The 288358-nt window shown below is 35.8% G+C and overlaps 18 protein-coding genes, 3 long non-coding RNA genes and 1 pseudogene across 45 annotated transcripts; 15 read left to right on the top strand and 7 right to left on the bottom strand.

Moving 5' to 3' along the window:
* Nucleotides 1–21008: 21008 nt before the first annotated feature.
* LOC123718106 lies at nt 21009–23299 on the bottom strand. The gene is made up of 3 exons (XR_006754925.1): nt 23166–23299; nt 21910–22120; nt 21009–21190 (listed from the first exon to the last, which is right to left on the bottom strand). It is a non-coding gene; the product is annotated as an uncharacterized LOC123718106 (long non-coding RNA).
* Nucleotides 23300–33763: 10464 nt separating this feature from the next.
* Nucleotides 33764–41875, top strand: LOC123718183 (annotated as a pseudogene).
* A 7359-nt stretch (nt 41876–49234) lies between these two features.
* Nucleotides 49235–51251, top strand: LOC123718042. Of its 3 annotated transcripts, none has more exons than XR_006754902.1 (3): nt 49235–49699; nt 49764–49987; nt 50440–51251. It is a non-coding gene; the product is annotated as an uncharacterized LOC123718042 (long non-coding RNA). The 3 variants fall into 3 exon arrangements; XR_006754903.1 differs by having other exon boundaries at nt 50437–51251; XR_006754901.1 differs by having other exon boundaries at nt 49237–49645.
* A 14773-nt stretch (nt 51252–66024) lies between these two features.
* On the top strand, nt 66025–67563 carry LOC123718041. 2 transcript variants are annotated; one of them, XM_045674397.1, is made up of 6 exons: nt 66025–66166; nt 66245–66354; nt 66421–66655; nt 66930–66998; nt 67097–67186; nt 67339–67563. In XM_045674397.1, the coding sequence occupies exons 1-6, from the start codon at nt 66116–66118 to the stop codon at nt 67537–67539; spliced, it is 756 nt and encodes a 251-aa protein (XP_045530353.1). In that variant the 5' UTR covers nt 66025–66115; the 3' UTR covers nt 67540–67563. The 2 variants fall into 2 exon arrangements, with proteins under 2 accessions (XP_045530353.1, XP_045530354.1); XM_045674398.1 differs by lacking the exons at nt 66025–66166; nt 66245–66354; nt 66421–66655 and adding an exon at nt 66670–66824.
* A 1930-nt stretch (nt 67564–69493) lies between these two features.
* Nucleotides 69494–82956, bottom strand: LOC123718031 (modular serine protease-like). Of its 3 annotated transcripts, none has more exons than XM_045674382.1 (15): nt 82615–82956; nt 82506–82548; nt 82307–82357; nt 81270–81371; nt 81060–81176; nt 80276–80410; nt 79670–79850; nt 78615–78712; nt 77685–77869; nt 76358–76573; nt 75507–75674; nt 74707–74831; nt 72988–73164; nt 72406–72568; nt 69494–71478 (listed from the first exon to the last, which is right to left on the bottom strand). In XM_045674382.1, the coding sequence occupies exons 1-15, from the start codon at nt 82643–82645 to the stop codon at nt 71276–71278; spliced, it is 1995 nt and encodes a 664-aa protein (XP_045530338.1). In that variant the 5' UTR covers nt 82646–82956; the 3' UTR covers nt 69494–71275. The 3 variants fall into 3 exon arrangements, with proteins under 3 accessions (XP_045530338.1, XP_045530339.1, XP_045530340.1); XM_045674383.1 differs by having other exon boundaries at nt 82837–82954; XM_045674384.1 differs by lacking the exons at nt 81270–81371; nt 82307–82357; nt 82506–82548; nt 82615–82956 and having other exon boundaries at nt 80276–80357; nt 81060–81172.
* A 2023-nt stretch (nt 82957–84979) lies between these two features.
* On the top strand, nt 84980–92916 carry LOC123718094 (probable C-mannosyltransferase DPY19L1). Its single transcript, XM_045674477.1, has 10 exons — nt 84980–85229; nt 85427–85677; nt 86053–86261; nt 86573–86750; nt 87121–88016; nt 88181–88287; nt 88475–88631; nt 89897–90022; nt 90259–90420; nt 91129–92916. Exons 1-10 carry the CDS (start codon nt 85142–85144, stop codon nt 91154–91156), a joined length of 2202 nt encoding a protein of 733 aa, XP_045530433.1. The 5' UTR covers nt 84980–85141; the 3' UTR covers nt 91157–92916.
* A 519-nt stretch (nt 92917–93435) lies between these two features.
* Nucleotides 93436–95375, bottom strand: LOC123718210 (BRCA1-associated RING domain protein 1-like). The gene has a single exon (XM_045674655.1). The coding sequence runs from the start codon at nt 95257–95259 to the stop codon at nt 93742–93744; it is 1518 nt and encodes a 505-aa protein (XP_045530611.1). The 5' UTR covers nt 95260–95375; the 3' UTR covers nt 93436–93741.
* Nucleotides 95376–95783: 408 nt separating this feature from the next.
* LOC123718132 (transferrin-like) lies at nt 95784–110838 on the bottom strand. The gene is made up of 11 exons (XM_045674540.1): nt 110614–110838; nt 103386–103494; nt 102821–102948; nt 102260–102411; nt 100305–100449; nt 99511–99665; nt 99071–99210; nt 98381–98587; nt 97634–97831; nt 96649–97040; nt 95784–96273 (listed from the first exon to the last, which is right to left on the bottom strand). Exons 1-11 carry the CDS (start codon nt 110696–110698, stop codon nt 95810–95812), a joined length of 2175 nt encoding a protein of 724 aa, XP_045530496.1. The 5' UTR covers nt 110699–110838; the 3' UTR covers nt 95784–95809.
* Nucleotides 110839–116295: 5457 nt separating this feature from the next.
* On the bottom strand, nt 116296–120739 carry LOC123718147 (probable small nuclear ribonucleoprotein Sm D1). The gene is made up of 2 exons (XM_045674562.1): nt 119334–120739; nt 116296–116420 (listed from the first exon to the last, which is right to left on the bottom strand). The coding sequence occupies exon 1, from the start codon at nt 120613–120615 to the stop codon at nt 120238–120240; it is 378 nt and encodes a 125-aa protein (XP_045530518.1). The 5' UTR covers nt 120616–120739; the 3' UTR covers nt 116296–116420; nt 119334–120237.
* A 23-nt stretch (nt 120740–120762) lies between these two features.
* On the top strand, nt 120763–122425 carry LOC123718146 (caltractin-like). 2 transcript variants are annotated; one of them, XM_045674561.1, is made up of 5 exons: nt 120763–121014; nt 121614–121707; nt 121805–121978; nt 122102–122214; nt 122285–122425. In XM_045674561.1, the coding sequence occupies exons 1-5, from the start codon at nt 120910–120912 to the stop codon at nt 122342–122344; spliced, it is 546 nt and encodes a 181-aa protein (XP_045530517.1). In that variant the 5' UTR covers nt 120763–120909; the 3' UTR covers nt 122345–122425. The 2 variants fall into 2 exon arrangements, with proteins under 2 accessions (XP_045530517.1, XP_045530516.1); XM_045674560.1 differs by lacking the exon at nt 120763–121014 and adding an exon at nt 121152–121324.
* Nucleotides 122426–129618: 7193 nt separating this feature from the next.
* LOC123718157 (protein D3-like) lies at nt 129619–130249 on the top strand. The gene has a single exon (XM_045674579.1). The coding sequence runs from the start codon at nt 129684–129686 to the stop codon at nt 130242–130244; it is 561 nt and encodes a 186-aa protein (XP_045530535.1). The 5' UTR covers nt 129619–129683; the 3' UTR covers nt 130245–130249.
* A 142-nt stretch (nt 130250–130391) lies between these two features.
* LOC123718158 (eukaryotic translation initiation factor eIF1) lies at nt 130392–131194 on the top strand. Its single transcript, XM_045674580.1, has one exon. The coding sequence runs from the start codon at nt 130547–130549 to the stop codon at nt 130877–130879; it is 333 nt and encodes a 110-aa protein (XP_045530536.1). The 5' UTR covers nt 130392–130546; the 3' UTR covers nt 130880–131194.
* A 1275-nt stretch (nt 131195–132469) lies between these two features.
* LOC123717940 (dynactin subunit 1) lies at nt 132470–164441 on the top strand. 12 transcript variants are annotated; one of them, XM_045674197.1, is made up of 33 exons: nt 132470–132645; nt 132720–132904; nt 133440–133576; nt 135824–135856; nt 140873–140929; nt 144200–144308; nt 145147–145254; nt 145792–145989; nt 146055–146265; nt 146518–146541; nt 148952–149079; nt 149512–149691; nt 150045–150179; nt 150578–150710; nt 150936–151133; nt 152016–152100; nt 152720–152825; nt 153189–153351; nt 154090–154259; nt 154581–154721; nt 154850–155035; nt 155639–155770; nt 156510–156632; nt 157045–157184; nt 157560–157681; nt 158005–158043; nt 159162–159197; nt 160530–160614; nt 161536–161698; nt 161773–161892; nt 162243–162353; nt 163575–163675; nt 164222–164441. In XM_045674197.1, the coding sequence occupies exons 2-33, from the start codon at nt 132728–132730 to the stop codon at nt 164304–164306; spliced, it is 3936 nt and encodes a 1311-aa protein (XP_045530153.1). In that variant the 5' UTR covers nt 132470–132645; nt 132720–132727; the 3' UTR covers nt 164307–164441. The 12 variants fall into 12 exon arrangements, with proteins under 12 accessions (XP_045530153.1, XP_045530152.1, XP_045530156.1 ...); XM_045674196.1 differs by having other exon boundaries at nt 148937–149079; XM_045674200.1 differs by lacking the exon at nt 135824–135856 and having other exon boundaries at nt 148937–149079.
* Nucleotides 164442–178863: 14422 nt separating this feature from the next.
* Nucleotides 178864–186987, top strand: LOC123718182 (homeobox protein vent1-like). Its single transcript, XM_045674623.1, has 4 exons — nt 178864–179218; nt 185270–185348; nt 186322–186463; nt 186871–186987. Exons 1-4 carry the CDS (start codon nt 178864–178866, stop codon nt 186985–186987), a joined length of 693 nt encoding a protein of 230 aa, XP_045530579.1.
* Nucleotides 186988–200425: 13438 nt separating this feature from the next.
* LOC123718211 lies at nt 200426–203284 on the top strand. Its single transcript, XR_006754936.1, has 3 exons — nt 200426–200534; nt 202545–202635; nt 203051–203284. It is a non-coding gene; the product is annotated as an uncharacterized LOC123718211 (long non-coding RNA).
* Nucleotides 203285–203420: 136 nt separating this feature from the next.
* LOC123718142 (serine hydrolase-like protein) lies at nt 203421–207494 on the top strand. Of its 2 annotated transcripts, none has more exons than XM_045674554.1 (5): nt 203421–203841; nt 204405–204566; nt 205245–205352; nt 205896–206169; nt 206667–207493. In XM_045674554.1, exons 1-5 carry the CDS (start codon nt 203793–203795, stop codon nt 206971–206973), a joined length of 900 nt encoding a protein of 299 aa, XP_045530510.1. In that variant the 5' UTR covers nt 203421–203792; the 3' UTR covers nt 206974–207493. The 2 variants fall into 2 exon arrangements, with proteins under 2 accessions (XP_045530510.1, XP_045530511.1); XM_045674555.1 differs by lacking the exon at nt 203421–203841 and adding an exon at nt 204027–204097 and having other exon boundaries at nt 206667–207494.
* Nucleotides 207495–207613: 119 nt separating this feature from the next.
* LOC123718167 (serine hydrolase-like protein) lies at nt 207614–213722 on the bottom strand. 2 transcript variants are annotated; one of them, XM_045674591.1, is made up of 6 exons: nt 213102–213722; nt 212219–212286; nt 210576–210845; nt 209723–209919; nt 209080–209177; nt 207614–208487 (listed from the first exon to the last, which is right to left on the bottom strand). In XM_045674591.1, the coding sequence occupies exons 2-6, from the start codon at nt 212280–212282 to the stop codon at nt 208196–208198; spliced, it is 921 nt and encodes a 306-aa protein (XP_045530547.1). In that variant the 5' UTR covers nt 212283–212286; nt 213102–213722; the 3' UTR covers nt 207614–208195. The 2 variants fall into 2 exon arrangements, with proteins under 2 accessions (XP_045530547.1, XP_045530546.1); XM_045674590.1 differs by having other exon boundaries at nt 213043–213721.
* A 1140-nt stretch (nt 213723–214862) lies between these two features.
* LOC123717989 (modular serine protease-like) lies at nt 214863–230326 on the top strand. Its single transcript, XM_045674318.1, has 15 exons — nt 214863–215015; nt 218575–218620; nt 219481–219591; nt 220989–221051; nt 221401–221517; nt 222937–223071; nt 224076–224256; nt 224629–224705; nt 224983–225185; nt 225310–225519; nt 227693–227854; nt 228110–228231; nt 228625–228801; nt 229411–229570; nt 230119–230326. Exons 1-15 carry the CDS (start codon nt 214982–214984, stop codon nt 230310–230312), a joined length of 1992 nt encoding a protein of 663 aa, XP_045530274.1. The 5' UTR covers nt 214863–214981; the 3' UTR covers nt 230313–230326.
* A 622-nt stretch (nt 230327–230948) lies between these two features.
* Nucleotides 230949–232480, top strand: LOC123718206 (adrenodoxin). 2 transcript variants are annotated; one of them, XM_045674648.1, is made up of 4 exons: nt 230949–231221; nt 231768–231947; nt 232169–232368; nt 232402–232480. In XM_045674648.1, exons 1-3 carry the CDS (start codon nt 231091–231093, stop codon nt 232323–232325), a joined length of 468 nt encoding a protein of 155 aa, XP_045530604.1. In that variant the 5' UTR covers nt 230949–231090; the 3' UTR covers nt 232326–232368; nt 232402–232480. The 2 variants fall into 2 exon arrangements, with proteins under 2 accessions (XP_045530604.1, XP_045530603.1); XM_045674647.1 differs by having other exon boundaries at nt 232169–232480.
* Nucleotides 232481–242002: 9522 nt separating this feature from the next.
* Nucleotides 242003–260001, bottom strand: LOC123718112 (pantothenate kinase 3). Of its 4 annotated transcripts, XM_045674502.1 has the most exons (13): nt 259844–260001; nt 258905–258996; nt 258545–258606; nt 249273–249355; nt 248827–248936; nt 246163–246341; nt 245722–245895; nt 244972–245106; nt 244011–244162; nt 243682–243858; nt 243236–243371; nt 242561–242676; nt 242003–242474 (listed from the first exon to the last, which is right to left on the bottom strand). In XM_045674502.1, the coding sequence occupies exons 2-13, from the start codon at nt 258912–258914 to the stop codon at nt 242387–242389; spliced, it is 1422 nt and encodes a 473-aa protein (XP_045530458.1). In that variant the 5' UTR covers nt 258915–258996; nt 259844–260001; the 3' UTR covers nt 242003–242386. The 4 variants fall into 4 exon arrangements, with proteins under 4 accessions (XP_045530458.1, XP_045530461.1, XP_045530460.1 ...); XM_045674505.1 differs by lacking the exon at nt 258545–258606; XM_045674504.1 differs by lacking the exons at nt 258545–258606; nt 258905–258996; nt 259844–260001 and adding an exon at nt 253975–254178.
* Nucleotides 260002–260204: 203 nt separating this feature from the next.
* LOC123718047 (charged multivesicular body protein 7) lies at nt 260205–272131 on the top strand. 2 transcript variants are annotated; one of them, XM_045674406.1, is made up of 11 exons: nt 260205–260627; nt 261602–261821; nt 262325–262496; nt 263966–264132; nt 264303–264439; nt 265236–265323; nt 266814–266955; nt 267563–267715; nt 267934–268074; nt 268511–268661; nt 269260–272131. In XM_045674406.1, the coding sequence occupies exons 1-11, from the start codon at nt 260356–260358 to the stop codon at nt 269447–269449; spliced, it is 1833 nt and encodes a 610-aa protein (XP_045530362.1). In that variant the 5' UTR covers nt 260205–260355; the 3' UTR covers nt 269450–272131. The 2 variants fall into 2 exon arrangements, with proteins under 2 accessions (XP_045530362.1, XP_045530361.1); XM_045674405.1 differs by having other exon boundaries at nt 267551–267715.
* Nucleotides 272132–278550: 6419 nt separating this feature from the next.
* Nucleotides 278551–287946, top strand: LOC123718104 (larval cuticle protein LCP-17-like). The gene is made up of 4 exons (XM_045674487.1): nt 278551–278627; nt 284935–285031; nt 286142–286248; nt 287167–287946. Exons 1-4 carry the CDS (start codon nt 278601–278603, stop codon nt 287227–287229), a joined length of 294 nt encoding a protein of 97 aa, XP_045530443.1. The 5' UTR covers nt 278551–278600; the 3' UTR covers nt 287230–287946.
* The last annotated feature ends 412 nt before the right edge of the window (nt 287947–288358 follow it).

Below are 288358 nucleotides of genomic sequence, written 5' to 3'. Positions count from 1 at the left end.
GCCGCTGCCCCGCCACCACACCCACTTGCGCCAAGTGCTTTGCACAACACCCCACCGCTGAGTGCAAGGAACAGACGCACAAGTGTGCCAATTGCCACGAACATAACGCACAATACAAAACAACAACAGATACACAACGCCGTGCTGACTCACAGAAGTGCCCCAAAGTTACAGCAATGCGAGCCCGCGTAGAGGCCAAAGTTAATTACATTTAAACAAAAACATGTACACAAGCTTTAAGTTCATACAGGCGAACCTTGATCGGTCTCGCAACGCCACACAAGAATTCAAACACCACTTCATTACAAATAAACTCGACATTGCCATCATATCCGAACCTTACACAAACAGCAACACAGTAAAAAATATTGCAGGCCTCCGCGTGTTCGACACAACGAAAGCCTGCATTATAACACGCTCAGACATTAACGCACACACACGCACGTACAATACACCACAGGGAATATAGTTGTCATAGCTATAACCACTAAAACAAGAACTCTCTACATCGCGTCGGTTTACGTAGAACCGAAAACCGATGCCAACAACACCCTAGACATACTAGATACATTCACAAAATCATACAATAACTCAAATGTAATAATCGGCGGCGACTTTAACGCGTGGCACCAAATTTGGGGTAGCCCTCGCAGCAACACTCCGGGTCAGCACGTTACAGACTTCATCAACTCCAACAACTTAACAATCCATAACAATTGCAATACACCTACATTCCAAACAGTCACACACGGAGCGGAGAGGTCATCTATCATCGACCTCACGCTTTCATCCATACACTCATACCAACACATACACAAATGGGAAGTCAAACAACGCTTGTTCCCATCAACACAACACAATCCAATAAGATTCTTATTGGATTGCCACACAGACCCAATACCACACGCCACGAACAACAGCACATTTAAATACAACACCACTAAAGCAAATTGGCACACTTTCAAGGAAACACTCCACACATTAATAACAAAACAAAACATCCTCGGAACAGACATACCATCACTAACACCGGATCAGCTTGATGCATTTATTCACCGCCTACTTAAAACCAACAATAACATAGAACCCCGCACGCTTAAAGTCAACAATAAATTCACCAGAAATGAACAAGAAACATCACAAGCTATACTCACACATTTTTACCCCAACGACGCCCCTGACACGGACGTTAGACACACAAACATGCGCAGCAACTCTAGTCAACGACCCGACACAGAGGACGACCCTCCGTTCACTCCTTCAGAGATCATATCGGCCATAGAATCAATCAGACATACTAAAGCCCCGGGCAATGAACCACCTCACTAGCGACATTTGCCTGGTCTTTGCCCGCAACTACCCTGAACTAATCACCAACATAATGAACCACTGCCTACAAACAGCACACTTTCCTACCGCTTGGAAAGAAGCAATAGTTAAGGTTATACCTAAACCCAACAGACCCGACTACACCAACTTAAGCTCTTTCAGACCCATAGGGCTAATCCCTGTGTTCGGGAAAGTACTAGAGAAGCTATTTACCAAACGCCTCACATTTAACGCGCACAAACTTAAACTACTGAATCGATCACAATTCGGCTTCACCGAACAAACAAGCACCATACACGCCCTACAAAACACTCTTAGACATTATTCATAACGCAAAACAAAACAAACAACACACTATTGCCGTATCCCTTGATATCAAGGCCGCCTTCGATAACGCATGGTGGCCAGCCGTATTGAGTGGATTACGCGCAGTAAAGTGCTCTCTAAACATCTACAAACTTATTCAAAATTACCTCACAAATAGAACAGTTACACATCAAATGGGCAACACACGTACCACGCACAACACACAAAAGGGATGTATTCAGGGGTCGGCATGTGGTCCGATTCTCTGGAACATCATACTCAATTCACTATTAAACACTCCACTCCCTCCAGGATGCTACATTCAGGCTTTCGCCGATGATGTCATCCTGATCACTACAGACACAAAAGCACTCGAGCACAAAACTAACCAATCACTAAACACAATTAAAGAATGGGGCGACGGAGTCAAACTCCAGTTCGGCCCCGACAAAACACAGGCTATAGCCTTCACAAAACCGGCGCAAAGCTGCACAATTACATTCAATAACACTACACTTATATTCACCCACAAAATTAAATACTTGGGCATTATCCTTGACAACAAGCTCACTTACAAACAACACATCAAACACATCACCACAAAAGCTACACATATTTTCAACAAACTCACACTGTTTACACGACCTACATGGGGACCACACCCCGAAAACATCAGGCTAATATACAAAATGGTTATCGAACCTATAATCACATACGCTGCCTCGATTTGGGGACACGCCGCAACCAAAAAATATAACAAGAAACTACTTACAAAAACACAACGTGGGTTCGCGTTAAGAGCCACCAGAGCGTTCAAAAACGTATCAACCAACGCCGCCATCGCCCTCGCGGGATTCGTCCCACTGGACCTCAAAGTTCTTGAAGCCCGCGAGAGCGAGGGGGCGCGCATCGGGGGTGTGAGTAAGCACATACCGGATGACATCCCAGTTGAACGACCAACATCATTCACCGAACTATTACACCCCGCTTCCAGACCACTCATCAAGTTCACCACACACAAAAACAATATCGGCAAGTATTTCCGAACCAATTCGACTTAGGGTCCTTCAAGAAAAGAGCGTACAAATTCTTAAAAGGCCGGCAACGCACTCGCGAGCCCTCTGGCATTGAGAGTGTCCATGGGCGGCGGTATCACTTAACATCAGGTGAGCCTCCTGCCCGTTTGCCCCCTATTTTATAAAAAAATAAAAAAAAAACACACATCAGACAACACAATCAACATTTACACAGACGGCGACTGAAATTGAGTGAATTTGACTATACAGTTATTTATAAAACGGAAAGTTTAATACTAACGCTGACGCTTTATCTCGTGTACAAATTAATAACGAGGAAATATAACCACGTCTCAAAGAATATGGTATAGATGTGTCAGTATGACCTGAACCACCAACTCTATCAAAAACTCTACGGTAGAGTCGAAAAACTACCGTAGACTCTACCCCCAACTCTGCCTGAACATATAAATAAATAAATAAATATATATATATTATGTTTAACTATTGCTATTGTGAGTTTTTTTTAGTTTAATATTATTTGTAACTTGAGTAATTGTATTTCTCAGAATAATGGCACATATTTCGAGATGGTTGGAAGATGTTGTACTGATGACGATATAATAGAAAGTGACACTGAAGCGGAGCTATGTGATGAAGACTGTGTTTTCGAATCACCACATAATACTGATACCGAACAATAAGGAAGTGATACAGAACCATCCTTGGAACGAAGCGATCCAGGTACTAATCAAACTTTAGACTCGGATTTCGAATCGGAAGATGATATACCTCTAAGTTATCTCAATAACGATTACTACACGGCCAAAAATGGCACTAAGTGGATGAAACATCCTTATCCTAGCACGCGCATACGTACTCAAAATATTCGTACACAACCCACAGGGCCTAAAGGGGCTGCTAAAAATGTGTCATCGGAGCTAGAATGTTTTGAATAATTCTTTGATCAGTCTCTTAACAAATTCTACAAATATCTACATAGAGCAAGTGAAAACTAAATTTTCCAGAGAGCGAGATGCAAAAGTTACGGATATCTTGGAAATGAGAGCTTTTATTGGCATGCTTTTTGTAATAGGTGTTCAGAAATCCGGTAGACGTAATTTGGAAGATATCTGGGAAACAACGTGAGGTATAGGTACCGAATTGATATATCTCGTCATGTCTCTGTAATGCACTATGCTAAATTTAATACTAAATTTTTAATTTGAGTGAGCGGACGGACGTGGCGAAGTGATTTTTCAATTCCCAAAGACTTGATGACTTCCTTCCTGGGTCCAGTTTCCTATTACAGGAAGTTGATACCCGAATTTTCAAAAATCGCTAAACCTCTAACATCACTTTTGAAAAAGGATATCCCATTCGGTAGGCAAAACGAACAGTAATTTTCCTTCGAAAGTTTAAAAAAGAAATTAATTTCTGCTCCAATATTATCCTATCCGGATTTCACAATTACCTTTTTCTTCCGACCTGTGATGCCTCGAATAATGCAATATCCGCTATTATATCCGCTATAGGCCAGGACAGACTCATAGCCTTCGCGTGTCGTACTATAAGGCCGAATGTAATTATAGTGCGACGAAAAAAGAATGTCTCGCTATATTATTCGGCAATAAAACATTGCGCCCTTACCTATATGGTAACCGGTTTACGGTTGTAACAGATCGTAAGCCTCTGCAGTGGCTTTTCAATTGTAAGGATCCCGGATCCAGATTAATTTGCTGGAGACTCAAGAAACAAGAAAGAAAGGTAAAATTAATTCCCATGCCGAAGCTATCTCTCGCTATCCTGTCAATCCAGGTCTCATATAATCACGACATTCCTATCACAGATCATTTAGGTTACGTGAGAATGTATGACAGAATTAAACAATGGTACTATTGGAAAGGGATGCGAAGCGACATAGAATCTTATGTAAAACAATGCAAGTCCTGCCAAGAAAATAAAGCAAAACACTAAGGAAATTAAACCGTGCTCCGATGCGAACAACGAGCACTACAGGAGCACGAGCTTCCTGCTAAGCTTAGGTACATTTTAACTTTTCAATATGACCTTACCAAATTTTCGAGTGCCTACCCCATCCGTAGTACTACAGCCGAAGAAACAAGTCAGTGTCTACTCCCATAATATTTCCATCTTTGGTATACCCAAAACAACATTAACCGATCAAGGCACATATTTTTCATCTGATATTTTTAAGAAAACTTGCGAATTTCTCAAAATCTAAAATCTATGGGCATCACCCACAGAGCCAAGGTGCCCTTGAACGGAGTCACTCCACTCTAAAAGAGTACCTCAAGTCCTACATCAACAAGGAACAAACACATTAGCATCGTTATGTCGATGTATCGGTACACTCAACAAGACAATACGATTACGTTAGAATGCTTCAAAATCGCCTAAAACATTCAAGGCAAAAATCCAGAATTTCATAAAGAAGTCCAAGGAGATTTCAAAGTCATATTATGACTTACATACTCGTACCATACAATATAAGGCCGGAGAATATGTGTATCTCAAAAATCATTAAGATTACGCAAAGCTCTCTCTCCATTATGGAACCTTGCTTATTAATAGACCATATTACCCATCACTTTGATCAGGTAAATCCCGCGACTAAAGTATTTTAAATAAAAAGTGTAATGAAGCTTAGCAAATTTGCTAAATTCAAACCGGAGGTCAATCGCAACAGAACTACGCTCAAGCAAACAACGCTAGCGCAGGAATATTATTTTGATTATTTAGGTACGTTAAAAATCAGTAGTGCTGCTTTAAAAATCATTGTACCCATAGATATTTCACACCTTAATCCACACATAAGAAATATCAAATATGTCCTCAAAATTACTGAAGACTAATAATAATCAAATCCCGACTATTCGGTTGAATACATATTGCTATAGTATGTTGCAACCTTTAGTTGTCCGCTATCATGATATAGATAGAGGTTTCGAAGCAATTTTGCATTTATTAAACAATAAGAGTAAAACGTAGTTCTTGCTTTGGGAATGTTGGCCCTAAAACATATTATTGGTACCGAGAAAGATGCGGTAAAATATGATGAAGCCATAAACAGTGTCTAAAATGTTATTAGACAATTATCCCATTTAATGAATGAAAATATACTACTTCCGCTTTACGAAATCATATTAAATAACGCTATTGATAACCTCTTGTTGGACATACAAAATATTTCAGAGCTCACGAATGAATTGCATATGTGGACACATATAAATAAAATCCTTGAAGCTTAGAGTCATACTTACATTGCATTTCCAGTTAGAAGACATAACAAATGCAATTTTATTCAGTAGTCAAAACATACGACATCCGGCCACAATAACACCTCAACAGTTATACCAAGAAATAGCCGATAACTACAGATATTTGCCTAACGGTCCAGAATTACCTGTTTCATTAGATATAAGTTCAGTTATATAATTTTAAGATTATGCAAAATAAATTGTTACTTATATATATTAATAATAAGACAATATTTCTATTGCAAGTCCCATTAGTAAAAGTTGACCAACACATGTTGTTCCATAACATCGCTTTACCTACTCCATACAGCTCTAAGCATCCCAATTCATTTAGTTTAATTATACAAAGTCGTAAATACATTGCAATGACCAAAGATTAGACTCATTACTGCGACATAGCGACAAGCGATACAGTTGTGAAAGTGAGTTTTGTCCAAAATTATCAGTGAAGTTCCTAGACAGTGTGATACAAAGTTCACTTTTGGTATTCTTAATATTTGGAAACCGATACATAATAGGTGGCTTTACGTGCAAACCAACCCTAACAAAGTGTCAATAGATTGTATAAATTATATACATGAAATTCATATCATAGAAACAGGTATATTTACGATTCCTGACCGTTGTACTCTATTCTGTAAAAGTACTACATTGACACCTAAATATAATGTATTAAATATTACGTCACCAATTAATACCATTCCAGAATTTAATGTTATCAATGACCTATGTTGTAACTATGCTAAGTTTAATGTTGTAATAGATAATGTGTCCCCTATTAAAATTAGAGCAGCCTGGAATGCAATTAAAACCAAATAAAAAAAATTAATATCGATAACAAATCATATGAATCACATGAAATATGCAACTTATATAATGGCTATTTTACCTCACTGCCTACTAAAAATAAAACAAACAATGAGCCAGAAGCCAAAATCCCTCGAAATCATAAAAGTCCTTTTCTTTCCCCTATAAATAACACGGATATATTAAAAAAATTATTAAACCATTGACAAATACAAAATCTACAGGATACGATAATTTGGATACCGAAACAATTAAATCATACCTACTTGATCCACTGACATACATAATTAATCTTTCGATGGTAGAAGGGATCTTTCCAGAAAAAATAAAAATATCAATTATCACACCATTACATAAAAAGGAGCAAAAACACAAATGACAAATTATAGACCAATAACTTTAATTCCCATATCCTATAAAATTTTCGAAAAAGTTATGTATAATAAAATAGATAATTTCCTTTTATCATATGATATTTTAAAAAAAATAACAATTTGGTTTCAGAAAAAGTTGTTCCACCCTTGCGTGCTTTTCCCTAGTAAAACAAATGACTGAATGCTTAAATAAAATGCTTATAGGTTGCATCTTTCTAGATATGACAAAGGCTTTTGACTTGTATGACATAAAATACTTTAAAAAAATTAGAAATTATTTAAAGAAAAATGAGTACGGAACACCCCAAGGCAGTATTTTGTCCCCACAACTTTTTCTAACATACATAAATGACCTCCCAGATGCCCACCAGAACTGTATACTATTTGCTGATGACACTACACTTATAATAAAAAGTAAAAACGAACAGGATTTAAAAAAACAACGTAATTAAATCTAGACGACACCATCAACTGGATGAATTCAAATAATCTACAAAAAAACAGGACCAAAACTAACATAATCCATTTTCAGACCTACAACTCGAAAACACAAATGGACTGACAATTTTTTATTAACAATAAACTAGAAATAATGAATGAGTGTATTTTTAGGTATAACGCTAGATAAATCATCTATTATTAGACATGGAATTATTGTTTGGGGAAATTCAATCGAAGTAAATAGCTCAAAATTAATGTATTAGAGCAATTTGTGGAGCAAACTCTATTGATAGTTGCGTACCTTTATTTAAGAAGATTAAAATTTTGTCTCTTCCCTGTATTTATATTTTAGAAATGTACTTATTCATGCACAGAAACATACATATTTTAAGTCGAAGTACAAAGTAGACATGGGGAGAAATTGGCTGTGCCAAAAATCAATCTGGAACTGTTTAGGAAAACACCTTTTGTATGGCTATTAAAGTTTACAACAATTTACGAAAAGAATTAAAAGATCTTTCCGAGTCTTTCAAAATCGACTTGGTGGATTACTTTTGGAAAAATGTGTTACTCAATAAATGATTATTTGCGTGAGACACTGTAGTTCATATAAATTTAATAACTTTTGATATGATATATCGTACATATCAAATTATATAAGAATTGACCAATTTATATGACTAATATTGTTCATGTAAAACTCCTTTAAAGACAAATTTGCGCGCCAGTGTGTGTGGCAGAATATGCGAAGTTACTATTGTACCACCTTTTTGTACCATATTCTTATAAACATTTCAACGTTTTATGGACGAATTACTTCGAGATTTGCCCTACTGTTACCCATATATTGATGACAATTTAGTAGCTTCTCAGAATGAGACAACATCTGGACCGCCTGCATCAAGTTTTCCAGCGCCATCAGGACAATGGAATAATGATTAATGCATCTAAATGCGTGTTTGGTGAGTCGCAAGTGTAATTCCTCGGATACATCGTTTCCCCTGCAGGTACCAGACCACTTCCACAAAAGGTAGAAGCTATCCAAAATTTTCCTCAACCCAAGACGATTAAGGATCTTCGGAGATTTCTGGGTATGATAAATTTTGATCGACGATTTATCCCTAGTGCAGGCTTCGTTGCACGAGCTTCTTTCTGGTCCAGCTGTTAAGCCTAGTACTAATATTACTTGGACTGATGAACTTCAGAAGGAGTTTTTGTCTTGTAAGGCGAGTTTAGCTAAAGCTCCTCTTAGCGTTCGTTTCCCGGATTATTTTCGACCGTAACGGTCTCCGGGGGGGCTGATGTGGCGACCAAATAATACTTCTACTTTTTACCACCGCGTCGGTGATTTCACCGCTATGTGTGACGACACGGGCGCGGTGGGCGGAGCCTTCAGTCAGTGGCAGCGCGACCAGCGGACAGTGCGATTCGAACTATCTAACGCGAAACCTGTGCGCGCGAATTACGAATTTCCCTTAGTAACTTATAATTTATTTATTCTTGTTTAAACGTTTTCTTTTCTCTTGCTGTGTTATCAATTCTTTTCTTTATTTAATCTGTTTTCCTCGGTGTATACTTTTAACCTAATTTACATACTAAAGTCTCGAAGAAGTTTCCTTTGTTTCAGTACTGCCTAGCCTAGGAACTATTATTATATGGTGCTGGCCTCTCGCGCACCTATAGTATTTTTCTCAAAAAAAAATATGCATTAGGACACATGATATAATTATAATGGAACCCTTAACGTCCTTTACTGCTATAGGGGATTTAAAAATTTGAAACTTACTGGCCATAATACCAAAAGTATTTTCAACCACTACACGTGACCTAGAAAGTTTCTGATTAAACATTCTATTGCATGATGTTCAGGGAAAGGTTTCATAACGTTTGTACTTAAAGCGAAAGCCCCATCAGGTTAAAATACATATGCCAATTGTTTTGCGTTTTTTTAAAACCAATCCATACATTTCGTACATCAGTTCTTTTGTGTCGCTCAAGCGAAAGCCCCGTCAGCCAAAAATACATATAGGTATGTCAATGTTACAAAATGGAAGTGGGGAAGGTGGTGGAAAATTAATGATGTTGGTTGAGATTTCTGAAGTGAAATTATTTATCGGCGTTGGAAAAAAAACGTCACATTTTTCTGTTACGTGCTATCTTTTTCTTGTCCCTACCACGGTTTATTCGAAGAGATTCGATGCCATTAATAACAAAAATATATAATAACGATAACAATGATAGTAATACATCTGTGGGGACTGGCAACACTGCGCGGGAGACCCTAGTCTTAACCTAGCTTCGTCGCCGGCAGGTCGTACGATCGTACCTACGCCACGTATCGCGACACAAGCTACTAGTAGACAGTTTTAAACGATACATTGTATTGATTTATTTAGTGTAAATATACATGTGTGTTTAAGTATATGGGGTTTCATTTCTACCAACTCTACACCCCCCATACATCTATTACAATTAATGAAATTCTGTAATAATCTTAGTAGTACTAAGGTAAAATGAAATAATTGTAATATTTGTTTTCATGTCTATGATAATAAAAGCCTTTGTTTGATTGATAACAAACTTCTATTTCACCTTGCAAATCGTTAACCCTAACCGACAAAGTTTCAAATTTAGATAGTTTTAACGCTATAAACTCGATATTATTTAATTCTTTCAATCTTAATTTTTCTCCCACAGACATGAGAAGCTACAATTAAAATAATAACAAAAAATTTAATAATTAAAATAAATTTGCTCACCTCGTTTCACGCAATGCTTTCGTTGCTCACTCACGGCTCCCGGCCGGTGCAATGCAACTGCGGTGGCAACGCGAAAAATCTGGAAACCGGGTGGGCAAGTGTAGCTTGTTTTTATATCATTTTCCCTACTTCGACACGATCCCCTCCGGGCTGACTATGACGTCAGTTCCGTAAAAGCACAGAGTAAGTAAAGTGAACAACTGTGACACATGGGCTCTTACCATAAACAACTTAAATATATTTCTTTAACTAAAATTAACAGGGTTTATATAATTAAAAAACTAACTTTATGACTTGCATTTAAAAGAAAATATCTCGCTAGATCTGAAAAGACATAAACAAAATATTAATGATGATTACGTAGTGTGTGTCTATGTCTTGGTTTTATTATATCTCTGAATTGAATTTACTTACGCTAAATTAGGTAAGAATAGTTCAAATTGTTTTGTATGACACGAGGGGGAAGGTGATATTTAAAACGTTAGAACGATGAAGCTACGGGTGATTTCGACGTAGTTTTTTTAAGTGATAATGGTTGCTAGCAACAAACCAATACGCTGTGAGAATATATCTGAAATTGAGAAGTATCACACAAAAGTTTTTAATAAAGGGGCATATCCAAAACGAAATATTCCAATGGCTTTAAAATCGTGACCCACTGTATGTGCCGGACCAGTATATTACTCTTATTAAGACAGCAAAGAAAAGGCTGGAAGCGTTGGAAACTTCGTCACATCCGTAGATTGTCAAAAAGTAAAATGGTCCGGCATAAAAATATTGAAAGTCCACCGAGAACATAGCATCAGATTTTTTCATCTTAGTCCACCACGCTGACAAAAAAGATGTCTAAATCCTCTATAAATTACAACATAGTGCCAAATGAGTAGTACAATCATAAACTTACAATATATGAAACAAAAATCAAGGTATACTCAATCTTATTGAGAAAAATATTATACCTAAATATTATGAAAGTTTTTACCTAAAATTTATAAATTTTTCATAAAATAAAGACTGTGATTTAATAATAGATAGTGTTCACGCCATCCAGGTACCATAGTCCTCTCTGTTCACATTTTCTGTCCTTACCGCACCAATTCCCTAAACACCACTATCTATATCTTCAAGGGTAGGAGGAGGGGACCATTCTACATGCTCCCGCGCTTCAGGCTTCAAGACTTAACCGACGCGAGGTCACGCGTGTGCTTCCGCTTCTAGTGCTTATAGTTTTATTTGTGGTCTTCTCCTACGGAGACAGGTGAAGAGACGGCGGACTGTAGGTGAGTGGTGTTCCCATATTTTTACGCCGCATTCCACTTGCCCTTCGGCCTACTTTTCTTTATCTTCGCCGCTACAGCATGACAATAAACTCTTTCGAATAAAAATCCACACACTTAGCCATAAAAAATCAGTCAGCAATTTTAACAATTTCTGAAGATTCACTACTGGTAATCGATTACTTCTTATAACAATAGCGATTCAATCTCAAATTAACTCATTTTATAGCTGTGAATTTGATGTGGTACAGCTTGGTATAAAAACTCAACATTGAAGTCGGGATGGCCAGAGTAACTCATAAGAGTTACAAAGTTACGGAGCAGATCTTTGGTGATGCCGGTTCATAGAGGTTAAGCTATGTTGACATTTAATTATAAACGATAGTATATATTGGAGTTTGAATATCTAAATAATGGCAGAAAAGGTTTTAGTTTAGAATATTGGAATACCTGTTTAAAGTGTATATAAAAAGATTATTTTTTGTTATTTGCTAGTACTTCTCTATTCTAAGAATAGATGGTGATGATAATGATTCCGGAAATAGAAATATACATCATTCCAATGAAGCTAGGAATAAGTCATAAGAGTTACAAAGTATAAGAGCAGATCTTTGGTGATGCCGGTTAATAGAGGTTAAGCTATTTGACATTTAATTTAATTTTAAACGATAGTATATGTTGGAGTTTCAATATGTAAATAATGGCAGGCAACACTCGTCACAAGTTAAGAAAACTTTTTAGTTTAGAATATTGGAATCAAAATCGAAGAGCGACTTAAAGGCTAAACTCTTGGCTGTCTGGGAGTCAATTACGCCTGAGGAGTGTGCGGCGTTGGTTGCAACCATGCCTCTTCGCATTAAAGTTGTCATTGAGAACAAAGGCGACATACCTAAGTGGTAGACGAACTATTTTGCGTGAGTGACAAGGTTTGACGAATACTTATTTTTATTAGAATATTTATTTTAATATTGTCTCAGTTATGTTAAAATAAACATAAAAATGTTCCTCAAATTGTCGTTTAGTTTTTAATAAACGTTCTTAATTGTTTTACCAATGTTACTTTTTATCGCTTTGTACTACTTTCCATGCTAGATGAACTATCCATCGGGGCTCGTATAAATTGGAAAGCTCGTAAACAAAAATGTATGGCTCTATCAAGCATAGAGGCCGAATACTTAGCAATTTGTGTTGTAAAGACTTGCGTTTTGTTAAAATTGTAGTGTATAACGATTACGCCACAAACGAACAAAACACATTAAATCAAGATACCATTACATATAAGACTTACATAATACATAAATACAGGTTTTGCTGATGTTAAGGATTTATCAACACAAAAAATGGTTGCAGATATATTAACTAAGCCTTTAAGTATGCACACTCAACTAAGAATCAATAAAAAATGGGTGTGGGATTATAATGTATGTAAAAAAATCATTTAAAATTTACTTTTGACAGTTTTAATGCTTGCACATTTGAAAACCTAATAGGTTCATGTAAAATTGGGTCAAACCAAGATATAGTTGTATGTGCATATACAGGCCACCGAGGCACAGAACCCAAAACCTGTTTGTAAAGGAGCTTGACAATTGCATATCGAATTTTAACTCGATTTGCTTTTAGTTGGTGATATTAATATTATATATTGACCTAAAAAAGATTTCTACCTACAAAGATACATACTTAGAGACGCTCAGCGAGCATGGACTTTTGTGTGGAATAACTGACCATACTAGAATAGAAACAAAAAGTAATTTAATTACAATAATTTTATTTAATTAATAATTAATATTGCATAGACCATATCTTCCGCGTTCTCTCATTAGGTCCGTACGCGGCGGCGTTAAGCACCGTACTGGCCGATAACTGTGCTGTTATTTTTGCCTGCTTAAGTTACATGCCCGTGTGTATTGTGCCCGCACAGGGACGTTCTTACAAACAAATTAATTACAAAACAGTATATAACGGTTAATTGACAAACAAACCCAATGAATTTTCCTCTCCTATAATTTTATACACCTTTTCGAAAACGCTAATAAAAAACATGTAAAATTTCTAAAAAAATGCCATAGCTATCCCGAAAAGCTTAAGATACCCTGGATCGATAACAAAATTAATAGCCTCTGCGACAAACGTAATAAATTATTTCAACAGTGGAAGTCCTCAAGGGACCCTGAAATTAAGCTTCATTATAATTGTATCAGAAATAAAATACACAAAATTATAGAAATAAAACGAAACAATTACTACAACAATCAAATAACAGAACACTTTAAAAATTCACTAAAAGTTTATCAAATGCTAGGACGAAAAGCGCTGTCCATCGATGAGGCTATCATGAGAGCTTTTGACTCGCACGGTATCTCGGTTAAACAACTAGCTGATAACTTTGCCCTACATTTCAGCACTACTTTTGAAAAAAGTGTCGTTGACTGTGATTCAAAATTATTAAACAAGAAAAACGTGTGACCAAACAAACCAATATGCGACCGAAGAACATATTAATAAAGTTATACAAACTCTAAATGCTCGGACGCTTGATAACATAAAAGTATCCGACCTAAAGTCGATAAAAAACGAAGTTTCTCCTGCAATAAAAAATCAAATTAACCAATGTGTTAAATACGGGTTTTATCCAAACGATTTAAAACAAGGTTGTGTAAGACCTGTCTTCAAAAAAGGTGATTATGCCAATTACCGTCCTATAACGATGCTATCAGGGCAAGATAGTATAAAAATATATCGAGGAACAAGTTAAATCTTTTTTTAAGCGACAGGACATAATATACAAGAACCTATTCGGGTTTCAAGCAGGCAAAAATACCTCGGGACTAATAATAACTTAGATCTTAAAAAATATACTCTTGCTTTATTCATCGATTTTTCCCGCGCTTTTGACACCTTGGATCATAAACCACCTGAGGATAGACTTATTCATATAGGAATTCAGGGGCCACTAGGCACTTGGCGTTCAGATTATTTAAAAAATCGTACTTATGTAGGCTCTCCCAAGGCTCGGTCCTCGGGCCTCTCCATTTTTTGACTTACGTTAACCAAATGCATAACCAAGTAGAAAATTCCACTTGTTACCAATTCGCACATGATACCTGTTTGTTAGTTGGGAGGTAGTGACCCTCATAAAGCTATTCAACGACTATAATCGGACTTTAACAACATTCTAAACTAGTACTCAACATTGAAAAGACAAAACTGCTTATTATATAATACCATTCCATCAAGGAAGCTACTGGTATAGCATTGGTGACTCACAAACACGTATGTCTCCACAAATCAACCGTGTGCAAGTGCCCTTCAATAGAAATAGTTGATAAACAAAAATATCTGGGATTAATCATAGACAAAAACATGCATTGGAATCAACACATAGTAAAATAACAATACTCAAAAAGCATATCCCATTTAAAACAAAAGTTGCACTATGAAAGAGTAAAATCAATTAGTTAATCAATGTTAATAAAAATAATGGAATTGCAGGAGTGTTGTTCCAAAGAAACATGATTTGATATATTTCATAAATAAACATTCTCCTGTTGTTGTCGCGTTATCTGAGATGTGGTTGAAGCCTGGGTACCAATTTAGGATTCCTGGATATACCTACGTGATGATAGATTTGATGGCCACGGGGGCGTAGCAATACTTCTCAGGAACTAAATTTTTCTGAAATAGCGTTTTCTTCATTAATCTCTAATGATGCCTTAAATATTGTCGGCATCAAAATTGATAATATTTCTATCTAACTCTTCACTTAATCATGCATTCCTTCTATTAGGTGACTTTAACTCTCATCTCCAAATGTTTGGTTGTAGCACTACTGACTCCAATACACGTAACGTATATTACGTTTAGTTGAAATATTAGATTTACATAATTTGTGTTTACTTAATTCTGGCTCACCAACCAGACGTAGAAAGCCCAATGAAAAGCTTAGCGCAGTTGACTTATCAATTTTTACTCCAGATCTTGCTTCTTCTCATTCTTGGTACACTTCATCATCTACTTTTGGCAGTGATCATTTCTTGATTATCATATCCTCACATATTAAACCCTTTCCTTATCAAAAACGACAACCTCGTGTGAAATATAAATTAAATAATGCTGGTTGGCTTGCATTAAAAATCTTTGTCGAATGTAAAATAAAAGATTTAGCCGAATTAGGTAGCGGTGGTGAAACCAATTCTTCTAGAGCTTTGGCTACATGTTTAATAGAATCTGGCATGGTGGGATACAGAATGAATGGTTGCTGTAAGTAGGTGAGACTGCTTCAAATCCGAGGGGATGTGATTGCTTGCTTGCTTTTCAACCACTTCCGCAAGTAAGTCGCGCGGTTGTGGAGTCCTGCGAGTCATGTGACAAAAATCGTGAAACGAAAGTTTTCTACCTTTTTTTACGATGCCTATATTTTGATAACGGTTTGGTATTTTCGTTTAAGTTATATATTTTTTGAAAGTTCATTAACTAAACATTTATTATGTATAAATAGTCCAATTGATTTCTGTGTATTTGCTTCTTGATTGTGGATTTAATAAAAATTAGGAGGTTTTTTCTTACTGAGGAGATTTGAAACGGGCTGTTTCAACTTTCCTCGTCTTAAATTTTATGACAGCAGTCAATAAATAACGGGCACAAAAAATTTATTGTTTGTTGATTTAATTTCTTTATTTTGTTTTAGAATGCCCACTGATTATAAAAGAAAGACTGACAGAAGTACGGCGAGTCGCGAAATATATGATCTCGCAGCAGAAGAAGTAACTTTGCGACTGAAAAGTCTCCGTGACGCGGCATCGAGTTACAACCTGAACCATATTTCCGACTATAGGTATATTAAAAAACTGCTTATGAAGCTAACGAAAAAGCAACTTCTCCAACCGTTGGATATCCAGAAAAAACTGTTTTTACAGCTTCAGAGAAGATACTCTGTGGCTATATTTTAATCTGCGCTGCTGCTAACTTTGGCCTCAAAACTAAGGAAACCAGAACTTTTGCCTAGATTGGCTGTAGAATATAATAAAAAAAATCCTTCCATCCATTCTCCATCCTTGGACTGAGCATGAAATGGCTGGAGAGGTTTGGCTTCGATCTTTTATGAAACGTCATACTGTTCTTTCTCTAAGACTACCTCAACCCACAAGTATCGCTCGAGCCACAAGTTGTAATAGAAAAAACGTACAACTTTTTTCTCAAAATTATACCGCAGTAGTAGAGACGCCCCTTGCAAGTTGCAAGGGCAGGATATATGAAACGTTGACTAAACTGGCATTACAACTATTCAGAAATCAGACCGTGTCATTGCCCGACGAAGACTGAAGCAAGTGAGTGCCATGACTTCCGCAGAGAGATTTATTCATACCGGACTTTGGCCAGTTAACACTGAAATATTCCAGGATGCCGATTATTTTCCGAGTCAAATTACTGATCGACCTTTAACTTCTGTTAGAACTGGTCCATCCAACTCTAACTTGATGGGAATTTCAAGAAGTGAAGAACCCGCGCCATGTCCTACTTCTGGCACAAGTGATGAACGTCCCCTTGCAAACAGTATTTTACATGATTCTCGTACACCAAGTCCATCAATCTTAAATTGACCGACTACTCCACCTCAAATCAGTTACGAAACAGAAGATGTACCCAAGTCAGCAGGAAATCCTGATAAGAATTCACCTGATATGCGATATCTGAAGTAATGCTTAAAACTATCACGATGCCTTCAACCGCTGATTCCGTTGTTTCCTCCGCAGTCTTTACGTCTGATACAATACCAGTAGGATCTACATCACGAGACTCTTCAGTTGCTGTCATAGCAATTACATTCTCATCTAAAACTCTTGGACCTTTTCCAAAGGACATCAAACAAATAGACGCAAAGTGAAATCCGCTATCTTACCCGACTCTCCCGTTAAGGATGAACTAGCTGCAATCGAAGCAGCGGTGAAGAAAAAGGTGAAATACCTAACTTTGAAGAAACGAAAACAAGAAAAAGATCAAAACCAGGCACTAAAACTGAAAAGATGAAGGTTGTCAAGAAACTAAAAGGAAACGAAGACAGTGAAGAAGAAGAATACTTTTGCATTTGTTGTTTTGAGCCATATTCAAATAGCAGAGCCATAGAAAAATGGGTGCAAAGTTTGGAATGCAAACACTGGGCTCATGAAGCTTGTACTGGTGGTGCAACTTTCCTATGTTTGCCACAACTGCTTGTAAGATTGACGTTTTTTATTTTCATATTTTTATTTTTGACATTTGTGAGATTATTGATAGTTAAATATTGATCAAGACTGATTGTTATACTTAAGACTACTTACTTTAATAAATACCTTAAATTATATCGTCATTTTTATTTTATAGCCCTTAATATTTCTCAAAAATCAACTCTCCTCGACCCCCTGTTTCAACTCACCTCGGTATGAGTACCTTAACTGCTTGGCTCCAGGGCATTCGGCATTTAGATGTAATTTACCTCTTTCATGTCGAATATGCAAGGCTCGTCATCATTCTCTTCTTCATAAGTCAACTAAAGCAAATGCATCGGCATCTTTAGAACTCAAGCTACCGATGACATTACCTCAGAAAGAGGAGAAGACTCTTGCTACAATGAGCAATGAGCATGATCAATGATGTATTGAGGGCGCTAATAGATTCAGGGTCGCGGTCATGCTTTATCACTCAAAAGACAACTCAAGCACTAAAAATGCAACGCAAACCTGTATATTTGGTCGTCACGGGTATAAATAATATGAAGGCAAATATCAAACAAGAAGTCAATTTTGATTTATTATCACGCTGGGAACCTAACTTTAACCAGCCATTAAAGTTTAACATACCCTCATCAGAATATTTGCAACAGTAACTGCGTCACTTTGAGAAATTGCGAACCCACAAAATGGATGCCATTTGTGGCCAATCGTGTAGTAGAAATTTTAACAAATCATAAAAAATAACAATGGCATCATGTCCAGTCACAAGAAAATCCAGCAGATATTGCATCTAGAGGTTTGTTCATCTCCTATTTGGATACAAAAATGAGAAATCATCTTAACCCACGAAAACATATTTACAACAGACCCGGATACGAAAAAGGAAATAATTAAAACTCTCATATTGACAAATATTAAAGCAGAAAAAAGATTTTCTGAAAATTCTAAAAGATTTACTACCTTAAATCCATTATTAAGAACCATAGCTTATTGTAAACAGTATATCAAATTTAAAAAGGATAATAAAAACATAATGATCACAACAGAATACATAGAAGAAGCATTACTAACATGTATCAAAATAGTACAAAATGAAGAATTCGAAACTGAAATTGGTTCGTTAAAGATAAAAAAGGATATTAAAAAAAACATTGTAAATTGAAGACGCATAATCCATTTTTACATAATAATGGAGTGCTCAGGGGGGCGGAAGATTAGCAAAATCAAGTTTAGAAGAAAATACTAAACATCCTATAATCATTGGAAACAACACTCTTGTCTCACTTATTATCGCCAACGCTCATAAAACAACATTACATGGAGGTATTGAGCTAATGCTTTGTTATTTACGCTCGAAATATTGGGTATTGCGTCCAAAGAAGCATATATATCGATGATCGATGCGCTAAGGAAAGTGCAAAGGTACGCACTCAATTAATGAGTGACTTCCTTCCGTTCGTACTACACCATCTCGACCATTTGTCAATGCACGCGTAGATTTCGCTGGTCAATCAAGAAGAGGCAAATGCGCACATCTTTGGAGTGATCAGAGAAAAACTTTGTAGGAGCAAACAAAGAGTAACGTAAAGCGTGGGAAGCAAACGATGGCACTCAGGTGAACTGGACTCTGGGAGGCTGGAGTTAAGTCAATCAAATATTGTAAAACAATATGTATCTAATCTTTGTTATCTCCCAATTAATGAAGGTTACATGACAGAATAGTTTCAGAATATAAAGGTTTGCATGTAATCTTTTGAAAGGACATCCATATTATGTTTGTAATTTTAATATTTAGTAATAAAGTAGATTCCACGCGAAGCAGACTTAGAAGTATACAAAAAATCTTTAGGGGTTTTTGATCGACATTTAGGGGTATTTGTAGTTGGACATTTTGTAGGAGTTAGCATCACTTGGGAGTTGGTTTAAGCGTGGACGTAGCAATCTCTATAAAGATCCGCGTGAGGACGTCCTTCACAGCGAATAGTGAAGATAACATCAGTGCTAGATCATAGAGGAAGATAAGAGAGTGACCTATCAGCAGATACGGGCAAGCCTAGGCATTGGTATGAGTCAAGTTCTAAAAATATTACACGGACATTTAGGCGTCAGGAAGCTTTGGACCAGATGGATTCACCATACTTTAACCGACGACCAGAAACATCTTCAAATGGACTGGTGTCGCCAAATGTTAGATAATTTCAACGGCGGTGACTCAGATGCTGTATTTGACATCGTCTCAGGTTATGAGAGCTGGATATATTGCTACGAACACGAAACCAAAAGACAATCAGCTCAGTGGTTGTTTCTTTTCGAGGATCGGCCAAGGTAAAGAAAGGAAGAAGTCATGGAAAAAAGATGATTGCCTCATTCTTTGGTCGGAAAGGTAATTCCGCGACAGTTGTGTTAGAAGATGGAAGGACTACTGCAGACTGGTATGTTCGCTGTTTGCCTGTTGCCTTGGAAAAAAATTCGACAGCAGCGCCCTCGAAGCAGGATCCTCCCGCACCACGACAATGCTTCAGCGCACTCCGCAAAACGGACTGTTGAATGTTTGAGTATGGCAGGTGGCGAGATGGAGGAGTCATCCGCCATACAGTCCTGACCTGGAGCCCTCATTTATTCCCAAGAACTAAAGATAAAATTCGAGGTATTCGCTTTACGAGCCCTGAAGATGCGGTGAAAGCTCACGAAAGTACCATAGAAGACACCCCTAAGGAAGAATGGGGCCTACTGCTTTTGTCAGTAGTTCCATCGAATGCGACGATGGGTAGAGGAACGGAGATTACTTGGAAAAACCAACTTTCTACATTAAGCCGTTTTTTATTTTCTTTCTTTTCAGTGTTACCTAGGTATTATTAATGTGTAATGCTTGAACAAATTACGTAAATCTTAGCCTATACCACAGGCTAAGATTAAAAGTAACAAGGACTATTTATATATATTATAATATAGTTAGAATGATTGGGTCGCTAAAAAATTAGCAACAAAATCTAAATAGCAAATTAACTTCATATGATGTCCTGTGAACGTTTTTTTATCCAAAAACATCGTCCTTGAAGAAGTTTTTTTTTTTTTTTTTTTTTTATAAAATAGGGGGCAAACGGGCAGGTGGCTCACCTGATGTTAAGTGATACCGCCGCCCATGGACACTCTCAATGCCAGAGGGCTCGCGAGTGCGTTGCCGGCCTTTTAAGAATTTTAAGTTGAATGAAGTTTCGAAGATCTTCAATAAGAAAGTACAATTGCACTTTGCTTGTCTCGTCTAGGCAAGCAAGTGCCAAACTCTACAGATCAAGAAATGTCATTTATTATTCCAACTTCTGAAAGTGATCTATTTATCTGTCTGTTATGATTTCTTGTTTAATAAAAACTCCTTCGAATGGTAGATCTGGAACCAAATAATTATGAACATAAACAACAACTTTTTTTTCCTCCAATATGTAACAATTGAAACTAAATTATAGCAACTTTATTAATACACCAATAAATTTAAATGTTCTATATAAAGATGTTCTTGAAATTATTATTTTTTTAATTATACAATCATAAAAACAGATATATTGTATTGTTGTAATGTAATATTTAGGAAAATATTACATTAGTTTAGCTTTAAAGTATTCATAAATATAAAAAGGACACATGCAGGCCTTTGTAATGAGACATGTAAGGCCAATCCAGCCATCCTGTATTACCGTTAACATGCTCTTAGAGCTCCCCCGCACACACCTTACCAGAGAAACAGATTGTTTCCACATTATAGAATAAAAACAGTCCACACCTGCACAACCAACATACTGCAAAAGCCATGGAGCTCCATCCTGAACGCATATTTGAACTGACCATGAAGTAAATTGTTTATTTTTACAATATGCTCTTAGGAGTGACACAGTGCAAACCGCCAAATGATCATAATATTAGCCTTAACAGGGCGCAGTTCGCTGTATTCCCACTCAACATCAGCATGATCATTCAGAGATAACAAAATGGTTGAGGTAATTGACCTTATCTACCTTCTCTTATAGTCAAATGTGTGAAAATTAATAATTTTTATAATTATTCATGAGATACAATTATCTATATCAACTATACACATTAAATTAAAATTACCTTGAACAGCATAGATTATTGGTACCTCATATTCTTGAATTTGGTTTTCTTTAGGATTTGTTTCAACTTCTTCTTTAACAATCATTAATGGTTCCATTGTTGATGTAATTTGACAATGAAATTTTGAAGGAATGCAATTGGTTTTCATCTTAATTATTTTCACAGAACCCATAATTTTATACCTATGGTAGTATTCCATGTCATTTTCCAACTGAAATGTCAAACGAAGTCAAATGAAGATTATATTTATATATATGTAACCAATGTCATTTAAATTATTAAATTTGACTTTAAACCTCTTGTAACTTTCAAAGGGTTTGAGTTTATATTAATCCATTGCTCTAATGTGCCCCTCCTTTGTAATGATTAACACACTACAAGGGGCCCAGTTGACAAAATTAGCATGATGAAATAAGATTATTTACATTTATCAAAATAAAACCTATTTCTAACCTTAGTAGGTATTAGATATTATTAAGCTTTATAAAAAATAAACCTACAAAATAATTATTTTATTTATTTATTAATATTAGTAATAATTGTCTCCTAAATAAACTTCCTTCCATCCCCCAACATCATTTTGCCCTAGGCCCGACAGACAATCCAATGTACAGAGGCTGTTTAAGAGCAGAGGAAGCAGTCACCCACATAGTGAAGCCTAAATTGGCTTTGGTTTGTTTAGCTTGTTTTTCATACAATGATACACTCAATAAAGCATTACAACCACTCTCAATACCAACAACCACTGAGTAATAAAGTACTTTTTAAGTTGCAAAAATTAGTAAAAACTGTGCAGCTGTGTACATTCTTTGGTTGTTTTATTATCTTATCCTGCAATAAACTTGACTGTCTGCATCATGCATATAAACATTCTTAGAAATCCTTTTGTTTACAAATTGGGATTACTGACATATATATAGACTGTTGTTGACCCTGACCAATAAGTAGAATCATGGATTATCTACATGTTTTTTTTCTTTCCATTTAAAAATAACTCCCTATATGGCCATAATATGCACAGTCACTTCAGAATCGTTTTATAGAGTTTATTTAATATTTAACATTTAAAATTGTTCTGAACACAAATCCAGCCAGTGAAATGCTTACTCTCATCTCTTGGCAGATTGTCGCCAAAAACCGTAACAAATGCAATAGTCGTGATACAACTCAAAGTCCAGATAGAAGATTGTCAAGTATGAAGGTTTTATTTAGAAATTCCATATTCAATATTTATTATATATATATTATATACTTACATCGAAGTGATCTTCACAAAAATAAACGCTATATCCGAAAGATTATGCCGATCTTTACCAGCTCTCTTCAACCAAGTTCTTCTCGTGTGAATCAACGTGCGGCACTTTAATAAACAACTTATGGGTGTTTTTGTAAAAAAAAATTATGTCTTAAAGGTCTATGTTACCAGGCCATAAAATTAAATTTAATAAACATCAAAAATAATCTACAACCAAAGAGTCTTCTGTAACCAAAAACCTAATAAAACTTGAACCTGTGAATATTTGATTGCCTTTCATTTCCGAGCAATCCCAACATGACCGCCGCTATAAAGAATCGCGCCATGGCCCATGCCACCATCCGCTCGGTAAGGGCTTCCTAGAGGATTTCAGGGGGGAAATCAAATTAGTCTACGTCACCGAGATCTGGCAACACTGATTTTCGGTAGTCATTGCCGTTAATGTTTCAGCAGTGAAGATAAAACAAAGATGTTTTTGCTTGATTTTGGATTTTTTAACGAAAATATTTTTTTATGTTATTAAATAGTTGTAAAATAAATAATTTGATCTTGCTGTTTTAAACGTTCTCCTAATATTTAATGATTTAAACTAGAGTTTTTCTTTATATCTAAACAAATATCAACAATATCAGCAAATTAGTACAGGTAAATATTTATTTACTTTCCTTTAAGCTATAATTTTCTGAAACTGACACATCCTAGTTATATTGAATATCTTTTATTATGTTTATTTTGTATGTAAGTCTTTGAAATGGCTTGTAAGTTAAAGATACATGTTTGTTGTAAACATGTATCCACCACCATTTAAGTGTATTGCTTAAATCATACATGGTTAAACCATAAATTTTCTTATATTAGTTATTATTAAGTTAATAATACAGAAGTTTAAATTAAATTATTTAAAGTTTACAATAAAGTAAAAAGTTTCTAGTAGGTGTACATCAATTTACAAACTTTTAATATTAAAGTTACCTACTGGATAACCCTTGATGCAATCAGCTTTCTATTTGATCAAAGTAGGTACTAACTAAATTTTTTTTTCAGAAACAGAAGATAATACTCAAAGTATTGATAGTATTGAAAGAAACTATATTATTTACCTGAAAATGAATTTAATAATGAGGTATCTAGTATATGACCCTATTTCAGTTCTATATAAAAGGGGACTCTGTATTTTATGAATAATGTAAAAAAATAGTAGTGGAGTAATAAAAATAATGGTTTGTAAAGTACTTAACATAACCTCAAGAACAGGAAATAGTAACTTGAAGTATGTTCTTCCAAATTTTTGTTGTTGTGTTATTTAATAAGTTTAGAAGTTTTTAAGTGAATGAGATATTTACTACAAAAAAAATGTACAGTGTAAACTCTATTCAATGTCCTTCAATTTAAAAATAAAGCGTCGAATCAATTGGCTTTGGTTGGTTTATCCTGTCTTCCATACAATGATACACTCTACATTCATTACACCCACTATTGACATGCAACATGACTAGTTGCTATAATTAGTAAAAACTGTGTAGCTGTGTACATTCTTTTGTCGCTATATTATCCTAGACTACACCACTGTGCATCATGCAGACAAACTTTCTAAGAAATTCGTTCTTTTGTTCACAAATTGGGATTGCTTGCACATGTTGTTGACCATGACTATTAAGTGGGAGTCTTATATTATCTATAATAATGTATAGTCTTAGTTGCTAGTTTGGCTAGTAAAATAAAATCACTGTGTATTGATGAAAAAGTTTTACTGATACGCGCAATCATTTTTCAAAGTTTTCTTCAGTTTTGAATCCTTTTATCTGTTATGCCTTGGAGCTGCTTTTCAAAATGTTCTGATCTGTTCTCTTATCATTTGTTCTTTGGAAGTCACTGAGCCAATGTTTGACCAGTAAAGCGGATTTTTTGCTAATATGTTCCATAAATAAAGTTTTATTAATTTAAGCTATAAAATTTTTACGAAAATTATTATTTGTTACGTAATTAAATGAACTAGGCAAAGATATATCTATATATATGAATATTTATTTTTTACACCTGCTTAAAGTTAAAAATTTCAAAATTAAAACATAACCCAGTCACACCAACAACTGCCCATCAGATGTACCAAAACCTAACCTCTTAAAAAAGGCTTAATTCAAAAGGGCGAATTGCTAAATCACCCATTATATACAAAGGTATTTTTAAAGAAAACTATATGATTTGTCACACAAATATTTTATTGTTCTATATATTATCAGCACTCAAGCTGGAGGAAAGCTGCTGTTTCAGATATATCCTCTATATTTTTCAAATTCGGGAACATGATAAAGACCCCGTTTCTGGTGTATTAATTTGGTATAAAAAGGAAATCCTCTTTCTCCGGCCACTCACAGTTTTTACCACTTCATCATTATCCATGCACCTTGTCAAGTTTATCGCTGTGACATCAAATTAATAGATCCCACATTTCAATCAATCACAATGATGCCATTCGCAACGATATCTGGAGTCACCTTGTCTTTAAAAACTTTTGCTAGTAATGGTGCGAATCCAGCACGACTAAACTGTATATTCCCGGTCGTATTGTCGGTCCTTTCTGTGAACTCGCTAAAAATGTTTTTCCAGCCATTTTTCATGCTTTAATGCATACGGATACATCCGCCTATTCCAGATTTTATTTTGCAAAAAAATTCATGCCAACCGGTCCTACCACTTTTCCTGACTCTGGGCATGTCTGAAGTCCAGACTCGTCTGCATTTAATATGCGTTTGGGGTCTTCTAGTATATCCAACGCATGTTCTTCAACCAAATACTCTTTAAGGGATCAGTGCCAGCGTTTAATATCGTTTTCGTATACATTAGCTCTGGCTGTGGAGGTACCCTCAGCTTTTTTTCAGTTACTTCCGGGTGTAGCTTAAAAAATAACATTTCTTACCGTTTCTAACAATGCATTTTTCTTTATCGGTATACCCTTTGTAGCACTTGCAATGATACATATCATTCACAAAAGTTTTTCTTCGTTTTCTGTAAAATATGTATCACGTCCCAGTTTCCTTCCTTCTGGAACTCTAACTTTTACTTTATTTATTAGTGCTATGTGGCACGCCAAAATGACGTCCTGCTTCTCTAACCTTGAATCGTCCCTCGTACTGCAGCGATAGGAGCTTGCATTGCGAAAACGCAATATTTCGTATTTTCGGGACTTTTTTATGCTAAAACGAAAACAAAATGCCACCAGTCACCAGCACGTATTTCACCAGTTAAAAAGGGCAAGGAGACCAGCTAAAGATTATAAGAGTATTCAAGCCTTTCCTGGTCAGCCTTTAGAATTTTCTAGTTAGTCGCTTATAGGATTACAGTAGGGCCTCGGTAATCCGGAGGCAAAAACAAGACACTTTTCGGATTATCGAGGTGTCCGGATTATAAGTATGCAATATTTAATGTTAATAAAACACATGTTTAACCTTAGTTTCTTTAATCAATTTTTAAATTATAGCATAAAGACAAAATGTACATGTTCAAAATTACAACCATGTAAGGAAATCAGTAAGTTAAAATAAAACATTAGTTAATTCCTCTTGAAAAAGTCTTTAATACTCTTCTGTTTATAATTTTTGCACTTCATTTCGAAAGCCCGGCCTCTGAGTCGACGGAGAAACATAACTTCGTGGCTATCAAATTTATCGTTATCTTCAGCCCATTTTAAAGCAGTGTTTAAAGCTCCTACTGCCTCTGAATTACCAACTTTTGTGATTTCTAGAATTTTAACGCTATTGTCCTCATCTTGCTCATCGTCCTCACACATAGCCGCTCGCACAATCTCCTCATCAGTTAACACTTCATATCTTTGTAACTCGCTTTCGGCACCTCCAGCAGCCCATTCTTGAGGCTTGAGGCTTTGACGCTGATACAACCGGCATCTAAAACAGCTTTTTCTTTTTGGGCACAAGTGAATTACGAATTCGACAACACGGACTCCAAAAAAAACCAATAATTATATAACTACTTTATTAAACTTATAATTAAGTTACAAAAACTACATCCGTTATCGTTGCTAGATACGAATATATTGGAATCATATTTTATTGTATTAAAATTTATAAAACGCGGTAAATGCTGAAACCGGAGAATGATTCCTCGAAGCCGGCACTTAGGGTACCGTATGTAATTAGTGTACACATTCGTCCAACGTAATGAAAATATTAGTGTCAAGGGATGTTTATCTATAATGATAATAACATTTATTTTACAACTTTTTATTAGATAATACGAAGCAATATGAAATAACAAATATAAATAATAGTATTCTCTTTATAAAAATTAACAAAAAAATGGCTTTTTCTTTGTGTAGATTTAACAAATTGCACTTAAATCACAGTCTAAATTAAAATCAAAGGCATCAATATAGCATCCTATGTATGAAACGCTAAAAAGCAATTTTTATCCTTAGTTAGGCATAAGTGAACCTTGCATGTTACGCATTTCATTCGGGTTCCATCCTTGCATGCCCATCATTTTACACCGTGTGCAGGAGAATGCCCAAAACCGTCTCGAGTTATTTCAGCCTCTGGGCGTGTCTCTCCTGGTCTCCTAGGTACAATTTGAAGAGTTGGGCTACTGCCACTTGGACGGCCTCTTTTACCCATCGAAATTTAATTTTGCTCAATTCAACACCAGACTCTCAGCCAACCGACGCCGAAAGTGAAGCAATGTCAGTTGTTTGTTTTTAGGTATGCTTGAACTACTGCTAAATCTGATGCATGGAATATCATGTTTTTATTTTAAAACGTCCTATCTTCTCCTCCCATCGCATGATTGTACTTACTTACAACTTCGGGACGTTCCACTTCAATAAAGTGTTCTCCTTTTTTACACCACAGTGAGTGAACAGTCACTAAATCTTTTTCACCAATTCCAACAAAATTAAATGCTAAATAGCTAATCTTATTATCCAACCATTTGACCACAGTTATATCTTCATCATAGCTAGTCATTTCTTGAGCAAAGCCTCGCGGTTTTTTGTTCATTTCAATTGTAATAGCTATTATTAATGTTATAATGCTAATCCAACTATATTTAGTAATTTCATGTTGTCTGTGTCTTGGACGTTGGGGCCTACCCTCAAAATGTAATTCAATAAGTAACCTGATGTAGAAGAGGCTGAGCCGTCGAATACTACGCGGAGCTTGGTAGACTCGCTCTCTTGACGTGACGCATGATGACACAAGTAGTACGCTGGGCGAGGGACAGGTGAACTATTACAGTTAGATACACAGAGTTGCCTTAATTCTGCATATTCTCTTATGAATTCGGTGTATTCAGATTTAATTTTTGGATTACGCTTGAACCGTTTTTCCAAATTAATGAACCGTTTTCCGCATGATTGTAGCTATCACCTAAGCATAGATTCTTTTGTAATTTGACACAAAACCAAGGTAGGCTTCATCTCTTATGGTATTAGCGAGAAAGTGCTTTTCACACTCGCTTTCATCTTCACTTATGAATGACTTTTTCGGAACTTCTTCTAACTCTTAAAATTTAGAAAATAACTGTTCTATATTTTTATTTTGCGATGAAGAGACAATGGCGTGAATACAGTGCATCATAGTGCTAGATAATGCTTAATTTAGAGGGCCAGACATTATCCAACCTAAGTGTGAACTCCTCAACTTAGGATTGTTTGGTCCTAGAGAACGAGAATGTCCCAGAAGAGATCAGAACCTATTAGTACATCTATGGGAGCTGGCTGATAAAACATGGGGTCAGCCAACTGAATATTCTCTGGTAATTTAATTGACTTTATGTCAACCGGCGTCTTTGGTAAACGAGAGTTGAGCCCATTTAACACAAAACACGATAACATTGCACTTAAATTACTATTTGTTGCTTTCAATTGAATATCACAACTTTCAATTACATTCATTGAAGAAGTGTTACCTATACCAATGACCTTTAGTGTGTCAATGTGGCGAGACTTTAATGATAGTCTGGTCTTTAGAGACTCAGATATAAATGACGATAATTTAAAACGTCCAATTCACTCTGCAAATCATCAACCTTCATACACAAAGCTTCAAATTTAGTGAGTTTTAAATCTAACTCCGTTAATTGAACGTTGTTCAGTTCCATTAAACGGGCAATGCCATTTAAATAATTTTTAAATTTTGTAATTTGGCCCTTGGCGGACGTTCTTCTAGTGATTAAATGACGTAAACTTTGTTTATTCATTTCTTCTGTCATTGAATATAACACTTACGAACAAACAACAACAAAACAATATAATTTAAACTTTTATTTTTTGGTAGTCAGTTAAGTAAATATTGATTCTCTTTATTTAAATGGCAATGCAATTTCTGCGTAATTCAATTGAAATGGCTCACGTTCCTCGTTCTGGTGGTGCTTGCCGCTCAGGGAACTCGGCTGCGCCACTCAACAGTTCGCTCCCGGCCGGTGCAGGAGCCGCGGCCGGCGCACGGCGATGATAAATATTAGCCTGGAATATTCGGCAAATACGCTAAATATTGTATGTATAAACAATACGAAACCAACGTCGTAAAATAATTTAACTTTATATCAATTGAGTGACCTTTCATTGCTTAATATACTTCTGTACCACAAAGAACGGTTCGGTGGCCGTCGCTACACAATCTTATACTAGAATAAGAGGTTTCGAGTACATACCTCGTTACAATATCTTCTTACCAGGAAGCAAGGCACACAATATTATCAGCCGTAAGGATTTGGAGAAATTCTATTAGCTTAGGAACAAAGACAGGTTAGACTTATGCTAATACCTTGCCTCACGATATTTCTCAAAAACGCATTAAACACTCACTATAAAATTCTAAATAGTGAACGTAACTATTATCAATTATAATTAACATAAAGTATATATCAAAATAAAAATGTGTCTAACGTAGCCCGAGTAAATCTCAACAATGACTCAACTAACAAATGTGACGGTCGGCCGAGAAAAAATATTTGGATGACCCTCATCAAAAATTATTAAATTGAAATAGTGTATTTCGAACAACTTCCATTGACCTATTTTACGGAATAGTGAACATACAATTGAATGATTTATGTATTAATTTAGATAATATTGCGATAAATAGCTAAAAGTTCATTGCTTTTTTCACTTTTTTATACATATGGGTAGGTAAAAAAAGATACAATTTTGCACTAAATAACAAATTTAAATGCATAAAACGCAGTAAAACTTGTCTAAAAACACTTAATTTACACAAATGACGAACGATTTTGAATATTATTTTGTTAGTTATTAGGTTTTTTAGGTATTAGTTAAGGAAGGACACTTATCTTAGCGGACGAACTCGTATTTTAGAAATATCCACTGCAAGGCTCCATCCACAGGAATGATTTGATGTGATGTTGAAGGTCGTTAGGTCGCCGCGCTAACTGGTGTCTTGTCATATTTACGTATTAATTGTTATTATTTCGCGGATTCTTCTTTGTTCCCCTCGTGGGCCACCATGTTATATCATTAGCGGATAGATGGTGTAAATTAAATGCCCAGATACTTAATAAATTAATATAATTCAAAAAAGGATGTGAATTATACAATGATCGTAGGTCAGGTGACATGAGTAGACGGATTTGTATGAAGAATCTTCAAGCGCCTGATGCAGGTGACGGCAATGTTCCCGCGATGGTGTTTTGGCGTAATATTTGCGCAGGCGTTAAGTCTGAACAGTCGTACTCACTAAAACCTGCTAAATAGAAGCAGGTTTTCTAGTCAAATTCGTGGCTGTTTTAAACAAAAAATATGATAGCGAATCATCTATGTCTTTTAAAATATGTAGGTAGATTATATCTATAATTTATTGCTTTTAATGTACTTTTTTATTATTTTTATACTACATACGTTAATATATTTATATGCTGCAGAGGAATTTGTTTCTGAAAGTGAATTATGGCAAACTAAGTCTTTAAGTCTTGTGTTAAAGTATCTGACTTCTGGTTTGAGGCCTTTTCAAGCTTTATATGTTGATTTGCTTCATACAATTCCCTTTCAAGATCAGATATGAGTTTCAAGGCACTTTCATATTCTAAGCCATAGCCATTAAGTTTCTCCTGTTAACTGTCATCCTGAAGTGTGTTATTTTGCCGATATATCTAGCATTTCTCTTTCATTTTCCTCTCTTTCTCTAATGTTAATTGAGCACAGAACTCTTTGGAAGCTTTCAATCAGTATAGGGCTAGCCTAAGTTTAGACTCTTCTTGTAAGGCAAGGCCTCTGCGAGTGAGCATGTTGCTACATAGGTGATGTTTTGTCTTCTAATAAGAAGTGGCGGTACTCAAGTATGTGGTAATTATAACATAATATATAACATATTGGCACAAGTCTATTAGTAGTATTACTATATATACCTAAAGTAATACTTACATTATTATCGAGATGTTTAAAACGACAAAATACTGACTGAAACGGAACTTTAAGGCTGAATCGGAAATTCGTTCCCGATTCATTAAAGACGAAAACGGAACTTCGACAAGGTGAAGTATTGGCTAGCTACTGCTCCGATTTGTCGATATGTGTGTGGCGAGATGCTAACTGGATCTCGAAAAAAACACAATCGACTGACATTTAGGCCAAGCATTGTCCTAGACTACAACAAATCCATGGGATGGGTGGACAGGAAAGATCAATTGGGCACAAACAAGCTCGCTGTTGGATGTACACCCAGCGAAAAGTCACTGCCAGAACTGTATGGAAGTGTCTAGAATGCGACGTGAACCTAAGTATTGAAGGTTGCTTTATGGAGTACCATATTTAACTGTTTAAATATTTTATAATTTACAACTCAAAATCCATTTTCTTCTTCTCTTTATTATACAAAATAATATAATCAAAATATGTTATTATTTTTTGTGCATATATCCAATGTGTTAATTTTATGTTTTATATTTTACTTTTAGAGATGTATTAGTTTTGTTTCCTAAATGAATGTATAAATAAATTAGAAAACCGCTATGCTTTGTATTAATGTAATCATAGCAGTCTTGTTTAGGAGCGCGACAATTGCATATTTAAATTGTATCATTAAAATTTACGACGATGTTATTGTTCTTTATTTAAAAGAAATCGAACATACCCTGTTTTTAGTTAGTAAAAAAACTACAACTACTACAGGGAGACCTTAGATGGGCAATCCTGAATTAAAAAGTCATAGCGCGCGACTCGGTAAAATTACGAGAAGTGGTTGTTTTGTATTGATTTATTAGCCCACTCAATGTTGATTAAATATAAACATCTTGGCATCGTTTGAAAGGATAATTAGTCTAGTTTTTTGTTAAATTATTTTTTGCTTATGGCCTATATCTATGAAAAATGTAAGTATTTTTTCTCAGACTCAAATGTTTTATCCCGTTTTAAGAACTAATTTATTAACCTTATCCAATTATTAAAAATGTGATTTTATTCTATATACTTCAATCTATTCTGTAGTATTTTTTCATAGTTGTAGTTATTATATTTCAAGAGATATAATGGTTTTTGTTGCGATGTAGTGGGCACGGTGCACGCGTGTGTAGGCCGCGCGAGTAGTTGTACAGGTGACGGCAGAGTGGTTAAGACTTGTGTTTCTGAGTTGACTCCTGTGCTTACACGGCTGATTCGATTATCGTACTCCTCGAGCGTAGTTCCAAGATCATAGAAGACTGCCCATGTACATCCCATTCACAAAAAAGGCGACCGCTCGGAACCATCCAGCAGTCACATCTTTATTTTCCAAGGTAATGGAGTCTATCATCAATAGGCAGCTCTTGCGATATCTAGAAGTACCAGCTATATCAGCAGCCGTGCTGCAAGAAATTATATGTATCATAACTTCACGAATACGTGTGACTATTATGGTTTGAGCTTTGGCATCTTTCGTTCCATACCTTCTTAGTTTCTATCCCCTAGGACCGCGTAAGCGTTTGGACGTGTCCACCGTGTGTGTTAGTTGTTTTAAGAAATTTAAATATTAAATTAAAATATTTAATTGTGAATCTGAGGACCGAACCGGGAGCCGCGTGGTGTTTGGTTGGCTGTGCTTTGCCACGAAGCCAAATTACTTGTGAGTCAGAGTAGCAAAATATTGCGAATTAACATGACGTAACAGTGTCTATGGAAACGATCACTGCTACGAGTCTGCTATGATAGTGCTACGACAATGTAAGGACAACTTGAGCGAGTGACTGCGGCCAATGCAGATTAGTCTTAGTTTGTTCGGCGCAATGTCTAAAATTCCGCATACGCCACTATCTAAAAATTCATTATCAGGTTCTCGCTCGGAACCCGATCTAATTCAACAACTGCAAGTGCTATCAATAGTAGTGAAAGCAATTAGAAACAATTAGAAATAAGAGAGACAGAATAGATTCTTTCCCCGAAGGCCCGTCTTCTTCTCCTGGTTTTCAGTCTGGGGACTTAAGAACAGACCTCTTAAATATGTTATCTGATGGAAAAGGGACTAAGATCGGCGTTTGGATGAGTGGAAAATAAGTCTTGATAACACCTTATGTAGATTAGTAACTGAAGTAACGCAACTAAAAAAAGAATGTCAAGAAATTAAAAACACGAATAGAAACATAGAAAATGGTATGAAAGTTATGAATGAACAACACGAAGAGCTATCGTCTAAAGTCAAAAAGCTTGAAGGTCAAAAGAAAGCAAATTCTGAAGCCATAACTAACTTGGAGCCCAAAATTCAAGGTTTGCAGTTTCTATCAAGAGTCGCAACTATAGAGGTCCGAAATATACCTCATTACAATAGCGAAAACTTTGAAAGTTTTCTGTCTCTCCTTACGAGAATTGGCAAGGAGTTGCATTTAACTATAGAACCTCAAGTGTTGCGTGATGTTTACCGTTTGCCAGGGACGCCTGGATCAGCAAGACCCATTGTTGCAGAATTCACCAGGAATGAATCCAATCCAGAGGAAGAAAACTCATTAAAGGAAAATCATGCGTCCTACTCAAATGCCCAAACATAAGCGAAGCTAGTTTTAGTCGGTGTCACAGAATCGGTATAAAACGTGATGGTAAGCTTCGCCCAGTACTAATTAAGCTACGCTTTAATCTGAGAATGTCTCCAAGTCCCTCATTACCTCCCATCCAGACAACCTCCACGCGATGTTTGAAGTGGCAAGCGTGACATCCACACGTGATACTCCCTGCGGTCGCACACATGTAGGCTCCGTCCCCCTATTCATAAACAGAAGTCCTAACTCTGCCACCCACTCCTCCAGAAGCGGCCCCCTGGGATTGACAAAAGTGTCACCCCAGGCGGTGGATCTAGCGTTTAAGTCCCCCATGAGAATAACTGGCCTGGGTAAGGCCCGCTGGATCGCAAGACCCAAGACGCCAATAAAGCTTTCGAAATCTCTAAGCGGCTTGTTAGGGGAGAAATAGGTTCCCACAACCGTCCAAGGGCCCCAGTCAAGTCGGACTGACAATAACTGCCACAAGCCCCAACGTGTCTCCCATCCAGTGGTTCTGTTGGGCCACGTAGTACGGTTCAGAAACAACCGTAGCATGCACTCCCAATTCCACCATGGACTGCAAGAATAGGTCTTGTGCCGCAGCGCAATGGTTGAGATTTCCCTGTAGGAAGCTGGTGCAACTTTGATCCATATTAATCAGACATTGCACCAGACTCCCCAGGGAGGAACACCTCCGGTGTCGGACGTGTTGCAGCCACAAGACCCGCCTTGCTAATCGGCGGAGGCTTGCAAGCCCGTCCACCCATCTTATGCTCCGCAGACATTCCAATCGAAGCACAAACCACGCAGTGTGCTTGCAAACTGCACTCACCAGCCTTATGCCCGATCTTCCCACACCTATAACACGCCATTCCTAGATCCACCTCTGATGTACACATTTCTCTTGTGTGCCCCAGTCGCATACACTTAAAACATCTATGGGGTCGTTCCTCACGTATTTCTACCCTGGCCGAGATCCACCCAATAAGAAGCCGCCCTTCGGCTACCTTCTTGGCAGCAGAGATCGGACACAAGATAAAGATGTCCCCCATACCATTGTCACGCCTAAGGATTTGCCCAGGCTTAATTTGTTGAGCAGAGCAACCACCCTTAGCTGCCACCACCTCCTCAACGGTTATGCTGTCGTCAAGGTCTCGGATGTAAAGATCCGCACATTTGACGGGTCTCTCAACCCGAGCTACGTCCGCCAGCACCACTCGAAGGCACTCCGCGAGGCGGTCGGCCTTTTCTCCCCTCTGGGCACCCGGGATCTCTAACAGCCGCGCCCCTGTAGCAGTTGTACGCATGCTCACTCTTTCAATGCCCAAACCTGATAGACTGATGTCCTGCTTTGCTCTGGACAAAAGAGCGGCGTACGTGTGTCCCCTCTTTGCCGCATCCTTCCGCAGAGTTAATACAACCGCGGCAGTACTGCGGTCAGCCTGCCCATACTTTGCACCCCCAAGACCCTGCTGCTGCAAACCAGGTTGTGTTTGGGATAGACCTCCAACTGGCAACTTCAAAGGAGCAGGGGGTGCGACCACTACCGGGGCCGTTGCAGAGGACGCCACACCAGATGTCCCAAAACAAGATTTAGATGCTGAGACCGCCTTTGATTTCTTTCCCTTCCCCCTTCCCTTTTTCCCCGTCACAGTCGACCAACTCTCAGATACCCCCTCCATGACAACATTGCCCATCTCATATGTGCCCCGCCGCGCAGCAGTCGCCTCAACTGCGCATATGTGACCCACATCCACCACCCGTGAAGCCGCCAGTGGAGGACGAATGGTCGGCTGCGGGAGGAGGCGATCTCCAATTCCAGCGAGCTTAGCATGCATCATGCCTCCCACCGCCCGCATGATGTCTGCCAACAACTCCCCTTTGATTTCTCCTACGAACCCTGCCATAATTTCGCGGAGACCATTCACCGATACACCCCGCCAATTCATACACCAAACCAACTTGGGGCCCTCACCCCGACATCATTAGACTCATTTACCATGTCATTGAACCCATCATAACGTACGCCTCGGGTATCTGGGGCCACATCATTTCAAAGAAATACGAAAGAAGACGTCTCAATAACACACAAAGGCTTTTCGCCATAAAAATAATTAGAGGATTTCGCACAATTTCTACCTGCGCGGCCACGGCTTTAGCTCAAATCACACCGCTAGAATTCAAGGTTCTAGAGACCGCTGAGCTAGAAGAAACCCGGATCAATAGAACCAGTGATAGGATTCTCTCGGACATCCCGTTAGAAAGACCTCTACCGTTCCAGGAGCTCCTTCACCTGGCACATAGGATACCCATCGACACACGTGTAGCACAGCTCAGTACCACTAATAACTTTAAATCGCACATGCACATATACACGGACGGCAGCAAACAAAACGACGGCTCTGTCGGCGCGGCATTTGTTGTCTTTCCACCCTCCGGCCACACACCCAAACTTACAAAATTATTTAAATTACACAGCACTAGCTCAGTTTTTCAGGCCGTGCTGTTTGCAATTCTCAAGGCAGTAGAACACATCCATAAGAATAATATAACCCACTCGCTCATTCATACCGACTTAGAATCATCACTAGCCGCACTCAAACAACCATCTAACACACACCCACTTGTAGAACTAATACACAACACGATTCACCAGTTAAAAAACACACACAAACACTCCCGAGATCCTATTTCAATGGGTGAAAGGACACTCCGGGATACCTGGCAACGAAGCCGCTTCTAAAGCTGCGAACCTGCACTGCTCCCCATCCCTTATTGCATGCCCCCTGCCTTACATTAAGTCATCAATTAAATACGCGACTAAAGTCATAAATAACAACAGATATGTAGGAGAGTGCACAGGCCGCTTCACGGTTAACATATTCCCGAACCTAGAAGACATTCATTCTTCTCTACTACACCCATTTCCTTTCAACTCACTCAATTTCTCACAGGACACTCCTTCGCCAAAAGCTATCTGAGCCGATTCAAAATCACTGACAACGACAAATGCCCATGCGACAATCACACAACGCAGACACTAAAACACTTGCTAGAAGAGTGCCCAAGATTAAAAAATCAGCGAAATTACCACACACAAAAATTCACAAAACACAATACCCTAACTGACTAAACCCCTTCTCCTTATGAGAAGGGGTTTAGTTGATTACGCACCCCTCAGAACTAGGTTCTCTCATCAAATTAATGACTCATATCGTCAACTGCCTTAAGCAATTCAATAGCTTTTTATAATATTAATTTCATTTTTTTAAGTACTGAGACTACACGTCATATTGGACCTCACAAACATGTTAAACTCACAACAATGTATAATTTTCAACTAATAGATAACTTTGTATTATATCACTTTTTTATTTTAAGAACATTCGTCTAAGTGACAACTCACGCGTCTCACCCGAGAGTGCCGCGGCCCGAGCCGAGCATTGTCGGGTTTTGTCGATGCTCAAAGGCGCCTCAGTACGTTTGTCGCGCTCACTCAAGACGGTAGTGTTTTGCGTCGCTTATTCGTCGCGTGGATAAAGAACAGTGTCTTAAATTAATACAACTATATGGTGAATATAGACGACTTTGGTATGCGCAATGTCCTGATTACACAAATAGAGGACTAAGGAAAGATGTATGGAGAAAAATAAGCCAGGAAATGAACCATCCAATAGCTGAATTAAAGAAAAAAATGGCCTCTTTACTAGGAGACTCCTTACAGGAGTAAAATGTCGAAAGAAAAAAAAGCCGAATCACAGGATCAGGTATTTATTATTTATGATTAGGGTTAACAACATTCATTTTATTATATGCAACAAATTTTCTTAATAGCCGCTCGCTTGGTCAGTACGCGGCGAAGAAAGAAATGCGAATACATTTTACAGACATTCCAAGGTGGCAATTTACAAAATGAATTTTTTTTTTACATAATTACTAGTCGATTATCCAGGGAAGCCGCAAATTTAGTTGGGGAACGGGAACAAATAGATACTTGGGACAACCTTAAGTTAATGTTAAGCCAACACTGGCGATCCAAGGTCAGAAGATTGTCTGGCTATGGAACTAGATTCCCTAAAAAAGGATAGGAACGACAGTTATTTAGACTTATGTCACCGTGTCCATCATTTAAGGAGTATTTATTTTCGAAAATAAATGAAACTATTAACAACCCCGAAATAAGACAAGCCAAACAAGCAATATATAATAATTCAGCCTTAAAAGTTTTAATATTTAAACTACCAGCGTATCTCGTGAGATTACGTAATGTTACCTGGAAGATGCTTTAAAAACCGTGTTAGAAGAACAAAATTTTCAAACAGTTTACGATTGTAAGAACCCAAGGTCCAATCAAAATTTTAGACCTAATTTTAATTTCATCCGAGAAGAAGAAGAGAATTATAAAGTGTACTTGAAAGAAGCCCCAAAAGTGGTACTGCATCCAAAGTTGGACGAAATCAAAATTTCACATTTATCCAGTTGGCAATATACACAAAAGCTTTTAAATATTTTCTGGTATCGTTGGCAAAATGAATACTTGACCAATCCTCAACAACGGCCGAAATGGTTAAAATGAGAAAAACAATTTAAAATTGGTGTTGTCGTATTGATAAAACATCAAAATTGTACCACCTGGAAAATGGAAACTGGTACGTATTACTAACGTATTAAGTAACGCAATAGTTGGTGTCGCAAACTGCTAAGAGCAGAAAATAAATGTTTGTAGTTATGATCACTACCCGCACGGTCGTTGCTGTGTACGGACGCGTACAGGTGATCCGCGTGGTCAGTCCTTCAATATAGATATAGTGAAGTGTAATAACTGTAACATAGTTATTTGTGAGCTATTGGCTTTTGTGCAAAACAAAGCTGATGCAATGGATGAAGACAGTATACTTCGTCTGTGTTCTACTGCGTTCACGACGGATGAAATCACACAGGCCAAAAAATTACTTTTCGAGTCGGTACAAACTATAACTCGAAAGAGAAGAAAAAGTGAAGGAAAAAGTAAGCGAGATATGGAAGATATTCTATGTGTGATCAAAGAAACAGACCCTGAATTGGTACCTATTTTTGTAGCAAGGGACTTACAACGTCTTCCCTCGGTCACATTTGACCATGTAGATGCCACGAGATTGTTAAGGGACATTATTAAACTGCAAGATAATGTGTTGTTTATAAAAGAAAATTATGCTACAAAAGAAATGGTTTTAAATCAAGCATCGGAGATATCTGGAAATACAAAGAGAGAGGCTGCTACTTTACAAGACAGTTTTGATTGCAATAGTGATCCAATTGGTCTTTCGCATATTTCAACGGAAGAATTTCAAACCGAATCAACGGATATCGTACATATTTCTTGCATTGACAACACAAAGATTCAACTCCCAGTGGCTCATTCACTGTCACCTGATTCGCTCTGTTATATTATAATCCTACACCCTGTTTGGCTGAAATACTAATACCTTCTGTTTAGTCAGCATTTCTCACCGACAGGTGAGACGATACTTAAAATATGAAGATACTTACATTAATCAAATTAAAAGTTCAATTGTATTCTGAACTCATCTTTCTTTTTTTAAAACCCAAGTACCAGAATACGTCTAACATTGGTGGCAGCGAAAAGGGATATTTTATAAATCCTGGTAACGTCTCCTGTGTGTGAAAGTGCATAAGTGTATTTGTGAAAGTGATATCGAACTCAATCCGTTCACTGTGTCATAAGTGGCACATCCTTGTCTTTCATCGACAGCCCAGTTGAGCCCAACACCGACGGAAGTATATTTTTCCATTCAAGAATGATATTTTTGTACATCACTCTGTAAGTTTTTTAAATACTTTTGTAACTTACAACTCAATACCCGTTTATCATATGATCATATTCACATAGTGATCCCAATTGATATATCCTTTGCTCCAACTCACATCGACAATATTAAGAATGCTTTTGGCACAATTCGTTACTTATGTCAACAAAGCGGATCATTCAACCACTTTGAATGTCACAATTTAATTCAACCACTTGATTCATTGTTCAAAGACATAATTCGGGATTTTCAATCTATATCGCATCTTACAACTTCCAAATCTAAACGATCTGCTTGGTTTGCCGGTATTGGAACCGTATTCGAACATATATTTGGAACTCTAAATGAAGATGACGCACATAGATATAATAAGGCAATTGCTAAAATGCAACAAATCGATAAAGATCTTAATTCAAACATTAAACAAAGCATCTACATCTCTAAATCCGCAATTACAAATTTCAACGTTTCCATGAACGAACTTAATAAGAATCAAATCCTACCGAACGATGTTATCGATAAATTATCCGTCAAAAACGTTTCCGAGGTCATCAACTCTGTCAAATTTCAAACAAACATGGATGAACTCTTGAGTGTGTTGCAAGCTAGCCTATTAACACTTTCATTCAAAATTGAGGATATTGTAAGTAGTGTATTGTTTTCAAAATCAAACACTATTCATCCTTCAATTATTCCTAAGCAATTATACATAGATTTAGTAAGTAATATTAAAGATGTATCTAGACTTCCCTGTTAAGTTAAATTTAGATAATATTAACATCCTAATGAACCTCGCTAAAATAGTTTCATATGTTATCGATAATCATCTAATATTTGTGATAAAGATTCCTCTTGTAAATGTGGAAACATACAATCTTTATAAAGTTATACCTATCCCTGTACCTCATAACACGACATCTCCAAATTCATTTGCACTTATTACTGCAACAAAACCTTTTATAGGCATTAGCGAAGATTATAAATTTCAATTTTGATAATATAGATTCTTGTCATTTAATGATTGGACATCAGTTTTATGGTTTTATGTATTAGGCACAATAATTTCTGTAGCTGACTTTGTTGGAGTCTCTAAGTAAACAGCAGGCCGAATTGTACACGATACATTATCCGCCCACTTGTATGATGAATATATTTTTGTATATCAACAAGTTGTAGAAAATTCTACCGAATTGCATGGTTACCTCGTCGTTTGCTTGAGTTGGTTGCACTCATATACGTATCCCATCATGGAAGAATTTGGCAGCTACACTATATGTTTTTGTCCTTAATATAATCGTAAAATTTAACAATGGTTACTTGCAGCATATATAATAGGTAGACTTTAGAAATTGCAAGGATTACATTTCCTAAAATGTCCAAGCAATTTGTGATGCTGATTTAAGATTTATGAATGTAGTTGCTCAATAGCCAGGTTCAGCACATGATGCTACAATTTTCAATAACTCTGTTCTTAGAGGTGAGCTTAAACTATTTGAATTTGTTCTATTAATACCTTTACAGCTCAATGTGATGCAAGTGTGTTTGGTAACCGCTGGATGATTGGTGACAGTGCCAAACATATCATATTTATTAACACCACTTTTAAATCCTTTTACTGAAGCAGAACCGCGATTAAACGAAACACATATTAAAGCTAGAAATACTATAGAGGTGATTTCAAATTTGGTATCAATTTATTTCTGCTATTTCGGAACTTTTGGTTTTTGGAAGCGAAGATTTCCTATAGTGGCTCTAACAATGCGCTTGTCATTACACAAAGCCCAAGGAGTGTTAATTGCAACTTCTGTGTTAAATAATATTTATAGACACTACAACTTGGAGGAACTTCCTGTAGAAGTAGATCTTCTCCTACAAGATTCAGAAACTGACGAACATTCATACTGAAGTCCAAAAAAGAGCAGTCCCTAATAGGATCGATTTTCAGTAGCAAATTTACTGAACTGTTTGTTTTACCAACATCTCATCTGGTTTATTTTGGGATTAGTGGGCAGTAATTAATAAGGAATTATATTTCTAATGTTTAGGGTAATTCCGGGGGACATGGCCGTACGGGAGAGATGGCCAATAGAAAAAAGTTCGAATATTAATTCATTGATGGCAATACTTTTAATTTAGTTCTATTCATGTCGGCACCGGCAACAATTGACAATGAATTGTTTTTTATGAACACGTTAGATCCAAACTAAAGGGTTGACACATTAAGTGGTGAAAAAAAAGTTTTGTACGTTTTGATAATATCTTTCTGAACTAAAGAACTATATTACATTATATTATTATTATTATTATTATAACAGTATTTTCGGGACAAAACAAAACAATTACACAAAGGGACCTATGAGACCGTCGTCAACCTTTGGTGCAGAGAACGAAAAAAGGCTAAGCAAGCATATAAAAGACTTGCAGATGAAAGGTTTTCCATTGACTATTGATGATTTAAGAACAATTTCATTCAAGTTTGCTGAGCAATTAGGAATTAAACACAGATTCCACATAGAATCTGAGAAGGCGAGCTATGATTGGGTGCATATGTTTTTAAAAAGGAATTCCGATATTTCATTAAGAAAATCAGAAGGGGTGTCATATGCTAGAAGTCAAGGGATGACTAAAGCAGAAGTTAACGTCTATTTTGAAATGCTTGGGAGGATTCTCAGTGATAATGACCTAATAAGTAAACCTAGCTATGCCGAACATGTTAAACCGATTCCGAACTGTTAACACCATTTGGTTTAGTGATGAACTCATTTTCATTTGAATCGCTTTGTCAATAAAAAAAACCTGTCGCTATTGGGCGCCAAGAGGACAAAACCCACGATTGAAATAACATTATTTTTTATGTGTGCCTTGATCATGTTTTATTAAAATCTAAGTATGAATCAATAATTTTAGTGTCCCAAACAGCACTCACTGATCATAAGGCAGTATTGCTTTGTATAAAACAGAAAAAACCACGACATTTTGCTATATCAACACTTAGCAAAATAAATGAAGAAAAACTAGCTGAAGATAAACCTAGTGACCTAGACCTAACCTATGAATCTAGTGATCTAGAGGTATCTATGACCTATCTAACAAATACTTTAACAACCATTATTGAAAGAAATACTGCGACTTTGATACAACTACGTCGCAATAACAATAATGTGGCTAAAAACGAAGTGCGGCGTGGAAGAATTTTTCGGCGGTGGCTCCTAACAAAGCAAAATGTAGCTATTGCTTAAACATTATTAGTTTCCGTGGTGGTGCTAATGGTAATGTAATGCGACATATTAATGCAAAGCACCTACTGTACTAACGGAATAGACGCATTACCGACCAGAGACAGATCCCAATAAACTACACCTACAATTACCAAATTCATCTCGCATCGTGACTGAAACTGAATTCCCTGCTTCGTTAACTCCAACTCCAGGCACTACAACTGTCCCAAACAGTGTCATACATTCTAACCCGAAACAAATCAATATTGGTCATTTCATTAGTGTGAAGAAACCGATATCGGTAAACAAAACTAAGGCAATTATCGAACAGTTAGTGGCTTTACTAGTCTAGCCTTGAAAATCCCGATTTTAAGAAATTAATTCATAATATCATATACATCTACGAAAAAAATATCAGCCAATTATATTCCACAATTGTATATGCAAGTAAAATGCATGTACAAAATAGACTAGTCGATGCACCAGCGGTCTGTTTGCTGGATGGCTGGACTTTAGTTAACAACCAAACTTATGTCGCTACAACAGCGCATTTTATAAATAAAGATGCCGAGTTGGAGACCTATTTACTTGGTTTCCTTCCAAAAGATGAGCGACAAAAAACTCACGCAGATTTAAAGATGGAATAAATCGGCAAACGGGACTTAATTCATAAGGTATCCGCTATTCTACGGATAATTGGAGACACTTTCCATGTTTTGACAATACAATGAATCTCATTGTGGAAGACAGTCTGAAAAGTTTATCAGAGTAATAAAAAAAAGTGAAAAGTTGAATATTTTAAACGAAGCAGCTTAGCTTTAGCAAGGCTTCGTGAGTGCAGTCAGTTGAGCATTCCAGTAATAAAATTGAACCAAGATTGTAATACAAAGTGGAACTCGGTATATGATATGCTTCGTAAGATAAATGATATAAAAGACACCAGTGTGAGTACCCCTGCTGTTGTTAATCCTACATTAAAGACAATAAATAACGGTGATTGGATAATAATTCAACATGCTATAAATATAATGATTTTTTTAATGAAATGACTACAGAAATAAGCGCTGAAAAACGTTAAATTTCTAAACTTATTATTTTTATACAAGCTGTGACTGACCATATACAGAATGCAGAATTAACTGCCATTTCAGAAATACGCGAATTACTGAAAACTTTGAAGAATGGTATAAAAAACATTCGAAGCAACCAATTATATAAATTTGACAACTCGGGCAGCGACGACACATGAATCCACTTAAAAACAAATAAGACGTAATATCTCAACAAATATAGTCCAGGATTAGATACTACCACTACACATCAACCTGAAAGCAAACGTAGCTCGTTGATCTAGGATTCTTTAGATTCCAAAGTTAGGCAGCATAAGAACAGCGGATGCTATCATTCAGACAGATAAGTACAGATACTTGTTCAAACATGCACTGGACTTTTATATGGTAACTAGATAACGATATCCTTAACCAGTATATAAAACCTGATACTTGTAGAAAGAGTATTGTGGTCTAAGTTTGACATAAGTGAAGTGGTTGGAAGTTAATTTTTTTTTGTATATATGGAGGTAAGTCGATATATTTAAACTATTTAAGTATTGAATTCTTAATTGTGTGTATAAATTACTATTGAATAATAATTATTAAGAATAATTATTGAATAGTATGTTTCAGGTAACACATAATCTGAAAGATGTTGAAAATTGTTTTAAACCTGATAATTACTATACTTAATTATCTAAAGAACGCGAGACGAGAGTCTCGCAACAATTATCAAGCATAAAAGAACTTTAGATGATTTGTTTGTTTAAGAATCCGAACAGAAATGGAAAAAAGTTATATTATCTTAAACTGCTGGTCGATACATAAAAGAAGGCACTATTAATTAGATGTCAACTAATAAAAATGACGGTGAACAGTTTGACATCATGATAAAATACAGGGCTTAGAAACAATTCAGTACAATTTGTATATACGCTATTCCATTAATAGTGAAAAATGTTTTATTCTCGAAATTGAATTCAACGAACATCATCAACGGATTTGAGATGACAGGTATTGCACCATTTAATGAAGATATTTTTCGAAGACTACGACTTCTTGTCAGACTAAAAGAAATCAGTCGTTGAAAAAACTTCACACAGAATTTGAAAATAGGTTTCAAGATTTTAATAACATTCAATCATCGCTACATACTTTCTCGATGCCGTCTAATGTAGATCCGGAAAATGTATCTGCTGAATTGCAGTTGGAAATTATTGAAATGCTACTGCAGTACCCATTTAAAGCAATTGTTCTTGAATTCCTAGATTTTTATAGAGCACTACCGAAAGCTGAATTCCCAAAGATCATTGCTCCCGCCCAGAAAATTATGGCGATGTTTGCTGTGTTGTCGTCTTATGTGTGCGAACAGACCTTTTCAACCATGAAATTGCGGAAAAACCCAATCAGGAAACGATTCACTGCTGAAATTTGCAGCCATTCAAAAAGTTTGCTTACCACTGATCCGGAAAATTATGGTTCCTTATTAACGAGCAATGAGATTAAGAGTAAATTAATACCTTTAGTGAAAGGAAAACTTCAGAAGAATATTATGAAGTTAGCAGATTTTAGAACTGACCTTGCCGATATTTTATGTAGATATCAAAGTCACTTGAAAAATAAAAGGGGCAAGGGGCGGGGGTCGACAAGATACTACAGCCCTTCTAAAATATCCCGGACAGGTGTACAAGTACTACCCTCCACTGACCTGCGTCGCGATTGTATTGGTCATGAAAAAATATTTATGGATTCTAGAAATAAGTGTAAAGAAAAGACCCGAATTTCAATAGAGAAGACGGCCTAAAATTATCAAACACCTGGGATTCAATAATATCCAAATTAAAACCCCAAGACAAACAATCAATTCTACAAAAACCCCGTCATCTTTTAGTCGATACCAACTCCGTGGAAATAAATACAGATAACACAACTTTCTCTACAGCTGTGATACTTTTGACATTCAACACCTTTTGTCTGCAGTCACCGTGACCACGCACGCTGTAAAGCACGCGAAACGTCGGAAGATTTTAAATAATGTAAATAATTATAAGTTTATAATAATACTATGTTAACCAAAGACAATAATAAGTGTAAATTTAATAATTGTAGGAAACTTACCTCTTGGTTCTGTAAAAAGTGTAAAATGTCGCATGCGATAATAAAAACAATCAAAAACAATGAAATAATGCGAAACATTGATTGTTTAAAGAAAGTATACATACCTATAAAGGTATATTTGATTTCTATATGGCGTTAATGCCTGGAGTATCAAAATTGTTAGCTGGTTTTTTTTCTAAATAAATATTGTTTTTTTCCCTATTGTTCCTTCATCTAGACCCTCAAGCAAAACACAGTAATATTAAAAATTGTAAATTCGTAAATAAGGCTACTAAGGGTTAATGGAACGTTATGATATTGTAGCTTGGAGAGCTAAATTTATTTTAAGGTTGCGTAAAAACCGTTTGGAAGAAAAGCGCAATCTACCTTGATGAAACATATTATATCCATGCCGCATATCACCTTCAAAAATCTAATTAAAAACCAGGTGTTTTGACATTGGATAGTACGGGAGCATTGGATAGTGCAAGATGGATTACAGCTCACACTGGTGGAAAAATAGGATTTGTGGATAATGTATTCCTATTGTTTAAATCACCATCAAAATCGAGCGATTATCATGATCAATGCGAAAAATTTCATGCGATGGATGACGAAAAAAAATATTCCTAATTTGAAACGTAACTGCATCGTGGTGATGGATAATGCAGAATACCATTGCAACAAAGCACCCACAATGAGCAATTTAAAAGCAGAATTGCAGCTATGCCTTCAAATAAAGGTATTGCATTTGAAGATTACTGGTTAAAGCCAGTTGTACGAAGTAATAAAAAAAGAAGAGGAATATGAAGAAGAATATTTATGAAATCAACATATACATGAGGTCGTGCGTTTACAACCCTACAAATATGGGATATAGCCAAAAGACGTTTTGCGGAGAAAAATGTTAGTCAAACTACAAGTGAAATATCCTCAATAAGTGAAGCAGCGTTTTGTACCAAAACTACGGAGGAATGTGTGTCAACACGTGGAACAAATCGAAGACCAACATTTCGTATCCGAGAGGCTCTTGGATATAAAATTAGACAAATTTATAACTGATCCTACAAGTGACGATGGAAGCTCACTCTTCGGACGACGAAAGGAACGAAGATTCAAATAATAATACAATGAATGAACCCACTTGAAGACCACACGTATCCAAAATTTAAGTTCCGTTAGATGCCTAGTAAAACAATTCGAAAAATAATTTATGTTCCATCCATCCATATGTTCCATAAGCCATCATTGCTAATGTCTGTGTTATTATTTGGTCGTAGTTCACTTGATTGACCTAGTTAGATTATTTCCTCCTCTTCCATTTATTTTTATGATCGGAAAACAATTTTCCATAACTAGCAACATTAGCTACGCCACCCTAACCTAGTTTTGTTTTTTTTACCTGAGGAAACCCGATTGCGGGCCCCCGCGCCTGGGCAAGTGTGCGGCTCTAGGTCGCAACCACCGCCACAAATATTCAAATATATAATCAGCAAAAGTTACTCTGTTATAACTTTCTTTGCCAAAAAATCCTTTAACCCCTCTCCACTGAGACTCAATTCTTTGTATACAAGTCCCATCTTGAGCCACAAAGGGTTTATCAGGATCTGAGTGATTAACTTTTTTATGTATGTATCCATGCTCTGACAAACAATCATATGCTTTCTAGAAGTCAGCGTGGATGGTATTGCCAACTACTACATGTTTGTATAAGAGGAAGTAATACTGCAGCAGACCGTATATTGTCTGGGCGCACTTCCAATTTCATATATTCTCATATCTCATATCCTAGTAATGTAGAGTTGCACAGCTTCGGCTTTTTCAGCCTTAGCCACTATGGCTCATCATTAATGGTTGTATTGTAGCTCCAATTTCTCGAAGGGGACTGACTATTTTCAAAACTGTCAGGCCAAAAGGGCCTATTTATTCAGGGTCTGAACAAAGGGTGATAATTCAGACTTTCAAAAATTTACATTTAATTTTTTTTTAATACCGTATTGAAAATACTGTAACATATTAGTTGTATTATGTTCTTAGGGCTGAGCTTTTTTAATGGGAAAAAAAACACAGCCACAGTTAGTTGCTGTCTTCCCAAAAATTGCTGACTTTAGGTCTTTTTGAACAGACACTCCTCAATTATGCTAGACAAGGTCAAACAGCACACTGTTTCACTTGGAATGGGAAACTTACATGGGAAAAGAAATATAGAAAATGGTTGTGTTGTTCCATTTTCCTACACATCTACATCCTGATGTCTAAGAAACACCATGCATAATTTGATACATTTGGGGGATAAAATCAACAAGCTGCATTCCTGCTCTATGCTGTACAAACTTTATAACTCCACCAAGCCCACTCTCTTATGGGAATGGTGACTTTGCACAAAATACAAATATGCTTTCACTATGAATGTTAGACTAATGGCGGCTAAAGAGCCAAAATAATAAATTATTGAAGATTTGGTTACACTGATGCTTATACTCATAAACTATCGAGTCTAAGAAACATTATAATATTAAGTAATTATGTAAGGATTATGTAATTCGAATGAAATATGATTCAAAGAAATCACCGATATTCGGACAGCCCAAAGTCTCAACGCTTTTTCAAAATTTAAGCCAAACCCAAAGCCAATTTCCAAAAACAGTAAATAATTCATTACACAGATTACTTGTTAAATATCATAGAATAAATTATATTTATACATAGAATATTAGTTAGTAACATAGATGTTGCCAACATACTACACACAAACAATAAAACTAATACAGTGTGCTAAACATTTATGCAATATTATTATATAAAAAGGTTAACTTTCTTAAAGTCAAGTGAAACGTTTCTCAAATGAATGATCTTCACTAAATTTTTATTTTTTTATTTTTGAATAAAATATCTTGATCTTTATAATTTTTTAAGTACAGGAAGCTAAACGAAAATTGAAGGATATAAACAAAATAAACAAATACGAACTTTGATGAATGTCAAAAAATCATACTGTTGTCGAAATAAATGAAGAAAAGTGTGCAGTTTATAGTTATTTTAGGCGCGCTCGCTTTTTGACTCACATCCCAAAAACCTACAAAAGAGAGGTGACACTTGTGGGGGGCACAAGCGCACCCCGAGTGGAGAATGTCGATGGGAAAGATTACTGTCAAATAGTTCCTTGCAGAGAGCGCCAAACGTTAGTTATAAGGAAGCTGTCAAACTCCCTAGTAAATTATAAAACTTGTCGATATTTTATTATTAAATGGGTCGGTGTGTGGCTATTGGATATGAAGAAGAAGAGGGACAAGAGCATTGAGAAGACCATTATTATCTATTTAAAAGCAACTGATTATTGTAAGTTACGTACTAAGCACTTCAAAGTTACATATTTTGTTTTTGAGGCAACTGGTATGTATCATAACGACAATAAAATGGTTTAGTAATTGTTGTGATAAAACATGTATTTTTTTAGGTTTCCCACTTTCTTGGAATTTTTTAAATAAATCTGCAGTACCAACACTGTTTTCTTGTAACAATGCGTCAAGTCAAGATACTTCTACACGAGCTGAACGTTTGAAACGAAGAAATGTTAAGCCTTGCCTCATACCCAGCATTGTGACAGGAACGGCTGAATCTGTAGTTGACAAGAACACTGCTGCGGCTATGACTTCAACTGACCAAGGCTACGCTCATGAGGTTAAAATTTCAACTATCAATGATAAAAATGAGTAAAAGGGTAAAAAAAATACTATAAATCACGGAGATTTTTTGACGTTCAACTGAATGGAACTAACTCTCGTGATTTTGTGTTGTTATGTAATTAAATAATTTCTTTAAGATAAGCATTACTTTACCACAAAAACAAACAGCGCCCTCTACCGGAAAACTGACTAGTGATCTTCCCCATTATTGCCAAATATTTGAGTGTTTTCATTGTCCTATATACGATTATTATAAAACCATTATTATTATTTGTTTAGACTGCATAAGTATAATTTATTATATTAAGATATATTTTCCAATCCCATAAAATAAATTTAATAACAGCCGTGGAGGCCAAGAAAGGAAAAAAAAGAGACATTTTATATTTTAATTAATTTTATTTTACATTTTAGTAATTTTTGCTTAAAATTTACTGTTTTTAGCAGAATTTAGAAGTACTCACCTTCAGAAATGGAGGATAACGAAGGAGGCGGGGAAAACCCTCCCACCTCAAATAAACATCCTCGCTTGAGGATCATGGTGATGACCCCAAGGCAGACATGGTTGTCGGAGGCGGTGAGCGTAATGACAATCTTTTACCGTTTTACAAACCGAATTTTAAAAAACTTCCGAATAATTAAATACAGAATTATAAGTATTTGTCAAAGCTACTAGTATTTCTCAGACTGGGCAACAAGAGCCCGATTTACTTAATCCACATTTTTGCAACTGAAGTTAAAGGTTTGAAAATCGCCAATTCAAAGAGTGAATGCCAGTATAATTGCAGTTATTTTGAAGCAGTATAATACATTAAATAAATTTATTAACAATTCATCATTCAAAAAATATGAAAACAAAGCTTCCATTCCTGTTGCGGAGATTGAAAAGACAGGAATGTTAAGATTCGTTCCGGCTAACATATTCAATAAAGAGTTGTACAGTAGGCTATCGTCAATATATGAAATTATTGAAATCAGAAAATTCACAAAGAGGTCATGAGTATGTTCCTTTACAAACTGTAAGCATTACTTTTCTATCTAATATTCTACTAGATAATATAAAATATGACTTATTCTCTTATAGAATTTTTGAATATATACCACCAATGCAATGATGTTTCAAGTTTAACCACTCAGCTAAAATCTGTAACGGTAAACAAAATTTTTCAATTTGTGGAGGTGAACACTTATATAAGGAATGTGACAAGCTCACTGATATCTGTTGTGTAAATTGCAGTGGACCTCATCAAGCCATTTCAACAAGTGCTACCTCAACTAAGCAAGTTAATAATAATGACTTTCCCTTGCAACTAACATCAAAAACACCTGTATATAATAAGGTAAATAAATCTGTATATAACAAAATTTATTGCCTTTAGAAGATATTAAAAATTTAACTATCTCCTACTTTAAATCTAAATTATGTACTTATGCCCCTTGTACAGACATTGGTGAAGCTAGGCAATAAACATTCAAAATACCAGGTTACAGGATATTGATAATAAAAATTCAAACTATAGTCATAATTGTGTGGCAATATTAATTAAATCATACCTCAAGTACAATATATTAACATTAGATTCTATAAGGACATTCAAACTGCTCTGCATATCAACAGTAAGTGGCAATTTGACTGTTCTTTGTTTTTATTGTCCACCTACTGGTTGTCATATCAGATTAAATAGATTGCAGAGTATAATTAATAATGGGTATTATTTAAACGCAAATAAAAAAATACTTATGTATGCAATAATAATCCGAATTCCCATCAAAATTACTGATTGCACAGCAAAATACTTCACTCAAAATATAACTAAATTTACTACGATTTATATTCGCGTGTCGCCAATGCACAGTATACCTATTAACTCTTTTTTTAAATATAGCTTCTATTTGTATATTACTTTCAGCAGTTTTTCTAAATAAAACAGCATTTTATAAGTTTATTCCATTATTTATTGAGTATTACATTATGGGATCAGCAAAAAAATATAAAATTAGATACAAATAGTACCAGACTTTTTTATTGGGTTATTAAGGCGGGTCTTGCTTTCGTGGGGCTTCCACGCTTCCTTTTTATCCCAATAGACACATTTTTGGCTTCTGCAGGTGGTGCCACGTACTTGAGTCGGATCGCAAGTCCGATGATATGCTTGCTTATAGTTTTTGAGAAAATTTTGCATTTTCCGTTCATCCAGGCGGTTTGTTGGATGGGCAAGGCAACTCTCCAATACGCGAAAGCTTTCTTTCTGTATCCATCAAAAGTTTCCCAATCTTGATTAAATGGAATGTTGAATGAGATGAATCACTTTGCTTTATCAGTTGTGCCAACTACTAATTTTTTTTTATTATAAAATAGGGGGCAAACGGGCAGGAGGCTCACCTGATGTTAAGTGATACCGCCGCCCATGGACACTCTCAATGCCAGAGGGCTCGCGAGTGCGTTGCCGGCCTTTTAAGAATTTGTACGCTCTTTTCTTGAAGGACCCTAAGTCGAATTGGTTCGGAAATACTTCAGTGGGCAGCTGGTTCCACATAGCGGTGGTACGCGGCAAAAATTGCCTTGAAAAACGCTCAGTCGTGGAACGTCGGACGTCGAGGTGATACGGGTGGAATTTAGTATTTTGCCTCGACGTCCGATGCTGAAACTCAGCTGCAGGTATTAATCCGAACAACTCCTCTGAACACTCTCCATGGTAAATGCGGTAGAAGATGCAGAGTGACCCCACATCTCTACGCAACGCCAAAGGATCGAGCCGCTCGGAGAGGGATTTTTTCATCGACGATTCGAACCGCTCTTCGTTGGATACGGTCAAGTGGAAGGAGCCGGTACTGGGGAGCACCCGCCCAGAGGTGAGAACAGTATTCCATGTGGGGCCGTATTTGCGCTTTATAGAGTTGCAAGCGGTGGCCCCGAGTGAAGTACCGTCTCGCCTTGCTGAGCACACCAAGCTTTTTGGAGGCTAATTTAGCCTTTCCCTCCAAATGACCGCGAAACTGAACGTCGTTCGATATGTCAACGCCAAGTATTCCGATGCTGGCTGTGGCTTCAAGAAGAGTGTTTTCGAAAGGAGGAGTAGCGACAAAGGGTATTTTTTTCGCGGAAAATACTGGAAACCCTTGCCATATCAGTTTATACGTGGCATCTGCGTGCAAGTTTGTAGCTAAAGTAGCTAATTTTAACAAATATTTTGTTCCGATCGCAAAACGAAAGGTTGTATTTTCACCCTCCTCGTACACGTAGTAATAAATTACATATGGTTCGTCATCGTCCTCAGGTATTTTGAATTTATTTATCAACCATTGCTCTAATTCTCCCAGACTGATTGTAGAAGGGCCATAAACAACTCTGCGACGGTCAGAAAGGTAATTATTTAGTTGTTTTTTTGAGTGAACTTTAATACCATTAGTTTGACTCGGACGTGTTAAAATAGCTATTGGCTTCAAATGCAAAGCATATCACCTATTAATTTCATCCTTTGTCTCTTGGGTTATGCCATAATCATTTTTGGTCCCAATATTATCATGATTATGATCGCTACCTGTGCGGTACAGAAAGCCAGCATCGGAGTTTGACTCAAATAGTAAATAAATCTGTGCTGCACACTGAGGGCCGCGGTATTTGACATTATTGCAACGGTAATACTGTTTTTTACCTTTTTCTGTCGTGTGAGTAAATTTAACAGTCCAAATCTTCATCTCGAAGAAATTGTTGTGCTTCGTCAAAATTTTCAAACTTTTTGTTAAATATCCAATCTAGGCCACCCTTTCTCGTTCGTTTGGTGAATGGTTCCTCTTGCGGCTCTGCTTCACTGTCCGAAAAATACATGGGAACATCAGTTTGTTGTATATTACTTGATTTAGGTATCAAAGCGTCAAATTCCATGGTATATCGGTTAATTATATAGGTGATATATATATATCAGTTATTAACAATAGAAAGACTCAAAAGTCAAATTACACAATTCACAGTAATATTGCAATTATTAATTGTTTTATTAGTTTATCACTCGGCGCAACGCAACATTAAATGAATATAAACGAACAAATGACAACCCCAAACAAATGAACATGGATTGCGTAAAACAATACCTACACTGACGAAATATTTCCATTTCGCTCTTACGCGCGAGCTATGCGGTTAACTCCCGACAAATCCCGAAAATAGAAATTGTCGCTATAATATTATTCAATTTGCCGGGCATGTATTCTTGAACATTACGACAAATATGATGAGCAAGTTTTGTGGTGCTCAATAATATATATGCTACTTGGATAGTTATTTTGCTATGACAACTAGTATCATCTACATGCGCTCTGGTTGGTCTAATTTGCTGTGCAGTCAGTTTTTAATGATAAACATGCAGTATTTTTGTACCTAAATAAATTTATTTGTATCGCAATATGAGGAAAAAAGTTATGTCATGATGATGTATATTTCCGATTTATCTGCAGTACTTGTTTTGTTAAACATTTAGTTTATTTGTAGTGAAGTAATTTAATTGATGCAAAAAAGCGTATAAATGATGAAAATATATTGATATGCGATTATTTATTTGATGTGCAATTAATAATTTCCCATTAATAATCAACCAATATTTGTAAGTGGTGACTTTCATGCTCACCATATAGCATTTGGTTGTTTTTCTAGTAAGAGTTGAGGCCACAGCTTATTTAATATTATTGATGACTTAGATTTATGCATTTTGATAGATTTACAACTCAACCAACCCAGAGAAAATCCTTCTGCAATTGAGGTTAGCTTCATCAGTGCTAGTCTTGCATCTATGTATGAATGGTCTGTATATGACAGTGCCGAGTTATCACTACCCTACAATAATAGAAATATTCTCAACTATTGATAAATATCACATTGGTTCACCAGTAGACAGATTTTTATATAAAAAGGCAGATTGGACTAAATACAACACAGAACAGAACAGTTTTCAATAATTTTATCTTAAATTCTGATGACCCTATATTAACTTCAGTGCTTTCTGATCTTGTTTGGATACATTAAAATACCTAAACTTACTAAATCAAACAGTTTCAAAAGCAGATTGTCGATACCCTGATAGATGATGAGATAAACGAAATGAGTTGTTCTTATAGAATGCAGGCGTGTAGAATCGAACACGGGTAGGTTGTTGACGTATATTAAAGTGCGTGAATCATATTTACGGAGTTTATTAGCAATGCAGCGGCTTCGGTCAGAACCTGAAATGCTTTTTTCAGCATATGGGAATCTTCTTCATTATTCATATTCATCTTCATTATTTTGTGTTGTTATGAGTTTTTAATTAAATAAAACAAATTAGCACATATTAGGATATTTATAAAAGAAACCGCAAACAATCAAACTAGAAAAATACAAAACTAAAATATATTAAACTAAATCTTATAATTAACTTAACTGAATATTAGGTCCTTACATATGAAATTGGCGTTTTGTATGGGAGGAACAAAAAGTCGAATATTTTTAAATATAATATATTTAATTAATCAAAGTATGAACCATTGTTTTCTATGCACTTTTGCCATCTCATAGGTAGTTCATTGATCCCTTTACTAAAAAAACCAGTCGGACGGGAATCAATAAAATCTGTGAAGGTGATTTGGACTGCCCCATCAGAGTTAAATTTTTTCCCTTGCAAGAAGTTGTCCATGTCGAAAAAAATGGTAATCTGTTGGAGCTCTTCTAATTTGGTAGCCATCTGTTGTGCAGTGTGTGGTCTAGCGTTGTCGTGAAGTAGCAGTGGCGTGGAACGATTGACCAGCCTAGGTTGTTTAGCCGCTAGCTTTTCCATCATGGTTTGCAATTGCTGACAATAGACATAGTAATAGTCTGGCCAGATTTGAGAAAACTGCAATGAACAATACCTGCACTAGTCCACCAAACGCTTACAAGTAACTTTTTTGGGGTTAATTTTTGCTTGGGGCAGTATTTGGCTGGCTGGCCAGGATCCAACCATTGCGCTGAGCGGAAGCATTATCGTAAATAATCCATTTTTCATCACAGGTAATGATTCGGTTTAAAATACCTTCCGGTGTGCCGGTTCAGTAATGTAACGCAGCAGTCGACGCGCGTTTGCCGGTTTGCTTCAGTCAATTCGTGAGGTACCCACCTTTCAAGCGTTTTAATCTTCCCAATTTGCTTCAAGTGAATTAAAACAGTTTTATCACTAACACCGCAGTCTGCAGCTAACTCGGACGTGGTTTGCGATGGATCCGCTTCCACAATAGCCTTCAATACTTGAGTATCATCTTGGGTCTCAGGCCGTCCACGGGGCTTGTTCTGCAGTTCGAAATTTCCAGAACGAAAACGTTGGAACCAAAAACGAACTGTGTTTTCTTTTGCAACATGACCGCCATACACATCATTTACCCTTCGAGTCGTTTCCACAGCACCAGTGCCACGGCGGAACTCGTACTCGTAAATAATGCGATACTTTAAGTTTTCCATTTTGTAAAATGAGTGAGCAAACAGAAAAAAACAGAAGAAAAAACAAATGAATGACGGTCATCGAAGCACAAATACATGAGTAAATAGCTGTACAAATTTGAATTGGAATTCCTTACCAAAGAGGAGAACATCGTGATTAAAGTGGCCAGTACGACAAAACGCCAATTTCATATGTAAGGACCTAATAAATATGGGTGCCAGGAGGATTTTGGTTTATCCTACCCAACCTATTATATGTGTTAACGTTTACCACATAAACAAATTTGTTAATTTATCATTCAATAATGAACATCTAATTTGAGGGCGTTTCCCAAAGCTAAAAAGGAAGAAAACATTTCAGATAGCTTCACAACAAAATAAAACCAAATCAATCAACACAGTTGTATCCTAAATAATTCAAAATTATACATCACACAAGATACAATTTATGTCTTAAAAGCGTCGAATACACGGCAATCACCGCCCGTGCTTCTCGTTTTCTACCTACCCTCATCCTATTATAGTGCAATTTGTGCTGTTGCCGACTATGAAAAAAATACGAATGTTTAATTAATTAGCTGCAGGTACCGGACTGAGAAGAAGAATGGTTGCAGATAGCACACGATTTCGAAAAAAAATGGTTTTCCTCATGCAGTAGATTCCAATGCACCTGGCAAACGTGTAGTGTTGCAAGCACCTATAAACAGTGGCACAGAATTTGTCGTCTTTAGTATTACTAGCTTTAGTCGATGCACAGACTATTGTTTAACGTATGTAAATGTCAAGGTAGACTATCTGATGGCGGTATTTTCATAACTACAAAGTTATGCAAAGAACTAGAAGAAATATCTATGAGACTTCCTCCTCTATCCATTCTTCAAGTGCCCTATGCACATGAAGTCTTCAAAGTACCATATGTGATTCTAGCTGACAAAGCTTTTGCTTTAAATGAATATACTATGAAACCATTTCCAGGAGATCTAGAAAGGGATTTCGAGGAAAGAATCTTAAATTACAGATTATCTCGTGCACGTACGTGTGTTGAAAATGCATTCGGGATTCTGAGCTCAGTTTTTAGAGTTCTATTAGCTATTCATTCCATAACAACTATTGACTGTCTGAAACGCACATTTTCAATATTAAATCTAAATAATAATTTACTGTATTCAATAACCGTCGCGATTTATTGCGATCCATTAAAAATGACAATGCTTCAAACGCGAACCAATGCCTTTGTAGGTGATTAGTACGTGTCGTCATGAAACAATAATTTGTTCTGAAAAGAACAGTTAATTGCGTTACCGTTAGGACAACTTTTTGCCGCGCCTCGATTTTATTGTCTACGCACCCTTCGCATCTTGGTACCACATGTTACCACTAGTGGCCAGGTAGGATAATTTTTGTATATAAATCTACAGTTTTTAAAAATTAAACACATTCCACATTCCATCTTCACCTCTTCTCAACGAATTATTAGGAAGTTTTATTTTAACCAAACTAAACCCAACATACCTAAAGCAAAACTACCTAAAGTGGTGACCCCGAGAAGAACACCAAGAAAATTGAAGATGACGAACACAGAAAATTCCGGTGCAGAGCGTCAAGTTTCATCACAAGCGTCGAGCCAAGAAGTCTCCGGTATCTCACTGTCGCTCCGTGTGCCACCTCCAGAACAACAACCAACCATCGACACCCTCATCGGTGAAATAAGAACGTTATTTTTGGAAGTCGCTGAGCTACGAGCACAACCTCGCGACAACTACCGCAACAGTCGTTCTCGCCACTATTTACAATCACACTCGCGGAACGCATCAACAAAGCGCCACGAAAACCGACGAGAGTCACAGATGGAAGATCGAAGCCGGAAAAAATCTCCAATGCCGTACTGCTTTTACCATCATCGCTATGGTATGGACGCGAAGAAATGCGCACCACCATGCAGTTTCAAGCCCATAAATCAGTCGGAAAACTAAAAGTAACGCTGGCCGCGGCGGGAACCGGCGTTACCGAATCATCACACCGCCTTTTCGTTACCGACAGGGTAACGAAACTTACCTTTTTGGTCGACACAGGAGCCAATATCTCCGTGCTACCAAAGACAAAAGGCTCACGTGAAAAACCACTGCCATTTCAACTCTACGCCGCCAACAACACGGTCATTCCAACATACGGAGAGAAGTCACTCCAACTCGATCTTAACCTCCGAAGACCATACACATGGAAATTCGTCGTAGCAGATGTGTCTAAGGCAATCCTGGGAGCAGATTTCTTGCAGCACCACCACCTCATTGTCGATGTAAAAAACCGAAGACTGATCGACGGGAAAACAAAACTGGTAACAAACGCTCAACTCAGTACTGCAGACATACCTACAGTTCGTAGTATTGACATTGAGCAAAATTACCACAGCATTCTAGCAGATTTCCCAGGCACAACCAGAATCACTCCAATGAAGCTTAGTCCCAAACATTCCGTTGAACACTTCATTGAAACAAATGGACCGCCCCTTCACTGCAAGCCACGCCCCATTGCACCGCATCGTTACGAAATGGTCAGGAAGGAATTCCAAAACATGATCGATCAAGGGTTATGCAGACCAAGCAAAAGCCCTTGGGCATCACCTCTTCACGTCGTGCCAAAGAAGAATGGAGACCTACGCGTGTGTGGCGATTACCGAAGACTCAACGCCATAACCAAGCCCGATCGGTATCCCATACCACGCATACGTGACTTCACATACCAACTCGCAGGGAAGAAAATTTTCTCCACACTTGACCTCAATCGCGCGTACCAACAACTGCCAGTCAGCGAGCAAGATGTGGAGAAAACCGCCATCATCACACCTTTTGGTCTTTTCGAGTTTCCGCGCATGTGTCCTGGTCTAAAGAACGCCGGACAGACTTTCCAACGCTTTATTCATGAAGTACTGCGCGAACTCGACTTCGTATTTCCTTTCGTTGATGATCTACTCATAGCATCAATCGACGAGGAAGAGCACCGAAAACATCTACGCATCGTATTACAGCGACTAGAAGAATACGGCATCACCATCAACCCATCAAAATGTGTTTTCGGCCAGCCAACTGTCAAATTCCTCGGTCACGAAGTCACAGCGGAAGGAATACAGCCACCCCAAGAGAAGGTACAAGCTATTACAGACTTTCCAAAACCACAAACCGTAGAAGAACTACGACGTTTTCTCGGTATGATAAACTTTTACCGTGAAAATATCAAAGATGCCGCCACCATACAAGCGCCGTTAAATACCTACCTGCACAACGTCAAAAAGCGTGACAAAACTAAGATCGACTGGACCACTGAATCAACGCAAGCTTATGAAGCATGTAAAGAGAGCATAAAAAACGCCGCTTTACTTGCTCATCCGTCTTACCAGGCGACACTTGCTATATTCAGCGACGCTAGCGACAAAACAGCTGGTGCCGCACTCAACCAATTTATCAACAACTCATGGCAACCACTCGGCTATTTCTCGAAGAAATTCACCGACGCACAGACTCGCTACAGTACCTACGATCGAGAGCTACTCGCCATCTACATGGCTGTCAAACATTTCCGCAAAATGTTCGAGGGACGAGAAATAATTATATTTACCGACCACAAGCCGCTAACTTTCGCTTACACAAAAACAAATACAAACAGCGAATCACCGAGACGCACCCGACAGCTACTTTATATCAGCGAATTTACCACTGATATACGACACGTCAGTGGATCTCAAAATGCAGCCGCAGATGCATTATCACGTGTCGAAGCAATCACCTGTCCATCGCCGATCGACTACAATCTACTTGCACAAGCTCAAGAACGCGATAGCGATACCATTAAAGCACTCAGTCTACAGAGCAACTTATGTTTCAAGAAAGTCAACCTGCCCGTCTCAAATATCAAATTACACTGCGAAACTTCAACCTCACAGTTACGTCCGTACCTACCAGAAGAATACCGACGTACCGCATTCAACGCAGTACATAACGTTAGCCACCCTGGAATCAAGACTACGAGAAAATTAATTACGCAACGTTACTTTTGGCCCTCAATGAACGCAGACGTCGGCAAGTGGGCAAAAGTATGCCTACAGTGTCAGCGCGCCAAAATACAACGCCACACATCAAGTCGATTATCAATTTTTTCACCAACCGAACGATTCGAACACGTTTTTTTTTTTTTTTTTTTTTTTTTTATAAAATAGGGGGCAAACGGGCAGGAGGCTCACCTGATGTTAAGTGATACCGCCGCCCATGGACACTCTCAATGCCAGAGGGCTCGCGAGTGCGTTGCCGGCCTTTTAAGAATTTGTACGCTCTTTTCTTGAAGGACCCTAAGTCGAATTGGTTCGGAAATACTTCAGTGGGCAGCTGGTTCCACATAGCGGTGGTGCGCGGCAAAAATTGCCTTGAGAAACGCTCAGTCGTGGAACGTCGGACGTCGAGGTGATACGGGTGGAATTTTGTATTTTGCCTCGACGTCCGATGCTGAAACTCAGCTGCAGGTATTAATCCGAACAACTCCTCTGAACACTCTCCATGGTAAATGCGGTAGAAGATGCAGAGTGACCCCACATCTCTACGCAACGCCAAAGGATCGAGCCGCTCGGAGAGGGATTGGTCATCGACGATTCGAACCGCTCTTCGTTGGATACGGTCAAGTGGAAGGAGCTGGTACTGGGGAGCCCCCGCCCAGAGGTGAGAACAGTATTCCATGTGGGGCCGTATTTGCGCTTTATAGAGTTGCAGGCGGTGGCCCGGAGTGAAGTACCGTCTCGCCTTGCTGAGCACACCAAGCTTTTTGGAGGCTAATTTAGCCTTTCCCTCCAAATGACCGCGAAACTGAACGTCGTTCGATATGTCAACGCCAAGTATTCCGATGCTGGCTGTGGCTTCAAGAAGAGTGTTTTCGAAAAGAGGAGTAGCGACAAAGGGTATTTTTTTCGCGGAAAACGCGCAAACTTGTGTCTTCTTGGGGTTAAATTGGACTAGGTTTAGTCTACCCCAGTCCGAGACTCCACGTAAAAGAGTTTCGACTTCAGACACAAGTTTGTTCCGGTACTCATCGACAACTGCCCGAGAAATACCTGCCCGGCCAGTGTAAAGAGTATCCCCAGTGCTGTCGTCCGCATAGCAATGAATGTTGCTAAGTTGCAACATGTCATTGATATGCAGAAGAAACAGGGTCGGGGACAGAACACAGCCTTGTGGGACCCCAGCATTCACGGGTTTAAGGTCGGAACATGCTCCGTCGACGACGACCTTGATGCTCCGATCGGCTAGAAAGCTGGAGATCCAGTCGCATAATTTCTCAGGAAGCCCGTAGGCTGGTAGCTTCGAGAGCAGTGCTTTGTGCCACACCCGATCGAAGGCTTTCGCTATGTCCAAACTAACCGCTAGTGCCTCCCCCTTGGACTCAATTGCCTCTGCCCATCTATGAGTAAGGTATACTAGAAGGTCACCAGCTGAACGACCACGACGAAAGCCGTACTGATAATCGCTAATCAGCTGGTGGCCCTCTAGATAACTCAAGAGCTGGCCATTAATAATGGATTCCATTATTTTGGAGAACAAGGAGGTTATTGCGATTGGGCGATAGTTGGATGGATCAGTGCGATCGCCTTTTTTAGGGATCGGATGTATCGAAGCGGTCTTCCAGCACTTCGGGACAGTGCCGAGCGAGTACAGGTACCGGAAAAGGCGCGTCAGGACCGGAGCCAACTCAGGAGCACATGTACGCAGCACAATTGGAGGGATACCATCCGGCCCGCTCGACTTATGAATGTCCAAGGAAGATAGTGCTCTCCGAACAGCACGTTGCTGGAATGTGATTTCCGGCATTGAGTTATCACACCGCGAAATCGCCGGTGGTGATCTCCCCCGGTCATCCAAAGTCGAGTTGGACGCAAAGAGACAGCCCAAGAGGTCGGCCTTCTCCTTCGCAGTGTGGGCGAGCGAGTCATCCTCTCTGTGCAGCGGTGGTATCGATGGCTGACAAAAATTCCCTTGTACAGCTTTGGCGAGAGACCAGAAGGCTCGAGTCCCAGAAGGGAGTTGGGCCAATCTCTCGCCAAATCTGGCGATGTGCTCTGACTTTGCCTTAGCGATTTCCCGTTTGAAGGACCTGGAGGCTGAGTTATATGCTTTTTTATGTTCGCTGGTATTGGCATCACGAGATATCGCCGCCTCCGCCCATGCATTAAAGCATTCTCGCTTTCGACGCGATGCCGCCTTGCAAGAACGCTTAAACCAGGGCTGTGACCTGCTACCGATCGGCACCGCAGAGAATGGAATAAAAAGTTCCATGCCCTGCAGAACCACTTCGGCGACAGAGGCAGCGACGGAATCTGGAGCTTCCGACGAAAAGCACATAGGCCCCCAAGGGTAGGACGCAAAGAAAGACCGCATCCCATCCCAATCTGCTGACCGATAGTGCCAAATACGACGACAACCCGAAAAACGGGGCCGAGGAGGGCGCGTAGTAGGCACAGTACTCCGGACCACACAATGATCCGATGAACCCAATGGCGGGTCAACAGAGACTTGATAGGTCTCCGGATGTGAGGTCAGCAGAAGGTCCAACAAAGAGGGTTTATGACCATCCACATCTGGTATTCGCGTAATCGCAGGGACCATTTGTGACAGGTCGTAAGCTAAAGCAAAGTCGTGAAAGGATCTTCCCGCGTGATCGGTGGTTTCCGAACCGAGCCAATCGGCATGGTGAGCGTTAAAATCGCCAAGTATCACGATTTCAGCGGTAGGAACCCCTTCGAGCAGGGAATCTGTAGCCATTTGGATGTGCTCAATGAGTCGCTCAGTTTCGGTATTTCCGCTATGGGACCTATACAGGCATGCGTAGAATCGCGGATGGTCATCGCAGTCTACGCGCAGCCAGAGGCTAGATAGGTCCCTTCCTTCAAGCGACCCGAGGCGACGAGAACAGATATCCTCTCTGACGTACACGCAAACTCCCGCCCGCGGCACAAATGAATGTTCCAATTTGTACCCCGGGTAGGAGAGGTAGGAAGTATCAGCCGGGAAGGATATCTGAGTCTCAGTAAGGAAGAATAAGGCCGGCTTCGCAGTTTCGAGGTGAAAGTGAACCGCGTTAAGATTAGAGTTGAGCCCCCTAACATTGGTAAAGTCCACTGAGAGCGTGGAAGGGGATGCCTTCGGTAAATTCTTCCGTTTGCCCCGAGATCGAAACTTATAGTTTTTTGAGCAGTTTTTGCCCACCCCAGAATACGAAGGGCAGCCTGTGCATCCACCACCGAATACTGATTGTTCCGATGATGGACGCTCAGAGGGGGATTCTCCACAGCGGAAACGTGTGGTACCCCCCTGGGGTAATCTCTGTTTAAACGTTCACATCGATATCGTTGGTCCGCTACCTACCGCGGCCAGCGGTCATCGATACCTCATGACAATGATCGACAGAGCAACAAGATGGCCCGAAGCATACCCATTATGCGAAATATCAGCTGAAGACGTCGCCAAAGCTGTATACGAAGGTTGGATTTCCCGTTTCGGTTGTCCTGTAACAATAACAACGGACCAAGGACGCCAATTTGAAAGCAGAGTATTTGCATCTCTTTCTCGCTTACTAGGAATCGAAAAAACGCGTACAACTTCATACCACGCACAGTGTAACGGTATCGTCGAACGATGGCACCGTGTCCTTAAAGCCGCATTAAAAGCAAGACTACAGACCGCAAGAAGCTGGATCAACGAGCTACCAACCGTCCTACTCGGATTACGCGCCGCTATGCGAAGTGACACCGGCGTAAGCGCCGCTCAGCTTACCTACGGTTGCAACATACGCTTACCCGGTGATTTCTTATCAACGACCCGCAATGACGTCATCATGGACTCTGGCTACATCGATCAGCTGCGCGACGCAATACGTAACCTGCAACCAATGCCGAGTCAACCACACAGCAACACAAAACCCATATTTGTACACCGCGACCTGCAAACATGTGAATACGTATTTGTACGCATAGACGCCGTAAAGAAGCCATTACAAGCACCTTACGACGGACCCTATCGCGTGCTGAAACGAGACAGCAAGATATTCACGCTGCAGTTACCTAACCGTGAAATGAATATCTCTATCGACAGACTCAAACCTGCCTACACTATCACCGAGCAAGATGTGCCTACTGATACAACCACGAGTACCTGCAACAAGCAAATCACATCAAGTGCGAGCGAACTACATGAACCATCAAATAGCCTGAAACATCAAAATGACAACACCCTGAAACATCAAAATGACAACAACCTGAAACAACAAGACACTGGGAACACCTCAATACCTACAAGAACAACTCGCCGAGGCCGCGTTATACGCCTGCCGGTACGCTTCGCTAGAGGGGGAATCCTGTAGGTGATTAGTACGTGTCGTCATGAAACAATAATTTGTTCTGAAAAGAACAGTTAATTGCGTTACCGTTAGGACAACTTTTTGCCGCGCCTCGATTTTTTTGTCTACGCACCCTTCGCATCTTGGTACCACATGTTACCACTAGTGGCCAGGTAGGATAATTTTTGTATATAAATCTACAGTTTTTAAAAATTAAACACATTCCACATTCCATCTTCACCTCTTCTCAACGAATTATTAGGAAGTTTTATTTTAACCAAACTAAACCCAACATACCTAAAGCAAAACTACCTAAACCTTCTACATATTTTTGATGCACCTGAAATGTGAAAAATAAAGAAAACAACTATACATTATGTTTTATTTTATACCACTTAATAATGCCTAACCTAACCTAACCTTTAAAAAGTAAGAACAATTTCACCGTAGTCCGTTAGTCAACAGATACCGCCATCTGTTAAAATCGGAGCCAACAGATAACTGACTGTCAAATAATAAACAAATAATTTGCAATAAAATAATGCGCATGTAATCCTGTCTTTTAAGGTAGATCAATTGCACACGGTGTGAAAATTTGATTGAAATCGTTTAAGTAGTTTAGGAATAACAACGCGGACAAACAATGTGAATCGTAACTTATATTAAGATGATTTAGATAATTATTAACAAGAATTGAAGTACACATCTATAATACTTCCCCTTACCGAATTTTTATAACATTGCACACAAAAACGTCGCGTACCTTTTACTTTAACTTCTTGTATTTTTAGTTCAGGCTTCAGTCTTTTCGGTCTTTGATTGAGATTTGTATGAGAGACCTCCTGAAATCCATCATCGAATTGTTGCTCTTATTATTTTCCGTGTACGAGATCATTGCATTTACAACTGCCCTATTTAGAAGCAGTTCTAGTGCTAATTTTTTGTACTATTTTACAGTTTTCCACAATGGCGAAGAATAGACACCAATTTCGTCACTCATGTCTGCAGACCCTTTCTGAGGTACAAATAAAAGCAAACTTATACTAGGAATAGTTCTTAGAATAAGCTAACACTAAGGAGATCATAATTTCTTACTTATAAACTCGTCACTACGTTGGTATAACTATTCGAGTATGCCATATAAAAAAAACCCGGCAACGTCGCATTTCATTGATAATCTTAGGAAAAAACAGAAACTTGTCTATGTTAACCGTGCTTCTGTCAGTTTAACGATTACATTCGTGGTAATTTTGATCCGTGTTGTTTGATTTTTATTATCATAACCACTTTTCTGTTTTATACGATACTAACATGCTAGGTAATAAAAGAGAACGCTGTGTTAATTGGGAGAAAAAAGAAAAGGTATGGAGAATTATGAATGTCGAGTAAAACTGAAACATAATGGTTATTCATTGCTTTTGTTTATTGTGTTTGTTACAGCAACTTTTTAAAAGTATACTACGACCCTATATATCCATAATTGAGAACAAAGATTTAAGCACAAACATTAATAAGGAGAAAATGAAGGCTTGGAGCGATATAACAGAGAAGTAAATATTTTAATAAATACCTGCATCTCAAAAAAAATTGTTAAATAAAAACATGTAATTTTTCAGATTTAATCTAGCAAATTTTAGGACTAGAAGCAAAAAACAATTGATGAACCAATGGAAGTGCATTAAATTGAATACAAAAAAAGAGTTGTCATCTCGTTCAAATCGTTTTGAAACATCAAAAACTGGAGGTGGTCAAAAGCCACCAGCACCTTCTCCAGACACAATGGATGTGGCAGAGATGATACCACAAGAGTTCGAAGACGATTTTAATGAATTTGATTGTGATGGTGTCGAGGTAGGTATGTAAAATATAAATATGATGTATGGTGATGCTCAAGGTTCAACCTCTCAAGCAAAAGCATATACTTACTACTATATTACCCGACAGGGTAGTCATAGATAGTCATAGTAGACCTCAGAAGATCCATGTTGCACTAGTAGTACCGAAACTGTCCAGCCAAGAAGTGAGGCCATTCCCACTTATAATGGACAGTGGTTATAATACACCTTATTACCTGAGTCCAAACCACTCAACATGATAATTAATAGATATTATTTATATATTTCAGGACATTACAAATATCATCATTTTGGGAGCAAATGATATCCCAAAAGAAAATAAAGCCAACAATGATAAGGTAATAAATCAGTTTTGACATAGCCTGAATTCTAAAAAAGCCAGACAAAAGTGTGCAATATAGTGACAACATAACTTAACAAATTCATTATTTTCTAGGATTATATGACAAAAGCTAAAGAAAATCATGTCAAACCAAACAACAAGAATCCCCTAAAAACTCCAAAGACACCTATGAGGACAACGCCGGTATTATATTTAAATTATCTGTATCATTAAATAAAAACAAAGTTGTTATCCACGTCTGTAGCATGCAATTAGTTTTAGGTCTGGTTCACACTTAAATAGACTGTTCTTCCAGGAAGGTTTTTGTATAATATGAATTCTCTTATTTGTTACAGAAAGCAAGTAGCAATTTTAGTTTTGGAGAAGCCTCAAATGCAGATGTGCATAGCATTTACGCTCTGGAAAATGAGAGGCTTCAAATAGAACATGAACATAGAGTTAAGAATATGGCTGAGATACACAGTCAAATAATGGTAAATTTAAAATTACAGACGGAAATTCTCATGAAGACATTAGAGTCACTTAAAAATAAATAGATTAATGAAATAAAAATGTTTTAAAAATAAATAATGTTTTATTTGTTTTAAATAACTTAGTTGTTAAAACAACCTAAATTAAGAACTATCAAACTTAAAAGTTTTCATCAATAATGGCTGTCACTGCTGCTCCAGTGTACTGTGAGGGTACTGTTGGTGGTGAAGGCAGGGTCTCTTCTTCATCATCAAAGGTTCCTCTTTTAAATCAATAGCTATATTGTGCAATACTGCCAAAGCTACAATATACAGCTTAGTATTTGGTGGAGATGTTCTGAATCCTGTCAATAAACACCTAAATTGGTTTTTCCAAACACCAAAACATCTCTCTACATTATTGCGAGTTCTGATCTGACCATAATTATATCACTCTTCTTTATGAGCGGTCTGATTTAATATTGGTGTAAATAAAGGAGTGCAATTATAGCCAAAGTCTCCAAGTAGTCTGCTATGAACTTGTTCCCTCTCAATATATTGTTTTAATCGGCTTTCATGAAATTCAACGTATGAACAGTTACGTTATACTAAGTTTATGTTATGTAGGGTTTATTAGTAGAGATTTTGCTTATTCTTAGGTTATTCTTGGTATAACATTTTATACCACGCTTATTGTACCACTGTGTTTTTGTAGCTTCACGCCGAGCGTATTGCCACAGACAAAGGTAAGGACACGGAATACTAAAGAAAAATAATTTAACAAATTACTACATTATGGAAAGGAACAGTAATTAATATATACTTATTATACATATGTACTTATAATTTTATATTATTTACAGTGAGACATAAAAATAACATTTTAAGCAATAAAAATAAGCAGAACAGGAACAGATGTGATACTGGAAGAAGGATGAGGATGATCGAATAACATGGAGTGGTCAGAGGATAGGATAGATTGATATGATTAAAATTCATTTTAAAAAAACATGGTTTCAGTGGTATTGTGGGATGTATAGATGAAAAATATTTACACTTAATTAATCTGCTCTGAATCCAAAGGTCAATCCAAGATTTTCGAAGAAAAAAAGCAGGAAGCGAGGCTAAATCATGATAATAATTTTTATCCTTAACAGCTTCATTTGCTAGTTGGTCTGCTATGTCATTATCAAACCTACCACAATGTCTATAGTGGTGTGTGTAGTAATACTTTAATGATTTACAACAACGACTACAAACTGTAAATATTGTAAATAGGTATTATTAAATTAAATAAGTAGGCCATAGGGCACTACATGTCCAGGTATCCAACCATATGACACAGACAACAAAGATATTAGGAAAAATTAATTGTTTTTTAATAGATATTTTTGGAGAGCTTGAAGAACACTAAGTGAATCTATGAATATGATTGATTTCTTAAGTTTCTTACTCAAAACTAGTTTTAAAGCTTTAAAGATGTCGTAACATTTCCCTGTGAAGATTGAGGACTCTGGAGGAAACTTTATTTTTATTGTAGTTTTACTTTGTAAGTGAAATAATCTTATGCCTACATCACCAACCTAACCGTGTTTAGAGGCATCTGTAAATATGTAATTGTACGTTCACAGAAACAATTAAAAGTAATCCTTACGTGGGAATCGCCCTTATTTATACCAATATTTAATATAATGTCTGGAGAAGTACTTAGAGATTCAAAGTTGGTTCCAAATAAAGGGCAAGTTATTTTTAAATTTTTTATTAATTTATAACACTACTCCCCTGCCATATTGTCCAGGGACTTTTTATACCACATTTTTTCCAATAATAAAAACAATATACATTTAACTAATTCTACTAGTTCGCGAATGTCAGGCTACGCGTCGCGAAATACGCCCCGGCTGCATTGGTAATATTTTTATTTACAATATTCATGGGCGAGCCGGGGCGCAATTCCCAGCGAGACCCGCTCTTTCGGTTTTGTGTGCCTCCTTTAAATATTTAAGATTTTTTTCGCAGAACCGTTCCAGGCACGGTCTGTGCTTTATTAACATGTCCTGTAGGCCGTCACGGTCTACAGTCATCTGCATTTGTTGCTCCAGGTCGTGCCTGGACGATGCGAATATAGGGCAGTGTAGAAGCACATGTTCCACTGTTTGCTCTTCATTACTGCAGGCACATGTTGGGCTGATTTATTGAATCTCGCCTAACTCGATTTAACGTTTACAAATAAAAATAGGTCCTTCAAGAAAAGAGCGTACCAATATTTGAAAGGCTGGCAACGCACTCGCGAGCCCTTTGGCATTGAGTGTCCATGGGCGGCAGTATCACTTAACATCAGGAGAGCCTCCGGATGATAATCCTACGTATGTTAAAGCTTATAGATTGCCTCGGTGACTGAAGCCCGACATTGATAGATAAATTAAGCAAATGCTGAAGGATGATATAATAGAGGAGTCTTCAAGCGAATGGAACCGTCCTTCGTTGCTCATTCCTAAAAACTCTGAAGGCTTTTGGTAGTTGACTATAGAAAACTCAATGCTGTAATAGTTGATACTAAGTTCCCATTACCTAAAATCACCGACAACCTAGACTCAGTTTCAGGATCAATGTATTTCACACATTTAGACTTAAATCAAGGCTATTACCAAGTTAGTTATGTCCTTAAACTCGTAAATATATTGCTTCTTTTTCTAGTTCAGGTCAATATAAATTAAAACGTCTTCCAATGGGACTTAAAACTTGTTGTAGTAATTTGAGTACAGTAATGTCTATAGCTCTGTCCGGTCTGACGTATGACAAATGCTTCGTTTATCTGGATGATTTGATTATCTTTGGACGAAGCTTAAATTGTCATAAATAAAAATGTTATAGACGTACTCCAACAATTGAGGAAATTATACTTAAAATTAATTTCAGATAAGTGCCAACTTTTAATGATATTACTATCTAATAATAAGAATAGGTATATATTGGTCATTTAGTTTCTGCAGATGGAGTATTACGGGATCAATCATTTGCCGAGATAACATTACCTTTAAATCGATTGTGTAGGAAACACGTAGATGACGTATGTACTTTTTTACGCTCATAAGTGTACATTGTATTACCTAAATTAATAAATGATTTTGATTTTTGAATCTAGAGACATTATGGGGAGTATTATAGATGTATACAGGAGAAACTTTTATTTAATGTTACCCGCATGTCCAGTACAAGTCAATTACATTTAAACTATTACGATCATAAGACAGGAGAGTGCCAAAAAAATATATTTATTTCAGGTGTGCCGCGTGGCTTCCACTACGCTCGAGTTATAGAGAATTATGGTTTTCTCTTTGCCTGATTTAGGAATAAATGTTGTGCTCATTACACGCTTGAGTTATTTTTCGAGACCTGAGTATCATTCTGGATTACCCATAGTATACGGGTTCTTTAATAAAATATCCATTCTTCAAAATTGTATATATTTTTTAAAGATTGCTACAATAAATATTAAAGAGAGTTGTATAAATATGCCAATAAACGAAATGAGGAAAACTAAGGCGTTAAATCCATAGACAATAGTGGAAAGAAAATAAAACAGTGTTAGAATTTTATTTATATAAAATTTTTACTTTTGACCTAAACATTTTGAGTTTAAGGCACTTAATTTAACTGAATTAAAAAACTTTTCATCCAAAACATTTGATCTTTAAACTTAACCTTAGTTTTTGGGAACTCGACCATAGGTAATATTAATTTTATTGTCAAAATAAATTGTGGCAACACTTGCTCGTATGTACACTGAACAGTGGCAACACCATCCCATCTATTCCGCGTCTCAAACATACCAATAGGCCTTAATCAGACTTTCATGGGCCAATATATTGGTGAATCCCGTGTAAGAGTATAAATTACACAGGCGAGTATCTCTAGCGGGTGGGCTGGTCGAAACGACTCCACGTAGGAAGTACCGAGAGGTGGACTGTACCAGAGCTGGAAACGCTAAACCCCCACCACTATCGCCTTTACAAAGGGTTGTACCTAAAAAAAAACATAGTCTAATCTGTGTAAAGTGGCCAACTATAAACGGCATATATCACGCAAATGTCTGATCACCTCTTGGCCAGAAAGATGTACAAAAATTTGAGACCAACACACATGGACCCTGGCTCGGCTATTGCTTGCCAGAAGAGGCTCCGGAATAATGACCGCTGGCCCATATCCGCTCCTTACCTTGCCCTTCTCGCAAATGCGAACCTGGATTCGCCAAAGATCGGCAGAACTCCAACATTAACAATGGTCGCGAAGTGCGGACTACAGGCAGCCCAAAACGCTCTGCCAGTTAAACGCGCAAATGACAATTTGTTTGTCGATTTAGGGTCCGGATTGTTTTTATAAATAAATAAATTCTTCGCGATTCTGAATTATACGAATCAAAACTCTTGCATTTGGGGTGTACATTTCACAGTAGTATATTTGTAATCAACGCCATATCAGCCATTATCTTTAAATCTGGATTAATTGCATTATATATAAAGCAACGTTTCGACTATGTTAGTACGTATTTTATACGCTATGACATTCTTTATCCTGTTTTATATATGATGAACTATGTCGACAATAAGTTCAATCAATCTTCAGCCTGGTATTCATATATGTATATGTCGCAGTAAAGTAGTTAATTAAAAATCGATAGACTAGTTTGCGTTAACAAAATTGTGTCTAAATAGTGCTTTTATTAATTTATTTTGTAGTGTTTGTATGTTAGACATTTGATTAATTGACCCAATCATTACTTTTAAATTTTTTTTATATGCACTTAGGCATTATTTTAATTTTTCAATACTTAAGTTGCCTGGAAGAAATCGCTTATTAGCGATAAGGCCTTAGACCTAATAACTTACGTAAGCCATTTTTATAGGTATGTTGAAGGTTACGAAGTGTAAATAAAATAAAGTACATTCCTACCATTAGCATGTCCAGCGCAAATTTTGTCCGCAGCCAGAAACTCTTTATAATCTCTCGAAGTGTTGTTGACACAGTCATCAAAGGGTACGAACGGGACGTCCAGAACTTTCAAAATGGGCGATTCTGACCCCGCATAGCCAGTCGTGAGGCCCCAGCCTGCTACCTGGATTTTAATGCATTTTAATTAAAAACAAGCGAAACGCGAACATAGCGGGTTTTTATTAATTACGTATTACAGGTACGGGGCTATTTAAGTATGAGGTAAGCAGATTTGCTGCAATGTATTCCCCCCCCCCTCCCTTGTCATCAAAAGTAAGCAAAGCTATAATAGTCAACATAATAGTACATAAATGTATAAATTATTTGTAGGAATCCTCGAACATGCATTTCTTTTTCAAGCATAGACAATGTGTGGGTATGTGTCAAGAAGTTAGTTTTTTGTTACCGCCGCATTATCAACACTTGGCTTTAAAAAGACACTTAAAAAGTTTTACAGTAAATTCGGTAGAAAAGACAATATCATAGTCAGTTATGTACGTCAGAGAAAGAAAAATTCATTTAAATAGAACTACACAAGCAAACCTTGCCCATATTCCCCTTTCTCAGTTGCTCCTCGTTCAGTTTCGGATCGAAGTCCAAGCAGAGCGGACGTATGTAGGGGCGATAGTAGAACGGCTCGTTGACTACCACCACGGCCAGATCGTATTGATAGTTTAAATCAGCGCCGTAGAAGCGCGAGGCCAACTCTATTTTTGATACCTGAAATAGAGGAACAAGAACCGGATGCAACGGATGATGAGACCGACACATCAATTCATAAGATTTGAAGAGGGCGATAATGAGATATGAAGCATTGTACAGTGTACAAATTTTAAATAAGTTAACAATAAATTTAACAAATTAAATAAGTCAAGTAAGTAGTTCAATTATAAAATTAGTTGAAATTTATCAATTTTATTAACAGATCATTAATTATAGAAAGTTTTAGAAGTCAAAACTTCTTACTACACTTAATTGTACGTAATTAAAAGCTTACGTAATTAAAAGTTAATTAAAAGCTAAATAAAATCCTACATTTAGATGGTGAAAAAAGTCTGATGTACATATTATTAATTATAAAAATTTTGTTTTTGAAGGTTTCACTTTTACCACTACAATTTCGCGATGCTCAAAATCACTGATTAATTTAAAATATAAATTTTGTGAGAATTCAATAAATAATTTATAGACATTCATGAAATCAGACCAAAACGTTATCCTGGATAACAAAACGATATTTATTTTATTTGAAATTGCTCATACGCACTTTGTGTAGCTTTGTAAAAAAATATGTATGAAATATTTAATTTAAATAAATGATTTTAATAAAATTTTAATAAAATGATTAGTTAAGTTTATAGTCTTGACATGAAATTTCTTTATTTGTTTCGTATTTGAAATATAACTGCCTTATCGGCGTTGGAAAAAAACCGTCACATTTTTCGGTTACCCGTCACATTTTTCCGTAACGCGTCACATTTTTTTGTCCCTACCACGGTTGATCCGAAGAGTACTTTCTCCAGGGGAGTAATTATTCTATTACAATAAATGAAATTTTGTAATAATCTTATTAGTAATAAGGTAAAATGAAATAATTGCATAATAAAAGCCTTTTGTTAAACTTATTTAACGTTATTTAACCAATTAGAATATATTCGATTATAGGAACTCAACCTGTATGTGAATGAGAATTCTCGACAAGAACAGGTTTTTAGCATCGGCTCTCTATGGCGCGTCAGTGTTTAGATTTGTTTATGACGTTTTACGTGCAATTTTAAATCGTTTGAATGGTTTGATTGTTATAAATTTACAGTTTATATGTCACTGGCCTTAGTATATATATATGTGTGTTAATGATTTAATTATGTTCGACGTCCTGGTGGATAGAAAAACTGTGTACAGTTTGTGTCTCCACCACATCAACTTCATTTATATTAAGAACACTTATACATTAAATTAAAAAAAATATAAAAAAATCCGTAAAGTTGCATCTAGAAGATCATTTTTTCGAAAAATAAGGTCATAAAGAAGTTCACTTCTTACGAGTGTACACTAATACACACATTTTTTTTTTCATGTTTTTGCGAGTGTAATTAGTGCGCTGCCGTGATTCGCACTTCTCCAGGTCGCTAAACAACACTGCGTATATTTATACAATTTTATTTTTCCTTTACTTGGATAAGAAAACCGCTCGTTTTTATCAAGTGTTCTCTGTCTCACTGTATAGCCCATTATAGCTAATAATAAATTAATAAATCTTACGTCCCGTCGCTGGGCGTATAACGAGTCGTAGGGATGGTCCCAATCCCGGTACAGTTTTCCGACAGCCACCGAGTACAAATAACTCGGCAATTGCTGTAACTGCTCGTGCCAGAAGCAATGCGCGGCTGAAATGCATTTGGTCTTTGTCTCTTTCCATCACAGCGTACACACAATTTTACAGATAGAGACGAAAGAGTTCTTAAGAGTGTGACAATTCGTGATTTTAAAACGTATTGAAATTTTTATAAGGCCAAATACAAAATGGCTTCCCAATCCCAATCACGTCAAATTCTTTGTATATCTTCGAAAAATTTAACACCGAAACAATTTTAGAATTAGGCGAGGACATTATTTACAAGCTCAGGCCGGCTACGCACTAGCGAGCCATGTGAAATGTGAGAGTACATGGGTATCACTTAATGATGTGGAATTCCTGCCCGCCTCGTCTCAATTAACGTATAAACGTTTACAATTTTATAAAATAAAATATTTACAAACTATTATACTCCACAACTCTTTTCGTCTTTGTATACAGATTCTTACTTTTTGAAACCGTCAAAAAGCCCATTGTACCGAACATACTCTTTCATCTCTTTCTTTCAAACTGTGTTTACGCTATGATGAAAAGAGACAGACAAAAACTGTGTTGTTACAGATTTTTATGAATTAAGTAAATTAAATTTTATTTTTCTTTTTAATAGCAAATATTTTTTGTTAATTAATTTTCCTTTTTTTTCTGGTTTGTTTTTGAGTATTATATTTTAATTACACACTTATAACATCCTCTAAAAACTACATACCCGATATAACAGTTGTAGTACTAATAAGTGAACCCCCACAGATCTGGGTGTGCGTGTGCGCAGTCAAATTCTTTAAGTAAATGCCCACATGCCACGGCACCTCACCCCGTTCCGCCATCCCGCCCCCTATCACTAGTATCTCCCCTTTGGGGGTTACAGTCCCGCATTCTGAAATATATTACAAGAAAACTAGAATTTGTTTGATCGGTTACTTATTGTTTTTGCTTCCACATTTTCCCAATGTAAGAGATTTGCTACGACATTTTGCCAATGTAATAGACATTCCATTCGACATTTTGCCAATGTAATAGACATTCCATTCGACATTTTGCTAATGTAATAGACATTCCAATCGACATTTTCCCAATGTAATAGACATATTCTTCGACATTCTTCCAATGTAATAGACATATGCTTCGACATTTTCCCAATGTAATAGACATATTCTTCGACATTCTCCCAATGTAAAAGACATTCCATTCGACATTTTCCCAATGTAATAGACATTCCATTCGACATTTTGCTAATGTAATAGACATTCCAATCGACATTTTCCCAATGTAATAGACATATTCTTCGACATTCTTCCAATGTAATAGACATATGCTTCGACATTCTCCCAATGTAAAAGACATTCCATTCGACATTTTCCCAATGTAATAGACATTCCATTCGACATTTTCCCAATGTAATAGACATTCCATTCGACATTTTCCCAATGTAAAAGACATTCCATTCGACATTTTCTCAATTTAATAGACATTTGCTTCGACATTTTCCCAATGTAATAGACATATAGACAATTTTTAAGTTGAGAAGATATCAAACTAGCCAATAATAAAAAATCTCACCCGGATAGCATTTAGGCTTATAATTCCACTGTCCATCCGTACAGAACATATATGGCAAGTCCCGGGGGCTGTAATAATTCGGGCGCCGGCATTCGGGCTGCACCGTCGTACCGTCCAGCTCCTCCTTCCCACAATCTCTGATGCTGTCAATCCCGCCATACTCCGTCACCAGGCAACGGTACACCACACTGTCTGATGGGTGCAGCTTGCAGGACCCTGAAGTTTCAAAGCAATTGAATTAATGTCAATGACACGAGTACTTTCCTCAACGTATAAGTATCGCAATAAAGCAAGGAACACAATATTATCAGCCGTAAGGATTTGGAGAAATTCTATTAGCTTGGGAACAAAGAGGGGTTAGACTGATGCTAATACCTTGCCTCACGTTAAAATCTAAATAGTGGACGTAACTATTATCAATTATTATTAACAAAAAGTATTTATCAAAATAAAAATATGTCTAACGTAACCCGAGTAAATCTCAACAATGACTCAACTAATAAATGTGACGGTCGGCCGAGAAAAAATATTTGGGATCACCCTCTATGTATTTCGAATATATATTGCCACAGAAACAGAACTTTTGAATTTGTTTTTATGTTCAATTATTGTTATTACTATGTAGGTTAAGAATATTGTAAAAACTGTATATTTGTGTTGAAAATAAATATCATATTGAAATATATAACAAAATATGTCAAACATACTAAAAAATAAGGGATAAGGAAACGTATATAAATAACATGCATTAAATATGGCAACATCCATAAAAAAATACTAGAAAATGTACCACTACATTCTTTTAGCTCTGGGCTTGAGATTTTAGTTTATATTTCGTGATACATTTATTCTAATCGGCAAATAGCATCAGTCATCTATGCCTGACCCTTACCTTAACATCCAATAGCGATTACTCCCACCCATTACTAATCAATATTTATTTATTTATTTCATAATTTATAAAAAATAAATCCATGGCGCTACAACCTTATTAGGTCTGGACCTCAGATTTTGTATCTGTCTCATGATGTTAAATGCGCACATAGAAAGAAAGTTCATTGGTGCACAGCCGGGGATCGAACCTACGACCTCAGGGATGACAGTTGCACGCTGAAGCCATTAGGCCATCACTGCTCTTAAACATAAATTATATCTAACAACAAACAATTATACCAAAGATGGAACACAATACAAAACATTTACGAAAGGAAAAAAATCTAGTTTTAAGGCCGGCATCACACTTGCGAAGGGCAATGTGAGAGTCGTCATTTGCCCCCTGTAACAATATAAAAATCGTAAAGAATGGTTTCAAGATCAAAGTACTCACGCACACAGGTGGGCAAAGTCTCCACAGACCAGACTCCGCTATAACAATGTATGGTCTCTTCTCCGACCAATTTGTATCCAGGCTTGCAGGACACGTTCAAAGTCAAGTAGCGATTGGAAGTCGTGGGTGAAGCCAGACGATACAGACCGTGTCTGGGATGTTCTGGTACCGAACAGGTTTTTGGGCTGAACAAAAGTACATGTTAATAATATTTAGTCATTTATTGAACTATCTCTAAATTTAAAATGTATCACAAAGTTGTCAATCACATTTACTTACGACAAATTCATTTATAAGACGGTACATTTAGTTTCATTAATTACAAAAAACTGTAATTGAATTATGTCATAATAAATGCGTATGCCGTTCAAGTATTATATAAGGTTCAAGTGTAACGCAACGAATTTTGGGGGGGGGGGTCCTGTAAAACGTTACGATGCGGGGCGGGGATTGAATTACACGTTATTGATAATATTATTTTCCACTTTCCAGTACTTAACACCACGTTAAGTTTTAGGTATAAAGAGTCACTGAGGGTGGTCACTAAACGCTTCACTATTGTATACAGCAACGTTACGGCGTGTTTTATGGTTGGGGGGGGGGTTATTAATTTCTTTCATTTTAAGAAAATTTACAGTATTATAACAAAAAGTAAATTATGATTACAATACAATAAAATCCGTACTAATTCTATATCTCTACCAAAATCTTCCAAATCTCACAGAGTCAATCAATGAACAGTAAAGATCGATGATCGGGTTGAATATTGGTTATAGATCTGTATTCTTAGAATCATAAATATTTATGAGGCATTTTGAAAAGGGACTATCGTTCTTTTTGCATCCAACTTCGAGCCTATTGTTTCGAGATCAACGTGATCTCTTTCCACGAGGTTGCAAGGCCCGGAAATGTGCACAGAACAATACTCACGCGACAATAATCTCTGCTTCCGTAGTAGTGGTGGTAGTTGTTATGGTCCGATTACATAATAAGTCAGATTCGTCAGAACCGTCTGCGCATTCCTGAATCTGGTAAAGAAATGTTTGTTTCGTGATATTTTATAATCATATAAAAAGATTTAGAAAGCTTAAAAATATATTTTTTTACTTTTAATAAAACACAGAGTATAACCATTGTTAAGAAAAGGTTATATGGAATCTGTCAGAGTTAAATTAACCACGAATTCCCTCCTGTATCACCTCGTCGTCCGTCGTTTCACGGCTGAGCGTTTTTTAAGGCAGTCTTTGCCGCACACCACTACTAAATGGAACCAGCTACCTAATGAAATATTTCCGAGCCAATTTGACTTAGGATACTTCAAGATAGGAGCGTAACAATTATTTAAAGGCCGTCCATGCACTTGCAAACCCACTTAACAACCACATCACAACATGAGCCATCTCAATATATATAAAATTCTCGTGTCACAATGTTCAACCGATGCTTATGATTTTTTATGCATATTCAGTAAGTCTGAGAATCGGCTATTATCTTTCTTTCAAACCCCTAAGTGACAAGTAACAAAATTTTTTTTTTTTTTTTTTGGGTTGGACACCCAAGTTTTATTTGTTTTTATTTTTTTACGATACCGCGTACAAAAATACATACAACCCTTAAATGTCACCCGTCTACAATCAACCCTTATTTTGTATTATAGTAGATAGTTATTTTTATTGAACAAAAAAATTTTTCCTGGAAATAATATACATGGCAAAACGTTGTTTGCCGGGTCAATTAATTACATATAAAAAAAACCCAGTATTATTCATAAATGTACCTATCTAACATCTGCAGTGTGAAATTGTACCTCAAAATCTTTTTGTTTTTCTTGTAATTTTTAGTGAAACACAAATCCAATTTTGTTTAATACTGAGTAGCATGATTACATAAAATATCTAAATTATTGCGCTTTTATTTCGATATTCTGTGAATGCAGAAATGCAAAAAAACACAAAATCCAAATGCTAACTTAAAATGAAACTTACATAGTTACAATCAGATCCCTCGTCGACACAAGCGCCGTACGCGCACTGAAAGAGATTTGTTTGGCAAACTGCGCCTGCGCATCCCCTTAGCGACTCGTCCGACCGATCAGCGCAATCCGCATTCCCATCGCACGCGAGGAACAAATCTATCATATCACCGCTCTCGCAGCGGAATTTGTCGCTGGAACATCGAATTCATTTCACTTAAAATCATTTGTTGCATACCTTCCACAGCGTTTTTTTTTCAATTGTTTAAACCTTAAAGCCAAGCATGAAAGAGCAAACAAAAAAGAATTTATTTAGAATGAAATAGGCATCTTTTATATATTAATTCTCTTTCAGTAGCACTCTTAATTTCAGAAGGTCGTCTTCCTCCCGTCTTTGGCAAGCCTCTGCACTTGGGTTATGGTAAGACCCTTAAGGGGGCTTATCTTAATTGATACAGCGAGCAGTGTATATGACTATACATTGCGGTTTTAACCAACCAAACGATGGGAAGCTCCCAAAGAAACATTTTTTCTCGGTTATGCTTTAAATTTGTGCTAATTTTTAAGTTAATACAAGTATTAAAAAAAATATTAGTGTAGATTCTTATTAAGTCCTCACCCAACAATATCACTTTGATCACGACACCGTGGCAGCAATTCATCAGATCCGTCTGCGCATTCCTTCACTCCGTTACACGCAGCTGTGCCGTCCACGCACGCGCCGTACGTACAACGGAACAGATAGTCAGGACAACTTTATTTGGTAAAGCAAAATTTAAAAGGCACATTCAACTTAATATATCTAAAATAAAATATTACACTGAGCATATATTTTTTTTAATTTCCTTGCCAGTCTTTGCCCTTATACTATAGAAACATAATTCTATTAACTCGTTGGACATTGAATTAACGAAATGATAATAAGCCCAAGCGATTCGGCCATACCCTATATAGATTATTTACACATATTATGTCATTCTAATGTTATTTGTCTACGCCAAGTCGGTCACAGATTACAAGACGATTGTCAACTTGAATTTGAATATTGTCATAAAGGATTGAGCGCGGGAAACACAATACACATTTCGTAAGTTCAAATTGGTATTGGTGATTTTGTTTGTGAATTTGTGAAAATAAGAATTACTGATGCAAACCGCGATATCTTAAAAGAAAAGACACGATCCAGTGGCCCTTTTGTGTAGCTATTAAATGTGAGTTGTAGTACCAAAAAAAATAGAATTTCAAAGTTCTATATTGTACCTAGGTATATTGGCTTCCATTCCCCTTTCAATATTATTAAGTTGGCATTGCAACAATAACACACAACTAACCTTTTAAGAGTGTAAGTGCGTAAATTGAGTTTGCAAACCAAAAACATTCCCTACAAATACAAAATAACTTACGACATTTTCCGGCAGAGAGCGTGTGTTTCGTCACTTCCATCAGCACAGTCTTTTGTTCCATCACATCGCTTATCCACCGATATCCGCTTACCATCAAGACATTGGTATTGGAAAAACCTAAAACAATTATTTTTATAAAATTAAATGTATCACTTAAAAGATTTCTAACTATAACCAAAGATATATTAGGTAAGTTCCTTATAAAATTACCTCTCACACGATGCCTCATCAGATCCATCAGAACAATCCAACACACCATCACATTGTTTGTCTAGTGGAATGCAGAAATCACTACATGCATGTTCATCTGCACTGTAAGTAATAACATATATTAATTGTTTCAGTACTTGAATTCTTTCATTAATACTACACTGTACACAATATGTCTATATACTAATATTATAAATATATACTGCATTGCAGAAATCGCAATAGTTAATTCTGTATAAGAGAGGATGCAAGAAAACCATTACATGAGTTATTTTATTCATTTCTTAACAAGTTGTTGCATACAGAAATATAATACAGTTGACATAATTAACTATTACAGGAAGGCGATCAGCAGCCTTAACACCTTTGACCAATCTTTCCCAGCATTTGTTAAGTTACATGTATATATTTTAGTTCAAGTGCAAACCAAATGTTACCAATCATCACACATTTTGAAATTAAATTGTAATATACCTTTCTTGCTTATAATAATAAACCAAGTAAGTTTTTTGTTAACATCGCAATTAATAACTTTATGTCAGTTATAAGCGAATGTTTTAAAACATTAAAGCCAGTTGACGCCCTGGTACAAACACAGAGTTTCAGTAGATTTATTTGAATATCACTCGATCAACCGCCACCTTGCTTAACTCATATATCTTTTAATAATTTCAATATGACTTACTCAAAATATTATTCAAACTTGTTCTAAAAAAAATGAATAACAAAGTTAAATAGCAAAACTGAAGCAGCCCTTAATTGTGAAAGAAATATTACTAGAAATTCTCCCATTTAACTATTTTGAAATTAACAAAAGAAAAATTCGTAGTTAGGTAGACTTTAAACCTACTAAAATATAGGAGATACCAAGTTCATTCTTGAAGTATAATTTGATTGGAAGACTGAGCATGGAAAATATATGGTAGTGGATGGAATATGAGTTATATTTGTATGAGGCTATGACATCCACATAAACAGAATTACTACTATTTAAATTAAATCAATCACTGACTAAATTTAGTTATCATAAAACTTACTTGCAATCAGTTCGTCTTTTGAATCGTAATATATTTCTGTGTGAAGAGTTACTGAAACAATACAGGTTTACAATTAGTGATTGAAAGGATACAAATTGCAAAAAAATAATTAAAAAGAATAATAATAACTATAATATGAGCATTAATTTTATATATAAATAATTTTAATAATTCTTGTGAAATGCATTTAAAAACATACCTAAATCCATCTGCTCCAAGATAAGAAACCTCTGCAGTTGCACCTAAAACATATATATAAGTAATCTTGATTCAAATATTGTACAAGGTATATATGAACAATAGCTTACCAAGAGCAATAATAAAAGTAATTAAATACATTTTTTAATACTTTAAGCTAATAATAGAGATGTGCACATCGTTAAAAGATTGGAAGCATAATAGTTATCAAATTAGAATTATATTTTCCTGTTTGTTATTCGCGAATGACCTCTTAAAAAGAATAAAATTATCTTCTTCAGTCATAGCAATTAAACATTATACGAGTGGCGAGTTGTGTATAATATTGATACATTTATCACTATCGTCCAGCATCCGTGAGGTCAAGGTCAAGGTCACGACGTCGGTTACTGTAGGATGGTTCAGACTTTTCTAAACAAAGGAGTTATATTTTTGACTTTATCTTTACAATACATAAGCTAAAACTAATCAGTTTAAATTTATCTAAACTTTGCTTACAGTATTTTCTCTTTTTAAATTTTTGCGCAACTTCACGACTGTTATTTTCAAAATTTAAACAATTGAACTTTAATTGACACTGACATTTTATAGCCGAGTGCAGTGTTGTTGTTAATAAACAGGCTAGAGAGGCTCGTTTACACAGTGCGAACTGCTGTCTAGCTAGTAGACACCTACACGGCTTGTCTATTGGCATTTGGCTAGGCAACAGCTCGGCTAGTCTACACGACACCTAGCTACTGCTGAGTCGCGATGTCGCGTGGACATGTTTTAATAAAAAATCTTACCGCAATTTACAAAAGTTTCACACACAATAATTTAATGAACATTTTAAGGTTTAGGCGATTTTTTTTGAGCAAACAATAAAATCACATCTTGTTATTATAATATGATCAAGTGACCTTGTCATTTGTCACTTATTACAGCTTAATTAATGAATCTATACAAAAGTTGGTTAAGTTAAGGTAGGTTTCAACTTTTCTTCATATGAATATTAGTCGTGTTATAAGTTGTAAAACTTTAAGTTATATTGTTTTTTATCACCTTACTAACATTAACTGATGTATGGCAACGACACCGGACAACCTCAGACATTCATTTGTTTGTTACAAAAGAAAGAAGGTTATAGCATCAAAATATAAATATTAGTTTACGAGTGGAAAAGAAAAGCACGCGTAAAGTGTGAATAGCTAGCTAAGTATCGACTATAACGTTTTTACAGTTTCTCTGATTTAATGTTGTTTGTAGATTATTCCAATAGAATACTGAAATATGTTTGTGTAATTCGAATATATATAAAATATTCTACTTTATTTCTGTATTTGTCTTACTCAATTAGTCTTTTGCTTTTTATTATTTCTAAAATATTAATAATCAATCAATGTCAATAATTCTTACTTCATAAAGGGATTTCAATTCAAACTTCTCATTAATTAACAATATATATATATATATATATTTCCAAAGTTCATGAAGCATACATCCATGTGATTTGATAAATCTATATCAATATTATATCATTAGCTTCCATATACATATATAGAACTTCTAATTAAGTTCATTAGTGACTGCTTTCACATCTGAAATATACCTACGCACCTGAAAATGACTTCTGGTCTAAAGTTACATTACCTCAAGAATAGGAAACAGGAACAAACTATGTTCTTTCAAATTTTATTTTAATAATTTCAGCAGGTTTAACGTGAATAAGGATAAATAAACAGAGACAAATGCAAACTAGTATCCAATCACTAATTACACCTAGACTTTTATGATATTTTAATTATACCTCACAAACACCAAACCCAAAGCTTTAATCAAACTCTAATTTCAGTGTTCACTATAGTCCTTTTTTTACATTGTATTTTAATTCTTTGTACTTTAACAAATGCAATCTTCTCTTAACTCTTATCTTATCAATCCATAGTTCTACTACTTTTGTTTCTTCAATGCGGTTACTAAATATGCTGTTTCTTTATTTTGCATATTAGTTGTTATGAGATGAAATCCTAAATGTATGTCGCTATTATGTAGGTTTAAAATATTGTATTAATTTATAACATTACATTTCTAGAGCACATAAAATAAACCATAGTTAATTTTAACATGCAATTTAAATTAATATATTATGCCACTCTACTCTATAAATTTTACGAACATCTAAAATTGTAAAATTTAACTTTTATTATGTTTATAAATGTGACATTAGCAATAATACATTTAATCCAGAAACAATATGACCGCATAAGGTGCTATGATCAGCAGCGCGGAGCTACGCTGTCAACTTTGCGGTAGTGTAGTAACATGTCCCTTGGCTATGAACGAAGCATTTTCGCAAAAGCGGTAGTGTATGTAGAAAACTTTTGGGTACTAATGTGGCTAGATGCCTAGTACAGAATAAAAAAGTCTTTACATAAATATTACTATATACTATATATTTTTATCTTGACAGACGACTATTTACATCGATAACCTATTACATTTTTCAGTTTAAAAACATTTGACTAATTTTTAATATGCTATATTAGGCGGAATTTTTGTAGCGAAACGAAAAAAATTTTCGTATTTCAGTACTGTGTATTGATAAAATCTAAAATGATATTTGTCTAATATTTAAATTGATACCAAGCACCAACAGGCATGGAAGAAAATACAGAAAGAAGAAAGGAAACGATTTTATTTTATACATTTATTAAAACTATAAAAGCCTTTCTTTTAATATTTCTTGGTAAGTTTTTAAATATTCTATCTACATATATTATTTTTGTTTATTCAGAAAGAGTTTCTTTTAATAATCTCATATAGCTAATTCGAGACTAAAATTTTGAAACTTAATTTAATCGACGATAAAATTTGACTCATCACATGATCTTTATAGAATTCAATGACTATATGATCGTTTACATTTCATTGGTTACTTTTCAGTATTTATTGTGAGTTACTTGCACTCCAAATATGTCAGTTTTTTATTTGAAAATGACAGAAATTTCTCATACCTCTCTGACTTGGAGCGAGAAATGTCCTTCCGCACAGAAATGGGATTCTATTACTCATACTATAAGACAATTGTGGAAGAGAAACCATTTGTTGCTGGCATTTCTAAGTTGATGTATGATCGAATTGTCGAGTATCCAAAAGAAGTAAATGCCTTTAATAGATTTAATATACACCCAGAGGTATGGTTTCACCAGACATAACATTTTTATTGTTACTAGTGGCTTTCATCTCCTTTTTTACCTTTTTAGCTATAGTACTAAAGAGACAGATGGTCTCTTCATCACAGTGTAAACTCAATTTGACAGGAAGATTATTATAGTGCATTTGACTGATTTAGTTTTTATGAATAAAGGGGTACAAGTTTATCAAAGAATTATATATTTTAAAAAAATGAAGGGATTTTAATATGGAATCCAAAACAAGACTTGCAAATACATGTGTTAACCTTTGTGTCTCACAGCAGTTATTAATAACACTCCCTTTCATGAAGACATACTTATAGCAATAAAGATAGGTATAGAGTATATTCAAAGAAAATGAATCATAAATTACAGGTCTTAGTAGGAGCTCTATACCGTTATTTAGAGCCATGGCTCAATACCACCTCATATCGCCAGTGCCACATAGTAGACCGTGGTGAAAGCCACGATCCAGTGGAAAGCTGTGTTGGTTTGGGCCACCCGATTTTCTTTTATTTGGAGGCTGTGTGGATCTTTGCTGGAGTTAATGTTGCAGCATTGTTTTTGCATGCTATGGAATTAAGGTGAGTGCTATAACACTTATTTAATACTAAAAGTTTAAGTAATTTAATGAAGTACATACTCACCAGCATTTACTAAAATGATTGACTGAGTCTGTCGCAAATGATGTTATAGCAGTAATATTCAACTTTTATTTTAAACTAATTTTTCCAAAATTACCTTTTATTCTAAGGCAACATTTTGATTTTTAATTATACATATCAACATGTAGTTGATCCTAATTTTAATTTTACAGTATGACATATCTACTGTTAGAGATAATTTTATCAACAACTCAGTGTAGCTGCCTAATGGTAAATCTTTAAACTTCCAGTGAAAGCTACCTCGGTGGTTGTCTAGCTGTTCTCCAATACTTTGCCAATCACGCGGAATGTACAAGGGTCCAATGGGCACCCAATGAGAGGGAGAACTTTGCTGGTCCCTTATTGTTATTGCAGACTTATTTGCTGACCATACAAATACATGACAAACGGAATACTATACAGCTACAGGTATCAAGATTAATAAAAAATATTTAACCTTGTGAAATTATTATACAGTTTTCAATACTTGAAAATTAAGTTAAGATTTTCTACTTTGAGTTAATTTCATTTATGCTATCAAATACTGAAACAGTTGAACTCACTAGCCTGAAGTATTTCTGTATAAACTTTTTTTGTTGTTTATATTTTTCTTTTGTATCTGAGAGCTTGAATGATAATGTTATGACTCCTGTATGATATATTCCAATACATCACAAATATTGTAGCTCACCGAATACTGACTCTGCATATAGGAAGGAAAAGCTATTGTTTGAATGTAACCAATTAATTATTCCATAAATACAACTTTCAAAGCACTTATAATTATTATTATTTTCAGATTGGAATCGTTCTACTCAACTGCCTCTGTCTCCTGTTTTGGCAATTCACACAATTCATATTTCTAACCCAAATTGCTATATTCTTTTTGATGGAACAGTTAAGAGTTATAGATACACGGCAACTTTCTATATTACTACACTCTCACTATTGTGGCTTACATATGGCTATACTTTTACTCCAAGGGAATGAAATGTTAAAGTCCTCGTTATATGCTTGTCTTTTTCTAGTAGTTTCTACATATTGTCTATTCTTTAGTGGGCTTCGTATAAAGGTCAAAAATAGATTTGACTTTTTGGTTGAGTCCTGGCTAGTTATACTTAGAGTGTCTATTGTTATCTGTGGTTCGATATCTTTGAAAAAAATAATTAGCGACTTCCTAGAAGTGGAAGAGGACACGCACGTCTGGGAGATTCTATTTTCAAAATTCACAGATTATAAAACATTCCATACATTAATGTATACTTGTTCGGAGGTATTTGACTTTCTACCGTTCAGTTCTATTAGAAATATGATTGAAACCTTTTTGATTCCATATGTATTATTCGGAGTAATAAACGCGGTATACTTTTGGATTAATAAGAAAGAGACAGAAAATGTTAACAAGGAAGAGGAGAGACTGATCGATGACGAGGACAGCGGAATTGAGAATAATGAAACGAATATTCGAAAAGGGGACACAGATTTGGATGTTTTAAATAAGGACGTAGACAATACAGAGAAGGATAACTTGATACATTTTCTCTCTGGTTTATCTATGGACGCTGCGGTATTTTATAATATATCACAAATGGTTGTCTATGGTGTCATGGCAGCGTTAGTGATGCGACTCAAGCTGCTATTTACGACGCAAATGTGCTTGATGTCTTCTTTGGTGTTCAAGAAAAAGTTTTATATGTAAGTTTTATTTTCATTAATTTTTATTGGATGATCAGATAACAGTCCATTGTTTAATAATTTATATAATTAAGTACAGACATACAATGGTGTAGTCCAGCAGTTACTGTACTAGTTCATACAAAAGTAAATTCGTAAATGACGCGGGTACATTTTTTTTGCAGCTACCCACATTCCGTTATGAAGTATTTAATAGTAATATTGTTTGTGGGTATTTTTCCTATGATGTGCAATCTAGTCAAAAATGTCAGTAAAGAGATGTCTCATATGGGTAAGATTTAAAATACACTCAGCTAATTTTATATATTTGTCATTAATTGTATGTTTGTCTATTTTGGGTTAATGATAAAAAAAAATTCAGTTCTCGGAGTTTGTTTGATTTTCGACGACACGCTTTTTTTAAATGTTTAATATCATTGAAATAAAAACATAAAAATTGAATTTCTGACTGTTTTCAGGTGAATTTAGCGATTACAACCAAGAGGAACTTCTGCTGTGGTTAGGGAAGCAAGGTCCCGGGGCTATAGCGGGTTCGATGCCCCTCCTAGCCACGATAATGCTCACGACCAAAAGGCCGATAGTCGCGCATCCACACTACGAACATCTGGAAGCGAGGTAACATGGAGTGACAGACTTTAAAACCTAAATATGTCGGCTAAATAACGCCACTCCATCGATATGGATATGAAAGGCCGGCAACGCAAATGCGAGCCTTCTGGCAATGTCAGTGTCCTGATATCATTTACATCAGGTGGGTAAAGTGCGAGCACAAAAGACTAATAATTGTCGTTCAATATTTAATCTGCATAAATTCCTTTTAAAATTACAAATAAAACTTAAATTATAGTGAGCAGCGGGTTCAAGGCACCGATCTCACTTTAATCACAATCTACTATACCTAAACTCCAACCTTTCATCATCATTGCTCCTCTGAATACTCAATCAGTACTGTCCTGCGTTCCCTGAAGGCTCTGCCCAAAGTCAAGATGGCGTCCACTCGAGGCATTTGCTCGGCTCTGATTGGTCGTTTCGTTAAGTAATAATAATACGTTATTCTTAAACGTATTAGAAGTAATCTTAATTATTAACCAAAGCAACAATACATATTTACTCGGTCATAATATTAACTGAAAATCAACCATTTCCTGACACATACTTCCATTGTCGTTTAACATTCCGATGCGTGATTGGTAAATCAGTTGACGTCTGTGTCCCGCGCTGTGTACGATGCGCACTCCCTTGTTTAATGCTTGTGTAAGAAGTTTGCCGGTATCTATACCAGTCCATTTATTCTGAATGGTTTTAAAATATAAATAACACTTGTCACTAATCGCACTGTATCGAACTAAATTCATCTTATAGATTTCATTAAAAAAAAACATTAATTTTAATAAATAATAAAAATGCACAAATCGTCCAAAATACAGATTCAAAATTTGATAGTTTTACTTTTTGAATATTCTATTATTAATGGTAATAGAATGTTGAAATGTCAAATGTCAACATCGTTAGGATGAAATTAACAAGCTATAGTGGAGAATTATTTGTGATCTGTGGAAGGCCATAATAAAACTCTTTTCTAATATTATTCTTTAGTAATTTATATTAATAAATAAATTACATATAACGAAAACAATTATACTTAACATATAGCCAACGATAGAATACATATTACAAAAAAGTTAAATCGTTTACGAAAGGATAAAGTCAGTAAAATTTTACGTGACTACCATTTAGCCACCAAAAAGTTTGAAAAATTGTCACTTAGACTGTCGCCGCCGCCCATGGACGTCTGCAACGGCTCGAGTGTGTGTCGCCGACCTCTGTTGTAATAAAATTACAAAACTTCATAGGTCACTTTTCAATTGAAAATATTCCAGACAGCGTGCGTACACAGTATACAAGATGTACGGCCGATTTTCACCGCACGAGCTCTACCAGGAGTTGAGCAAACTCCGCGCCACTTACCTCGTCGTTGAGACCAAGTACTGTTACGGGAGGAGCAGGTATGTGTTTCATCATAGGAGGTACTCTCACATTTTAAACTACCCTCATTAAATTATTTTACAGACTGTATAATATACTAGTATTATGAATAGGAAGAATAAGATATTTCGTTTAAAAAAAAAAGATGTATAGAGATGTATTCCTTAACAGTCAAAGTTTTATCAATATCTGTTTAGCAGTTTTTGAGATGCGGGTAGTTTGTAAATTACCTTATTTTATACATTTGATTTTACAGCAAAGGCTGCTCCTTATCCGAGATATGGGACCTGGAGTCTCCGGTAAACCGCGAATTGCCGCCCCTTTGCGACACGCTTCTAACGACGACGGTAGATCATTTCTACCCGCTTTTTCGAAATGCGCATTACGCCGTATTTAGGATACACGACCTTAGTGTGAGGTTTGTATTGATTTTGTGTTAAAAAAATATTTTACACTTCGTTACACTACAATATTAAAAAAATTGAACATAATTAAATCAAAATGAGGTCAACTGGCGGCCTTATCGCTTTCGAGCGATCTCTTCCAGGCAACCACTGTGAGTAAAGAAAAAAAAATGTATTAAATAAGATAGGCAAGTAGTGCAAAAATACATGTTATACACAGTTATTAAAACAAAAACTAAACAGGAATAACAAAAAAAAAAGAACAAACTAAACTAAAAATAGAAAGTGAAAAGAATCAAAATAATTTATGGTATGTCTCACGTCAGTTAGTAGTTAGTAATTAGGGATACGATGATGAGGGAGGATAATTTATTTATTCTATAGCAACTCTAGTGAAATCATAGACAATTAAATTTAAAAAAGTGATGCATTTAAAAATTTTGTGTAGAGGGTAGACATTTTTTTTGTCGTTGGAGGTTGCTTGGAAGTGAACACTCGAGAGCGATAAGGACACCAGTTGCTCCTTTTTATTTCTTTTAATTGTTCTATATAACTGCAACGAAAGTATAAAATAAATAAATGAATAAGTTGATCGAGTCCCATCGAACCCTGCCAATAATTGTTTCGAATAAGTCAATTAACATGCGCAAGACTGTGTCTGCTCCATCTATTGACTTAATAATATAACTTAAATACATTTATTACAAATTTATTTTTTACAGGTACATGCCAAGGAGTTTTGACACTTGACATTAACGAGTGTCATGGAACTAAGATTTTAGAATTTGAGACTGACATTGACATTTCGTGAAAATATTTTTTTTCTTTCTCCCATCTGCAATCAGCCTCTTGGCTTTTCATCAGATTTTAAGACAATTAGGGAATGCAAATCCAATAATTTGTTTTCCCTCCGTAACTTGTAATCTATTGACTATTGCACTCTATTCGAGTTAGGGTCCTTCAAGAAAATAGCATATCAATTCTTAAAGGGCCGTCAACGCACTCGCGACCCCTCTGATATTGAGAGTAGAGCGGCGGTATCACTTAACATCCGGTGAGCATCCTGCCCATATCAAAGAAATTCAATGTTTCCAAGAGGCCCGAAGCTTGAGCTTTGACTGAAGTCTCCTCTTGTGTTGTTCGGTTGATGTTTTAATGTCTTCCTTCACAGTTGTAATTGCCAAATAACTATGATGAATTCGTAAGAAAATATGTTTTTTGCCAAGAATGAAATGTATGTCCGTATGTCAGAAATAGGATTTGACTTTCTTCACTTAGCGCTAAGTTCCCAACCCTTATTAATAAGTATTCTAACTGCAGTCTATGGACTAATCATTCATCTCTTCGGTCAAATTGTGTTTATGCTGTGACAAAAACAGATTGACTATGACTTCAAAACCAATTCGACTTAGGGTCCTTGAAGAAAAGGGCATACCGATTCTTACAAGGCTGACTTACAAGCTTTCCGGCTATGACATCCAATGAGTTACATTTAATTATCTTATTCAATAATTATGAATAAATGTGAGGGTTCATGTATTAAGGATGGGATAGGTTTAGAAAGATTTGATTTGAAACTTTTAGTTTATTGTAACATTGTTTTTGATTTATCTAACTTAAAATGTAGGTAAAATAAGAATTTTAAATTCACTCGAATATCTTTGAAAACTGGTGTTAATTATTCTCTAGAAGAGTCTAGAAGATAAGAAGATACTTCACATTTCAACATCAATAATTTTAATGTTGAAGTCCCGAAGAATATGGAACTTCATAGATGTAATGTTAAAATACATGTTTGTAGTACCTTGATCATAAAAACTACTTCACTTAAGCAACACTTTTCTTTTAAAAGAAAAGAATTAGAGTAAAAATTAATTTTAAATAAGTTTTGTAGTTTCTATGATCTTTTTGTAATATCAAATAGTCTGTATTGAAGAAAATAAAAATATTTGAGTATTAAGACAATAATGTGATGTTTCAATATGTTGAAATATATTATTCTCTATATATAGTAATTAATTTTATTTAACTATTTATAAAAGTTAGTGAGGACTGAGGTCAGAGGTTCGATCCTCGGCTTTGTCTATGTGCGTGTTTAACATTCGCACGTACGTGAGAAAAAGCTTGCCTTAGACCCAAAAAAGTCGACGGCGTGCATCAGGCACAGAAGGCTGATCACCTACTTGCCTATAAGATTAACAAATGATCATGAAACAGATACAGTAACCTGAGACCCAAACCTAAAAAGGTAGTGCGTATTTTTTTATTTAACTATGTATTTGGTTTTAAATTCACTAATAAACTAATTATTGTCCGATAGATGGCGTTATAACAGTAAGGTAACAATGAATTGAAGTTGTTAATGACCACTATAGCTTTATTCGATCTTAGTGAATCATTTTTATTTCGGGATGGAGCAACAACGTTGATACGCAACATGTAGTCAGACGCATCTACAGCCCTATCCCTAGCGATCTGCGTCTTCAAAGCAAGCATCTCACTATATACTTGGTAGTTATAAGTATTGTTAAATATGTTTAAAATTGGTGAAAATGAATAAACTGAAACCAACTTCACTAATATTTTAATATATTTTTTCAACATAACACTTTCAATATAATGCCCTTAAGAACATTCTCCCAAACCAAATAGTAGATGACGGAATAGGCTTCTTTCTTGAATGTGTAATTAGGCCATACCCTCTTTAAACTCTTGTCAGGAGGCTGCTAATTTCACCAAGACTCCAGTTTACCAATAATCATGTAGATGGTGACACATAATGATAAAAATATATCAAGAATATGGGATCTGTATTTTTAATAAAGAATTGAACACAAATATTTCCTATAGTACAGTTTCTAGAGATTAAAAACATATTATTCAGAAATAAATCAGACAATTTAAACAATTTTATTGTATTGATTCATACAAATATATTTGTTTTTTTATTTATCAATTAATATAATAAATATAACAGTAAGGTTCCACAGAATATTGATTATTATTTTAATTTAACAAAAAAGTTTTTCTTCAAACGTTACAAATTATTATTTATATAACTTGTTACAGTAGTAGTACTTGCATACAGTAAAGCATATATCACAGGCAAATTGTTATAAATAAGGCACATTTAACATTGTTTTTCATATAAACATAGTACAAATAAAAATCAATTCTTATTCAAATTATAATCTAAGCCTACCTATTAAATAACAAAATTTCCTAATAACTAAACTCCATTCTTTTGTGTTAGCCTAGAGCTAGACTAACTAAGTAATTTAATGTAATGATTTAATCAAACCTTGTCTCACCTTAAGAGTTACGTTGCTTCAACCTCATGGATCACATAATTCATATTTTTCAATACATTCTATGAGCCATCCGAGAGGTAATGCTTTGATATGTGCCATATTGTACATTGGTTGATAGATATCTTTGAATATAATGTAATGTGAGCATATCTCCAATTTACCACCCTTCTTAGCATGATATGGAATTAGTTTTTCAGAATCCGGAATCAATTCTGGGTTAGGTACACGCCGTAATACAATTCCACTAGCATCTGTTATCAATTTGGATAAAATTGCTTTTGTCAATACAAGAGATTTGGAGAGTTCATATTTGGTTGTAAAATTGTGTAAATAGAAATGACAGCCGTCAAAGAGGCCCGGCAACTGTTTGTATTTGTTGTACCTAGAAATTTTAGGGCCTCTATATAACTTATTGCCAATACCCTTTACTTCATACTCTTCAAAGTGTTCCAAAGAGTCCTCGGTTGACTTGTTTACCCATTGGCTTGATAAAATCCAAACACCATATACAATCCCTTGCAATATATCTGTGCTGGGTACACAGACACCATCATCTTCATCTATTATTATATGAGTTACTTTCTTTGTAAATTTTGCTTCTAGATGTAAATTAGAATGACTCTTAGCTAACAGCTTCAACTTGTTTGAAACGGACCGTACATGAGATAAACAGAATACTCTTATGTCATCAAAATCTAATTCAGAATGTATATTTGCAATATGTGTAATATTAACACCTTGTGATTGCTGTAAATCTTCAGCTGCTTCTAATAAAATAGATTTTACTTCTTCCGTGGCTAACTGTAATGGGGTTTCCCCTTTACAATTTCGTGCTTCTAGGTCCGCACCATTCTTAACTAATTCTGTAGCAATATCTACATGACTATACCTAATAGCTTCATGAAGAGGTGTCTCATTATTCTGCCCTGGAACATCAATAAGCGTGTTAAATTGCAAAAGAAGTCTGACTAATTCTAAATTGCCATTTTGTACGACTTCATGTAGTGGTGTCCAACCAGCATTGTCTTTTGTATTGGAATTTGCCCCCATATTTAGCAAGTCCTTAGCTCTGTCAACTTTGCCTAGTCTGCACGCTACATGAAGAACAGTTTCGCCTTTACTATTCCTTTTCTCAATACCTTTAGTAGTTGTATTGGATAATAAAGAGGTGCTTTTATCTGATTTTAAAACTTTCTGTTTGTTTTCCTGACCTGATTCAGATTTTGTATTATTCTTTGAAGATTTGGCCGGTTTAGACGCACTTATATTGGTCGGTCTCAAGTCTTTACACAAATTATCAAGTTCCTTAATAGATTCAACACATGTATCCAATTGTTCGTCTACATATGTAATACAACCATCAAGCGGAATCTTGCATGTGGGACAGAGTTTTAAGTTTCGAAAGTGATCTGAACAAATCATATGAAAACAAGAGCTTAGTGTAACAGGTTTTACACACATTTCTTTGCAATGTCCACATGTATAGTCTTTTTTAACTGTTTCCACGGCTTTTAAAAAGTTGTAAAACTTATCAGTTGACATTTTCTTATTGATTTTATAAGAAAAATATAATATTTAATATATTATTATAATATTAATTATAAAACATTTAAAATTGCGAGAGCGTTGAGTTTAGAAGTTTACAAAACAATTCAAGTTTCAAAAGTGAATTGTGAGGTGTTGCCAACCCTCGGTTATAAAAGTGCGCTGAAGAAGAACCTTTTTCTGACCAATTATAGAATATAAACTAAAATAAAAATTATGTCAGTTGTCATGTTATATTTTTGATAATTTTATGTATATTTATGCCTGACGTGAATTGATACATTCAATATCTATGAATTTATATATGTAATATAGTTTGGTAATATTAATTCCAAAAATAATTCTAATTTAAAAATTGTATTCAGTTTTAGTAAAAAAACTTTAAATTATTGAAATTAAGGAACTTCTATTATACATATATAACTAATAATTTCATCATAAGGATAGTGTTACAATATTTAGTCACTGAAGTAGTACATAAAACGTTTGAGCAATGGATTTTATTATTGAAATAAAACAAATTTACCATCTCTAAAATATATATTTTTTAATTTAACATCATTAAACATAGGACTAGATTTAATATCACTGTTAGGAATGTAGGTAGTGTTATAAATGACTTACTAAAAGTGGAATCGCTAATTTGACAGTTATCAATCGAATTTTTTAATATTCTAATTTCAAAATTTAAAGGCATCGCGTCATATGGATGCATTTTAAATATCTCTTCTGTGGCCAACATTTTTGTATTGTTGTGGAACAAAACGTTTAGTTGATGGTTAAATGGGCCATATATTGAGAACATTGGGTTATGGAAAGGTTGATGTTTGCCAAACAGTTGGTCTAATTTAGTGAAGACATTTGTAATCTCGTGTCTACGCATTTGTGTGAGGTTCTTAGTTGCATATAAATGGCCAATGTTTGCCCAACTTATGTAGCAATATTTGGAGTTTTCTTCAGGACACAGTGGTACGATGTCTGGTTGTTCCGCATCTAAAGCAAATAGTTCAGCTGAAAAAAAACACGTCCAATTGATTACTTCCTCCTTCGTTGTTTGAAGTTAGTTAAAAGAGGCCTATAATGACGTTGGTATACAAAATAAGCTAGGTAATTTTTTACTTAATAATTTAAAGTTTTTATCATCAATACTTATTTTTACCAATTTTATCTCATGTTTAGAGTAAGAGTAATATTTATACTTTTTGCCATTTCCTCTACACATACTAATAATTTATGCAAATGTTTATTACAAACATGTCCTTTAGTATATTTAATTTGTAAATATATGCATATAGTTAGTATGTCTTAATAGTAAATAATAAATAATTCAAAACATATGTCGTTGGTTCTTAGTTATATTATGAATCTCTATATAAATATACTAACCTTGATGTTCATTAAAGGTCTCCATACTAACAAACGCTACATCGCTATTTCCATGAACCAAAGACAACAGAGCTGCCTTTTCATTATCCTCATTTTGATAGCACGATTTAGTAAATTTATCGACTATTTCTTTACTAAAATTAAAATTTTCAATTCCAGGAGCGCAAACTTCATCAAAATAGTTAAATATTTCATTACAAGTGATTTCTTTGTTTAAATATTGAATAACAGAATGCCACGCGAAGCCATCGTAACGCGGGAACGAGGCTCGTTTCCCGCGCAAATCAGCCATCTTGTTGATTTTGCCGCCCTTTTTGACGTATGCCACAACGGTGTTCATCTTTTCGACGATTGGTGTAACTTCGTATAGAATAGGTTTTAGATTGAAATCTCTGCAAAAACACATTGTAAATTACGTTCCATAAAAAAAATATGCTTAAATTACGTTTTACGCGATAAATGTCTGAAAAATTAAATAATATGTCTATATTGATGTAGAGGTCTTAGTATGTACATATTACATTAAAAAACATTTGTTGAGAGATAAAAAATTGAGTTTTTAAAATCATCTTTTCTTCCTTAACTTTGATTAGTTGATTTCGCCAATAAAAATCAGAAGTTGATAGTTATAATAAAATAAAAATCAGGCCCTCAGATTTCGCTATCTATTTCATGTGCAATCTAATAGGCAAGTATTCAGCCTCCTGTGCCTGACACACGCCGTTGACTTTTTAGGTCGAAGGAAATGCCGGTTTTCTCACGATGATTTCCTTCACCGTTCGAATGTTACGTGCGCACATAGAAAGAAAGTCCATTGGTGCACAGCCGGGGATCGAACCTACGACCTCAGGGATGAGAGTCGCACGCCGAAGCCACTAGGCTACACTAATACACACCAGAACTACTTTTTTGAATATTCGTAGGAAGTTCATGTCAATGTTTATGGATATGAACTTACAACGAAGATATGAACAACAAATCTTACCTTGTAGCACTCAACATCCAATCGCTATCCACGGCTGTGACGTCACACTCCTGATTTTTGACAGCGGCCAAACACGCCTGCTCAGTTTCTCTCAAAATACACTGCAATGGCGGAGTAATTCCGTACACAGCGCCCGCTTCGCTCAACCAATCACATTTGTTTTTCGCTAATAGTGATGTTGTACACAGGGTAACGTGTCTAAAATATATTTTACAAATGGCAACATTAATAAACGAAGATGAACGTCATTCTAACTGTCGTTCAATAGTAGATCAAGGCTTTAGAAAAAGATATGAACATAGTTTGACTTATTACTATGACTACCTATATATCTTTAATTTTTACGAATATTATAAAATTTAATACGGAACATGGAAAAGCAATTAATTTTTAGATAAATTAAAGCCGAACAGGTATGGATCATCTAGTTATTCACGCATGATACTTGATCCATGATTGATTCATGATCAATATTCATAATAATTATATATCCTAGCATTAATTGTGATTCATGACTTTTAAGATTAGCTCTTAGGTTTTTATTATTTTAGTGTATTTAAATTTAGTTTTATCACTTTAACAAAATACAAAATATATTTATTTTACCTTACTACGTTTGTCTGAAAAAATCGATTGTTTCCGTTAATTTACCGCCTGTTGCCTCCTTAATAATTTATATGATCTGATTGTATATCAACTTATAATGCAAAAAAGTGTTATTGAATAAACTAAACAAGTATACTTTACCTTGGCGGGTCGCATCCACTCTGGCTGTATGCCTCCCTAAAGCCCCGGGCTCCGGCCAAATGGTCCAACGGAGTCCTGGGTGGGTATAAGGGAGTAGGAGCTTCGCGGACTTCGAGTAACGCGGAAAGGGCCCCGTGCCAATGAACGTCAAATAATGCCCCGTCAGTTAAAGAAGTAATTAAATTAGTCACTGCAACGGAGGCTTTTCTGAAATTTGTTTAACAAGCTTACAACTTTTGTTCGAAAAAAATATTGTATTATCTCGAGGTATTGTAAGAATTGATATGTATATAATATATATGTCAGGGATTATAATATAGAGTACACCATGTCATTTATTTATTACTTATAGCTTCGAATCTGTGACTTATATTATGGTTTATTTTCTGTGGTGAACATTTATAAAATCAAAAAATAATTAGAGCTATTTGACACTTAACATTAGTATAAAACCCGTGTCACCTTGTGTATTATTGATTCTGGAATCTACATTTATTAATTTTAATTAGGTATTACTCTTTATTGATGGTCTCCTTTCGTAAATGTTTAAACATTTTTATGTTATGTATTCCATCTTTGGAACGTTTTTAGTATAATTGTTTTTTGTTATATATATAATTTATACTAGCTAGGATTACGAAAACAAAATAAAACAGAAACCTGTCTCCAGACCTGAAAGTTTTTTATTACCTTTTAGCAACGATGACCGGCCATGGTCGATTTAGCCATACACATGGCCTATTATTATCCTTTAAGGGCTGATATGTCCCGTCACGACACAAGTATAGAAACTCTGATGATGAGGGAAACGCACTGGAGTTCGAGTTCAGCTGGAAGATGAATTAAGGTTTAGAAGCGAGAAGAACAAATCAAGAAGACAAGGGATCAAAATGACAGGAAACTGACCTAATGTTAGGTGGACCCATAGACAGATCTGACTGTGCAGAGGGCTCGCGAGTGCCGTGCCGGTCTTTTTGACATACGGGTGCCATGTTCTCGTATCTCGGGTGTTAAGTTCGAGACTGGGCCGAAATTATGTTCAATTTTTATATTGTAATGTAACGAAGTGATAAGAAATAAATAAACAATTCAATATATTTCTAAGCAAGGTATTTCTTAATGAGCCTTACCCCAAAATATGCCACGACGTCCCCCAACTCCCCCCACATTACGTCTCCTGCGCCGTCAACTAAACACAACAATGCCCCACTTGCCCCCCAATATCGGTCGAGCGAGTCGCAAGCTGAATTTTCACATGCGGCACACAGGGATGGGTATTTATGCTCTGAAAATAAATAGTGATTTGAAAAGAAAATTACCAAAATTATAACAGGAGCAAACGGGCAGGAGGGACACCTATTGTTATAGGTGTCCCTCCTGCCACCTACCCACGCCCGCCATCGGCGGTGTGTCAGTAAGTGATACCCATGAACACTAAATGCAAGAGGACTCGCGGTTGCGATGCAGGACTTCTTTCGGACTGAATTGGCACGCTCCCTTCTTAAAGGAAGGTTCAGAAAAAATGAAATATAATTTTTTTCCACTTCATCAGTGTCTATTATTTCGTGGGAACGACAAACAAGTGAGCCCGACCACTTATGGAATCGGAAATGAAATCTCGCCTGTTGGTCTTTAAGGCCAACAGCACAGTTCGGGTTGTTTTCAGCACAGGTCGGGGTCAATCAAGGGCAGGGCAGGTCAGTCGCTCACTGGAGTGAGCGCAGTACCAAGTAACGGTCCAAGCCTTCCTCGACAAAATATTTTTTTTACTAATTAGACTGATTTCCCACATTTCAATTTGTTATTGGATCGTCCGGATCCGTTAGGACGTGAGTTAAGCGTAAGGTTTTCCCGACCACATCGCAGCTGAAAACCAGTTCTACGCATCACTTTTAATATTTTCTATATGATAAAAATAACTTACTAAGTTCAGCATCTCTCACAGGATCCGGAAGCCAGGGTCCAGCCTTGCAAGCCTTGCCGAAGAATTCGGCCACAGATTTGATCCTGTTTTCGGTGAGAGACAGGTTTGGGTCGCATGACCTGGTAATTACTAGCGATTCGAGATACTGTAAATGCAAAAATGTACCCATGTGAAATTATAACCTCTTTTGTTAAGTTTACAAATACAGTAAAACCAGCTTAAGACAATTTCTCTAAGGACCCTATCATAAACGCGTCTTAAGCGAGAAAGCGTATTATACGGGATAGGCAAAATAAAAATTACTACATACTATTATGTATTTTGTTCTAATGTTGGTATATATAGGTATTAAATTATTATACATTTAAGAATTACATCAAATACGTATCGTAATTATAATTACATTATTTAAAATAATCATTTATTTTGGTTTGATGGAAAGATTTTGATGCATTAGCAATTAAAAGGTTTTCAATATAATTCAACTTTTGCAGTTCATGCAGTTCACAGTCGGTTCAGGAGTTCTTGATTCTAACGCATTTCTGGAGGGGATAGAAATATGAACAAACAAAAAAATATATAAAGTATTTATGACGAACATGTTTCTAGATTTTTCCACTAGTAAGAGAACTTTTCAGCAGGCTGTAATATGATTTCTGACCGTTTCAGGAGAGGGTCAATCACATATTAGAAAATTGTAATTTCCATAATGTTACCCTAGTTTTCAGGAAGCTGGCAACTTTTTTCAGAACATGTGTAGTAGAGTGGTGCAGTTTTCAGGCGTTTTCAGGCCTAGGTATACCCCTTTGATGAAGGAATATTCTAGACCAAACTTTCTAGGTGTGAGACAAGGACGAAATGATACGAGAGAGAGAGAGAAAGAGAAGATCAGAACTTTCTCGAAACGAGACTGAGCACTCTAGAACACCGTACGACAAGGACGGAGCAACGTGCGAAAGAGACAAAGAGTGCGGACGTTCTAGAATTGTGCAATCGCTACTCAGTAGCAAGCCCGCCTAGAAAGTTCTCGAATATTGTTTAGAATTATTCCCAGGGATATAGGTGCTGTTCTCCCTGGTACATTCGCAATGATGCCGTCAAAGTCAAAAATCATTTATTCATATGGATAACACAATATACACTTATGAACGTCAATAAAAAACAAAATATACATTAAATGCTTCTAATTTTACATTTACTGCCAGTTCTCAAATCAAGGGCGTAGAACGGACGAGAACTGGCAATATACTCTCCGCCACTCTTTTTAGTCGCCAAGTTTACAAACGTTAGAAACTTGGCGGTTGCTCCTTAGCTACAACCATCACACCATGTTCCACACGACATCAGCTGGAGGCATGGTGAAATAGGAGCACGCACTTACATTCTCGTGGGAATAACACGCAAATACATATTCAAAATTAACTAACAGCTTACATCCGGAGCTTAATGTAGAGGACATCGACACGATCATTAAACAGATTTCTGCAATCCACGAACAAAGGATCCACCAGCTCGTGAATTCGAATTAGTGAATTAGTGTTGCAGTGCTAAGTGAAAGTAACACTAGAGCAGAGTGTCGTCCCTTTAGTAGAGACTGTAAGTGTTATTGGATTGCACTTTATGTTAAAAATCCTTTTTAGTAAATTAGGTTAGTTCATGTTACTAAGTCAGTTAGTGTAGATCGTAATGTTACATTATGTCTGTCTGCAGAGACAATTTAAAAAAAGGGTTAGTTCAAGTGAAAGTTAACATTTTTAAACGGATTAAAGCTATTTGTATTATTATAAACTTATAATTATTTACATAATTTTAAATTTAAATTTTTCCGTGCTTTACAGCGTTTATAATAATACAAATAGCTTTAATCCGGTTAAAAAATTGTTTTCTTCCAATGTGAAAAAGCTATTAACCAAAGACAATACAATTAGTTAAAGTGTTTGTAAATTATCACTCACCCCGGCTAAAGTATCGGACAGTGGCCGGAGGTCATTGACCCCGTTACCAGGGTGACATAATGTGGTGTTCCGAAGTACTGACTCCAAGGACCAAGCACCTTCCACCACTAGACGACGGTTTATCACCGCCACCACTGTACGCTCGTAGTCCTCTGAAAAAATTCTAGTTTTTAGGAGAAAAATATGCAATTTAACGAAACACTTCATTCTGCCAAATTGTGTGATGCTGTGATAAAAACAGTCAGAAGTTTTGTGTAACCTTATTATGATTTATGTTATTTATCCTATTCGTAGGCCTCCTGTCTCCTTAGGTCCCTTTGTGCAGGCATGCCGTACTTATAAATTCAGTATTTATTTGTTAGGGTACATCTGTAGGGCTTAGGGGTTGTAATGTTCTCATATATTCAGTTGTCTGGTGCAGCTAGCTAATACATACACTACATATATAATACAGATACTCTAGACATTTATAACATATAAATTTAAATACACATTTCACAGTCAACTAGTTTTCAGTACGCCAATGCACATCTAAAGAAATTCAAGGAAACGTTAACTTACGAACTCTATGCCTCAGCTCATTTGTAACCAGTACATCAACATCAGCCCACTGAGCAGCTACAAGATCTTCAGGGGAGAAGGCGCCAAAGTCCACTGTGCCCTTGCTGATGCGACGGAGACAGTCCAACCTAGAAAATGATATCTGAAGTCTGGAGTCATGTATTCTTTAGGCTGTTAAATAAAAACTGCAAGCATTGGACTGCCTTAAGCTAATAGATCTGCAATACTTTTTCGCAAATTTATTTTTCTATAGAACAGGAGGCAAACGGGCAGAACACCCACCCGATTTTAAGTGATACCATGGGCAGTGCCAGAAGGTTCACAGTGCCAGTGTTTAAGAATTGGTACACTCTATGATGGATAGGCTCCTTCTCGAAGTAGAATTGGTTCGGAAATACTTCAGTAGGCAGCTGGTTCCACATAGCGTGGCAAAAACTGCCTTAGAAAACGCTCAGTTGTGGAACGACGGACGTCGAGGTTATACGCGGATAGCCGGCTTATAATTGTCAAAAGTTTTTGACAGTGAACTAACAATTATTTAACTGTGAATAATAGAAATGGATACCTATCAGTTCCCAGAACACACTCCACGCCCGACGATTCTTCATCCAAGATGGGACAGAACTTTGCACCTCGCTTGTATGCGCCACGCCCCTCCACTATACATAGTCGTACTGAAACAAAAGTATTACTATATATTCATTCAATTCGAACACACGACTTCAGGTTTGAAAGATAGACGCTTAGACATACATTGGTACATACATAGTAAAAACTATTTTAAAGAAAATATTTAATTAGCTTTGTGGCAACCCTAACGCTCCACGTTTGAACCCCTGTGTTTTCTATTAAATACTTGGTCATATAGTGAGGTATACACGCTTTTCGTGTTAGATCGAAATGTGTCAGACACATAAGTCTTGCCTTAAGGAAATATCAAGACAAACTTTTTGCGCTATTTATACCATTAATCTATACTAAAACATTTAAAAGGTTATACGATTAATTTATTATCCAAAAATATCTATACATATGTAAAAGTGTTGCGTCATTGCGCACATTTTCCATCAGGCGTAATTTTTTCGTTATGCTGCTCGCGACAATCTAGGGTTTGCTAATTCACGCGGGCCGCAATAATATAGATTTTAGTCATAAATACATGTGCCAGGGATTTTCTACAAGCAACAGACGATTCGGCGTAAATCCCGAAATCTGCCCGCAAATTCCTTGTATAAGGCAGCTAAATAATTTGAGAGAAAATATATATACCACTTTGTTTCGGGATTGTTGAAGAAGGATAGTGTACATACATTTACTCCGACTTTAGGGTAGCATCTTCGTCCAGGCTAACCACTATCCTGAAGGCCCCAGTGGCGAGGTCGAAACTTTTTATATAAAAGCGAAACTTAGAAACGCTTTTCATTCTAAAACTATTTAGTGGGTAAATCAATTTCTTGCAGTAAATGGACTGACATGAAGCAGAACTTTTGTCCATAACCCATGGAAGGAGCAGAGAGCGTCCACAGTAAGTCTCCATCGCGTTCTGCCTTGAGACTTCTAATTCATTTCACTACAAGTATTTCCTTAGGCTTTGGCTCTCTATGCCTCATCTGCAACTGTACGTCCTCAGGTTTGCTTGGGACGGCCTCGCTTTCGCTTACGTTGAGGGTTCCTATCAGGCGCCTGCTTGGGGATATGATTACAATTTCTTCGAAGTGTATTGCCTATGCATTTGTACTCGCATCTTTTGGCTGAACGGGATAACGCGGAAGCTCAGAAAGTTGCTCGTTAGAGATCGTTTCGGGCTCGTAGATACCGAGAATACGGCGAAGACTTGCAGCCGGAGCACAGAAAACTGATCTCTTTCTTCTCTTGGATATTTAAGGTCGACATACTTGGGTATAAAATATAAAAATGATTGCATTAAAAAAAACTGACATCTAATTCGGCATGCGTAACAACAAATAATTTCTATTTACCATAAGTCACGAAGAGATATAATAAAAGTAATTTGAATAATAAATGTTATTACCGCACGTTATATATATATATCTCTCTCTCTCATTGGATTGAATATAATATCTGTTACCTCACTCGTATAATTACGAAATCATTTTATAATACATATTAGAGCCGCACTGTATTGTGGCTTAAAGTGGTCGTGAATTCAATTACAGAATGATCACATACTTCCCTATAATTATTACGAAATAGACAACATGTCATCATCCATATATATAAAAGTAAATCCCTATTTCCCTTGGTCACGGCATCACCAAGGCAGCTTTAACGGCTGGACCGATTTCGCAAATTCTTTTTTGTTGTTGTTGTGTTTGTTATTGTGAGAAGGTTCTTATGAAAAAATTAAGAATATTAGAAAATTTAAGAATACTTTTGTTACAGTAGCAAATTTATTACAATTCAAACAATTTTTATGGCGTTTTTAACAATAACAGAATGCGTGCTGCAAAAATATTCTAAGACGATGTAAAAGAATGAATATAGTTTAAAACAAATGCTTCGATCGGAGTTATTATATTGATAAATTACATATAAAATAATTACAGTCGCTAATTGTTTAGGATTAATCTTGAAAATCCATGTTTTTCACATGGCCAGTTATATGTCGGAATACCAACAAAACTATTTATATACGCGCCAGAAAAATAAACAAAGAATGTTGTATATCATAAAGCCTACAAAACAAAGGTCAGAAAGCTGGGAAAGAACGGTGAAAATAGAAGACCGGTTTTCATAACGTTTAATACCATGAGTTTCAAGTTACACATACAGAAAGCCTTCCCACCGCGGTTTAGAGCAGATCAGAGAAGATCAGACCACCGCCCTTTAACAAAAACAACATAGTATATATCTAGGATCACTCAATACCAAGACTTTAAGAACTCCAGAATAACCTGGAGAAGAGTCGCAAAGGATAAAGAACAGTTGAAAGGATTACAGGAGATATTCGAGATATACTGATCACAGATCACAGAGTTTCAGAATAAAGCCTATAGTATTATTATTATTAAATGAGTTGTTCAGAATAATCATGTAGCTGAGCTGAGCTTCATCATCGGATGTCGGAATACCACCCGTCATACTCAGTTTGACGTCCGTCGTTCCACAACTAAGCATTTAAGGCAGATCCCGCGCACCACCACTATATGGAACCAGCTGCCCTCTAGCATTTTTCGTGGGGAGAATCTTTCTCCCTAGAAAGCGTAAAAATTATCACTCGCGAGCCCTCTGGTATTGAGAGTGTCCATGGGCGGTGGTGTTACTAAACATCAGGTGAGCTTCCTGCCCGATTGCCAAAATCTATTTAAATAAAACTAGTGCACTTCGTTAACTTATGATACACGTGTTACAGAGACATCGTTGGTTAATCTGTCATCAATCTAACAATGGCATGCAATTAATTATTAACACCTTGTATTATACGAGTCATTATTACACCAATAAATAGTCTAGCACGAGCACAGCTTATAGTGTTTATAATCGTTGCACAGGTAAATACATTTGTTATTGTTAATAATATGTAGTATATATACTGTATTGTTTTGTTCACAATATTATTTTAGTACTGTAGTGTGCTGAATCTTTTATAGGTAGATGATCTTCACATCAAATCAATGTACACAAAATATTGTAAAAACTATTTTAAAAGAGCTTTTAAAGAAGATCTTTAAGAAGCATGGAGTTTTTGGTCCATTCTTCTCAATATTAAACTTTTTGGAAGCTAATAGTCATTTTTTTCATTTTTTTTTGATAAATTAGAAGTAAATTAGTCCTGAACAAAAAAAAATGTTTTTTTTTCTAATGCATAATAATAACAATAGCCTTTCATATCAGATATTTAAATATATTTCTATATATTATATAATATTTCTATTTCTATGGCAAAGGCCGCCTCCAAATCTCGCAATTCTTGCCTGCACTGTGCCACGTATCATATGCTGTGCTTATCTGGTCTATCAACCATCTAAATTGCCTTCAATTTCTTGACGTGTTAATCATAACATAACTCAAGTAAAGTTTAAATTTAAAAAATCTAAAGCCTGCAAATACAGGGGTCTAGCCTCCGAATATGATTTTGTCCCATTCGGTGTCGAGACCCTTGGTCCGTGGGGTCCTAACACTGTAAGGTTTTGTTAGTAAATAGCAAAAAGGTTAGTCTACATCACAGGAGACCGAAGAGCTGGCAGCTACCTCGGATAAAGAATTGGTCTATCTATTCAAACCTTGCCTAGAGCGACTCCTCCTAATAATAGATTTTATTTTAAGGTTAGTTAAACTAACTTTTTACTAACTACTACTACCTAACTTTAGTTAAGGTATATATAATTATTTTAGTTAATAATTAGAAACGTCAACATTGTAACTGTAAAAAAATCAATTTTAATAAATAATAGAATTATTTTAATTTATAATAACCGCTCCATCTATAATTTCACGCAAAAACGGTTAATTGTTCAGAGGTAATAAAAATTGTGATTTTCCTTGTAATTCATATTTTCATCAAACACTGGTATGCATGTATTAGGTGGGCTGAAAAGGTTGTAGGCTAACATAGAAAAAGTTTTTAATAGAATTTAATTCTATTATTCAATATAGTTGCTTCAAGAACGATATAGGGCTCATATAATTTTTCGATACAACTTTTATAGTACAATTTGCCTTTAGCCTCAAATTAGTCTTCGTTGCTTATGTAAGTGGCTTTATTGTTTTCGGTTTAAAAAGTAATATAGACATGTTCCAGCCACCGCGGAGCCAACAGGCATCGCTTGATACTATGGCCAGGGGGCCAGACGGAGGGGATGTATTTGATCTCCTGGAGAATGGGACAGACTTTGATATGGTATGCTACTTGCATGGACACGTTAGTCCCGTCTCACCTCCCGGACAAGCAAAAAAGCTGGCGCGGCCGTAAGGCTGACGGAATATAATAAATTATTCAAATATAAGAGTCTTTCTATTACTTAGATTTATTCCCTTTGAAAGAGAGATGTGGGGTTCAAGCGCATAAGTTAAAGATTTAAGTTGGCGCCTGGTAGATAGTACCGGTGACTAATGATAATTACACACGAGTCTTATTCAGCTAAGGTAATTCTTGGTTCAACATGAGTACTATTTGTTTCTTGATCTTGGATTTAATTATAATAACCAAATGCACTTATTTGTTGGTTTCCGACACAAAAAGCTTGACCTTTACACGGACTTCCCGAAATAACGAGTTTTATATTGCCTTCTCGAATGAAGGTCAGTTAAAATTTCGGTTAAAGCTATTATTTTTTGAATATATACTGTAATGTATCGCAGTGTGTCTAATGGCTTCAGCGTGCCTCTCATCCATGAAGTCGTAGGTTGGATCCGGCTGGTCACCAATAGAATTTCGAACAGTGAAGGAAAACTTCAAGAGAGAACCGGCTTGCCTTACGCGAAATGTAGACGGCGTATGTCAGGCACAGGAGGCTGATCACTTGCCTATTGATTGACAAATGATCATGAAACAGATACAGAAATCTGAGGCCCAAACCTAAAAAAAAAATGTAGTTCCATTGATATATTCTTTATTTACATAACAGTATTCAATAGAATGAATTCCAAGATGAAGTTTAAGTTATGAATTTCCCAATACTCTATGAATGAAAAAAGTTTTCAGTTTTCGACGTGCACCAACACTATGTGGTTGTGCCTGCTGCCCATTGAAATATTCCCGAACCAATCTGACTTAGGGTTCATCAAGAAAAGAGCGTACGAATTCTTAAAAAGCCGGCAACGCAGTTGCGAGCCTTCTGGCAATGTTAATGGGCTTAACTTAATATCAGATGAGCCACCTACATTTAATTTAACCTGTAATAATTCCTTGAGGAAATCACCGGTCACCGGTACCATCTACCAAGCGCCAACTTAAATCTTTAATTAGCTGTGCACTTGAATTCTTAAAATGCCGGTAACACAATTGCGAGCGTTCTGGCAATGTTAATGGATATAACTTAACATCAGGTGAGCAACCTGCCCGTTTCCTGTTATAAGAAAACAAAACAATACATCTTTGCATCTAACGACAATGAACGATGTTAGTCCTGCTACATTATAAAAAAGGCTCGCTATCAAGTAGTATAAATATAAAAAGAATGCTGAATAAAGATGACCTCTGGCTGGCCCGAAGGCCCCAGTGGCTAAGGTCGAAAAGTTGTATATAACCTTAGTTGGAATAGTCATTGTAGTGATAGTAACCACGGATTGTTGGTTTAAAAATTTAACCGACTCTAGATAGTTGTATACATCCTTAGCAGCCGATAACTTCGTTAGCGCTTTTCTGCGTGACCTCATCGCAGTGATGTGTAAGCGAGGGTGTCGCTGCATTTGTAAATAATAAAATATCAAAATGAATAGCTGTTTTGCAACAATATCAAAAATGTATGATACAGTGAGTATTTTTGGGTTATAATAATGCCTCATCCGCCCTTGATAGGAAGAATTGTTTATTTGGCGTGGGAAATTACGTGTTTTATCTTCTTCCCAGTCGTATTCTTCATTGCTGAAGGTCGTGTCACCTGTTACTGCTACTCTACTAGTGATATATCTCTTCTATGTTCAGGCTATAGATCCGTTATAAGGAAACTCGTGGCAATCTTGATACACCACAGAATTGGCGATCTTCCTTGCGGTCTTTTGTCTTCTTCTATAGCATATTATTGACAGTTTCTATGGCTCTAGCGTTATCTTTGACTATTTAAGAGGTTTTTAAAACACAAGGATAAAAAAGACGGAATAGTAAATCTATACATCGAAAGCTTTGTTTTAATTTGCTATTACCTGGTAAACCTATCATCAGGTATTTCCCCGCGTACTTGGGGTTTTTTACTGTTTCTCAAGACCGGTTTAATGGATGACGTGAACTTCGCGTCTTTTTGTAATTTACCCAGAAATCGCTGTCTAAATTACATAGAGGCTAGAGCAATGTTAGCATTGTGGTTAGACTCTTGACCTTGAGGAAGGCCCAGCACAGACTTGCTAACATTTCTACAAGTATATGTTTCCTTAGATTAACGAAATTTAACAGGAAAACACTAAACAGGAGTTAGTTAATACAGGGGAATCTCTATAAATTGAATGTCAAGGGAAATGCAAATAATGGAGTTAACGAGTTTTCGGCTTAACAAGAACTACGAGATACATATTATTTAACTTTTTTATTTTTATTTAAAGTAGTTAATCATTATGCAATCATTAGCATTTTAATTGAGAAATAAAGGTAATTTTATCTAATTATACAATTGCGATATATTATATATATTACCTAAAATTGACTCATTAATTACTGTAAAACTAAGTGTAAAAACCAAGTTAAACGGACATTCTCTATTCAATTAAATATAACATATCCGGACAGAAGGCACTTATAGATTACTTCCGCTATTTACCTTTTTAAATTATGTCTGCTATTCTGACATTATACAGTTTAATTGGCGTGTATAATTTAAATATCACCTATTTCCCTTATTTTTGTATTTAAAAGTAGTACCTTTCGCGTGCTTTCAGCATGGTCGCGGCTTGACATTGTAAAATTGTGTTAAATAAAACGATTTTATAATCTTTTAAATATACTTTTTTTATTTTACTCAATATTAAAAACACTATAATATAGTCTGTGGAATAAATTCTTCTTTTCTAATTCATATACGTACTGTCTTTGTCCTTAATACACTTAAATTAAAAAAAAATATTATTTAATTTATTAAGATCATACGTAAATCTAGGTTAAATATTATAATAACACTTACAATTTCCATTATGTCCTGATCCAACTCCTTGCAAACAAACAATTTTGAGTAGCGAACACAATATCAAAACCTTTAGCCCCTGCATTGTTCCCGCCAAAAACGTGTGACGTTAAATTCTATCTCGATGTCAACACGACATCTTACACTAAGCACATTGACGGACTGATGCGTCAAGGTAAACAAGATGTAAATATACTCGGAAAATAAAACCAGCGCGATCGAATTGGCCGAAACATTCGCAAGAATTGATTTAAATTCAAAACCGGATAGACGCAATGTTAATAATCTTGGAGAAGGTCGAATTATGAATAGTTTAAGTGTGAGATAGTGTTGCGTATTTTCCTGTACGTGGAATAAAAACCTGTGCGATGCACACAGATGATTTTTTTCTTTGGCACCTTTGATATGAATTTAAAAATGGAGTTTCACGACAGAAACGCATATATTTTAAGTTTTTCTTCGATCATTTTTTCAATGAGCGGTATTGGCCTAGCGAGCGATTCTCATCCCTGAGGTCGTAGGCGTGCTATAATGGACTTTCTTTGATCGCGTTTAACACTCGCTCGTAGGGTTAAGGAAAAATCGTGAGGAAACCGGCAATAATTCATGCATCTGAAGCAGAAGAAGAAGTTTATAGCGCGCTTATTAAGTATAAATTAAGAAAAATGTATGTAGATGTCATAAAATTCTTTCGGTTTTTTCAAATTATTTTCTTAAATAAATCACATTATGTAATTTTTGGTAATTCGACGTATTCCCGGAAAATTCTCTAATAATCTTTTAAATAATAATATTCTATATATATAAAAGTGAATCCATATTCCCCTTGGTCACGGCATCACCAAGGCAGCGTGAACGGCTGGACCGATTTCGCTAATTCTTATTTTGTTGTGTTTGTTATTGCGCGGAAAAATTGAAAATTTAAGAATAAATTTGTTACGATAGCAATTTTCTTCTTCGCCTTTCCAAAAATCGTCAAAGAGGGTGTAAGAAAAATTGATATCGTTTAAAATAAAAGCTTCGATCAGAGTTATTATATTGATAAAATACGTATAAAATAATTACAGTCGCTAATTGTTTCATTAATCTTGAAAATCCATTTTTTTCACATGGCCAGTTATATGTCGCCTGTTCCCATGTCGGAATACCAACAAAACTATTCATATAAGCGGTTGAAAAACAAACAAAGAATGTTTATATCATACAGCATTTTAGTTAATTATACCAATTTGAAATCAATATTCATAGTTAAGACAGGACAACGTCTGTTGGTCCGCTAGTGCATCATAAAAACGTGAACTATTTATGTTATGACATTAGTTATCACATTTTTAAATTTTTTTGCGTTAAATAAAGTATCAACTTAATCTAATTTCTTCTGACTCATAAAAACAATTAAACACTGATTATTTATCAATATTAAAACAACAATATCGGCCTAAATGCCTTAAAAACTTTTTTAAACTTAAAAACTTTTTTGTTTTTATAATAACCTTTTACTGGGAATTCTTAAAAAGAAACTGAAAAAATTATCACAAAGGAAGCAGGCTGTATTTGTACTCAACAAGACAAGACAGCACTTCACTCCGGGCCACCTGTTGCAAATGTATAAACTATAAAGCGTAAATTCGGCCCTACATGGAATACTATTCCTACCGCTGGGCGGGAGCTCCCCAGCTCCTTTCACTTGACCATATTCAATGAAGAGCGATTCGAATCGTTAACGACCAGGCACTTTCCGAGCTGCTTGATCCCTTAGCGTTGCGTAGTAATCTGGGGTCAGTATGCATCTTCCACCGCATTTCCAATGGAGAGTGTTCAGAGTTTTTCGAATATACTCTGCTGCTGCGTTTCGTCAGACGTCAGTCATCGGACGTCGAGACAAAGAATATTCCACCCGTATCACCTCGACTTCCGTCGTTCCACGACTGAGCGTTTTTAAGGCAGTTGCCGCTCACCACCGCTATGTGGAACCAGCTGTCCAAAAAAGCAAAACACTGGCAACGCACTCACGGGAACTCTGGAACTGAGAGTGTCTATGGGCGGTAATATAACTTAACATAAGATGACCGGTCCGTTTGCCTCCTTTTGGTCGAAAATTACGAAATCAAGCTGGTCCTTGTTGCAAACGGCCCAATTTTCAGAACCATAAGTGAGCACTGGCCGCAGCAGAGTTTGGTACAGAAAAAGCTTAATATTATTTCTGAGAAGTTGTGGTCTAAAATATTTACCTTAAATGGGGCAAATGGCGTCAATATATGGTAACACCAACAGGTGTCCCTCTACCTAACTGGCCAGTATTAAGAATAGTCAAAAGACAATGTTAAAGCTTGTAAAGTATCGCGCTACAACGACAGCTCACTATATGTGTGTACAGGTATAAATAGTATTAAAGATATTGATTTATAACAATAAATCTGTATGAATATTGTTCTGTCTTATTCATTTCTCGATTCCTCTCAAAGTGGCGAAGACGTCTTCAAGCCCTTTATTGTCGTGGTGATACCATCTTTGAGATAATCCCACCACCTCAAACCTTTGATCCTACCCGTAGGGCTCCGTCTGTTACCTTAGGTCTCTTGGTGCAGACATCCCGTACTTATTTATATATTCACCATTTATGTGTTAGGGTACATCTGTAGGGCTTAGGGATCCGTAGGGCTGTTAGGTTCTTACATCTCACCCTCTCATATATTTAGTTATCTCGTGCAGCTTGCTCATACATACATTACATATACTATACAGATACTCCTGACATTTATTACATCCGTAAATATACATCTGTTTTTAAACGTTATGTTATCATATACGTTGAATATTGTGGTAATAAAACATATTTTATTAAGTATTGTTTATGACGATGCAAACAATTTGTAATTCATTTTAATGTTTTTGCTTAGTGTATAATTACGATCATATCAATTCATAATATATTATTTGATAGAAACATTCCTATGTTTAATAGTGTACGCTGCATATAGCGGAGATCCTCGATTTGAATCCCGGTGAAATAAAAGTTTTACAAAAACGATAGTATAATTTTAGTATTAATGATTTATTATTTTTCATGTCATATCATGTATGTATTAGATTCGTAATATGATACAGAAAATAAACTGATTTTAAGTGACGCTGTAGCTGTAATCTGTATATTGTTTATTAGTTTAGTAGTAACAGTAGGATCATTACTTTTAGCAGAAATTAAGGACGAATAAAAATAACCGGTTTGTTAAAATGTTAAACTATGAGAAAAATCTCGTTTAAGATGAAAATAATCAACACATTTTTATATATTGGTCATCAGCTCAGTGTTAAATAAATAAAGGTACAAATAAAAATAACAAATACTAATTCCACACATATTAAACCATTGGCTCTTGATCTAGAGATTCATGACTATTAAAACTACTCAAAGTAGCGATACTTGTATCTGGATTTTTCAATGAAGCGCCAGATTTACTCTGTGGTTTCGATGCCCCAGAGCTCGAAGTCTGTGGCCATTTCGCGCGCATTGCACAGTCTGTATTCAACTTGTTGTCTATTTTCAAAATCCCGCCATCGGCACCGACATTTTTATTTTTCACGAGTACGTAAGCACATTGACTTCCGATAGTTCTAAAATTTGTTCCCCATTTTCTTATTGGCTTGTAAATTGGTGTACGACGCTTATACTGGGTCTTAGATTGTCTTTTACGGTAAGTGTAATTTCTTGAAGTCCTTGTGTTGGATGTGGTAACCTAAAAGGAATAGATAGATCACAGATTATAGTCAGATCACAGATTATAGTCAGACACGAAGAACCAACCTATTTTATAACCTTAAATATTTCTTTATTTAGTAATCCTACAGCTACTTATAAATTATATGTAATGAAAAACAATTATACTAAAGACATAGCCAAAGATCAAATATACAAAAAGGAAATACGTTTTATAAAAATGCATCTTCCAGGCGCTTCTGCATTATAAGTTAATTGACTTAAATACGACTATTATTAGAGCGTTCACAAAAACTAGCCTTATCACGTGATATATATGTGTGTAATAAGTTATTTGAATACAAAAACCAGTGGCGCTACAAGCTTTTACGCCTGGAACTCCTATTTCTGTTTCGTGTTGATTTGTTTTTCTAACAGGCAAGTATTTCAACCTTCTGTGGTTGACGCGTCGATTTTTAGGGTTTAAAGGGCTCGCAAGTTATTATAATGTGGTTGGAAGCGTTTTTTTGCGGTGTCGGCCTAGTGGCTTTCGTGTTTGACAGTCATTCCTCAGGTCGTAGGTTCGATCCCCGGCTGTGCACCAATGGACTTTCTGTCTATGTGCGTATTTAACATTCCCTTAAACTGTGAAGGAAAACATCGCGAGGAAACCGGCGTGCCTTAGATACCAAGAGTCGACGGCGTGTGTCAAGCACAGGAGGCTGATCACCTACTTGCCTATAAGATAGACAGAAGCAGATAAGAAAATCTGAGGCCCAGACCCAATTAGAGTTGTAGCGCCACTAATTTATAGTAAATTAGTAGCCAGTTTTATTTTCTTCATACAAAAACATGAGATTTAAAATGCCATTGCTATACGAAGTTACTACAGGCAGTTATGCATAAATATAATAAAACCCACCTTAGCCGTAGATCTGCGTTTGCGCAACTCATCTCTAAGTTTTGGATGAGCCGTGTTGTGTTTGTTCACCCTCCCTACGCGGTCATTACTGCGCTTACCGCGCGCTTCATAATATTCTTGATGCGTGTCCCAGAACTTGTCAGCGCCATTTTTGGTTTTCTATAATAGACCAATTTAATAATTATATCTATCTACCTAAGCATAACCACAACCTCATGATTTAGTTTATATATATACACTATACAGTCTTCTCTATAATGCTGAATTAGTGACCTGTTATCACAGGACTTCTACAGTCCTATTAAACGCACCACAAACGTGGCTTGTACCTGTACGTTTGTAGGGCGAACGAGCAAGATGCTCACATAGACAAAGAGATAGACATAATATTTATTACTAACGAAACACTCACAGAAACACAAAATAAAAATAAAATATTTAAAAAGAACGTATACCGTATAGGGTACATTTTAAGTGTGTGCGTTGTGGTTATAAATGGCCCCGGCCTCAGCATTATGCTGTAGAGCAGACGCAATAATAATAATAGTAGGAAAAGTAATTAAAATTAACAGTGTAACTAATAAGTAATTAAAATTAACAGTGTAAGCCTTCTGTTTGCTTCTGCTGCTCCTCTGATTAGTCACTAACTGACACGTCCGTACACTCTGTTTTAGAAGGTTAATTCCACCTGGCAGTGACACTTGGGCGTGTGCAGGTACTTTGTAACTTCCAATAGCGATCCCGCATTCGAGAGCCAACCCCTCGTATTGCCCATACGCAATCACTTGATTTAATAATTTATTAACACTTCATTGCATCAACGTTAAAATCAAATCAAAGGCAGAGGCAAAGGCCTAATCGCTATCCCAAACAACCCTAGTAAAGATAAAGAAAATGGAGAAAGCGCGAAATGATAATTATTGTAAAATGATTATACAATTATTAAACTATTATAATAATACTAAAATCTAATCTAAGTTTCATGATAAGATGCATTAATGCAAAATACAATCAAGAATAATTAAAAATACATATTTATGAGAGGCCTGTTCCGTAATAATACCTGAGCTGGCTTATAATTCTTCATAGGCTGTGGCTCGTCATCCTCCATTATAATTTTGTAGAAACAATCCACAATTGCAGCTGGAGAATTGCGTTTTTTATTTATTATCCTCATACCATTGAGATCTAAAAGGAAAATTAAAGAGAACTGAGAAATCACCTGGCCTTTGGTCAGTTCATCGTTTTCCTGTGGTTTTTCACAACATTTTTGCAATGACGCAAATCGCATACAACTAGTTTACACTCGTTATAGAAGTTAAACATATTTGATACTGATGAAATGCCAACTGAGGCCGAAAATTAAACGTTTCAGTTGTACAAGGAACAATATTAAGCCTTGACTTTTTTAAGTTATCGCGGAATATGGTTAAAAGGAGTATTAAGAATATCCATAGCGTAAAATCACCTCCATCATGAGCACACCTTCACGTACATAGCCTCACTCTCACACCATCAAACAACACAGCCGAAGTAGGTAGTACTTAGATAAATGTATTTCGTAAATGTTTGAACTTTTTTTGTATTATGTATGCCATCTTTGGTTATTCAACTCAAAAATTCAATATCATTTATTCGATATAGGTAACACAATGTACACTTATGAACGTCAAAAACAGAAATTATTAAAATGCTTCTAATTTTACATTAACTGCCAGTTCTCAAATCAAGGGCGTAGACCGGAAGAGAAGAACTGGCAATAAACTCTCGCCTACTATATGTTTTTTTTAATTTATGTAAGCTTCGGTTTTTTAACAATTTGCTTCTGTCAAATTGGAATTACGTTATGAAAATAATTTTTGAATATATATTTATATAAATAAGACATTCTTATACAAGGTTTTTCAAAAGAAAGTTCATATTTAGTTGATCGATTTAAAAAAAAAGTCATGTATCAAAAAGTATTTATTCATTACTAAAGTACACATTTTGGAAATTTATTTCTTAATAATAATACCGTCCAAATGAAGACACTCGCGTTCGTGGCACTTATTTAAAAGAACAATAGAATTACTTATGAAGGCTCGGCAGGTGGACTCAGTGATGGCTGCCATTTGGTGGCGGATATTTTCTTTCAATTGCGCCAGAAAAGTCGGCTTATTAGCGTAGACTTTAGATTTAAGATAACCCCATAGGAAAAAACCATAGTGGTTAAATCAGGACTGCGTGAAGGCCAATTTATGTCACCTCTTCTGGAGATCAATTTGCGTGAGAAAATTTCAGGTACTCGTGGCTGAGACGTATTGGACGTGTGACGTTGCTCCGTCCTGCTCTTCCAGCCTGTTCTTTGGTAATATCCAGGAAAGTTTTGAAGTTCAGGCACCAAGAAGTCGTCTAACATTTTCACATAACGCTCTGAATTGATTCTGAACTTTCTTTTGAGACACCTGTTATATAGAACTGTTTCATTGTCATTTTATAGCGTGAATATGTAGCTAACAATCTGTGCTTACGACTTAATACACACCCCAAAACGCGGTAACGAAGTGATTCCAGCCGCTAAGGACGGGGGAGGACAACTTCTCGAGCAGTGTTGGTCTAGTGACCTGTGTGATGGAATGTCAGCTATGCGTGCATTCAATCTTCGCTTTTACGGTAAACTAGGAGGACCCGACACATCTCAACGGATCTGGTAGATCCAATAACAGCAGCCAATGACATATTAAAAGCCCTTGTAGCAAGGCCAAAGCTGGGGAAGTTCCTTACTTCACTCACTCTAGTGAGCTTTCGGCCTAAGTCGAGGTCCGGGTCTCGGAGGAAAACGCCCATTCCGCCCGAGCTGAGCTGTAAAGGTCTTTACAGCTTTCTTCAAGCAAAGCCAACAGCTAGATTCCATTCATAAAAAAACACAATCGGCGATTCGAAATAACTGCGTATATTTAAAAACAATAAAAAAAGTTCAAGTAACATATATATTGATCTAGTCCAAGACTAAAGATTGTAATGTATCTTATTTTTAAGCAAGTAAATAAAACTGCTTTATTCATAATCCTATCTCAAAGTAGCTAACCAACATTTTAATAAACGAAATTAAAGTATAATTAAACTAACATTATAATTATTCGTTGGACGATGTAATATCTATCATTCACAGAGTTTTTTTATTATTTACATTACACATGAAGTTATTTAAGCCTTACTAAATATTTAAATAAGTTGAGGTGTATATCAGAGAGATCTTAAAGATCGTTGCGTTGGTGCGAGAAGAACATCATGCAGGTGGCAAAGGACAGAGAGCGCTGGAATTTTATCGTATCGGAGGCTAAGACCGCAGGTCGCTGAGCCAGCGGAGTGAGAATATCCCTAATTCTAAGCAATCTGATTTGCGTCTTTAAATTAATCAGGCGTTAAGTTTTGTAAATTGTATTATTTACACAGGGTCAAGAACGTCGTTAAGTATATAATTATACTATACGAAATAATTTAATAGATGGACTTTCAATATAATTGTACTTATATTACACAGCAAAGTATAATGATAGGTATATCTGCATCTCTGTGGCAGGACATCAAATTAAAAGAATAAATGGGAAATTTACTCAACATACTTTGTAACCACACAGGTTTTAACTGGTCACTTATTTTTTAGACAGATGGAAGGCTATGAAAGAAATTTATTATACAGTTATCTTTGATGTCGAAAAGTTGCCTCATTGGAGAATTTTTTGTTGTCTCATCTATATGTATACCTTGCCTATTATAAAGAGGCAAGATTTGTATTTTTGCAAAATTAGAATTCCAATGTAAAATATTTAATAAAAATCAGCCCCAAGACAAGTCCCAGCACGGCTGTTTTTTATCTGATATTTGTTCACTGTCACATAGAGAAGATATTTTCTGTGTCAAATAATACATTTCAGAGCATACTATGTAATATTTAGATAATTAAGAATGGTTCCGACATGTTTAGATCTTTCTTCATTACATAGATGATCTGGCCGAGCCCTACATAACAAATTATTCCAACAAGACTTCATAAACACTTAAACATTCAGCAATGGAGTCATTTGGGGTTTTTAAATAAATAATGAAGTAACTTACTTTGAAGACATTGAGAGAATAAATACCCCTTTTATTTTAAACACATTTAAAAACTAATACAATAAATTTATACCAATCATGTTTTCTAATGTCACAAATTATATTGTCATATTTTTCTATGGCCAAATTTAATATAGATTATATAAAAGCACTGGCTGGCAGTTTTTTTTTAATATTATATCACAATTCACAATGCAACCAAGAGCAACATACTATGTCCGTCTATTTTTAAAACTTCAAAATAAAAGGAGCTTAGTATGATATACATGTTATTTAGTTGGTATTCAATAATATTTTAGTATAATGTATTTCTTTAAAAATATTTTATAAAAAGAATATTTATTAAAGAATTTAAATTAGGCTTCCAAGCAGATGAGTGGATCTGAAGTGTATATTTGTTCAGTCACTAACCACTTATTTCTTAAAACCAGGTACATTTCAACTAAATAAGCCAGTCCAGTGTTGTGATATATATGGTTATCACACATCTAGTGTAAACTGAAATTATAGAACATCAGTAATGCTTTTATTTAACACTAATGAATTTATTGTCTGTCACTAGAACACTGAAGTTTAAAGCATTTATGAACTGCTTGTTTAAAATGGATAAAAAACAATTAATAATTACCATTATTTATGAAATCAAGTATCATAGAACTAACAAAAATAAGGCCTAGCTGTCTTATCTTTATGATCAATATTTCCTAAAATTAATGATAATATTTACTGTCATGTCAAGGCTTGCATTCTACTGATTCAAGAGTAAAGATACCTGTTATAACAGTGTATCAACAGAAACAATAATATGCAAAGTTGGAAATTGTTTAATTCACATAAACTTACATCACAATCACTTATCCAATCTTACTTTTGGTTTTAAAATAGCTTAGATCTAGGTTACAGACTATCGACGTCCACGGCCGCGACCACCACGACCTCCCCTCGGGCCTCCACGTCCGCCTCTTCCTCTACCACGACCGCCTCTAGTACCACCTCGCTGGAAACCTTCGCGTTTCCCTCTGCCCTTGGGTGTATCATCAATTAGAAGAGTTTCCAATGGTAGACTGTCAGGAAGTAAGTAATACCGAATGTTGTTCCCACGTATACTCAATGTCTCCAATTGAAGCTCCTCTTTGTTCTTTAGCGTTACTTTTACAGCTTTCAAATGTGTGTTCATCGCAACATCGACGCCGGTGATCGTTCCATGAACTACGCTTCCATTTTTGAGTTCAATTGTAACAGTCTCGTGACTCAATTTCATTAAAAAACGCACTAGCTTCATGTTTCTTTAGTTTTATTATCTAGTATTTATAAAAACAATATAAGCGTTGATACGGCGATTATAACCTCAACCTAAAATTTATGATTCTATAAATGACAGATATACTATCAAACACTAACAATACAAAATATGGCGGTTGTTTCTATAGTCTCTGACTATAACAGCATAACTGCATTAAAGTATTGCTAGTCGTAAAGAAATAAACGTTTTTGGTTGCCAAGGTTTCTGTTAGATTTGATAGAATTATTAGTAAAATTCTGCATAAATTCTTATAGGACTTAGTATTTTATCACTATGAATACCGAAGTCATATTAGAAGATCCAGAAGTAGATACTGAGGCGGAAACTGAAGAAAAAGAAATACCAATTTGCGCTCGTTTAGTATTTACAAAAGAGCAGGTATATTACCCTACATTAATTTACCTATATACTCAAAATAAAGAATATACTTATTGAGGTAACATTTTTAACCGTAAGCTAATTCGTATATTTAAAATACTTATATCTATTAGTTAAATCAAGTTGGTCATTACGTCCCTTGCTTGTCATTATATAGAAATCATTGCTTTAAATGGAAAATATAAACTTGGATTTATCTGTGACTGCTGAACTTTCAAGTAAATCCTATAAAAATGAGAAAGAAATTCATCAGACTGAATCCTTAATTTTTTTTGATGTTAAAGCTAAATTAGAGCTAACCCAATCTCAGGTAGATACAGAAAATAATATTAAAAAGTATTCTCAGGTATTCTAAACCAAACAAATGAATAATCTGAATAATAATGTACTTGAGACACAAGTCTTCAATGATAAATTACGAAAGAGAATATAATAAAAAAGTAAAGATAAGCTTTTGCGCGGTTTTAAGTAGTAAAATACCATAATTATTTTTTTACTCTTGACTTGATTTATTTATTCCATGTCAATAACATATATTATTTATCCAGCTACTCGTAACTTTCTTCTTTAAAAAACTTATGGAACTACTATAATTTCAGAAAAACGATTTACATGAGGCGTTCAACCTTTTAGATTACAATGGAGAAGGCAAAATCAAAGCAGAAGATTTTCGTGTAGCCATAAAAGCTTTAGGTACATTAACTACCAATATAATAATTTTTGTGCATTATTAAATAGAAATACTACTGTAATCAAATTCTTGAGTTTATTCAATTTTTATTTTCAATAGGATATGAACCTACGAAAGAAGAACTTCAAAAAATGATTAATGGCGTGGATAAAGGTCTTACTGGTAAATTAAGTTTTGAGAACTTTGAAACCGCTATTATGCGTAAAATAATGTCACTGGATAGCGATGGTGATATAATGAAAAGTTTTAGGCTTTTTGACATGGATGACTGTGGTAATTGAAATTTTATGTAAGGTTTTTCTTAGATATAATTTTTAAACTTTTAAAGTTATACATATTTTCAATGACGACATAGTATGAAAGTTACAAAATAAATGAAGCATAATATCTTTTTAGGATTTATTAGTTTTGAAAATCTAAAACAAGTTACTAAAATCTTAGAAATTTACTTAAGCGATCAAGAAATAGAAGAAATGATTGATGATGCTGATAAGGACTTCGACGGATTCGTAAGTTCTTTTAATCTATATAATTAGATTTATTTATTTTTTATAAAGAAGTATGTTTCGTTTGTTACAGATTTCTGTTCAAGAATTTATGAGAATGATTAAAAACTCTGTTGATATTGTTACTCCATGAGATTACAACACTGCTGTGTTTTCACAAATCAAAATAATTTATTGATGTTCCTTGATTTTTGAATAAATAATATTTAAAAAATATGTTTATTATGGATTATAAGATACAGGTATCACTTATTCCACGTCATCGCAAAGAAGACAAAGGGTTTAGGCCAAGAGAAAAATCCGACGTAAAAAGCTCTCGGTACTCTTTTCAAATTGCAAATCATCAAACAACACTTATTTTTTTAACAAATATCGCAAATTGATTAGAAGTAACTTGCCTGAACTAGAAAATTAACTTTATAGTAAGCCTTTTTACACAGCTTTTCTTGGCAGCAATGGCATAAAAAAGCCTCTGGGACTTATTAAAGAAAAGTATCCATATTCCTAGAAAATAATGACTAACCTTAGATAGTCTAGTACGGGGAAATTACAGCCTGCTTTTGTTTCGAGTATGATTATTCTGCGCATGTTTTATTCTAGTAAAATTATCACTATTTTTGTAAACATACATAATATTTTCATATATATGTTGCGAGGGAAAGGTATATTAATTTCCAGGATTTTTGTCTCAAAGATTCTCTACATTTTAAATTATAGATTGCAGGAATATCCCCCTTCTGGATGATGAAAATGGTTTTGACATCAGCAACATGACCACATAATAATAAACAAGTCTATCAGTATCGACATGAGTGAGTGAGCGAATTTTTTAACCGCGTAAGCTGCACAACTAAGTCTCTCCGCCAATCAGTGCGCTGTCGAGCTACCCTAATAATTTGTTTCCGTTAAAATGACTTACTAGTTTATTTAACATAGTTTTTTTTCAAATCTTTTACTATAGAAATTGCTCTAAAGTTACTGGGGTCAGATATACTACCTGATTTAAATAATGGAATTACTTTATTATGATTCATTAGATCGGGAAATTCGTCACTTTCAATACAATTGTTAAAAATTATAGCTAGATCGGGAGCAATTACATCAATTATGCTACTAATTAATTACTCTATATCACTAAGATTATCCAGGGTACAATAATAATTTTTAGAGTTGGTAACACTTGTAGGACATCAATTTGCTTAAAATAAACAACTCGACTTACATTAGACTAGAAAAACCGTTGACAGTTTGACATTATACTATTTAAATTTGAGAATGTTAACCGTAAATATTTGTTTTATTAAAAACTCTGTTTATAATTATCGTGGACGAGCCTAAGTCAAAGAAATTGATAAGTGTAAATCAAGTATAATCATATAATATGGGTAAGTAAACAAATTTATGTAGGTAAAATCGGAGGTTTGTTTGTGTCACGTCTGTATGGTCTGATCAACATACATATGTGTTCATGTAGCCTTTGTCTGTACTTCGGATCTGTTTTATAGACATTTCTATCTATTTATCTAATATAGATAAATATATTATTATAGCTTAACGAATATGTATTTGTAAATTACCATATTTTAGAAATGAAAATAAAAAATAGTCGTTTCTCAGTTACTTATAAATTGAATGTTATTTATAGACTCTTTACAGTCGACAGCTGTGGTCTAAATGAATGGGCATGATAATTAAATGATTTTTTTTCCAGCTTCTGATGATTGTGACGAAATATCTGAAAAATGTGAGAAACTGATGTGGAAAGTAATAGAGATACGAAAACATTATGGGAAACAATGCTTAGAGTACCAGCAAAAATCATCACAGTGTGAAATGTCATTATTAAAGTTGCGTTTGAATTCAATATCAAAATTAAAACCACCTACAAGAAGACATGAAATACCAAAACTACCATACAAAGAAATGATGCAAGATATGGATGATTTCAAAAATGAGATTTTAACAAATCAGAGAAATTTACAGAATTTACTGAAAAAAATAAAAACAACAGAGGATATTGCTGTTCATATTAAAAGTGATAAAATTAATAAACTGGCAAAAAAACCTTTTACAGTCAATACATTTTTGTCAGCTGCAAAGGGTAAAATGGATCAAGATGGATCTTAGTAAATTATAATAAGTACAGAGTTTACAATGGGATAAGTATTCTGTTTATAGGTTGAATTCAAGCGCCATGTAGCCTACATGGCACTGAAACCTGAATAGTCTAAAGGACAACTATTGTATATAAAGCAGAATATAATCCTAGTGATGAATGCACTCTTGAGTTCAATTCTATAATATAATATTTATCAACATATTTAGTGTGCCATTCTTAAATGTATTATTATAAAATTACATACATAGTAGATTTTGATAATATAATAATATGCTATTATTGAATAGCTATCACTATATAATTATTGTTTTCTTTATTTTATTTTTTAATTATATGACTTAACCATCATCATAAATAAATCTACATATTTTTTTAAATGCAATAAAATGTGGAGTAGTTTTTTAATTTATCTCAAATATACAATAATGCAGCAGAGACGATGATTTCTACAATTCTAGAACTCAATCTTATCTCTCTCAGTATTTGTAAGAAACGTGAAGAAGTTTGATTGAGATATAGCCTATGATTTAATATGATATACACTCACAAAGAATGTGGCTCTCTATTGGTAACAGTATTTTCATTATTGCTTTAGTAGATCTAGAGATTTAAACCTCCCATACTTCACCTCTCATATAAGTATATGGATTGATTTATAAAATTAGTGTAATAATTGAATTCAATCATGTTTTGCAATAAAATTTTACTTTTATTTCTAATTAGTTTTACATTCAAAATAATTGTTTTGTCTCCACTTATCAGAACTAATAGTTGTTGGTCTAAAATTTTAAAAAGAATAAATGTAACTTACATAATAAGATATTTTTCGGCAGAAATATCTCCTCTAGTCCATATTTAGGAAATATGCATTATGTTTTTGTAGTGTTCATTCTGTAAAGGGCAAGATTTGTATAGGTTCTATATAAATTATAAAAATTTTAAGGCCTCATTTCTTCAGATAAAAAACCTTAGCTACAAATTAATATTGCATTATTGTATGTATTGAATTTGTAATAAGGAAGACCAGAAAATCATTATGGTTATTTTGGTATTTTTATAATTTTGGAATTATTTTAACTTGTCTTATAGTTACATAAAACAATGTACTATATATAAGTAGATAGTACCGGTGCTTTCCTGGCTCAATCAATAAGAATCACAATACAGTGAGGAAATGTTGTCAGTATTAAAGGTACACTGCCATAGAGACCAACATTTAAAATTGGTTTTCATTTTCTTTTTAAACATTTTTAATATCACTAGTAGTGTAGGTTAAGAAAATTGTCAATACTGTATACTTGATTATAATCTTTTAATTATTATTATGTAGATTAATATTGTAAAAAATCTATTATGGGCTAAAATATATTTGACGCCTTTTAAAATTAACGAAACAATAATATTTATAATGTTTGACAGTAAGCTATTAAACAAAATATAGGCAGGTATACAGGTTAGTCTTTCGCTTTATATATAATCAAAGCATACACTAAATGTATCCTTGCTTAGTTATTGGACATTTGTCTGTTATTCTTAGAACTTAGGACATTCAATGGAAAATGTGATGGAGAACACTATGTATGTATGTTTGTGGACTCAGTTTCCGCACTTAGACTCCCAATAGGTCCGTTGTGTGTAAAGTCCTGGCTAACTAAGCCAGTCTATCTCCTTCCAAAAGTACAGAAGCCTCCTGGGTACTTCGCAGGCTTCACGGAGCGACCTCACTGTTCCGAGGATTTCTGCACGTTGTTTAGCCACAGCCTCGCATTCCAAGACTATGTGGGTGACAGATTCCTCTGCGCTGAAACAGCCTCGGCCCAGGGGGCTGTCCGTCGCGTCTGGGACAAAAAGATGTTTGTTAAGGAGACAATGGCCCATAATTGTCCGTATCATTGTTTTCAGATTGGTTATATTTAAGTTTAAAAGTTGTTTTGTAAATAGCCGGTTGACTGCTGGCAGAGCCATTTTGGACTGTCTGCAGTCCGCACCTTGCAACCATCGTTGATGTTGAGTTCCGCAGATCTTTGGCGAACCCAGGGCAGGCTTCATCTCCGAACCTCTCCTCGCAAGCTCTCGTCGGCAGCATCATTGCCAAGAGGTCCACTGTGTCCCTCAATCCACTGCAGGGTAACTCTGTATGTCAGGCATCTTGCTCCATAGATCCAATACTATCAGCCTGACGGCAGCCAGTGCCGCCTCCTGTTGTATGTGTAGGTCCAGGGGTACAACTTGCAAGGCTATCTCCAAAGTTGCAGTTAGCGTTGTTTTCATGCAACCGCTAGCAGCGGACAACGTAAGCCTTTGTAAGCGTCCAAGTTTCGTTACTGCCGTTTGGAGATCTGTTCTCGGCCACCAAACCAGGGCTCCGTAAGCTAGCATTGGCCTGATTACGGCTTTGTATAGCCGTTAGGTAATCTTAGGCGATAGGCCCCATTTCACGCCTAGCATCTTTTTGCATAGATAAAACGCGATCGTTGCTTTATTTAGTTTTTATTCTAAGTGTTTATTCCAAAGCAGTTTGTTGTCCAGAATCATACCTAAGTACTTCATGTTTTCCTTTAGTTTTAGTTCAGAGACGATAAGTTTTGGTAGTCTGTACGGTCCAAGGACTCTTCGGTTAGTAAATAGGACCAGGTCTGTTTTTGATGGGTTGACAGATAGTTCGTGCTGACTGCACCATCTCTCAATTACTCTAAAAGCCTTTCTCATGAGGTCACATAAGGTGATTTCGATTGCTATGTCATCCGCATACCCCATAGTGTAAAGATTGACAGCGTTGAGTTTTATAATGAGCTCATTTACCGCTAGATTCCACAGAAGCGGCGAGAGGACGCCACCTTGTGGGTGGTGTTCACGGTAAACTATATATAGGTATAGGTTAACTGTTTTAACATATTGTTGATCCATTCTGTAAGGGTCGATGGTACTCCACATGTCTCAAGTGCTCTGGTTATGCTCGAGAAATTGGTTGTCAAAAGCACCTTCAATGTCAATAAATGCGCCTAGGGTTAACTGCTTTAATTTCAGAAGTTGCCAATGCGAGATACAACGTTGTGGAGTGATGATTCTGTAGATTTGCCAGAACTGTAGGCATGTTGATTTGGATGGAGGAATTCCGATAAGGATACCCGACTATGTATCTCCAGGTCCCCCAACCTCTCCAGCGTTTTAAGAAGGAATCAGGTGACCTTTATGGGTCGGAAGGATTTCGCCTGAGTATAATCTGTTCCTGGTTTTGGGATAAATATTATTTTCACTTCCCTCCATTTCAGAGGTATATAGCGATGACCTATGCAGGCTTGGAAAACTGCGGCAAGAGTCTACTATTAAATTACCACTCTATCTCAGTAGACCTGGGAAAATGCCGTCCAAGCCAGCTTTGAATGGTAGGACGGAGTTGATTGCCCATGTTACCTTTTCTTTTATCATTATTTTGTCTGCTACTTACCAGTCCGAGCTATCCGTGGCTCTTTCCGAATAAAGTTGCCATGACTGATCGTTAGCAATTATACAGCCTGGAAAGTGAGTTGCCAGAAGTAGTACACACGTTTCTACATCGGTGTTTGTAAATGTGTTGTCAGGTTTTTTAAGGCAGTGGTAGGTCTCTCCAGACAGGCATGATTTCACTCTGTTAGCCTGGTTGTTATTTTCAATACTAGTGCAGAAATGTCTCCATCCCTCCTGCTTCCTAATACGTAGAAGTTTTTTGGATCGCGTTCTCGCACTGTATATTTGTCCCAGTCGGTGGGTAGCCTTGTGTTCCCAACTCTGTTGAACAGTTTACTGACTTTCCGATGCTGTCTCTCCAATTCGGGGCACCACCAGTTCTGTTAATGGATGAGGACGGTGCACTGAACGCATTCTTCGTCGAAGCCTCGGTCTTCTGCACTTTCGCACCTGGCCGCAAGGGTGGACGCGTCCCTGTGCGGTGGTGTTATTTATCCAGTCGGAGAGGGTACGGTCCTGGGCGCAGCCCGGTTTGGCGTAACCCCAGTCGTTTCCCTCTCCTTTGGAAACTTAGACGCTGCCGAAATAAGCGCGTCTGTTTGAGTGGCAGCGGTATCACAGTGCTGGTATCGCATCATCATCGTGCTGGTGACTTGCACCGTGACCCGTCGTGAGACGCACAAACAAAGCCTCTCCACTCAACCTCCAGGACTTCTTCATCCCCCCGTACGGGTCCACGCGCACGGCACAAACACCCGGGAGGTCATTTACTGTCCACCGTCCTTCTATTCTGGATGATGAACTCGCAAGGACATGACGTCTCCATCCCTGCAATAGTTCGCCTGGTGGTTTTAGTTACGTCTATTTCATAAGGTAATAAGACCAAGAACGGGCCTACACCCGTACTACCGTGCAATGCAAGCATGTCAAACTGGGAACCGTAAAACCATGGGCCCAGGCCTGGCTCCTTCCCTGGATGGAGAACACTATGTGCAAAATGTATTTGTTGCTAAATACAACAATATACATACTTTACAGTTTCAATAGATATTTACATAATTAATATCTTGATCTATACTATTAAATTATTGTTCTTAATATAATAAAAAAGGATGTGGTATTTTAATATATACAAGTATTCATAGTTTATTTTATTAATTAAAAAAGTTGCCTTTTACATATTTCTCTGTATTCAAATTTTGAACGTTGTTTACACATAAGTAATTATTTTATAATTGCTTATGTGTAATTACTATATATATAATTGTTATTCTTATTCTATTGAAGAAAATAAGCATGAAAATAAGCTTTCGTTACCTTAAGCTTTATTATCATGATTATTACGGACCCTGACCATCAAATGATATGTCGAAGTGAATTAGCCACACGCATTTAGACAATAAAATAAAATTTCACCTTGTAGTAATTAGTAACTGTACATAGTGTACTTCCACTTTCGCAGTTTAGATAGAAGTCGATTATCATTACATTATAGATTGCTGTGCAGCCTCAGTGTTGCTAGGCTGTATTAATACATACTGCTTGAAATCATTTCTACAGACAAAATATACTACATATGAAAAAACAATTAACAAATAGATCTCCTGCAATTAATCATTGCTTCAATCCTATAATTTTAGGCTCTAAAGTCATTATCGGTTTTCAATATTTTACTTATTAAATCGATATTCATTTGAGCTCTGATTATTTATAAGATAAATTTTGTAACTGGAATTATGCATATAAATATCTTCTCCCTACAGCCACTCAAATATATTATTATTGTTTATCTGTGGCATAAAATATTTCTTATTATTTGTTGCTATAGTTACCATATTATTAGGCGGAGTCAGTAGGCCAAATCTAGAAACAATTAAATAAATTATTATTGATTTTATGTGCAATTATGTCGGACGTGCAAAGTCTTTTTAATAAAAACTCGATCATTCCGGATATTATAACGATTGCTCCTTCAGAAATATTAAATATTCAGTATCAAAGTGGGGTTACTGTTAATTTGGGGAAGGAGTTGACTCCAACTCAAGTCAAGGACAAACCTGTAGTAAAATGGGCTTGTAAAGATACCGAGTATTATACTTTAGCCATGATTGACCCTGACGCACCTAGCCGGGAAAAACCAAAATTTCGTGAATGGCACCATTGGCTAGTGGGAAACATTTATGGGGGTGACCTTAATAAGGGAGAAGTCCTTTCTGACTATATTGGTTCCGGACCACCGAAAGGTACCGGATTACATAGATATGTATTTTTAGTTTTTAAACAACAAGAAAAATGTGATTTTTCTAAAGTCCCAAAACTTCCCAATAATTCCGGAGACAAAAGAGGCAAGTTCTCTATCGCTAAGTTTGCTCAAGAATATAAGTTGGGTACACCTATAGCTGGAAATTTTTATCTTGCAAAATATGATGATTATGTCCCGAAATTGTACGCTAAATTAAAGGGATAAATGTTTGATTTACCTGTTTCTACAAAGTACTAAACTTTCCAAAAAAACTGGTAAATAATGTACATGTGCATAATAGACTAGATTTTGTCTATGGCGTCAATCGATATCTATATCCGCCTCCGTTGCGTGACATTACTCATTTTTCGGTCAAAGTCGCCATCATCCGCCATTACCTTTTGGAGTTTGCGTAAATTGGTCGTTGCACTGTCTGCGTGTTACAATCATCAGCTTTGTTAGTGACAGTTTTCAGTGCGTTGTATCGCAGTGTTTTATTGAAACAAAGAGTATCGCCGTTATATCGTATGTCCATCCAGAATCTCAACACATTCGACCCATTCGCCGATGCTATCAAAAGCTCGGAAGACGATGTTCAAGATGGATTAGTCCACGTGCGGATCCAGCAACGGAACGGGCGTAAGACATTAACAACGATACAGGGCCTCTCCTCGGAATATGACTTGAAGAAGATCGTACGGGCATGCAAAAAGGAGTTTGCGTGCAATGGTACAGTAGTGGAACATCCCGAATACGGAGAAGTTCTGCAACTGCAAGGCGACCAACGTGAAAACATTTGTCAGTGGCTCACCAAGTCAGGCCTGGTAAAGCCCGAGCAACTTAAAGTACACGGTTTTTAGACCGCAACATGACGTGTGACATCATCATAGTTTCTAAATCGTGCGCGTAACCTATCGAATAATGTATTTAGAAAGCACAGATATTTACAGAGATTATATTGAAGAGGCCTGCTTCGCGCCCTGTGCCTTGCTGTCTCCCATTAATGTAAAAAATAAATATATTACTAATTGACGCCGTCTTCACGGACAGCTTTAGTTGCAATTAATACCGAACGAAATAGTTAATAACTCACGTTTTGTTTTTTACTACACTATTATTAAATTGCTGTAATAAGTATATGATGTGTCTCAATAATTAAAAACATGTTTTTGTAAGTGTTCTCTTTCATTCAAACTGGGTACAATGTCCTCTAACAGTAAATTCAGTGAAAGTGGATATTGCCATCTGTATAGTGTATAATTTCCAAATACCACTTAGTTGACAGCTTATTAAATATAAATTATCTTTTGTCAATACTTCATGAATTGGCTGATGCCAGCTAAAATATTCCACTATATTTATTATTATTATAAACCTGTGTATAATCTTATTACTGTTAAGTAGTTTCAGCATAGTATACCAACAATTGAAGTAGTATTAACAATTTATTAAATGTATTGCCATTTATTTGTGTAGTGTTAGCCTAGTGACATCAGCGTGCAACTCTCATCCCTGAGGTTGTAGGTTCGATCCCAGCTGTGCTCCTATGGATTTTCTTTCTATGTGCAGATTAAATATTCACTTGAAGAGTGAAGTAAAAACCATTGTGGGAAAACTGGCTTGCCTTAGATCTAAAAAGTCAATGGTGTGCGTCAGGCACAGGTGGCTGTTCACCTAGAAAGATTGTAGTGACACTGATTTATTTATTTATTTTTATTGCCATTTAGCATTGGAATATATATATAATTGATGATATAACAAGTTTTGGTATCTTAAAGAAATTAGCACAATGCAAGGAAGTTGAGTCATGGCCTTAATTTATTGTTACACAATGTTAAGGTCATCTACATATAACAATAAAACATGATTTAGATATGCTTTTTTGTATGATGGCAAATGTTTAAAAAATAATTATAACTGCAAATTATCATTATTCATACTTTTCAATTTCTATACCAAGTTTTTATGCCTTTCTTAAAGTTTCTTGTCATGTGAATGTTTTATATTGTCAGGTATACACAATTTTTTAAAGTAACTAAAAATATTTAAAAAATATATTTAAAATAAACATACATTGGTGTATACTTCAAAGAATGAGTTGGAGATGGATTTATTAAATTGGAATTTTGTTGTGATGAATAAGGATTCTGTATTTTTAAATAAACGAGTTATAGGTTTCTTTTGTTATAGTTTAGTGCTATTAGGTTTACCCTTGCAAACATACATGACGTATTGGTTGTAGAGAATAAATATTAATCTATTGAGGTCTACTAGACGGTTGCATTGTTTTCTGCCGATCGGAAACAATTTTCCTCTACTTAATCTGTGTTGACAATCACAGACTAGTATTCTAAATGCTAGTATTATTTTGTATCAAATGTCAATGACAATTGATTCCCTTTTGACTTTCGGAAAAATAAAACTGTCAACTTTGACACATGATTCAACTACGAGAGTCAGAGTACAAGATTCAGTTTTCGTTTTTCATAAATTTTACTTAAACCATTAAAAAAAACAATAATACAATAGAGAAGAAATAGGCTTTTTTCATAAAGCATTTAGAATAATGAACTAGTAGACCATTATTATAATAACATCATTGTACCACTTATCCAGTCTCAATAAGGTAAAACTAAATAATAGATCGTATTTTAAAAATTGTTAACATTTACATAAATTATTTTTTGTATTCTGTTTCAGAGAAAAAAATGTCTGGTAAGCAATTTAAGTTGGGGCAAAGGGTGTTAGTTACTGGAAAGAATGTGAAAGGAGCTATCGCCTATGTTGGTTGTCCAACATTTTCAACTGGCAATTGGGTCGGTATTATACTAGATGAGCCTAAAGGGAAGAACAATGGCACAGTACGCGGACATGCCTATTTCCAGGTACAATAAACACTATTATTCGGTTTACTTTGTCAGACTATTATACATATACCTGAATCAAAAAGTCCATTGCTTGTCTCTTTTGAACTTCATATAGCGTGAAAAGCTAAGACATTATGGAATTATTTAACTATATTAGCACTTTGTGTAAACTTATGTAGCACATTAATTGGCCAGACAGGATTGGGCATGGTGGTAAAGCATTTGATGACTTATGTGCATATTATAAACATGGTCATATGTTATGGATTGTGTTGTATGCTTGTAAATTCTCAAAAATATATAAAGAGATTTTATTGTTTTAGACTGTTTATGATTGTAAAAAGTAATTTCATTAGAGGAGAGTACACACTGTAATGTTTCATGATTATTTAAGTTATATTAATAAATAATAATACTATTTTACTGTTTACTTAAATATGTAGTTACATTTTAAATATGAAAAGCAATGATTTGTGAATATATAATTCATATTGAATAAGACTTAAAAGTTTATATCCGCATGCAAAAACAAAAAAGAAACAATTTATTTCAGTGCGACGAAAATTTTGGTATGTTTGTTCGTCCGAGCCAGCTTCAAATATTGGATATAGATGATAATCCAATGGAGACCTCCATGACAACATCCAGTGAGGACACAAAGACGTCTATACCTAATCGGCGGCTGAGCAGGTATGTATTAGAATTAGCATGAAAGTTATTTATTTTTCGTTGAAATGATTTTTATTTATCTTACAGTCTATTGATTAATAATGATAGAAATTTCATTGTTAGTAGAACTAGTGAAAAAAAATTCCAGATTCACTTTTAGGGTAATCAAATGTATCTAAAATTATTTAAATACTAACTTGATTTCAATATTGTTTTAATGATTTTTTTTTGTATTACCATTTGTAAAATAATATAATGATAGATTTAATCCTAACTTCATCAAAGACCCATAAAAGTCCTTTTTTAACCAACCATTTCAATATTAATAATAAAAACAACTGTCTAATAACTTTATCTTAACAATAATAAATTTAATATATATGGGTTTACTGCATTGGTAATTTAAAAAGTATATTCCTAAGTGCTTCAACAAAGAAACAGTGTGTGGAAGCTGGGAATGAATGGTATACAATACATATAAGATATACAAAGCAAGTACTTGTGTTATTTTATAAATCTCATAAAGCTAGTCTAGGCTCAGTAAATTATACATTAAATATTTAGTTTATAGAGCATTTGGGAATTTAGTTTTAATCGCGTTGAAAGTAATAAGAATTCCTCTTATGTTAGAAGATCATTCCAGAATCATAATCTAGTTGTTGTGTAGGTAAGGTTCTTAGTTTTAGAGCCAGAGTCGAATTTTAGCTTCTATGACTTTTAAATGAAAAAGTATTAAAATTTTGACGTATGGGAGTCAATGTTAAAACAAAATTGTTTGTTGCTATGTTTATAAATGCCTTTGGTGCACTAGGACTAAGTTTGTTCCTGAGCTTAATATTTAATTCTTGGTTTTGGAGTATTTGGGCTGTTTGCTACAACATTGCCATTTATAAACATAATATAACAAATAATTAAAATAATTGCTATTATAGCAAACGGTAGAGCAGATTAGGAAGGTTAATGTCTTAGGCTGTTCTCATAATAGTTCTCACTTTATATTAAATAAGGTGTTAGATTATTATATAAATCTTAGATTGTCTTCTGGAAATAATCAAACTGGAACTCATTCAAACATATGTTATTTAATATATTGAAAATATACTTAGGGGCCAAGTACAAATCATGTTTTATATTATGATAATGGAAATGATCTTTTTGTATAAATATTTTTATATAAAATTGTGATAGTGGAGTTTCCTTGGATTAAATCCATTTAATATTTAGAATTTGTTGCGGCGTCAGTTATGCCCACAGCAGTGTATTTATATAAACAATTGGTATATTTTTTATAGTTTAATCTAGTACCTTTTTAATAGATTTGCTCTATAAGTGTAACAAAGCAATAAATGGAGTCTTTCTGTTTTTTGTCTGAACATTCAATTGTTTCTTCATAAACAAAATGTTATGCAAAAATAAAATAGAGTCATGTTAAGCCTAGAGTATGCATTTTTTAAATCTCTTATCTTTTTGCTAACAAACAAATTGAGATGTTTTATAAATTACAAAAAAAAACCCGCACAGTTGAAAATTCAGACCTCAAAGTGTATTTTAGTTTTAGTCTATTCAATTAACTTTATTGGTCGTTGTGAATTCGATGAGTTACAAATTTCAATGTAATTCTTCAAACTGATTAAATGCTTCTTTGAAAACTTCTCATAGTTCCAAAGACCAGGGATTTGAGACAAAGTCAACCGCTACAGCCAATGCATTTGTATGAAAATCAGATTAGCTGACGCTTGGTCACGTGAAGAAATTACTATTAGAAATTCGTTACGCGTTAGTGGATCACGCCTATCGCCAAGTAATTTTGTCTCAAGCCCCAGGAGTACTTCCATCTGTCAAATTATAACAGTGTTTCCCAACGTGGGCCACGCACGTCAATTTCATTGTAAAGGGGCTATTTGAAATTTTTTTGAAATTATTTGGAGTTTGAATTTCTGTTTATTTTATTTACTTTCTATTTTCGTTAACAATTTTCTTGTAATTTTTTACTATGATTTCACTCATTAATATTAAAATTATGTAAGTTACGTAGGGGTCAAAAGAATTTTGGCATGGCTAAGGGGGCACGGCTTTACACAGGTTGGGAAATACTGGGTTATAGTATTTTGACTATTGACATACTGGAGACTTAACGCCACCTGCATGTCAAAGTCAATACAATTTGGCATACGGGAGACGCGCTTAGGGTTGTCTTTGAATTTTACTCTAAAAATTTACAGCGGCCAAAAATTTATGCTAGATTCTATCATAGTGTTTTTTTGCTAGTGTAACAGTTGCGCAGAGGTCTAGGCCGACTACGTAAGTACTCATTAGATCTATAAATCACGCTTTGCTTTGTGCACTTCAATACGTTGTATCAATAGGATTACTCTTCAGAGGCCCAAGCCCCTTGTTTTCTATTAGGCCACCCAGGTCACCCGGCCCCAGCTCTATATGCCTCTGGTCAAGGGTGGATCTAGATCAATGGAACTGGCTATGCTTTACGTTATACGTTACTGGATCCGCCCTTTTATGTACTGTGTAGAGTCCGAAAATTAAAATGTCTTAGAATAGAGAGAAAATAAGATAATAGAAGTATTGGCATCTTTTAGATAAGACACGACGGTTTCCTTAAGATGTTTTCCTGAACCGTACGAGCGAGCGTCGCCCGGTTTCTATATGTAAAGCATAGGTTTTTGTTACGAGTCCAAGATCTTTGGGCAGCTCGAAGTACGACCTCAAAAACTTGGATGTTTGTCTATCTAACTCACTACAGGGCCGAAGTTAAGGGCGGTGTTTGCTTTAAAATGTTTCTCTGGCATGAGAGGCTCTCTTACCGTTCAACAAGAAGAATCAATGAAGAAGAAGAAATGTACAGTCGTGTTGAGTGAAATTTTGTTTCCAATTGTTTTACGTTTTATAAACTTTGTTAAAGGAATCGTTCGTGTATTTAATCCGAAATGATAAAAATCAGTGCCGCTGATTTTTGACAACCTTTTGAGTTCGTGGTCTCCGATTTCTGTATCTGTTTCATGATGATGTTTGTAGGTGATCAACCTCCTGTGCCTGACACACGTCGACTTTTTGGGTCTGAGGGAAGACGGTTGCTTTATGATGTTTTCTTTCACCATTCGAGTTAATTTTAATGTGCACATAGAAGTACGTAAGTGTTGGCGTGTCTGGTAGCGGATCCGGTGACGGTGTTACTGCATCCAGTGTAGAATGTTTCCCATAAAACCAACTTCAAATACAACTAAAGCTTTTGTTATACTCGGTTGCGAAGGTAATTTCAAATATGATATAGTATTATCTTTCGATCTTGGAGTATTATTGTTGATGTTTCAGTTATTAGGAGTTTATTTTGTTTGTTGGTTGTAGTTCTAATTTTTTTTAAAGGAATGAATGAACCTCCCAAAAAACCATCTTGATTCCCCCTATTTGGGGCAAGTTGGCATCACTGACAGCATCATACTTAGGGCGAGTTGGGGACGCCTTAGACCCAGTTACTCTGCGATTTTTTTTGTCTTACAAACTGGATTGCCCCCAAAAAGAAAAGTTGGTATTTGGTCTATATGTTCTAGTGAATTAAACGCGTAATAAAATATATATATATATATATGATCGATGTCATCAGACGTTTTTTTTATATCCAATGAAGCTCCGAAGCCGCTGTTTTTTTTTAAAATTCTCTATAATCTATGCTCATCAGAGATGTAGGATTCTAATTTTCAAATTGGTCCAGTAGTAGTTCTTCTTTTAATATTAGTATAGATTAAAAAAATTGGAACAATGGAATTGGAATTGTGACAATGGAATAGACAATTTGCGTAACCATAGATTAGTTACTTGTCGATAATATTATCATACTGATAATCAAAAAATATTGTACTAACATAAAAAAATCTGGTATATTTTTATAAATGTGTGAGTATTACTCAGGTAAATGTAATAAAAAAATCCTTTCAATGTAAGAACCGTGAAATGTTTTGTATTAAGTATTTCACCTTTAGCAATATCTTTAGTATATTTGTTTTTGTTTATATATAATTTATGTAAACTGTCCGATTATGAAATGAGTAAACATTTTTATATGTCTAATAGTTGAATTATATCTTTAAAATATCAAAATCTAGTAGTGTTATAAGCATTTATGGGTCTGATTGCTTGCCTTTCGATTTGTGACACGTCACAAAATCGATTTCACATCGCAAATCTTATTTGTTTTAAAATAATTTGCGTCCATGTGCTCATAATATATAGTGTTATTACTAGCTGACCTGGCAATCGTTTAGTTATGCAAAGATTGTTACAGTATTTATACCGCAATTAAAATGGGGATTGATAACTATATTATGTTATGTTGCTGGGGTTGCTTTTAGCGAGTCCCACACTCTGGAACTGCATTTCCCTAGATAAGATGCTAGGCTAAGTTAGCCTAAAGCCTAAGTTAGCTGCTAGGAAAAGGTTGACAGATGCCAATTGACATTTGACAGTTGACACTTATTTGTTAGTAGTATTGCCGTGCTCATAATATATCTTATTATTTATTACTAGGCAATCATTTTGTTATATAAAGATTATTATAGTATTAAAACCGCTATTAAAAGGGGGTTGGTAAAGAAGAGGGGGGGGGGGAATGGGGTGGTAATCACTAATAATAATAAGCCTTTATTTCACAAAAATAAATATATATAGCCTCGTTCTAGGTTCTAGTTTACCCCGTCAGCATCCACTTGTCAGCCACCCTGTCAATCTTGTCAGCCTCTCGCTCTTTTGCCCTTGTTTCTTTGTCCTTTTGTTTCTCCTCACAAACGTGTGTTAAAAATAGTTTACGACCTACAGAATTTACACAAAATGTTTTAAAAATCGGTCAAGCTGTTCGTTAACCAGTTCAATCTCCTGACACAAGTATTAAATGTGTATAAAGTATAAAAAAACGTCGTCAACACACGCACCTGCAAGCCTTCTGGTACTGTGAGTGTCCATGGGCGGTATCACTTTATATCTGATGAGCCTCCTGCTCGTTTGCCTCCTGTTACATAAAAAATATAGATTATATTTCTGTAATTCTAATTGTATTCACGTGACAAGACAAAGAGATTCTTGTAAGGTTTCCTCGTTAATTGACATCTTAAGTATGGGCTACACACCGTATACAGGTATGCCGTTATGTTATGTAATTATTTGCTAAACTATGTTCGTCTAAATTCTAAGAAAATAACATTTCTCATTAAAACTAGCGATGGACACACCTGCCAGTGTGTGGAAGATGTTGGCTGGTCTATGCAATATAAAGAAATCAAACACACGAAGTAGTGCTAGTGCTAGTTTCCCCATTTGTGACAGTGAGTTGGTGGGGCTTTGTACCCACTATATAAGCGAGTCCCGCACTCGGTGAACTTCGTTCAAAAAGGGCTCAATCATTTTGACAGTTGGCAGTTGACATTTGACACTTAGTTGACAATTGTGATGTTTTATGGAGCACTTAATTTTTGATGTTTTCATATATTCCTGTATATTGTATAAGGATGTCACACCAACATTATGGCCACATGATTTTTGGTATCAATAACGAGTTATTTGGCAATTTTTCCAATTGTCTATGTACATAGACTTTTCATACGATTAAGCCTAACTAGGATAACATGAGAATATTTCCGGAGTAGTTGTCGCGTCGGGAGACGTCGAGCCCTTTATGTAAACAAAGTGCCCTTATAGGAAAGGGAAGATTTTGACATTCTACATTCATGACAGCTACATTGCTTCTCGACCACAGATCTGGTAACATAGTCATAGTTAAAATATAATTATATAAATAATCTAATTGACTAAAAATATGATAATTTAAATAAAAAGGATTTTTAATATAAAGTGCAATCCAATAACACTTACAGTCTCTACTAAATGGACGACACTCTGCTCTAGTGTTCCTTTCACTTAGCACGGTTTAGCACTTAAGACTAACGTTCACTCACACTAATTCACTAATCCAATTCATTTTTTATTGTTTCCTCCTTGCCATCAGTTTTTAAGTATTGTTCTTTGAATATATAAAGTGTGGTCTTTGAGCGAGAGAATTTTTATGTTAAGTAATACGGCATAGACATATTGCCAGATGGCTGGCGAGTGCGTTGCCGTCCTTAAACAAATATATTCATACTGAATTTACCACATCGATAGATTTGAGTAAATCCTTTGAATTGGATTCGTAATGAAAACGTTGTCTTCGTTAATAGTTTCCTGTCATCCTAGATATCACCGGCATATCATAGCAAAGTAGAACAAATACCAACTTTATCTCAAGCGTGAGTTTTTAATTAGACGATAGATTGACGATAATCTTGTTGTTCGTTAAGGAGTATATGCATTTGTCGTTTTTTTTGGTTGAATAGTCTACTGCTACTGTACTTTATTTTATTGCATATGGCTTGGCTAGAGTTGTATTACTATATTTTATTATCACCCGCATTTTAGGAATTGCTACGCTCTTGAAGTACGATGTGCTTTGATCATGATAATTTAGGCATTTGGATAATTTTTTATATAACAAGGGGCAAACGGGCAGGATATCTGACGTGATACCGCCGCCCATGGACACTCGCATTCCGTTCAAGTATTTCGTAAGCAGATTAACAGCAATTACTCCCCCCCCCTCCCCTTCCTCTTGTCAGCAAAAGTAAGCTCTCAAAAATAATACTATGTATACATTATTTTTTGTACAAATCCTCGAAAATGAATTTCATTGTCAAGCATAAAATGTGAGGGTATGTGTAAAAAAGTAAATAATTACTGTTGATGTAACCATCAAATAAGAAAATCAAAAACCCCCGTCCCGCAGTGATTATATTAGAGTGGCGGAAAGTTTCTTGTGAGTTCTTCTTGCCCGCTCTACGCCTTTGACTTGCGAACTGGCAGTAAATTTACAATTAATTTAACTTCTTTTCTGACGTTCATAAGTGTAATCGTTTACCTATATGAATACAGTTATTTTGAGTTACTTAAACTGCCCCTGGACTTAAGGCTGCGCTTAATAAATTCATACGCTCTTAAAGGGTGCATTATTTCATGAAGCGTCTTCTACCAGTGGTGATTTTCTTCTTAACGTTAGTATGTTGTGATATCGTGAACTCGTGCGTGAGGTGCTTGTTACAATAATTACATGACGTCCACACTCTGATGCACAAATCAATGCATTTGTAACATGTGTACAGTTTCTGTTGTTGTTTTAACGAACTTGAGAATTTGACGCCGTACTGTGCACATGCATATTTATCAAATAACATATTTTAAAACTCATTTATGACTAATGGATGTGTACTAACTAATGAATTAAAGGGTGCGTCGCAAACCGTCGCCAGCGCAGTCGAAAGCCGGGAATTTATCGATGTCAAGGTAACATTATGTATTTACTGCACATGTAATTACTAGCACATTTGGAATATTTTTTTTAATGACGGGGCTTGTAGTACCTATAGACGTTTGGTATATGTTCAAAAGTTTCAATGTATATATGTATATGGCGGTTTTAGGTCTGGCCCTCTGTATTTGTTTAGTGATATATAATAGGCAAGTGGGTGATCTGCCTGACACACGCCGTCGACTTTTTGGGTCTAAGGCGAGCCGCATTCCTCACGATGTTTTCTTTCACCGTTCGAGCGAATTTTAAACGCGCAAAGGACTGGACTGAGTGAGGAGAGAGGAATGGACTTTCCATTGGTGCACAGCCGAGGCTCGAACCTACGACCCCAGGTCTGGGTAATTAAATACTCAGAGATTTGTAAATATTTACTAAATGAGTTGAGAAACTTGCCCTTCGGAAACAAAATTGACGGATATATATTTTTTATAATAATTACTTTATATATAAAAGTAATATATAAATGTCTGGTATATTGCGTTTAAGCTAGCGGTCGTATTCACTGGAAACTTGAACACCTCTTATATATAAGAGGTTAAGTACATAATGTCTGTAGGTACTCTAGAAGCCTTTATGTATAAGCTATCTCATTTGTTTGGTATTAGTTTACGCCAGCATTGCTGTGTGAGCACGATTCTTATTCAGTCAAAGTGTCATTTGACTTTTAATAACGATAATGTTGACGATTGGATATCGTGCTTGGTACAGAATCGTAACGATTACAAAATTTTCTTGTTTGTACTTATAAAAGCCAATTTTGAAGATTTTATTTTATTTTTTAAGTTAATAATTATAATGGCCGTCTATTTCAGATACATTACATTTATATTTCTGTCACGCCATTATTTCTCATCTGTGTTCCCTTATTTGGCAAAGGCCTCCTCCAAATCCCGCCAGTTTATGTACTGTGCTAATCTCCTGTTACGAACTGCTGATTCCTTAACCTGGTCTATTCACCTTCAAACCTTTTGCGTTTATTGTTAGTACTTTCTTGCTGCACTTTTCTGTTCCTCTTGCCATGTGCCAATTTCCACTTAAGTTATACATCGTTCTCTAATAAATTTAATTTAGTGTACAGTGATCAATTTTCAATGTAATTTTGTTTTTAATTGAGCATATACAGTTGTAACAAAAATTTTGTGTCTAACTTCACGAAAGGAAAGACTTGGGGTCGTTCACCCTAAAGGTCATGAACTCTTAACTATTCGTATTAGCTGTTCATTTGATTTGACTATAACATGAGGTCGATGGCTAATAATATTTTTTCAGTTTCCCATATTTACATTTAAAAACACATAGTTCTTGTTATATACTGTCTGTCTATATATATGTTGCATGTCTATATTCTCGCTGCAGAGGTTAATTCTAAAATTTTATTGGTTTAGTTATAAAACTTATGTAACAGATATAAACGCGAATTTTTAAAATTAATTTAATGTCATTTCGAGTGCTTAACACTGTTCTTAAGATACTTCTCTCGCGGGATTCAGAGTGTTTAATAAGTTTTATTTAACTTAGCCTAATTCGCTTGTACGAGCATTCGTACAATTCTTTTATGTTTATGAAAGCGAGTTATCTGTTATGTGGTATATTGAGAATGTTAAAACGAAATTGTTTCGTTATTTGTAACAGAACTAAATGTACATTGTGCAGTTTTATTTTTAATAATTTTCTTATTATGCTATGCTATTGAATCTTGTCTTTGCTGTAAATAGAGGTACACGATATGGATGCGTGGAAGTGATCTGTAGTGTAATTTACTCTATTGTCTTTGGCTACAATCATTTAGTTTCGTGATTGTATTATGACGCGTTGCCTATAATATCCTTCCGTGGTTATCTATTTCGTGAGCTATGCACAGGCGCACTGCACATTATTATTTTGTGTATGTATAATATTTAAACGTCATACTACTGTACAAACTTAGCAATTCACTACAGTTGAGTCAAATGTCTACTAAGAATTAATGAAGCAGAACTTATGCTGATCTCTGACTATGTCTAAGCAAATCTCGGAATTCCTGCTACGTTGATAAGATTTTGGCAATCAAATGTAAAGCGAATCGATTAGAACGTAGTTGAAATCAGTTTTTGTCTTCTACAGTTGAAGGTATACCTGCAATTTAAACAAGTGGAAAGAAAATTGCTACATCATAGTGTTAACATAATGATAGAATAACACGAAAGAATACTTTACTTAAAAAGATTTTACTGAAGGGTTCAGATACAAGTTTAGTATTCCTTACATCTCATCATATCACTTTGCTTTGTCCACTCAGCACTTTTGCACTAGCTTTTGTTTTAAATACTTTATTATTAATAATAGTCAAAGCTGTGTAATTCCTTTAGAATTAACTGATTTGCAGACTGATTTGTTACAGTCCTAGGCTGTGGTATCACGTGGTTGGTGAATTAAAGTTTAATATCACTAATTCTAGTAAAGCTAAGTTTAGTTCTGAATTGAAGACATAATTTGGTCGGGCCAAATGAATATCTTTAAAGGCGACACAAGTGACAAGACGAACAGTTTCATATGAAAACAAACGGTTTTTTTTTTTCGAATAGTATTTCTATTTTTATGAATTAACTTATTAATATTTTGTTATTTGACTTTTAAATAAATAAGGTCGCGGTCTCGCAAGACATTGTATTTATTGATAGGATCGCTGTCCGTTCACATGGTTTAACAATTGTTTTCGGGCATTTGTTCACCTTCCAGTCGATACCAAAAAAGTCTATGACTCAGCTGTGAATTCATGTTTATGATACCAGTTTAGTAAAGAAATTACAATTGGAGGAATTCAGATTAGAATCGCCTCTTTCTACGAAGTTTTAACCGATTTTTTTTTTATATTGACCGATTATTGTTACCGATACAAGTTCGCTTGTTTATCCAGGGACAGGAATAGACCAAACTTCGGTGGCATCGTCATAAGTTGAAGGCAATTGAAGTGTTACCGAATGCAGGCAGTCATTTCTTAGCTAAGACTTCTCATTAGGATTTGCCAAAGGCTATTAATTTTTAAGACGCTGAACTGGTATGATAAGTGACTTCGTCTAAGGGCTTAATAAATGTCAGCACTAGTTCTACACTTAGAGTAAGGTCCAGAGGCGGAGAGTACCGCGAATGTATCCTGTATCATCACGATAGAGTTCGCGGTGAGTTTCGACTCGGCTTACGCTTTATAAGTCGAAGTACAGGTTGGTTGGATGTTCTGAATGTTATATTGATAAGAAGTCTATCAGTTCCAGGACATCGTTAGCGAGTAGCCGCCAGTCATTGTCATCGTTCATCTCTCCGACCACTGAGCGGGCCTCGTCACCTGATTTGACGAAGCGTGCTTCGTTTGTTGAGGTAAATCAGTGGCGCTACAACCTTCTTAGGTCTGGGCCTCAGATTTCTGTATTTGTTAATCTAATAGGTGATCAGCCTCCTGTGCCTGACACAAGACGTCGAGTTTGGGTCTAAGCCGTGCCGGTTTCCTCACGATGTTTTTCTTCTTCGTTAGAGCGAATGTTAAATGCTCACTGAGAAAGTCTGTTGGTGCACAGACGGCAATCGAAACTACGACCTCAAGGTTGAGAGTCGCACACTGATGCCACTAGGTCAACACTTTTAATTTATATCCAATAAGGAATATTTACGTTAATAATTGTTGCCAATTTAATGTTCATAATTCAAATTCAAAATCATTTATTCATATGGGCAGGGGCGGATCTACTTAAGGTCTTTTTGGACTGCAGTCCACGGCCCCGTGGGATACAAAGGGCCCCCAGTCCCCGCTGAAAACAATAGGCGATATTTTGAATAAAAAAAATAATATATGAAATTTTAAGAAATTAATCACCGAGCGCGTCTATCGAACGGTGTATTGTTTCGCGTGTTAGTCTATTACGGGGACTTTCCAGTTTGCATTTAGGTAACACAATATACTCTCATTAACGTCTATAAAGAAATACATATTAAATGCTAAATACTTCATATTTTGCATTATCGATACGAATACGAATTATGTACGGGTTAGCTTACAATATAATTTATGAAATTGTATACATTTTCCTTACCAAAGAGCTTGTGATGATATGTTTTGGGTAGCGGGAATCCTTTGACTTTATTTATTTTTTGTAACAATTGATTTTTTTAAAAATATTTCTTTGTAGTTTGTTCAGTGTTTAATCTCAAATATTTCCAGACGGGCTTCGTAGAAACATTGACACCGCAATTTACTCCTGGCCAAAGTATCACTTCGCCTCAACCGTCAACTGAGGATAAATTGGCTAATATGCAGGCGCAACAAGAGGTATGAGCTATATTGTTGGACCACAACTTCTAAAGAATCGTACGCTCTATGAAAATTAATTCACATTCAACTAATCAATGATTTTATTGAGGTAAAACTTCTTTAGCGGCGTTGGAAAAAAAAATCCGTCACATTTTCCGGTTACGCGTCACATTTTCCCGTTACGCGCCATCTTTTTCTTGTACCTACCACAGTTGATTCGAAGCCATTAATAACAAAAAAAATAATAACGATAACAATGATATTCTGTAATAATCTTAGTAGTAATAAGGTAAAATGAAATATTTGTATTCATGTCTATGATATTAAAAGCCTTTTGTTAAACTTTATCTTATTTAACGTTATTTAACAAATTTCTGTGATGTTGCATATAGTAGATCATTTTTCGAAAAATAAGGTCCTAAAGAAGTTTCACTTCTTACGTGTGTAGTCGTACACGCACACATTTCTTTATGAATTGTCAGCCTAACGTAAGATTAATGATTTAGTTTAGGTCTCAACTAATTTAGAACCATATTAATTGTAGAGGGATTTCAGATAACAAACCTCAAAATCGAAGTGGAAGACCTAAAAGAGAAGCTGGAGACGATTAAGGTCCGTCGCGCAGAAGATAGGGAGAAGCTTCGAGAGCTGGAGCGGGTTAGGCTTCAGCTGGAGCAAGCCAACGAGTTCAAGGTCAAGATTATGGAGTCCCAAGCCCAGCTGCAGCGGGACTTGCAAAGGGCTAAGCAAGAGGTCAGTTTTCTTGATCATGACATGCTTCAGAGTCGAGAAATATGGCTAATGATTGTTACGAACAGGTTCGTGAAGCTCAAGAAGCCTTGACAATCCACAACGATGAAACGGCGGAGCTACAAGAAGCGGCAGAGATGGCGGCGCTGGACAAGGAAATGGCCGAAGAGAGGTCAGAAGCGCTGCAGATGGAATTGGAACAGTGCAGGGAGAAGCTGGAGGAGGCAACTCTGGACTTGCAGCTGATGAGGGCGGAAATGGAAGCCGGCGGAAATATACGTGAGTGGATATATCCAATTGTTGTATGAAGCTGTCAAATCGATTGACATGTATCTGAAGTGACAGATGCCCTAAGCGTTTGAAAGTTTTGCTAACTGTCATATTGTATGACAGCCATTGACTGTCTCTTTTGACAGATGAATGATTAATTGTCTCTTGGAGAAATTTTGCCTCCATTTACAGACGCTAAATAAAGTTAGGATTGTATATGCTAAAATAGCTTTGATATTAATAAAAGTGTAATTTTAACAGAGAATATGACCCAAGGCCATTATCGTGAGTTGACAGTAGGTAGGACGTAGGAAACTCAGCTGAGGAACAAAATGTGTGTAATGTTTCAATCTTTCTTGATCTATGAAGCTTTTAAGATTTATTATCCCTTGAATTCTCCAGGAGAACTTGGTTGCGGCGTGCGTCAAACATTGTATTACATATTTTGTTCGTCAGATTTTGTCCTCTTAAAGACTTTACGATGTTTTAAAAAAGTGAGGTCATATTTTTGTATATGTTATGCAAATTATTTATGTTGCCTACTTAATGACGTAATAGCTAGCATCATAGCATGACTTTATTATTGTAAGCTTTTTCTGTTTATTTTATAGAAATGTTCGCTCAATTGAAACGTGTACGTATAATTTTGTGTACGTGATTTTGAGCACAGTCAGTCATTGAATGTAACAAAAACTTGTCAAAGGTTAGAACAAAAATTGTATTCACTGTTAACAGTTTTGTCAGAACATTTTAGGTTCGTTTCCCTCTCGTTTTGCTTTTGAGAGCTGTCACAAATGTCAAGCTTCTTAATGTTTTGACAGATTTAAAATTGAAATGTATGTGTATTCTATAGCATTCCAAAGTGCCTGAAATACACCTAATCCTGTATATTAAGCAGACAATTTAACGAAAAAGAGATAAATAAAAACTTAAAAATCATTATTTTTATTAAATTTTCATTGAGGTCATTACCCTGAGGTTAATGACCGTAATAGTTTGCGGTTATTCACCTTCAGTCATTGAACTGTCGATGATTTTAATTCGTTTGAATGAGTTTTTGTTACATTTTCATCGAGCTATGTTAAATAGCCAATCATTCTAATTCATGCATACCATTGTTTTGTTTCATAAGAGATCAATTAGCCGCGATTGACTTCTTTAATAGTGCGTTAATCCAGTCAATGGTTTTTTTAAAGAAGCGTGACAAGTACATTGTTGAATAGTAATTTTTGCCCTTGTAATTGCGTAATACTCATGCCAGGGACAATATTAGGACCGTCCCAGTTTGTTAAATATGTGCTTTTAATGGTTATTACTTTTAAAATATCTCATGATTTCACCAGCGCGTCTCCCTCCGCCCGCTCTAGTCACTAGTAAAACGAACGTATTCGTGAGATGAGACGGACGACTATGGAGTATACGCCAAATTATTTTTAAGTAACTCCGTAAAACATATAATATTGAATAGAATCGCTTGTAACTCCTTGTCATATTGTGCAGTTATTAAATTAATTTTTTGACTCCATAATATTCGCCATGATTGAACAAAAACTTTGCATCGAGAAATTTACATTGTGTTTTTAATTCAAAGATTCTACGACGAGTCATCTTAGTTGATGATCGCTCTTAAAGCAACAGTCTCTGGATTTGATTGACCAAATCTATAATTTATAAGTGACAATTGTCCTTAACCAATATATTATATTCTTTTGTGGCATGTGTTACCCCATGTATGTTGCATGTTGTGTTTTGTTAACCCGCCCCCTTGGTGACTATGACCGGATATCTCGGATTTCTGACACTGACAGATGACATAACACAACTGTCATTGAAATTTAAAAATGATTTAGGTTATTGCATATATAACTCCAATGTATAGACAGATACTGTGAGTAAGGATACGAATTTGTTACGTACTAAATCAGTTAGTACTGACTGAAACAGCATAGTTCGTAGTTATAATAATAATAATAATAAAAGCCCGTTTAAATGCGAATCAGAAACCCTATCACGGGTAAAGGCTTCCTCCAGCTTTTCCGACTACCTCTGTCCAGGTCCTGTCTCTCTTTCTTGCTTCATTCGCTTCTTGCTGATGCTTATATTTGTTATTTCAGTCTTTTTTTGAGGCGTTCTATTAATCTCGAGATAAAATTAAAATACTTAGCGATTAAAATTTATGAAGGACAGTTATAGTCAGTTGTTCCCGTCGATCTATGCTCTTGATTGAATAACTGGCAAGAATATGCTTTAGAATGATTTTGGTAATTTATTACGAGTAGAGCAGCGTTGGCCCAGTGGCTTTTGCGCGACTCTCATCCCTGAGATTGTCTCGATCTGTGCACCAACGGTCTTTATATCAACACATTTAACATTCGCTGGAACGGAAGGAAAACATCGTGATGAAATGTGGCTTTAGACTCAAAAACTCGACGTGTCAGGCACAGGAGGCTGAACACCTACTTGCCTATTAAATTGGCACATGTTGAGAGAAGAAATGAGAGGCACAGACCTAAAAAGGTTGTGGCGTGTGGTTTTTTATTTTAATTCATCAGTAGTATTTGAGTGACGAACCAAATTGACAAAAGAGTTACGTTCGACAAATGACTATATGACAAGTGATCACGTGTGACTGACGTGTCAAGGGGGCACGCATGTATAAAGTGTGACGTCCGCTGACCAGAGCACCCGTACGCAGCGGGCGAAGGGGCCACGGGCTACGAAGTGAGGCAACTCCAGCAACAGAACACTAGGCTCCGTGAGACACTCGTTTGCCTGAGGGATCTGATAGCACACGACAAGCATGCTATGCAGAGAGTTCATAAGGTAATCCACAAACCGTTCGTACTTTTAACCGGTCGTATATTCGCTAATTTATATTTTACTTACTGAACAGACTCTTCTCTTATAGGCCCGCATCATTGAAATGGGTCTCTTTGGGCTTCATTAATTGCTTTTTAAAGTTTGGCATTTTAAGACCAATAGGTCTAGTTAGCTGCCATCTTTTATGTACATTTTTTTTATGACAGCGTTATTCTATTTTTACTTTCCTTTTCTGGATAATTTCTGAATCCATTAATGGATATCTAGATTAAAAAATAGCTGTACAATATTTCATAAGATATATTTGATCAGAAACAGCTGGGCTGTTCGGAAGAGAAGATACGTCATCAACAGTCAAAACAAGAACGACACTCGTGGTTCTCGTCTCGTTTTCTATCTTCTGTCCGTAAACTAAAGAGTTATGACCTAATTTAGGATATAGATCAATACAAGTCGGAGATAGCAGAGCTCAGCAGGACTAAAGAGAAGTTGTCCTCGCGTGTGGAAGAGCTGGAAGCGCAAGTGGGAGACCTTCGGGAGCAGGTTGACGCGGCCCTCGGCGCTGAAGAGATGGTGGAACAGTTGGCCGAGAAGAAGATGTCGTTGGAGGATCAGGTTAGTCTACATTAGTGTTTTTCATCCTTTTTTGTGCCATGCCTTTGCCCTTCTAAGTTCTTATATACCCGCAGCTGAGTTTTATCATCGGATGTCCAGGCAGAATACGAAATTCTCTAAAAATTAACTTCGACCTCCGTCGTTCTTCAACTGAGCGTTTTTTAGGACAGTTATTTATGTGAATCCAGCTGCCCACCAATATATTTCTGAACTAATTCGACGTGGGGTGAAGAAAAGAAAAGAGCGAACCAATTCGGGTAGTGAGAGTGTTCAACCCCAATAATATAAATATATAGTATGTGTATAGAAAAATCACCTCCAGCTTTATATGTGTGCTTTACTAAAAATTCCAGGTGGAGCAGCTGAAACAAGATGTCCAGGAGCTGGAGGCGTTGCAGGAGATTCACGAGCAGCTGGTGGAGTCCAACCGGGAGCTCGAAATGGACTTACGAGAGGAGTTGGAGATGGCTCACGCAGCTACTAGAGAGGTGAGATGACGAAGGATCATGCAAGTTTTTTTACCGAATTCAAAAAAAAGATAATGATGTTATTAGTATTATATATCACACACACACATACAGACTTGGAATCGACTCCCAGTGAGGTATTTCCCTGGTTAGATACTCCAGTAATAAAGAGTATATATATCCTCCAACAAAGGCCGGCAACGCATCCACTAAAATTGGTGTCTATGGGCTGTGACGACTGCCCTTTTTGTGCATCTTGTTTGTCCCCCTATAAAATTACATCAAAATAGGTTCAGTAGTTGCTGAGATATAGGCATCCAATCAATTCAATCAACGCATTTCTGGAGAACGATCCGATAAATTTGAAGTTCCGAGAGATTTGCTTTATATTTTCTAAACGGGTAATTTTCTTTTTTCAGGCCGTAAGAGAAAGAGAAGCAGCCCTGGAGACGATCTTGGATCGTGATTCCACGATTGTGAAGTTCCGAGAGCTCGTTCAACGAATGACGGAACAACACAACGACATGCGGAATCAGCTCGATTCCAAGATTGGTTAGAATTTGTTTTAACGCCAGACTTTAGTATTATTTAGGGACAAAGGAATGGGGCATGGGGCAGTCATTTCTGCGTTCGTTTGCGCTGTGTATTTATATATAACATATGACATGTATAACAAAAAATACACAGTTTAACGGACAAATTCTAAGACAAAAGTCATTGTAAAACGTTTTTGACTCTATAAAGCCAGTAAAATAATATAGAAACCTACAATTTCAGGTTCTCCAGCGCCTTCGGAGCAAGAGACTCCGGAAGCAGTGGCCAGGTCACCGCCAGAGCTGGGCTCGCTCGTCCAACAATCCCGCGCTTCCACGCGCTCCATTGACCTGCAGTTGAGGGCTCTGGAGCTGAACCAGGCCAGGGCGAGAGCCAACATGTTGGCCGCGTGTCTGCCTGATCACTTCATGGCCAGTGGTGGTAAGGAACTTCATAAATTAATGGCAGCAACTTATAAATTACCGATATTATATAATTTTAATTATAATAGAATATTTTCTGAGTTCCGTTCTACCATTACAGACTTGTCCCGTTTAAAAAAAAACTGGGATCTTCCTGTTGATTTATTTGAGTAAGATTGCAAAAATTAATCATTGTATTGACTATTTCCTGTCATTTGAATGAGCGATCGAGCCGCCATCTTGTCGAGGCGCCAAATTGTCTTTACCTCACTCTGCTCCAGGTCATTTCTGTTTCATTCCAATTTGTATCGTGGTAGGAAGCAGACATATCACTTCAAAGTTAAACAGTGAATATATTTCTTTATTACGGATACTGTGTGTATATTTTCGTGCCCTAACAAGAATTACAACACTTCCTATATATGAAATTTAAAAAAAACTCTTTTCCTCAAACCGCGATGAAAAGCCGTGTTTTATCTGTATGTATACTGTACAACGTATAATGTGTAACGTATACTGAATAACATATAACGTGTAACGTATACTGAATAACATATAACGTGTAACGTATACTGAATAACATATAACGTGTAACGTATACTGAATAACATATAATGTGTAACGTAACTCCTCGGACGCATAGGCCAATCGAGTGAAAGAGAGATAGATAGGCGTAAGCGTACAATGGGCGTAACGGGACAATGTGTCACGTGTTCGTGCGTGTAGCACACGTTCATCGATTTAATAGACGGTTGTCACGTCATAAAGCTACGTTACTAATAACATTATCATTTATACGAGATTAGCGAACCCCGTATCACATATACATGGAACACATAGCAGTCGTGTCAAATTCTCTGCAAGTTGTCAATGTCAAAAAATTATGAATTGAATTTTTCAGGTGACCACGACGCCATCTTGTTCATCCTGTTACTCCAGCGGCTTAACGCCAAAGCTGAAATAATACTCGGACAGATCAGAGAAAGGTAATTTTTTGAACTACCGCCTACGTACTGTTATACGGCTGAATTCCGTAATTAAATCTTTACTTCGATAATTAAAATCGATAAACAGAGCCCTATAGTAATTTTTTTTAAATAGATTAAAGATTATTTTCTATTTTTGTAAGTATTCATAATAAATTAACAATATTTATGTAAAAATCCATTTCGAAAATGAAATCGATTTTTCGACCTTTACAGATGTATACAGCTTTACTTTACAATATTAACAATTTGAACTAACCTGTGTTATTTAAAAAAAATGAAGACATGAAAAAGGTTTTATCGACTAATTTATGTGATGATCAATATTTTAATTTTGGCCCCAAACTGAGCATTAGACAGCGGGGTCTACGTCACACTGAATTTCATTAAAAAAAAGAGAATTTGTTACAATGATTCTTGTTGTGCTGGTGTAAGCAGTATTACTAAGCAGCAATCCCTTCCAGAAGTTTATAACAGTACGCTTACGTCTTGAACTCTATATCTGATAAATAATCTGGTGCAGGAGGCCGATCTTAGAATAAAAAAATGTCTACCCTCTTTAAAAATTTGCGGGTATTTATATTAAGTTAGATTTTTAAAAAGTAATTTTGTATTTTAGGTTCCCGGCTGTGAACGTGTGGGATCGTGAAGCTATAACTAAGACACACACCGCTGTCCAGTATAGCTTCCGGTGCCAGCTTGAGTATCAGCTCATGATGATACAGGTTTATATTATTTGTTGTCCCATCTATTGAAAAGAGGTTCTTATTAAGATTGGGAGATTTGAATTTGGAATGTCGATATTATTATATATGCAAGTTCAAACGAAGACTCCCACAAGTATATTTTGATTTGAATTTGGAATCCGAGTATTGTTGTATTTTTAAATTAATTGTTTTACGTTCCATAGTGGGACATTGTGTTACCTGTGATATTTGAAATTGGAATGTGGATTTTGTTCGAATTGACTGTGGTTTCACTTTGACAATTTACTTTTAGACACGTCCGTATTGTCACTATGCTTTTACCTCGTGATTGTAAATCTCTTATGATATTTTTTTTTCATACATATTATTATTATATTCCAGTGCATGGTCTGCATGTGGAGCAACGCTTTAGAGCTGTGCACGCCCGAGGTGTTATTAAAAGCCGCATCGGCTCTGCCCGACGCGGCCGCTCAAGAGCGGGCTTTGGACGCGGCTGCCCATTTGCTCAAGACCAACGAGTTGGATGAGAACTGCGCTTTAGATGGTATTTCCTAATTGCATACTTTTTTAACGAACTTAATTGATAGGAGAATATTTTTATAATAATTTAAAATGCAGTGATGTCATTTAAGCTTGTTGAGCTGTTCTTGAACTGAATGTATTTGGAGTTTTTGCTTTGCACCAGTGGACTCCTTTCGCTCGAACGGTGAAGGAAAACATCGTGAGGAAACCGGCTTGCCTTAAACCAACAGTAGGCTGATCAGCCTTAGACTTAGGGTTCTAGTATTACGTCACGCAATTTTTGGAGATTCTTGATAACACTCCCCCCCCCCATAAAACGCCGCCGTAACGTTTCTGTATATAGTAAAACGTTTCTTGACCACCCCCAGTGATTCTTTTTACCTAAAACTTACCATTACGTGGTGGAAAGTACTGGAAAGTCGAAAATAGTATTATCAATAACGCGTAATTCAATCCCCGCCCCGCATCGTAACGTTTTACAAGAGGACCCCGCCCCCCTCAAAATTCGTTACGTACGTTACGTACTTGAACGCTCCCTTACTTGCCTATTAGATTAACAAATGATCATGAAACAGATATAGGTGTGAGGCCCAGACCTAAAAATGTTGTGGCGTAAATGATTTAATTTTTTATTTAAATTATGAAAGCTTAGTACTAATATAATATATACTCAATTTTTTCAGTGAAAATGTCAAAATTACCGGTTAAATGTTAAATTAATTTTAACACGGTATACACACAAATGATATTTTGACTTCAGGTATGGAGCGTTGCTGGTCGTACCTGTCAGCCATGTGGGCAGCCCTGGGCATGGCGAAGGTGGAGGGCGCTGGCTGCACGCGCGAGGCGGTCGTGGTCGCGTGCGGCGCGCTCGACGCCCTCGCACGCGCATTGCACGCTGACGCCAGCGCACTCACGCAGATACTGCAGGTGGGGTCCCAATTAATTCAATAACGACACCTTAAGATTACCAACCACCAAACGGACAATCACGAATCAAAAGGCCGGCGACGCACTTGCGAGCCTTCTGGCATTGAGAGTATCCATCAGCTAGCGTCGAGTGAGCCCGTTTGCTCTCTGTTATATGAAAACATAATATGTATGTATTTGTTTCTATTTTGTAATCCTACGACATCATAGATATATATAAATATATATATATATATATATATATACGTTCAACAATATTTTTGAAGTAGAAAAATATTTAAAAAAAGTTATGGATGTATTTTAATTTATGACAATTTTCAGGCATCAGAGCGACAGCTAGAGCTGGGTCTGCTGCACGAGGCCATCCAATCCAGCAGTTCGTCGCTTCAGCAGCAGCTCAAGGCCGTGAGGAGGCGGCTTCCGCCTGGAGTTAATCTCAGCAATTTGCCACTTGACCTACAGGTGATTTATGTTGAAAAATTCAGGATTAAAACCAAGTATTGTCAAAATCAGTTCAGTAATTTTTGAGATACGGGCATTTTTATTTATTTAATATAGGTTGTTTTTTAACATCTATTGTGACTCTTTAGCTCCTAGATCGCCTCCGCGGCGAAAGCGCGATCGCCTTGTGGCGTTGTGCGCGTGCGATCTCCTTAGCCGCGAGAGCAGCGTGCGCTTGCGCAGCCACGGCCGGGGAGAGGGCGGACGGGGCGCCTCTGCCTCACCAGCAATTGCAGGCCATCTGGACGGCCGCCACTGACAAGATTTACCAGCAGGTACATTTTATTATCTCTCTTTCTACCAAATTGTATTTACGCTGTGATGAAAAGAGACTGACCGATTTATATGGAAAATATTTATTAAAGAGGCATTTCCAAAGATCATATTTTGATTGGAATCACGAAGAAAACTATGTAATTTACCAAATTCACCAAATGTTTATATAATTCATTATTCATATATATTACATATATTGTCTTATGCGCATTCAAATAAAACCTATTTATCGGACAGGTATTTTTATATTTCATATTAATCAATATTAAATAAAGTAATGAAAGCGTTTGTACCACAAAGTACGCTTAAATAAGCTCGAGTACTTCGCCCCAACTGCCTCTGACTATGGAAAGGCAGACAATTGTCAGTCGTAAGGACAGGTTGGTAATTAGTATGTGAACAATTTGTGTGTGTGAGTTACCCAAAGACTCACTATTGTAATGTAATGTATTTCGAATTTGATAAATTCATACTAAAAGTGTTTTTCAAAATGTATGCTGTATACAGAAATGATTTTGTTCCAAATATGACCACGCCAACTATTTTTTTAAATACTGTAGTAATAATAGGTGTATTATAGAGAGATGTATGAAACGTTTCAGGACGACCACGGCCCAGTGAAGACGATCAAACACGGATTGTCTATAGTGACGAGTGACGTCATCAAATTGGCCAACTTCACGCAGGACAAGGAGTATGATGTCATGTCCCTCACGAACGTCGCGCAGGACAAGGTGAGGGCACCCTTCAGCATTGCTATGTTTAATTTATTTACACCTATTTTCATACAAGAAATTACTATAAGCGAGCTAGTGAGTTAGTTAGTTAGTTAGTAAGCTAATAAGTTATTAATTAAGTAAGTTAGTAAGTCAGTTGGTAAGTGTGCAAGTCAATTGGTAAGTTAGTAAGTCAATTGGTAAGTCAGTTGGAAAATTGTTAAGTATGTTCGTAGGTTAGTAAGTCAGTTGGTAAGTGTGCAAGTCAATTGGTAAGTTAGTAAGTAAATTGGTAAGTCAGTTGGAAAATTGTTAAGTACGTTCGTAGGTTAGTAAGTCAGTTGGTAAGTGTGCAAGTCAATTGGTAAGTTAGTAAGTAAATTGGTAAGTCAGTTGGAAAATTGTTAAGTACGTTCGTAGGTTAGTAAGTCAGTTGGTAAGTGTGCAAGTCAATTGGTAAGTCAGTTGGAAAATTGTTAAGTACGTTCGTCGGTTAGTAAGTCGGTTAGTAAGTCAGTTGGTAAGTGTGCAAGTCAATTGGTAAGTTAGTAAGTAAATTGGTAAGTCAGTTGGAAAATTGTTAAGTATGTTCGTAGGTTAGTAAGTCAGTTAGTAAGTAAGCAAATAAGTTATTGTTAAAGTGGTTAAGTTAGTAAGTATGTGATATCCATGCAATTCGCGCTAAACAAGAGCTTGACGTATCACTTATCACTACAAACTGTACCATTGGTTCAAAAACCTCCGTTGACGATTCCAGCCGACGCCACCGATAGTCCTGCGCGCGCAGCACGTGAAGAAGCAGCTGGAAGAGACGAAGACCCTCACCATCCGTCTCGAGAACAAGGAAGCGGACATAAAGGAGCTCAAGAAAATACTCAAGGCACGTTATTTTTGTTTTATTGTTGTCTATGCATAGAGGGCTTGTGCCAAGTGTCCAAAGAGCTCTCCCTAGACGTGACCTAACAAACGAATGTATGAAAAACACTGGCCTCGTCACGTGACCATCATCTGTAACTGGGACCTTTATTTTTTATGTTATAGAAATCGTATCTTAGTTTTTTTACATATATAACAGGAGGCTCACCTGATGTTAACTATTACCGCCACCTATGGACACGCGCATAGCCAGGCTCGCAAGTGCGTTGCCGGCTTTTAATTGTTTTTATTAAACGTTCGTTCGTAAAAACAACAACGACGAAATCCGTCCGTTGCCGTCACATTATTGAAACTTCTGCTACGTAAAGTGCGTTACACTTGACATATGACAGTTGACATTACGTATAATGCCACAGACGAAGCAAGAGGAGATATCGGAAATGCAGATCCGCCGAGACTTCGCGGAGAAGAAGCTGTCGACGGCCGCGAGGGATGCAGAGCTTAAGGCGCAAGAGCTGCAGAGGAAGCTGGAAGATGTCAGCAATCAGCTCAAGAGGTGAGTGGTACATACAGGTTGTTGGAAAATAAAATCATCTTCGGAATGGCAACTTAGCGCCAAGTCTGACTCCCGCATGTCAAAAAACATTGGGTTCTGTCAAACAGGTGTCATGGTTCGCGTTTGTTTTTGAATTTCGTCTTAAGTGCGACTCCTATAAGTCAGAATTTCATTATTTTTTGACATATGGTAGTCATTGAGTTCCGTAAGTCCCGAATACTAGAACGTCTCTCAAATTTAAATCAGCTTAGCTGTCAAACCTTTTTTTTAATTTGTTCTTGACATGTTTGACAGTACTCAAGTGGAGATTGTAACTTGAGATATTTTTTGACAATAGTTTCCGGAGTTTGACGTTGGTCAAAAACATAATTTCAGAAAAGAAAAGGAATTCGAAGACACTATGGACCATCTGCAACAAGACATCGACTCTTTGGAGAGTGAGCGAGGCGCGTTGCGGGACAAGCTTAAGATGTACGCCAAACCTGGCGGACGGCACGGTCAGTATATACTTATGTCGGTCACCGGTGTCCAACTATCAGACACATGTGTCCAATTATCAGACACCCGTGTCCAATTGTAATATGCTCCTTATCGTTATTGAAACCGACCAAAGCCGATTGATTTCGACGCTTTAAGGATTGCTTTGTTTAATCGAGGGGTGTTACATGGAGTTTACACTGTCTATATATAAATACTTTATACTTTAATTGACTTTCATTTAAAGTAGAAAGAGCCCATTGAGACATATATATCTATCTATCTATCCGGCCAAGGTTTAGTATTCGGAGTCCTAATAAATAATGTGAATTGTAATACGCAGCGGTGGCGCCACCAGTGCCGAGTTTGCGAGACTTCTCACGTAAGACTATGTTGTATGTTGTAACGCATGCATGCAAGTGTCGAGTTCAAACCGATATTTGTAATGTCGAATCACTTATTAAGAGTCTGAATTGCATCAAAATCGGTTCATTAGTTTTTGACATGACGAGTATTGGAATTTTTAATAATATCGGTTTGAAAAAGACGCTTTGTTTCTAATTTTGTTAACCATTCATTGTTAATTTAATAAACTTTCAATTTTTTAATACATTTTAGGTATAGCATGTGAAATTAATAATATTTACCACGAAAATAACATTTTAATTATGCGGGTACTACAACATTGACAAGCAAGTACCCGCAAAATTACATATATTTATTTTAATTGTTACTGATACAATATTCATTGAATGCTATCGTGTTTAATAGAAAAAAGAATCGTTCCGCCCTCAGGAAGCCCCCGAAACTTTCAACTTATCCATTGTACGGGAATTAGCGCAGCACAAATTTAATTTTCTTAATCTAATGGAGGGGGAATACTTATTCTACTATAAGGAACATTCATTCATATCTAATTACAAAATAATATATTTATTAATATAATCGTGCTGTTGGCCTTTCAAAGCTCTGGTCAGGCTTTTTAGTCGGTCTGATGCTGATCTTCAAAGAACGTGGTAGTTATCGTTGCATCACCCTCCCGAGGGGGTGTCTAGGCCCGGTCGGAGCATATTCCCCCTTCGGGTTGTGTATGTGTGCGCGCCCTGCTATTACATGGCGGTACGGGGTCTATATTAGCCCTTGATGGGGACTGCAGCACGCGGGGAGACGCGATCTACTCCCTCCGTGCAGCCGTGGTTGCTCTTCAAATTGAGCCCCTAAACGCTATATATATTTTTATGGCATCGTATCGCTATCGCGTTTTACAGGTGCACAGCGCCATCTGTTTTTCATAAATAAAACAATATAGTCATTTTCCATCTCTTGCTATTCTAATGTTTCCAGCTATTTCTACGATGTGAACCTTCTTTTACAATAATCATAAAAATAACCAAATTCACTTTTTTAAACGTAATGTATTATGACTTATTCTAGCTGTCGTAGATGTGTTAATATGTAATTGAGGTTTTTAACCAAAAACAATTAATATTCTCTTTTTAGCGGTGGCAACACCAACGCCCATAAAGGATACACCACGTAAGCATAACGCTTTCGCATGGAATTTTGTTGCCATCAATTCCATAATAGATATGGAGCTTTTCAAATGGCCTCGATGTTTTGTTGCCATGTGTTAGTTTTGAATTGGAAATGGGTAACTGCTGATACATATAAGAACTGGCCTTTTCAGGGCATATACCCCCTGAGTAATTGTGGACTTTTGGTCCAACATAAACAAGCCATGGATACTCTCAATGTCAGGCTCGCGTTGCCTTTTAAGAATTGGTAGATCTCGGAAGTACTTCAGTGGGTGGAACCAACACAGTGGTGGTGGCAGCAGTCTGCATTGACTTACTAGAAAGCTTTTAATTAATTCAATAAAAGTAACAATGAACTATATTTTGATACCCATTTCTTATTCACATTTGTTTGATAAGTTATCGGTCTGTCAAGATGTCTTTGACATTTATATTTGGGCAGATTTAGCGGAGACACCACGGCATGGGATTTATGACGGTACAGTTGTTGTCACAATTTTTTTAAAGGAAGGTAGTTTCATTAGATTTTTTTTCTATATTTTACTGACAAAGATAGGTTTTGATGAACTTTGACAATGTGACCAGTCCGTGAACGCTAGATCCGCCCTTGAATAAATCTTAATTTTACGATTAATAGCATTTCGGTACATTTAATAATAGATAATAATATTTCCGAGCCTGGAACCGATAATTTTTTACTAAGTAATATTTTAATCTACAATTAGTCTGTATTGTATCTATGGATTTGACAAAATTGCCGCGTAAAACTTTCGTTCAAATCGTAAAATATTAAATCAATATCACACTTTCACTCGTGTCTTAAATCAGTATCAAATATTTCTTGCTGCAATAACTTCTTCAATAATATATACATTAATATTTCTATCACCCAATACTTTCTCATCTGTGTGCCCTTCGAAGGCTTCCTCCAAATCCCGTCTGCACTGTGCCACTTCCTGCTGTTTATCTGGTCTATCGACCGTCTAAACGGTCTTCCAGTTTTGCGTTTATTGTACCACGGATACCAGTTTACTTTCTTGCTCCAGTTTTCCTCTTGCCATGTGCCTCGCCCATTTTCTCTTTTATTATTTTTTGTTGTGTGACGTCTGCTATCTTAGTTGTACTGGTTAGTGTTATTTAATCGTCGTCAATACACTCTTGAATCAGTCAATGTGGTTCTAGTGTTATCTTTTGCGAGTCCTTAAGACTCGGGGAGCGCATCCCAAAATTTCCCCTTTGCTTTGTTTAAATAATTCATGTGATTAATATAACAATAACTAAATTGTCTCCTGTCATTCAATATGCTATGTTCAGTTAATAATTGTGTTTTTAGAAGAATCACCGGTGAAGGTGTCTCCCGGGTTGGTGACTGGTGAGGTCAACGAGGCTCTTCAGCATCAGCTCAAGCTCCTAAGTTGGTGAGTACCGTTTTGTCTTTGTAACTTTTGTATTTTTTTTAATTTAGAGATTTTATATCTACTATTTGCTATTGTTAAGCCAGTCCGAACCTTCCCCCCCCCAAATCGGGTGATGTATTATTTCGCGCCCTGTATTAGCAGGGCGGTACGGAGGCTGGCATAGGTGGTATGGCTCTCGATCTTGGCTGCAGGACCAAGAAGCGACGCTCGACTCAGTCTTCGAGTCGTGTATGAAGCCAAGGTGACTTGGACATGGCTCTGGTGTCATAGTCGGTGGTAGAGGGAAGATTGGCGTCCCCGGAATAAGTTGCTTTCTTCCGCGCTTGCACCAGCGGGTGGCGCCGGGAACCCCGTTAAGCCCAAGGGCTTGCGGGGGGTATCTGTTCGCGCCCCGCTCAATGGTGGGGTGGTCTTTGTGTTGGGCCTGGAGCGGCACTAGGTCTCGTAGGTGCTGCGGAGCGTCCTCGCTCTCGCAGCAGTCGCTGGTGTATGTGTTTGTTAATGTCAGTAACCCAAGGGAAACCCGGCGAGGGACCTGCGGACGAAGTCCATTGAGCGCACCGATTTGTCGGCGGGAGGTTCTCAGCCCATTTATTTTAAGATGTACTCGGGTTGGAACCGGAGCCTTAAGCGGTATCAGGTTCCTCCGCGCGCACTAACTCGCGCGGGAATGCTCGGCGGTGGTCGGGAGGCCTGGTGATGCGGGGCGAGATGCTGGAAGTCGGAGGCGTCCGCACGCTCGAACGCTTCCCCGGGAAGAACTCCAGTGAACTTAAGACATTTATCAAACAGTGTTGATATCGCGTGTGATTAGGCCAGCAGCGCCATCTCTTGACACAGTTTACATTCGCTCCACATATCGTTCGCTATCTCTATGACTAATACACGGCAAACAGGCTATAACCAGTGTGTTCATTTCAGGCGCGTGGAACGCGAACGTGCCGCTCGCATAGCAGCGTGCGCGCGCGCAGAGCGCGTGAGCGTGCGAAGTCTTCGCCCCTTAGAGAACCCGGGGGCTCCGGCCGCGGCCGCTCGGAGGCACGCCGCCGCTCAGGTCGAGGCGAAACTCTCCGCATTGCAAACGGTAGGGACGAAGGGATCTCCTCTTACCGATGATCTTAAATATTTTATAAAGTCAATACTGTGTATGGGTTATAGGAGTGGACGATGTTCGTGGCTCGCTCCGGTCTCGTGAAGTTCCCGGAGGAACCAGGGAAGTATGCGCGTGTGCTCCAACAGCACAAGGAGAGACAGAGATTGATAAGGGGACAGCTAGAGGTATCTTTTTTATTTTTTTACAAATTTACCTTAATTCATGCAATTTCCAAAATTGCCCCTATACTTTGACTGTGCCTGAGAGCTCAGCTATTGGCTCCATCATAACCAAATGCTGGTTAACGGCGTACATTATAGTTCAATTTATAGTTAAAATTTCCTTTTGAGATCTGGGCCTCAGATCGCTGAATCTGTTATATGTACATTTGTCAGTCTCCCGTGCCTGACACACGCCGTCGACTTTTTGGGCTTTAGTCGAGCCGGTTTCCTCACGATGTTTTCTTTTACCGTTCGAATGAATATATATATGGAAGAATTAAAATCGATCCAGATAATGAACGGATACGTTTCAGGAACGACTGCGTACGCTGCAGCAGGAGGCGCGTACGTTGCTGTCCGTACACCGGCCGTGGCGTTGCGTGGAAGCTGACCTTACGGACTTCCCGGCGCCGGATCTGACTGCCGTAAGTCTTTATGTACACTAATATTACTATTTTTATTATTTCCATTTAATAATGCACGCTCCAAAATTACTTAATTTAGAATCCTACATTATACCTGATAGTATTAGAATTTAAAACAAGGGTATAATGGAAGGGCTAAATCAGTGTTGCCAACTACAAAACATTCTCTCTAGGACCAACTTTAAATACCCCTAAAGTTTTTTGTTTTACACTCGGTCTGATAGATAATTTAAAATACAAGACATATGTACATCTATGTTTAAATTTATATGTAATAAATGGAAGCTGTATAGTGTATGTAATGTATGTATGAGTAAGCTACTGAATATATAAGAGGGTGAGACCTAAAAACCTAACAATACCTAAGCCCTATATGTACGCTAACACCTGCGCCAGGCCTACGTTTCCAATTTTCAAGGTGGTGGGATTATCTCATAGCTATCAGGCATCACCACGATAATAAGGGCTCGAAGGAGGCTTCGCCACTTTGAGAGGAAGCGAGAATTGAATACGACAGGGCAATATTCAAATCTGATTTATTCTCATAAAACATACATAATATTTGTCTTGTGAGACATCTTCAGAATCGTTGTGCTTTCAAACCGGATGCAACGGAAGAGACAGACATATAAATTCATGAGATTTGACGTGGGATATGAGATATATACTTTTATTAAATATATTGTATATACGAAGCCAATCTTTAATATAAAAATGAATCGCAAAATGTGTTAGTAAGCGCTTAACTCTACAGCGCCTGGACCAATTGTACAAATTATTTTTTTTAAATGTTCGTTGAAGTCTAAGCTTGGTTTTTACGGCGAGAAAAATTCGAATAATTTCCGGGAAAACCCTAGAACAGCCCTTTTCTTTTTCCTATACAAACGTTTTGTAAATAAAATGTAGAGTCAAAAAAGTTCATATTAAATTACAAGCACTCACTGTTGTCTAAGCAATGTCGCGTTCCGAAACACAACAAGTAATAATACCTCGAAATTGAATTGTTAAAAAATGTGAGAGCTATAGACCATTAGTACTGATTTTTAATTTGGTTGGCTTCGCGAGGGTGATGGCAGAACCAAGCACCTTCATGAGAATTTTTTGCGCCGACTATAAAATTGGTAGGAACAAAAAACTGCCACATTTCAAATCTTTTTGACAGAACGAAGTCTGTGCGGTCAGCTAGTTATTAATAAAAAGTTGTGTTTGTTAATATTCCAGGCCTTGACAGCGAAGGCAGTGGACATAGGGACGATCAAGTATCCGGCGCCCGCTGGTGTGACTGATGACACTATTTACGTCACGCCCACACAACTCGCCAGGTATTTTTATACTACTATAGGGGAATTTCATTGTATGTTTGTGAGTGTGTAAAGAATAAACTAAAAGTATACAAGTACTGACTAGATCCTAAACAATAGAAAACTTAATTTGTATGAAAATGACAGTTCTTGTCGACAAAGTTTCATACAAATTTAGTCATCTTGACTAAACCCCCAGGCACCGCCCAAACGCATACAAAAAAAACCATTCAAATCGGTCCTGCCGCTTAAGAGTTATGTGGCACACGTACAGTAGAAGTATATAAAGATTTACGGCTCAAGCCGTCAACGTCAACGTCAAAGTGACAGCTTGACATTTGAGAAGTGACAGTTGACAGTTATTGAAGTATAGATTAGTTTAATTGCACCGTTTAAACTAAAGTATCTGTTTCTTTTCGTCACAGCTTAAAAACTATGATGACGACGAAAATGTATCTTTTAAAATAATGTAGTGTAATGCATGTTGTATGTATGTATGTGTTGTGAAAAATATACATAGACCCAATAAGCGACGTGTCATAAATATTAATTTATTGATATTTTCAGAATACGGGAGTTGGTTGAAGAACTGAAGTCGGATGATGTACAACTGGACTTGAAACCGCTGGATACTACAGTTTGCGCGGCTTAGCGGTTGAACAAAAGTATAACTAACTAGGAACTTCGATAATTATGACTAACTTCAAAGGAAATTCCAGACATTTAACTTTCTATATAAAAGTAACTAAACTTTCTTTTAATTCTCTTATCAAGATATCAAAAACGATTATTTACAATGCGTCTTATATGACCATAAACCTACATATTTTTGTTCTGAGGCCAGGCTAACGTCGATATTATACTCTTAAACACGTTCCATTTTTAAATGGGGTTTAGACAAGAACGAGGCGCGTCAATCGTATGAAATCACGTGACTGCTGCTATACTTATGATTTGTCTATGCTCCTGCTAATATTTAAATTTGGAACGCACGTCTTGGATCACAATCGAATATGGAACGCGTTTGTATGACATAGATTATAATTTAAAAAAAAACCTATCGTTTTTAAGGATATGTTCAATAAAGATTGTTTAATGGTTTCTTTGAGGAGCTCGGTCTGTCAAAAAGGTTTTTTGTACTTATTGACAGTCTATCTATCTCAGTCTAACAATATAAATTAAGCGGAACATAAAACTTAGTATTATATAAACAACGTTGTGTATATTATTGAATTTATATTTAACTATTTATCGTTTAAATGTCAATATAGCTGTTTTATTTGCCAAACAATACTTTTGTTTTGAAATACCTTAAAATATATTGATCAGAGTCGTCGATCTATATAACTTTTGAATCTATCATTACCTAACTGATAATTACTTAATAAACGACTCAGTACGGTTAACATTAGTATGTAAAGAGTAAGCTGACGCTCGCAAATTTAGTTAATCTAGACATTGAGTAGCGTGACCCTTACATTGTTATTAATAAAGCTTATTTATTGAAGTTTTTTATTTATTCCATTGAAATAGGCTATATTGAGACGGACGCAGGAGATAAATAAAAAAATTGTGTGCGTGTATTAATATACACACGTAAGAAGTGAAACTTCTTTTTCGAAAAATTATCTACTATATGCAACTTTACAGAAATTGGTTAAATAAAGTTAAATTAGACAAAGTTTAACAAAAGGCTTTTATTATCATAGACATGAATACAAATAATGCAATTATTTCATTTTACCTTATTACTACTAAGATTATTACAGAATATCATTGTTATCGTTATTATTTTTTTGTTATTAATGGCTTCAAATCAACTGTGGTAGGAAAAGGAAAAAATGGTGCGTAACGGAAAAATGTGACGGATTTTTTTTTCGATAAAGAAGTTATACTTCTTTGGCGTAATGAGATAAAAATCTTTTCATAAAATTTATTTTGCGTTTGTAGAAAAAACGAAAACGTTGACTATAGCTTTCTACGCGCAACGTAAAAAATTACCCTTTAATTATTTACTTAGACGCGCGAAAAGAAGTATAACTTCAATAAATTATTGGTGCTACAACCTTTTTAGGTCTGGGTCTCAGATTTTTGTATGTTTTATGATCATTTGTCTTATAGGCAAGTAGATGATCCTGCCTGACAAACGCCTCTGACTCTGTGGGTGTAAGACAAGCCGGTTTCCTCACGATGTTTTCCATCACCGTTCGAGCGAATGATAAAGGTGCACAGCTGGAACCTACGACTACTGTGATGAGAGTAGCATGATGACGTCATCACATTGAGTTTGGTCACAGATTAAAGATGTCGCTATAACCAATAAAAATAGGATTCGTAGAAAGTAAGGATGATACAGGTGCAGCCCCCATCAAGGGCTAAATAGGCTGGCCTCGTAATGCCGTGAATTAGCAGGGCGTGAACATACAAACACTTTTGTTATGATAATATATTTATTTACTAACACTACGTGGTACAATTAAAATAATGAAATAATAAGGAGCTTATCGCTTTCGAGGGATATCTTCCAGGCAACCACTGTGAGAAAAAATCTCTCAATTAGATAAGACTTCAAAAGACATAGTTAATTAGACAAGACTAATGGAACAATACAATAATCAATCACGAAAATTTCAGTTTTATAGCAATAAAGTGTATTCTCTCCCAAAGCCAACATGAAGTCATGCAATAGGTTTAGATTATTTTACTCGCGTTTCGTGCGGTGAGTAACCACAAAATATCATATCGAGGCGAAGAAAGGATCCCTAAGAAATATGAAGATGCAGAAGAAACAGTGAGTAGTACATGCTCCCGCGGTGGAGATTCCCCCTCTCAGATATTCTGGGGGAGGTAACTCTGCAGATATCGATCTTGGGGAGACGGAGCAAACTGTCCAATGCACCTCTTCCACACACGCCGCACCTACTTGAAAATGGACACAAATCCGGCTGAGCTTGAGATCAACATCAGATGAGTCTCTTGCCTTTTATCTTGTTATATAACACGAGTTTACGCCTGACATCGGTATAAGCCATTGTCTTCATCTATTTCTTAAAAAAATAATAAAACTTACGGCATAATAGTAATAGATTAAATCGGTACATTTCGCTATAATATTAGCTTAATTATATTTCACTATTACTGTGTTTATGACGAAACGTCTGTGAAAACGAAAGATGCACGAGCCGAATTAATAAACAACATTTTGTTCATTCAATTTGAGCATAGTTCATCGAAGTTTGACATCAAACGAGTAAAATTATTTCATAAAGCCGGCCTTTGATCTTGTTATTAAAAAATACTCGATACATTTGGCGGGAACAAAGCGAGCCAGGGATACCATTTCATATTTTTTGGTATTTTGCACAGATTATGGTATATACATTATTTACTTTGTATTTTAAACGACTACTTAAGTTTTGAAACATTTAAATATTTTACCGTTTGTTTTTGAGTGCCTGTTGTAGACAATAATTACAAATTTAAAACAATAAAAAAATATATTTATGTACGATGCAGGTGAAGACGCGAATTTTACATATATATATAGCAAAATATGTGATCTTCATATCTTTCAATCACAATTTGCATAATCCAACTCAGGACCTCTTAGCACTTTACGTATTAAAATTCAAAATTAGTAACTAATTATTTTTTTTAAATTTTAAGCTTTTAAGACATCATAGATAGAACTATATGCTATTCAAATATGTTTATTTGAACCAAACGAGAGAAAAACATAACATTTCTATAAATAAGTTGGCCAGTATCATTACATATTCCGCTAGTAGGACAATTTCTTGGGGCTTAACTCAATGTGACTCTTACAGAAGTCATATTAAGCTAAGCGAATCATAGCCTCATACTATATTAAATATCTTTGGTCATTTATTAGTTTTTATATGTAATTTAGATTGAATGTTTTAACGAAGAGAAATTGGTATGGTTTCACTTACAATGTATATAAATTTGTTCCAATCGGAAGATATAGGTAATAAAAGAAGAATATTAATTTCTATATTCTAATTAGACTTTCGAGCACGTGTGCTTCACTTGGTAAATCTATGTATGTTTATCCAAAAATGTTACGGAAACTAAAATTATATCGTGATCAACTAAGGGAACAATCTAAATTTAATCAAATGCAGTTCAGTAGTTTTAAATATATTAAAATTCAGAAACACCTTTTAAGATAATTCTGGTCATGTGGGTAAATAATAAGTTGTATTTACCTAAAGAAAATATTACGAGTGTTTTTGTTGCCAAATTGGAATTTGTGTCTCTATGAATATAAATAACACACTTAAGTTACATTAATTTACAAGGGCATTTCTTTTAAGTCGTTATTTAAACACAAACAAAGATATATCTCAATTAAATACAAGAAAATTAGTGTAAAATTTTCTCATATAATTAAAGTATTTATAAGGAATACTATTGTACAATATCGAAATATTTACTGAAATTACGTAAAACAAATTTCACCCTATAAAAACCAATTCGCATTCTTCAAACGTAATAAATAAAGTCTATAAATCATAAATTTCCCTATAACATCGGAGTTTTTTCGCTTTGCAACACCGCCGCTAGGGGCGGGTAATTATTGCATTCCACAGAGCTTTTACACATTTTACGAGGGAAATGATAACTGTCATGCAAAATGTACCACAGATTAGCCGAAAACTATAACATTACTATTTTTTTATTTATTTTAATATTTTTTTCACGATAATACTTCAGATACTTATTTTGGACTAATTTATTCTGTTTGTTGCCACATAAATGCAATCAGTTAAATTCGATGCTTAGCGACATCAGGGTCTTTTTTTCACACCGGAAACACAATTTAAATAAAGAGAGACACGAATTTATTTTATTTCAAAACTTTACCTACTGATTTAGGTTATATAAATAATAAAGGTAAGACAACGTGTAAAACGATTTTCTTTATACATTTTAATTTGTGTAGTAAAAAGTACTATTACTTATATTTTGGGTTTTATTTATTATTGATATAAACATTTATAACAATATAATTAATTGTTTTCGACAAAATCTTCCGTTAAAAACTATTTGGTTTCAACCTACAACATGAAACAACCACTAATACTGTGAGTAATATAACAATAATGCCATATCCAATGTTAGCACATCCGCATTTTCATTTACTCCTCCAAAATTCGGTGTTAGCGGGCCTTGATTAATTATTATATTGTTCACAGATTAATAACACTGTAAATTGAATTTGGCGTGGAATTAATTCCGCCATATTGCGGTCACAGATTACATTTTATTATCGTTGAATGAATTTTACTGTTATGATTTTATATTAGCGAATATTATTTAACCGACTTTCGTTTCCTAACGAAATAAGGTTAACGTAAAAAAGTGGTTTCGAAAACATACACGATTTTTGGTTATGATAGTGTTAATATAATATATATATATATATATATTGGGACTGATTCCCAATTGCAATTGCATCAAAGAGTAAAACCGTGGCTATAACCTAGTAAAAATAAAATATATTGTCAATCAAATTTCATATTTAATCCATATCGTTACAATTCTTTTTTCTTCTTAAATATATTTATATTAAAAAAGAATTCAGGTACATTGACAGTCGATATTAAATAAAAAAATCACCAAAATTGTATCGATAGGAAATAAAAATCACCAAAGCTCATAGAGAACTATTAAAATTCCAAGTTCAATTCGCATGACATTTCGCATCACAGATAATATTTAATTGTTTTTTCTGTCGCGTGTCGGCACTCAAACAACATGTTTTCGGGCTCATAACGAGGGGCTGATAACAATGGATGACAAATTGGCCGACGACAAAGGAATCAGGTTTATTGGGATACGTTATGAGGGTACTCGACGAGTTTGCCGGCTATAAAAGACACGGAGATGACATTATTCATCAAAGTTTGAAAGTATCTCTGACCTTTTGTTCCAGATTCCGATATGATTTTACTTGCATTTACTTTAATTAATATTTTTGGCATAATGAAACTAATTTAAACGCGAATTATATTTATTAATAATTGCGAGAGACATGTTTCTCATTATCTGACGTCTCAGTTACCAGCATTTTATATATCTTATGTGAGTTAGACCAAAACCATATTTCAATGATATAATAACTTATTACGTTTTATTTTAATTGTAAAACATAGGTCAAAATTAAATTCCATCCTCTCCATCTCATCGCCAGATGTTCCACTATACAGCGCTTTTTAAGGCACTTTCTGCCGCGCACCACCTCTCTGTGAAACCAGCTGCCAGTAGAGGTTGTTCTAACGACAGGTCGGCACTACATCCCCGGCGTTGCAGGCATTCCATATAGGTTGCCCTTGCCACTTTATTTATACGCAAATGGGCTTCAAAGCAAGCAGAAATTATTGCTTATCATGGATCATGGCTATGTTGCCTCAGTTTTGGTAACCTTTCTATAATGTCCGGGGAAATTCTGTAGATGTAAATAAAGTTTTTATTACTCAGAAAAATTGTATTAAGGCTATTATGGGCTTTGGACCCTTTGTAAGCTGTATACCATTTTTTGAACTCGATATTTTTACAGTACCAAGTTCTGTATCATTGAAGCAGCTATGACAATAAAAAATCATCCAAAATTGTTCAAAATATTCAAAGAAACTTGCCTGTATAGACTGAAAGATCCAACACGGCTGTGGGTCACGGTATGCTCCACCACGATGTATTCAAAAAATTGTTACGCCACGGCTATAAAACTATTTAATCTTGTCTTTTGTTAAAATAGCTTTTGATAGCTATAACACATGACCACGTGACCACGCACCCTGAAAAGCACGCGAAACGTCGTAAAAAAATTAAAATTTATAATTATGTAAATAATTATAAGTTGTTAATAATAATACATAGCTTTAATCCGTTCAAAAAGTGTTTTTCTTAAACTATTTAATCACCTTAGTTGCTGTCTAGTATTGGGATTACATCAGGTTTGATTTGTGTGAACATGTTTGAATTAAAAATAGCAGATACGTCTCCATTCATCCTCTGTTCGCGGCATGATACAGTAGGTATGCAGATAATGAGATAGTGAGCTATGTAAGCTGTAATATTGCCGTCGGTTATTACGAGAATATTATCTTGTGACAGCTAACCGGCAATGGCCGAAGATTAACACAAGATGGCGCTTGTTTTTAAATCTCTCTTATCTATATACAGTTTAGTTGACTCTCAATAAATTGACACTCGTTAATTTGAATTTTTCACAGCATGTGACTCTCATCTCTGAGGTCCAACAATGTGCCAACACTCGCACGTAAGTTGAAGGAAAACATTGTGAAAGCTGATTAGATAGAATACTAAAATTAAGCTAAAAGTTTGGTCCCTTTTTGATGGTATTTCTTTGCTATATTTCGATACTTCGTTCGTTCGTTGAGCGAGTAAGGCACTACTAGATGAGGAGTCAGGGCTCAATTTATAACCACTTGAACACGGCCCAAGTGTCTACTCCAAAGGAAACAAAATTGCAGAAAAGATTCTTATATTGGCGTTTATTATTTTCGAGCCAGCTTTGTGCTCGTCCGAGGAAGATGAGACGGCTAATTGACGGGATCGTGAGGAAACCGGCATGCTTTAGGTTCTGAAAGCCAAGAGCGCTCGAAAGGCTGATCACCTTAAAATTAGAGAAACACTTAAATTAAAGCACAAATTCGGCCCCACATGGAATACTGTTCTCACCTCTGGGCTCAGAAGAGTTGTTCGGTCTAAAACCCGCAGCTGAGTTTCATTATAGGACGTCAAGACAGAATACAAAACACCATCCGTATCACCTCGACGTCCGTCGTTCCACAACTGAGCGTTTTCGAAGGCACTTTTGGCCACGCACCATATGTGGAACCAGCTGCCCACAGAAGTATTTCCGAACCAACTCGACTTAGAGTCCTTCAAGAAAAGAGCGTACCAATTCTTGAAAGGCCGGCAACACACTAGCGAGCCTTCTGGCAATGTGAGTGTCCATGGGCGGCGGTATCACTTAACATTAGGTAAGCCACCTGCCCGTTTGCCTCCTATTACATTATAAAACCTACTTGCCGATTAGATCACGAAACAGTTACAGGAATCTGAGGCTCAGGCCTAAAAGGTCAATCAAAAAGGGCGCCAAATTTTTGTAGTGGTAGGGGTGGCCTTTAACAATTTTGTTTATGTTTTGGCCATTATAAATACAGTTTTTATAATTCTGATCAGTGTTGGCCTAGTGCCTTCAGCGTGCGACTCCCTGAGGTCATAGGTTCAATCCCTAACTGTGCACCATTTGGATTCATGTCTATGTGCGTATTTAACATTCGCTCGAACGGTGAATGAAAACATCGTGAGGAAATCGGCTTGTAAGAGTTGAACACTACGTTAAATATACCTTTTAGTAAATCACTTATTATTAAGTTAAGCTAGATCTTACTGTTAAGTGATGTGTTTGTGAAGAGACAATAAAAAAGTTGGCAAAAGGCTAGCTTTAATATACTATTAGGTATTATTTAAAATTGTTAGTTTATCGACTAATCCTGTCCCATCCATCTTGTTCCCTTAATAAAATACCTCAGCGAGGGTTGCCCTTTAATAAAATAACAATAAATATGTCACGATTAGCGCATCTAATAAACGCTGTATTGCTTACTAGAATTTTAATCACTTGATGTCGCACGTGGCTTAGGGTTGCCAATTTATTTGCATCGTCGCCGTGATTTTAAATAGACATTTTTGCATGGACTGCTAGTTACTATTTTATTCGATGTGTGCATTTAACGACGTGAGGAAACTGCAAGCCTTAGACCCATAAAGTACTACTGAAGAACTTCCTGAAGCTTCGAACATACATCTTTTCAGATGTTGAAAATCATAAATCAAAATATATATTTACACTGTAATCAGCCGACGCAAGATCGGCAAGATTATTTTCGTTATATTAAACTTAGTTTGTATAAAAAAATACCTTTTAGTAATAAGTACAAACTTCATATGTTTTTAGATGCCAGCTTATGTTACTCACGATAGTCATGTTGGAAATAAGGTTTAAAGTTTATCAAAACTATATATGATCGTAATAACAATTTATCAAGTCGATCTTCTAAGCAAAAAGTCTCCAAAGAAACATAATAAACTGCCCAAAAAAACTAATGGGCATTATGGCTATCCTTTGGAGTAGAGACTCTTGGGTTCAAAAGAACAGCTTGTTAAAGATTTAAGTTGGCGCCTGGTACATAGTACGGTGACCCCAGAGCTGGTGGTTTCCTCAGCAAATAATTATCGCAATACAGCGAGGAAATGCCAACATTAAAGATACACTGCCACACGGACCAAACCATTAATATTTATTTGAATTTTTGTTAAGAATATTGTAAATACTGTGTTGGAAATAAATATTTTTGATAACAATGGTCAAATTGAAGTCATTACTCCTGAAGCAGAAGAAATTATTATTTGTATATATATTTAAATTAAATATAGAAATGGCAACCCTAGCTTAAAGGGTCGGCTTCAAAAAGCACATCATGAGATTGTGGGGACGCCTCTATATTCTCCACGTTTTATTTGCTTTCTCTTTGTGCTCCATTGAATCAAGTGCGGATTTTTTTAATATCGACATTGCTAATTTCATTCGCTACTTGTCTGTCTAACAGCCGTATCAGAGTCGTCTATTAAAGTTAAGGTTATTGTTTAACTTTATCAATATAACTTCACTAAAAAACCCCCACAACTTTACAATTGTACTTGTTTCTTGGTGGTACTTCAACAGGTACGAATCAGACACACGTTGTCGTTTTGGGTCCAAAGCACGCGTTTTCCTCATCTTTCGCCATACGGGCGACGCACTTGGTCCTTTGGTGTACAGCTGGAGCCTACGCCCTCTTCGATTAATCACACAGCTTCTAGACTAACACCTTGTGTTGCACGTTGTATTGTTTTAGCTAGCAGTATTTACGTAATACAATAATCATTACCTACATAATATAAAGGATATATATATATAATTCAAACATATTTATAGAGTTTGGTCCCTGTGGCAGTGTATCTTTAATGCTGGCATTCCTGGCTGTATTGCGATGCTTATTCGTTTAGCGACGGAAACACCAGCTCTTGCGTCAGGCACCTACTTAAATATTTAATTATCGGATCGACTGGAAGAGGTCTTGCTAAAACTAAATGCTAAATAATTTTGTCGTCATAAAGGCGTGCTTTATTTGAGCCAGAACGATAATCGTTCGTATAGAATTCGTGTACACAAATAACTGTGAAAATAACTGTTTTTTTGTAATATACTAATAGTTACACGAAACTCAAAACTTAACCTTAAATGTTAGACAAGTTGACACATGCAAGTAAAACCTAAGTCCTCTTTGTAATGAAATTATATTTATCGTCACAAGTTACAGGACAATATTGTGGCTAACACGATAATAATCACATTAAATAAATTATTATTATATATTTAAGCCAGAAATGTTGTTGTTTATGATAGGACTAGATAAGCCACATCCATCCATCCATATCAGAAATCAGTCTGGAGTATAAAATTGTTAGAGCATTTGAAAAAGAAATTCCAATCAAATCATCATACAGGATATCATTTCTACATCTAAAAGTCAGGCGTACGTGACGTTGTTATATCTAAAACCTAAACAATCAAAATAAATACAGTATTTACTATTTGTTTAACCTAATTAATACATATTTATTCTTTATTATACTACATAGTAATAATTATAAATAACAAACTACAATAATACAATAATAGAAATAAAACTTTATTACTGGGAGATATGGTTGTGACAAAATTGATCTAACGCCCGTGTGTTGGTAGGTGACTATAATACAATTATTCCGTGGTGGTGTGAATGGGTGTGTATAAGATTAATTTGAGAGTGCGTCTAAGAGTTGTTATAAGCGTGCGCTGTCTGTATTAGTTGGAACCTGATAGTTATGCCATACGAGTATAAGTTTCCTTAATATTCATAGCGCTGATGTCGCAAATTTGGTAATGTACAATCGTCATTAAATTCGGGATTACTATCTATGGCTTTCTAGTGCTGACAGCACTGTCTTACTCCTTGCACATCTCCAATGTCTTACAGATCGGCTTGAGTATCTCTCTCTACGCAGAGACATTGCGTCTCTTTGCGTTTTCTATAAAGTGAGTGTTGAGGGTTCTGAAGAATTGTTTGGGTTGATTCCTCCTGGCTGGTTTCAACACCGTACGAGCCGTATCAATTGAAAATTTGATCACCATCACCAGCAAGGTGGAAGTCTTCCACAGTCCGTTTTGCAAGGCAAGGCTTCTCCCCTGAGGGATACGACCTCCAACTATTCAAAGTTTAAGTGTACTCCTACTAAAAAGGCCGGCAACGCACCTACTAATATTGGGTGACCATGGGTTGCGATAACTGCCCTTTATGTGCGTCCCGTAGGCGTAAGTTATAATATAAACCAAAAGGTTAGTGATGAGAACAAATTTGAAGATGATAACGTAGTAGTGTTATGGAGTTATGGAGAAGATTTTTAAAAGGAATGTTTAATTGGAGAAAGGTCACCGTCGAAAAATAAAATAAGATTTATTAGAATTACTAAGTATTTACTAAAAAAAAATTAATAGCAAACGGGCTGGAATCTGATTTTAAGTTATACCCGCCCATGGACACTCTATACGTAAATTCGTTAGATGATGACGACACCCCACATCTACGCGACGCCAAGGGGTCAAGGCGCTCGGAAAGTGGTCTTCGACGATTCGAACCGCTCTTTATAGAATACGGCTAAGTAGTGGAAGGCGCTGGTACTGGGGAGCTGTCGCCCAGAGGTGAAAACAGTATTCCATGTGAGGCCATTATGAAGTCCGGATTGAAGCAAAGTCTAATTTAAAAGTGGCTAATTTAGCCTTACTAATGACCGTGAAACTGAACGTCATTATGTATGTCAAGCATTCCAATGCTTATACCAAAACTTTACATACTAAAATCTCTATTTAAACATTGAGCAGGTTAAGAGCTGTCTAATGCATTTGGCCTTGGTACTAACACAAAAATAGCTTCTTCGCAACTAATGTCTTCGAAGACACTACTAGAAGCAGCTAACTAAGCTAAGCTAAGCTACCTGCTAGCTACTGGGCGTTGACATATCCAGTGTCGTTTAATTTCAGCGGTATTTGGAAGGAAAGTTATAATTAGTCTTTCCGAACCAATTCGAAATAGGGTCCGTCAAAGAGCGTACCAATTCTTTAGAGGCCGGGAACGCACTTGCGAGCCTTTTGGCAATTTGAGTGTCCATGGGCGGTGTTATCACTTATTATCAGTTGAGCCTCCTGCCTGTACTATACGTAAGTGTTCCATAGGCTAGATTTGATTTGAGGAGTTTATAGTTTTTCACTGTATGTGTGTATGTTTGATCTGTATGTATGTGTACATGATGTCAAATTGTACTTACTCGGCGTAATGAAGACTTTTAACATAACTTACTTAGAAAAAATCTAGACTTTTACAAGTAAGCTTTACCTAGACAGCATCGAGCTTTTGTAATAAAATAATAATCTTTATTTTAATTAAAGTGTTTTAAGAGCTTTTTTTAGACCTCCGGCTAAACCAAGATAACATTCAGGTAACTACGATATACTGAGATATATGTCTGGGTGTGGCCTAGTGGCTTCAGCGTGCGATTCTCATTCCTGAAGTCCAAGGTTCGATCCTTGGAAGTGTTCACCAATGGACGTTCTGTCTGTGTGCATTAAACATTCGCTCGAACGGTCAAGAAAAACATCGCGAGGAAGCTGGCTTGCTACAAAAAGTTGACGGCGTGTGTTACGCCCAGGAGGCTCATCACATACATGCCCATTAGATTGACAAATGAGCATGAAACAGTTACAAAAATCTGAGGTCCAGACCTAAAAAGATTGTAGCGCCACTAACTTTGAGTATGATATATTTGCAAGCATGTGTTCATAAGTGTAACGAAACACGTGTGCGAACTAAATCGCATGCTGGGTGGCACAGGAATCATTATTTCCTCGTGTTCTTCTGTGACCGTTCTTGCGGATTCTTCAGAGCTTTGTTTCGCTGTATGTCACCACCGAATCTTTTATTTCTTCTCTTGTATCTGAATCTTATGCTACAATTTCTTTTAGTATTTTGTATGTATGAACTCCATTTCCGCACTTCGACGTCCATTTGGTCCGTTGTGTTGAAGTCCTGACTAATTAAGCCAGCCTAGCTTCTTCCAGAAGTGCGTAAAAATATGTAGCGGCCTGGCAAAAGTCAATTGGACAATGATCCAACCGTCCCATGTGGGTCGTAGGCAATTAAGTTACAAAGTAATATATATATATATATCTACTTGCGCCAATATTCTATGTAGACATTTATCACTACTCCTACAGTGAAGTCAAACAAGACCGAATGATCACCTACTTGTCTATTAAATGATCAAAAAAACTATGCAATCTGAAGCCAATACTTAGGGTTGTAAAGCCTCTGGAGTATTACATTGTTTGTGATGGGTGAGTCAAACACCAGTTGGAGCAGTCACTTCTACGGTAAAGAAAAAGGTGCTGTAAATGTATGAGACCTAAGAACCTAACAGCCCCAGGGGCCCTAAGCCCTAAATAATCACTATTTATGCGTTAGGGTACGTCTAACGTAAATAGTGGTAATATAAATAAGTATAAAGAGCCCTACGGGTAGGATCAAAGGTTCTAGGTGGTCATATCTCAAAGCTATCGGGCATCACCACGATAATTGAGGGCTTGAAGGAGTCTTTGCCATTTTGAGATGAAGCGAGAATAAGACAGAGCTATATTCAAATATGATTTATTGTTATAAAACAATATTCTAAACGAGCTGTTGGTGTATCGCACCTCCGTGTGACGTGTCAGCTTAATGTTGAAATAAAACCTGAACAAACATCGTGAGGAACCGGCTTGTCTTAAACCCAAAAAGTGGACGGCACAAAAAGCTGATTTATTTAGTTATCATATGCTCCAAATTAGCAAATAACCAATTTACTGGTGGGCATAGTTCAGCTTGCGCACATATGAAGTCGATTAGAGCACATAAAAGGATCGAACCTACGATCTCAAGCTGAAGCTTCTAAGCCAACACTGTTTTATTATTATAGGTAGAAGAAAAAACGAGCAAAGCCGCGAGCAAGCGCTTAGTTTAAAGCTATGAAAGCATATTGATATACTATTTAAAGCTTATCCAATATTTCGAGTTACGCTTAAGTGGCAGATTATTAAATTAAATTGTTTCACAGACGGACCCCACCCCCACTGATCACCCGGTGGGGGCCGTCCAGGGCCGGATTGTTCATTGTATATTTGTTATTTGATTGACTATTGGCCTCTGGAAAGGTGGCCTTTACCCAAGAGGCGACTAACATTTAAATGGAATTAAAAAAGCTTTATTATGACATTTCATACAATAATGCAATAATAACTAAAAACATCGTACACACTTTTATGTGTAGCTCTGGTAAGTACCAGTGTTTCCATTGTCCAAATTGTGTATACTCGGCCATTAGGCATAAATATTATTACATAAATTAGTATGTAATAATATTTATTTATTTATTCAAAATCAAAATCATTTATTCATATTGGTAACACAATGTGCAATAAGCACTTTTTAATCGCCAAGTTTTTTTAGTATTACACAACGTTTGTAAGGAGCTGCAACTATCACACCATGTTCCACATGACATCAGCAGGATGCTTGGTGAAATAGGAGCACGCACTTACATTATATATTTATTATTCAATTATCACATTAAATTAAGTTAAATAAATGTAATAGTTTGATTAAAGTAATTCAATTATATTTATGGTATTATTCGGGATTCACGGCTGGCCCTCACTTATTTATGTAAATGTTATTATAATTATCGTGTTTGAATCATATTTTTTGGAATGATGTTTGAGCCAGTTGCACAATCCGTCCCTGCATCAATCAAAGATTCCCGACCGCAAATCACAGAGCCTCCCACCAAACCTGACCCCGCCCCTTGGCGCAGGCGCGCCCTCGGCCAATCACGAGACCCTCCACCCTCAAACGGCCCTCAATTGAGATCCCTGTCATTTTTCCTCCACCGCCCCGCCTCCATTTAATTTAAAATCGTCATAACCACAACCACCTTTGCGCTGTCAATATAATTATTTAATGGACTGTTATTATGTGTGTAAAATGGAAAGTCGTTTCCCAAATCTAACTGATCTGCTGTATCAGCAGAATTTGGATCGGATTACGTACGAGAACGAAGACAAATATGAAAACGATAGGTCCACATCTGTCTCCCTGGAGGAGGAAGACACGTTTGGTGTGGATTTGAGCGGGAAGAATGGAAATTTAGGTGGGAAATCGTTCACCATCGCGGCGATATTGGGCCTCACGAAGTCCGAAAAGGATGTGATGAATTTGAGTGTACAGGAGAGGCTGCAACAGAATCAGAAGCACCTGGAGAACTATTTGTATTCGGGACATGATGTGCAGAGGATCAATGACGGTTTCTGTAGGATTGGTGTTCCGGCGCTGCGGCAAGGTATTTATTTTCTTACACAACAGACATAAAACATTGAACACAACAGTGACGAATACGCGAAGCGAAAACTCATTTTTAAAGTTTTTTTTTAAACCTAGGGGAAAACTCTTTAATAAACCAAGTAAAAACAATTAAATATAATAATAGACATACAATTTCATCCTCGTTATTTAAATAAACACTTATGTGTGATTTTTTGCAGTAATTAGACACATCACCTGATTAAACTTTAAACTAACACAATGTTTTTCGTTATTTATTATATATTCGTAATTTTACACCTAACATAAATTATTTATAACAAAAAACAATATTAAAGATATAAATAAAGATGGAATACATAATACAAAAAGGTTCAATCATTTACGAAAGGAAAAACTCTATAAAAATTATGAAATACATTGAACTAAGTACTACCTACTTCGGCTGTGTTGTTTGATGGTGTGAGAGTGAGGCTATGTACGTGAAGGTGTGCTCATGATGCAGGTGATTTCACGCAATGGATATTCTTAATACTCCTTTTAACCATATTCTGCAATAGCTTAAGCAAGTCAAGGCGGGCGGGCAAATATTGTGTGCGGCTTATGGGCGGGTTATGTGCGGGCTGCGCGATACACAACTGTGATTATAATTATCGTTTATTTCGAAAAAATCATTCGCTAAAGTTCCTTTTTTGTATGAATTGAAACTAAACTTATTATATTTATATACCTTATGATTAATAATTTCTAAATAGAGTAATGTCTCGGTGGCTAGTCTCAGTATCACTATAAAACAAATCATAGTTTTTTAAACATCATAAACGCATTGATAGTCAAATACAAAACATTATCATAGTCGTCTCATGTTCATTCCCACTGTTCAAAATGAGCCTGATATATTCGGTAGTGGGCTGATTAAACGGTTGCCAAGAAGACTAATAAAATACTAGGTTTTGTATTAAGCTCGTCTTCAAACGTTCTCTTAACAAAACTTTTTATTTTAGAATGTCATACTGTAATCTGGTCGAATTTCAAAATACACAGAAACAGTTCAAAAACATTTTTTTTAAGGAAAGCTTTGCACTGCACTTGCGTGCAACAAACTAGGTAACTAGTAACTACTATTTTAAGTTACTCTAAATCTCTAACGTGACTTCATTGACCTAGTTTATTTGTATTAAATATTTAAGTCAAAAATAATATATTCATATAGGTAACACAATGTACACTTATGAACGTCAAAAAAAGATATATACATTAAATGCTTCTAATTTTACATTTGCCACTTCTCAAATCAAGGACGTAGAACGGAAGAGAAGAACTGCCAATAAACTCTCCGCCACTCGGTTTTATACAACGTTTGTAAGGAGCAATACTATAAAATAAATTAAAAACAAAGATTTGTTTCGGACTGTCAAAGATCCTCTAACAGTAGGATGGTGAAATAGGAGCACGCACTTAGATTTTCTTGGGAAAACACGCAAATACATAGTCGAATTAACTAACATCACCGCTTACACGAATTCAAGTCCGACCAGTCACCACAAGTAGCACCCGTTCACGAGTATCATGCATGGTCAGCCATCGGCCCCCAAGCCATATTTTAGGCAAAGTGACAACCCAACGCATGGACGCCGCCACTTTAACTTTATTAATCATACTAACCTTCTTACAAAATTTTCCTTTCTATGTATTGCTATATTTATTTATTTATTTTATTGTATAAGTGTTCTTAATATAAAGGAAGTTGGTGTGGTGGAGACACAAACTGTACACAGTTTTTCTATCCACCAGGACGTCGAACATATTTAAATCATTAACATCTATATATATACATATATACACACGCTATATATGTAACATATAAACTGTAAATTTATAACAATCAAACCATTAAAATTGCACGTAAAACGTCATAAACAAATCTAAACACTGACGCACCATAGATAGCCGATGCGAGACCTGTTCTTGTCGAGAATTCTCATTCCCTGTATGTGAATTTTGAGTTCCTATATTCGAATATGTTTTAATGACGTATATAGCATAATTTTTGTTATGCATAATTTATAATCGTTTGACTTATGTAGTATTTTTTTAATTTAAATTTAATATTGTTTCTTGTTATATTAGTAAGAAGTGTAGCTGGTATCGAGTTTATTAAATTTGGAATTATGTAATCTAATGTTTTTTTCCCATATAAGTTATTGTATTTGGGTAATAGAAATTCGTAAAGTAGTTTTCATTTAATAATCCTAGTTGCACTTTCTCGTGTATAGGTATAATTTTGAAAAATGAAAATAGCTCTTCTTCAGCAGAGGCCGTCATTCATGCCTCATTCCACGTCATTAAATTTGAATAGGTAGACACAATTACTCAACGGCAAAGAAGACAGAGGATGAAGGTCGAGAGAAGAAGCCGGCGAAAAACACTCTCGGTACTCTTTTAAAATAGCAAATCATCATACAAAATAGTGAACAACACTTATTGGGAAACAAATATCACAAATATATTAGAAGTAGCCTGTCTAGTACTAGTCCCAGGCCCTTTTATCACATAGATCATCGTCAACTTTATAGTAAGCATTTTGACACAGCAATGTCTTTAATACATTTCTATAATTTATTTAAAGGCAGAGATAAAGAGCCTCTTTTTTCCCAGAAAATTTAGATGGTCCACGGGGAAATTGCAGCATGCGTTTGTTCCGAGTATTAACATTGTGCGTATGTTCTATTCTAGTAAAATAATATTTTCATAAATAAGTTGCAAGGGAAAGGTAATTATAATAATATCCTTGAATTTGTCTCTCAGTAATTCTATAATTAAAATTTCACCTGGCTCCAAGCCTTTCTGTGTCTTTTTGCCTCATCTGCAACTGTACGACGCCAGGTTGAGATGGCCAGGCTTCCACCTTCCATGGATGATTGGAGTCTTTTCGTGTATGGCCTATCCATTTCCACTTGCTTGATCGTGGCTAATCGGAATTTCTCGGTAGCGCTCCCAAAGTTGGACATCTTCTCCAGTAGATACCCAGAATACGGTGACGATAGTTGACGAAGTCCTGGAGCCGAAATAAAGTCTTAAATAAAGAATTTATAAACTAATAGTAAAAGTAGATATTTTTCATTTTGCATTGAAATTCTCGAACTCAAAAATATTTATTATTATGGACTAAATTATTTATTTGTTCAGATATATGTACAATAGAATTCAGATTGAGGCCTCCCTAGTAAGTCGGAGACCTGTGACAGGGAAGCTTCGCTCTTCTTTAAATCAACCAACACAATTGGTTTAAAAAAAAAGAAAAATAAACAAATATATGAATATATTATGATGACTACGTAATGTGTTTGTGAAAGACGAAACAAATGTGTGCGCGTGTTGCATGAAAAGATGCCATGTAGTTGGCCTAGTGGTGACTCTCATCCCTGAGGTCGTAAGGTAATCTTCAGCTGCACCAATAGACTTTCTATGTGCTCATTTAACATCTAACCAAAACATCGGTGACGGAAAACATAGTAAGGATATCTGCCTGCCTTAGACCCAAAAAGTAGACAGTGTGTGTCAGGCATAGGATGACAAATGATCATGAAACAGATACAGAAATTGGAGGCCCAGACCGGAAAAGGTTGCATTTATCTATTTATTATATACTACATTAGTAAATAGTTATATTGAAACTAGGCTAGCCACATCAAATGTTGAGGTATGAGGAGTATATCAATGAAGTTAGATGACAGATGACAGTTAGAAAGTTTGGCAAACACGTAGTTTTTGTTGACAAATCCTATTTGGTACAAGAAATAGCTAAATACAAATCAACTCGGCTGAGACGGATGAATTTAGATCTATTGTTTTGCTACGGTGAGACATTGTTAACCGTTTAGAGGCGACGCAAATAATCAAATGCACAATTAGTCTCGGATCTCGGACCCTTTTTAATATATTTACCCCAGTAATGTCACTACAGAGGTACTTTAGAAGCGTAGCTGTGACAAATATGTATCATGGTACTTGGTACAATAATAATCCCCGTTCAATGCCACTTTAACACCTTTGGATTGTACTATAAACAATAGCGAACATAAGTATACTCGACTCGAATTATAAGGTCTGAAATATTTGACATTTCTTACGAGTTGTTCATTAAAAGACTAATCAATAATATAAGTCTAAGTTAATTAAAAAATGTGTGAGTGTACACACGTAAGTAGTGAAACCTCTTTGACTTTATTTTTCGGAAAATGATCTACTATATGCAACTTTACAGAAATTGGTTAAATAAAGTTAAAATAGATAAAGTTTATCCAACAGGCTCTTATTCATAGACATGAATACAAATAATACAATTATTTCATTTTACCTCATTACTATCATTGTTATTATTATTGGGTATTGGTTAATGGCTTCGAATCTTTTCTAATCAACCGTGGTAGGGACAAGAAAAAGATGGCGCGTAACGTAAAAATGTGACGGTAAATTTTTTCCAACGCCGATAAAGAAGTTTCACTTCAATAAATCGTTTATTTGCAAAGAAACTGATACATTTCGATTAATTTATTATAAAAATAGGCATGCAAATGTCATATTAATTAGCATGATGTAATAACAATAACAACCAGAAGCCGTCCACGGTATATGTATACCTTACCTTTAAAAAAATTATCACCTTCCCCGTGAAAGCATTACACGGCAGTGATCTATAACTTCTGGGAAGGTAGCTATTACATAATGCTATTGATGGGCATTTTCGGCAGCTGGTAATAGTTAGAACGAAAAAATTTGCTTTGCTGAATATTAAGCGAAGGATTGTTACCTACCTGGGACACGGGCTGTGCCACGACCGCTACCACCTTCTACAATTAATTATAATGGGTAAATTCATATGGAGTGGATGTATATTGCGACTGCTGAAGAGTTGCTGATTCTAACACAGGACATGCTTCACGAGGCTGATGGATAACCTCCAGTAATGGAGAGGTACCAAAAGAATCGATATCCAGGTATCTAATAAAGTGGTTTCGTGGAAAGGAAAACAATCCGGCAGTCCTCCAGTGCCTAGGCCGGCCACACAATTTCTGGAAATAATTGATGCATAGATTGATAGCTTTTAATTGTCCATCGAGTGAACTGACAAAAGGTCTGCTACATGTCAGTTCCTTTTTTCTAAGAAATAGTATTTTTGTAATTGTTTATTGAAATGCGGATGGTTTATAAATATTAACAATTTTGTTTTGTTAAAAATAAATAAATTTACTTGTTCGGATTAATACCGACTGAGTTTCATCATGGGACGGCGAGGGAGAACACGAAATACTTCCCGTACGACCTCGTTCTGTCGTTCCACAACTGACCGTTATTTAAGCAGGTTTGATCGTGCCCCATGTGGAACCAATTGTTCACTAAAGTATTTCCAAACTAATGTCATTTGGGGTCCATAAGAAAAGAGCATTACTTGAAAGGCAACTTGCGAGCCCTCTGGCATTGAGCGGCAGTATCACTTAACATCAGGTGAGCTTCCTGCCCGTTCGCCCAGTTATATTAAAAACAACACTTTCCCTGACAACAGTACCAGCTATAATGTATATCTCAAAAACAAAGGATTTTGATGAAACTGTGATGCAAAGTGTTCGGTGTTACTTTTAGTTTCGGAGAAATTTGTGGTCAAACTTGCTAAATCAGCACTTGAAAGAATACGTAACTAAGAAAATAACTAAGATTAATAAACTATTGATAATAAAATATTGATATATTTTGCAACAATCTTCCTACTAACCGTTATTTTGTGAATCACGCTCTTAATGAGTCAAAGTCAAAATATCTTCTGTCATAAATAGGTATTATGAACGTCAGAAAATAAGTTGAATAAATTGTAAATTTACATTTACTAAAAGCTTGCAAGTCAAGAGCTTAGAGCGGGCAAGAAGAACTGGCAAGAAACTCTCCGCCATGGTTTTTAATCGCCAAATTTGAGTCATACAAAGTTAGATTTAAGTTTCTGTTTAGTTTTAGTTTTATTAAATGAATTGATGAATAACGTATTTAGTAATAATGGTTACATTTTATGTTGCAGATAATTCCAGGGCGGAGCTAAGGCCGCAGGTGACGCAGCTAAAGGGATCCCGAACTCACTCCATATCGAGTTCCAATGGGTGAGTATTGCCACCAAATGTGTCCCGTGACTAGGGAATATGTATACAAAGATTAATTAAAAAAAACTCTAATTAAAACTTAGTTACATCTCCATATAAAAGAAAGTCGTCTTAGTTAAACTGTTTTTAACTCAAGAGCGGCTGAATCGATTTGGCTGACAATTGGTGCTTGGTGAAAGCTTAGAACCCTGTACATAAAACAAACGTTAACAAAAACTAAAAGTTTATCAGTCAAAACATCAGTCTAGCCGTATGTTTGATGATTTGATTTGTATGTCGGATCTGCTAGGACCTGCTTGTATTCGTTTTAATATTATTAGGGCCTTATAACAAGCGATCTCTTCCAGGCCAGCCTAGTAAAGATAAAACTGAACTGATTTAGATGCAATTAGAACTGTTTCTTATTGGAATATGCTTGAGTTACACGACCTTTAGTTTCCGCGAAATCTGTTAACTATAAATAAAATGAAAAAATAAATCCGTGGTGGTACAACCATTCATGATGATCATATGTCAATCTAATAGGCAAGTAGGTGATCAGCCTCCTGTGCCTGGCACACACCATCGACTTTCTAGATCTAAGGCACGATACCCCACGATGTTTTCCTTTACCGTTCGAGCGAATGTTAAATGAGTGCAAAGAAAATACACTGGTTCTCAACCGGGAATCGAATACACCGCCCATTGTCACCTGCAACGCCGAGGGCTAGCGGGTGTGTTACCGACTATTAGGGACTCTCTTTTCTTGAAGAGGTCTTCACGCCGTATCGGTTTGGAAATGCCCCTACTGGCAGCTGGTAACACAAAGACGCGGTGCGTGAATGTTACCTATCGATGTGATTACAAAACTATCTCTATAGGACGCTGAAAATCCGAATCATTTGACTCCTTGATTGTCCAAGTCCGTCCACGGACGGAGGAGGTTTTATCTAAACTTAGTTTTTTTGAAGTCGGTTCACAACCTAAATTACAGATCTGGCAGAAGCAAGCGTATTCGTACGATCTTCACCCCAGAGCAGTTGGAACGTCTGGAAGCGGAGTTTGAACGGCAGCAATATATGGTGGGGCCTGAACGACTGTATCTTGCGCATGCTCTGCAACTCACCGAAGCACAGGTAACTTGATATATTTTTTCTTTAATCTGTAACAGCGGGCAAACGGGCAGGAGGCTCGTCTGATGTTTAGTGATACCGCTGCCCATGGACACCTTGACTGAAGGCTCGCAAGTGCGTTAATATTATTAGTAGATTTTCGAAAGATTTATGCGTCTATTTCTTAGATTTCATTTACTTTATATCTGTGACTTGACATTTCAAGGATGACATGAGACAACAATTGTCATTAAAAAAATCTGCATTTGTAATCTATCATCCACGTTTGATGTACGTGCTCTGTACCTTTCAGCGTATTTTTTTTCTGTCAGTGACTGCATTACGAGACATTGTATATTGTTAGTGTGAGTTTAATGTAAAATAACTGACTTTTTATTTTATATATTTTTATTCACTGAATATACTTCCAGGTTAAAGTATGGTTTCAAAATCGACGTATAAAGTGGAGGAAACACCATCTCGAAGTGACGCAGCAGAGGTTAGCTGTGCTCCAGAGGCACAGACCCGAGGGTGATGACGTCATGTAGGTATAGACTATAGTAAGGTTGCCATAGACAGCGTAAAATGCCGCCATTGTGAATCCGATTTTCTTAGCATCATCATAGGTTTTTGTTATGTTTTATGTCCATTAACAATACACCAAATTATTTCAGAAAATAAGATTCTCATTTCGACTTTTTAAAACTTTCGAAAACAATGGACTTTGGCATTTGTAACTTTAATAATGTCTTCAAAGAAATATTAAGTTTAACCTAACAAATAGATAGTTATACCTAATTAAGATTCCTAATTTCTTTTTGTTTTTTATTATAATTATAATACGACTAAGTTATGTCTATATTGCATTTGACATCCTCACAAATGAAAATATTATTTTCCCGCCAAATAAATTTCATGATCTTCAAACAATCCCTTATTTTTGTATGTGTGTACGTGGTATATACTTCATTACAGTAAGTGTAAATTACCTGTAGAAACAAAACATATTATCTATGACGTTTTCCCGCCACCTAACTCTACAGCATTACATATACTATATATACTACTGAATATACAGCATTTAATATTGCAGATTATGGTAATTTAAACAATTACTTGTAATTGTTTCATACAGAATTTTTATTGTTATGACCGGCATTTTTTGTAAAAAAATAATATATTTTCAGATTAAGGAAGTCTGTCGCCATATTTTACCATTTAACTAATTATTTCTTAGTTTAAATAGATGTCACTTGACTGTTTGCAAATATTTTTTTATTTTTTTATTAGATTTTTGTATGGCACACTTTTAGTAATTATTATTGTTGTAGTATAAAAGGAAGACCTTGTCTAGTTCGCAATACATCATAAACAAATATAAAAATTAGCCATAAAGTCAGTGAAACCTTTGATTTCAGTACACTAACTATATTTTACTACATCTAGTAAGTTAAGTTGTAAATAAATGAGTAGACAAATTTCGTGTAAATTGTGGGCGTAGATTTGACCTGTATCTGTCAAACTATATTTTCTTGACGTTTGGCATAGTTGACAGCTCAAAGACGAATAGAACTGTCACATTTAGATGTATACGTTATAGATTCGCAATATAATAATTTAATTCTAGTTATTAGTTAAGTATGGTTAAGCTCTGTACATTACAATATTATAAGCTATATTTAATAATTTATAAATAAATGAAAACTTAATTTGTTTTTTATTTAAAGTGGAACTGTCAAAGTCTAACTCCATCTTTGCTTAACCTCTATGTTCCTTACCAATTGATATCAGACGAGTTCAGTCTCTAAATTTATTTAAAAGTCTTCTTTTGGATCATTTTTCTTCTACCTCGTAATTAGCTACTACTTATATACATTAATTGTGAGTTAATTAACCTTTGGCAGCGCTGTTACATGTCTGTTTATACATGTTATTATTTATTTTTTTTCTTTGGATTTTAATTTATTTAATTTTAGTTATAGTTGCATGTTATTTTGAGTTTTTTTTTGTTACTTAATTATGCACTTTTTGTACTTTACCCTCTGTAGGTGTTTTATTTTATTCCCCCATGTTAGGGTTGCCTGGAGGAAATCGCTTGTTAGCGATAATGCCGCCTGTTGCCTAATAACTTAGTAACCTACTTACTTTTTGTTTGTATAATTATGTATATTATGGTAACAAAGTATAAAAAAATAAATATGTATGTGATATTTTAGTATGTTTCTCCAAATCCCAAAGCTAGAAGTCTATTCTATATTCTTATGTCTGTGGTAGGTTAAATATTCAACTACTGTACTGTCGCACAGTTCATTGCCTAGATATGTAATAATTAAATGGACGATTGTTACCGACGGAAAAGGAGCAAAAAAACACATTAATTAAGCACAACAGATAATAATATTTGTTTTATATAATTACAGGACAGTTTAACGATACAGATAAATATAAGATTAAATAAGATTAAATTCAACATTAAAATCAGACATCAGTTAAAATTAATATATATTTAAAACTTCGTTACATAAATATTTTTTTAAATAGGTATATACAAAAGCTTGCCCACACACTGATACATTGGTATAAAGCAATGATGAAGAGGATAAAAAACATTGACTTAAAGAATATAAAAATTCAAGTGCACAGTCGCTACTAAAGATTTAAGGCGCCTGGTCGATAGTACCGGTGACCTCAGAGCTGGTGCTTTCCTGGCTCAACGAATAAGTATCCTAATATAGAGAGGAAATGCTGCGTTAAAGGTCACACACACAGTCATGGCGACCGAAACTTTTAAATCTGTTTTAATTTCTTCTTATTCATTATTATTATTATTATGTAGGTTATGAATAATATAATAGGTTGAGGTTTAAATACTTAATTTCTCAAAAAAGACAAAAATGTCACTTACATGAAAATAATACTTTAGACTAACAGTACATTGTAGTCGTTCCTAAAATAATCACAATAAAACGATAGTCGTACATGCAATAAACACAAAAGTAAAAGTAACCAAAGAAAGTGTTATTTGTGTGTTGAAAATAAATATGTAAATAAAATACATCAAGGAAAAGGGTAAGTGGAGCAACTATGGATGTCCAGGCCTAGCTTGTTAATCAGAATACTCAGTATGAATATTGAAATTTTGGCCAGAACGCGTTCTTTTGAGCGGGACAAATCGGAATGTTTTAATTGGATGAAATTTAGTTAAAAGCCTAGAGCAATCAACCTTATTCACAAATATCTTAAGCGTAAACGATATATCAATAAATTTAGGACAATCTTATAGTGCTCTAACCTAGTTTTGTATGTTGGTAATCCTTTTTTGACATGCCAATGGAGAAAAGAAGATGCCCGATGAATCATTTTGGAAACGCTCGAGTCGGAGCGGCATTGTATTATGGAACGTTAGCCAACGGGCAGGAGGCTTACCTGATGTTAAGTATACCGCCCATGGACGCATGGCACGTGAGTGTGACGCCTTGCTGCCGCTCTTTGAAGGACCCTTAGTCGAATTGGTGTGGAAACACTTCAGTGGGCAATTGGTTCCACATGGGTCGAGTCAAGAACTGCCTTAAGAAACGCTCAGTTGTGGAATATGGGGGTGATACGTGTGGATTTTCATATTCTGCCTCGACGTCTGATGATGAAACTCAGTCGGTATTAATCTGCACATAGAACTGTACTCTTATGTTTTGATTTTTGGAACCTCTAAGTAGCAGTGTTGGCCTAGTAGCTACAGCGTGCAACTCCCATGTTCAGGTTCGACCCCGCCCCCCCCCCCTTTCTGTCCATGTGCGCATTTAACATTCACTCGAACGGTGAAGGAGACCATCGTGAGGCCTCGAGGCCGATTTGCCTTAGACCTACAAAGTTGAAGGCGTGTGTCAGACACAGAAAACCGATCATCTACTTGCGAATTAGATTGACAAATGATCATAAGAACATACATAAATCTGATACCCTGAACTAAAAAAATTGTAGCCCCTACTGAGTTATTTAATCTTTATATCTCGTTTGATCTTCTCTTCTCGGTACTTCTTCTATAAACGTTAGTTTACTGTCAAAAAGTATAGTAAAGTGACGAAAACCATTTTGACCATTTGTTTTTTGCTTTTCGGGACATTTTTCAATTATCTATTGACTGCCAAAGTAACTTAACCTCTAGGTATTGTAATTAATTGATTTATTAATGTGATAGAATTCTCGCTAACACCTTACGTCAGAGTTACGTCTATTATTTTGTTAGGAAAGTGAAATCACAGGGACCGGTTTTGTAGTGAAGCCCTCGTGTCGATAATAATGGATTATATGTAAGGTCCTCATAGATTTTATTTTTATTTATTTGAACACAATTTTTATTTATTTAAAACCTTGGTACTCTCTGTAGTAGTGGCAGACTTTTAATACAGTATTTCCTTGCTAAGTTGCAATACTACGTTTTAGTGAGGAGGGCACTAGCTCTGGAGTCAGACGCCAATATAATATGGGCACTCCTAAGCGTAGGCTGATGGCAATGCGAAGTGATTCAGGGTCCAAAAGGGTACCAATGATTGGCGAAAGATAAGCATTAGTCAATGACCGGCTTCCCTAGACACTGACAATAAACTTGCGCGGTCTGTTATTGAAGTATGACCCAATAAGTTTTGGAATTCAGATGTACAAAGAGTATCATCCTAGTTTATTTATTATAAAATTAACCCTTATTTGTTAACGTCTTAAATATAATATACAATTTTATTGAGCTAAAATGCGTCCAGCGTAAGGGCTCCCATCTTTTTCCACCCTATTTTATTTTTTGCCAATTCTTCAATTTTCTGCTTCCCAATCTGCAAATTTTTCTTTGTCCTTTTGGGTCATTCCATTCCATCTGTATAACGTGCCCTGCCCTTTTTTTAAGTTCTAGCGTGTTGTCAGCATCTATTATTTTGGTTTTCCTTCCTTTTAATTTTTAGTTTTTCACATAGTTTAAGTCAAGAACGATTCTTTCTATCGCACGCTGGCACGATTATATTTTGGCTTTCGTTATGTTTTGGTAAATTTATTTGGACCGGTTATTTACTAAACATAATATCAATTCAATAAGTTGAGCGTTGAGCGATATTTTTAATCCATAGTAGATATTATGTTTAACTTTGACAAGTATAGACTAAATTTGAGTCCACAGACCACATTTTTTTAATATTTGTCATTTCGAAGGAAGCAGAGAACTGATTATAAATCTTTATGTATTAAAGAGTTTACTTATAATTCAATGATATTCATTAGATTTTTACAACATTCTTAAGCTACATAATTATTATTAAAAAACTACAAATAGAAAACTAAAAAAAAGATTTGTCCTTGTGTATCTGTAACAGTAAAGTAGTTAAATCAGAGAGTTAATTGAATCTCTAGACAGTTAATTAAGATCGATATTCAATCAAGTCGGTAGCACTTGGATTTAAATAAAGCAGCGTCAAAAACGTTTAACTATCTGTCTGACCGAAAGCCAGTGAGTTGATTAACTATGTAAAACTAGACTCGGCCATGATTATTTCATTTGTTAATGTTATTTCGGTGTGATCGTGAAGAACTGAGAGCTTGGATATTCCGGGTTTTGCTTTATTGTAAATGGTTAGGTTAGTCTTTTTGCCTAGGAACGTTTAGGAAACTCGTTAAACGTTTCGTTCACTCATTTGTCTGACGGAACTTTAGCGACTTGATTGAATATCGATAAAGATCGAAAATTAATTAATTAATTTATTTATCTACTTTAATGCGACATATGTATAATGCTGGCTTTGCGATACTTACATTATTGAATTAATTAACTATGATTAATATGTGATCTTAGTAATATTACGATAATGACGTTTATTGCAAACAATTTCATTTTTTTTTAATTTTCTTCACACATACATCGTTAACGTATACAGTAAAAAACTACATAATAGTATGAAATTTAACCTAAAGAGTTTAATAAATAACCTTTTGTCTAACCTAAAACAGTTTTGACATACGGATTCATAGCTTCTTCAAAAGTCTAGAAAAATTAAGAAATCTTAACAACCTAATCTTTATTGTCAAAAAATAAATAAAACCCCTTTTATTTCCAATGTTGAATATATATTTTTTTCTTGTTATCCTAATATCCTAGCTTCCACCAGTACTGTTGGTCGAAACACCTTCACGGGTAAAGGCCTTTCCGGCTTTCTTACTTCTATTCATTGTTTTTTAGGGCGCACGATCGAGGTGTAAAAACGTATGAATGACGTAGTTTATTATTAATATTTGAATTATCTGAAAGGTCAAACAAAAGACGAAAAGACGCCGTGTACCGTGAATATGATTGGTCAACGGACTCACATTTTCATTGCCAACAAACAAAGGGACGGGAAAATTATTTTAATATTATTTTTGTGTTTCTCTTTTGATTTTGTTCCCTTTGGTGTAGAGACTTGGGCCGCGAGAAAATGCACAGCTTATTAAATATATAAGTTGGTAGATAGTACCGGTATCCCCAGAGCTAGTGCTTTCCGCAACGAATAAGTAAGGCAATACAGTGAGAAAATGCCGCATTAAAGGTACACTGTCACAGAAACTGTGTAATTTCATTTGTCTTAATTGTATTTTCGACAAAGATTCATTTTCAACTCTACATGAAAACGAAGGAATTTAAATAAAAAGTATGTACAACAAAGAACGGTTCGGTGGCCGTCGATACACAATCTTATACTTGAATAATAAGTCCTGAGTACATACCTCGTTACAATATCTTCTTACCAGGAAGCAAGGCACACAATATTATCAGCCGTAAGCATTTGGAGAAATTCTATTAGCTTGGGAACAAAGAGAGGTTAGACTGATGCTAATACCTTGCCTCACGTTAAAATCTAAATAGTGGACGTAACTATTATCAATTATTATTAACAAAAAGTATTTATCAAAATAAAAATGTGTCTAACGTAACCCGACTAAATCTCAACAATGACTCAACTAATAAATGTGACGGTCGGCCGAGAAAAAATATTTGGGCCTTATCAAAAATTATTAAATTCCAATTATGTATTTATTTCGAACAGACCCCAGTCCCAGTCAGGCACAACATGACTGGAGTCCGAAACCGGAGGCTGGGAGCAAAATTTAATGCCACTGGAAAACGTGACAAGCCCGCCACGGCTCTTTTTAAAACCCCAACGGGATTCCCCAACGGGACCTCAGCGACTCGCGAGGTCCGTCCAAGCCAGGGAATAGTTTAATAATGCTACCACGTCTCCAAGTCCACGGTGGCATATTTGGTTCTTTTATTAGGACCAAGTCACCAACCTTAGGTGGATCCGTTTCATGTATCCAACGAACACGCTGCTACAATAAATGGAGATATTCTAAATTAAAATGTTTCCAGAAACTCTGAGATAGTTGTTGTAGCATTTCGAAACGTGAGAGCCGATTTATTGGTGTATCCACAAATGTATGTTCAGGTAACGCATTGAGAGGACCTCCAATCAAAAAAATGTCCAGGACTTAAAACTTCTAGGTCATTTGGGTCCGAAGATATAGGGCAAAGTGGTCGTTGCTAGTTCTTCAAAGGTAAGAACTGATTCTCCTATAATCCGTCCGATGGAGAACCAAAACAAAACTGTGCGGTGGGTAACAAAACAGTAATAGGAGATGTGGAAGTTTTAGAGGAATGTGATTTAGTCAATATTCTTCTGGTTCAGGCCTAAACGAGGCCACTCAGAAAAAGGCAAAGGCCTAACAAAATCACGATGTTGATAGTTGCGTACCTTCATTTAAGAGGCTCAAAATTGTATCTCTTCCCTGTATTTATATTTTAGAAATGTCCTTATTCGTGCACAGAAACATAATTTTAAGTCGAATATAGAAGTCTAAGTACAAAGTAGACATGGAGCGAAATTGGCTGTGCCAAAAATCAATCAGGAACTGTTTAAGAAAACACCTTTTGTATGGCTATTAAGGTTTACAATAATTTATCAAAAGAATTAAAAGATCTTCCCGAGTCTTTAAAAATCGACTTGGTGTATTATTTTTGGAAAAACATTATTACTCAATAAATTATTATTTGCGTGAGACTCTGTAGTTGATATAAATTTAATAACATTTGATATGATATGTACGATACAATTAGTATGAGAATTGACCAGTTCATATGACTAATAATGTCAAATGTAAAACTCCTTTAAATACAAATTTGCACGCAATTGTGTGTGGCAGAATACGCGAACTTACTATTGTACCACCTTTTTGTACTATATCCTTGCAATAAATTATTATTATTATTATAAGCACCTGTGCACTTGATCCCACGGCCCAAGACTCTCTACTCCAAAAGGAATAAAATCGAAGTTAATTAAGACTCTTAATTTGAGCCGTTTATTATTTTTTTTTCTATGTATATATATATATATATATATATTATTTGTATTTTAGCGTGCGTTTCTAGAGCTATACCAGAAACTAGAGTATGTCGAGAGTACAATAGACTTTTCGTGGTCTCCGGGGCGGACAAACCGTGCACAGTCGGGGTGCATACAGATGCATCTTGGACGAGGGAGTTAAAGCAAATCAGTGACTCATTTATGCAAGGTTCAGCTGCAGAGATTCGGTCTGTGCCGGGATCCGCGGAAAGACTTAATGTGGCTATTATTTGCAATAATAATAATAATTTATTTGCAAGAATATAGTACACAAGCGTTATAGTGGAACGATCTTAAGTTCGCATATTTTGCCACATTTGTTTTAAAAGGAAATTTTACATAGTCATAATATAGCCAATCCTTATATTATTTGTAATGATAATATATCACATTATTAAAATATATTATCACGTTACCAAAATAATATTAATTATAATAATAATTTGTTTTTTCTAAAAATAGTACATTAAAGTCGAGTTTTAAAAACTATGTCATGTAATTGAGTCTAAGTTAAGGTGCAAATTATGTTTGCCCTATGTTAATAAAATAAATCTACAATCTTAATCTATTTAATAATTATAATATTTAACGATCACGAAAAAAACACGGGGACGTAAGGGACGTAAAAAAGGCTTTTATTCAAGGTCTCGTGGTGGGGCACTGAAGATACACATACTGTTTAAATAGATAAGTTTGGTCCCCATGGCAGTGTGTCTTTACTGTAGCAACATATTTGCATTTTTTTAAATTGAGTACATGACCAATATATGGATACGGATACAAGTATTTTAGACAGTAAATAGACCTATAATAATATAAACTAAAATCATTTAAAAAGATCTACAAAGCCAACGATAAACTCAATCAATGGACGATATTTTAGGGGAATTGAGATATAACCACAACGCCATCTATTGACGTGATTACTATTTACAAAATACTTCATATACAAAAATAGAAAACACAATATTGTAAATACTCATGTGTTTTAGTCAAAGAAACCGTCTTATTATTTCCAAATAATACAGAAGAAGCATTTTGAAACTAATAAATAATAATAACTAGTATTGTTTCTTTATTTTCACAGTCATTTTTGTAAAAAAATCTGCGGAAAAATGACAATGGGTATAATTCAAAAAAAATAAGAAACAAAGTAATTAAGTTAATCTGAAGATAGTATTGTCTTTTATAAACATAGCTTTTATATATTTAAAGAAAACACTTGAACCGGATTGAAGCTATGTATTATTATAAACTTTCCCGACGTTTCGCGTGCTTTACAGCGTGCGTGGATTGACATGCTTCAGTCCCTAGCAATACATAGCTTCAATCCGGTACAAAAGTGTTTTCTTTAATCTGAAGATTTTTATTTCCTGCACACATATACACAGAATTTACAATTCTCTTAACCTACATTAATATTAAACCAATTTTTCTCTGGGATCACAAGTGCGTATCTACCAGGTGCGTATCTACTATATATAGTGTATCTACCAGGCGCAAACTTAAATCTTTAATAAGTTGTGCTGTGTGTGTCGAACCTATGGGTTCCCAAGAGTCAAAAGGGAAAAAAATCAAAGTTGGAGAATTACTATGCTGTCTTAAGTAAATTAAGTATTGTAATAGAATCTGTTGGATTGGTTTAATTGTAATTAATTTAAAGAATTGCATTGTGTTGCAATTCTTCAAAGTACGTGATGCAGGAAGAGTGCGTGAGGTCAGCAGGAAATTATTATCTCGTATTTATGCAACATTTACTTATCGAACTGGCAATACTGATACTGTATACATATATATCGATAGATATATTAACATTGGTTCATTAATATTATAAGGAGATTTGCATTTTTGTTATTAATGTATGTTTATCCAGTGGCATCTCGAAAAATGTGTTGCCAATTTACGAAACCACTTTAAGATGTTGTTATTGAAGAATCGTAGAAAATTAACATTTCATTAACAATATGTATTTACATTTCGTGTACCCTTGATCATCCCATCTACGCATCCACATTGAGCATTCTGATAAACGAGCTGGGCCTCGATATCAATAGTTGCTCCCCTCACACTTTGAAATAAATTTTCCTAAGGTTTTTTTTTCCTCTCTTCGTGTACAAGTTCTTGTCACATTAGCTATTGTATTTTATTTTCCTTGTATCAATGTATCAGCGTGCCGAACGTTGGCAAGCCTTCATAAATAATTAATGTTAAAAAAACAAACGAAGCGACTTTAAAATTCATCCATCATAGGGTTTACAGCTTACGCTTACGTTGGTAAGCGCAAAATTCAAAGACGGATAGACAAAACGAGTTTTTATTTATTCCTTGAAATGGAAGTTTTTTAGGGAAAAGTCGTCAAGCCTCTATGAGGTAACATATGAAAATGTTTGGTATGTAGAAACGAAGTTCGCTAAGATAATAATGATGTATCAAACCCTTAACAACAACATATAACCAAGGATAAACTTACTAAAACAGGTAATAAATAAAAATTTAATTTGGTTAAACCCGTTCTCAATATCTCACAAGTACTGTATGTGAGTAATATTTAAGATGTTTTATAACAATAAATCAGATTTGAATCTTATTTATTGTTGTAAATGTTATATGGGAGAAATAAATAAATAAACTTCAAAAGCATGGAATATTGCTGTCTTATTCATTTCTCGCTTCCTCTCAAAGTGGCGAAGACTACTTCAATGCGTCAATTATTGTGGTGAGCTTGCCTTTGAGATTTAACCTTGAACCTCTGTTACCCGTAGGAGTCCGTCTATTACTATTTGTGTGTTAGGGTACATCTGTAGGGCTTAGGGGTTGTTAGCTGCTTAGGTCTCACCCTCTCAAATATTTAGTTATACAGTGCAGCTTGCTAATACATATACATATATTATATACTGACATTTATTACATATAAATTTAAATACACATTTCACAGGTTGGCAAGCAAATTGAAAAATAAAATAAGGTTTTATTTAAATGTCTTATTAAAATATGTATAATTTAAACACTATAAGGAAATTGATATAACATTCACAGGGGTATCGAACTCGCGACCTTCGCGTCATGAACTGGACGTTGACTTTCCTTCGATTAATTTGTACTTTTATGAGTATCATCTGTCTTGGTTAATTTAAAACATCACTAAGGAAGGAGAACTGCGATTTACTTGTAAATTTATCAAAAAATAAAAGTCATATAGTCAAAAAGCAATCGGTTCAATACATTGAAGATATGGTGAACGTGGACACGTGAAGCGTTTCTTAAAACCATCTTAGCGTACCATCCTTTAAGGTCTCAAATTTCTCTTCCTGTTTCGTGATTATTTCTTAATTGATAGTGGTTTTCTACGCCTGGCGCTGTCACCTTTTTGGGTTTTTCCTTCACCATACGAACGAAAGTTACATGTAACAGTCGTTACGAAAACACGCCCTTAGATTGTGGGTTGTAGACTAAAGCCTACACGTTCGTAAAAGCCCTTTATCATCAGAATTTACGAGACGTGCGTTGGGAATTATTTGTTTAAGGTTCCTAAACCCTATTTTTTTTTGTTTAATATTGAAAAGAGATTAAACACATCGGCTCATTTACCCTGGATTTATTCCTAGGGGTCGAGTGTTCTTGCAACCGCTTCTTTTGGACTAATGGATCCCAGTCGTTCAGTTAAGAGTTACGGAGGTAAGGTCTCAAAGAATTAATACGGCTGAAATATGAATTTCATTTATTTAGGATTTAAAAAGAACCTTATCGTTTCGCGATAAGAAATCCAATTACTTTTATCTTTTAATGACAGTGACACTGGGATTGAATAATGGAAGAGATTTAAATTTTAAACGTCTTCAAATCCCTTTAAAGGTTGGCAGTGAAGTCAGTCACTTAATGCTTATCCTTCCTCAGCCACTGGGCCCATGTTGGACCCTGAATCAATTCGCATTACCATCAGCCGTCGCTTAGAAGTGCCCATAAGTTGGCTCTGAATTATGGCCTTGGATGCCACGGCCTCCTGCATGAAAGAGTGCAGGTCGCTTTTCTCGGCATGCCGTGCTCAACGACATCATACACCGCTCTCTGGCGTCCGTCAATGATCCAACTATTTTAAAGCCAACAGGCATTACTAGAGACGAGGAACGGATAGATGTCTTTTATGGAGGATGGGACGGGCTGGGATGCTACTTGTGGATACGTGAGTCCCGTCTCACATCAGGATCCTATACGACCTTTGGGATAAAAGTCGCACACTCAAGCCAAAGTCCGATGGGTTATGTAAGAACCTACTGAATGTATTTTGATGACGCTTAAACATGACTTGAGAAATTTCTGAACTAAACTTCTTAATCTTGTTTTTTAAAATCACATCGACAAACAAAAATCTGGTGCCATAGGCAGCCTTACCGTTACTAAGCGATCTCTTCAAGGGGAAAAATAAAAGAATAACAGTTGTAAAACTATTTGAAGGTACTTAGTAGTACCCTCGTATTGATTAACATATTATAAAAGTTAGTCTCGCGACCGTTTGGCTGGTATGCAGTCGATAAACTGATTTATGAACCGTTTTCACTAATGAGTTGTTCCTGAGAAAGGTTTAGGGTGAAAATACTTGTCAAAATACTCGAAATCTATACGCAGTTACTTGTAAATTAATATATAATAATTCGGTTATTATATATAAAAGCTATCGCAATATGCTTATATAGAATTATTATGAATATCCTAGCGCTAAATCACCTGCATCATGAGCACACCATTCACACACCCACGTACATACTAGATATACTCTCACACCAACACAACATAGCTGAAAGAGGTATCACTTAGTTGAATGTATTTAATATTTTCTATTGATTTTTTCCTTTCGTAAATATTTGAACCTGTTTGTAAATATTAAGTATTCCACCTTTGGCTATACATATCTTTAGTATTTAATTGTTTTTATATAACAATACAATGTATGTACGCTGTTACGAAATAAATAGGTCACAACCAAGATACACGCGGCATACAAACAAGTCATTAGAAGGCGTTTGGCATAGGGCTTTTGAACACTATTTACACAGATGACACTTACAAACAGAAGACAAGCACCGCGTGCGACTCTGACTAAAGAGCCGACCAATCGTTGGTCCACCTTACTTGTTGACTGTCCGACTTTCGAAAGTGCGAACTGGAACTCGAGACTGTCATGAGGGTTTCCCAGGATATGCTGACATGTACATTAGGTAACACATCCCACCTAAACAGAGCCGATTGGTATGCACTTTCTAATTTATTTCTCCACTCTGGCGTTATATGTAATGCATGCCTACCAATTATTATTTCGTTTGAAACTGAATTTAGGACTTTCCATAGTAGGTAGTTAATATTAAGTTAATTAAATAAAAAAAATTGGATTCATCTTTTTTTTTAAAAGATTTTATCTAAAAAAAAGTCGACAAGTATCGAATAGAATCTTAAATGGAGCAACATAAATTAATAATTACTATAAAACTATAATAGAAAGTGGTCCCTTTGACCATTTTATGATAATTAATGTAAATAATTTTATCGATAAGTCGCTCAGCGCAATGTGACCTCACTAGTCCACAATCATCGCGCTTTGCTACTATCACATCAGTGTTTACAAAATCTCCGTGGCGTGTGTTGTTGTTTATAATTTCTTTAAATCACAATGGAATTGTGTTTTGATGGTGAGTTATCTATGAATGTCAACTGTCATTGCCCTTACGAGTGTTTTGAATGTCGAGTTTTAATTATGTATTTCTTGTTTTTGTCTCGTTGACATAACGATCCATTTTTTAATAGCGTTGTTTATTTGAAATCAAATTTTAATTTAAAATATGGTTTTGTGATATGCGTTCAGAAAATGTATGTGTTGTTATACACACTTTAAATTAATGTCCTAAAATCTTATTCATTTTTAATTTCGTATTTAAGGTTCACGAGTTGTTAGACAAAATTTGTATATTTTTCTTTTGTTAATTGCGCGCATAAATATCTACGATGTTACTTTTATATAAAATGAATCATTGTAGTTTGATAATTACTTTACGATATTTTAATTATTAATTATAGTAAATCAATATTTTATTTGGTAGGTTTTATTATTATGTGTAGCTTTTGTTTATTAGTAAAAAAGCCTTCTGTCGATCAGCCCAAGTTTTAGTATATAATCTGTATCCGTGTGGCAGCTCAGTGTCCTTTGTCCTTCGTAAACACTATGGAAAAAAATGTGTGTGTGTGTGTCAGCTACGACGCACGATTGGAGTTTACTCCTTACGAACGATAATTATGATATATATCGAATAGAAAAAAAGGGTAAATGAACGCATCTGCTAAAATGATAAGAGAAACAAACATATATCTGTAATTATTCGGATTATTTATATTACTTCAATTAAGCGTATTACATAAAGTATGTTACAAAACAATATAAATAATAATAATAATAATAATAACAATAATAATTGTGTTTAGAGAGAGAATGAGATGGAATCATTCTGTTACACGTTCAATCCTACAGATATATATGTTTGTCTCTTTCTACGTAACGCCTCAACTTTTCGTGTTACACTTGATTTTACTCCTCATAAAATTTCCGTACCGGGCCTTATAACTCAAATCGTTTCTTAAGGAGTAAACTCCAATAAACTATATATAAACTGCGTTCAATTACCGACAAAACTATGTTCTGATGTTGGTATTAATTATAAATAAAACAGATTAACAGACAATATACATTTATTGGCTTAGATGTGTTCTGCGGTCTCACCTGCATTGATCTATAACACTATATATTATAGTATGAAAAAGAAAAAAATAATAATATTTGTAACGAATATTCTTCAAAACTACTCGATATCGAAAATTCTTTCACAATTAAAATGCTACATTATCCCTTAGTAATTCCTATAGACCGCTATTTAATTATAAAAAAAACGTGAATTTTTTAGGTCTGGGCTTCAGATTTCTGTATATCTCAGTTAATAGTACATCAGCCTTTTGTGTATGACGCCGTTTTACGGTCTAAGGCGTGCCGGTTACCTCACGATTATTACCTTTACCATAACGTGTTAAAACTTAAGTGCACACTTAGAAAATTCCATTTATAGTTGTGATCCGAAAGCACGATTTCAGGGTAGTGAGACCCTCGTTCAAGCCACTACTGTCTTTCAATTACCGCCGCTATTATAACCTTCATCACTATTACACCATCCAACAGTATCCGTAGCCTGAGATCGATCTCAATACAACAGATCTCTTCAACAAATCAAAGGGAAATAATTTTTCCCATTTTTGCAACAATAACTCTGAATGAAACGAAGCAGTTGCTTTAAACGTCAATTTTCAGCACGAATACCCAGATACAATATAATGTACAAAACACTCAAACAAGCATTGCTACGTAATTCTTATAATAGAAGATTCGTACAGACGTCTAATTTTTGCGCGGCAAATTAATCTATGTAAATGCGCGCGTGTCTGCAGGAAGAGAGAAGGGAAGCGCGGAGGAACGCGGTAAAATCGAGTTGATTTAAATGAACGCAAGATACGCGGCGGTGGCGGCGGTATATTAATTAATCGAAAATGAATGGACATCGTAGTAATATAACACAAAGTCTTTTTGACAAAATCGAAGTTTATAAACAATAATTTAAGGAGCTCTTGGTGTGTAAGATGTTTATCTATTTTTATTGCAGATACAACTGCGTCACAGAAGTTGAGTTTCGATGAGATGTACACGGATTTCGATAGTTGGTTGTCAAAATTTGATAGATGCTTAAAAAAAAGGTGATTTATATTTGCTTTACCTATAATTTCGCTCGTTAAACGTCACTCACACGTTGAAAAGAAAGTTTAATTGCAAAAGATTAAATCGCGTGATAAACTTTTAAATTTAATTATATTTATAAGACGTTTTAGTCAAAGTTACTGTTTGTTTCTTGTGTTTATATACATACTACTATTCTTCCTCGGCTGTCGGGCGTAGTTATAATGGAAACCCATCATACAAAAGTTTTATAAATTTTAAGGCTAAAAGTAACTCAGAAAAGGAACAGATTACAAACAAAAACAATTATTATGATCTTGAAACTGGCATAAATTTAAAACTATTGCCATAATATAACAAAAATAAATACCATGGATACTAAAAAATTGATTTTATTTATAGTAAATAACGTACTAAATATATTGTTTCTTGCAGGTCAACTTACTTTAAAGAAGTAAAAAATGACAAAATGAAAATAGGCTTATACATCGAAGAAAATATTAATCATTGTATCCCAAATTTACTTAAAAAATGCCAAAACCGCGCGAAATCTAATCATGAAAATAATACTTATATGTTAACAGATGGCGCTATAACAGAAATTGATTTAAGACTTCTAGATCGATTGTTATTGAGATATTATTTACGAAATATACGGTCTAAACTCTATTTTTATTGTTTTATTTTTAATATTTATTTAAATTAAATTTTCACTAAAATTCAATTCTAATCACTAGTATCTAGAACCCGCGTGAGCAAGAATGACATTTGAATTTTGACAGTAATGAAATAAACAACGCGGGAAGCCGTGGCAGGGATTTTGATCTTTGATCATTGGTTGATGGATTTTGAGCTCAACTTTTTGAACCACAAAAACAAATAATGTAATGCTGTACAATTAATAACATTACCTACTCTATTACTATCTGAATCTGACCTTGATCGTATGGAAATTACGGACAAATTTAATGTACTTAAGCAGTTGTAGTTTGATCTTTGACTTAAAAACTAATTGTGTCTGTTGAATTATTACATATATAATTTTATTTATTACTCACTGCTCTAAGAATCATAACGAACATTTTCCTCATGATATAAAAACAACTACTATGATATCCTGGTGACCAAAATGTTTAATATAACTATATAAAGTTGGTATATAATTACGGGTCGTAATATGGAATTGAAAGAGTGGAAATTAAAAGTCCCATGGGGAAATATTGCATGTAAGTAACATAACTAAGTACCCATAGTAGTGTAGTATTATCTTTTAAATGTCATCCTGTACAATGCATGTAATGCATACCGATAATTTTATGCTTTTACCAAGTACTAAGTTATATAATTAATTATCTTTTATGTAAAATATGTTTACTCTCAACCTATAATAATATTGTGTTCCCCTTTATAAATTGGTGCTATCATACAGTATTATGTGGTAGCCAGCAGGTTAAAATAGCTGTGAAATAATAACTATTTCAGGTAAAGAATTTCTGCTACATCCATTTGTCAACTTTAATAATGAATAAAAATATGTAGGGAAAATACATGGGAACATTAGAGGGTTCTTAGAGGTATTATTTAAAAGTCCTCTCTTATTCAATACCTTTATTCTGCTATGACAAAATATAAGATGTGTCTGTTAAAGAGAAATTCCGTAAATAAACCTAAAAATATAGGTCCAGGAATATACTACCACCACTATAAATTTACAAAAATATATATCTGATGTGATTATAAGTTACATAATATAACAACAGTTACATTTATCTAAAATTTTAATTTTCAGTGCTATCATATGGCAATACCAGTGGAGAACCAGTATTATTAGTTCATGGTCGCCTAGACAGTGCCGCCACATTTTTACCTCTACTAAAGTTGATGCCTGCAAAGTATTATTGTGTCCTGGTTGATTTGCCGGGTAATGGCAAGTCAGATCCTTTCCCAAAAGGTGTGGTAATGAAATTTATTGTGTTAACAATGAAAGCTTATCTGCTGTCTATTTTTGTATATTTGTATTTAATAAACTCAAAAAACTACTGGCCCTGTTTCAAAAAGTCCTTTGCAATTAGAATGATATTCAGCAGTAACATGCTATATTTATTTCCAAATATTTTAAAAACAATGAAATGGGGGAGGCTAGTTTTTGCTACACTAAGTTGTTGTAATAAAATGCTCAGGCTGAGACATTATGATAATAAAAAAAAATAAGTTTAATAGACAAGGTGATGACCCATCTGTGTCCGACACATTAGGTTTGGATATATTGTGTCACAAGACAATTATATCGTGGAAATAAAAATTAATTAGTTCTTTGTCCAGGTGCAAATTAAAAAAAGGCCACAGGGGGGCAATTCTTATTGTTAAGGGGAGCTATTCAAAAATTTATTAAATTTATTTCAAATTTGCATTTCACTTTGTCATTATAAGTTTTGAAAATAAACTTAATGCTTCATTAACAACTCCCTAATAATTTCTTCCTACAACCCCTGTCATTTAAGTTTTTTAAGTGATCAATTCAATTATATATGTTGAATTTGTGCATAAGAATTTTAGAAAGGTTAACATGAGGCATGGCACAAAAATGGAATCTCTTTTGCTATAAAATGTCTTAATATTTTATTTGTAGGTATGGCCCTTACCCGTTTCATTGGTGTACCCATCATTGATTTAGTGGTCCAACATTTGGGATGGGAACAGTTCATTTATATTGGACATTCTCTTGGTTCTGAACAGGGTAAGATATATATTTTATTGGTTAGATATATAATTATTAAAACAATTAGTTAATTAGGGCAGTAAAATTGCAATGGAAATCAATCTGAAATAAATCTCTTCAAAATCTAATGAAAGAAAGATTTTTTTAAATTAATTGATTAATTACATTATTGTGTAGACTAAAACTAGACAAAATCTAGTGTGCTATTTGAATATATAGCGATAACCTAAATAGTCAATTTAACGCCCCCAGGGTATAGTCAGACGCAGGCACTCTAAACATTTACATTCAGTTATAGCATTGTTTTATAGAATTTAATTATTTTGCACATATTCAATTGTATGCAATTGAAAATAAAATCTACAATTATAGCCCCCCAGAAACCGTATATAGATATTCTTTATATAAAGTAATGAAAATATTTATTAAATTCTAGGTAAATCCAATGATATTTGGATTTAAAAATATAATAAACAATTGTGGAAAACATTTCCCTATATACAAGCGAAATCTTTCATTATTACTTTTACAGCCATATAAAATGTATGTTAATATTTTCAGGAATGTTCTACGCTTCAATTTACCCAAAACGAGTGAAGAAAGCTATCTATTTAGACCCGGGACCGTCGCTCGAATACTGCAATGTGCAAGATTATAAACGATTTTTCAAATCATATCAAAACTTTTATGATAATTACCATAAATACGATAGTGAGAGGGCATACACCAAAGAGCAGGCCATGAGGTCCGTTCTGAATGCGAGGGCTATTAATGAGGAGGAAGCGGAGATAGTACTGTCAAGGTGTCTGGTGGAAATGGGGCCCAATTTGTACAGGTGAGACAAATGTCCATAGAATCTCCTCCAAAATCCTTCAATGTATAGTATACAAATTTTCAAATACAACTATTTTAACCGATTTAAAAAATGAATGAATGTCTACATTTGACAGTTCACAAATGTCAGTGATGTCAACTCCTATAGAAAGTTTACCCTAAGACCATCTTTTTTTATATAATGGCAATAGTTTTGACTTTATGTTAGTTTCAAGTAAAAGGTTGGGAAACTACACGCGAGAAAAAATAAACAAAGGGATAAGCGATTTAAAAACAAAATATGTACATAAACATATGAAATCTTAATATTATTATTGATTATGAAAGAAGATAATACATTATAATACAATAAAAGATAAAGCAAAAGGCAGGAGATTTTAGTCGGAACAAGAAAAGAAGACCATGTTCAAATACCACTAAAGTTTTTGGACACCTTTTACGAGAGCAATTTTAATACACTTTTAAATATTAACTATAAGAAATTAATATTTATTACAGATTATCTTGGGATAGGCGTTACAAAATTACACCCGGATTTAATTCACTACGAGAACAATTTTATATAGATTTATTTTCCCAACATCGGACGCCGTCATTATTTATTTGTGCTAGCCTCATGACAGATTTCTACTACCAGCAGTCAAACCTATCTGTCAAGCTTATGTCCCATATGTCAGAAGCGAATAAAAATGTCAATGTCATTTGGGTCGAAGGTGGCCATGATGTCCATTTGACGAATCCAGAGAGATTTATAGAGGAATTGTTGATGTTTTTAGATAATGATATTCTTATTTCGAAATTATAGATTTTTATACAAATATATTGTTATAAAAGATGTAAAAAATTACGAACAGAGTTTGTTTATTATTAATATATTATAAGTTGTCTGACTCCCTTAAACGATTTTTGGTCAATTGATTTATTTTATTTTTGCTCTCTAACATCACACATGTTATCAGGAGGACAATCACTTATAAATATGTTATAGAAAGGATTTACTTAAAAAGATCAAAAATAAAATACCAATTTCGCGGCAATTGATATAAGCGCCATCTCGCTTATATCAATTATAATTCAAATTGCTGCAGAGCACACGGGACGGTAAAGTGGTGGTGGTATGTGTGATAAAGTTTATACGTAGTATTTAACCTTTTTTTTAATACCCTTAAAATCATAATAGCATTTAACTGGGTTTGGTTTCGATTTGGGAGCGTTCTAGTATTACGTCACGCAAGTTTTGGAGATTCTTGATCCTCCCCCATGAAACGCGCCGTAACGTTGCTGTATCTAATAGTAAAACGTTTCGTGACCACCCCCCAGTGACTCTTTATACCTAAAACCTACCATTATGTGGTGTAAAGTACTGGAAAGTGGAAAATAGTATTATCAATAACGCGTAATTCAATCCCCGCCCCGCATCGTAACGTTTTACAAGAGGACCCCCCCCCCAAATTCGTTACGTAATACTTAAACGCTCCCTTTATAACCTGGATATTTCAATATATTGGAAGGTTTGACGATTGTCCGGGGACGGGCTGTAAATTAGGTTCTCAGAATCGGAAAAGTATATTATGGAACTGAAAACTTCATCTTCAATAATGTACTATATGTTACATATTTAATAAAGATTTTTTAATGCTGATGTTTAATCTTTTCTTTTTCTGTCACATGGTCACCTAAGCATTAGCTAGCCTGTTTATTTTTTCTTTCAGGCCGCTAGTTAAACAGCGTTGAGTAGTAAAGAGGCTAAAAATTTATCGATATTGAGGGCTACTCGATTGTGAGGAAGCTGCATGGATCTGGTCTGGCGCCCTCAGTATGAATGGTAGTAGTGTCTAGGCTAGAAATTAGAATTGGTAATTGCTGGCTTTCAGTTACAGCAGATCCTCCTCCACTCTGTCGAACTAACGGTACCTGGGCCAAAAGCTTCCTTCACCGCCCATGCGCTCAAGGTGCTCCAGCCAACGTAGTAGATGGACCTTGTATTCGCCTCCAATGCTGGGCTGGGTTACCAAAAACCTAACTAATTACAACTTAGCTTTTGATTGTAATAAAAATTTAGCTATATCATCCGCCATTAACTCAGGGCTACTCATGTGCACGTCGTGATACCCGGACACTATTTTGTACCCGTAATTATCGTGCGGCCACGCTTTTGTGTCGAAAGCGAAAGGTACTTTGGAATATACTCCCGCATCTATGACAAATTTGGCGAAAATTGCGAGGATGGGAATTTTCGCTGATGTCAAGAATAATTTTAAGTTGTCAGGTGAGAACGGCATTGTGGTGGTGTTCTTCATACGTTGGTCGTAGGTGAACCTGGAAACATTTTGTACTGCAATAACTGTGAGCAGTTGGCCTAGTTCAATGTGCGACTATCATCCCTGAGGTCATAGGATCCCCTCGAACGGTGAAGGGCAACATCGTGAGCAAATCTACATGACCCTACAAGTCGACGGCGTGTATCAGGCACATGATGCTGATCACCTACTTGCATATTAGATTGACGGTGAAAGACAATATCGATAAAACCTAAATATCAACGTGTGAGGCACAGAAGACTCGCTCACGAAGACACCTCAACACCTCACCACATCCTTTCTCCACACATGATTTAATGCATTCGAACGTCTAGGCAGAAACTCCACCTGTATCACCTCGACGTCTGTCGTTCCACAACTGAGCGTTTTTAAGGCAGTTCCACCACCAGCATTATTTTGAACCAGCTGGAGTATTTCCGGATTAATCTAACTTAAGGTCCTTCAAGAATGGAGCGTACAAATTATTCTTAAAAGCCGTTGAGAGCCTTCCGGCAGTGTGAGTTTATGAGCGGCGGTGTCTTAACATCAGATGAGCCTCCTGCCTGTTTGCTCCCTAGATCGAACCCAGGACCGTCACGTGCAATGCTTACCTATACAAGCCATCTCCGGCTGGTTCGATATATCTGTCTAAAACATGCTCTAGGGTTTCCTCGTTAATTTTATGGGCTGCCATCAGTCTCCTTTTTATCTGAAAACATTTACCGATATTATTCAAGAACAATGATTTATGCAGAAGTGTTAAACTTCTCTCGGCGGTTCTTCTCTAGAGGAAGTGTCATGTTCCTTCTACATAAAGGTCTAACCGCTGACTGGCCCAAAGGTCTGTAGGCTGTAATGAAAATGATTCGTTTGCGCGTTTCAAATGAAGTCATCACAAATTGTAGGTATCATCATCATCAATGGTTATACAGCCTTATGGGCCTTAGTCTCCTCCAGTACACTTCGCCATCAATATCTATCCAGTGCTTTCCGCTTCCTTGCGAACCCCTATGATTTCGAGGTTCTTCACAACTCCATCCCACCAACACAGCCTCGGTCTACCGGGTTTTCTCTTTCCTTGGGTTGTGAGTTCAGTAAGGACCTTAGAGTTCTGGCTATTCGGTTCATGTCGCCGTCAGATCCAGAGCAGGTTGCACTTTATGAATTGGACGATGTTCGTGAATTGGAGATTGTACATGTGGCTATAGAAATAATTTAATTACTCATTTGTTACATAATGTTTATCTAACTTACAACATCCAAGCTATATCGGGGTGCTGTATACCGTCCACTGGTATGCTTTACGTACTGATCGTCATCATAATTGCTGCGATAGTATTCCTTGTACCAAGACTCGAAGGTCTCCGGGGTCACCGTGTGGTACAGAGGTATGGGGTCTAGTTGGACGAAACGTGTTACACGGTTCGGATACGCCATGGTGAAATATGTTCCTAAAAAATGTATTAAAGTTTTTTGGAGGCACTTTCATATCAGCTGCCTTTCGAAGTATTTCTGAATCAATTTCATTCACGGTGCTTCTAATACATTTCTATGCGTATGACAGCACTGGGGATACTCTTTTCGTGGGACGTGAATTTAGAACCAGCTGCCCACTGAAGTATTTCCGAACCAATTCGACTTAGGATCCTTCAAGAAAAGAGCGAACCAACTTAGAAGGCCGGCAATGCACTTGCGAGCTTTCTGGCTATGTGAGTGTCCATGGGCGGTGGCATCACTTTTCATCAAATTAACCTCTTGCCCGTTTGCCCGGTTTTATTGAAAAAAACCTACAAAGTACTTGCCAGGAGGAAACATGACTGACGTTCGAATATCATTAATACCGTCACAGGCAACATCGAATACAACTGTTATAGTTGTGAAAAAGTATTGTATTAATAAAAAAAGGGATGTGGCTGTGTCATGGACACTGCCGTGTGTTGTTCGTAAATATGTTTCTACATGATCGATAGGTTTTGATGTGAACGATCAACGAACCTTCTCCAAGTCAAAAGTCATACTAAATTGCAAATCTCAGCAGCAAAATAACCTTAAAATAGCGGCCAGGTCTTCTTTTTCACATGACTGTTTGTGTCGAAGTAAAACTCACCAATAACAGTCCCCAAAGAGTGACCGATAAACATTATCTTCTCCCATTTAAAGTGTTCCACCACCTTCGCAATTGACGGCAGTAAATCCAATACTGTGTATCGGATGCCTGGTGGTAGGTGGTCCGACAGACCGCTGCCAGGCAGGTCGATAGCTACGTAGAAGAAGCAGTCAGGCATATGTTTAATTAGCGGCCGGAAGCTGGAGCAGGGAACCATTCTTCCAGGGCATAGAAGAACGGGTGGATTTGACGAATTACCCCAAGTTATGGCTGTAAAACGGTAAAAACATTACTTTGTGTAAAAGCGCCGGAGTGACTCACCGCACGAGACGCGAGTACAACAAGATGAACATATTGTATCACTTCACGCCGGTTTTCTGTGAGACAGCGGTACAGAACAGTGAACAAGTGAGGCAGTTGTGCCTGCCCATTCGGCTGAAGGCCAAAAGCAACAGCATGGAACTACCACTAGGATGGGGGTGGACTGATTGCACTGTTGAAATAACCTTTGGCAAAGACACTAACAATTTTATTATTAAACTAATGTTATACTAGATGAATACTTTTTAAGCAAAGCACAGATGGGATGTTGTTTAAGATTGTTAGTGAACGTACAGTTTTGGATCGTTAGTGACAATTTTGTTTTTAAGAAAGTGGTTAAAGATGAAAAAGGTAGTTATAGAAAAAATATGTGCGTGTAGAAGTGTTACGTGTGTAAGAAGTGAAACTTCTTTAGGGCCTTATTTTTCGAAAAATGATCTACTATATGAAACTTTACAGAAATTGGTTAAATAGTTAAATTAGATAAAGTTTAACATAAGGCTTTTATTATCATAGACATGAATACAAATAATACAATTATTTCATTTTACCTTATTACTACTAAGGTTATTACAGAAATTCATTAATTGTGATAATAACAAACATATTGTAATAATTATTACAATCATTGTTATAGTTATTATATATGTTTGTTATTAATGGCTTCAAATCTCTTCGGATCAACCGTGGTAGGGACAAGAAAAAGATGGCACGTAACGGAAAAATGTGACGGTATTTTTTTATCCAACGCCGATAAAGAAGTTTCTTCTTCCACTTCAATAATAACGCTTGTGCTGTGGGGTTCAAGTGTACAGGCGCCAATTAAAGATTTAAGTTGGTGCCTGGTAGATGGAACTGGTGACCCCAGAGCTGGTGCTTTCTCCGTTCAACGATCATTGATAAAAGGTATACTGCCACTGCATACAAAGACCAAAGTTTTTAAAAATGTTTTAATTTTCTATTTATACTTATTTTAGTATTGTCTTTTGTTAACATGGCTTTTACACATTTAAAGAAATCACTATTTTACGGGATTGAAGCTATGTTTTATTTATATTAATTTAAAATTATGTAAAATAATTATACGTAGCTTCAATCCGGTAGAAAGTATTTTCTTTAAATATACTATATAATATATATTTTTGTGTTGTCTAGGTATATATCATGAACATCTTCAGAAATGAGAATTGTCTATCTGAGAATCTGTATTTAAATTTCTTAATAGGTCTTTTTATATAAAGTATAATAGCGTATTGATTATCGAGTAGCAAGATGTTTTATTTTAATGAATCATTCAATAAATTGTATAAAAATCTACTCACCTGCTATTTTGCCCCATTGAGCTTTAACCGTAATGTTTTTTTCTGTATTCGCTAGAGTACTCATTGCTCTGTAAAATAAAATACGTAGTTGATAAAAAAACTTGGATTACCCAAAGTTATTTTATAAACGGTACAACTGTGGCTTCCCAACGAACAGACATCCACGTCATTGAGGTCGTTCCGTGAAGCCTGCGAAGTGCACTTCTAAGCTTGTGGAAGGAGCTAGGCGGACCCAATGAGAGTCTAAGAGCGTACATTGAATAGTTCAGTAGTAATCCTACAAAGTTGTCATAATAGATGGCTTCCTTCTTAAAATCTTCTTTAAATTTTTATAGGCAAGAAGGTGCCAGCACACTCAGTCGATATTAGGTCTACTTTTTCTTTGTACGACCGAGTGTTAAACAGCCCTTATTCGAACGCCGACCGCCTCTTACAAATATAAGAAAAACAAAATATAGTAATTCATATTCTGCAATGTCTGGGCGTAGACTTTTTTCATTTCCCACGTCGACTTCGACGGCGTGTACAAAAAGCATGCTTCAGACCAAGTGGTCTAAAGCATGCCGATTTTCTCAAGATCTTTTTCTTTACTGCAAAAAGCGAGTATAAATGCACATTTAGAAGGAAAATTCATTGGTGCAAAGCCGTGATACGAACGCACGTCAGTACGCACCAACTAACCAACCAATGCTGATACCAGAATATTGTAATGGCTTGTTTATTTATTTTTTAGCAACGTAAACTTAAATCAGTATCATTTTCAAACAAGAAATAATCGTAAGTAAATAGGAAAATATTAGTAGTAAATACAATTAAAGACTTACGATTTTAAATGACACATCAAATTCCTCATATTAACACATTTTAGAATTTCAACACAAACCTGCTTCAATAATCACGCTTTTATGTTTCTAACAATTATGACGTTACGTTTAGATAAAATGAGATTACGTTATCAGCGTTAAAGTCCAACTGTCCGTAATAAAATCATAACTCAAAATGTGTCCACAAATTTCTCGAAAACCCAATAACTATTCAGTACTCTTACCGCGCCTGTTAAAGATTTACGTTAATGACAGATTTTTGAAGATGACGTAATTTTTATAATCTAGTGTTTTTTTCTCTTGATTTTATGTGGTTTATAATGTTGTAAAGTTAAATAAATGTACTTTCTACTATTTAGCTGTTAGATAATGGTGGCAAATGAAATGCATGTTCATTAAGCGGTGGTTTATTTCCAACTGACCATAGGATAGGGGCTTAGGCCTTAGAGCTATCAGCTACGTTATTTTGTCTGCCTAACTCTTTGTAAATAATGACGCAACAATGTATTGCAGAGGTTTTTTCTCATTCACTCACATTACAATAAATTATGAGATTTAAAAAATAACTAGACCTAATTATAACGAGTCGTTCGGAAAGTTATTCATAATTTAATGGAAACAAGTTGTTTTATATGTGAAAAAACTTAGACTTTATTAAGCTTAAAAAACAATACATCGGCAAGTAATGTTCACAGAGAATGGCAAAGACAAACGAGATTTGACATAAAAGACAACTCAACCTATGGAACAAAAGGCGCGAAAATTTGATATTACAACAATTATTATTTAGATTCTTGTTCTCTTGTTAATTACGTTCCTTTTATCTTCTTTTATAGTCAGTAATAATATTAAGATGTAATATGTTTATGTACATATTTTGTTTTTAATTAGCTTATCTCTATGTTGTTTTTTTCTCGCATGTAGTTTCCCAACCTTTTATTTGAAACTTTGAACTGGCATAAAGTTAAAACTATTGCCATTATATATATTTTTTTATCAAATCTGCATCGCACCAATAAGACGGGTATGATGTGATATTCAACCCAGGCACTGGCGGATGAGCTAAATCTACTAATTGTATCTTGTGTAGTTCCAACACATGTGAAACCCTTGAAATCCATACAAATTTATGGGCCTCCTCAATTAGTAACATTACGTTATTATTATTAAATAATAATATAATATTGTTAAAGACCTATCCCTGCGCCTGTTCAAATAATTTATTTACACTACGCCTGTATTATTTATATCAGCAATATTTAAAAAAAAATCGGCGTTAGTAAGTTACGCCAAGTAAAAAGTGATTTTTCAAGCCACTATTGTGGGGAACAGCGTAGGTATGTATTAGTAAGTAATCATTGAAATTGATTAGCGCTGACATTTATATTTATCTGTGGACTTAAACTTCTAACTTGCGGTTAACTTGACGTGCCCCTGTCGTGACGTCAATTATACGCATCAGAAAAGACCCGTCTCCCAAACATTTATTATGACTGTATCATCAACATAATCTCAACGTAACCTGTACTTAGGTCATTAACGTTTGTGTGACCAGTTGATAAATTTCCGTCAGATTGTAACTTATTAAAAAAATACCCTACTATTTGACATTTATACACTTCCGAAGATAGCAAGAGCTATTTTCCCACCTTAAGTTTCATCAATATCAATTCAATAATTGTTGAGATACGGGTATTTACGCTTTAAGAATAATGAAGACAATTCTTAAGTAAAAAAAATATTCAGAATTTGAAATGCTTTATGAATAAAGTTCTATAAAAATAATATATCAATATGGTGAAGATTAAATTATTGTAACTGGTATCACTGTTTAGTACGCTCGGTTTTTCCAAACAGAGATCACGTTTCTTGTCATTATAATGATTCGATAACTAGTCAGTATTTGAAATTAATTAGTCTTTGTAGTTATAAGTGCACAATGTTTTGGGTTTATTTATGTTGTTTATTTTTAGGTAAGTTCAGTTATTGTCTTGTTATTACGGTTTCTTCTTGGTTCTATGTTTTCATTAAACTTATGTTTAACTATCTAAGTTCTGTTTGTTGAATTGTCAAAATAATATTTTGGTTGTGCATTAGGTACAGGCCTTTTTATTCTAAAACAATTATGATTCTTAACACTAATTCCAGTATATAGTCGTTATTAGTGTAAGGATCTCAATTGTTTGTATATCTCATTACTTAAATTTTGACAAACTGGACTCATAGTTCGCGCCAAATCTTGTTTCGTAATCTAACATTTAATGTATGATGTCATTTAACGAATTGCAGACACATTTCTGCGCTTTTCATTAATATTCCTGATATTCAATTTTTATATTTCTAAATCTTAGACTGAGACAGTCTCTTACGATGTTTTCCCGTACGAGCAAGTGTTAATTGCGCATACAAAAATCTATTCGTGTAACCGGAATATACGATCATAGTTGTTTATGTGTGAAACAATAATGGCTGATTGAATAAAAAAATATTAAAGTTATTTTGCTTGATTTAGGTATCAGTAATAGCATTTTAATTGTCGTGGTATGTTAATGCTCAATTTGTGGTTAAAACGTGTTTACAACATCGACTAACCACCATAACAGGAAAATGCCGAAAGTAATTCCCAGAATCTATAAGGTTAATTAATAACAATATTCTTTATATTTTAGTTAATATTTCGATGTTTAATTTGTTTTGATTTTTAGTACCATTTGTATTCCTACTTTTTTTAAATTCCTTTACTCCAATTAGGCAGACATATTTAACGTTTAGAGACTCTTGGGCCGTGGGAAAGGTATACCCACATGGACCAAACTTTTTAAATTTTTATTTTTGGAGTTTACTCCTTAAGAAACGATTTGAGTTATAAGGCCCGGTACGGAAATTTTATGAGGAGTAAAATCAAGTGTAACACGAAAAGTTGAGGCGTTACGTAGAAAGAGACGAACATATATATCTGTAGGATTGAACGTGTAACAGAATGATTCCATCTCATTCTCTCTCTAAAATTGTATTTATATTGTTTTGTAACATACTTTATGTAATACGCTTTATTGAAGTAATATAAATAATCCGAATAATTACAGACCCTTAATTATTTATAATTATAATAATTAATTACCCTTTTTTTCTATTCGATATATATCATAATTATCGTTCGTAAGGAGTAAACTGCAATCGTGCGTCGTAGCTGACACACACAATATTTTTATTATTATTGTGTAGGTTAAGAAAATTGTAAATACGGTATATTTAATTGGAAATAAATATAGCCTATATTTTAACATTTAAAGAACTTTATTGAATTACAAAAATGTTATTTTTTTTTATGAAACTAACTTAACTAAACTAAACGTGTTTTAAACGTAATAAAAAATAAATTCTATTTTTTGCATTTAAATTTTATCAGAGCTAATATGTGTATCCAAGCCGTCCTAATTTTAATCTACTAGGCTAATTCTGATATGTATCTTTAATGCCATTTTGAATTGGTTCAACGCGCTAATTTTACGAATTTTAGACGGTAATTAATTGAATAACTGACTTCATACTTACGGCCCTATCCCAGTAAGAACTGCTCTATCAGTGTATCGGGGTGGACTGCTGTGCGCAGTGGAGAGCTGGAGCGCCCAGGTGCGGTGGCCCGTAATAACAATTAGTTAAAACAAACACTTTTTTTACCGGATTAAAGCTATGTATTAGTTGATATCGACTCCGGGGAAATAAATACGAAACGTCGGAAGATTTTAAAATTATGTAAAATAATTATAAGTTTATAATACATAGCTTCAGTCCGGTAAAAAAGTGTTTTCTTTCAATGTGTAAAAGCTATGTTAACAAAAAGACAATACTATGAACAATTAGTTATGTAAAACAAATTTGAACAATTGTTTTCTTCTGAAATGGATTACTTGGCTTGCATTAAATATATCGTGTAAACTTCAAAATCATGTTCTGTATACATTTTCGTCATAAACTTAATTCATAGTGTCAAAAATTGCCTATGTTTGGATTTTTTTTCAATCGATTTATTTAAATCTTTCAAAATGGATACAAAATCTACTCAACTCTACCATATAACGATGACAAAAAATGTACAGAAACAATGTACTTTTTTGGAGTTGTGCAACCGTGTAGGCCCTTAATAGACTTCTTCATATAATTTGAAAGCAAAATAAGCAATCTCGCTCGACCAGTATTGCGAGTCTTAAGTTTGATTTGTTTAAATGATAAGCTAGAGAGGAGAGCTCTGATTGGAGAATTTCTTTTATGTTTGACATGTAAATATTGGGGTTAAGTGTGACCAAATGTCAAAAGTTTACGATTTTGACGTTTCGCCACGCCGCTCTCTTGCCTGCGTCAATGTTCCATCCGTTTTGGAGCCATGGAGACGGTGGCAAGCGGCCGGATGGGATGACGTTGATCCCTTGGAAGAATTGACGGGCTTTGGTGGGATGCTACTCCGGACAAGAACGCTCCAGCGTTCCTTCTATTATTTTTTATTATAACTATGTAGGTTAAGACAAATTGTAAATATTGGTGTAAGTGAATGTTATACTAATATAATAGAATAAATATTGTTGAAAGCCAAACGAATATTATGATAGCATTTGTTCTCGTGGCCTTAACTTCACCTTGCGACTTCTCTTATCGATTATAACTCATTTTCCTTATTATTACGTCTTATAATAAGAACAATGAATCAATTCCAAATTCTACACTATTATTAAATAATTTTCCCCCACATTTTAGCTGTTATCACGGTATGATGTAACACATTTACTCCCTTAAATAATAAATAAGCACCAAGCTGTGAACACTACACTTTCATTCTATGTCGCATCTAACATTCGCTCATACGATAAAAGATAATATCCTTATATATATATATATATATATATATATATATATACATATAGAGATATAGATTAATAACAAAAATATATAATAACGATAACAATGATAGTAATAATTGTATTACAATTAATGAAATTCTGTAATAATCTTAGTATTTGTATTCATGTGTATTATAATAAAAGACTTTTGTTAAACTTTATCTAATTTAACTTTATTTAAACAATTCCTGTAAAGTTGCATATAGTAGATTTCGAAAAATAAGGTCATAAAAAGAGTCACTTCTTACGTACACACTAGTACACGCAGACATTTTTTTAAAACACAATTTTAAAGAGACGAAAGCGTTTTTAATTGTGATTGTAAATAATAATAAAAGTGGATTTAATTTATAATTATGATATTTTCGGTCGTTATTTGTAGAGGCAAGTAGGCGACGCTGTCCCGATCTGCACCTATATCGATTCCCTGACCCCCGTTGACAATTGGCAGGCGACGGCCTTAAGGCTCAGCCCTAAATCTTGAATTTTAAACCCACTGGCCAAGCAAGGCCCCAATGATCTATGTGCGCAATTCATTTGCTCGAAATATTGACTTAACAGAGCAATATTGTACATTTTATAAATATTTATAAAATCCCTCATTATAAAATATCTAATATATTATTTATATTTACAGGTACGTCAGCACGGATTTACGATAAGGCAATCCTAAACTCATGCAGGTAAATACATTCGATTATTATCAGTACTGGCTTTCGGCAGCGATTCTGTCCGTAAGAACGGATGCGGCAAAAAAATCCTGTAATGGAGACCGAGGACCAGTCGGCGAAGCGATGAGTGACTATTCGACTAGGTGGACTGATGTTCTGGTGTGGGGAGAAAGCGTTGGATGCAAAGCTCAGGGAACAGGTCGTACTGGAAGTTTAGGGGAGAGGCCTATGTCCAGCAGGTTCTCTGCTTGGAATTCTAATCGCAAAAGGCCTCCAATAAACAAAGTTAATCATTAATTACCCTCCAAGTAAGTCTTCCACAGTCAGATTCACAAAACATTTTCTTTCAAAGACAAAGTCAAAATTATTTATTCATATAGGTAACACAATCTACACTGAACGACAATAAAAAAAATATATACATAAAATGCTTCTAATTTTACATTTGCCACTTCTCAAATCAAGGGTGTAGAACGGAAGAGAAAAACTGCCAATAAACTCTCCGCCACTCTTTTTATCGCCAAGTTTTTTGTTTTACACGACGTTTGTAAGGAGCTGCAACCATTACATCATGTTCCACATGACATCAGCATGAGGCATGGCGGAATAGGAGTACGCACTTCCATTCTCGTGGGAACAACACGCAAATACATAGTCTAAAATAACTAACATCACCGCATACACGAATTCAAGCACGACCAGTCACTTTTGAACTGTGGAATCGATCTCCTATTGCTTAAAAAAGACACGACCTCAAGTGCCGGCATCGCACCTACTAAGGCGCTCATGGGCAACGATAACTGTCTATTATGGGCATCCCGAAGGCTGGTTTGATCCACTATACTATAAAAAAGCTAAAATTGGTATTTCAGTATTGGCGAGTTCTCGTGCAGTGATGGGTCATGTATAAGTTATGATCAGGCTTGTGACGGGAAATGGGACTGTCTGGATGGCAGCGACGAAACCTCCTGTATTGGATTATCGTATGTATATTAAGATTTTTCATAAACAGGCGGGCAAAGAAGCAGGAGGCTCATCTGATGTTAAGTGTTACCGCAGCCCATGGACCCACATCGCAAGAAGGCTCAACTCAGAGGACTCATCATAATGACAAATTAAATAATTTCACGACGAGAATTGATTGGGCCAGGATTCCCCCTATCTATATCGACACGGTGTAATTTTAAATTTTAGCCGTACAGTAAAAAAATTGGGGGTTTTATTTGATCAAAATTTATCCTGGAAGCAGCATGTTAAAGAAGTTAGCCGCAAATTGTACGGTGCCTCCAGTATCCTTCGACGTCTTAGTAATTTTCTTCCCTTTAGTACCAAAACCTCACAGGCACAATCTCTCCTCCTGCCTTTACTGGACTACGCCGATTCTTGCTCCTCCGATCTTAACGAGGAATTGCTAAATAGACTGGATCGTCTCCAACATTTCTGTATCCGGTTTATATTCGGTCTAAGAAAGTCCGATCATATCTCTGCGTTCCGTAAGCGGCTAGGCTGGTTGCCAATTCGTCAGCGACGTGATGCTTATATTCTCCATCTCCTATATTCCATCCTGTTCAACCCCAAAACTCCTTCCTATCTCAAAAGTGATTTCAATTTTTTGGGAGCCCATAACAATAGCTTACGCTCTTCCGAAAACTATACCCTTGAAATCCCATCTCATAACTCCTCCTATCTTGGCGATTCCTTTAAGGTCTCTGCAGTGAGGCTATGGAATTCACTTCCCGTCCCTATTCGCTTAGCTCCTTCTTTATCTTACTTTAAATTTCTTCTGTACAAACATTACCTGACCACATCGTATCCCGAACTTTCTTACTAACTACTAACTGACGTGAGACTTATCATAAATTATCGTGATTTATGTATCTTTTTACTTTTTATTTTTAATGTATCATCTTTTTAGTTTGGTTTTTGTCTTAATAACTGTGTAACATGTATTTTTGCACTACTTGCCTATCTTATTTAATACATTTTTTTTCTTTACTCACAGTGGTTGCCTGGAAGAGTTCGCTCGTAAGCGATAAGGCCGCCAGTTGCCCTCCTTTTGATTTAATTATGTTAATTTTTATTTCTATTTTGTAGTGTAACGAAGTGTAAATAAATAAATAAATAGAAAAAAGAAGGTTTTCTAGGATCTTAAGGTGGCAGATTTTTCTACCCACCCTGGTGATCCCCTCCCCCGTTCGAGAACGATATAGCGTTTGACTTTTGCTCAAGCTTCAAATAGACTTCAACTTCGGCAATTACATCAGCGCAAATTTATGTCCAGCGAGCATTCTCGTACGGTGTGAGAATAGGAAAAAGTAGTTGGCCAAATCTGGAGAAATGTTTTAAGTAAAAAAAATCTATAAATAATTGTATATTCCAGACCTGACTTCAATCCTGATGATTTAATTTTACATCGCAATCGGAGACAGTCGACATCGTGTAGGTGAGTCTTGCATAACAGTCAGAAATATGTATATTCTTAAAGCCATGCCAGCAAGATTTTTTTCATTCTGCGTTTGGCTCTCGGACGTGTCGGACGTTTCGGTTGTGTTTAGTTCTATAAATATATATAGTATAAAACTATCTAGGTTGATTAAGTACTTTGTTTTTTTTTTATAAATATTTACCGCTTCGGATCCCTATGAATATATAACTAGCTGACCCGGCAAACGTCGTTTTGCCTTGTATCTTATTTGTACTACTATACTACTTGTATAACAGAAAACATTTTTTAGTTCAATAAAAATAACCTATGTACTATAATAAAACTAGGGTTTAATAAACAATTCCAGACGAAATCAATGGCAGTGTCGTGACGGGACCTGTATAGGCCTGTATGGAAAGTGTGATGGTGTCACCGACTGTCCAGATGGAAGCGACGAGACCTTCCCACTGTGTAGGAATACTCCGTAAGTACTGATGAAGATGTCTTAACTGGAGATTTTTAAATAACTCTTATACAAGATGCCGGTCAAATACATGAAACATTTTAAGTGTAAAGTTTTTTTAAATATACAATTTATTTGTTGGAATAAAATACTAATATCTTTCACAGTACAATATTCTTATATAGTAATAGTAATTAAACATTAATAAATAGAAAATTAAAAAAAAAGTTCTATTATCCGGTATTGCTTCGCTGTATTACGATACTTATTCGTTGAGAGCTCTCACTCTGACGTTCTGGGGTGACCGGAACTATCTATTATGCATGTCTTGAACAGATACCGGCAAACTTCTTGAGCATTAAACAAGGGAGTGGGGGAAAGTCTGCGCATCGTACACAGCGCGGGACACAAACGTCAACTGATTTACCAATCACGCGATCGACACGTCACTCTCCCCCCCCCCCGCTCGCAGTGATACCTAAAAATCGCTCCTCCGCAGGCAAGGAGTAAAAGAGAGAAAGAGAATGAGCAAGAGAAATTTTAGTAGGGATAGGCAAAAAATTGCGTAACTTATTCAGCGCGTGAAAATGAGAAAAGATCCTCCTGCTCAGTTCGTTAATTTGGGGCTGCCAAGACAGGGTTCTATCCAAGGTAATGTTCAAGTTCCTAACAGTGGAGAAAAAGGAACCACCGTACTATCTAAAGTAATCTGTGGTAAAGTTGACCAATTTATTTTCCTTATATACGATGCACTCCCGATGATAATAAACTGGCTCCTGTAAGGGTTTATCTGAAGACCATACGATTTACTCCATTCAACAACTTTGTCTAAATCAAATTCATTGAAGGCAGATTGTATATTTGAAGGTCATCGGCACAAAGATGAGAGGTGGAAGAAAGTTGATTAGTAATAGAATTTGTAAAAAGCGAAAAGAGCAGTGGAGGAAGTATACCACCCTGCGGTACACCAGCAGAAAAATGAGACCAAGAGGAATGGCAGTCGGTTATTTTAATTTGTTGCTGGCGATCGGATTGATAACTTTTAAACCAATTAATCACTGACGGGGACGTATTAATAGTACGGAGCAAGGCAAGAGGAACATCGATGTCTACCGAATTAAAGGCCTTACTAAAATCAAGCAAAGTAAGAATCGTCCATCCATGCCGAATCAAATAAGCCAGCCTCGTAACTAGAACTACCTGACGATAATGGCGACTGAAAGCTAACCACTGACAGCCATTATGATAGAGTTTCCACTTATTAACAAAGACAATAAAGAAGAAAGAACTAATCTAAGAGTTACAACCAAAAAAAAAAACGTTCGCACTTAACCGCTATTATGTAAGCTAAAAATTGTAAATTAATTTTCTATTGTTTGTGGTGTGTGATGGTGTGAGAGTGAAAACAATAATTACACGATTTCCTGTGAAAAATTTCAGATGTCAGAGCAACTGGTTCCGTTGTACGTACGGCGCGTGCGTGGACGGCACAGCTCCCTGTAACGGAGTGAAGGAATGCGCAGACGACTCTGACGAACTGCTGCCACGGTGTCGGAACGAGACTGAAGAGAATCGGTATGCACAGACGCTGTAAAGTACGGTTTCGTTGCTTAATCTTCTGTTCTCTGTGACCGGTTAGATTCCGCCTAGGTCCTCCATTTTCCCCTTATCACTCAAACTGTATTCTTTATTTATTATAAATATTCTATCATTACATTAGGTACAGTTACAGATAGAACTACACAATAATACCTACACCTATAATTCTTTAAATTCTAAATAATTAATAGCTGTTAAAGGACTTCCCTCATGCGGATCATCATTGAGATTGCTACGACCACGCTTAAACACGTTAAATCGGTAAATATTGTCCCAAGATGGGGCTTTATTAAGAAATGCTAATCGCAGCCTATAATGCGATGTTGTTTTGTAAAGCCATAACGAGTCATAATAAATCCTTGACCGAAAATTTTCTTAGTGAGTTTTAGATTTGCCGCCAATTCACAAAAACAAATGACACACGAATGCAATAGACTACATTAGGTTACCAAAGAGTTCTAAAATTGAAATTCAAAAAAGTTTTCATTAGAAATGTTTCTTTCTAACTGGCCAGTTCTAAGCATTTACGGTGTTACCCGCATAACATAGCGAACGGCGTTGATAGATCTTATTTATTACATGAATCGCTCGCTTACCACGTTGGAGTGTGTGGTACATCCCAAACGTCTCAACTGAAGTATTTGTTCCTATAATATTCGTTCCAAGGAAACCATCGGCGGTGTGTGTCAGGCACATATGGAAAACTACTTACTTGCCTATTAGATTGACAAATGTATATAGAAATCTGAGGCCCACATCTAAAAAGGTTGTAGCGCCATTGATTTTTTTTGAATAATAATAATAATATCGCCTTACCCAACACACAAAATCACTTTACACATAAACACATTCTTATGTCATTAGTGTCTGTATGCCTTTTTTTGGCAAAACCATCCCGCCATTCCTGTCTGCACAGTTGAGTAGTTCGGTTTGTACAAATTGTGTTGACGCTGCATCAAAAAAGTCCATATACCTTTCAGAGGCCAATTCCGTTGCGACGACGGGCAGCTGCTGCCCGCGGCCGACCACTGCGACGGCAAGGCCAACTGCAACGACGGCTCGGACGAGACCGTGCGCAGCTGCGCGGGTAACAAGTGCCCCGGGTACGCTTTTCAGTGCGCGTACGGCGCTTGTGTCGACGAGGGATCGAATTGTGACGGGGTAAGGATTTTGATACTAACAATTAATCGTTATTGTTAGTGCATCAAGGTTTGAGTGAAACTGTGATTAATTGTTAGTTCGTCAAGGTTTTTTGTGTATTTTTACCTTGACGCACTATCAATTAACCACACCAAAATTGACCATTTATTGCTGTTGTTATTTTGTTTAAAAGCTGACTTTGACCCTGAGCTAGATAATACTTTACCATATAAATTATTTATATTATTCATCCACTTTAACACCAACAATTTCACCAAAATCGGTCCAGCCGTTTGGTGAGTTTATTAAGAGACACGCACGCTTTATATAAAAATGATCTCCTAATAAAATCTGCTATTGGGGCGATATTTTAAATTCAGGCCCAAATTACAGGTGCAGCAGTGTGCGGACGGATCTGACGAATCGGATGAATTGTGCAATAGAATCGCCGCTCCCACTACGAGACCTCCGTACGTACAAACTTAAGATCATAGTGTATCAATACAATATTTCCCATTAATATTAAATACACTTGCTTAGTTAAGCAAAAACACACTACAACCCTCGGTTGGTGGAGTTCTGCTTCTGTTTCCCTTCGATGAACGATTGTTAAATGTGCTCATAGAAAGTGTTGGGGATCGAACCTACCACCTCAGGGATGAGGTCGCGCGCTGAAGCAACTTATGATATGATTTTTTTTGAAATACCCTCATTTTTTTGCTACAAGGAATTTGAATTATATTTTAGGATGGGCACCGGAAATTGCATAGTCCCGCCTGCCCCCCCTAACGGAGAATACTCGGTGGTGGGGCAGCCTTCGGCTCGTCCAGGCCAACGGTTCAAAGCTCTCAACCTGAACGTTACCTGCAATTGGGGCTTCCGGGTCAAGGGGAAGAGCACCGTGCTGTGCTTCGATGGCTCGTGGGCTGATGACCTTCCGGAGTGTATTCGTAAGTAGAGAATGTTTTGTTTAGAATTTAATACAAATGTATCAGAACAGAAATGTATGCCCGAGCCCCATTAGCTTTGATAATGTTTCTTTTAAAAATAAAATTATTATTTTGTCAATTTCAGAGTTCTGCCGTCTCAACCCTCACGAGAGCGTGGAATATCGCTGCGTATTATCTGGAGAGCAGGAGGGGACGAAGCCCTGCAACCTATACGAGCCGTCGGGCACCGTCGTACGTCCCGAATGCAGGAAACCAAACTACTATTCGCCCTCCGTCTTGCCCCTCATGCGGTGCATCGAAGGAAGCTGGGACACCATCGTCCTATGCCAACCAGGTTTGGCCAGAAATGGAACTAATATCACTGTCATTATCAGGGACAAAGTCGAATTGTACGTATCGAGCTTTCAGTATGCGAGTGCGTTTCAAAATAGTGTGGATACGTCACAGGATAGTGGTCCTAATTTACTGAATAGTGGTAACAATGCAGTGAATAGTGGTGACAATTCAATAAATAGTGGCCCTAACTCAGTGAATAGTGGCCCTAATTCAGTGAATAGTGGCCCTAATTCAGTGAATAGTGGTCACAATTCACAGAGTAGTAGGGATACATCACAGAATATTGACCACATCACACAGAACACTTTTAATGAAATACAGAATAGTTGGGCGTTCCCGACCGATGTAAATATCCCAATACAAGACACAAATTACACAATTCACTTAAGTAACACAAATATTGCAAATCAAAACAGCATATACACAACTAATAATCCTAATGACTTACAAAGCACGAAGCGAGGGCCGGATTATGAGATAGATTATGCTGATTGGAGAATGGGTTCGTCAAAAAGAAAAGATAAAAATAACAATATTAATATATATTTGAGCTCAAATCATACCAATGTGTATGTGCATGCGCCGGAGTCGGCAATCGTGTTTAAAGATCAAACTCAAACGTAACGCTCTAAGTGCTTAATTAATACTCACACATTAAACAATATATTTTCGTCTAAGTTCTTCGAGTTTTCTATTAGTATCCAATTTAAGAAAAAAAAACTTAGACCTAAGTGTGGCCAACGTCAAAAATGTATTGGGTTTTAAAGTACGGAAGTTTCGATAATGTCCTCTCTAGATCCGTTTCCTGATTTCGCTATAGATGCTACCAAATATGGGCAAATTTAAATTTGCTATACAATTAATTAAAATATGGGCGTGGCTCTCGTGGCTTAAAAGCGGATAAAACGAGAAAATACATCAAACTAATTTGTTCCTATAACGATTGCTGTGTTCCTAATTAATACTCTTTACTTATTTACGTTTGCGTTTTAGCGGGAATTCTCTATTTGACACCTGTCATGGTTTTTTTATATTTTTTTTTCGTCCATTGCGCAGGCTTTCGACCATATAATGGTTTTGTGATACCCGTAAAGTTGTGCAAACCAAGGTGTCAGTAAAATAAAATAAGATATGCCATAAGTACAAAACGTTTACCATAGACAATATTTTGTTAACTCGGTCTTATACTCTGTTTCACGCAGGGACCGTTAACTTTTGTAAGTCGAAATTCGGAGTTCGACAGCAATTATCTTGATACTCGATAGAGACAATTAAATGTCTATAATAAACAAATCTTTTTTCGCATAACAATGGCGGTTGTCATTCCGCACAGACTACAAGAATATAGATTTAGTTTAAATGGTCGTGTTCTTTTCGAATGTCAACTTTGACAATTTGGTAATCCTGCCCCATATTAGAATTATGGCGCCAAATTCAAAATTTAGCAAAATCCTTATCGACTCAACTTAAGATACATATACCAAAGAGTAATCCATAAAATAGACAATCTAATTTCATTTAATTATAGTACTCTTTAATAATTGTGTTTACGCTATGAATAGAAACAATTTCATTAAATTTTTCTAATGTATATACATTTTGTAAAATTGTTACTTTTGAACTTACGAAAATTATCCAGGTATACTTGTAGACAATAATTTTGTATGTATTAATAGGATGGATGATAATAAAGTATTATTATTTATTTATTTTTCGTTTTATTTACCCAATCCTCCATCCTCTTAATGCTCATAGATTAAAAAAAACATTTTCCCAAAGATGTCATATATTTTAACGCTTATAAAATATAGATTACGCAAACACTACTCTAAGAATAAGTCATAGTATTATATATACATAGCAATGTTGGCCTAGGAGCTTCAGCGTGAGGTCGTAGGTTCGATCCTCGTCTATGCACGGATCAACTTTGTATCTGAGCATTTAATATTCGCTCGTACGGTGAGGAATCCGGCTTGCCTTAAACCCAAAGATTTGACGTGTGTCAGGCACAGGGGGCTGGTCACCTACTTGTCTATTAGATTGACAAATGATCATGAAACAGATACAGAAATCTGACAGGTATATGACAGTTTCCTCACCTCGGATTCAGTAAAAGGCAGAGTAGTGTCAAAGTTCACCGAGTAAAATGGCTGATACGAATCTCCTTCCAGAGTGTGGTACGACCACTCCTACTGGGGTGGAATTGGCGATCGGTGGGCTGCCGGCTGAACGCGGTGAGCTGCCGTGGCATGCAGGCATCTTCAGCAAACACTACACTCCGTACAAGCAGATCTGTGGTGGCTCACTCGTCAGCACCACTGTTATTATTTCTGGTAAGTGAAGCCCATAGAAGCCATCCGTGTCACCTCGAAGTCCGTCGTTCCACAGCTGAGCATATCAGGGCTGATTTCCCGTGCACCACTTATGTGGAACCAACTGCCCACTGAAGTATTTCCCAACTAATTCCACATACGGTCCTTCAAGATGAGAGCATACCGATTATTTTAGCGTTCCAGCAATGTGAGTGTCCATGGGCGGATGTGCCTCCTGTCTGTTTTTAATGCATGATATGCGAATTGTCATTTCAGCTGCTCACTGTTTCTGGGACGACCTGTCCAAGAAGCAGCCAGCCGATAAATACGCCGTGGCAGTTGGGAAGCTGTATCGGCCGTGGAATGATAAAATGGATAGAGACGCCCAGAAATCTGATGTAAGGATTTATCAGAGTTATTTGTTCTATACGCTGAGGCCGTGATGGGAATAATCTCAGAAAAATAATTACATTTTTGTTTGTTTGTAATAATAATTATGCGATGGTTCTAGGTGAACAGCCTTCGGTCTGACACATGTCCAGCTCAATGATTGGAGACCGTTGCTTTATGTTTCCTCACGATCTTCATTTGGCTAAGAAAATTCCAGCAGTTACTGTGGAATTTTAACTATGCGCCATATTTTTATGTCACACTGTGTTGGAAACATTGCATAGTTTTAATAATTTGGGGTAAATTAAAATAATTAAATGTTGTACATAGCAACAATTACAAAAATACGAAAGCATTTTTTTTTAAATATCGTTAAAGAGGTTCTATATTTTTATTTACAGGTCCGATCGATAGAAATTCCGGTCCGCTTCCAGGGCTCGGCTGCCAATTTCCAAGAAGACATTGCCGTGGTGATACTGACCGTTGCCATTCAGTATAAGACCTACGTGAGACCGGTCTGCCTAAGCTTTGACTATAATTTCGATAAGCGGCAGCTCAGTGACGGGAAACTTGGAAAGGTAATTTATTAAAGTTCCCCACATCATATATAATGCTATATATGTTATATTACATATACTTTGTTCTGTACATCTTAAATTCAAAATGTCAAACTTGTAAATAATCTGAACTTTTCTCGAATCCACTTAAAAACACATTTATTGCATTACGGCTTTGTCGTAAAAGATTCGATCGTCTTGGTCGTTGTATATTAGTATTAGCTTAAAGGTCTCATTACCAGGCCATAAAATTATTTTTAAAAATTAGCTTACGGTAAGTAATTGTCAAATTTTCATTCATACTCAACCATAGATTATAGATATAGATTATAACCATAGAACATTATGTTTAGCTGTCAGTTGTGTTTTTTTTATATAATTTTATGGCCTGGTTGTCAGTTGTATTTTTTATACCATAGACAAAAGAACTGATTCTTTTGATTGATAAATTTTTGACTTTTATTACATCACGTTTTTTAATGTCAGGTCCCACGATAAAAAGTATGTCCGTCTCGTGGTTCTAACCTATCCCCACAAATTGTTTGCCAAATCCTTCCGAGTAATTAACACTACTTTTGTTTATATATCTTGATTTATTGAAATTAGTAAATATTTTTGGTATTCCTTCAGATCGCTGGCTGGGGCCTCACAGGTGAAAACGGCAAGCCATCCCCAACCCTCCAGGTGGTGCAGTTGCCTTACGTGGATTTGAATAAATGCATAGCTGCATCTCCACCTGGATTTAGAGAGTACATCAGCAGTGACAAATTCTGTGCCGGATATACTAATGGTGAGTTATGGCCCATTAAATCTCCATACATATTGATATAGGGCTTTTCTCATATTGTATGTTCTGTGTATGGTTTTTAACTGAATTTTCCCCAAAAAATGCATAATTGTCAAAAATAGTGATGAGGTTATTATTTTCCGGTATTGTATTTTCTGTAACTATTATTTAATGTAATTGTGCCCCATGGCCCATGCCCCACTAATATGTTACTTAATAAAAAGTGATGTCATTTTCTATTGCAAGATTTGTTTGTGGTATAATATTCGTGTTCTATGATCTATGTCATGGCCCATGCCCCACTAATTGTATTATTCTTTGTAATCAATGCTTTCCTTATGATAACATAACAAATTTTCCTCACGTGAGATTGAATTCTGCCCCATGGCCCATACCTCATGGCTATATTACAAAATCTATACATATCACCAAAGAGTAATTTTATTAAGGAGGTTAATTTCTACATGCCACCATTGAATTACATACAGATAGTATATAATATAAATAAACTTATTTTTGACGTCTATTCTATAGTCTCTGATCTCCTGCAGGAACTACTCTCTGCAAGGGAGACAGTGGCGGCGGACTGGCCTTCCCCGACTGGGAAATGGGAGTTGAACGGTTTTATCTCCGAGGGATTGTATCAACTGCGCCGACTAACGAAGACCTCTGTAATGCACGCACTTACGTCACATTCACACAGATTATCAAACACGAACATTTTATTAAGGAGTTTTTACAATAAATCTATTTTTATGATTTTTTTTATTCCCCTAGCCGATAAAGCTATTGGCTATGAAAACAATTTAGTAGTACCTATTTTTAAACGCCGGAAACGTACACGCGATGTAGAGTGACAACTCAAGGGCTGCTGTTTGTTTGAAATCTCATATTTCTAACTTTAAGTAAAAAAATAAAAAAATATCTCTTAATTTTAGAATATCATAATGCAAACTACATAGAAACTCAAAGTTAAGTACAATACTAAACATTGTTCAAAAGGTTGTTATTAAAAGTGTACTAGAATCGAGTAGCGGATGAATACTGCCTAGTTGAATATAACAAATAATGATCATAAAATACATTTATTTATATATAACAGTCTGGGTTTTTAAGTAAACGGTGTGTTAATTATGCACAGGTTATGTCAACGTATAGCAATGTCAAAATCTTAATTGTATTTTTTGCGAATTTAGTATATTATTGTACTTGTATTTATTTTTTTTAAATTTACGATTCTACACATAAAAAGGAAAAATATTATCATAAAATTAAAAGTGAACCACGGACCATTGCGACGACTGTCATACATTAAGAAACGTGTCATTGTTTACGCCATACCTGTAATCTGTCAATGTCAACGTTATCAGAAGTAAAAATCGCCAAATGTTTAATATAAAAAAAAATAGGATTCATAAATTCAAGGTCAAGTCGATTTTGAGATTTGATAATTATAATTTATAATGTGTAGCTAACGGTATCTTGTTGTGTCTAAGTGAATTTATAGCGAAAAACATTTTAAAATGTTTAGACATTTATTAAGAACTATCGCAACGTCGAAAGTGGTTTCGACGAACGGTAAATTGTTAAGTTTAGGCAATTACAGAAGTATTGTGCCTTTATCAACGACTCGACCTCACTTGCAAGAAGATAAGTAAGTAGATAAATAATCTCAAGTCCCTATATTATATTACAAGTTTCTCTTCCACTCTATGTGGGCAGCACGCAGGCTGTTCTAAATTTATATAACACAACAATAAGTGTAAGTAATATAAATTTACAAAACTACTAGCTGAAACCTGCTGGACTACTTGTCTTATTAACTTCTATAAGTTATAGTAGTACCTCTTCAAAATTGTTAGTTATTGACTGAGCAATATTGGGGTTATTTCAATTTAAAATATTTGAAACATGTTAATAAAGATGTGAAAAATAGCACATCTTTGTTTTATAATATATATATGATGTGATTTAATATTAATTTGGCTTTCAATACCTTAAATAATTTCCATGTTTAAATAATTTTTAGTCATTCTAATTTGCAACAAGATGCTAGAGCTTTATATTTAAAATATATATACTTTACCTTTACTTGATTTTAAGTAAACAGTATTTATATTAAAATTTAAAAAATTATGATGCTCCTACATTAAAGTACAATAAATAGTACATAAAGTATTTTGTCTTAAACCATTTTCAGGATAAAAGTAACATTTGTAATGCCTGATGGACGGAGTCTGGAGGCTGATGGTAAAGTTGGCGACACTCTACTTGATGTAGTAGTGAACAATGACCTTGATATTGATGGGTATGGAGCATGTGAGGGAACTGTCACTTGCTCAACGTGTCATGTTGTGCTCAAACAAGAAGATTATGACAAGTACATTTATTTAATAATTCCAATTCTGATGTAAATTTTAATAGATTGTTTTTAAATATTAAGGAAATTGTTTGTAATTTGATTTTCTGCATCAAAATCAGTCATTTGTTTTATGGATTTCAATAGACACAATAATGTTCTATTCTATTATTGAATTTATTTTTATTGCAATTTTAACTAAAGTTTTGAATTAAATTTACATTATTATTCTTCTTTATCAGGCTACCAGACGATGCTTGTGATGAGGAACGTGACATGCTCGATCTGGCCTATGGTCTCACAGATACATCAAGACTTGGCTGCCAGATCACCTTAACTAAAGATTTAGACGGTTTGGTTGTGAAAGTCCCTGCAGGAACATATGATGCACGTAGTTGATATATTAAGATTGTATCAGGAGTGTGGTTGGCACATCTGCATCTGTTGTATTTATTTTTTAACTTAAGTAGGTGATAGTTTCTGTGTCTACCAACCCAAAATGTATTAATTTTTCAACATGACATTGAAAATATAGGTGCAGAAGTGTGTCTGTTTCATGCAGTGAAAACTGGGGACGGGCACTTCAAAGAAGAATTAATTATTACTGATTTTACAATTGTGAATTCATCTTTACAAAAAAATCTTAGATACTTAACTCAACTCAGTCTCAGTGAAAGGAGAATGTTAAGTGCACAAATTAAACTAAAGTTTAATTGAAAATTAACTTGAAATTCCTAAACTATAATTGCAATTCAATTGAGTTTTATATGAAAATTACCTATTACATATATATGTATTAATAAATCTATCTGTTCACAAATTGCACAATTTACATAAGAAATTAATAATTTTATTTAAAAATACTTATTTGAAAGGTTAAAATAAACATAAATAATTCTCTAACCCTGTATTTTATGATGAAATCATTAATTTCTTATGATACGACATTTTTTATCTGTGATTAGCTTTCGGGATATTGAATTCTGACAATTATTATAATCATTATTGACACAGTCATGCCTGTGACGTCAATTGACAAATCGTAAAACATGGAAGATTTAGAAAATTTAAAATATTTATCTTCACCAGTATAGTATATATCGTGAGCTGTTCTTGGAATTGTTTATATTCAATAAAAGGCCCATTTCAGTTGGGCATTATAAATACTTCATTATAATAATTCTGTAATTAGGGATGACATATTATTCTTTTGTCTTTGGAATTGCAAAACTTGACTAGTTTAGTCGGCCACTAGATGGCGTTGACCAGTTTACCAGTGTTACGTAAAGATGTCGTTAGTGTAAGAGTTAATATTCATAAATTTTATTAATTTGTTTTTAGATATTTTCTTTTTTGTATATTATTGAAATTATTGTTGGACGTTGGTAAATCTGTCATTTTTATAGTACTGAAAGTATTGTATAAGATATTTTATCTTTGAATTGTCTTCCTAACACTCAAATCTTTGTTATTGGGCATAATTAGTAAAAATAATTATTGAAATAATTAGACAATTTTAATAAATTATTTTCTTAATAATTGTTTTATTAACCGACTTCAAAAAAGAAGGTTATATTAAAGTTAAGAATGTTACCTTTATATAATAGTCATTTTAGGCTTTCAAATGTATACTGACAATACAGAAGCTAGGCTGAGTACTCTAGAACGCCGTACGACAAGGACGAAGCAATGTGCGAAAGAGACAAAAGAGTACGGACGTTCTAGAATTGTGCAATCGCTACTCAGTAGCAATCACGCCCAGTTATACCTAATTTATTTATTTATTTACACTATTTATGAACATAATTAAATCAAAAGGAGGGCAACTGGCGGCCTTATCGCTTTCGAGCGATCTCTTCCAGGCAACCACTGTGAGTAAAGAAAAAAATAAAATGAAAATGTATTAAATTACATAAGATAGGCAAGTAGTGCAAACATACATGTTATACACATTTATTAAGATAAAATGTTAACCAAAAATTCCGAGAAGATCCAAGAAGACAAGAGATTATCAAAAGCTGTGATTGGTGGAATTGATAAGATTTAAGTGTGATCTATTTAGGCTTCCAAGCATTTGTTAAATTTTGTTGTTTATAGTTTTCTCGGAAACTAAAACTTTTGAGCTAAGTGTAACTCCCATATGTAAAAACGTGTTAGATCTTAACATACGAGTCATACTTAGGGCCTACTCTTGACTTTGAATATCGCAGTGTATAGTTATATGGATAAATATATTTTTCTTTAACTATGTTATATACACCAGCAGTATTGACCTAGGCTTGCCTTAAACCAAAAAAAATGGCGTGTATCACCTACTTGCCTATTAGATTGACAAATGATGATGAAACAGATACACACTTCTGAGGCCTCTGGGCCTAAAAAGGTTGTAGCGCCACTGATTTTTATGTGTACAATCGCCCCCATAGGCCCTTGAAATATTACGTAAGCACTATAGACGGAGGGGGGGTCTTATTATTTACTTTTGTACACATATTACCCACACATTGTCTATGCATGTACGATTCTGGATGGCTCGAAGGACCAAAATGTACGGTTCCTGGGTCAACAGGATGCTTCAAATAATAGAGATTTATTGATTTACTCTATATTTACCACTCGCGTGTTACAATACAATATGAGCGAAATAATGACGTGCTAATTGCTATGTACCGAATGAATACAATTTAACAGTCAAAGAGAGTGCCTACGTCTGGCTATGCTCTCGGGGTATAACTCCCATGATTTAGTTCGCTATGAACGAATGTAGAAGAGAGTGCCTGCGACGGGCTATACTCTCGGGACGTAACTCCGACGATTTGGGAAATCGTCACGCTTATAAGTGATCGATGTGTACAGCCATGGCACGTACAAAATAGGAATTTGTCAAGCTTGTAAATGAGCAAGAATGTACGAACCTTGGCACGTACATAGGGATCATCACGCTTATAAACTAAGAAAGCCTGAGTGAGCAAAATGTACAGCCTTGGCTCGTACAATGCATGAAAACGAAATGCATTTTCGATGATTCCTACAAAAAATTAATACGTTTATGTACTATTATTTTCGAGAGCTTTGCCATATTTTGCGTACGTTTCGTAATGAAACAGTGATGTGTCCAGGCAAAGGACAGTTGTTAAACGTTATCGTCATGAAACAATAATATGTTCTGAAAAGAATAGTTAATTGGCGTTATCGTAAGACCACGATACGACGAAGACACTTTCGTACGCGTCGACGGTTCCGCGCAGAAAAGGACCAACAGGTAATGCTACACCCTCCCTCGCAAGGGGGGTGTTTTTCCCTGTTCGGGGCGTATGCCCCCTTCAGGTAGTGTTTATGTTCGCGCCCTGCTGATACAGGGCGGTACGGGGGCGGTCATGCCCTTGATGAGGGCTGCGGCGCGCGGGGAGACTCGGTCTCTACCCGCTGCGCGCAGCCGATGGGGTCATGTCCGGGGTGTCAAATCCGGTGGTGATGAGGGGGCCAAGGAGTAGTTTCGACTTGGCCCTGGTGTCGTGATGAGTGGTGGTATCGGGCAGCTTGCGCGGCTCGCGGTCAAGCTCCGCCGGGTGAGACCCCGGTGGCCCCGGGGGAGGCTCAGCGAGGCTACCAGCGGTCGAAGCCGCGGTTGCTGCCCTGGAGTCGTCGGGACCCGCGGAGAAGAGCTCACGCGGGTACTTGTATCGGTCGGGCGGCCTGGAGTGCCACGGCGCGATGTTTTGGAGGTGAGGATGTTGAGAGGCGTCCGCTCGATCGAACATCCTCATCCCGAGCCGTGCGACGAACTCGTCGATCGACTCCATCCGCATATCTCGCCAAGAACCACGCCGGTGCCGCGTACGTGAGGTGAGGTCGCACATACAGCTTGTGTAGCGCGAGCTTGGTGCGGAGAGGTAGGTTGCCTGTGAAGAGTGGGCGAAGCGTGTGCGCCGCCCACTTGGCTCTCCCTGCAGCCCAGGCAGAGATGTGGTGCGTCATGGTCAGATTCCGGTCTATGGTGACCCCTAGATAGGTGACCGGCGTCTTCCACGGCACGTCTCGATCCAGGAAGCGTAGGGGTGGTGGCAACCTATCCCGGCCGAAGGCGATAGCCTGTGTCTTGTCCGGGTTGGCGGCGAATCTCCACTTGTCCAGCCACTCTGGCAGGAGGTCCAGAGCGCGTTGGAGTTTTTGGGCAGCGTGCGAGGTCCTCAGCGATGACGCCACGTACGCCGTATCATCGGCGTAGAGGGCGAGTGTGCACCCCTCGAGGCACGGAACGTCGTCGGTGTACGTGGTGTAGAGCAAGGGCGATAGCACGCTGCCTTGCGTGACGCCCGCCGTGATGGGTCGCGGTCTCGACGCAGCCTCTCCCGTCGCAACGAAAAACGTGCGCTCAGTGAGAAAGGCGCGGAGCACGGCGACCATTCGGCGGGGCAGTGGAGACTCGATGAGCTTCAGCACGAGGCCGTCGTGCCAGACACGATCAAAGGCCTTCGCCATGTCCAGCATAACGGCGGCGGCCCCCTCCTTTTTGTTGAGGGCCGAGGCTGTGAAAAGGACCAACCGTTTTGCCGCGCCGCGTTTTTATCGCCTACGCACCCTGCGCATCTTGGCACCACACGTTATTACTAGTGGCCAGTGTAGGATAATTTTTGTATATAAATCTACAGTTTTAAAAAATAAACACATTCCATCTTCACCTCTTCTCTACGAATTATTAGGAAGTTTTATTTTAACCAAATAAGGACCAATCAACCTAAAGTAAACTACCTAATCCACCTATATACGTACAATAAAAACACAATTCTAAAATTCAAACGTTAGTAAAGTACATAGAGAACTGAACTTAAAATTAATCACAGAATATAGTTAAGATAAGGTTTACGATTAGTTCCTTAACTTTACGAATATGTACAAGACATTTTTGTTGGTAATTTTGTTTTGTGAGTACATTTTAATATATATGTAGAACGCCTTGTGAGCGATGTATTTTTATTTATAATGTCTTATTGTGAGCATTTCATTACAATAATTTAAGCGTCACTAATCAAAAAATATTTGCATAAAATTACGATGTAGCTGCCTACTGAAGTATTTCAGACAAAATTTGACTTAGGATCCCTCATCCCTCAGGTTAATATATTAAAAATATTCACTGCATGAAAACGCTAATTTAAAGTTTAAGACAACAGAAAGCAATTTCAGTGGAACTGCTTTAATCTTTACTGAGATAAGTTCTCGTATAAAAGTTTATTAAAAAAAATTTCTATCTGTCAAGTCAAAATCTCTGAACTACAAAATGTAGAAGTTTTACTTAAGTGCTACGTGTGGGTTAGTGAATCGTAAGTTTTCTGTTTATCTGCGGAGCAAGTGATGCGGTGGTTGCTGATGGTGTCACCATAACAATGCTTTACTTCCATTTAGTATCGTTGTCCGTCTATTGTCTATGTTGTCAATATCCACGATTGTTTTAAAGCTTTCGGGGTTTTAAAGAATCAAAAATTATTTTTAATTAAATTATTGCGTCTTACCTAGCGTGTCAAATAGATAACGCTATGGCCATGCTTAAGAGGCATAAATAATACTTTTTAATTATTTACTATACGCTTTTAAAGCATTTATTTGCAGATAAGTATATAGACTATAGCGTAGTTTGGATAAAGAGAACGTAGTGACAAGGATACGAAAGGGTATGCGAAGGTGGTCATGAATAGATGAATGAGAAGCAAGACAAGTAGGATATTAAAGGTGGAGTCGGTTGAGTAGGCCTAGGTACCTTGTTGGCGGCGACTTCCCCCTGGAAATTAGAGGCGTTAGCCCTAGGCGACCTGTATCGTCTCAAGTGTGAGACGAGGGCAGGTGGCCGATGGGCCGAACTGGTCGGACCGGAAAGGAGGCAAGCCAGGGAGGCCACCTTCAATAGGTGGGCCCATGATCTGGCTATGCCTAGGGAGGAAGTACACACCGTGGAGGTGATTCGCCCAACATTGTGGTGCCCCAAAGGACACGGCGGACCACACCCTGGCCGATTGTGCCACTTGGTCGAGGCAACGCCATGACCTAGTGTCGGTCGTCGGGACGGAGCTCTCGCTACCGAGCGTTGTTGCAGCAATGCTTGGTACCCAAGAGGCATGGCGTGCCTTCTTCTGTGAGCGTGTTCTGCTGCAGAAGGTCAGCGGGAGGTGCGTGGCGATGGCCGGAGGGGTTGTGCTCTGCCGTGTCTGCTTGAAATATAATAATCTCAATTCCAACACACACATATACAGTATTTACAAATAGTAATAATAATTAAAAATTAATAAATAGAAATAATTCAATATCTACCAGGCACCAACTTAAATCTTTATTTTTTATATATTTTCAGTTGAACTGACATTGAGCAATCGACTCACACTTCCCAAACGGAACAGACTACGCAAAGGCTATTGGCAATCCCCACTTGAACTGAACAATAAGTACCACGACGTGGCTTCATTAGAAAATATGCAAATACGGAAAAACACACCACGAGGCGACATTTTTGATGAGAATCAAATGTTATTTTTAACTAAACCAAAGGATAACTCCGACAGAACATTGAATAAGTTAATCAATGATGTTGTCGAATTAAAATCTCACGAACATTTGAGAAAGAGTCGTGGTATGGGAAGAATGGAATTTGATTTCAACGAATTAGTGTTGTAGGTAGCAGTAACTAGCTGCTCTGGCAGAATGACCAGCGCTGTGGAACAACTTTGCTCCTCAGCATAATGCTAAGCCAGGGCCAATTACAACCACAGCACACACGCATTACACAATTAACCTTATTCTTTAAAAAAATGTTATCTCTCTTTTTATTATTCGTTTTATTGTTATTTTATGTGTTTCTGTGTGTGTTTTGTTAGTAATAAATGTTATGTCTATTTTATACAGTTTTCAATAACAACCCTGGTTACTTTGGTTGAAACAATAATTCTGTATGCACGATGAAATTATTATTTTGTTTCGTTAATAAATAATGTGATGCAATTGCGACGAGCGTGTGCTGTTCCAGCGTCTCACTCTCAAGTCTCAGAAAGCTCTCACCTCAGGGCTCAGTTATTCGCTTGAGGTCATGGACTACGTCACACGTCTCACGAAATTGCTTCCGTAGCGGCACACTTTTTTATTAAATGTTTAGCAAAAACTCAAATTTGCTAAACATTTAATAACAAATTTAGCAAAACAGTAAAAAGTCACCCCAGGAAGTAAATGATGAGGAAACATTAAAGCAGTCGTAATATTGCTTTCCCACTGGACAAGCAATATATTTGTGACAAAACATTCACATTCAACATATCGAACATTATACAACGGCTATGAAAGAAAAATCTTATAAATCTATGACAATCAAGTGATAACTTTTTGTTCAGTTAAAAAGTTCAATTATTTTTAGTATTAACTTTACATATTATTTGTTTCCCACGGTTTAAACATTCCCTGAACGTCCACAAATACTTCAATCAGTCCAGAAATTCTCGAGTTTTAGCGAGACAAATGAGCAGCAATTAATTTTGATATGAAGAACATATTTCATAAAAAATAAAACACCAAAAAACCAAATATTGTTTATTTCGGACAACTTAAAACCAATACAATTCATCATACTTCTATGTTTTAGCGATTAATTGTTACTTAACATTTTAAAAATATCTATTTAATACATTAAAAGTGTTTTTTAATGCAAAAAATATGTATTTAAATACATTAAATAAGATTTTTAACAGATTAGATAGATTTTTAAGTGTTTTTAATATATTAAAAATCTTATTTAATGTATTAAAAGGCTTTTTTAAAACACAAAAAATATATTTTAATACATTTAAAGGGTTTTTAATAGAAAGTACATTTAATATATATATATTATAGCATACATATAGTTTATTCTTAAAGTAGAATACAAACACTAGTTTTAATCCAATAAAAACGTAAGTAACAATCACCGCTTCACGAAACTGGAAAGACACTTTGTGCATATTTATCAAAATGAATTCATCATGTATATCTCTACCTCCGTGAATACTTAAATAAGCCCCTTTATCACCGTGCCCCTAAATATCAAAAATAAATTAAACTAATCTAATAAATACAGCGAGGAAGAATCGGTTTGTTAGGCTTTTTAGACACGAACGGGTTTGTAATAACTTTTTTATAGAATAGGCGACAAACGGACAGGAAACTCATCTGATGTTAAGAGCTCTCATCTTCAAGGACCCTAAGTGGAATTGGTACGGAAATACTTCAGTGGGCAGCTGTTTCCACATGGTGGTGGTGTGTGGTAGAAACTACCTTCAGAAACACCCAGTTGTCCAACGACGGACGTCGAGGTGATACAGGTGGAATTTCGTATTGTCTCAATGAAACTTATCTCCAGGTATCAATCCGAATAACACCGAATCTCCATGGTAAATGCGATGGAAGATGGGGGGTCTCATCCCAGAGTGACTGGTCTTCGACGATTCGATCAGCACTTCATTTGAATATGGTCATGTAGAAGGAGCTGGTAACTGGGAGCTCCTGTCCAGAGGTGATATTAGTATCTCCATTTGGGGCCAATTTTGAAGCCCGGAGTGAAGCAAGGTCTCGCCTTGCTGAGCACACCAAGCTTTTTGGAGGCTAATAAAGCCTTTCCCTCCAAATGACCGCGAAACTGAACGTAAGCCCAGTAATCCAGTGGCTTTAAAAAGGGTGTCTGCTAAGAGGAGTTCACACTCCTCTTCCAAGATTCTTGGATTTCTCTAGCCTTTAGTCTCAATATCACATTAATGGAATAATAATAATAATTATATTAATAACTGGAGACAAAAGACATCCCGTTATAAATAATAAATGAATTATGTTTTATTAACAACCCATCACTTATAATAAAAAGAAAACTGCATGATAAACGCATAAACGCTCGTGTATAAACAGCCTAACTATAAAATATATTTGTGCATACATTATGATTTCTAAAACATTGAATAAATCTATACCCATAACATTTTCTCAAAATTTTATTCAAAGATTCAAACCCAAACTCTTGGCGGAATAATACAATTATCTACACTTATACAGGGTGTAACAAATATCATATTTTAGTATTTAATTAATTTTAAATTTAAATGATCACCCGCTTGTGTCCTGCTTTGATGCTCAATTATTTCTTTAATTTACCTATGGCAATCTTTTAGGTCCGGACCTCAGATTCCTTTTTATAATCATTTGTCAATCTAATAGGAGAGTAGGTGAATGGCCACCTGTGCCTGACACACGCCGTCGACGAAAAATTCCTTCGAACGAATGTTAGATGCGACAAAAAGACCATTGGTGCCTGGGATTGAACCCACGACCTCAGAGATGTGACTTACACATTGTGTTAAGCGTTCAATAGCATTGATTAAAAAACGAATAGTTTTCCGTTTCCCATAAAACGTTTAGCCAAAATAACTTTCTAGACATCGTTACACCCTGTATATATTTCTTGTATATATTACAAAAATTAACGCCTATGTTTTTAAATGTGGCAATATTGGCTTCATTCGTCATAATCCGTACTGGTTTACAAAAACGATAGACCGCCAAGCACGAGATTTATCGTTTCGAACGTCCACTACTTGTATACACAAGTATAATAGAAAACATACATTTTTGTATGAAATATAGAACATAATTCTCATAGAATACATATAGTAAACTAATATAGTATATATGTTACTCGAATACTCGAAAATCGAGCGAGCTGTCAAAATCTGACGTCACTGACAAATACTTGACGTAATTATCACAAGCTTCTTGCTAAGGCCTATGTATTTTTGACGTTATACTTCTTTTGGCACGTTTAAATTAAAAAAAAGAGTAATTTTTTACGATGCGCGCACACCGTCACAAGAAACCGACACCGACTGAAGTTAGCAGTCAACATTTTAAAATAAAAAATGTCCATTTCTTTAATTATGTAGAAATATTTTTTTTGTGATATTTAAATAAACTTTATTTAACTATATAATGCGTTATAATAAAATTTTCAATATGTTTAATACCGTTTTTCTATTAAACATTTTAGAATGATTTTTATCTTGTAAAGCCAAAAGCCAAAGCAGTATAACTTCTAAGGCGTGTACATAAGTACACACACATGTCTTTTTAAATAAGGGCAAACGGGCAGCAGGCTCACCTGATGTTAAGTGATACCGCTGCCCATGAACCGATCAAATGATCCTAGAGCTTGAATTTGATTTTCTCAAGTCCACCATTGTCTATTTAAAATGTTTTTGATATTCATAATCTACTTATAGATTAATTTTTTTCGCAAACGTTATCAAAACGTTATGGAGACGATAAAACTCGTGCTTGGCTCTAAGTATTTACAGTATTATAATATCATTATTCACAAGTGTTTTGTTATACCTGTGTAAACAATTTATTTGATATTTTAACCGGTTTTCAAATAACAAAACACCCTATATAAGGCTACAGATTCACCTATCCGTCTGAGCGTTGTCTGTGCAGTTTTGTTTATCGTTTTTACTGTCGTAATGGAGGAGACAGCCCACAGCGCCAAAGTACCTAAAAAGTAATTTCATAACATCAGATAATTTGATAACATCGGTCACGTGATCAGGCCTCTGTGTCCACCAAGTGGATACACTCACCCTTCATGTTCCAAGAACAGCGCCTTCAAAGCCCCCTTGGACCAGTAGGACATGGCGTAGCTCAACAGCTTCATCGACAGAGGGTTCACTCGGAGGAAGTTGCCGCAAAACACGACCTGCAATTTTCATTATCATTTCTAACCGGTAGATGGCGCTGTACGATTGTTTCGGAATACTAAAACGCGGTATTGAAATAACTATCGAATCATATAATTCCCAATTTACAGTTATTTGGTTGTCGGGTTGCGCGCAGCTAGTTGAGCCTGTGTCTCCTCCAACCCCCAACAAGGGATATAGACACGCCCCCGTACCGCCCTATATCAGCAGGGTGCATATGCTCCGAACGGGTCTAAACAAAACCCCCTTGCGAGGATGAAGCAAGAGCCACGACGTTTGGGTAACGGGCAGGAGTCACCTCATATTATATGATGATCTCACATTTTTATAGGTCTCGCAGGTGCATGGCCGGCCTATAATTGTGTTGTCAACCCTGAGGTCGTGTTTATACGTGGGTAATACTAACTCGTACAAAGAAGGCGGACAGACATGGTGATGAAACTGGGTCCTAGACCCAAAAAGGGACGCGTTAGGGCAGCGATGGCAACTTGGTTTGCCCCAATTTCAGGGTAAATCAAGATGTCCTTTTTAATCAATATTTAGGAATCTTTAAGTTACCCGCTGTATATTCTGGTTGGACGCGCAGAGCCGCGCAATGGAGCCAATGTTGTTGGTGATGGTGACCAGAGTAGCCCGAGCCAGGTCTTCGCGGGAGACCTTCGCACGACGATCGGCCGAACACATGTTTCCGAAGCTAGAATAAAAAAAATATTGCTTCGACCAATCAGAGCAGAGCGAATGCCTCGAGCGAGGTGGAGACGCCATCTTGACTCTTGACGGTGCGTACGCATTGACTTTGACACATTGACAATTTACAATCTGTTAGATGTCTATGATATTATTATTACGTAAGTTTGGCATTTTTGAATATAAAATGAAATAAGAAAAATGTGTACGCTACAACATATTATTGCGAGAGAACTATCCGAGCGTGTTGAAAAGAGTACTATGCTAAGTTAGATAAAATTTTTTGGAGTTTCTCATATATTATATTAAAAAAATACCTGCTCGCGACTAAATCCCCTCTCAGCCCGAACCTCTCGTAATCCCCTCCATAGATGTCTCGCACCAATTTGTCGACGGTCGTGTTATCGCCCGAGGCCGCCAACGCGATGGCTTCCTCGAAACTGCTGCAGCCGGTGAGCAGGCAACAGAGACCGAGGAATGTCCCACCACCCAGGCTGAAATTACATTTAGGATTTTAGAATTAAAAGCTTGCCGATTTGATATGATCGTAAACAAATAATTTTTGACTTAAATCAAAATTTCATATAAATAGGTTCAGTAGTTTTTGAGACATATCATAGGTACCAAATTTTTATCAATAACATACCTGGTCCCACTGACTCGGCAATAGTCATAGGGCGAACTGACTACTAGCATGGAGACCCCGCTCCCGATATTCACCAGCAGGAAGGGATATGGTGATGAGAAATCGAACGGTTTCCGCACGTACTGGCTGAGGCACGGCTCCAAGTATGGCGGCTGCAATTCAGTTATAAAACATACAATTATTGATGAAAATCTGGCCAATAACAGATCAATAATAATTATTAACTGTCTTAATATAACTGAATATTTATTAATCGTCCTGTTTTATATTACTAATTGTCCTGTTTTATTAATAATTTTCCCGTTTTATATTATTAATTGTCCCGTTTTATATAATTAATTGTCCCGTTTTATAGGATTAATTGTCCTATTAAATATTAATATTTATAAATTGTCCTGTTATATATTACTAATAGAAAAGGAACTTTTTCTTTGTTTACTAAGTTTTAGTGTAATGACACTAAAGTCAATAACTTGGCACTTCATGTTCAGATTAGATAAATTCGTTTTACACTACTTTTATTTTACATAAGATTGTGTAAAAAACATTAAATCTCACTATAATATATGTCGCAGTTACGAAGCGATTAATCAAGGTCAGTACGCACGTGCGGTGCAGGTGCCGATCAGAGAGCAACTGAACAAAACGCACTACTGATATTGACAATTTACAACCTCTATGACGGGAATGATATTGTGTGGTGTTGCCATAGAAACAAATGACATTGTGTTCTCTTATTTATCTGACAAATATATCATTATTTAGATTTAAAAAAAAACAATATATCATTGTAGTACTAATGTATATGAATTTTATTAAATTTAATGATATGTTTTTTTTGACTACCCTCACTATTATAGTTTGTTAACTATAGGTACAAAAATTAGTATCATTTACCAGCCCAAGAGCCGCCAATAAATTTATATACATAACACACACACATACACATATAATATATTACCGAGTCATTGTCAGTCGCGCTGTCCGGGTTCGGTTCCCAGTAATAACACTCGTGCGGGTTCATCGAGTCGATAAATTGAACGCCCGTTATCAACGCGTCTAATTCGTCCAATTTTGACAGTCTCATGTTCACTTCCTGTAAAAAAAAGGTTGCGGTAACGTAACACGAAGATAATTTTATTTCCGGTCATTTTTTTAATAAAAAACACCCAGAATAACCTTATATTACCTTATTCTTTATAAGCTTATATTACTGAAACCAACTGCGGTTTAACCGCATTCCGTATTAACCGCAGGTTAGGTTCACACTTATTTTGTTATAATTTTTTCTCAAACGTTTACGTTCGATTGCATTTTAAAAATGTGTATTTTTAACCGCAGTGGTTTAACCGCTACGGTTAAAAATAAATCACTTCCAGCTGTTCTTAATATTATTTAGCTCCTGCGGTGTAGGAGGGATATTAAGTGCTACGCCCGTGGACACTCTCAATGCCAGAGGGCTCGCGAGTGCGTTGCCTGCCTTTTAGGAGTTGGTACGCACATTTCTAGAAGGACCCTTAATCGAATGGGTTCGGAAATACTTCAGTGGGCAGCTGGTTCCACATAGTGGTGGTGCGCGGCAAAAAGTGGAACAACGGAGGTCCAGGTATGTGAGTGGAATTTAGTATTCCGCCTCGAGCTCCGACCGCCACACCCAAAATCTCATACACAGTGTTGAAAACCCGCAGCGGTTTAACCGCATTAAGAATACCTTAATGAAGTCCTCCTCAAACTTGTAAGCGCCACCACCAGTGGCGTATATGGTGTTGAGGAGAGTGGCCATTCCCTTGGAGCGAGCGAGTTGCAGGAACGAGCCGACCTCGCTCGTGGGGAACCTGATGAAGTGGAGCGTGCCACGGCGGCCGCGGATTGTCACGTTGTCCATCTGCCAATGTCAAAAAAACATTTATTAACCTTTAAATTCCTTTATTTATTGAATAGTTTCAGTATCAAAATATTTGGTAAGTTTGCAAAAAAAAATATATACATAAATTTCTCATAACAAAATTTGAGGTGATTTTAAAAATGAAATAATTCCAAATTAAACATTCTTCAAAAACGCTTCTCTGGACAAGATGGCGTCGCTCCAGTCTAATGACGTAACATGCTTGTAAACACTTGTTAAACTCCGGCGCATTATGAATAGAATCACCTGTAAGTGCACATCCCTCCTGCCAGTCTTGCCATACGCCGAGTTCCTGGTGAGGTACCGCCGTATATTCTTCAATATTTCCGTCTCCTTGTCTATCTCCCGCCGGTTCGTCTCCCTGGGCTCGAAGTACACCAATTTCGTGAGCGTCCCACCAATGTCCATACCGAACCAGGGCATGGCTGCAATTACAAATTTACTTCACAACGGCCATCTTATTCATAGCAGGTGATCGGCTAATCATGTTTTTGGGTCTAAATTTCGTATCTCATAAAAAAATTACCACAAGATTCTTGCTCTCGTTTCGATGGAGTATCGTATCCAATGACCACTGGTTAATGTGAATACTGTCGTAAGTTAAATTTTCTGGTATCCAGTCCAGTCGACAGTAAGCACGGCACTGATCGGTTAAGGAAATTACATTAAGGAAAATTGTTAATATACATTGCGTAATTACTGATTAAACAACACGCTTTTTATTTCATGTACAGAAGACATCATGAGGTCTACGGCCTTCTTAGTGAGGGAAACCTACCATATTACCAGATAGTGGTGGTGAGCAAAACTTGGTTAAAAACGCTTAATTGTGGAACGACTGACGTCGAGGTGATTTGGGAGATATTTCGTATTCTGCCTTGACGACCGATGATGGAACTCAGCGGCAGAATCCGAACAACTCAAAGTAAAACATGCAGAGAGACCCAACATTTCTACGCAACGCCAAGGGATCAAGCCGCTCGGAGAGGTCATCGACGATTCGAGCTGGTACTGAGGAGCTCAGCGATGAGAACAGTACTCCATGTGTGGCCGATATTGAGCTTTATAGTTGCAAGCGGTGGCCTGGAGTGGAGTACCGTCTCGTCTTGCTAAGCACAACAAGACAGGCGTATTTGAATGAAATTCTGCTTGAAGTCTTTATTATTAAAAACAGATTTGTTCTCTATATTAAAGGAAAAAAATTGTTTATATATAATGTGGTTTATGGAAATATAGTTGTCGCAGCCAACTAGCTGAATTAGTCGTTCAACACAGCCTATCCTTAAAACTAAACATTGCCGTTTAACAAACGGCCTGAAAGTTATCGAAGCAGTTCATCGAACAGCCAGGCAAGTGACCTGAATCGATGAACAAAGAGTGTGAATAACGTGAATCTAGCTGTGACTGACTCGAGCAATTTCATGTTTAAAGAAATACAGTAGAACTTGCAACATGAGACTTATTTTCATACATTTCTTAACGCTTAATACGATTCGTCATCCCGTTTAATACGCCCAAACCCAAGTTGAGAGGTCTAACCGAGCGATCTAACGAGAGCCCCCAGAAAGACCTTACCCGCCCGCTCGTGAAGAACCCTGCAGGGTTTTCCTGGATATTCTTCCATTGATGACATCATGTAGCACCGTACGAAATTCAATCACAAAACGATAAATGATAAGTGAATGACGAAGATGAGTGAACTCCGGTTTTGTCAAACGCCCAGACATTATCAGCTGTTAAATTGTTAAATGTTGGATCAAAGCGAAAACGCACTGCAAAAGTTGAATTATGTTGAAATTATTTTAATTGCTAATGCAAATCTTGTTAAACCAAAATAAGTGATAACTTTAAATAATGTAAATATAATTACACTACGTATTAAATGTTATTTATAAATGTATAATTGAATACCTATATATACCAAAATTAGAACATAATACATAAATATTTTCCATATCCCGTATAATACGCTTTCTCGCTTAAGACGCGTTTTTGGTAGGGTCCTTAGAGAAATTGTCTTAAGCGGGTTTTACCGTATTTGAAGTGAAACTTATTTATTGGCGTTGGAAAAACATTAACCGTCACATTTTTCGGTTACGCGCCATCTTTCTCTTGTACCACGATTGATTCAAAATAACTATAACAATGATAGTAATAATTATATTACAATTAATGAAATTCTGTAATAATCTTAGTATTTGTATTCATGTGTATTATAATAAAAGTCTTTTGTTAAAGTTTATCTAATTTAACTTTATTTAACCAATTTCTGTAAAGTTGCATATAGTAGATCATTTGTTGAAAAATAAGGCCATAGAGAAGTTTCACTTCTTACGTACTTTTATGTTTTATCTTTTTTATTTCCTAGGCCTAGGCATTAGTCAGCCAGTTTATTTCTTCTGTGAGGCCGCTAGTTAAACAGCGCTGTTGAGTGAAAAAGACTAGGCTGTTAATTAAGCTAGTTGGCTGCGGCGTCGTCGTCTATCATATGCCGACAAATTTCGTGCATACAATGCACAGAGGCGATGATAACTTTTGAGAAAGCGATCGTGGTTGGTGACACAGAAGACACATCACGTGGCCGTTCACCAACCAGATGGACCGATCAATTGAAGGACTCATCAGATGAAAACACTGCCCGCTCCAGACAGTTCCTTGCCGACATGAGCTACAGAGAGAAATGTCCAATACAACACGAATCATTCTTCAGAATCCTAAACGGTTTTGTCATACAATGGTTCGAAGAGGAATCGAGCAACGTTGGACAGTGTACTTCAAATACGGAATACGGAGTTCATTAATTAGTACCTTAGTAAGATGTTTAGCGATTTATTTATTTTTCAGCATTTAAAATTCTTTAAAGTGCCTTGCTCATACAGAGTTATCTACTGTGTGTGTGTGTATACTCACGAGGCGCATCGGTGTCGGGCGGTGTCGGGAGTGTGGGCATGTTTGCCATCACGTGGTTCTCTTTGAGAGGGGTGTACGGCACCCGTCTCGCTCGCTTCAAGTGATTACTTCTGCGGATAGAGAACACGTTCACTACAACATTATAAATAGGTAGCTTGCGTAGCCTAATCTCTGGATCTCCTGCCTCGGCTTGTGCTGCCGCGGAATATGCTTCGGGGCATTAAGAATTTCCACAGCGCTAAATCAGACTGCATCATGACCACAATATTCACACCATCGCAATACGAAATAATTGAATTATGTGTTCCATCTTTGGTTATATGTTTAGTATAATTGTTTTGTTGTATATTATTTACATTGGATGCATAAAAACTTGAAAAACCAAACTTTCCCGTTGCAGTGGGAAGTGGCAATCAATATACTATTTTTTTTAAATAACAAATTACCTGGTAATAATATGCTTATTGCGCGCGACGCGGCGGTCCGGTCGGCAAGCCGCGAGGCAACCGTCACACCGGTGCAGGCGCATCTGTAATCACAACAAAATCTATTAAACTACCAAATTCAGATTTCATCAGCTGAAAGCCAGCAATTGGCGGGAGGTGAAGATTCTCTATGTGGACTTAGGGTCCTTCAATAAAAGAGTTTCCATGGCTACATAAGAAAGGCATTATACAGTAGTACATTGTTAGCGGAATCTTAACAAATAGTTCCACAAACGTTTCAGTTCTGGACCTCAGATTTCTTTATCTGTTAGATGATAATTTGTTAAGCTAATAGGCAAGTAGGTGATGAGCCTCCTGTGCCTGACACACGTCAACTGTTTGGGTCTAAAGCAAGCCGGTTTCCTCACGATGTTTTCCTTCATCGTTCGAGCTAATGTTTAACGCGCACATAGAAAGAAAGTCCATTGCACAAGGGATCAAACCTGTGACCTCAGGGATGAGAGACGCACGTGGAAGCCACTAGGCCAACACTACTTCTATCAAATATAGTAAATGTGATTTTACTAAGACATTGTATATTGTCAGTCAAACTTCGAAAGTACAATTGGACTAAAACAAATGTGTTTAATAAAAAGTATAAGACTTGGGAACCCTTTGGGAAAAAATACATGTTTCACGGTCCCCAGCTCTTCCATAAAAAACCTACTACTTCATACCACAACATTTTTTTAGTTTTTTGGAGTTTATTCCTTAAGAAACGATTTGAGTTATAAGGCCCTGTACGGAAATTTTATGAGGAGTAAAATCAAGTGTAACACGAAAAGTTGAGGCGTTACGTAGAAAGAGACGAACATATATATCTGTAGGATTGAACGTGTAACAGAATGATTCCATCTCATTCTCTCTCTAAACACAATTATTATTGTTATTATTATTATTATATAATATAACGTGTATATTTTTTTTATTTCTTTCTATTAACAAACCTATTTCCCGAAAGTCAAAGTCAAAATAATTTTATTCATATTACCGATATATACAAGTACACTTATAAACGTCAGAAAAAAAGTTAAATTAATTGTGTATTTACTTTTACTACCAGTTCGCGAGTAAGAAGAACTGGCAAGACATTTTAGCCACTCTTCCCCAAGTTTTGAGTCATACAAATCGTTTGAACTGGAGCAAATCAATCCCAAGGATTAGGATCATTTCAATATTCGTCAAGTTAATAAAAGAAAGGATAGGGATCACGAATCTACACTGGCCACGGTCTTCTGATCATCCACTTTCATGACTTCGTCTCGTCGACAAGTTACTTTCGGCTATTCCCTTGTCTGGTACAATTTATCGACCAATTGAAAACAGTTAAATTAGTATTGTCTCTTTTCATCACATCCTAAAGACAATTTGACCGAAAGAGACAAAATAGTACTTAGTACAGGAATCTTGTTTAAAAAACACAGAGATACTTGTCAAAGACCTACAGTACACTTGATCGCTTAACTAGCGGACCTGACAGATGTCCTGTCTTAACTATGAATATTGATTTCGAATTGGTATATTTAACTAAAACTGAATTATGTACAACATTATTTTAAAAAAAAATGTGTGTGTGTGTAAGCTACGACGCACGATTGGAGTTTACTCCTTACGAACGATAATTATGATATATATCGAATAGAAAAAAAGGGTAAATTAACGCATCTGCTAAAATGATAAGAGAAACAAACATATATCTGTAATTATTCGGATTATTTATATTACTTCAATTAAGCGTATTACATAAAGTATGTTACAAAACAATATAAATAATAATAATAATAATAATAACAATAATAATTGTGTTTAGAGAGAGAATGAGATGGAATCATTCTTTTACACGTTCAATCCTACAGATATATATGTTTGTCTCTTTCTACGTAACGCCTCAACTTTTCGTGTTACACTTGATTTTACTCATAAAATTTCCGTACCGGGCCTTATAACTCAAATCGTTTCTTAAGAAGTAAACTCGAAAAACACAGCAAAAGAAGAATTAGCGACATCCATCTAGCCGTTCACGCGTGATGCCACACATCAGTACAGTTAACTCATTCTCATTTGGTGGACATTTCCTGCAAATACATGGAGATCTTTGGCCGAGGCGTTTTAACAACCTTGCCGTGTTGATTATTCATTTATTAACAGTGTATATTCGCGGATGCTTGGCAGACCCATGGAGTTGTGCTGCCATATTACGGGCAACTGCTCTTAATTACACACATATTTTAATAAGTATTTGCTTATTATCAATTGAATGTGTGATATTCTGACAACAGATCGATGAGGCTTCAAACGTCAGCGCAAATGACAACGAACCCTTTTATTATTCCCATGTCAAAGGTCAATTCAATTGTATTACAAATGAATAATTACAATATTGTAATTTTAGTAACGAAAGCACTGCCGCTTTGGGGTTCGGCCATGGATGAATGTGAAGCAGCTAACTAGTAGGATATACAAGGCAACCGTGGATGGTGAAGTGTGGTTGGGTAGTCCTTGTACCCAGGTCCAGACCAAGTCCAGGACGTACTAGCGTGGTAAATGAAGATCGAGGTTTTTGTTCATTTTTTTTATATAGAACTGGGTGTAAACGGGCAGGAGGTTCACCGCACATAGTCACTCTCAATGCTAGAGGTCTCGCGAGTGCGTTGCCGGCCTTTAACAATATTAGGAATAATTTTGTATGGCAATCAATTATTATTGAATGGAGAGTGGAGGACCTTCTCCACTTGGCCTTCCACCAATTCGTGTTTCTCTCTGGGTCGGTAACACATGTCTTACTAACGTGATCAGCTGTTTAGTGAGAACTGGCTTTTGATCTGATTTCGGATTACTCCGTGGTCAAGTGGACAAAATGAATCATACTTTGTCAGAGGTCCACATTCTTTAAATTTAATTTTGAAGATCTGTGCATTTATTTATTATTATATCACAAAACAATGGAAGACAATGGATGTTAATACAGACTAAAGAAATATAAACAGTCGTTATTTTTATTTATTTTTATAGAGTGTTCCGAAGTCGTATCGGCAAAATATCGTTATCAACAACGATAAGAGGCGAGCCCATGGTTATCTTGTTACCTCGAAATTGAATTTGATAAAATGAAACAATTCACAAAATTCTTAATTACTAGATCTATTTTGTGTCCTGTGTGAACATTTTATAATAATTACCAGTGATTAACGCGTAATACACGACGAAATTCGCATTAATTTCCAATACAACATTATCGATCTTTAATTACATTTGCGTCATATACATAATTACTTCAATTAAACATTACATAATTAATTAATTATTGAATCGAATTATGTATACGGAAATTATTTGTCAATAACCTCCCATATGAGGTTCGTTCAATAAATGAACGTACTAATTCCTGAATACAATATGTTTATTATGGAACATAAGATACAAGTATCACTTATTCCGCGTCATTTTATTTGAAGTAGAAATACCTACTAATCGGCAAAGAAGAGGCCATAAGAAAACTCTTGGTACTCTTTTAAAATAGCAAATCATCAAACAACACTTATATTAAAACATATATCGCAAATTGTTTCCTCGAAAATCATATCGAGATTTCTTATTCACCAGAACGAAGTCCAATTTTCAACTGAATTAGTTTGATATATGTTTTATATAGATAAATATTTTTACGAAAATATCAAAGATTTTTCGGAATTCTGTAAATTTTTTCTCGTTTAATATAAACGCTAAATATAGTCAACTCAAGGTGACCTTTAGACTGTTAAGCGTTAAATATAATATTCAGTTACAGTTATTATTTATTTACTGAGTAAATTGGACAACATATGGCAGCGACAACGACAAAATATGAAAAGGATCGAGGAGGTGGAGAGGACGCCCCAAAAAATAGGAGTGAGCAGGAAGCGAATGGAGAAAAAAAGCCATGGTAAAAGATATCTGGAAAAAGCTGAAGGAAGCTAGGATATAAGGATAAGAAAAAAAATATTATTAAAAATCTAATCTGTAAATTCGACTTTTGTAATAATTGTAAGCTTTTAATTATTATTATTAAGTACTTAGGAATATAAGCTTTAATGTGAAATGCTAGTTATTATAAAAAAAAACTTTTTCATTATCTACTTGAAAGTCTCGCGTTACGGTATTTTTAAAGCCCTTTGAACGTTTAGACTGATTTTTAAGATTTCGGGACGCTCACATTGCAAGTGTGTTGCCGGCCTTTAAACAGTTGGTATGCTCTACCGTATGTTGGTATTCGTCAAGTCTAACAGTTTGTAATTATTTTCTGAAGTCTTAAGGGTGGCATCCCAAATGTACCATTTCCTTCTGGCAATATGAGTGCCCATGGGCGGCGTTGTCATTGGAGCCGCATCTCATAATTCTTTGTAAACACCGATTCCAAGGGCAATTAAAATCTATGATTTACAGAGTATCCTTGCTCAAAAACAATTTTCCTATAATATTATTGATTGGAATCATAATTAGTGTTACGTACTTAGCATTATCTAACTTACAAAGTTCGAACTGAGATATAAATCAATAGAAATAATTAAAGGTCGCTGCGCATACGTCGATTAGATTTCAAAGCCACACAATTTAAAAAAAAAGTCCTTTAAACGGAAGTGTTTCCGCTATAACGGCAAGCAAACACACACACACACACACATACCTGGTGAATAACTATAACACCGCTCTTTTCCTCCATTTCGTATCACAGATAAAAATCACTATATATCACAGAATTCACTAAATTTACGTAATAAATAAATTAATATACAATCAATAATTTTACATAAAAATAAATTATAATAAACTAGGACACACCATACTTCTATAACTACGCGTAAATCTAACATAAGAGAGCGCGCGACGCGAGCGCCGAACGTTTTGTGAATGACAATTCACAGTGTTGCCAGGTACGAGTAAACAAACCGCCATTATTAATAAGCTCATAATGAAATCTCTTTTATGGAACAAGTGCTCCCTGTTCCACGGCATGAGGCTTACGTGATGTTAAGTGATACCACCCATTGGCAATTCCAGAAGGCTCGCAAATGCTTTTTGTAGTTGAAGCCTGAAGAATACGAAGGGCAGCCGTGCGTCCACCGAATGCTGTATGTTCCGATGGTGGCACATTAACATGGATTTTACTAAGCTAATTGAATGATGAAGAGCAATCAGCACACCTGACATATGTATTCCATCATTGGCTATATCTTAAGTATATTTTTTTAGTTATATATAATTTAAGTTAGATGTATAAGTACGAAATAAATAAGAGTGCCTGACAAAACATACATACACATTAATAAACCCTATTAAAGACATATAAACGCTATTTTTATACCTAGCGATTGCTGACAGCGACCTACACACACACGCACAAACATATATATAATATTACTTTAATTTGGGTGCTTGAGTGAGCTTGAATCTCAGGCGTACGCGTACAGGCGGTAGTAAATCATCGTGAGTCAGGGCGTGGGGCGGTCAGGCACAGAAGTTTGATCGCCTACTTGGCTACCTGTCCATCTGAGGCCAAGACCTGCAGGTTGTAGCGCCAACCTGACTTTGTTTTGAATGTAAAACGTCAAACAAATCGTGCTTCCGAATGCAATTCTCAACAAAAAAAATAATAAAAATAATTTCGCTTACATTTCTGCAATTCGCTGCATGTTGCAACACCGAAATAGACATTACGCACGCACATTGATAAGGAAAGTGAACCAATCGGGTCACTCGGTGAATATTTTACATAAATATGTATACAAATACGTAATTATGACACTCAGATCTATGAAAATATATAATATAAAATAACATAAAACTAACAGCGAAGTCAGCCCTGTGAAGTATTTGAAGTGAAATTTCTTTATCGGCGTTGGAAAAAAAATTACCGTCACATTTTTCCGTTATGCGTCACGTTTTTCTTGTCCCCACCACGGTTGATTCGAAGCCAATACATAACAAAAATATATAATAGCGATAGCAATGATAGTAATAATCTTAGTAGTGATTAAGGTAGAAATGAAATAATTGTATTATTTGTATACATGTCTATGATAATAAAAGCCCTTTGTTAAACTGTATCTAATTTAAGTTTAGTTAACCAATAAAGCTGCATATAGTAGATCATTTTTCGAAACATAAGGTCATAAAGAAGTTTCACTTCTTACGTACACATGCACACATTTTTTTAACAGGTTAAATGTTTGTCTATGTTCTAGAATCTATGTCTAAATTGTAATCTGAATATGTGTATATGTAGGTATATATAATATCACCAAGCAGGAAAGTGGAAGCGTGGCGTGGAAGACCTGGAGCGAGGTAAAAGTGAAATTGGAGTCTCAAGCTCTCTGCCCCATCTAGAGGTTCAGTCAAGTCAAGAAGTAAGTATTTATGAGTAAAAAAAAATATTCGCCCATTAAAAAAATCAAGATTTTGGGTCTGGAACTCAGATTTCTAAATCTGTTAATGATCATCTGTCAATCTAAGGCAAGGCAAGTATTTCCTACACCGTTCGAGCGAATGGTAAATGCTCAGATATATAGTCCATTGGTGCACAGTCGGGTATCGAACCTACGACCTCAGGGATTAGTCGTACTGCTTAAAAAAATAGTCAGGACTAACCAAGGATGTATAGGATTTTTACATACGTGCTCCACATCCGAAATCCTTATGCCAAGATTAAAAAATTTCATTAAAATTTTAACTTTGTACACGTACAAAAAACTCTCTAATATAGATAAATGATAAGGTCGTAACACTGGACTATGATATGTGGGCCTTGAGGCGCGCGGAAGTCAATACTATATTTGATTAATCAAAAAATTTATTACTCACCGAATAATTCATAAACTATCAGTAAAAATTATGTGTCCAGCCGCGGTTTGCTTATTTTTTGGACAGTAAAGATTAATATGTATAAAACATAAATTAAATATATGTATATGTAGCCAAACCTGCAAGTGTTGAACGAGTGTCGCGTTTTATTTTCGCAGCAATTGGCAAATTAGTTTCACCTATTTAAGAAAATACTATTTAAGTAAGTATATCAAACTGATGAACTTACTTCGCTCAAAATAATTTAAAAGTTGAAGATTCGTACAAAATATTAGACGCTTCATCGGTTTCGCACACAGGCGCTGCCGAGGGTCCCCTTGGTAGCACAAATGCAAAAGAGGCATGGCAGAGAGTGGCACAGTGCAGACAGGAATGGTTGGATTTGGAGGAAGCCTTTGCCGAAGAAGAGCACACAGATGAGGAATGATAGAATTATTAATGCATAAAATATTTTACTATAACTAGTTTTAGAGTTCATCCTTCACACGGATCCTTCTTTAGTGCAAAGCGAATGGCTGGTGATAGATGACTATAGATAGATAGATAATAAATCCGTGATGTCATGGGTCATGGTTTTTTTTAATTTAACATTGTTAAGAACGTTAATATATGTATTAATTGGACTTTAATTCTCCTAAAAATGCTAATCGAAACGTTTATATATCTAAACGGAATGACCTCTTTGTAATAGGATACTCGAGTTAGAGGTGTGTCTTACATATTTGTATGTTTGTTTAATACGAGTTTAACAAAGTCACAGCGATGACGTCACACCCTAAAACTCGCTAGCAAAGTATTTCTTGCAGCCACTGATTCGGTCAGTGAGACTGGCCGAAGATGCCTGCCCTGAAGAAGACTGCCTTGTGGTGGGAGACGCTACTGTGTATAACCATTAAAACCCCACTGCACTTACCCCACCTACAATTTCCCCAGACAGGTAACGATATGACGGCAATGTACGTAGGCATAGCCATATACACGTCATCGGCCGTTAAAATATATGTAATACGAAACACGCAAGAATAAATGTTGTGAATATGCTTGGTTAAACAACAGTTTCATGCTGCTTGGGTACAGGTAAGACTTGAGATGTAGTTGACCAGAATTGAAGGAGAACGCAACACTGCGGTCAGTTCGAAAATCCGTCCCCTCGTATAACAGTCATGGAATCCCAATTGAAACATGTCGCCAAGAGCATCTTGAGGAACATTATTATACATTATATGTGCTAATATGAAATTATCGAGTTCTAAAAATATCGTCACGACTGATATCAATGACATACAGATTTATTTATTTACATATGTTTTGCAAGTTAGACAAATATGCTTTAATAATGAAAGCTGTTCTCATCATCCTAGGATTACCAGATACGTAGGAAGTACACTCTTGAAACAAACTTCCCTACTCCATCCAGGCTTCGAATCATCAGAATGGATTCTAATAACAAAAACACCTATTCCACGACATAGCGCTAAGACCTATCAGGAGAAGAGCATACCACTTCCTTGAACCACTTCACTTCCGGCGATACACCTGGTGTCCATGTGCAGTTTAGTTAAAGTTAAAGTACAAACTACGTAGTAAAACTAACCACGGCCTTCTCGTTTTCTTAAAAAAACAATTTCGGCTACATAGTTACCATGGATTGTTTAAAATAACTGTATTCGGAACTCCCCTGGTGTATGCATGGTAAGTTTGCAGACTAGGATTATGTGCGGCTGAAGAATGTTCTGCCTTCTCATGCAACCTAAAGTTATGATACTCGACCAGTGTAACCTACGTTGGTCCGAAGGGTAAGGCACTCAGCCAGAAATACTTTGTTAACGCGATTCAGGGTACGGGATGGCGTTTGTCGTCATCACTACAATTATAAAATGTAATCAAAATGATACTTAATACTGCGCAAAGACCGAGGTCCTAACTCCTAAGGCGAGTATAACAATTGCTAATCTTAATGACATTGAATTTATTACAAAACTTATCTAATTTATTTACATTATCATTAACATTATCAGAAGATAATGTATACAGGTCGGAATAACAATATCCTTAATCAACAGTCAGAATTAATATGACCAATGCAACAAACAACAAATGTATAAATAAATGAATCCATAATAGTGTTGTGAGAAAACAACAGTTTATATATTATCAGTGTGTGAGAATATGAAATTAAAGACAATAAAAATGCCTATATAATATATTATATTATAATATATAGTATATATATTATAATATATTAATAACAGTTAATCAAACATAGCAACACAAACCTTTCAGTTTAAACATTTAATATTTGAGAAAAAACACAAAAAATCCTATAATCCTACTGATTTCTTAAACTATTTTATAATGCTAACTGATACTGATACTACTGAAACTAAAATGCTTACAAATTGTAGAACATGGACAAAAGGCGTGCAGGAACATAAGGGATGAAAGCGAGATAGGAATCCTGGAACAGGAAATCATGCTTCTCATGTATGCTCTATGCTAATCCCTAGATTTAACCTTACTTCAAAAGGCATTGTATCGTGACACCAAATGAGTAAACTAAGAAGTACCTATGGATTATTGTAAATAACTTGACTTGTAGTATAGGTAAACAGAAACAGACATTTAGGACAAAGAACAGGAACTAACGAAATCAAACAAATATATTTTATATAATATATGTTACAATTCTTATACTATTTATAAAAACATCAAAATTTTTATTTAAGTTAACATAGTTTATAATAAAAAACACTTACCTAATACCATATCTGAATAGTTGTGAAGAATTTCTTGTTAAAACCAAATGTGTATGGCTGCCGAGATTGATGTCACCTTTGCCCCATAATTTCTGTAAAAAAAAAAATATGTGTCATTAATGGGAACTAGATAGGAAATGCAATAGGACATTGAAAAAATTCAAAATCAACGTCAATCAATTAATATTTATGATCTACATTTGTTCTCTACAAAGACAGCCTCTAACACTTATTTTTAAAGAGCTCATCTATTTCAATCTAAGTCTTGCCATATGAGTGAGTCTTAGGTGACTGATACTGATAAAAACAGACATAAACCTTCTCCTAAAGGTCCTAATTATTATTTGAACTGTACTTCCATTTATTATTTATTCTTTTGACATTCAATTCAAACTGTTTAGATAAAAAATCTAAGCATCACAATGCTGTGTTTATCTAGATCTCACTCACATACATTTCTTTTGTACTGAGATATTTTTAGTTCTTACCGAGATACAAAAGAATATTTACTATAAAATATAAGGAATAATATTTGAGAACTTTTTAGATTACAGTTAGTACTTTCTACTGAGAATATTATTAAGATAAAATACAATCAGTATGAATTAAGATGACTATACACGCTGCGTGTAACCGAAAAGATTGTGCTTTCACAAAAATAACTGTTTAACTACAATGTCTTAAAATATACGGTTAAATGAAACCGGTTTACAAATTATAAACATCTACGTTACTGAGTACTTCAATATTTGAGCTTTATTGCATATTGGAACTAGTGAAAGTCTTATACACTTACATTTTTAAAGAAACATTAGACCTGGGTATTTTATAACAAACTCGAAAATAAAAAAGCGATTTCGCAATAAATGGTACAAATTTGATAAACTCGTCAACACATAAACCTATGTCAAAGGTTATCTTGTTGTAACAATTACTTACCTCTTAATTTAATGGATATTATCGTTACGGAATTAAAGCCTTGGTCAACAATTGGATACTTCGCCTATTATATTTGCAATAGATTTACGTAAAATAGAAATTATAAACCAACTCGATTTAATGACGTCTATTTTTTGAAATAGAATATAGAAGTGAACCACAGAAACCTCACTGAAACCTTAATAGACAGTAGATTGAAGTTTAAATTGTTGACAGATAGCAGCCTTAACTGTCAAAGGGATAACACTGCTTGGATAGACGTTATAAAATTATTAAAAAAAAAAAAAAAAATTGGATAGACGTTGTCTAATTTTAATTGTGATACATCTAATGTCCTGTCATTTGCATAATATGTTATTGTGATTCTATATTTGCTCTTGCTCTTGTCATCCCTCGTGTTTGAAAGAACATAATTTCATAAACATTTTTCTTATTTAACGTTTCAAATAATTGTGCAGTTACTCTTTGCGATGTTTTGACTATTTCAATATTATTGAATTAAAGATTATACAATGGGGCTCCATGATATTGGTCTACCGCAAGACCGACTTCCACATTGTTGGTCGGATGATGTGCGAATGAATGCTTTATTTGCACCCTTCCGTTTGAAGTCCGTAAATCCTGAATCATGGGAGATGAAAATGAAGTTCTGGTCTGACATAGTTCAACAATGGTGTAAATATAAAAAGGATCCAATTATATCTGCGTCAGATATGAAATGCGCCTTTCAGCGCAAAGGTCGTACAGCTGCATGCATCGACATTGTTATTGAAGAAATGTTTCGGTAAGTTAACAAATGAACCCTTACGTATTTTAGGCCGTTGTGGTCTACGTATACGTATCTAGAACTTATTGTATATTATCATGTTTCACAAACAACGTTTTTATCAACTAGATATACAAGTATACCGTATACTATGTAAATTTAACCATACATATAATGTATACATATAGTGCTACGCTTATTTCGTAGCATTTTCTATTCAAAACTAATTGTAGCTTGTAATCAATGGATTAAAAAAATTCTTATTAATAATATGTAAATTAGGCTTTTTTCACTAAATGTAGTATTATAATTTTATTTAAATTAGGCTTTTTTCACTAAATGTAGTATTATAATTTTATGTAAATTTTGAGTTGATTATCAATCGTAAATTTTGATAAAAACTAAAATAATTAAAGTTTGAAAGGAGTAACAATAAGTATAAAGTAAAAAGATATAGACACATAAATTCTTAATATTTCATGTGGGAAAAAATGAGATGCATACAGTGTGTAAACATTAAATAAGTGTTGTAAAAAGTAAAATTCATAATTTTAATTTAATTTTATAATTGAATTAAATTAATATCTTTTTTTTGCACATCTATGTTTTTTTTATTCAATAAATTATCAAATACACTCTAAATTAAAGTTTATACACTGATAATGCTTCCTATATTGTTTTCTCCCACATTATATCTTAATTGATGTGTCTATCACTTTTTTTTGATTCATCAACATTCTATTCACCATGATCCTAACGAAGTTTTCACTTCAATAAAACAGTAATGTAAAAGATAAATTAAAGTAGTACACTGTGTTCCTACTTATTTACTTATATTTATTTAACCTATTAACTATAAATTTAATCTTAAAGAAGAGGTATATTTTAATTTTATTTTTGTATCTTCTTGATTACCACCTACATTTAGTTATTTATATGGCAGCCATGGACATTCCTTAAATAAAAACACTAATAATATATTTTAATTATAGTAATGGAGACCTGTGTCCACTCTCAAAGTATCCTCAAATACTTCACAACGGTGCTGAAGGATGGATGTGGTGGGGAGCTAAGCTTGCTTTCAAGCCTGCTGCATTAGCTTTAACTGCTGTGTCGTCACTGCTACCAGCCAGACAGTCCATTGACAATGATGGATTACCCAAGAGTACTATTGATGCCACACAGAGATTTGTCCTTGAAAGTGCTGTTAAGGTATTTTCAAATTATGATGTCTACACACTATATAATATTGTACTAATCAAATACTCAATTGATAAATACATCTATTAAAGATAAAAAGACATGACGGTATTATATTTATAATTTTCTGATGTTAAATATTTATATTATATGTTTTATTCCAAAGATAAAAATTAAAAGTTATTACACCAATTTTGAAATTATTATAACTGTGATAGATGATTATATGGAATAATGTAATTCATCAGTGAATGAATTAGTTAATTTAACTCTTGGTTTCTTCCTAACACAACCCCAAGGTAGAACTGCTGTTAGAATGATCCCGCCACTTTCTGTGCGGAAATGTCCTGTAATGAATAAGAAACAAAATTATTTTTAGACTGCCAATATGAAATTTGCATGGAACAGACATTGTAAATTTGACATGCATAAGATTATATGTTTTAAAATGTTTGCATTTTTATGAAACAATTTTTATCATAAATGTAACTCATATAAATATTTTTATTTTCTAGAAGCTGGCTACAGAATTGCTTAATTCATACCCTGCGGGTGTCGAGAGAATAGGCACCATTGAACATCATATGAAGAACACTGGCAACACCAACAGGGAGACGTTTGAACTGCTCCTTGGTTATTTGGTGTCTCAAGGAGCTGCCGTTAAGCAGGGAGATGTGGTTAAATTAGGTAATTATCCCCAAGTCTCATTGTGTTTGTTTGAATTCTGCATGTCTTTTTTAATCATAAGCCAAAGCTGTATGAATATAGATTGAAATTAGACTATCTGAAACCCAAATGCAGCTTCAGCAGGCTGATCCTGCTTAAAAGAGATAAGAGCCTTTTTAGGTCTGCCCTCAGTGTAGTAGTATAGTTCTTATTGATAGGAATTTAAGTTCGGACCAATACAACAATATGTCTTAGTGAAGTAGATGTGTTTTTAAGCTTTTAAGGCGTAAAAAACAGTGAATGAATTATACAGTGTGTAAACTTTTAATTACGTAAACTTAACTAGGTAAGCTTTTAATGAAGTAATCTTTTAATTACGTAAACTTTTAATGAAGTAAGCTTTTAATTAAGTGAACTTGAATTAACTGAACTTTTAATTACGTAAACTTTTAACTAGGTAAGCTTATAATGAAGTAATCTTTTAATTACGTAAACTTTTAATGAAGTAATCTTTTAATTACGTAAACTTTTAATGAAGTAATCTTTTAATTACGTAAACTTTTAATGAAGTAATCTTTTAATTACGTAAACTTTTAATGAAGTAATCTTTTAATTACGTAAACTTAACTAGGTAAGCTTTTAATGAAGTAATCTTTTAATTACGTAAACTTTTAATGAAGTAAGCTTTTAATTAAGTGAACTTGAATTAACTGAACTTTTAATTACGTAAACTTTTAACTAGGTAAGCTTATAATGAAGTAATCTTTTAATTACGTAAACTTTTAATGAAGTAATCTTTTAATTATGTAAACTTTTAATGAAGTAATCTTTTAATTACGTAAACTTTTAATGAAGTAATCTTTTAATTACGTAAACTTTTAATGAAGTAATCTTTTAATTACGTAAACTTTTAATTACGTAAATTTTTAAATAAGGAAACTTTTAATTATGTGTAGTAAGAGGTTTTCACATCAAAAAGTTTCTATAATTAATGATATGTAAATAAAATTGATTAATTTCATCTAATTTTATATTGAATATTTTTTCTTAATACTGTAAAGCCAATTTTGGTAATTGAATTGATTGTTCCATGATGATTCCATGCCTTTCATTAAAAGAGTATCCCACCTGTAGTGAAGTAGACCGAGGGTCGAGTGGAATGCAGTGTAAAATATAGATATACCACTCACCCATAGTCCTACATCTCTTCACCTGTCTGGAGAAGAGCATTAATAAAAGTGTAAGCCATGCAAGAAGTGTGACTCCGCGTCGGTGGTTTTAAGTCTCCACAGCGCATGCATCAGCGTCAGCATGATGAATTGTCCCCTTTCCCTACAGTACAACATGAAATGGGTGTGGTGGGGACAGAAAATGATAATGAGGTAGTCCTCATATACGGTACGGTAATTGATTGGCGAACACCACCTAAGACAGTTTACAGTTTTAATCGCATCTGAAATTATTCCAGTTTATCCAAATATAAATTTCAGCTGAGCCGAACAAAAAAGCCGCTCCCGTATCCGAAATGGACGTGGCATTGGTGAAATTGATTACTGCGGAACAGAAATTGTGTGAAGACCTGGGCAGATTGTCCAAGGAAGTCCTCATGGTGGACAACGACGTCAGAGCCGCTCTGAAGCTTGGGAATAGGCTAGCTGTAAGTTTTTTTTTGCATCTACCCTCTTATTACTTCTTTGTTGTTGTATTATTTGTATTCATGTCTTTGATGATAAAATCCTTTTGTTAAACTTTATCTGAATATACTTTAGTTAACCAATTTCTGTAAAGTTGCATTGCAAACATATTACAGTATAGATATTATTTCAGGCGAAGAATCATCTCCGTCGGAAGCACTTAGCTCAACAAAGGGTTGACAAATGCGAATCCGCGTTGCACAATGTCAAGCAACTGCTGGAACAGGCGAGGGACGTGGATGTCAATGCAGCTGTCGTTGACACTTATAGGTAGGTTATATTCTATCGTTCATTAAACCTACATTTTTTAATTTTCTAATGTCTTGATGAAATATATAGTTTTCCTACTAGTAGAGGGCGTTTATAACAGTTCTTCCAACAGTATTCAGTATTCCAACAGCCAACATAAATACCAAAGATGGAACAATTAATACAAAATATTTACGAAAGGAAAAATTCAATAAAAGTTATTTATCATTTAACTAAGTAGTACTTCGACTGTTTGTGTGATTGTGTGAGAGTGAGGATATGTTCGTGAGATGATTCTTGATACTCCTTTTAAGCATATTCCGCGATAGCTTGGACAAGTGTTTTTCTTAATGTGTAAAAGCTATTTTAACAAAGACAATAACGTGGAACCAGCTGCAGAAAAGAGCGCACAAATAATATATTGAAATGTTAGATTATATTATGAGATTTTTTAAATTAATCTAATTATTATAAATATCGTTGTGGATGAAGAAGAATTGTGCTGTGTGGGTAGTTCCTCCGATCCTAAGATCTTCAACTAGTCTAACCGCTGACTTGCCCGAAGGCCTCAGTGGCCTCAATCTTGGAGCTTAAAGGATTTTAATTGGGGCTGTGTGTGTGGCCTTTGGTTTTTGTTATTTGTTTATTACGTCAACAGTATTTACTTTTTTTTACACATACCCGCACATTATCTATGCTTGAAAACGAAATGCATTTTCTAGGACTTCTACAAAAAAGTTATGTACTTTTGAACTTTGCTTTCTTTTGCTGACAAGAAGAAGGTCAAGCATTACAGAATATATTAATTTCTTTTCAGGACGAGTGCCAAAGCAATGAAGGGTACGATGAAGGAAGGCGGACTCGAAGAGGACTTAGTACACGATACTATGGACGACTTAAAAGAGGTATTTTTCCCTTTTTTAAAATTAGTATAACAAACATTGTTGTCTCCGTGGCTTAGTGGTTAATGTGTTAATTTAGCATATATTGAGTTAAGTTCGGTGGTTCAAGCTTCGTCTCTGTTAATTTGGGTTTGCCGATACATTAATTGCGGATACAAGGATACTTTTTAAATTTTGCTTTTTAAAAACATAATCAAAGTCAAAAACCATTTATTCATTAAGTAACACAATGTACACGTATCAACGTCAAGAAAGAAATATACAAAATGCTTCTAATTGTACATTTACTGCCAGTCCTCAAATCAAGGGCGCAGAACGGAAGAGCAGAACTGGCAATAAACTCTCCGCCACTCTATTTAATCGCCAAGTTTCTAACGTTTGTAAGGAGCTACAACCATCACACCATGTTCCACACGACATCAGCTGGAGGCATTCTCGTGGGAACAACACGCAAATGTAAACGCGTATCTTGATCGATCTAGTTCGTTGCTATCTATGCCCAGGGAATCCCCGCGTTTTATTCAGTTGAATAACATCTTATCAATATTAATTTTAACGATTAACAATTATTTATTTTAATTTAGTTATTACTCTTAATACTCTTGATTTAAATAACTAACTAAACCTTTCATCAGTTTATATTAAAAAAAAATCTTTGATATATTTTTCTAACAAAAAAACAAAGTTCAGAAATGTGTTCCTTCTAGTAAAAGACTGTAATGAAAATGGACACATTATGTGAGAAGACATATATAAATGGATAAATGGACGAAAAAAGAGATGGAAAGGCTTCCTCGCTATGACTAAAGGAAACTGAACATGTTGTACAAATTTAATTGAAATCGGTTCAGTAGTTTAAGAGTCTATAGCGGACAAATAACGTGACGCGTAATTTAAGACGCGATTAATAATTGCAAAATTGGTGTCACTACCGTCGTTCGACATTATTACGTCCGGCGCAGGCGCCGATCAGAGAGCCACTGAAGTCTGAACCAGTGTTGCCAGATAGGCCATGGCGTGATTCTTTAAAGCGGCGGTCATATTGGGATTGTTGGCAAATGAAAGGCATCATATCTGTATTAGAAAATGGATTGACAGGTTCAAGTTTTATTCGGTTTTTGGTTGAACGAATATACAATTAGTAAGGTTAACCACACGGATCCTATTTTTACGACGTGCTCGTACTTCCATTTTGTTCCAAAATCAGGAACGTGACATATAGCAAAAAACTGTGTTTTTGAAATTTCTGGAAATCCTCTGGTCTGGCATCACTAGTCTGAACTCAACGATCGATTCTACGCACTACTGACAAATTGACTTTGACACATTGACATCTTACAACCTGTAAGGTGTCAATAAAACGCATGGCATCTAAGATGTATGGAATGAATGAGTAGGTATGAAAAACTTTTAACAGATTTTTAACCAAAACTGACGTATTACAATTTATTGGCTACAAGTGTAAGATGGCTGTAATAAATGGTAAATTGCAGGTCATGGACGCATACAACGAAGTGGGGAAAGCCTTGGGTGGGACCATCGACGACGAAGACCTGAACGAGCTGGAGGAGGAGCTGAACGAACTGCTCTCCGGACCTGGAGGTGGAGACGGTGGTACTCCAGAGAAGGACAAAGGTCTGGTAGACATTGTTGTGTCTATTTTTTTTGTATTAAATAATGTTTTAGTGTTATCATTTAAATTTCCACCTTGTGCTTTTAGTATGTATGTTTCTCCATAAATTTATCAGGCACTAAAAGTTTTCAATGTGAACTTAGAAATGATTCAAAATTTCATTGAATATGGTTCAGTGGTTTTTGAGATTTGGTAATACATGAGATTTAACAGACATATTTATAGTATTGTCTTTTGTTAAAATAACTTTTACACTTTGAGAAAAACACTTTTTGAACGGATTAAAGCTATGTATTAAGAACTTATAATTTTAATCGATACCAACTTCGGGGCAATGAATACAGATAACACAACTTTCTCTGCAGCTGTGATACTTTTGACATTTAACACCTTTTGTCTTCTCAGTCGCGATGACCACGCACGCTGAAAAGCACGCGAAACGTCGGAAAAAAATTAAAATTTAGGATTATGTAAATAATTATACGTTTTTAATAATAATACATAGCTTTAATCCGTTCAAAAAGTGATTTTCTTAAGACTCATTTTTGTAGCCTATAGTTGTTGTTTTTATTTATAAGTTATCATAATTTTTATTAGATTTTTCTACAGATGTCAAACTCCCGTCCCCGCCGTCGGTCAAGCCGAAGCGGTCGTCGGAGAGGGAATTCGTGTTCGACGGCGAAGAGCAGATGTTGGCCGACCTCAACCAGTTGGGCTTCGACGACACTCCGCGGAAGGACAGAGTGGCCGCGGCCGCTGGAGGTGAGACACCTAATAACACCAGCATCTGTGCTAACAGGACACAGATAAATGATAGGACTTCTTAGTCAAAATTCTGACAGCTGATATCTCTGAGTTAATATCCCTATTAAATAAAATAAATTTAACTAATAGATGATAAATGAATTGTACCGGATGGGCCATGGGACATTATGAATTTCCAGAGAATAATGAATGGGATTAAAATTTATTATTTTCAGAAACACAAAATCCCAAAAGGAAAAGTAAAGACTCAAAATGGTCGCAAGAAAAGGGGAACTGGAGTGGGAACCTGGAATCCAATCTTCAAGATCTAAGTCAGGAGTATGCCGAACTGCGCTTGGATGAGAGACTGCATCCAGGTATATTTTAAATGACAGGTCCCGCGAAACGAAACGTTCCTTTGAAATTTTTGACAGTTGACATTTGACATTAGATTGACAATTGAGTGATGCCTTTTTTACCCCGTAATGCTCGTAAATGTATATTCACAGATTTCTCGCAAACAAATTGATATCTAAATAATTTTTCATTTAAATTTAATATATTTTTTATTTGTTTACATATAACAAATTTCATGTTTATTTTTGTATTTTTTATGCACTTTCGGTGTTTATTTTTTTTTATTTTTCCAAACTAGGGTTGCCTGGGAGAAATCGCTTGTTAGCGATAAGGCCCTGTGTCTAAAAAGTTTTGTAACCTGTTTTTATATGTATGTTTAAAGTAAATAAATAGTACTTCACACAGTAGTTGGCAGCTAGTTATAATGAAGAGATTCAAAGTTAATGATTTTTTTAGGCCAAGAGCTCAAAGTCGACTTTACACAGTCCCCTCGCCACTTCGCGTCCGATTTCCAAGTGCGCGACCACAAAAGTGAGTCCGGCGTGTGGCTGTTCAACAGCGAGGACTCGCGGAGGGCGGATCTCGCCACCAGCACCAAATATTCTCGGTGAGTATTATTCATCATGTCTTTCTTTAGTTTCTTTTGCGAGATAGGGAACTGGAATCGACGCCTGGTGGGGGCCTTTTTATCATTAATTACTAACAATCTTATAATAGGAGGTTAAAAAGTTAGGCATCCGTTCTAGAATGTTCGGACTAAGTTCGAGAAGGTTCCAATCTAGGGTAGATTAGGGCTCTTTAGTAAACTACAACATATGTTGCCAAGCTGATTTAGGTATCTCCAAAAATTGCGTGACATAATACTTGTCATGTATTTTAGAAAATATAGCTATATATATATATAACATATACTTTAAATATTATCTATGATGAACTTCAATTAAATAAATTATTCAATCTAATAGGCCAGTATAAGTATCAGTAGTGGATGATCAGCCTCCTGTGCTGATTCAAAGTCACCTCGGCTTTATGAGTCTAAAGCCACATTTCATCACGATGTTTTCCTCCACCGTTCGAACGAATGTCAAATGAAAGATTGAACCTATGACCCCAGGGATGAGAGTCGCACCCTGAAGCCACTGGGCCAACCCAGCGGCGAGGATCAGCTGGTACCGAATAATTAAAAACACCTACTGAAATTTCAGCGCGTCCAGCCCCGGCAAGTCGGAGAGTTCGTTCCTAATGGCCGTGGGTGGGGAAAGGAGACCTCCGTCCCGCTCCTCGCCCTCCCCCACGACCTCCCCAGAGTCCTCGGATAGCCCCACGCCTCCGAAGGATAGTCCCGACGAGATGCAAGACTTGCAGAAGCGGCTCAATAATTTAAGAGGTTTTTAATGTAATGCTCTTTTATCATCCCCGTCGGTATGCTAGGTGGAGACCATGGAATAGGTAAATGATGTAGGCACTGCAAGCGTATCGCAAGTAAAAGGCAATTTGCAATATGGCGTCCCACCAGTCTTGTGCTCTGTCCATTCGGGGCTATGCCACCTTCGGGTGGTGGGTTTGGAATATAGGGTGGCACAAGTGCGGGCTTACCCTCGGTGACCGCTGCTGCACGAGATGTGGACGGTGGTAACTGGCAGACACGCATCTCGCGGTCAAACCCCACCAGGTGTGAGTGCCAGTGGAGGCCTGGCCAGCGGCGGTTGGTTTCCTTGGTATAGGAATACCAGTCGGCTCTCCCTACTGCCCCGGAGATGTGGTTCTTCATGGAGAGTCGCCGGTATCTGGTGACCCCCTAAGTAGGTGACCAGATTCTTCTACGGCACCTCTCGATCCAAGAAGCGGAGTCAGGTGGTGGCAAGGGAAGGGAAGCCTGGGTCTTGTCCGAGTCGGTGGCGAGTCGATTCAGTGGCCGATGTCAAGATGTTATATGCTCAGCGACAATTACTTCGCTACCGCGTTTTAAGATGTGACGTCATCGCTGTGCTTGTGTACATATTTGTGTATTCCGTTGTCTTTACCTTTGTTTTTTTTTATTACTGAATCTGATCATTTTTTTTATTATTTCGATTCACGTATAAATATATATGTACATAATTTCGCTATATAACTTAGTGCGTGCACAAAATGTAATTCTAGAAATGCGAAAATTTTGAAAAAAAATCTAAAAAAAATCGTTAATTTTAAGGTAGTTACAATGTTAACGGATACTCACAGTCGTTCATTTTTGACATGACTAATTCGCTGTGACTTAATGAACGTCTGTGCAAGGCAAATATAATTAATAGGCCTGAACTAGTTAATTATTCAGTAGGTATTCGACGCTTATAGTATGTTAGTGATATAGGTAATTAGAATATCTTAGTTAAAAAAATTAACACGATTCAAACGGGTGTGAGTTTGGCTTTATCGTGTCAATGTAAGGAATGATGAATTACTTTTAATTTTAAATAAAAATGCGTGTATGCCATGACTGCATGGTCACGTATACGCGCATGGTCACGAATGCTTGTCATGAATAATTAAAAATCTAGCGTTTGTAGTATTTTACAGATACTTGATTGATTTTGTTTAAATTATTAACGGCTGCAATAAACAATATTTTTTTAAAACTAAAACGTATTAATCGGTTTCTGTGTGATATGTAAATGTATTGTATTGTTTATATAATTATCTACGGCTGATCCGGTTACGATGAATTTCGTTAAGGAATTGTATAATCATTTTAGGTATAATTTGTATAAAAATGTAAATAACAAAAAAAGTGATGTAAGTGCCTCTGAACACGTCAAATTTGATAGCTGCTTATATTTGCCAACTTAAGTAGCTCTTAATTTTGGGGTATAGAATTTTTTAGAGCTTTTATGTGATAAATGTTAAGGTAGATTTGAACCCCTTTTTGCTTAATTGCTCTTATCCCCGCCTTCCACTGCCAGCGAAAAGGACCCATTACGGACTCCGCTACACTCGTTACGATGATTTTCATACATGCCATCTCCGCTTTGGTGGAAGCACATGTATGAAAGTCATCGTTACGAGTATAGCAAAGTCCGTAATGGGTCCGTTCCGCTGGCAGTGGAAGGTGGGCATTAAAGTCCTAGGTTTGATTACTGGACCCACAGAAGGCTTGAAAATCATGAAACAGATGCATTTTTAGGGGGTTACGGTGCTCCAATTAAAAAACTGACGGTTTCATCAAATACACGTACCATATGCTTTATTTTACTAGTACGCATGGTCACTTGATTTGCCGCGCATGGTCACAGTTTGTCCGTTTGAATTTTGCATCGTAAACGTCTAATAGCCATTGTAATAGTAACGAAACATTATTTTTGTATGTGTTGAACTTAAGCCCTGGTGGCCGTATCTGCGACTTAAACAGAACACTATTAATATACAAATTGTATGGAAAGTTTGACCTGACAAAATAGAGTACTGACGTCAAATGCCTGACGACTCACGGCTATTAGACGTCACAAGATATATTTAAAAAAAACTTTGCCGGTTCGAACCTACGACTTTGGGGTTTTCCATTACATCATGGTACAACGCTGGCCGTAATGACGTGATTATTGGACAGCGTTTGACCTGTATAAAATTAGTTCTTGGTACGCTAGAACAGTTCACTTATCGGCGCCAAGTTACGAGATAAAAATTAATTTGTGCCAATATCTATATTAATTACTTATAAATATATTATAACTAGTCATTTTTTTATTTGACACGACATATTGAATTCATTTTATACGTTATTTGTATTATTTTTAAAAAGGCGGGAAAGATTTTAACATTTACCAAAATGACAGTTGTCTTTAGTCTTTGAATTTATTTCTTACACTACAACATGGCGGCTGGTTTAAAAAGAAACATTGACAATTGTCAATGTTTCTTTTTTAATGAAGCAAACTTGGCGGTTTTCCTAAATTACGTGGAATAAAGAAGTCTCGGGGAGGTTGTTAGGGGGTACTTCTTACAATTTTTTAAAACGAAACGTAGTCTTATACAGGGTGTCCCAAAAGTCGACGTCAAGTCGAAATTTTCTCATAGGTAATGCCACACCAGTTAAAAAAAAAAATTAAGTCATGTATTTTTTGAAGAAATTTTCCTTTTATTCCAGAAAATGTACACCATGTGACAGTTTTTTCATTCCTGTTGTTACAAATATTTACTTTTTGCCAAAAAAAAATCTCTTACGTCTCGCCGATCACTCCAACTTGTAGGAAAATAGAATAGAAAATCCAAGCGTGGCTATAATTGAAATAGCAAAAAGATAATTCTCCACGAACGAACTTTTATACTATTTTAATGTATTTATGAGGAATATTTGAAGCAACAAAAAACCGAGTGAACAACAAGAACTTTAGGAGTTTTTTCATTGATATTTATGGGTCCTAGGGGGAACTTTTGTAGGTATCACTGCTATGTAGCTTCCTTCAGTGTTGCTCTTGCGTTGCTTTTCGAAAAGAAAAAAAATAGTATTTAATTAAATAACTTCGCCCTAATCTCGGATTATACAAAAAGTTATGATCCTCTTAACTAATACTTCCCTTACAGGATCCCATTGCGTCTAAAGATATTAATTTTGTGAGTTATTTCTGCAAGTTGTCTCTAAAGGTTGGCCCGTGCGTTTATACCTCGACGTCCATCTTCCATTTAGAACCAGTTGCCCACTAAATTATTTTAGAAAAGATCATACTAATCTTATTCGCGGGCCTCTGGCATTAAGTATCAGGCGCTATAAAAAAGTAAAGTTCATAAATAAAGCATGTGTTTTCGAAGTACGCGTGAGAACTAACAACCACATGAGATGAGAGAGATGACCTTTTGATCGGGTATTTAGGTGCTTAGGGAGCAAGATTTATTAAATTCCGGTGAGGTTTTGAACATTTCTGGAGGGGACATCATAGTTGACAAATGTTTTTAGACGATTTTATTTTGATTAATATCTTTTTGTACATTAAAACTATTTGGGTGTAATGATTTCCTCATGGAAGGGAAAATTTTATGCCCGTTTAACAGCCGCTATCACAATTATTGATTCTACCATATATTGTATAGTATTTGTAAATATATTTGTATTTTTTTGTATTATATACGAGAAACGAAATTGTTGTTTTATTTGAAAATCGTTTCTTGTACTACAAAGAGTCTTTCGTTGGCCGATTTTATCTTAAAATATTATTTTTTAGAGGCTTAAGCCCAGAAATATCCTTTACACAAAGACACGCACACAATTGGCATTCGTAAGGGTATGGAGAAAATTAGTATGGCAACAATAGGAGGTTAGACTGATAGTATAGTAACAATACATTGCCTTAAAATAGTTCAAAATACGCAGAAACACTACATATATAAAATAACTACTCATACACTTATGAACGTCAGAAAAAAAGTTAAATAAATTGTAAATTTACATTGACTAAAAGCTTGCAAGTCAAGGGCGTAGAGCGGGCGGAGAGATTAATTTTGAGTAATTTGAGTCATACAAATTGTTTGAACTGGAAGGAGTCAATCCAAAGGATTAGATCATTTAAATAATCGTCAATTTTATCAAAACCTTTATTAATTAATTCAGTGATAATTTTCTAATTCCGCTTAGGAGTTTTTTTGTAAAAACGAAAACAATTTACATATAACGGTTTGTTTGTTTCGAGTATTATACTGGCTGGTAACAGATCCTGGAATTCTGAAAACGGTAAGTACTTGCGTATGATTTGCACATTTGACTATGAATAACCACGCTTTAATTATTTTCTCAGATTTTTCTATAAACGTATTTTCGTGAACATTTAAAATGAATAATTGACTGTTAAATGCCATTTTATCGGATTATTCAGAACGTCGTATGACGTGGATCGAAACAGACTGATTGTCAAATGTCAGCGAGATCGCACAGAGATTCGAGATCCGAACCGCATCATAGTGTGAATCGAGCCGTAGACTCCAACTAAAATATACGATTTAATGCTACTACATGACATCGTCTCAAATTAATTGCAGCTCTCTTCTAGAAAAAAAACCTTCCACATTCCTGCCTATAAGACTCGTAATCACGCTTCGTTTCACGTTCTTCACATCAACATCAACTATGCAGAAAACTGTACCGCACGGCCATACAACGACAACTATTTGAGGCACCGTGAATATGCTTAAGGAGTATTAAGAATATCCATAGGGCTGATCTTTCGAGAATGTTTGACCTTTTTTGTAGATATATCTTCATCATCATCATCTTTATGTATGGATGTAGGAAAAAAATATTAAAGTGCAAAGGCAGCTAGGCCATTATATTATCGAGGGCTGGATTCAGGGTATGACATCATCGCATTGGAAGCCGATAACTAATTTCGTTAGTACCCTGAATGTTAATAGCAAATATTTGGAAATAACGGAGTTATTAATAAAAGTAATCTTTACGTAATATTCTTAATGATTAATCAATTTGAATTTTAAATTAGATTTCGGCATTCATTATTGTTTTTAAAAATATTTCTGATTACAAGAATAGCAAAAGCATGGAAGAGCTTCTGAGCGCTTGGAAATGTCATAAAAAATATAAAACGAGCTTGGTGATTGAAATAAAGTTCTTCAATACTTGTGTACTGCCTATACATAGTCACAATAAAAAAAGCTATAAATAAATACTAACAACATTTGAAATGGAACTTAATTATATGCAAATAAAAAAGACTTCATTATTATAACAATCTTTAATTCCAACACACGATACAATATTTACAATGTTCTTAAACTACAAACAATAATTTAAAAAATGCTGGCATTTCCTCGCTGTATTATGATATTATTACGAGCTCGGGGATCGGATAGAAAATGCCGTAGATTTATTCAAGGGTTTATTTCTTGATAAATCAATGAGGAATTTATAACACACACAAAAACAGTCACTAATTACTTCACTTATCACTTTATTCGCACTTTATCGCTTCGGTGTTCCTCTCTTGTTATCGCATTCAAAACTAAAGGTGACTAGTCGCGTTTCGGCTCGCTTATATATCCCTGGGAATAATTCTAAAGAATATTCGAGAACTCTCTAGGCGGGCTTGCTACTGAGTAGCGATTGTACAATTCTAGAACGTCCGCACTCTTTGTCTCTTTCGCACGTTGTTCCGTCCTTGTCGTACGGCGTTCTAGAGTGCTCAGTCTAGTTTCGAGAACGTTCTGATTTTCTCTCTCTCTCTCTCGTATCATTTCGTCCTTGTCTCACACCTAGAAAGTTTGGTCTAGAATATTCCTTCATCAAAGGGGTATACCTAGGCCTGAAAACGCCTGAAAACTGCACCACTCTACTACACTTGTTCTGAAAAAAGTTGTCAGCTTCCTGAAAACTAGGGTAACATTATGGAAATTACAATTTTCTAATATGTGATTGACCCTCTCCTGAATCGGTCAGTAATCATATTACAGCCTGCTGAAAAGTTCTCTAACTAGTGGAAAAATCTAGAAACATTGCAGTCGACCCGTCTTCGTAACAATATTTATTCGCTGAGAAAACCAGCTCTATTGTGACCGGTACTACAAGGCGCCAATTTAAATTCTTAATTATCTGTACAAAAAAACAAGTTGGACGAAAGACTCTTATATTTGACCCATTTAATATTTTCCAAGGGAGGTCATTATTGTATTATTATTAGTTTCTGTTTATTATCTTAAAGTCTTGATATCTTAATCATTATCTCGTTTTGTTTAGTAAAGGTATTAATTGCGCGTATCTATTTATCCAGTGTTTCAACGCACGAGTTAACCGCTGAGTGCGCGAGACACGCCACGAGGTTCATATGTTTCGTATTTGCTAAAACCTTGAATTTATTTGTTAATACACATATTAGACGATTACGTCTCAAAGATATTACTAACAAATATACATTTTAGGAAGATTTCGTAAACCGCCATAATTACGTTAACCTCAAATTTGAACTGACAGCAAAACAGCTCTGTCGCAATACAAATATTTTAATCGTCCTCAAACAAGTAATAAACACGACTCGTGCTCCACCACGATGTATACCAAAAATTGTTACGCCACGGCTATAAAACTGTTCAATCACCTTCCTAGAAGTTATAGATCTCTGCCAGGTAACGCTTTCAAGGGGAAGGTGATGAAATTTTTAAAGGCAGAGTGCCTTTATATCGTTGGCGAGTATTTGACCATAGATTTGACACCGATTGTAAATAATTTAACTTTGACATTATTTTATGTTCTTAATAAGACATTGTAAAAATGTATATGACATTTGCATGCTTATTTAAATCTGATTGTGCGGATATTTGTAATTGATCGATCTAACTACTGTACCACCATCTTGGCAAATAAACGATTATTATTGGTAAATCCAAGAATTTGCTTAATAAAATCCCTTTCAGGATGAAATCAAATCAAAATCAAAAGTTTTTATTTCAAATAGGCCTTTGCAGGCTCTTATGAAACGTCTAGTTGCACGGCTCCAAAAAGTGGGTCTCATGGAGAAGAACCGGCAAGAAACTCCATGGACACTCTTTTCAACAATGGTTTAGCTTACAAAGACTCGGTTACAATAGTAATAATCGGCTGAGAAGTTTATATAATGCAAGGTATACAGAGATTCTATACAATGCAAAAGAAAATTGAGTTTTTACTATTAGTGTAGAATGAGATACACACACTTGCACAGCGCAAGTTGCCAGGGAAGCCGCACATGCAGAGATGAATTAGCGCCATACATCTTTATCGTCAACATAGTCTTGGATTTTATAATACGCTTTTTAATTAGGATTCCTTTGATGACGTTTTTGAACTTTTTAGTCGTAAGATCAGTTACACACTTCGGTAGCCTGTTGTAGAATCTGACACAATTCCCGTAGTACGCTCTTTTCTTGAAGGACCGGAAGTCGAATTGGTTCAGAAACACTTCAGTGGGCAGCTGGTGCATAGAGGTAGTAGGTCTGCTAGTGATTTTGGCCAACGATTTGCCGAAGCGTGTCAGTAGGCGTTTCCTATATAAAATGTTGTCTGAAAACTAAACTGTAGGAGTTTTAGGATTGAATATTATATTATACTAGCTGCCCCCGCGAACTTCGTTTCTCCTTAATGTGGTTTTAGTCAGCCTTAATACCGTGACACGAAACAATAATTTCACTGTATTATCGTCACTATAATTTGAATTTGATTTACACGTCGGTCTAAGTAACACGTGGTTGGCTATGCTAACACCAAAAATTAAAAAAATTGAAATAATTGAATTTCACGATATTTCGTTTACTACAAAATAAATTTAATTTATAGTTTAGCCTCAAAATCACGTGGTAATCATGATATTGAATTGTAGCTTATATGACACGTTTGTCGATTTACCATAGCAGTGCCATCTATTGATTACTTACTCAATCCAGTCGAAAAGTATAGACATCTGTTAGAATCTTTTGGAGTTAACAGATAATTGTGACTGTCAATTAATTATAGACAAATAATTTGTAATAAAATAAAATTGCGACTATAATTAAAGATCTGAGCTATCCTATCTCTGAAGTTGGACCAGACTACTCACGATGTGACAATTTAATTTAAAATCGGTTAAGTAGTTTAGGGGTCCATCGCGGACAAAGATCGTGACAGGAGATTTATATGTATTGAGTGCATATTATGTAATGTAAATACCTATTGAAGTTCTATGCCTTTATTTTGTGACTGTACTTGTGTTATTTGTGTATTGACAACTATGGAATTTTAAATATTTTACGTTGTGATTAAAAAATATAGATTACTGTAGTTACTTTTGTGATCAAGAAAAAATATACACGTGACTGATAAATTTAAAGTTATAATACTCTATAGGTTATTTATTTATCAATACCATTGTTAAATCAGAAATACAAGATATTTAACAAATATAAGTAAATATAAAAGTTATAATTATAGGAGTTTCCTTTGATTGCGAAGAATATTCTTTTTTGTATATTTATGAGTAACGCACCTAAAATAAAAGGAAATATAATACAGATTGTACCTATATAAATAAATTTTACTTGACAATTCCTTTTTCCATACGACGGTTTGTGTCAATGACATAGCCGGAAACATTTATTTCTTAACGATTCTAGAGCTTGGCTAATATAGACAATAAATTAAGCTCTTTACTAATAAAAGTCTGATAATTATACGTATTATAAATAGATTGATTCGATATATATAACATTTATTATTATACACTTTCTAAAAAAAAATATTGCGAATTTCTTCAAAGAAGCTATTACCAAGCGTGAACGGATTATGTAAAAAATTAAATACATATATAAACAAACTGTTACAAATGTGTGGTTATATAATAAAAGTTGATAATTTAGAAATCAAGTTGCATTCACTGAATTACAAAACGGCGAGAGGTTCAAACATTCTAACTTTTAACAGTTTAGTTAGCAACTCATTTTGACGCACACCTTTTTAAATTAGCGTCGAACAATGTCAAATGTCAATAAAGCGCGCGAAGTTTAATCGACATACAAATATAGAACTTGACGAAGGAGGGTTAGTGTTGTGCTAATTATCACTATGAAGGTTTTATTTGCTTTGTTAATGGTGAGTCGAATTTGTTTTATGTCAAATAATTAAGAAACCTAAGGCCAAAATAAAGAAATGTAGTGTCGTTTTCTAGGTATTAATATTTATCTTATTTACATACAATATACAAAAATAAATATTTTACATATATAAATTTTTTCTTGTTCTATGATGCGGCCCCCGTCCGGGAGAAGGCCTTTTTTGGTAATCTACCATCTGTATAACGGGCTGCGTGCCCTGTCCATCTCCATTTGAGTTGTAGGGCATGTTGCTTAGCATCTATTATTTTTGTTTTACGGCAGATACTGTCACTTTTCTGTTTGTCACTTAGTTAAATTCAAATTGTTAGTTTAAATAGTTAAGTCATTATCTGTAGCTTAGTTAATTTGAAATATCCTGATACATAATCTGTAATAATACATCCATCCAGTCCCTACGGACTCAATCCAATAATGTATTTAGTAGTCCGCACTGACACGGCATCATATACATAACACCACAGGTGTTAGTTAAAACCTCAAAATTCTACGAAACGACACGACAGATTGTTATGAAATTTCACAAAATTTTTGGAATGATATGTCGGATTTTTACCGCTAAGTAATAAGAGTGATCTAAAAGTTTTATAAGAATAAAGATTAATAAGAATTATCCTACGACCGATTTAACGCAGATGACACCGCTGAGCACGCCCAAATAATAATTTTCATTTATATAAGATGCAATAATGCGTTTCGATACTATCGGACACCCTTTTTACGAGCAGGGCAGCAACGATTAATAACCACGTTGTTAACTGTGCTGCTCATCTATCTGCCCATAGACTCCTGCAACTACTCGACAGTTAATTACGGGCCCAAAAGGTGTTAAAGTATTCCACGGGGTGATGGCCTCTTTTTAAAGCCCTATAGCCACAGAGATTTGTCGTGCTCGCTGCAGTACAGAACATAACATAATAGTAGTATATTTTTAAAATAAGTTCACAAATTTTTGATGGTCACATAAGAATCGTTTCCCCTTATATAAAATAAAAGGGGAAGCCATCAAACGAACTTCACCGAACTGGATTATTTTAGTATTTGTTATTCTCATACACGACGACTACATGAAGAGAACCAACAGGCACACAGACAGAAGAAATAGAACGGTATAATAGCGGTAGCAGGAAGCGAATGGAAGAAGAGAGCAAGACAGAGATAGTTGGAAAAGCTGGAGAAGAACAATACCCGTGGTTAACAAGATATATGTATACCTACAACGAATCTAAGCTATATATTTTATTTTTAGCTAAGGAGCTGGTATGATTTGCTCGTGTTTCTTATTGATAAGAATTAAAGTTCGGATCAATACGACAAAATTTATTTAAATTTCTTAATGAATTAATGTCGTACGTTCTGCGTTTTTAAGCTACAGTTGTGTACATTTTTTTATAAATTGTGACCATCAGACTTAAAGGCAAACACAAGCAAATGATATAGTATACCTGTTTTTTTTTAATTTTTTTGGAGCCGTCAATGGACAAGGAAGGACCATGGTGGCAAAGGTGGTCCTTAATATTCCTTATCGTATAATTGTCGCTATTAAAAAGTCTATCACAAGCAAATCATATATATATATTTTGCTCATCAGCTATTTGTAATTATTGTCGGTGGCGGATGTACATACTCGTAAATTCAAGGTATAATAGACTGAAATTTTTGCCGCCTGTTCCGCCAACAATTTCGTTGACATTGCACGGAAAATAATTTTTGTATCTGATTTTTGAGCTCAAAATTTTACACAAACTATGCAGTTCGCTGCCTCCAACCAGTAGTAGAAATGATATGTATGGATATAGGAAAGATGGAAATATATTTTCTGCAATTTCATTATTTTCACTCGTACAAAGTGTAAGCTGAGGGCCTAGGGGTGGCAAGTTAGAGGGTAGAGGTGAGGTGAGGTGAGGTGAGAGGGTGGCAGGTTGATCTTCTGGAAAATATCAGACAACCGTTATTCAGAAATCTTTGTGATTTCTATGAGGTCAGAAAAAAAAACTGCCACCCTAGTCTCCAGCCTGCTGGTAAATCAGTCAATGATTGGGAATTACACGGGCCAGTATCATTAATGTCGTACAATAAAAACTTCAGTATATTTACAAATCTATTTGACTATACATAATATAATACGCATTTATGCTGACTCAGCCATTATATAAGTCTCAGCCTTGTCTGATTCAATCAATTACTTCGTTTCACAACTTTTTAGTTTATCTTTTAATCTTTAGATATCTTAATTCTTGGAATTGGTACTTGACATACTTATTTTTTATTTTAATTAATTGCCTTTTAATCATGAGCCTGAGATGATGATATTGTACTTCCAATGGGGCAGGCTAATTTTTATATAGTCACGCCTGTTTTCCAAAGGGGCAGGAACCACGGATCTCCACTTGCTACGGTTCAGATATACACTCGATAGAGAATTCACAGCGATATTGTGTATATGTTGTGTTTAATATTATATATTACTTCCCCCGCGAACTTATTTATCCTTACTGTGTAAGGAGTGTACCTTAATTAGCCTACCTTTAGTACATACCAACATGGAACATTTTGCTACCCCAGAAACTATTCGGTTTTCCAATATGAAAGCTTTTTAGGTTTTTCTGTGAATATTTCTCTATATAAACCTCAGAGTTCAAGTCATAATTTCTTAATTAACAAATAAAGTATAGAGGGGCTGAAGATTAAGGGTTATATGTATTTTTGTATGTTGCATCCTAAAAAAATGAAAATATTTTTTTTCAAGAAGAAATTTTTAATGTAGCCGATTCTCAGATTTACTGACTATGCATAAAAAACATCATAACTATCGGTCAAGCTGTTTCGGAGGTGTATGTGAACGAACAATGTGACACGAAAATTTTATGTATATAGAGATTAGATTTGATTTTTCCTCGACATTATCGTTTTGGCATAGTCTGTAAGGATAATGTATGTAATTCTGTTATTAAATGAATAAAAACCTCTCTCGCTTCGTCCACTTCCTTGTCCCTGTCCACATTCTTCTCTAGTCTTGAATTTGGTCCAGGTAGGTACGACAAGGCTACCCGATTTCCTTGACTATACCATACTTAAAAACGGATAAAAAGGAAACTAAAACAAATTTAAAAAGTTTGATCACCTTTAATACTGGCATTTTTCGCTGTATTGCGATACTTATTCGTTGAGCGAGGAACGCCCAACTCTGTGCTCTTGAACCCTACAACCCTCTACTCCAAACGGAGCAAAGTCAAGGTTGGCAAATATATTGAGTTTAAATCGTATTACTGAATAAGTTTCGCGTATTGTTACGCACAACGGTAGTCCATAATGAGCATCTAACTGCGGAAATTGAGTAAATAATACAAATTTTCGCGTAATCTTTGAACATTTTACGGATGTACGTAACCTTTTACGAGTGACCTGAAGCGCACTCGACAATTTGAAGTGGAAATTTAATTGAGTTTGACCTAGAATGTTTTTTAAACGAGTGGCTTTAGTGTGCGACACACAGAGGTCGTAAGTACGAATGTCGTGCATTGATGGACTTTTCTATCTGTGTCTCACTCCAACATCGATTCAACTTCTCTTAGTTAGTGGAGAGCTATCCATTCAAAGTTTTTACAATAACTTATCATTAACTCGTACTCATCTTTCTGCAGTACACGGTTGACTAAAAGCAAATATCCATTTTACACGCCTGATTCACGTTTGTGCTCGTCGTTAATTGTTCCTGTTATTTTTCTGTAATGTCGCTGTTGACCTTTACAGCTCAACTCGGGCTATTTTGCTGAGCTCAGCCGGAATAGGCGTTATCCCGCAAACTGCAGGGGCGTCTCCTGAGAGGCTCGGACCTCGGCTCAGGCCGCATGGTGGTCAATCGCTTGAAGGGTAGAACGGAAGCTAAAGGCCGTTCTTTACCCTAATGTAATCTGATGCCTTGTCGAAGTGACGTGTGGACTGGTCCTGTTAACAGATAGTGTCTCCTGTCTGAACTCCATGGAGACCTTTCGCCGAGTCGTTTTAACAACCTCATCATGATGTGTTTGCCCATTAAAGGGCATAATGAGTTTTTTTTGTTATTTATGTGTGTTCAGATGTAAGCTTTAAAATAAATACACAACTTTCTTTACTAAGTTACACAATGAGGAGTGGCTTAAACAATTCGTTATGCAAATTCAAAACAATGCGTCCACCTGTAGGTGTGTAGACATAAAAAGCAAAGTATTCGGCATTAACCTCTGACCTCACGAAGCGAATATTTCATAATGTCATTGTAAAGTTTAAGATATAATGATATTTAAATATAAAAAAAATGTTTTATTAATAATAAATTATGTATTAGGTTTCGATAAAACTTTTAAAATGTGCAATTTACCTAATTTAAATAATTATGACATAAGTAAACTTTAGTTATATTTATTGACAAACTTGTGCGTTTTACTTCCTAAAAGGCCGGCAACGCGCTGCGTACCTTCTGGCAGCCTCCTTAGGTGTTCATTAGGTGAGCCTCCTGCCCGCCTGTAAAAAATACACATTTTCCTTCCTCCTAAGCTAAAAGCACGGGGCTCGGGCCTATTTTTCAAACATCAAATTGTAACGATACAGACGTAATAATTATTTTAACGGCTAAATTATACAGATTTTTTTTAAATATATTTTTTTATTATCCATCAATAAATTATTATCTACAATATGTACTTGTATTGTTTATAAATTGCTAAATTATTCAAGAATTATTGAATGCCTAACAGCTAGCAATCCGGTTTCGATTTCGACAAATAAAAGACAATAGAATGTTAGGGAATTTATGAATCGCGCATTCGACTTTATTTTACTATGTTAAATATAAATCTCGTAAACGAATCGAGTAGAATCAACAAGGAGCATATTTTAGAAGACAACCTTACCTAGCGGCCCCGAGAGACGTTGTACTGTCTTCGTATAATAAATTAAAATTGCTTTATGATATACAACATTCTTTGTTTTTCTGGCGCGAATATAAATAGTTTTGTTGGTATTCCGACATGGGAACAGGCCATATGAATTTTCAAGATTAATGCCACAAACAATTAGCGACTGTAAATGTTTTACATGTATTTTATCATTATAATAACTCCGGTCGAAGCATTTGTTTATAACGATTTTCCTGTTTTTATTTCATAAGAACCTTCTTCCGCCAATAACAAATACACCAAAATAGGAATTAGCGAAATCGGTCCAGCCGTAGTCTCGTGGGGTGCTGTGCTACCCAAGTTTGCTCCAAGAACTGAGTTTGACCTATGGGGTATGACGGCGAAGCGCTAGGTTATTTGCGATACCAAAGGCAAGAACAAGTCTGTTGCACATATCCCCGTCATCAAAGACGTTGCACCTACTCACGCATACAATACTTATATGTTCGCAGAGTGAATCGCAATATCACAGTAGCAATATTGCATTTAAGATGTGTTTAATGTTTTTCTGGACATTATCATATTTTTAAGTCTTCTTCAAATTTATATAAATCTAAAACTTTAGATTTCCGAGGCGGGGGAGGGGAAAAAGAAAGATTTGTTAATGTCTAAAGAATTTGTCATTAAATAATAAATATGACGAAAATTAATACAAATTATAATTAATTTTGTAAGTTTATTTCTTCGATATTTACATTATTCGACGTGATTTCTATTGGCAATGTTGTGACTAAAGCATTATTATAGGTAAAATATGCAATATAAGTTCGTGTTTCAACATTATTTAAATAGGTATCTTGCAAAAATAGCATCTATTGTCGTTCTATTGTTTCTACGTTCGTACTTTCTCACTCTCTCTCACTCGGTCTTGAATTGAAGAGCGATTGGCTCTCTTCCTTTTCTTCGACAAAAACGCTGTACATCTTCATGACGTTACATCCGTAAAAAGTTACCCTCATGCACTTAAAGAAGTTTCACTTCAAAAATATACAATCGGTTAGGTTAAAATTTTCAACGATTTCTTGTAGCTAAAGATCGATCCATGGTCCTGGCACAGTATTGCATACGGGCCAAAGTCAAGGGAACACAGTTTTTATGGATTACCTTCAAGAATATTTTTGAAGGATGGTCATTGACTTAGGGACGTCTAACAATTTGATATTTTTATTATTAACTGTTTACTTTCCCTAATCTATATTTGCCTTAACAAACGACATGTTTTGGGCCTAAGACTGCAATAAAATAACAGAGAAATGGGAATTTATTTAGTAGTTTCGAGTGCTTTTTATCCATTAGCGACAGCACATGTTTCATAGATTTCAAATTATTCATAGATTTTAACTATTTCAGTTGACTGTAGTGACGCAATGCCAGGAAGAAGTGATATTACGAAACGATTTTGACAGTCCAGGTCCAGATGGAACCTACCGATGGGCGTTTCAGACAGGTAATAACTTTTTTTATAGCACAATCATAAACAAATGGGTTATAGATCAAAGAATACGTTAATAATAAACGACAATTATAAAGTATTTACAATTTTCTTAACCTACATAGTTACGCGCTTCCGAAAACTATACCCTTGAAATCCCATCTCATAACTCCTCCTATCTTGGCGATTCCTTTATGGTCTCTGCAGTGAGGCTATGGAATTCACTTCCCGTCCCTATTCGCTTAGCTCCTTCTCTATCTTCGTTTAAATTTCTTCTGTACAAACATTACCTGTCCATCGTATCCCTAACTTTCTTACTAACCACTAACTGACGTGAGACTGATCTTAAATTTTCGTGATTCATGTGCACTTTTTACTTTTCATGTATACTTTTTAAGTTTTCTTTTTGTTCCTGTTTAGTTTTGTATCAACAACTATGTATAATATGTATTTTTGTACTTCTTACCTTACCTTATCCAATTTAATACATTTTTTCTCTTCTCACAGTGGTTGCCTGGAAAAGATCGCACGAAAGCGTTAAGGCCGCCAGTTGCCTTCCTTTTAATTTAATTATGTTTACTTTTTATATTATTTGCAACAAAGTGTTAATAAATATAAAATTAAAACAAATTTATATAGTTTGATCCCTGTGACAGTACCTTTAATGCTGGCAACATTTCCTCGCTGTATTGCCATATTTATTCCTTGAGCCAGGAAAGCACCAGCTCTGGGGTCACCAGTACTATCTACCAGTCGCCAACTTAAACCTTTAATTAGCGCCTATGCGCTATAATATAATTATGATCTAGTTTGTACTAGCATTACTATTGCCACATATTGACAGGTATGTCTAACAGCCTATAGCAATAGTATATTTCATAATATATTACCGTAATCAGCACCGTTACAGAGCAGCCTTACTGAAGGCAAAATAACCAAGTGCAGTAGAATGGAGTAGGTCTCGATGCTCTATACAACAAATACCTATAATAACTATATAATAATGACGCCATCTAACATCAAAAATTTGGCGTAACTCAATCTTCCTTATACCATATCGGACACATGAATGGATGCCGAGATCTAAGAAACATTAATTGCAATTATTTCCTATTCACCTTCTAGATGGTGGTATATACCACGAGCAGCGAGGGTCTCTCCAGCCAGCTGCCTCAGGAGTACCAGCTCTGGTTGTAGAAGGGCAGTACCAGTACACCGCTCCAGATGCACAGGTTATTGACAATCCGATTTCAGACTCGTTGCTTTGTACACGATAACCGTTTTCGAGTCCTCGATTTGCGATTCGTATAGTTCTGTGCGATGGGTATACCACATATGAAACATGAGTTAGAGATTGAGATTGTAAGCGCTGCCTAAGTTTTCGATACAAAAGGATAAGTCAAAGTCAAATCATTTATTTCAATTTGGCCTATTAAAAATGCGCTCTTAAAAATTCATAATTACAAGTTAAAACTATTAAACATAAAAATGACTAGTTGCCCAAAAGGTCATATGGAGAATAATGGGCAAGAAACTCCATACTCTTTTAATATAGTTTTAACAATATTTTTTATACATTGATTTGATAATTATATAAGACCATGTACCTAGAATGGAAATAAAAACCTAAAATAAAAGCTTTATTCAGCCATTAAAAAATAGCTCTAGGTGACTTCATACTTCGCGCTCAATTTCACTCTAAGAGTAGAAGGAAGCACCATCTCGTGTACTTGAACACTGTAAATAAAATTGACCACCGTTAGCTTAGCATCTATAGCGACCTTCAATCTACTACTGGCTACTGAGAACCGCGCTAAAAAGTTAAGTTAAAGTTATTTTGACATATGTATATATAAAACTTATATTACTTATAACTATACCTTAGCCATTGGGACCTTCGGCCAGTCAGTCAGTGCTTAGACTGATTGAGGAGCCTCCCCTTAGGGCGGAGGAAGATCAGCCCCTATATATATATACAGTATTGGAAACCTTAGATCTCTGAACATCTTGATTCCCCATAAATGTGGGAGAAAATCCCCCAAGTTGGCATTACTGTACGTGTTGTGTGTTTCTACTTAATTCGTTTGAATACCCTTATAGCGATATTATAAAATAAGTCCAATGTAAAGATTTAAAATTTTATTTTACAGTTGATCCACGTATTCTACCGAGCAGATGAAAATGGATTCCAGCCAAAACTTATTAAGCAATGATAGATAACCGCCATTTTTTGCATCTGTGTAACTTTAGTTTGTTCTTTATGTCAAATGTCAAAATGAAAGTCTGTAACCGTTTGATTTCCATAAAAACCGGTTCATTATTATTTTGCTATGTGATAATTATCATTATTTAACTACAACCTGTATCGCGGTACATTGAATAAAAGTAATAAAAAACCTTCCAAGAGTATTTATAGGGAATATGGTTGTCCCTCCACAACTCAAAGACTACTTATCGAATGTTAATCTTGCAACTGTAATTAAAATCGAGCGATCGATCGAAGCTTTGTATGGCTTTTAGTTTTCAGGAAATTTGTGAACCAATAATTGCAAAATTTAGCACATATAGCTGGCAGGCTAAATTGAAATATAACATATATTGTACAATGTACCGCGATACAGGTTGTAGTTAAATAATGATAATTATCACATAGCAAAATAATAATGAACCGGGTTTTATAGTTCAAATATTGTCAAATTCCAACTATAGATCAGTTACAAATGCAGTTTTAAGCGCAATACCGTGGATAGATTGTCTTTAAATGATTTGATATAAAATGTATTTACATTATAAAATATATCTAATATTTTATTGAAATTGTATGGCAAAGTAATATTTCCGCTTGTGATGTCCATACAAATTGCATGGGAGAACGGGTTTGGGGCCCCAGTACAAAAAATAGCTATAATTGTTGTTAAGAAATAAATATATTAAGCATAGCTATTATTTCGTGTTAACTCACATAAGTAAAAAATTAAATCGATAAAAGTGTATTATTTAATCCCGTATCTATATATACTGTACTCACAGTGGTTGACTGGAAGAGATCGCTCGTAAGCGATAAGGCCGCCAGTTGCTCTCCTTTTGATTTAATTTTGTTAATTTTTTTTGTAGTGTAACGAAATGTAAATAAATAAAATAAATAATCCCATATTCCAACCTAAATTATGTTTATAACCTATTTATTTTAGAGGTTATAGTATAATATATATGTCGTATAATGACCACCAGAAAGCTAGGACTGACTATGTGAGGGAAACTTTTTTTTTAACATGATAGAAGATCATTTACATTCAAAGAAATTCGATTGTAATGACACCTACAATCCGAGACTCACTGCGA

The sequence above is a fragment of the Pieris brassicae genome, chromosome 14 (assembly GCF_905147105.1).
Source record: "Pieris brassicae chromosome 14, ilPieBrab1.1, whole genome shotgun sequence".
Classification (NCBI taxonomy): Eukaryota; Metazoa; Arthropoda; class Insecta; order Lepidoptera; family Pieridae; genus Pieris; species Pieris brassicae.
Note: the sequence above shows the minus strand (reverse complement) of the source record. Positions and strands in the feature narration are given on the sequence as shown.

Excerpts from the sequence above, each read along its gene's own strand:
- LOC123718041 (XM_045674397.1), top strand. The coding sequence starts at position 66,116 with ATGCTAGGTAATAAAAGAGAACGCTGTGTTAATTGGGAGAAAAAAGAA. Across the intron at positions 66,355-66,420 it reads TGGAGCGATATAACAGAGAA|ATTTAATCTAGCAAATTTTA; the intron begins GTAAATATTTTA and ends GTAATTTTTCAG. Across the intron at positions 67,187-67,338 it reads CACCTATGAGGACAACGCCG|AAAGCAAGTAGCAATTTTAG; the intron begins GTATTATATTTA and ends TATTTGTTACAG.
- LOC123718031 (XM_045674382.1), bottom strand. The coding sequence starts at position 82,645 with ATGTATTTAATTACTTTTATTATTGCTCTTG. Across the intron at positions 82,358-82,505 it reads CTTGGAGCAGATGGATTTAG|TAACTCTTCACACAGAAATA; the intron begins GTATGTTTTTAA and ends GTATTGTTTCAG. Across the intron at positions 79,851-80,275 it reads GATCAAAGTGATATTGTTGG|CGACAAATTCCGCTGCGAGA; the intron begins GTGAGGACTTAA and ends TCGATGTTCCAG.
- LOC123718094 (XM_045674477.1), top strand. The coding sequence starts at position 85,142 with ATGGAAGAAAATACAGAAAGAAGAAAGGAAACGATTTTATTTTATACA. Across the intron at positions 85,230-85,426 it reads CTTTCTTTTAATATTTCTTG|TATTTATTGTGAGTTACTTG; the intron begins GTAAGTTTTTAA and ends GTTACTTTTCAG. Across the intron at positions 88,632-89,896 it reads TACGAACATCTGGAAGCGAG|ACAGCGTGCGTACACAGTAT; the intron begins GTAACATGGAGT and ends AAAATATTCCAG.
- LOC123718210 (XM_045674655.1), bottom strand. The coding sequence starts at position 95,259 with ATGTCAACTGATAAGTTTTACAACTTTTTAAAAGCCGTGGAAACAGTT.
- LOC123718132 (XM_045674540.1), bottom strand. The coding sequence starts at position 110,698 with ATGCAGGGGCTAAAGGTTTTGATATTGTGTTCGCTACTCAAAATTGTT. Across the intron at positions 102,949-103,385 it reads TGTGTTCTGGGAACTGATAG|GTTGGACTGTCTCCGTCGCA; the intron begins GTATCCATTTCT and ends ATCATTTTCTAG. Across the intron at positions 99,211-99,510 it reads ACGTCGTGGCATATTTTGGG|CTGAACTCGAACTCCAGTGC; the intron begins GTAAGGCTCATT and ends TTCATCTTCCAG.
- LOC123718147 (XM_045674562.1), bottom strand. The coding sequence starts at position 120,615 with ATGAAGCTAGTGCGTTTTTTAATGAAATTGAGTCACGAGACTGTTACA.
- LOC123718146 (XM_045674560.1), top strand. The coding sequence starts at position 121,187 with ATGGAAAATATAAACTTGGATTTATCTGTGACTGCTGAACTTTCAAGT. Across the intron at positions 121,708-121,804 it reads TGTAGCCATAAAAGCTTTAG|GATATGAACCTACGAAAGAA; the intron begins GTACATTAACTA and ends TATTTTCAATAG. Across the intron at positions 122,215-122,284 it reads ATAAGGACTTCGACGGATTC|ATTTCTGTTCAAGAATTTAT; the intron begins GTAAGTTCTTTT and ends CGTTTGTTACAG.
- LOC123718157 (XM_045674579.1), top strand. The coding sequence starts at position 129,684 with ATGTCGGACGTGCAAAGTCTTTTTAATAAAAACTCGATCATTCCGGAT.
- LOC123718158 (XM_045674580.1), top strand. The coding sequence starts at position 130,547 with ATGTCCATCCAGAATCTCAACACATTCGACCCATTCGCCGATGCTATC.
- LOC123717940 (XM_045674196.1), top strand. The coding sequence starts at position 132,728 with ATGTCTGGTAAGCAATTTAAGTTGGGGCAAAGGGTGTTAGTTACTGGA. Across the intron at positions 132,905-133,439 it reads GCGGACATGCCTATTTCCAG|TGCGACGAAAATTTTGGTAT; the intron begins GTACAATAAACA and ends AATTTATTTCAG. Across the intron at positions 161,699-161,772 it reads AACTCTCCGCATTGCAAACG|GAGTGGACGATGTTCGTGGC; the intron begins GTAGGGACGAAG and ends TATGGGTTATAG.
- LOC123718182 (XM_045674623.1), top strand. The coding sequence starts at position 178,864 with ATGGAAAGTCGTTTCCCAAATCTAACTGATCTGCTGTATCAGCAGAAT. Across the intron at positions 185,349-186,321 it reads TCCATATCGAGTTCCAATGG|ATCTGGCAGAAGCAAGCGTA; the intron begins GTGAGTATTGCC and ends CCTAAATTACAG. Across the intron at positions 186,464-186,870 it reads TGCAACTCACCGAAGCACAG|GTTAAAGTATGGTTTCAAAA; the intron begins GTAACTTGATAT and ends ATATACTTCCAG.
- LOC123718142 (XM_045674554.1), top strand. The coding sequence starts at position 203,793 with ATGGAATTGAAAGAGTGGAAATTAAAAGTCCCATGGGGAAATATTGCA. Across the intron at positions 205,353-205,895 it reads TTCTCTTGGTTCTGAACAGG|GAATGTTCTACGCTTCAATT; the intron begins GTAAGATATATA and ends TAATATTTTCAG. Across the intron at positions 206,170-206,666 it reads ATGGGGCCCAATTTGTACAG|ATTATCTTGGGATAGGCGTT; the intron begins GTGAGACAAATG and ends TATTTATTACAG.
- LOC123718167 (XM_045674590.1), bottom strand. The coding sequence starts at position 213,071 with ATGAGGAATTTGATGTGTCATTTAAAATC. Across the intron at positions 212,287-213,042 it reads TTGATGTGTCATTTAAAATC|AGCAATGAGTACTCTAGCGA; the intron begins GTAAGTCTTTAA and ends TTTATTTTACAG. Across the intron at positions 209,178-209,722 it reads CCCGATATAGCTTGGATGTT|ATAAAAAGGAGACTGATGGC; the intron begins GTAAGTTAGATA and ends AAATGTTTTCAG.
- LOC123717989 (XM_045674318.1), top strand. The coding sequence starts at position 214,982 with ATGTTTTGGGTTTATTTATGTTGTTTATTTTTAG. Across the intron at positions 224,257-224,628 it reads AGGGATCGAATTGTGACGGG|GTGCAGCAGTGTGCGGACGG; the intron begins GTAAGGATTTTG and ends CCCAAATTACAG. Across the intron at positions 225,186-225,309 it reads TGACCTTCCGGAGTGTATTC|AGTTCTGCCGTCTCAACCCT; the intron begins GTAAGTAGAGAA and ends TGTCAATTTCAG.
- LOC123718206 (XM_045674648.1), top strand. The coding sequence starts at position 231,091 with ATGTTTAGACATTTATTAAGAACTATCGCAACGTCGAAAGTGGTTTCG. Across the intron at positions 231,222-231,767 it reads CCTCACTTGCAAGAAGATAA|GATAAAAGTAACATTTGTAA; the intron begins GTAAGTAGATAA and ends AACCATTTTCAG. Across the intron at positions 231,948-232,168 it reads AAACAAGAAGATTATGACAA|GCTACCAGACGATGCTTGTG; the intron begins GTACATTTATTT and ends CTTCTTTATCAG.
- LOC123718112 (XM_045674502.1), bottom strand. Across the intron at positions 249,356-258,544 it reads TTGTCCATGTTCTACAATTT|ATGCGCCTGCACCGGTGTGA; the intron begins GTAAGCATTTTA and ends TTGTGATTACAG. Across the intron at positions 245,896-246,162 it reads GGAGGGATGTGCACTTACAG|ATGGACAACGTGACAATCCG; the intron begins GTGATTCTATTC and ends TGACATTGGCAG.
- LOC123718047 (XM_045674405.1), top strand. The coding sequence starts at position 260,356 with ATGGGGCTCCATGATATTGGTCTACCGCAAGACCGACTTCCACATTGT. Across the intron at positions 260,628-261,601 it reads GTTATTGAAGAAATGTTTCG|TAATGGAGACCTGTGTCCAC; the intron begins GTAAGTTAACAA and ends TTTTAATTATAG. Across the intron at positions 264,440-265,235 it reads GCTGTCGTTGACACTTATAG|GACGAGTGCCAAAGCAATGA; the intron begins GTAGGTTATATT and ends ATTTCTTTTCAG.
- LOC123718104 (XM_045674487.1), top strand. The coding sequence starts at position 278,601 with ATGAAGGTTTTATTTGCTTTGTTAATG. Across the intron at positions 285,032-286,141 it reads CCGATGGGCGTTTCAGACAG|ATGGTGGTATATACCACGAG; the intron begins GTAATAACTTTT and ends TTCACCTTCTAG. Across the intron at positions 286,249-287,166 it reads ACACCGCTCCAGATGCACAG|TTGATCCACGTATTCTACCG; the intron begins GTTATTGACAAT and ends TTTATTTTACAG.